At 41.3% G+C, this 205,123-nt stretch overlaps 2 protein-coding genes across 15 annotated transcripts; one reads left to right on the top strand and one right to left on the bottom strand.

The window, feature by feature from the left end:
- Positions 1-8,440: 8,440 nt before the first annotated feature.
- LOC149309194 (mediator of RNA polymerase II transcription subunit 1-like) lies at positions 8,441-40,614 on the bottom strand. Its single transcript, XM_089531928.1, has 17 exons — positions 40,418-40,614; positions 33,198-33,307; positions 32,461-32,539; positions 29,299-29,353; positions 27,567-27,699; positions 27,229-27,257; positions 24,362-24,433; positions 23,303-23,377; positions 22,755-22,828; positions 22,361-22,450; positions 21,405-21,516; positions 20,566-20,690; positions 19,383-19,501; positions 17,631-17,832; positions 15,772-15,867; positions 15,548-15,653; positions 8,441-13,723 (listed from the first exon to the last, which is right to left on the bottom strand). Exons 1-17 carry the CDS (start codon positions 40,443-40,445, stop codon positions 10,459-10,461), a joined length of 4,770 nt encoding a protein of 1,589 aa, XP_089388054.1. The 5' UTR covers positions 40,446-40,614; the 3' UTR covers positions 8,441-10,458.
- A 3,763-nt stretch (positions 40,615-44,377) lies between these two features.
- On the top strand, positions 44,378-195,409 carry CDK12 (cyclin dependent kinase 12). 14 transcript variants are annotated; one of them, XR_016281883.1, is made up of 19 exons: positions 44,379-46,490; positions 52,925-53,803; positions 57,809-57,985; positions 59,569-59,708; positions 60,591-60,761; positions 61,497-61,686; positions 62,833-62,889; positions 64,337-64,438; positions 65,151-65,228; positions 67,407-67,523; positions 73,178-73,309; positions 74,558-74,772; positions 79,021-79,482; positions 81,912-82,432; positions 93,277-93,378; positions 117,316-117,465; positions 141,869-141,963; positions 145,428-145,584; positions 195,153-195,409. XR_016281883.1 is itself a non-coding variant. In XM_089531919.1 (15 exons), the coding sequence occupies exons 1-15, from the start codon at positions 45,406-45,408 to the stop codon at positions 92,806-92,808; spliced, it is 4,557 nt and encodes a 1,518-aa protein (XP_089388045.1). In that variant the 5' UTR covers positions 44,378-45,405; the 3' UTR covers positions 92,809-92,833. The 14 variants fall into 14 exon arrangements, 9 of the variants coding, with proteins under 9 accessions (XP_089388045.1, XP_089388046.1, XP_089388044.1 ...); XR_016281882.1 differs by lacking the exon at positions 195,153-195,409 and having other exon boundaries at positions 145,428-145,635; XR_016281885.1 differs by lacking the exons at positions 81,912-82,432; positions 195,153-195,409 and having other exon boundaries at positions 44,380-46,490; positions 145,428-145,634.
- The last annotated feature ends 9,714 nt before the right edge of the window (positions 195,410-205,123 follow it).

The raw sequence follows: 205,123 nt of genomic DNA, 5'->3' as shown, positions 1-205,123 counted from the left end.
TTTTGTGTATTTAGGCCCTTCTTGCTAAGCGATGTTTTGTTGTGTGCCTTCAAGTCCTTTCCAACCTACAGTGACCCTCGGGGTTTTCTTGCCATTGCCTTTCCCTGAGGCTGAGAGCATGGGACTTGCCCAAAGTCTCCCAGTGGGTTTCATGGCTGAACAGGGAATTGAACTCTGGTGTAGAACCACTATGCCACACTGGCTCTGTTGCTGGCTATGAGGAAAGAAGGAATAAGAAACAGTGTGTATTTCCCCCCAATCACCACTATTCTGGTCTCCTATGTACATGGCAGTGAAAGCCATAAGATCTGCACAATTCATTGGTGTCTCTTTTTAGATGCATATCACATGTTTTTGCTTCTCCCAGAAGAGGTGGCTTGTGCTCTTCAGGGATCATAAGACTGCACCCTTAATTCCCAACCAACAAATTATTAAACAAATGGATTTTAACATTTCAGTGACTACATAGAACTAAAAGATATAGCCGTGTTAGTCTGTAGAATCAGTATGTAGAGAGACTAACTGAAAGAAAGAATTGGAAACATGAGCTTTTGCAGACTTCAGTCTACTCCCTCAGATTCATTTTAGGAAGTAGACTGAAGTCTACCAAAGCTCATGCTGCCAATTTCTTTCTTTCAGTTAGTGGCAAAGATGCTACAAGATCTCTCCAAGTACTTACAACTAATTTAGCAAAGATATGCCTTGACATCTGCCCTGGTCACTGTAGGTAAATCAAAGGCCCACCAGTCATGCCTTCAGGGCAATTCTGTGAACAGAAAGATGCGAGCTTTCAAGTTACTCAAGATTCTTCTAGATTTGGCAGCTTTGTTCAAGTCTCAATGTAATTTGCATACCTCTAGGCCATGATCTGCTTTACAGGCATGATACCAAAGCTTGCTATTATACTGTGTATATGTGCCTGCCAGTTTATGGCCAACCCCATGAATTTCAAAGGGTTTTCTTAAGCATGGAATAGTCAGAGGTGGTTTTGCCAGTTGCTGCAGCATCTGGTATGCTTCACTGGGCTCCCAAACAAGTGCTAACTAGACCTGACCCTGCTTAGTTTCCAAGATCAGACAGGATCTGATGCCTTTAGGGTTCTTAGGCCAGTTCTGCTATTGTACTACTGAGAGCTGTAGCCCTCCACCCCTGTGAATGCAGAGTTTGTGTATCACAACAGGGTTGCAGTAGAGACTACCAAAATAATGCACACAATGTTTGAAACATACATAGTATTTTTACAGTGTCCTTTCTTTCATTAACTATTTTTTTCTGTTAACTCTGTATCTACTAATTAATATTAATAATGGAAGTAATGCCTTGTACATTCTGCTCCGCTCTGGGCCCCACAACAAGTGGACTCACACGTAGGATCTATATATCTCCCTGCTCAGTTACACCATTTTACAACACCTTTCCCCTTTGTCTCACAGAAGACAACTCCCAGAATTCCATAGCCTTGAGCCAGGGCAGTTAAAGCGGTGCCAAACCGGGTTATTTCTCCAGTGTGGATGCAGCCTAAGAATGTACAAGGCATTACTTTCACTTCTGACAGTTGCAGCTACCATTCCCATCTGCGATTAAGAAGGCAGGACATCTAAAGGAAGCTTGACCCTCACGTATTAGTTTTATAAACCAAATCCATACTATGAAAATCAGTTTGCTTAACTCATTTTACCTTGAGATGAGACATAGGCCTGTTACAGACAGCCAAAATAAAGCTGCTTCGAGTCACAGTGGAGGCATGGTGTTTCAATGATGCATGCGTCCTAAGAGTCCAGAAGTCACACCAAAGCCACGCTCCAGTCCTTAGGGCTAGAGTGTGGCTTTGGTGCAACTTCTGGACTCTTAGGATGCATGCATCATTGAAACACCATATCTCCACTGTGACTCGAAGCAGCTTTATTTTGGCTGTCTGTAACAGGCCATAGACACATATCCCTCAACGAATGCAAACACCACCATTTATCCCATATCCTCAAGATTCCTTTCCTTTAAAAACACACATAATCATGTTCATCCAGGAAGAAATTTTATTTTGTTTTAATCGACAGTGTTTATTAGGATAAACCGAAATGCCACAAAATAATATGCAAGCATCTAGCTTCTCTAGTACTCTGCATCAGAGTAGATTGTCCCTAAAATTAAGGGACGCGGAAGGAAAGAAAGGTCTCCACTTTAGTTTAGATATTTATAATACTAATGCCTGCAATAAAGGCACTGCTGTGCTATAGATGAATGATCCTTTAGCAACAACTGAAAGAAAACTGGAAATATTGAGGTCCAAGGACCAAAACACACTGCAGAAATAATCCAGTTTGAGACTGCTTTAAGTGCCCGGACTCAGTGCTAGGGAATCCCAGGAACTGTAGTTTTGTGAGATGTTTAGCCTTCTCTGTCAAAGATCTCTAGTGCCACAATAAAATACAGTTCCTGGGATTTCTTAGCATGGGGCCAGGGCAGCTAAAGCAGTCTCAAACTGGATTGTTTCTGCAGTGTATTTTGGACCTGACTCCTACAATATGGACTCACATGTAGGATCTATGGCCTGTTACAGACTCCCCAAATAAAGCTGCTTCGGGTCTCTTTGGAGGTGTGCTATTTAAATGATGCCTGGGTCCTAAGAGTCTGGAGGTCGCGTCAAAGCCATACTCCATTCCTAAGCACTGGAGGGCAGCTGTGGTGCAGCTTCCGGATTCTTAGGGTACATGCATCATTTAAACAGCATACCTCCAAAGAGACCCAAAGCAGCTTTATTTTGGCAGTCTATTAACAGGCCTATATATAGTATCTCTCTGCTCAGTTACACCATTTTACAACACCTTCCCCCTTTGTCTCACAGAAGACACTTTGCCTTTAACAGCAATACCATTTTTTAAAAAATCTGGTTTTACAAATACTAGCAAATAATAGCCATTCACCAAAATCATATTTTTGGGGAGGGGAGAGGTGTTGCAAGGCAGGGGGACGAATGTGACATACTAATTGTGCTCCTTGGAAGATCAATTCTCACACTCCACACAAGTAGGGAAACACTGTTCTTGTAGCTGAACAATACAATATAGCAATAGACTATAGTTATGGGAACCAGAAGGGAATACTAGGTACAGTAGTTTATATTTCAGAGGATGGCAATTGTGAACAACCTCTGAATATACTTTCCTTAAGAAAATCCTACAAAATTCACGAAGTTGCCCTAAGCTGAGAGGTAACATGAGGGCACACATACAGCATTAATTTAACTCACAGTCCTAGATTTCCTATTTGCTTCTTATTCAAGGAATAGGTGAGATGTAGTTGCACCTTTTTCTCCTGTTAATAGATATCATCTGCTGTTGACTATTTCACTAAGCATTAAATTATGTCATTTTTTAAAAAATTCAATAAACCCATCCCGATAAAGACCTCCCCCAAAGTACAGCTTGTATATTGCAATCCCAAGAAACATTTACCTGGAACTTAGTGGAATTTATCTGAGAAGGAAGCTACATATAAGATTATATAGCAATTTTCACAAAGTGCTTAATGTCGATGATGGGGAATGAGCAAACACACAAAATAAAAAGCTGGAGTACAACTTAGGACACTGTGCAATTTTCTGTGCTGTGCTGTAAAAAATGTGTAGGCAGAATTCTTGACATAAACTATAGTTGAGGTTACTATCCACATTTCACAAAATGTGGTTGGAGTAGTTTGAATGTTGGACTATGACTCTGGAGCTGAGTATGTTTAGCTTGGAGAAGAGAAGGTTAAGAAGTGATATGATAGCCCTGTTTAGGTATTTGAGGGGATGTCATATTGAGGATGGAGCAAGCTTGTTTTCTGCAGCTCCAGAGAACAGGACCCGGAACAATGGATGCAAGCTACAGGAAAAGAGATTCCACCTCAACATTAGGAGGAACTTCCTGACAGTGAGGGCTGTTCAAGAGTGGAACACACTCCTTCCTCGGAGTGTAGTGGAGTCTCTTTCCTTGGAGGTCTTTAAACGGAGGTTGGATGACCATCTGTTGGGGATGCTTTGATTGAGAGTTTCTGCATGGCAAGGGGTTGGAATGGATGGCCCTTGTGGTCCCTTCCAACTCTATGATTCTGTGAGACCAGGGTTCAATTCCTGCTCAGCCCTGAAACCCACTGGGTGACTTTGGGCAAGTCATGGCAAGGACAAACTCCCTTCTGAACAAATCTGGTCAAGAAAACCCCATGATAGGGTTGGGTTGCCTTAGGGTAGCCATAAATTGGGGATGACATGAGGGCACACAAATAACCAGTGTTGCCAATTTCCAGGGAATTCACCGGAACCCAGGAAAATTAATTTCTCTCCAGGGATTTTGACTGAATCATAATAATATTGGGGAATTCTGGGGATTTTGGTAAAACACTCTGGAGATATATCTTCGAGGCTTGTTGGCAGCACTGCACACAACACACACTTAAAGTCAGGAGAGCCCTTTTCATACACAGATCATTTCACTCCAAGATTTTTTCCACCAGCTTTTTACCCTTGAGCCACTTCAGCAGCTGCAAGGTTTTCCATTTTAAGACTTGAAAAGAAAACTGAAGTTAACAGAAAGCCATCCATTTTCCTGCATCTTGGCCTCTGCACTAGTCCTCCCAGCTCCTTTTTTTTTTTTTTGGGGGGGGGGGGGGAAATAGCCCTAGTGCTCTCTAGGAAGGAAAACTTGGTATCCTCCCATTTCCGTTTAAACTTCTTCTCGGAAACGCTCTGGCCCAATCAGCTTGCAATTCTGGGAAAGGTTGGTTTGAATGGCGGGGGAATTAAGCGTGAAGGTGATTTAAAAAAGGAAAGTCCCTGATGGCAGGAACAGATCATTCAATGGGTTTTTCTTGGATTCTCCAGCTGCTCTTCTTCTTCTTCTTCTTCTTCTTCTTCTTCTTCTTCTCCTCCTCCTCCTCCATCATCATCATCATCATCATCATCATCATCATCATCATCTTATTGCTGTTCATGTTATTTATTAATATCTCCATCATACTTTATTATTGTTCTTGTTATTTATTAATATCAACACCATCATCATGTTATTGTTGTTCTTGTTATTTACTGATATCATCATTGTCACATTATTATTATTAATATATTCATCACATTGCTGTTCTTGTTATTTAACATCTCACCATCATTATTGTTTTCTTGTTATTTATTAATATCATTATATTGTTAATATAATCATATTACTTTTCTTGTTATTTATTAATATCATCAACATATATTTATTGTTGTTCTTGTTATTTATTAATATATTATTATTTATTATCATTAGTTCTTGCTATTTACTAATATATTGTTATTAATATCATAATCATGTTATTATTGTTCTTGTTATTTATTAATATATCATCATCATCATGTTATTATTGTTCTTCTTGTTATTAATATCCCTTCCCCCCCAAAAGAAATTGTGACTAAAAGCTTACAGTTTAAAAGCACAGTACAATAAAAAACCATACAAACATTATCTTTCAAATAGAATAAAACGATTACTATTATTTTCCCAAAGGCACATACAACTACATCTTACCTACTTCTTCCCTTGCTTTTTTTCCTCTACAGGAAACCTGTTTGTTGTAGCTTTGTAAGAGATTTTAAAGAGAGAGAAAACACTATGTTTTTTAACATTTAATGTATTTACTTTTACTCACCCCTGGGACTGGAAACGTTGAGGGCAAAATGAAGCCTGGCTCCTTGCTTTTTATGATAGGTGTTTTAAACTATAATTTTAAAGAATATAATGGGAGGCGTGATAGGGATAAAAAGCAGGTGGTGGGGTCAGAGTGGGGCACACATATTTTGGCTTGTTGTTGTGTGCCTTCAAGTTGTTTCTGACATATGGAGAACCCATTTTTTTTCTTGGCAAGATTTGTTCTCCACCTCTGAGGCTGAGTGTGTGTGACTTGCAAGTCACCCAGTGGGTTTTCATGGCCCAACAGGGAATCGAACCCTGGTCTCTGGACTCCTAGTCCAACACCGAGAGCACTACACACTGGTCCTGATGTTAATTTTTTATCTATACCACCATACATTGTTGTGTACCTTCAAATTATTTCTGACTCATGACCATCCTAAGGTGACCCTATCCTGGGGTTTTCTTGGCATGTTTCTGCAGAGGGGGTTTTCCACTGCTTTCCTCTGAGGCTGAGAGAGTGTGATATGCCCAAGCTCACCCAGTGAGTTTGTACGGCTGAACTGGGATATGAACCCTGGTCTCCAGTCATAGTCCCAAGGCTCAAACCACTACACTAGGCTGACTCACCATCACATAGTCAGAGCAATATTTTGGTACAATTTTAACTCTATATGTGCAGGTTAACACTGCTTCTTGTACTTCTTCAGGCTTGAAGTGACATGTTTGCATTTTTGCAAGGACCAATTAAAAAATCCTTTTGCAAATGGAGACTATTGACACTATGTGCAGCTGGTACAAAATTAGACTTATTGCTGATGTAGAACCTGAGGGAGATACAATAGAATTTTTATTTTAAAAAATAGGTTCAGCCTATGTATTTAAGACTTGCCACATCTCATGCACAGAGTTGCCATGAATTGAAATCGACTTAGGGTAGTTAACAACAAACATCATGACTTAGGATTTACCTAAATGCCAGATCTAGAACTGCTCTTATCGTTTCAGGCACTCCTATATGCCTATGGTTTTAGGCCACAGGGGAATATGAATTGGCTAAAATGTGAGGCTAGGTAAAAGGGTTTGTGGAATTCAAAAAGAACATCCCCCTCCAATCAAGCACTGAGAAAAGTCCAAGCATTGTAGAGCATCTGGAGGAAGGTTCCAGGTTATGCATTGTTCTAATGCAGCACTTGCAAAACTTGGATCTCACCTTGCTCCAAATGAGTAAATAACATGCCATACAACTTTTTCCCTTGCCATGGTCCTGAATCTGTAAGACCTGAGCAGGATGGTTGATGACAGGGCAACTTGGAGGTCTGTCATTCATAGGACTGCCATAAGCTGAAGTTGACTTGACGGCAGTGAGCACAGGGGTGTGTAGCAGCAAGTGGTTTTCCTGCCCCACCTTCCCGTCACCATCATTCACCAGACATCCTTGACTAGCTTAAAACAGTGAATAGAAATTTGTGCTAAATTTGTCTCCATCGTTCACTCAAATCTAAGAGAACAGGGTCCAACAGAATGTAAACACCAGTTAGGAACAAAAGAGCACTAAAAAAGTGAATCATATTGCAGTTGCAACTTTACACCCCATTCATGCAGTAAGCTTTAACAGGACCAAGAGGGTATATGGCAGAGATGGGCAACCTGAGGCCCTTTGTGTTGGGTCTGCAGCTCTGACAAACCTTAACCACCATAGTTAATTATGAAGAATGCTAAGAATTGCAGCTCAACATTGGGAGGGTACAAACTAGCTATTCCTGCCTGGTGTAAGCAATACTAAGATTATTACATATATAGAGGCTCTTCTGTTCTTTAGACTAATGCCCCTAGAAAGCAGGCTGCTCTTTTTATTATTAATCCTCATTTATTAGTTAATGCTACATGACTATTAACAAGTGTTTCAATTCTCCCTTCAGAGCAGCACTTTATTATAAAACTTCTTCCAGTTAAAAAATACAATTAATTGCAATAAGTGAGATGAAGCAGATGTTTCTACCAAACAAATTTATTTCCATGTAAAACCAACAAGTTATTTGAAATATTTTCAGATTATACTCCTCCAGTAAGATTACACACCCCACCTCCATGAATCACCAGCAGCATTTACACAACTGTTCACAAAGAAGGAGTACAGACAATACTATTTACATGAAACGGGAGTAAAAAAAGGAAGAAACCACCTTGTAATCTAAACTGTTCCGAGAGTAAAAGGTTTGGTTTTCCCCTACTACTGTCTGCCTTTACAATACTGAATGATATAAAATATTGTGAACAGTGAAATACATTTGTAGAAATAAATGTAAGATCTTTTAATACAGAATCCTGTAAGGTACTATCAAGTATTCAAATTTTGATGGGGGAAACTTGAATGCCTTTCTCCATTTCTAAAACATATAATATTCAAAATTATTCTGAATTTATTGGGATGATTTCAGGATTCACAGTTGTACTGAACACATTTGACTTTGATAAGTGCAGAGTTGGATCCTATAGGATGCAATGATACTACCCCATACCGATATACTTAGATACTCTGTACATATGGGAACAGAAGCCCTGTGCTCACCCTCTTATTCCACACAGCAGCTTAGCAAAATGTCTGGCCTGTTACAGACTGCCAAAATAAAGCTGCTTCGGGTCTCTTTGGAGGTATGCTATTTAAATGATGCATGGGTCCTAAGAGTCCGGAGGTCGCACCAAAGCCACACTCCATTTCTAAGCACTGGAGTGCAGCTTTGGTGCAGTTTCCAGATTCTTAGGATGCATGCATCATTTAAATAGCATACCTCCAAAGAGACCCGAAGCAGCTTTATTTTGGCAGTCTGTAACAGGCCTCTGTGACTGGAAACTGCACATTTGGTGCAATGCATAAGAAGTACATTTCTGTCTCACTTAAAAGAGCCTGCTATTAAACCAAGAGTTGCCCATTTGGAAGTGTAACAGAAATAATTCTGAATGATGTTTGACTTTGGGACCAAAACCACTTTCAAAGCTCTAACAGGGTCAAGGCTGAAGAACCAGTATCTCCTTGAGTAGTATTTGATAAAATAGACACTTGGGACTCATTATATTCCCTTGCTTCTCACAGCCTTCAACCCTGAAAACACAACAAGTACATGCGAATGACAGAAGATACCAACTACCATAAAAAGTGCTTCATTCTGCAAATACCATTATGTTCCTGGTGGGATAGAGTAAGCCTTTTCAAGGCTCTTGAACAATGAGCTTCCCATTTGATGAAATGCACATTATGTTTCTCAGAACCCAACTTTCCCAAGTGAAAATAATACTGTGACAATTAAATAGACAACTACCTACTGTGACCTAAGTAGATACAGAATTACTCTTGTGATCCGGCTTCATAGTAAGGGCTATCACAATTAAAGCACCTTTGTTTCGTAGGCCTTTGTGTCTCGAATAACCATAACCAATCCCTTACAGTGAGAAAATAATGTAATGTGCTCTGAGTTTTTTTTCTTCTCATTGCCCTGAAAACAATGGAAACAGGAATGCAAATCATGAAAATTGCAGAATTTAGGTGCCTTGCATACTCAACCTATTGTAGCAGATTTTCTCAATCTGGTTCATACTAGATGTATTAGGCTACAAAACCCATCACCGAAGGCTAGCATAGTGATAGTAGCAGTTCCAACACATCTAGGAGAACACAGATTGTGTGTGTGTGTGTGTCACTACAGAGAATTTATGTTGGGCAAATATAATCTAATACTTTGCGAGGAGCAAACATTTAAGGGTGCATTGTCAACTATCATGAGTGCTGTACATTGTCAATCCTGAGTTTGGTGCACTCTGGTGCACACATTGTGCTCTGTGTGATCAATAGCTGCTCTGTTCTCTAGAATCTGGGCATGAGGCAACAGTCTTCAGAGACAGTGCATTAGGGGCTATAGGATGTCTTTGCTCATGATTTAGGAAAGATAATAAATTCTAAAGGGGAGTCTTAGAAGCACATGAGATAACAATGCTGCTGTGGTTCTCCCATAATGGATCTACTGAGGCAACAGAGAACTACTCCCATTTATTTTTACAGTATTCTCTTCCGAGAGTTGTTTAAACCTATAACATTACACCAACTGAACTCTGACCAAAACTACTCTTTCCTCTTCTCTGCAAGTTGAAGAATACAGCAGTAATTACTACTGAATTATAATACAGAAGACATCATGAAAGAAGACATACAATGAAAGTGATCAAAACTTTCACAGGGATGAAGAAAAATGTTCCAAATCAAATGACTGTAAAGGTATAACACATTCAGATCAAAATACTTCACTGTTTGGATGACAGTCCCCAAATGGTGCTAGGTGTTGAACACAGTGTTTATTATAGTTATAATTTGTAAAGGAAGATGGTTGGCACCTTAGGGAAGTGGGATGGTGTCAGGCACTAAATCAATTCCAAAAATTATTTTCAGTGGGAAAAGGATAAAAGCCAATGAAAGCTAAATCTTAAATGTTAAAAATATTTTTTTTAATGAATCAAAATGGAAATGGTTTAAAACATTCAAAGAAGAATCTGATTCTCTTAAAATGGGTAAAAGGTTTAAGCACCTGCTTGAGTTTTAATCTATTAGCCGGAAGCATGTAAGTGTACCTATTTCAGCTTCTAAGAGCTTAGAAAAATAAATTTCTGCATTAAGGAAGCTTTCCCAATTTTCAAATTTGGAATTTTTCCAAATTTAACTCACCCGAGTGCTATGCACTCATATATATGTATATTTATATATTTAAAACCCCCAAACTCCCAAATTAAACACCCTCTCTGTCCCCCACCCCCCACCAAATTATTTTTAATTTCTTAGCAGGGCAACATCCATTAGATCATCATCTTCCTCCCCAATCGAAAAATCAGGGCTGGGCCTGGATGGCCTTTCAGATGTAAGAATGGCATTGCTTGTCATAGACAGAGACTGCTCTGAAGAGATGGGAGATTTAGACCAGCTTTCTGGCTTAATGCTGTGAGTTTTCTTTTTGTCCCTTTCTTTGTCACGATCCCTGTCCCGGTCTTTGTCTTTTACTTTTTTCTTGTCCTTTTTGTGCTTCTTATGCTTTTCTGAACTGTATTCTGGAAGAGGCCTAATTCCATCATCAGAGTTGGGGCTGTTCTGATAGGACTTCTCTGCTATAGAAGATCCCGACTCACTTTCACTGTCAATGTTTTGGGGAGTATAGGCAGGAGACTTACTGTGGCTGGGAGAACAGCGCTCGTGCTTTGGAGTAGACCCACTTATCAGTGGTGATCCATAGCTTTTGGAAGAGGTCATCTGAGGTCTTAAGCTATCTCCACCTCCTTCCCCAGGTTTTTGCAAGGTGACTTTGGCTTTAATGCTAGGAGAACCACCATCGTGTTTGCTGATTATTATCTTGGCCACTCCAGTGCTTCCAACATTCTTTGAATCGGATGTCTTCTTGGAAGAATCAGATGACCCTCCTGAAACAGAAACTTTAGATTTCTCCTTGTCACTTCTTTCTCGTTTCCCCTGCAATTCACTTCCTGTCAGGTTGTGTTTTGAAGACATGGAGTGACTCGAGGAACTGGAACCCTGGACCATCTGTCCATCCATGGAATCATCCCCACCAGGGCCACCAGTGACAACACCATGTTTCAGTTTGTCAATGACAGCAGTTAAAGACGGCTTTTTGTTTCTGCTTGGGGACTTGCCTTTGGAACTCCCATGCTGATTCTGAGAGGACACGGAAGAACCCCCAGATGAAAAGGAAGATGAAGATCCTGCTGAAGAATTTGAAGAAGGGGGTGCCTTCTGGGACATGGAACTGGAGGATCCCATCCCTGAAGAGGACTTCATGCTTGAGCTTGATCCTGTCCCAGACATGTGCGAGCCTCCAGAACCGGAACTAATTGGGGACTTTGCTTTAGACGAGGGGGGAGTACCTGGAACTGGTTTCATCGGAGAGGCCAGCTTGTCAGAACCGCCCGAGGGTCTAGAATGAGAAGGAGAAATGTTTGGTTTACTCATGGAAGGGTTCATAAGCGATGAAGGCTTCCCTTGAGGTTTGATCTTGGTACCTCCAGAGCCGCTGCTCAGGCCATGTTTTGTGATGGGGGAGGACCCGGGCTTGCCCACTGATTGGGTGGAGCTTTTGGACTGACCTGATCCAGAGCCGCCTTGGCCCGAGTAGAGGCTGCTGCTCATCTTGGACCCGGAAGACCCATCCGACTTGCTGCTCTTTATTTTGCCGGAGGTCGATGAGGAAGATGAAGACGAGGAGGAGGATGAGGAGGAAGAGGACGAGGAGGAGGAGGAATGACTGTGATGACTTTTGCTGCTCAAAGAAGAGACTGAGCCGCTGCTTGTGTACTGCCCATGGGAGGGTTTGCCAACAGTCACTGTTCCCTTGGGAATCTGGATAGTGATTTTGGGGATGGGAGGAGTGGCTACCCCAGGGGGTGTTTGAGACCTGCCTGAACTTCCAGGAGATTTTGAACCACCTGTGCTTGTTGGTGGGGTGAAAGGCCTGGTGGATGAACTATGAGAGGGAGATTTGCCTTCTGGCTCCACCTTCCTTCGCTTCTGGACCTTTTCTTTACTTTTCCCATCACTGGATGGGGTGCGGCTGCGTTTTCCACCCTTGCCATCTAGCCCAGGGCCTGTTAAAGAACTCCCAGATCCATTACCCTCTTTGACTCGTTTCTGTGATTTTTCCTTTCCCAAATCTCCTGTGCTCAATAAGGGGCTCTGACTTCCACTATGATGCTCCATGACATCAGAGGCTCCCAGAGCCTTGCTGGCAGCTGTGATTATACTAAAGTCGACTGTGTCCGTCTGGCTACTTGCCTTGAACTTACTCTCCCCTCCATCTCCCCCCAGCACTTGAACGCCCAGAGTACTTATCGTTTGTGGTGCAAAACCTTTGAAGTCATCAGCATCTCCGCTCTGGCTGCTATCATCAAAATACTCTTCTCCAAAACCGCTCTGGCTCTGGCTGTTCAGGAGGTCAGGGTTGAAATCAACACCATCAGGAAAAAACTGATTTGAAGAGTCGCTGTTTGGGCTCACAGTAGCATCAGCAATCAAGTCAGCTGGATCGGTGTATGGGTTGTCACTGTTGTTTGACTGAAAAACATCAGGATCAAATAGGGCACTTTGAGAATGCCCTGAACTGGATGAGTCTCTTACTGGTGTTCCAATAGGAGGACAGTCTTCACTGGTGCTTGGTAGCTTAGACGCTTCCTCTGCTATATCAGAAAGAATATCTGTAACATCAGGACCAATGCTATCTGAACTGGAGAGTCGGACCATCCTCTGAATGCTGGGCTGGGCATGAGGCATGGACTGTGGATAGGTTGTTGGTGGAGTGCTGCACTGACTGGGTGCTGGAGTGATATGGGGAGTATCTAAAGTGTCAGTGGTCATATTGACATCAAAGATGGGGTTCTGTGAATCAACATCCATGGAAAACAGCTCTCTCTGGAAGTCATCTTCAGTTTGATGTTTGGGTTTCTCCACTAGGACACGTGATTTTTTCTTCTTTTGCTTGTTGGTCCCTGGTCCCATTTCCATCCTAGGAGAGCCAGAAGAGGAGTTCTGTCTTTCAAGCGGACTGCTTCCATACAGAGTTGAGAAATCTTGAGCTGGATTGTCCTTCAGCAAGTTCATAAGCATGGGGTGGTTCTTGGTGTTGCTTGCTGGAGATGACACAGGGGGAGGTGTGTGGTGTGGAGGAGTGGGACTGGAGCCAATGTTGGAGCCCACATTGCCAGTGATTTGTAGCAAGCTTGTAAGAATAGGGTTCTGAGATACTTTGCTGAAGTCCTCCCCATGGCCCACTGAATCATGTCGTTCTTTTATGCCCATGCTCATGGTGAATAAGGTGGAAATGGGCCCCCCAGGAAATGTGCTGGTTGGGGTGGTGGTGCCACTCATTGGGTTGTTGCCTGTGGTCATGCCATAACCTGGGCTGCTGGCAGGGGGCAGGTTCTTCTTAACCATGTCTTCAACTGTCTCAGCAATGAGGGACAAGGCTGGTGTATCCGCTTGGATTGTTTCTGCCTTTCTGCGAATGGCTCTCATGGTCACAGGAATTGACATACATCTGTAAGACACAACATGTAGGAAAATTGGTTTTATGTCATCCTTGCCTGTAGTAATTTCTCAATAGATATTCAAAGATGCCCCCATCATGAACAAATGTACACAGCTCTCTTTTCCAAACATAAGAATGAAGGATAATATATACTTATTGTACATTCAGTCAAAGTGAGTACACTTTTCAAGGTGTGACACTGGTTTCCTGGGAAAAAAGGCAGGACACTCTACTTTATCACCTCCCTCCTACTTCTTCCTTCTTTGGAATGTGCTCCTGCTGCCCTTCTTTTCATTCAAGGAACAGAACAAATTTAAAGCCTATTAAGAGTCTGATAACATTAAAAATGTACAACTGAACATGGCCTAAGGAATATTATAAAATATTACAGAAAATTTTATCCAATGTACATTGGGAGAAAATAAAGTACAGAATATATGCATGGCAGTAATCTTTGCCTTTCATAGGTATATTCTTCACCAATGAAACACAAATTCAAAGTTCAGACTAAATTATATCATTTCAAAGTCACATGGATTTGAACAATTTATTCTTTGTAATCTCATTTCTCTAATTTATAGATCACACACTTTTAACAGGCATAATTTCAGTCTAAGTAAAAATGTGTATAATGCATATATACACCCCAACGACAGGGGGAAAACACACATTTTTTCACAGTGTGCACAGGTACTGGGCAGTCATAGGCAACTGCAAGCAGCAAAATATAAAATGCATGCATTGTCCACAGAACAGTGCACTTACACTACACACATTTTGTCCTACACAGAAATGATATCTGTTGAAGGGAAACAATTATATTTCCCATCCATGGTCAAACAGCAGGCTCAGACTCCAGAAAACTGATTTAAAGGAGGAAAGTGAGTCTGCCTCCATTGGTGTGAAAGTGCAAACTTGAAAACAATTATTTTCCATATAGTTTGACTTACAAGAAATCTTTTAGAACAAGGCACACTCTCAAAGGTAGTAGAGCAAGAAGTGACAGACAATCAGTATATGAATACACAAAATGCAGCAACCTGATCCATTTCTAGGAATACAGTTGGCCCTCGGTATCCATGGGGATCCGTTCTGACCCCCCCCTGCAGATACCAAAATCCGCAGATGCTTAAGTGACATTGTCCCCAATGCCATCATCTGTCCTCCCTCCCTCCCTCCCACCTGGCTGGCTAAGCCAGCTCCGCCCTGGCCACCTGAAGCTCTCCTTGCTGCTCACACCTGCGGCTGGTGGCAGGAGGCCTCTGCTTCCTCCTCCCCCTTTAATACTAATGGTGGTGCGGCGCATGCATGAGCTACCATTAAAGAAAACATGAGCTTGACATCTACAGATGGTCAAATCCGCAGATGGCAAGTCTGCCGATTAGGAGGGCAGACTGTACCATAAACCTAACTAAGAATTATTGGTTACTGACTGATTATTGAAAAACAGTAAAGATTATCTGAGCTGATCCTGGCTGGAAGACGAGGTGTCAAATGATAGAATATAATCTTTGAAGTAGTTAGTTAAAACCAGTTTAGCATTCCATTACTATAAGAGCACAAGATACAGCTCTTCTTTAGTGAGGCACAGGTTATATTACGGAGAGGCTGTTCTGTTATTATAACCTACAGGCACCATGAAAAACACAATGCAAGAAACAGTACACCTTACATGAACAAATATTGTAGAACAAATCATCATTAGAGAAATTACCTCTGATCTTTTCCCTTCATCAAACTTTCATTTAAGAACACTTCTGAATAATTGGGTTTATATTTAACCCACAGTTTCTGAAGATCAGCTTTTGTTCTAGCTTAAGAAGCATGACGTACCTTTGAACAACTTTAGCAATGAAGTCATCTGTGCAGATGAGTGCATCTGAGAGCCCTTTGTATAATTTGCAATTCACATGGGTAGAATCTTGTACATCCATTACCACTGAAAGATAGAGGATTCATAGAAGAGTGTTAAATTGAGAATGGATGTCTCCATCCAACCCTTAGTTTTACATCCATCTTTTTTTCTGACAACCCTTGTTCAAGCCTAGGCAACTCACCACAAACCAAAGAGTCATTTACAGGGTGCTGAAATGATACACTGAAACAAGAGTCAGAGAGAGGGCAGACTTCAAATTGGAGAATGCCAGGAGAATCTGAAAATACATAAGAATAAGCTAATTTAGCAAATACCTATTACATGGACATGTATGGGCTTAAAAACCAGATTTTTTAAAAAATTATTATTACTGTACTACTACACATCTAAGCACTATGACTGGATCTTAGTGAATTAAATGAGACTTTTGAATAAATATGTATATAATTAAGTTTTATAGAAATGTTTTTCCCTGAAAAATTTACAAATAAATGATGATAAAAAACTGTTCAAAATTAAAGCTGTTCCGACTCGGTTTTGCACTATTCTTTCTGAATTATCCTGTATACCATGTGTACACATAACACCTTTCTTCTTCCTATGGATCTGCCTAGTCCTCTCTATGGAACATGCCTGAAATTCAGTCAACTCATTTATTTAGTTGTCTCAATATACACAAGCTTACAAAACATTATCCCATTTTGGGAGAAAGGCAGGATATAAATCCCTTAAATAGATAAATAATTTTTAAAAATCTTTGATGCTCTGGGGGCACTAGATAATGAAATCTGAGAACCCTAATTTGAATCTTCCTGTTTGCTTATTTATCATTTATTTTTAATGTCTTCACCTTTTGTTCTCCTTGCCTCGCCCACCCCCCACTACATCTCAACTGCTCTTAGATACAATTCAAACAATATTCTCATGGTGATTAGAACAAAGTGCCCAGTCAGGTCTTAGTCTGCTCTTTGCACCAAATCTATGGTATTGTTTGTACAGAGACATGTCACTTTTTATTCCTGAAGTCAAACCTGCACAGATATATTAAGGAGCTAAATCTGAAGAAGTACCACATCTTGGTTATTCCTCCACTTGAACTGGAATTAACAACCATCTAGCACCCAGATAACTTTTTTTCACACTGAGCCACACATTAATAAATCTGTGGCACAATGAATGACATGAATGTGAGCTGTGCAAACTCAAAGCTCAAACTCAGTAAATTTAACAGACAAGAAAGTCATTCAACTATACCCACCCCAGAGATGCTTTGAGGATAACATGAGAGAACCCTGCACATGCTACCCTTTGCACTAAGGAAAAATGGGACAGCGGCATGACAAAGATGCATGTGGTTTAATTTGGGTTTTATTTGCTTTTAATAAAATAAAATGAGGGGAACAAAATAGGGCATGTGCCCGTGGCATATGCCCAGAGGTGCCCACAGGGGTGCACCACCATTTAAGCCAATGGGGCTTTAATATCAGTGATTTTCCGTTTTTGCGGGGGGTGATGGTGGTGTTCAAAATGGAGGGGCGACTGTACACATTTCATCAGACACATATAGAATTGAATATATTCTTAGACACAAACAAGGATGGGGAATATATGCCCCCCCCCACCTAGGATAGTCAGCACAGCAAATGGCAAGGTATAATGGGTGTTCAACAGCATCTGCAGGGCTACATATTCCTCAGCCCTTTCATTCAAGGCTACAGTAGCACCAAGAATCTACTTCAACAACTCATGACTGTCAGAAAGGGAGATGCAACAAATAAACGTTGGCTTAATTATATCACAGTTTCTATTTCTCACCTTTTGCTTATCTGGTAAACAACTGGTAACAACTGTCTGCATCACAGGTGAGAATCGTACAGTCCTCCAGATGCTGCTGAATTGCAACTCCCAGCATTGACTATACTGATTAGGGCTGGTGGTAGTACAACTAGAAGGCTGCATGCTTCTTGCCTCAGTCTAAACAACACTCATCATTGAGGTCCACAGAAAGAATCCAAAAAATGCCTTGTAGACTGAACTCACCTTCTTTTAAGACTGTTCGCTTGACACAGCTGCCTATCAGTGTGTTGTAGGCTACCTGATGCCTGATCATATTGAGGATGAGAGGAACTCGACTAGGATGGTGGAAAGCAATTTTGCTCAGGAGAGTTCCTTGAAGGCTCCGGCCATCTGGTAAAGGGGCATCTTTGTTGAGGAAGTAGCAGTGTTGCTGTCCTGGCAGAGCCTGATAGGGGAAAAAACAATCTCACTATTAGTAAAATATGGATGAATGCTACACAAACATATACAGACAAGAAATGCAAATTAAATCACTACTTTTGAAGGAATAAAAAGCTATTTTTCCTACTTTTAAAATTCTCCTTTATTAATTATATGGGTTTTGGGGAACAGGTGTGTTGTTGCTGTGTGCCTTCAAGTCTTTTCCGACTGATGGTAACTCTATCATGGGGTTTTCTTGGCAAGTTTCTTCAGCGGGAGTTTGCCATTGCCATCTTCTGAGTATGACTTGTCCAAGGTTACTCAGTGGGTTTGCACGACCAAGCCAAGTATTTTCCTCATTTTATTAGGTCTAGGTCCTATTACATCAAACCCACCCTTGAGGAGGGGAAATGGGCTTATCAACATTATTTTTTAATAGGAAAACTAGAACTAGGTGCCTATCAGCCTGGAAGGAAAAGGCAACAATGAAAAAGTTTTCTATGTGTTTGAGGGACATTTCAGATAATAGGCGTAACACATGGAATTAGCTGAAGGCAAAAACACTTGTTTAAGAGTTTGCAGGAGAACCAAAGCCAACCAAAAAAGAAAGCATTGATTTGCATAGAATAGTTAATGTTATATATTATAAATAAATAAATATTAAAGATGTCCCTGTAGCTTGCAGGACCAACACAACACTGAAGTCAAACAGGAAAAAAATACTAGAATAAATCTTATTACTGCCTGAAAAATCAGGTTCCAGTGTCACATTAAACTCCAGAAAGAGAGGAGCTCACTGATGCCCAAGCAGAAATATGCCTAATCCAAGATTTCTCCAATGTTTTCAAGCAAGCAGCTTTTATAACTGCCATAGGGTGAAGAAAAAAATTACGACATAACTCATCCAGATGACAGAAAAATTGTTACTTTTGTAAATAACAAAACAATTCTATAGAGCTGAGATGATGAGATTTAAGTAGGTATAGTATGGCTATAAGATTTCAGATAAAGTCTGTGGTTCAGGGCAACTCAATCATGGAATGAACATGAAATATAAAAAAAAGGCAAGATTATGAAGAGAGAAGGAATCATTTATAGTTTCCTTGAAGAAAACTTGGGATCACTGGGGCACATACTACAAGGTTAGATACTCCATCCCCCACAACACACTTCTTTTACTATCTAACAATGAGGTATTCAGGTTAGACACATTATAGCACAATAGCAGAAAGTTTCATAAGATGGAAAAGAAAAAAAAGCAACATTTGAGAGCCCCAAACCACTCCTGTTCAAGGAAAGCTGAAGCCCTGAGCAGCAGCAGCCCTGCTGTGCCCCCACCCCAGCCTGTGAAGGTTTTTTTCAGTTCTTTGTTATCTCCTGAAGTTCCTGAAGCTATGTTCTCAGTTTGTACTGATGTGGAGTTTAGATTATTTTGATCACAGAAAATGGATTTTTCTACAGCTAAATCCTAACCTTTCTGGAAGAGGACAGGATTTAGCTAAGGGATTAATCATAACTAGAAAAACAAGACATAAAAGAGATTCCTCTGTTCTCATTTTCCACTTGAAAACTTACTGCATAGAAGCGCATATTGTGATTCAATGGTCCAGCATTGTCTTCCTTCGAGAGCTCAAACTGAGTAATCAGCTCATATAAGGGGACATATGTGGGAGGGGTGTCAAACAATGGTATGCCTGAGGATTGTGAGAGGGAGGAAAGATAAAGACAAATCATGAGCATCACTTCTGACCCATGTCCTCATGTAAAAATAGAAAACAGTTACCACACATTAAATGTTAAAGTATTAGTTACAATAGTTTTTAGTGTAAACTGACAATTTCACCATATGGGAGAAGTTTATTACTGTGTGGAATTATTGTAAGTATTCAGACATTACTTATCTTTAACACATATGCACATTCCTTCCTTTTCAGCAAAGAGGACGCCAAGGACTATGGAATTACTGATTTATTACTGCTAACACAAATCTGTATAATCTCACGGAGAACATAGGTTTAAGCTCCTAGTTTCCCCACAGATTTACACCAGAAGGTGCAAGGTTCAGGCTCACTGACTCAAATACTTCCTTATGTACCTCTTATTCCACTGAACATATATTTTAACAAGATATCCCTGCCAGGACCTTTCTAAGAATGAATGGGAAATATTAAAGGTGAAATGGCTGTGAGTAAGCCTAGCTGCATACTGAGAAAGCCCACATATTTCTCCCTCACCAATCAGACTTTCTCACATTTACCTGCTCTATATCACCTAAGTCTTGAGAGATTTAGAGCAGAGGTGGGAATCATCGAAACCTCCAGCTGTTGTTGGGACTCAACAGCAGCCCTATCCAGTATAGTTGACAGTGAGGAAGGATGGGAATGGTAGTCTCAAAACATCTGGAAGGCTGCATGATTACACTAAATTCAAATGCTTGGCTTTTATTAAATACAAGAAGAAAGAATTGCAACTTGACAAAACACTAGCAAAATTAGCTTTTAGCTGGCCACAAAAAGTATAGGAGGAAAACAGAGAGGGGCACACACCTTCCTTCATTATGGAAATTACAAATAAATAAGAAATACAGTCTTAGTTATGTAAAAACCGAAAAACACTGTTTAGTTCAACAATATATATATATATATATATATATATATATATAAAAAAAATGCATTGACTGCTGCCCTCCTGGCATCAAGGTGTGGCACTAAATACATTACTGCTAATAGAAAAACTCTTACTCGAAATCATGACCTACCTGTGCAGTTCTGAAGCTTCTGAATGAAACCTCGAGATACTGGAATAGGCCTTGGAAATTTCAAGAAGAAGCATGCTGGCAAATCAACACTATTAGCACTAGTGATTGAGGAGAAGGAGGGTGTCCTAAAAGAGAAAGGATTAATAGTATTGTATTTATAATCCCACCAAAGCATTTAGAATTCTAGATAATCACGGAAGTTCTTTCTTAAGTGATGTTGTGAAATTCTGTGATCTTTTAACTTCAGGAAGGCTGATATGACCAACGTATTTATGCTGTCCTGTTATTGTGAACTAAGAATGCTCTTTTGGCTAGAAAAGTGTGATACTAATTTTTATAATAAATTAATGAAGTCTGTGATTTGTGATGCATCTACAGAAATCTGTTCCTGTAAATTCTAATTATACTGATTAAACATATTGATTGTAAATTCTAATTAAACCAAAATACAGCATAGATAACATGATTTCTTCAAAAATTGTGAATACAATCCAACATAATAGTAGGGATAAGTCTTATTTAAACCAAGATTGCAAGCACATCCTTGCATTTGAGCCACACTGATTTAGTGGTCCTTAGATATTTTTCTCTTTTGCAGAGTTGTTCTGAATTAAGGAATTCAGCTTCTGTTGGTTCAGTCTACTCTCACCTACATATCAAAATATTACTTAACGGGGAAAATGGCAGGTAGGAAGCTGAGGAAACCTACTATGAAGAAGAGAATGATTCTGTGATTTGTTCACCTCTGATAACCTTAAAAAATTGTTTTAATTCATCACATTAACACAATATCAATAACACAAGCTCTTATAAACGTATAAATGGTGCTTTTTTCTTACCCTTTGTTGTCCACAGGATGAGACCCCATAATCAGAGGAGCAATTGGAAGCTTGTTCATTGTCAACGTTCCTTCAATTGTAACACATACATTCATGCCCAAGTATCGAGGAACTAAAAAAAAAGTCAAAACTGTTAAAACACCTCAAGATTAAAACACACACTATACTGCAAAGAGTTAAAAACTGGATACTGCACAACTGGTTCAGTCTGCAATCCTGAAAAGGGATATATGAAGTTTGTGCTTCAATGAAGGACATGAGCTATGTCTCCCACTTACATGAGCTATGTCTCCCACTTATTAGAGTAGAGAAAACTAAGCCAAATAGAGCCACCTTCATTGTTTCTCAGCTTGCAAAACAAATACTTTGTTACAAATATTTTGCAAATACTTCAAAGCCTTAAATTAAAAGAGAATGTTCAACACCCTTCAACTGCATTTCCCTAGTTTGAAACAGCTGCAAGTTGTGATAGTTAGCACTTAAGAGGGAGAAAATGAATGGACTGACAAGCAAGATGATGTGATCATAAGGGGAACAAGTCGGTTTAAAATGGTGCTTAGCCATTACTGTTTACCCCAAGCAAATTGTCAAATTCATGGCTTGGGATTAATGTGCAAGGTGAATATAGGCAGATCCACTGAAAATTTTGCCTCAACATAAGCAGTTAGAGTGGATGTTTAGGACACTACTGGCCCAAAATGCAGTAGTTTCAATATTAATTAGAAAGCCAGAGGGAAGCAACTACAAGTTTCTTACTCCTAGCTCTGCTGTTGTTGTTTTTTTTAAAAAGAGTATACTGTTATGTGCAAATATAGTGTTCACTTGCTCATTAATATTACAGACATGTTACTGAGCCCAGGGATCACAGCAAAACTTTGTAGCAATACACAGCATGTTCAGAGTGCACTTTTAGAAACACAAGCTATGGCTAGAAATATCTGATAAAGAGTGCATACCACTGCCTTCATTCAGAATTACAGGTGCTCCAGTACCATCTTCAATCAAATCATATGGTGAAACATAATACTTCAGATTCATCAGGTGTCCTGGAACAGGAAATTGAAAATGTAATAAAACAAAGCCAGGCAACTGTTAAGAACTTTTTTCCCCAGAACACCAAGTGAAATCAAGGTGTAGCTTCTCTTTGCTTATGGCAAACTACATTCTAAACTACACTGCTAATCTAAATAAGGGACTAGTATGGGAATGAGGATTGGACAGATTATTTCCCATGCATCAATCATTTCACAAGTTATTTCTCAAAAAACATTAGCACTACTGCTAAGTGGAAACAGAGAATCTACCTTTATTTCCGCCATCCATCTTCTTTAGAATAAAATGGTCTCTTACCTCCACTCCTTGGGGTAAGATAGCCCACACTGCCATGCAGAATCTTGTCCAAAGGGCTTGCGTTGGTGGCTTGCCTACAAGCGGACATAATCAGAAACATATTGGGACAGAACTGATATTGTCAATCTTTTAAGATCTTGTTTCACTGGACAAGTTACATGCTAAACTGAAAACTATGATGCCCAATCCTAAACATATTTACTCAGAAGTCAGTCCTATTATACTATATGGAATTTACTTCCAGATATGTATAGGACTGCAGCCAAAACTCTACAAAGGGGTAAGCACTTTTTCTTCATGGAAATGCCATGGGGAGCAGTGATATTTTGCTGCAGCAGAAACAAAGAAGAGTCCCATGACATATTAAAGGCATGCATTTCTGTGGACTATGGTGCTTGAAGAAAGTATGTATGTAATGAAATGGGTTGCAACGCATGCAAGGATGTCTAGTGAATCTATGTTTCAGAGGAATTTTGCTCCTTCCAAACCTAATCTTTCATTTTCTTGATTATATTACAGCTGACCTCAATGTGGCAAAATGCTCTTACCAGTACATTCCTGCCATCTTTGTAAGATCAAGTTCCAAGGATTGAAGAGCCAAATACATTTTAGTTTTCAGTTTGCTGAAGGGGAAAAAAAAGATTTGTTTAAAATGGATAAAGAACATTTAAAACAGTGTCTTGGGAGTAAATTCTACTGAACTCAATGGCAGTTATGTACAGGATTGCACTGTTAATGAACACAAATACTATACGACTGTCAGTAGACTTCCAAGATCTAAGGAAGAGACCTCTTCCAGCTTATCAAGTTTGCTGACATGCCAAAGATTCAACTGAAAGCTCAAATTGCCTACACCTTTTTCCTACTAAAAGATCCCATATTAAGAAGATAAAATAAATTAGCATAACGCTGGATCTGCTTCTTTTATCACTGTCACGCTCTCCAAATGTGATCTCCATTTATACTTGGAGGAAAACATGGAAGGAAGAGCAGCATATAGGGAGCCATCTTTCATCACTCCAAAATATTTCTGACTGGAAGTCAGTGCTTTATTAAATGCATTTCCAGTGAAGCTCTGCTTATATTTCATACAGAGGGAAGAAGCACTTTCCAGTGAAATGCTCTAGCAAAAGCCAACATGGTCTCTGGGGATACTACACCATGCTGCGACCTCAACATCTCCACACTAGGTGAACCAGAGACTATAACATTAAGACTCCAATCAGCACTTTTTATAGTTCACTGCAATCATCTTTCCCTATTACAAATTGCTCTACCACTAACTGCAAAACTTCAGTTTAAAAATCACCTAAAAAACAGAAGATAGGATCCAGCCATGTTTGCAGAATTCTGTTCATCTCCCATTTTTAAAAAACTGGTATTAGCCCTCATATGTACTTTATACTTTTAGTACTGGCTGTTGGCTTCCACTCCCTGAGATGACCAGGAAGCATAGTGGCAATGTTGGAGAAAAAAATGAGTGAAGTAGACAGTAAGTATAGGAGCAGGTGTGCATTCAGATGAATAGTGCACACAAGATATTATAAATATTTGGCCAAGTTGCAGGAAGTTTCCATATCACAGAAATTATGAAATTAAATGCTTACTTGTCACCTGGCAGTTTATACAGATTCACAAGACCTTTAAGATGCTTAGAAAATTCATCAAAATTTCTTTCTCTGTAAGGAAAGAAAAGTAAGTTAAGTTCCAGAGAATCCAAAGGAACCACACATGATTAAAATATTCTAACTGGATGCACTTGTGGCTTCTGGTATCATCAGCCATGGCATCCTTCTGAGGCTTCTGCCAGGAATAGGATGTGGAGATATTTTTCAAAATTGTGGGTCCAGTTTTTTATGGTGTAACTCTATTATTATGGGTGTGCACATTTATGTTTAATCAAGACAAGACAGAGATGCCTCTTGCCTAGTTGAAGGGCAATTCAATGAACAGGGAATCACCATGCTGCATAGGATTATGTCCTCCCTGAAGAATCAGGCTAACAGTTGGAGCATATGCCTAGATTCAGCCCTCAATCTAGATGTTCAGTGCTCCATTTGCACAGATGACAGTACAGTACTGCACTAACTGTAACTGTTCTTAGAGATGTCTACTCTAGCTGTGGTAACACATACTTATTTATTATATGATATAGCAACATCCTATCTTGACTATGGTAACACACTCTGAATGGGAATGCCTTTGAAAAATACAGTGTGCCCGCATCATGCTGAAAACTGTGCAATGAAAGTTTTAACGGTGTGCATGCTTGTGGTGTGCACACTGCGCATCATGCTCAAGCCCCATTATTTCCAATGGGGCTCAAGTATACGTGCTATCTGCCTTACGCAGAGGGGTACTGAACGGATCCCCGTGTAAGGCAAGGGCTCTACTCAGTGGGCATGCAATTTGCATGTTACAAATGACCAATCATCTACTTCTTAGCACAATTCAAAACACTGGTTATGATTGATAAGACTTGGGAGAAGGTATCTGAAATACTATTCTACCATGTGAGTTTGTCTAGGTTTTAAGATTTCAGATCACTTTCTTCTAATGCTGCCCCTAGTGAACACCTCTTCAACAGGAACATATGAGAGCATCTTCTTCCAAACTCTGAACTCCCTGCCAATGAAAGTCAGTTTAATTCATTCTCTGTTGTCCTTTTGCTATAGGCAGACACATTTTTATTCTGGCAGGCCTTTGGAATATAAACTGGTTTTGGGCTGAAGCAAATCTAACCAGTTGCATTTTAGTTAGGCCTTTTGCTATTGTGTTTTTAATAATTTGCTTGTACACTGTGTTTTCATTGAGATTATTTTAATGTACATTATATTATTATTTGGTGTCCTCAGTGCCTTTTTGACAGAAAGGGGTGTATATAAACTATTGGCATACCACCATGTGAGTTTGGTTTCCAAATCATGCAAATGCATGAAGCCAGTTTACAATCCTAATCTGGAGGGTGAATACAATACAAATGGTAGTATGATAGTTTAGTTGTAACTGTGGTTTGTGCTGCTGTAGAACAACTCACTCACTTTGAGTTGGAACGTACAGATTGAAGAGAAAAGGCAGGAGTACAAGGCTTGTTCATATAACACCAAATCATGATTTGCCACTATCTGTGAACCTGGTTAATGAGAGTAGGATGTGTGACTAAGTGTACTATTCATTCATGTGAGAGAAGATTTCAGCTGATTGTATAGTACTCCAGAACAATGAGCCAACAAACGACTGACAACACTTGTTACCTATCAGAAGTGTACAGAGAAGAAATGAGAATTAACAAATTTAAAGCATTACTTTTGGAATAGTAGAGTATCTAAGGAAAACAAAACTGCTGAGAATCAAAGGACAAAGAAGTGGAATAAATCTGTTTGATAGTCTTCTGTTTAAAATGTCTTATTTTAAAAACATTGTGTATGCCCAGATCATAAATACTTAAGAGAACACCTTCTTCCATACTAACTGTCCTGCACACTAAGGTCCTTGGAGAAGACTCTACTTCAGTTGAAAAAATCTAGACTAACCTCAGTTACCCAGAGGGCCTTCTCCACTGCTGCGCTGAACCTTTGGAATGACCTGCCAAAGGAGATCCACCACATTTCTATTCTTACAGCCTTTAAGAAGGCTCTTAAGACAGATCTCTTCCGGCAGGCCTTCCCTACCTAGTTGCTCTCCCCATTTACTGTGACTTACGTCGCTTTGTCCACTAATTCTTCTCTTAAATTTAATAAGAAGAATTAAATTAAAATTAATTAAAATTAATTTCTTCCCTCAAGAAGAAGAGCCCTCCCTCCATGCCAGTTGTCATCATCCGGCCTGGGAGGGAATGAAAAGGCAGGCCAAACTCCTTTAGAGCTAGCTAGCCTCAAGAAGAAGACCCCTCCTTCTATGCCAAATGTCATCATCAGGCCTGGAAGGGAGTGAAAAAGACAGGCCCAACTCCATCAGGCCTAACTGTCAATTACTGTGACTTATGTTGCTCTGTTTTTTCTTATTTTATTTTATTCTCTATGTATTTTTATTGATGTAACCCACCCAGATTCCTTGTGATTGGGTGGGCAATAAATATTATTATTATTATTATTATTATTATTAGCAACCAACTCTATTTGTTTTCGACTTAAAATCTAAGCCCCACTGGAGCCCCTCTGCAGTCTTTAGTTCTTTGTAATTCCAATGCTGAAAGGCATAGTGATACAAAGTAGATATGGACTTTAATATTCCAGACAGCATTTAAGGTAACCAAAAAAATCCAAAATAAATTAAAAAGCCAGTATGTAAACATACAAGAGCTATATTTACACATTCCTGCTTACTGGAATGAATCAGAAGAACCAGTCATTTTTCCTCCTTTGTAGGAGAAATTTTTACCAAAAGCTAAAAAATTACCAATAGCCATACAACACCATTGGAACCTAATATGGGAAAGAGGGATTGTCAGCAATGAAATGTTTATAGTACTCGCCTTAAATGCTGCACCAGTTCTGGACAACTCTGCCAAGAAAAAAAGGATATGTATCTTAAAATTGGCACATCCTTAAGATGCACATAACAACAGTGGACGACATCTTCATTTAGACAGAACTACTCCTCTGAAGCCAAGTATCTCCCCATAGAGCCTGATGGGATGTCTTGGCTGTATAGCAGATGGACAAAGGACTAACTCCCTCCCAAGGTTGGAAAAAAAATCTCCCAGTGTCTGGATCTACTTGAACAAACAATGAGGAAACACAAGTCCAGAGAAAATACAATCAAAAGTAGAGATCTAATTGGGCAAGGTAGTATATCTTGTGTTCTACTTACCACAGGATTTTCCCCATGATGTGCTACCTTGACATCACATAGTTGTCCAGTAAGATCCAAATGAACTTCCACATAGAACATATCTGATGTTATATAACATTCTGTGCCATTTGCACTAAGATGAGATCCAAGGCTTAAACAGAGGGAAGAAAAAGACACTCAAATTTGGAAAATATTATCAAATACCAGTGATATTTAAGTTAATTATCAGGTGCTCCTAAATACACTGAAGGCATCAGATCCTATCTGATCTAGGAAGCTAAGTAGCATCAGCCCTGTTTAGTACTTGGATGAGAGACAGCCAGGAATACCAGATGCTGCTGGCTGTATTTCCAAGAAAGGCAATGGCAAACGAACTCTGATTACTCCCTTCCTAAGAAAACACTATGAAATTCATCGGCTTGCCATATGTTGAGTGAAGAATTAAAGACACATGTGCACACCCCCAGAGACCAAATACTGACAACAATGGGATGAATTCATATTGATATTAGTTCCCATTATAATCAGCAATAAAGAAGTCATGTTGTTCTGTTGTTTTCAATGGGAAATAGTGGCAATGCAGCTTCAAACAATTGTGCTTTACATTAGCCTTACTGCTTTCTCCTCTTGTAATTAAAAACAATATTCAGCAGATTATTCTGTCAACTCTTTCCACTCTTCATCCCAGTCCTTTCTTGATAAATAAAATAGAAATAAAATAGAATTTCTGATTCCCATGTGAATTCAAACAATTTATTAGTACAAGCTGCTATAAAAGCTTTGCCTTTTACTAACTCTACACAAGCATAAAAAATTACAAAAATGTACAAAAATGTGGCTGGTTGTAGGGGATATTATCTCAAATGTACTAGTAAAATAGATCTATGCTATCTTAGAAAATATCTGTTATGGAACTAGGAAGCCTATCTTCATTCTCGAATCTGAAATAGCAATGACTGGTTAAGAACTATTGCACATCATCATCATCTTCTTATATCCTGTCTTTCTGCCAAAATAGGGACTCAAGGCAGCGAACAGCAGATTTAAAACAATACAATTTAAAAACAGTACAATATTAAAATGTAAAAATATAAAATGTTAAATACAATTAAACCATTTTAAAGGTTAAAACAGTTACAAGTTATAATCGAATATTACAATACAAACCTTAATTTTTTTTAAGTAGCACAACATTCCTAGACCTTATCGATTTGCAAAGCCCTGACCACACAAGAATGCCTTCACCTGCTGCTGGAAGGATAGCAGGGATGGAGCCATCCTTGCCTCCCTAGGAAGGGAGTTCCAACCCTTGGGAGCAACCACTGAGGACTTCTCTCTTGTTCCTGAGAGCATGGTGGGACAGAGAGAAGGGCCTCTCTGGATGATCTCAATAAGAGTTAAGGAAATTAATTCAATATCTTTCACAGTGATGTTTCAAAATAAATTTCCCCTTTCACATCACTAATTTGATTTGCCATTTAAGACTTAAAAGGACCACTGCAAGCAAGATCAATTCATACAATCCAGATCACTGTATATCACCTACAATGGAAGCAAGACTGCTTCCAAGGCTGGTATCTTGAGATTCTTCTGTGTAATATGTATTTTTATTTATCTGATTTGAACTGGAACTTGAATACTTACAGGCAGATTGGTATGTCTCTTGCAGCAAATGAAACTACCAGCGAGACTAGCATGATTCTGGCAAATTAAATGGGAAATACCTCTAATGGAACAGGCAAAGACTCACCCATTTTGTCGAGCAATGGATTCCAAGCGATCTGTCATGGCAGGCAGAGATGTCACTAAGAGGAAGACAGTTAATTTAAATCTTTGTACAGATACAAGTTAATTTAAATGTAATTTTTATACCCAAATTAGTATGTAGACTGGCTTTTGGCCTTAGCTATTAGCACCAGTGTTTTCTACTCAACAACACTGATGTTCCCATTCTCTTTCTAAGAGTTATTCAGAAGTCTTGGGACAAAGTGGGCTAAATGTAGATTCTATAAACTAATTCATAATTGTGTACTGTTTCAAACTGAATTCTGTTTTCATTTTACTGTTTCAAACTGCTGAGGGCCAACTATGTTTTTGTACATTGATCTGTTCTAATCATGCAGAAAAGGGCTAAGAAGTAGTGATATAATTTAACACCGAAAAGACTATGAAGGAAAACTTAAATCCTAGTTCCTCAGTTTTAATTGGGAGTCTTAATGAGACCACATCTCCTTATATGAATCTACCCAAGGTTTAAGATCTTTGGGAAGAGGTTCCTCTTGATTCCATGACTGTTACAATTGTGTCTTGGGAGGACACAGGAGAGCCTTCTCAGTGGCTGCTTCCAATTATGAAATGTCCTCTACTGAGAGGCTCTACTGTCTTCCTCTGCTGCTCTCTAGCAAACCAATTTGATAAGCTTTCAACTTTTAACTCGTTGTGTACAACAGTTCTTATCAGAATGTGCTTGTCTTCCATCTTTTAATTTTTACATATATCTTTAAGGCTTTTAATGTTTAAATAATTTTTAACAATATGGTCTATTAAATGGTTTTTAAACTTTTGTATTATGTATTGTTTTAGCTGCAATGTGTGTTTAACTTACGTGAAAAGTGAGATATAAATTAAACAAATGAATGTATGCTTGATTAGGAGAAAAACAGGAAATCTGTATTTTTCACTCAAAAGTGCCTATTTATAAAAATTGTATCATATACTCCACACTCCTGTTTTAAATAGGGGCATCCAACATCCCAGGATTCCACAATACATAGTATGGCATGATCTTAATTTGTAGAAGAGACACTAAACCAGTTTTCCTTGTTCAAGAAACAGGAAATATTCAATTAAAGCAAAAGAGAAGGGAACATGCACCACCCATCTACAGCCCCGGAAACCAGTTAGTGACATTTGAAGCAAGTCACTGTGTCCTCTCCAAAGACCACTAATAGCCTCATTAGTTAGTGCACCATGAGCCATGACGAACATGGATCAAGAGGGTATATTAATGAAAAAAATATTATTTTCATATCCTTGGATATCAAGAACTGCAATTCAACAGAATGACTAAAAGAAAACTCTGGACATATTTCTTCTAGACTCTGCTACTAAAACACCATCTACAGTGGAGCAGGTATTTGCGATTTTAATCTGAAAACTTGTATCTGTTAACTGAGGGTGCTAGCAATCCACTAGGCTGAGACCAATGTTGCTAACAATCCTTCCACCAACTGGAAAAGCAGCTCTCCTACATGGGGCAATCTGAGCAAATACAACCGTAGAAATGAACAGAAAACACTTTCCTACTGTCACATATTAGGCTTCTGAAAACACTCTAACCTGCACTGCAGTACATTTGTCAAATTTTCTTTCACTTGCAACTTAATGATATTATTACTTGCCTCACTGCCTGAAACTCTCTGGAAAACAATGTCCTTGACATGTGGGAAAAGGCTCTTATGAGCGATGATGTCAATTGCCCACATAACCCCATTACAACAAAAATCCAAAAGGGATTTCACAGCCTAGCAAAGTCAGTCAAACAATCTCAGGCAAGCATGGAAACTTTCTGTATCCATTAACCATTTAAAAACTTTAATGGGCCTGCCCTAAGAAAGTTTAACGATTTCATTTGCTCTCCTTGCCATGGAACAGGAGTGTCTCCACATTCTGGCAACTGACACAAGCTACAGGTGTTCACTCAGCACTATAGTCATGGAGGGAAAGAGACCATCTCTGCCCATTCTCAGTCTCAAGCATTGGAGGAAACCTGTCTCTTGTATTAGTTCTGTACAGGATGGATACAAAACAATTCTCTTTCTCTCGGTTTTGAGCTGGAAGGTGATGACACAAGCATGCAGGCGTATCTCTGTATCTGCTAAGTGGCTGGTGCTCTTTACTACCCTGTAGGCCCAGAAAGCAAGCAGAAGTGTATTTTTGTAAGAAGGAACTTCATTGTCAGAAGCTTCATTAACTGAGATAAGCCACTGCTTGTTCTGAGGGGGAGAAGAATAGAGGATATGCTCCTTTTTACCCCCCGATCTCAGGTTGCATTTCCAAGATTCAGCACAAGATTGGAGATGAGACCCCATCTCTTGATAAATCACAAATTCTGGGCTGCTCACTAAGCCCACCCAAGATTTGTCAACCCCTGACAACCACTTGTAGTTACAAAAGACTGAAACTCTAGCTCTTGCCTGACCACAGAAAACAAGGGCAGTAGTTGCTGAATGGTTGTGGATGCATTAAGAGTGCCTGAGCCAATCATGCCTGATGTCAAAAAGTGTCAGAATTACTATCTCCCAGTTCAGGGTGATGGGAAAGTGAAAGGCTAGAGCAGGGAAATACACAGCAGGCAACCCTCTGAGGAAAAATACTAGACAGAAACCTATCACTTACTGGAGCACACAATTTTGCCCAAGGCAAAGCTTTGAAATTACTAAGCTTGACATACCATGTTTTAAGCAGATAGCTAATGCAGAAGTGCAAGAATCTGATCATTAGTAGGCAAGGTGTGAGTGGTTATGTTTGTGAGATTACATGTGACATGAAGCAGTGGTCAGTAGTTTTTCATTAAACTTCTCAAGTTGGGCCAGGCCAAAGTAGCACACATACTAGCTACATAGCTAGTATGGACTGAGATTAAAGTTTTACACTTATGTGGACTGAGATTAATGCTACAATCATGAACAAAGTTGAAAGGAAAGAAGTCCTACTGAATACAGTGGTACATGCGTCTGAATAAATATGCTTAGACTGCAGGGTAAACCTGTTCAAATAAAGACCATTTAGGGTATTGGGTGCACCAACTCATATGTCAAACTTTCTGATTATCCTAATGCCAATCAATTTAGCGAGTTGTTTCTGTGTTATATACAACATCCAGCTCTTATTCTGTGAAGGTGCAACCCACCTTTCAAGGCCTTCTGTAATGTTTCCAAGCAGCTGACAAGATTCTGGTGACCTCCAGAGTTCATTACAACTCGCTTTTCCTGTATTCAGAAATTGCAGAGGAGAAAAAGTAGAGAAAAGGCTTCAGGAGACATTCAGTAATATTGTATTAAAGAGAAGAAACAGATAAGAAGTAGGCACATTCAACTACATTCCAACATATTTTGACATTTTTTGCACCTGGAAAGCAGCTTTAGTAGCTTCTATAAATTGAAAACCCCAGCATGGTATTCTTATATCTCACACTGCTGGACTGGGCACATAGGTTGTGCTAAACCAATGGATCAAAAATAGCTTAGAACCGCTCCAAAGATGATAGCAAGAGAACTGTTACTTGTTTCTAATTCATTTCTCATTTATTCATTACAAACTTCCAACAGCTGCTTTCTATGTTCTTACAAACTAGGAAATGTCTTAACAAAACAATTAGTGTTGACAGTCTAGATTTCTTATCTTAATTGTCTATTACTGCCAATCTTCCTCTGCAGAGCTTAATTGCAGAGAAGCATTATATGCATTCTCAGTTCCCATGCTGAACTAATCCTCAGTAGTACTATGTGAAATGGGACTGCACTTTAAAATGCAACATAGAAGCTTCTGTACGTTTTGTGAAAATGCACACAAATTGCTGAGAAGAGTGCTCTTGAAAAATAGGAAGACTTAACAATGTCCATTATAATGTCCATGCTGAAACCTCACCATAACTTGCCGGACAAGCTTCATGGTTTCTGTCCAAGGTCTGGTGTTGGGATTAAACTTGACATGGAGCCTTTCCAGAAGTGAACTCATCTTGTTCAGCTTCTCTGATTCTGAGACAGTAATTGCAAGTCAGTCAAGTGTACAATAAACATTTTGAATCAAAATTCAAAGAAATAACTTTATTCATGTTCTCTGCATGAACCTACCCCCCCCCCCACACACACACAAGATACCACTACATCGCATTAAGTATGCCTTACATAATGGGAATATGATCCAAACATTAGTTTTCTTTGCAACAGCCTCAACATTATGTGGTTCACCAGAAGATGGCATGATTTCCTCATTCTTTTCCATATGAATGCAGTGGGACTGAAACTTTTTGTGGTAAAAGTAACATGTCTGCATCACAATGCTCCAAAGGATAGTATCATCATCAATGGATTTGGAAGTGACCACAAAGGTCATCTAGTCCAACCTCAGCACCATCTTCACCTGAGATGAAATTTCCTGAACAGCTTAAGAGCCAAATGCAGCAGCAGCTTAAGAGCCAAAATGAGGGAGAGATCAAGTTCAAAGAAGCCTATCACTGTTTAGAATGACTGCATCTTTTGTTTATACTCATAATAACCCAGTTTTGCCATTTCTCAATGCTATGGAATTCTGGGAGTTGTAGTTTTATGAGATATTTAGCTTTCTCTGTCACACAGCTGTGGTACCACAACAAATTACAAAGCATTCCATGGCACTGAGCTGTCCAAATGTCAACCTGGATTATTTCTGCAGTGTGTTTTGGATCTAGGATGGGTTTTTTTTAATTGAGTCCCTGCAAGAAAGGGACGATCATGAATTCTCTGCCTCCATGTCCCCCAAGAAACACGCAAGGTGGTCAAGATGAAGGTGGCTCCAGTTTCTTCGCCATTGCCTTCCCCTATTAACATTTTTTATAAAAGTTTGGCAACCTTTATTTATCCACAGGTGAAACGTAGGGGGCACCCAGTAGTCTCCAGGGGACACGCTAAAACAAATGACAGCACTTGCCCATAGGGAAATCATACTTGCCTATAGAGAATCACTGGATAATACTTGCCCATAGGGAAACACAGGAAAATATTTACCCACAGCAGGGAAACATTGGAGATGTTTCCTAGGTTTCCCTATGGGCAAGAATTCCCCAAGTGTTCTCTATAGGCAAGTATCCCCCTATGGGCAAGTATTCTCCAATGTTTCCCTATGGGCAAGTATTCTCAATGTTTCAATATGGGCAAGAATTCCTCCAATGTTTCTCTATGGGCAACAATCCTCCAATGTATCCCTATGGGCAAGTATTCCCCGATGTTTCCTTATGGGCAACAATCCTCCAATGTATCCCTATGGGCAAGTATTCCCCGATGTTTCCTTATGGGTAAGTATTCCCCAATGTTTCTCTATGGGCAACAATCCTCCAATGTTTCTCTATGGGCACACATCCTCCAATGTTTCTCTATGGGCAACAATCCTCCAATGTTTCTCTATGGGCAACAATCCTCCAATGTTTCTCTATGGGCACACATCCTCCAATGTTTCTCTATGGGCAACAATCCTCCAATGTTTCTCTATGGGCACACATCCTCCAATGTTTCTCTATGGGCAACAATCCTCCAATGTTTCTCTATGGGCAACAATCCTCCAATGTTTCTCTATGGGCACACATCCTCCAATGTTTCTCTATGGGCAACAATCCTCCAATGTTTCTCTATGAGCAACAATCCTCCAATGTTTCTCTATGGGCAACAATCCTTCAATGTTTCTCTATGGGCAACAATCCTCCAATGTTTCTCTATGGGCACACATCCTCCAATGTTTCTCTATGGGCACACATCCTCCAATGTTTCTCTATGGGCAACAATCCTCCAATGTTTCTCTATGGGCAACAATCCTCCAATGTTCCTCTATGGGCAACAATCCTCCAATGTTTCTCTATGGGCACATATCCTCCAATGTTTCTCTATGGGCAACAATCCTCCAATGTTTCTCTATGGGCAACAATCCTCCAATGTTTCTCTATGGGCACACATCCTCCAATGTTTCTCTATAGGCAACAATCCTCCAATGTTTCTCTATGGGCAACAATCCTCCAATGTTTCTCTATGGGCACACATCCTCCAATGTTTCTCTATGGGCAACAATCCTCCAATGTTTCTCTATGGGCACACATCCTCCAATGTTTCTCTATAGGCAACAATCCTCCAATGTTTCTCTATGGGCACACATCCTCCAATGTTTCTCTATGGGCACATATCCTCCAATGTTTCTCTATGGGCAACAATCCTCCAATGTTTCTCTATGGGCAACAATCCTCCAATGTTTCTCTATGGGCAACAATCCTCCAATGTTTCTCTATGGGCACACATCCTCCAATGTTTCTCTATGGGCACACATCCTCCAATGTTTCTCTATAGGCAACAATCCTCCAATGTTTCTCTATGGGCAACAATCCTCCAATGTTTCTCTATGGGCACACATCCTCCAATGTTTCTCTATGGGCAACAATCCTCCAATGTTTCTCTATGGGCACACATCCTCCAATGTTTCTCTATAGGCAACAATCCTCCAATGTTTCTCTATGGGCACATATCCTCCAATGTTTCTCTATGGGCACACATCCTCCAATGTTTCTCTATGGGCAACAATCCTCCAATGTTTCTCTATGGGCACACATCCTCCAATGTTTCTCTATGGGCAACAATCCTCCAATGTTTCTCTATGGGCAACAATCCTCCAATGTTTCTCTATGGGCACACATCCTCCAATGTTTCTCTATGGGCAACAATCCTCCAATGTTTTTCTATGGGCAACAATCCTCCAATGTTTTTCTATGGGCAACAATCCTCCAATGTTTCTCTATGGGCACATATCCTCCAATGTTTCTCTATGGGCACATATCCTCAAATGTTTCTCTATGGGCAACAATCCTCCAATGTTCCTCTATGGGCACACATCCTCCAATGTTTCTCTATGGGCAACAATCCTCCAATGTTTCTCTATGGGCACACATCCTCCAATGTTTCTCTATGGGCAACAATCCTCCAATGTTTCTCTATGGGCACACATCCTCCAATGTTTCTCTATGGGCACATATCCTCCAATGTTTCCCTATGGGCAACAATCCTCCAATGTTCCTCTATGGGCAACAATCCTCCAATGTTTCTCTATGGGCACATATCCTCCAATGTTTCTCTATGGGCACATATCCTCCAATGTTTCTCTATGGGCAACAATCCTCCAATGTTCCTCTATGGGCAACAATCCTCCAATGTTTCTCTATGGGCACACATCCTCCAATGTTTCTCTATGGGCAACAATCCTCCAATGTTTCTCTATGGGCACACATCCTCCAATGTTTCTTTATGGGCACATATCCTCCAATGTTTCTCTATGGGCACATATCCTCCAATGTTTCTCTATGGGCACATATCCTCCAATGTTTCTCTATGGGCAACAATCCTCCAATGTTTCTCTATGGGCAACAATCCTCCAATGTTTCTCTATGGGCAACAATCCTCCAATGTTTCTCTATGGGCACACATCCTCCAATGTTTCTCTATGGGCAACAATCCTCCAATGTTTCTCTATGGGCAACAATCCTCCAATGTTTCTCTATGGGCACACATCCTCCAATGTTTCTCTATGGGCAACAATCCTCCAATGTTTCTCTATGGGCAACAATCCTCCAATGTTTCTCTATGGGCACACATCCTCCAATGTTCCTCTATGGGCAACAATCCTCCAATGTTTCTCTATGGGCACACATCCTCCAATGTTTCTCTATGGGCACATATCCTCCAATGTTTCTCTATGGGCAACAATCCTCCAATGTTCCTCTATGGGCACACATCCTCCAATGTTTCTCTATGGGCAACAATCCTCCAATGTTTCTCTATGGGCACACATCCTCCAATGTTTCTCTATGGGCACATATCCTCCAATGTTTCTCTATGGGCAACAATCCTTCAATGTTTCTCTATGGGCACACATCCTCCAATGTTTCTCTATGGGCAACAATCCTCCAATGTTTCTCTATGGGCAACAATCCTCCAATGTTTCTCTATGGGCACACATCCTCCAATGTTTCTCTATGGGCAACAATCCTCCAATGTTTCTCTATGGGCACATATCCTCCAATGTTTCTCTATGGGCACATATCCTCCAATGTTTCTCTATGGGCACACATCCTCCAATGTTTCTCTATGGGCAACAATCCTCCAATGTTTCTCTATGGGCACACATCCTCCAATGTTTCTCTATGGGCACACATCCCCCAATGTTTCTCTATGGGCAACAATCCTCCAATGTTTCTCTATGGGCAACAATCCTCCAATGTTTCTCTATGGGCACACATCCTCCAATGTTTCTCTATGGGCAACAATCCTCCAATGTTTCTCTATGGGCAACAATCCTCCAATGTTTCTCTATGGGCAACAATCCTCCAATGTTTCTCTATGGGCACACATCCTCCAATGTTTCTCTATGGGCACACATCCTCCAATGTTTCTCTATGGGCAACAATCCTCCAATGTTTCTCTATGGGCACACATCCTCCAATGTTTCTCTATGGGCACACATCCTCCAATGTTTCTCTATGGGCACATATCCTCCAATGTTTCTCTATGGGCACATATCCCCCAATGTTTCTCTATGGGCAACAATCCTCCAATGTTTCTCTATGGGCAACAATCCTCCAATGTTTCTCTATGGGCAACAATCCTCCAATGTTTCTCTATGGGCAACAATCCTCCAATGTTTCTCTATGGGCACACATCCTCCAATGTTTCTCTATGGGCACATATCCTCCAATGTTTCTCTATGGGCACATATCCTCCAATGTTTCTCTATGGGCAACAATCCTCCAATGTTTCTCTATGGGCAACAATCCTCCAATGTTTCTCTATGGGCACATATCCTCCAATGTTTCTCTATGGGCACATATCCTCCAATGTTTCTCTATGGGCACACATCCTCCAATGTTTCTCTATGGGCAACAATCCTCCAATGTTTCTCTATGGGCACACATCCTCCAATGTTTCTCTATGGGCACATATCCTCCAATGTTTCTCTATGGGCAACAATCCTCCAATGTTTCTCTATGGGCACATATCCTCCAATGTTTCTCTATGGGCACACATCCTCCAATGTTTCTCTATGGGCACATATCCTCCAATGTTTCTCTATGGGCACATATCCTCCAATGTTTCTCTATGGGCACATATCCTCCAATGTTTCTCTATGGGCAACAATCCTCCAATGTTTCTCTATGGGCAACAATCCTCCAATGTTTCTCTATGGGCACACATCCTCCAATGTTTCTCTATGGGCAACAATCCTCCAATGTTTCTCTATGGGCACACATCCTCCAATGTTTCTCTATGGGCACATATCCTCCAATGTTTCTCTATGGGCAACAATCCTCCAATGTTTCTCTATGGGCAACAATCCTCCAATGTTTCTCTATGGGCACACATCCTCCAATGTTTCTCTATGGGCACATATCCTCCAATGTTTCTCTATGGGCACACATCCTCCAATGTTTCTCTATGGGCACATATCCTCCAATGTTTCTCTATGGGCACACATCCTCCAATGTTTCTCTATGGGCACATATCCTCCAATGTTTCTCTATGGGCACACATCCTCCAATGTTTCTCTATGGGCACATATCCTCCAATGTTTCTCTATGGGCAACAATCCTCCAATGTTTCTCTATGGGCACATATCCTCCAATGTTTCTCTATGGGCACATATCCTCCAATGTTTCTCTATGGGTACACATCCTCCAATGTTTCTCTATGGGCACACATCCTCCAATGTTTCTCTATGGGCACATATCCTCCAATGTTTCTCTATGGGCACACATCCTCCAATGTTTCTCTATGGGCACATATCCTCCAATGTTTCTCTATGGGCAACAATCCTCCAATGTTTCTCTATGGGCACACATCCTCCAATGTTTCTCTATGGGCACATATCCTCCAATGTTTCTCTATGGGCACACATCCTCCAATGTTTCTCTATGGGCACATATCCGCCAATGTTTCTCTATGGGCACACATCCTCCAATGTTTCTCTATGGGCACATATCCTCCAATGTTTCTCTATGGGCAACAATCCTCCAATGTTTCTCTATGGGCACACATCCTCCAATGTTTCTCTATGGGCAACAATCCTCCAATGTTTCTCTATGGGCACACATCCTCCAATGTTTCTCTATGGGCAACAATCCTCCAATGTTTCTCTATGGGCACACATCCTCCAATGTTTCTCTATGGGCACATATCCGCCAATGTTTCTCTATGGGCACACATCCTCCAATGTTTCTCTATGGGCACACATCCTCCAATGTTTCTCTATGGGCACATATCCTCCAATGTTTCTCTATGGGCACATATCCTCCAATGTTTCTCTATGGGCACATATCCTCCAATGTTTCTCTATGGGCACACATCCTCCAATGTTTCTCTATGGGCACACATCCTCCAATGTTTCTCTATGGGCACACATCCTCCAATGTTTCTCTATGGGCACATATCCTCCAATGTTTCTCTATGGGCACACATCCTCCAATGTTTCTCTATGGGCACACATCCTCCAATGTTTCTCTATGGGCACATATCCTCCAATGTTTCTCTATGGGCACATATCCTCCAATGTTTCTCTATGGGCACATATCCTCCAATGTTTCTCTATGGGCACATATCCTCCAATGTTTCTCTATGGGCACACATCCTCCAATGTTTCTCTATGGGCACACATCCTCCAATGTTTCTCTATGGGCACACATCCTCCAATGTTTCTCTATGGGCACATATCCTCCAATGTTTCTCTATGGGCACACATCCTCCAATGTTTCTCTATGGGCACACATCCTCCAATGTTTCTCTATGGGCACATATCCTCCAATGTTTCTCTATGGGCACACATCCTCCAATGTTTCTCTATGGGCACACATCCTCCAATGTTTCTCTATGGGCACACATCCTCCAATGTTTCTCTATGGGCACACATCCTCCAATGTTTCTCTATGGGCACACATCCTCCAATGTTTCTCTATGGGCACACATCCTCCAATGTATCCATATGGGCAAGGATTCCTCAATGTTTCTCTATGGGCAAATATCTTCCAATGTATCCCTATGGGCAATACTTCTCCCACGTTCCCCTATGGGCAAGGATCCCCCACTTACCCTCCGCGGCCCCCTGGGCTGCTTTCATCCTTCAGGAGCCTGGCAGGGAGGGAGAGGCCCCACCCGCCCCGCTCCACTCTGCCTCATGTGGCGGGGAAAGAAGGCAACCGCCTCCGCCAGGCCCTTCTCCCGTTCTGAGGTGGAAACAAGGCCTCCTTACTCTCCCGCAACCACCATTCCACCGCCAATCTCGCGAGACGTCCCTCCAAGCTCTCGCGAGATTCGAGAGGACAGGGAGGAGCGAAAGGGCGGGCAAGGAACGCGCGAACGAATGGGAAAGCAGCCAACTGCAGAGGAGTAGGCACCTCTCGCGAGAGTTGAATTCCTCTTCCTTCCAGCGTGCTCTTTAAGGGATTTTGGACTTCATCTCCCAGAAGCGTCAGCCTTATTGGGCAGTAGGCTGGGGTTCTGGGAGCTGAAGTCCAAAATCCCTTAAAGAGCAGTTTGGTGACCACTTGAGGTCTTTATCCCACTGTGAGAGCGTTTCTTTCCATTCGCTTTGAGCGGTTTTAACTGCTCTGTCTGCCCTCCTGTTGCATTCTGGGATTTGTAGTTTAGGCAGAGGCATTTAGCCTATTCAGGCAGATAGATTTTAGGCCTCACTCAAGAAAACCCCATTATTGGTTTTACTTATTTATTTCATTTGTATGCCGCCTTTCTCCCAGAAAGGGACCCAAGGCGGTTGACAGATAAAAACTACATTTAAAAATATATATATTAGTTCATTTTTATTTATAAAAGTCACCATAATAAACATAGCATCGCCTTGACATTGTAATCAAATCCAGTTGGATCCATTTTATATTTGTTACATTTATCCCCCTTCCCCTTATAATAGTAAAATAAAAATTTAAATCATTAAAATCATCTCACTAAAGCAGTTTGTAACATCTTGCCTGAAGAAGAAGAAAAACAAGAAGCCCATGGAGCTTCGAAAGCTTGCAACAAATATATTGTTCATTTCGGTTGGCCAATAAAGGTATTGCTGCTGCTGGGTTTTTGTTTTAATGGCCAATACAGCTACCCCCGAATGTTAACTAAAACAATATGAGAGTCAGTATGGTTTGAGTGTTGGACTGCGACTCTGAAAACCAGCATTTGAATTCCTGCTCGGTCATGGAAACCGACAGGTGCAAATCCTGGCTCAGCCATGGAAACCCAATGGGAGACTTTAGGTTAGTCACACTCTCTCAGCCTCAGGGGAAGGCAATGGCAAACCTCCTCTGAACAAGGTTTGCCAAGAAAACCCTGTGATAGGGGGTTGCCATGAGTCACAAACTACTGGAAATCACCCAACAACAACAAATTGTTTAATATATACACACACACACACACACACACACACACACAATAACCAAAGGATGCAGAAACAGCCGTGAATAAGTCTGACTGTGTCACTGAAGGGGAAAAGTCCAAAGGTTTTTTTTTTTTGGGGGGGGGGGGGGAAGAATCAGGGAACATGAGCTTCTTTCGTAGACTTGAGTCTACTTCCTCAGAAGTGTGTGGCGGAGTCTTTTTGTTTTTCTTTCTCTCTTTCAGCCAAAACACACTGCAGAAATAGTTCAGATTGAGACCGCTTTAACAGTCATGGCTCAATGGTATGGAATGTGAGAACTGTAGTTGCTTGTGGCACCAGAGCTCTCTCTGAGAGAGAAGAGAAAATGTCTCACAAACCTACAGTTCCCAGAATTGTCAAGCATTGAACCAGGGCAGTTAAAGCGGCCTCAGACTGGATTATTTCTACAGTGTGTTTCAGACCTTTGTGATTTTTTCTCTCTCTTTGTGATGTGCATTGAGATTTTATTGAGATTTGTTTTCAATTTATAAAATGTTAGTAAAGACAATTTTAACAGGGGGCATGCAAGGAAGCAAATTGAAGCAAACTGAATACGTACATGGAAATTCTGTCTTGAGAATTCATAGAATCATAGAATTCTGGACAGGCGGCTTCATGGCACCGACACACAACAATTTCCCTCTTCATAAGTTTTCTTCATAAAGTATATGCAAAGGCATCTTGTACGTTACGTATCACGTGTGAGACTCACTGAAAGAAAGGCTGCATCTGCTCTGCAGAAATTATCCAGTTTGACACAGATTTAACTGCCCTGGCTCAGCGTCATGGGGTTTGTAGTTTGTTGTGGCACCAGAGCTCTCTGACAAAGAAGGCTGAATGTCTCACACAACTACAAATCCCAGAATTCCATAGCATTGAGCCATAGCAGTTAAAGCTGTGTCAAACTGGGTTATTTCTGCAGTGCAGATGCAGCCATAGAAGCTGGTAGCAGGAGCTTTTGTAGACTTGGCGTCAGATGCATGGGTTGGAGTGCAGTGTCCAGGGACAGCCCTACACACAACTGGCTTCTATAGGTCTGTCTCTGTACTCCCCACTCCAATCCATTCATCTGAGGAAGTAGGCTCAAGTCTAGGAAATCTCATGCTACCAGCTTCTTTCCTCCAGTTAGTCTCAAAAGGCACTGCTACAAGATCCTTTTGCACACTGATTTTCCAGACTAATATGGCCATGCCTTTGAATTCTGTCGTCGTCATGAAAAGAGAATAGAATGGGTTTTTCAGGCTACGTGGCCATGTTCTAGAAGAGTTTATTCCTGACACTTCGCCAACATCTGTGACTGGCATCTTTAGAGAATGCTGGCATGGAAGAGAGTTGGGTATATATACTGTTGGTTGAGAGGAAGTGATTTACATGTTATTCTGTCTATGGTCCTGTTGGCCTCAGGGCTGTCTATTTAATTAATGACCCACTGTCTGCTGGGAAACCCCCTCACCCTGGGTGGTTTTCATTTGCATTCCCTGAGTCTTACAGTTATAGGTCCAAAACACACTGAGAAATAATCCACTTTGAGATCGCCTTAACTGCCCTGGCTCAATGCTAGGGAATTCTGGGAACTGTAGTTTGGGAGATATTTTGCCTTCTCTGCCAGAGGTAGCTCTGGGGCCACAATAAACTCCAGTTCCTAGGATTCCCTAATAACAATGAGCCAGGGCAGTTAAAGCAGACTGGATTATTTCTGCAGTGTGTTTTGGACCTCAATATTTCTGGTTATTTCCGTAGTGTCTTTTGGACCATAGACCAGCACAGATAAAAAGGGGGATACAGAATAAAAGAAGGTAAAAGGACAGTTTAAAAACAGTAAAGTACGCAATGTGAAGTTGAAGGCCGTAATCCATAGTTGTTATTTTTTTGTGGGGTTTTTGGGCTATATGGCTGTGTTCTGGAAGTGTCAGGAATAAACTCTTCCTCCAGAGGATGGCCATATAACCCACAAAAAACCCCATACCAAAAAAAAAAAACCCTACACTCATCCCAATATATTTGCAGCTTTGATATTTGTGGATCTGATTAATCAGAGATTTACTATGTCCTCTCTAGGGATATCTAGGTCCTCCAGCACAACTCTGTGGTCAGCTTTAACCAAAAGTTGCACTGAAAGACCTAGATTCCTAGAGAGGACACTCCACTAGGCATTTATAGCTCCTCCAGCGCAACTCTATGGTCAATGTCTGACAGATGTTGACCACAGAGTTGCCCTGGAGGACCTAGAGATTCCTAGAGAGGTGCTCTCTTCCATATTCAAGGGGGTCTTGTGCCCCTAACCCTAGTAACTATGGAGGGGGACGTGTATAGTAAAGTATCCTTTCATATTCCAGTGTATAAAGCATACAGCAAGGCAAATAATGAAGAAAGAGAACGTTTCTTATTGGTCATAAGCTTTTATTAAAGACGTCCCGCGAGAGTTCCGTAGTCCCGCGAGAGTCCGGAGTCTTATGAGGTGTAAAAAAAATATCCCGTTAGAGAAATGGAAGACAAACCGCCCCCCTCCCCCTCCAAGAGAGCAGCGTCGCGCGAGACTCCCTCTCTTCTGCGCCTGCGCGCGAGGAGGGGAAAGCCGCGAGCGCATGTCCGTGTGTGCGTGTGTTCTCGCGATATTTGATGAAACAGGAGCAGGTATAGAGGGAGTTGGGGGAGGAAAAGGAAACACTCCCCCTCTCTCCTCCTGCGCGCGGTACCAGAGAGAGGACCCTTCGGCCGGCAACACGACGACGACTTTTTCTCGTCGCATATTCTCGCGAGAGTTGGTGCCTCACCTTCCTCTCCCCCCAAAACCAGCTTGGAAAGCGGCGGCGTGAAGTAAGATGGGGGTCCCGGCGCTGAGGCCCCGCTAGAGGAAGAGGGGCCAAGGGGCCTCCTCCCTCAGAGGAGAACTCGAGGCCCAGGCTTCTCCTCCCTGAGGAACTTCGAAGGAGGGCTGAGGAAGCTGGCTCAGCCCAGCCTCTGCCTCTCTCCCTGTTTGGGGGTCCATTTCAGACCCTTTGCTTTGAATAGGAGCCTCTGGAAAAGCCAGGCCCCTCAACCTCAGATACTTTAAGCCCTAGACTTAAAAGACCCACAGTTTGGGAGAGCCTTCCTTCAAAGAAGTGAAAGTGAGCAAGGGGCCACTTTCTATAACCCCCTTCCTTCCTTTTTTGGTGGTTTGGAGGACTATCACCTTCTTCCCCATTTAAAAATACAATGAGGTCTAGCAATTGAGACCCTTAAATTGACCCAAACCACCTCCCCCCACACTTCTTGGGGCATTAAAGCATTTGGGAACTAAAGGTTTCCTTTGCATCTCCAGCCAAGGAAAGGGGTGGGTGCTTACTGTAATTGCCCACCCCTTCCGTCCCTGCAATTGATATTTGGGTACATTGTAGTGAATAAGTTGTTTATCCTCCTTTAAAAAAGGAAAAGGGTCCCATTTAAAGTTTGAGGTCTGTGTCTTAGTTTGGAGGGCATTGGTATACAAGCGCCCTATTATTTTGTAAGGCAGCTGCATGCAGGAGAGAGAAAAGCGGCTTGGATGTAGGGGGAAATCAAGTGAAGGGAGAACAACCCTTCCTGTCCTGGAAGGAAGGGGTGCCTTGAGGATCAGGGTTTGTGGGGTTTTGGAGGATCCCCCCCTCTTTTCAAGCACAGTGGAGGAGGAATGCCAAACCCAGAGAGACATGGGGGCAAGAAGGATTTGGGAGGAGGAGGAGGGGGTCCCTTGTATCAAGAGGCAGCAGCAGCAGCTTCCAGCAGCGGGAGCTCAAACAGCAAAGAGAGGCACAGGCTGGCCAAGCACAAGAGACACAAGTCCAGGCATTCCAAAGACGTACTCTTGGGGTCCCAAGAAGTGGGAGCGCCGCTGGGGAGCATGATCAAGCCGTTGGTGGAGTACGACGACATCAGCTCCGACTCGGACACCTTTTCCGACGAGACGGTCCTCAAGCCGGAACGCAGGGAGAACGAGGAAAAGAAAGGGACGTCGGAGAGGAGCGACCGGCTACACAGGCACCGTCACCATCAGCACAAACGCTTGCGGGAGTTAATGAAGAGCAAGCTGGCGGAGAAGGAGAAAAGGCCGGACAGGAACCAAGAGTCCTCAAGCAAGCCGAGCTCCACAAAAGAAAGGGCGTCAGGGGCCTCCAAAAGACTTCACGAGGAGAACGACGACCATCCCTCTAAGTCGTTCAAGAGCAGCAGCAGCAGCAGCAAGGAGTCCCGGTCGGCCAAATTGCATAAAGAAAAGTCCAGGAAAGAGCGGGAGGCAAAGTCTGGCCACAAGGACCGCAGCAAAAGTCACCGTAAAAGGGATGCCCCCAAAAGCTACAAATCACTGGACAGTCCAAAGCGGAAGTCCAGGAGCCCCCACCGGAAATGGTCAGACAGTCCCAAACAAGATGACAGCCCCTCGGGAGCATCTTACACGCAGGACTACGATATCAGCCCTCCACGCTCGCATACGTCTAGTAACTATGATTCCTACAAGAAAAGCCCTGGTGGGTCCTCGCGAAGACCGTCAGTCAGCCCGCCACACAAAGAACCTGCTGCGTACCAGTCCAACATGCGCTCTCCCAGCCCTTATGGCAGGAGGCAACGGTCAGTCAGCCCATACGGTAGGAGGCGTTCATCCAGCTATGAGAGAGGAAGTGGATCGTACAGTGGAAGGTCCCCCAGCCCATTCAACCGAAGGCGATCCAGCAGTCCTTTTGTGTCCAAACGGTCATTGAGCCGGAGTCCTGTATCCAGGTGTGTGGCTTTTTCGAATCGATCGGAAATGTTTGACCTCTTTGTTAAGATGTGAGTGAAGGTGCTGATATCCTAAAGTCATAGGGCTTGACAGACAGGCTAAAATGAATCTGCTTCGGGTCACTTTGGAGGTATGCTGTTTAATGCTGCATGTGTGCTAAAAGGCTAGAAGCTAAACCAAAGCCTGCTCCAGTCCTAAGGACTAGCGCACATCTTCTGGCCTCTTAAGATGTGTGTTTCATTTAAACAGCATACCTCCATAGTGACTCGAATTAGCTGTATTTTGGCCTGTCTGTTCAGGCCCATAGTTATCATTCAGACCAGAATTATTATTATTATTATTATTATTATTATTATTTATTGTTCACTCATTTTGCGTACACATTCTTCTTTGCTTGTTTTTCCAGACCTCTCTAGCTTTGGCAATTATTTTTCCCACTTCATTGATCTAAGAATCTGTGGTTGAAAAGTAGCTAAGTCCAGTCAACCAGTGAAACACTGGCCTGATTAAGAGATCATGCTAAATTATTGTAGTTTGGCATGACAAATGCCAACTACAATTAGTCTCAGGCTAATGGGGGGTGGGCATGGTTGAAAGGGAGAGTTTGGAAACTTTTATTGCTTAACTTGTCTGAACCTATGGCTTAAATAAGTAATATTAACCACAAGTTTGTTGAGTTCAGGTAGCACACTAAACAATGGTTCATGGAAATAGGAAGATGACACTTAAAAATTCCTTGGTAGTGGTGCTGTATGTTAATGGAGGGGGGGGGCATGCCAGCCTGATAGTTCTTTTATTAAAACTAAATTAGGTTTGTTAAATATGTCAGTTTTAGAGGAAGCGGGAACTAATTTGTCCTTGTAATAGTGGGTCCTTCTCCCATTATCTGGGCAACACAACTGAGCAATGTGTCTTCTCTCCAGGTAAACAAAAGGTTAATGATGACATACATGGTGTAAGTTGCATTTATTGGGGTCTGTGTCATGAAGAAATCACAGGCCATGAGAAACAGCTGCCCAGTGGAATGGCCAATTCCAGATGCTCTAAGAAAAAGTTATAAAAAGCCTCAGGTGACCATGAGGAAAGAGAGAAGAACAAAGAGGAACAAAATGGCTAGGTGCCTATCTATTGGGAGGTTGGGGAAGGCCAAACTGAGCATGTAGCCTCTTATCTCCTGCTCCACCAAACATCCAGAGGTCCAGAACTTCATCTGTAGTCATGAGCAGTTAGGGAAAGTTTAGTTTAGCTGTGTCAGGGTATATTTTTATTTTATGATTTTGTCTGAAGATATCTAGACTTCCCTGTAACTTCTGCTAAATATGTCTGAAGAGGGAGTGCCCTTCGTGTGAGAGATAATATTTTGCAATGTAGAATACTGTTTAGAATAAAACTTCCTTTAAAGACAGCTCTTTCACAAATCTCATTTCCCCCAAATGTGGGAGGAGAGAAATCTCTGCAGATTCAGAGGTGGGAAGTGTAGTATTCTCCAGATGATTTCCACTTGATTTACTAGGAAATAGGATTAACATTAATGGGTGGTGGCAGCTTATCTAGATGCCCTTATGGGATCTCAGCCTAAAAGCTGGAAGGAAACAATGAGGCTATGATAGATGTGATTCTAGCCACTATCAAAAAATTCATTAAATGCACTAAATCTTAGGGTTCAGTGGCACTTGTGATCTCGAATTCTGTCAGACTTCTTCCTGTTACTTGGTTTTAGGGGATCCCATTGAGTTCAGTAGGTCTTAGTTCCATGTGATTCTGCCTTGAATTGTGATTGTTTATCAGAACAGAATAGGTTTCACTTGACAAAAGTGAATTTCTTTATACATTTTATGGAACTGCGGTGTTTATTGTAAGGTAATTGCATGTTGAATATACATATACACATACACCTGAGCAAAAGGAATAAGTATCTCAAAATTCTATTAGGCTACATTTCGCGATATTTATGAATACCAAAATGGAAACCATTGACCTGAAAGTGCTTTAAACAATCAGTTGTTGATATATACATTTGAAAGACACCTTGCTCAATTCTTTATTACATCCTTGCCATTCCTTTATTTAAACTAGCTGACAATTTTTGTTTTTGTCTTGTTCGTTTTACTCAGGATGAGTATGTTCTTTATCAATGATTTTGAAGCTACTCTTCATAGTAGCAGTCACCTCAGATCGTTGTGTAGGCTAAACTGGCTGCTGACAAGGCTGGTATCCATGTTGTTTCCTACAGTTACACATTAGATGTGCAAACTTGCCTTTTGAGGCTAAGCTCCCTTGTGTGTTCTTCAGTGCCTAGCATCCTGTAAATATTAAACAAACATTGCTTGAATAGTTACAGGCATCATATTTGCCCAGCTATGAACACTATGGATGGCGTAGGGCAAGTTACTTCTCCCCTTTTCCACAATTTATCTCTCCATGGTGATGATAGAAAGATGAATCAAATAATTAGTAAAGGGTGAGTATCCCTTATTCCTTAACTGAAATGCTTGGGACTAGACGTTTGTTGGATTTTGGAATATTTGCATATATATAATGAGATATCTTGGACATGGGACCCAAATTTAAACACCAAATTAATTTGTTTTGTATATATCTCATACACAAAGCCTGAAGCTAATTTTATTCAATATTTTAAATAATGTGCATGAAACAAAGCTTGTGTACATTGAACCATCAGAAAGCAAATGTCTCACTATCTCAGGGTGTATCTACACCTTAGAAATAATGCCGTTTGTCCCCACTTTAACTGCCGTGGCTCCATCCAACAGAATCCTGAGATTTGTAGTTTTGTGAGGAACCAACACACTTTGGCAAAGAACTCAGTGTATAGATTTTTGCATAAGGGATACTCAACCTGTATAAAGGATTTTGAAGAGAAAACAGGTGCCAATTATAACTTGGCAAACTCACCAGTAAATATGACAGGGAAGAGATGGTATCAATTCTGAATTTGTTCAGTTACAGTTAGACTAAGAGGCAGTACAGACCATCACTTTGTGCCGGCCTGACCACGTACTAGGACTGAACTAGAGCAAGAGCCCTAGTTCCACTTCCCTGCCACCATCATGACTCACACCTGTCTACACGGTGCACACCATGGTGACGTTCGTGATGCACAGTATCCAAACAGCGCTGGCCAGAAGAGGCTTCATCATGGCACGCAAGTGTGCTTATGACGGCCCTTCCAGGAAGCTGCTCAAAAGGAGCAGGTCGGTGCCACAGCGTGGCCTGAGGCAGGAAGAGGTGGCTTCCAGCTGCCCATTTGCACTGCCCCTAAACTTCCTATATCTTAGACCAGACCAACTTGATTAAACTCATCTACTTTTAAATAATAAGGACAGGTTGCACTTTCCTTTTCCTCTTGCTGAAGAGCAAGTACTGCTGGAAATGTCTCTCTATGCAATAAATTTTTCCATATATTATTGTTGGCCTAATAAAAGTATTATTGCTTGGGCTAATAAAATGTTTACCACAACTCACATTGTAATTTGTTTTACGGTTAAAACAGTTATCCCATGTTTTGCATTGTGTGATTAATTTTTTAAAATTATTACTTTGAGCAGACTTCAGACATCTTCATTACTTTGGGAGAGCTTTTACAGTGATCCCATGGTATACAGTGGGTAAATAAAATGGTGTTCCTTATATCCCATAAAATGGCAAAATCAAACTTTACTTTTTGGAAATATATATATAGAGAATATTTTCAAGCCATGGATGCTTGAGTCTGTGGATAGAGAATCTGTGGATACAGACAGTCAGCTCTATATAGATACCTTCTTGGCTAAGCCATTATGGTACATGAAGTAGAGTAGATTTCTCCATATTTCTGCAAGCAATTCTACATTTGTACATGTGAGTCGCCTTGGGTGTCTTCTGAGAGAAAGACGGCATATAAATGAATAGGCAAGCATAACTACCCTAAAGGCATCAGATCCCATCTGATCTTGGAAGCTAAGCAGCGACAGCTCTGGTTAGTGCTTGGACTGCCAGCAAATACCAAATAAATATAAATACCAGGTGCTATAGACTATATTTCAGAGGAGGGAACTGGCAAACTCACCTCTGAGTATTCCTTGCCTAGCAAAACCCTATGAAATTCATGGGATCGCCATAAATCAACAGACAACTTGAAGACTCAAGCACACCAGAGGAAGTACCTCTTATTAAGTTTTTCATGCTTTCTTGTGCACGTTATTCTCTTTCCAAGACACTCTACTTGTCTAATTTTTGAATTCTTTCCCACCTACATAGGTATGTTGTATTCCTTCTGCTTAAGAAAATATTTGTTCTGTCTTCCTTTTCCCTACAGAAGTATGTTTTTTTGTGAAAAGCTCCTGCCCTTCTTTTGCAAATGCTTGTTGGTTTTAACAGAAACACACACACACAAGCATGGCTAAGTAAATATTTGAAAATTGGATCCAGCATGAGTTAGGCAAACGTCTATTGGTAAGCTTGAAAAAAAGATAAATTTTGAGATTCAGGGGTTGTCAGGCTACCCATTTCTTAGCAATTATGATAAGTACGTTGTAGATCAGGAATGTTCAGATACTCTATCCTGAGAGACCACTTTTCATATTGAACCATGAGCTGTGGACCATGTGCACTTTGCAGAGAATTCTGGAAAATGTTTTAGGGCATGGGAAATTGCCTGTGGGTTGCATATGTCCCTCTGAAGCCATTTTAGGATCCCAGCATCCTTAAAATTTGATTCCTGTTTCACTTCCTGTTTAAAAAGGATTTCTCCTATTTTAGAGCATCTTCTTGAGGCACAGTGCCGCCCTAGACCTCTGACCACTTGATGGAATGCAGCAGAATGTACACAACAATCACTCATGTAGAATGTCACTGTGGAGTACAGTATTGAATACATATTCTGTAGAACATAATTTTGAAAGCGACTAGTATAATCTTGCATAGTTAGTAAATACGATTCCTATTCAGTAAATACAGGCATTTCTGATGTTGTCACAGGAACCTTCTGAAAGTTATTTGTAAGGTGCGGAGACATTCTACTTGCAGTTTTCCAGATGTGTCTTTGATCAAAATAAAAGCAAGGCGTTGGAGTCATGTTGAAATTACAGAAGTATTGCAAACTGCTTACAATTGGAATGAGAAACTATGTTCTTCCAGATGTTTTTGGCATGTAGCTCCCATCATCTCTTATCCTGCATACCAAGTGGTGCAGGATTATAGAAATAGCAGTCCAAAAATATTTGGAGGGTCACAGTTGCCCATTTTTGGCCTAAAAGAAATAAAAGAACTACCAATAATCTTTCAGTGTATCACATCTTCCTGCTTTACCGAATGTGATACTTTCTCGCTTCAACAACTGGCTAGTGGTTACTACATAGGCGACTTATATTTTTCAATGTAAGAAGAAAAATTCATTGAGTTTAGATGCGTAAAAAACAATTGGTGTCCTCAGAAGGGACAAGTCATCAGGATAGCGAATAGGGCTCTTACTAGCCGTTCCCATCAAGCAGGGCAGTAAGAGCCTGAAGATGCCCTAGAAACTATATTCTCCTCTTTTTTTTTTTTTTTTTTTTAATTCTTGAGGCAGGCCTGTGTTGATGCTTTTGGAATAACAGTTGTAAGCACTGGGTCTGGTATCCCCAAAAACCCACCACCTAGCATTTCCCATATAGAAGGCCTTGTGAAAAGTTAGAACTGTCCAAAGCAGCTGATGTGAACTTTGTAGTTATTAACTGCCAGCCTAATCTGGACACAGAGTGAAACTAGAGTAACTGGCCGGAATGTGAGTTCAGTCTCACTTACTAAATGATATGAAATGTTCCTGAAGCACTCACTTGGTGGCTCCCAGTGGTTTTTAGACAGCCTTGTGCAAGTCTCAGCAGTCATGCTGTTTTTTTAAATAGTGATTATTGAAGGTGTACCCAAATTATTAAATTACCTGTAAGAGTAGGAGTGTGCAATGCTTTTGCTGTTTGCCAGGACTTGGGTGAGCATTCAATTACACTTCTGTAGCTGAAATATCTGAAAACTCTGACTGCAACTTGTTAATTTGTATGGAATAACATTGTTTAGTTGGTTTTGTTGCTAGACAATCATGGTTGAGGTTTTATAGTTCCTATTTAGGAATGTTTTTGCAGTGGGATGGGGAAGTGTAGACCCCAAACCTCCTGAAGCTGCCTCCCCCCCAGTTCCCTGAATTCCAGTATTATTTTTTAAAACTTTCAATGCCTGTATATCTCCCCCCCACCCTCATGGTTGAAATCAGCAGAAAATGGCGCCTGAATGCACCAGTGCAGCATGTACAGTGTGAGCTCACAGTTAAAAGTTGGTTTCCATGCTCTGCTCAGTGAAGCAGGCTTTGATACTGCTGAGGGTTAGAAACTTGTCTTTTACCTGAAGCATGACAGTCAAGATCTTTGAGAATTCTTATTTTCTTACTCTGTTTCCACAGGAAGCCAGTGAAGTCTCGAAGCAGAAGTCCTGCTTATTCTAGGCATTCGTCATCTCATAACAAAAAGCAGAGATCTGGGTCCCGCAGTCGCCATTCCAGTATCTCACCTGCTCGGCTGCCTTTGAACTCCAGCCTTGGAGCTGAGTTGAGTAGGAAAAAAAAGGAAAGGGCAGCAGCGGCAGCAGCAGCTGCAGCAAAAGTTGACGGGAAGGAGACAAAGGACTCACCAAGCATGCTGTTTAGGAAAGAAAACAGTTTGGCAGAAGTTAAAGAGCCGGTGGTGGAGGCAAAGAAGGCAAAAAACATTAAGCCTGAGAAGTGCCCTTTTGATGCTGAGAAGACAAATGTCCTACAGCACAATGCAGAGACAAAAACAATGCCTGAGCCCATAAAAACAAAGGTTGTAGAGAACTCTGAGAAGAAACTGCCTGCTGCAGTTAAAGACTCAAAATCAATGGGAACAAAAGATACGAAACTTGTAGCAAAGGAGGAGATTGTGACTCTAAAGGAAACAGAAACAGCTGAGCAAGAGACCCCACCTCCTTTGCTTTCTGTTAAGCCACTACCTCCTCTGCCAGCATCATCACCCCCACCTCAGGCTCCTCCTCCATTGCCCCCTTTACCTCCATCGCCAGTTGTTTCCCCTCCATTGCCTGTCCAGTCATCCACCATTCACACCCCTTCTTCTGTTCCATCCTCTCTGCCTTCATCAGCCCACTCCAGGACATCTCTGACTACTCAGGCTAACTCTCAATCTGCTGTGCAATCCTCCTTAAAGGCACATGTATCTGTGACAAGTGCTGCCCTGCATCTGAAGACATCAACGTTGCCTCCACTTCCTTTCCCACCTATTCTGCCTGGGGAAGATGACTTGGATAGGTAAGTGCATGACAAAAATATCTCTTCCACACAGTATTATCATTTTCATTATTATCATTATATTTACATAAATAAATAAATTCTGCCTTTCTCTCAAAATTGGAACTCAATGTGGATTACAGTTTCAAAGCACAATAGAGCTAAAAACATTAAAAGTGAACATTAAAATGGTGTTGGAACTATTGACAATATAAAAATGAATTAAAAGTACATTTAAAAAGATAAAATACCATTAAAAGGTAAAAAGCAATCAAAACAATTCCATCTAAGACATTATAGCACCATCAGTCCATTCTTTAAAAACTTGCCTTATTAAAAGCCTGTTGGAATAAAAATAGTCTCTGTCTGGTGATAGGGCAGTAGGTAGGGGAATCTTCTGGCCTCCCTAGAAAGGAAGCTCAAGAGTCTAGGGGCAGCCACTGAGAACTCGCTCTCTTGCATCTCCACCAACTGTGCTTCTGTGACTGAGTTAGAACTGAGAGAAAGGCCTCGTCTAATGATCTCAAATAGCCTGGATCTGAGCCTTGGAGGGATTTATAGGTCATAACTAGTATTTTGAATTTTGCCCAGAAACAAAATGGCAGTCAGTGGAGCTGTTGTAACAGGGGAGTAGTATGAATTGTAATATTGTGGACCAGAATTATTCAGAACCTAAGAATATGTTTATTTTGGTGTGCAAGTGAAAAATTTGGTACTTCACATGCTGGGTTGGCAACTAGTTTGGTTTAAACCAAATGACTAAAAAAAAAGCCTCTGAGTTAATTGATTATTCATATAAATATATAGGGAGAGAGAGTCTGGCTATTTGCTATTTTTCAACACTCTTAAAAGAACAATTATAATTTAAGCCAGTGGCCAGAACATCTGAACTGCTTTTTGCTATTTAATTTTCTGATTTAGTCCTATGCCCATATATATATATATATATATATATATAGAGAGAGAGAGAGAGAGAGAGAGAGAGACTCTACCAACTTGAGAATTCCCAAAGTTTTATTGAAAGATGTAAATTATATCAGAGCCTAATAACTTTGGATTGTTAATGTTAGAAAGTATTAAAACATAGTTGGACAAGCATTCTAATACATAGTTTTATTATAGTAAGCAGGTTGTATTTTTTTTCATTAACGGGTTTTAGGGTTTTTTCCAAATGTTGCTGGCTTGTAATCGCCATTGTGTAAACTGCAGAAAGGAAAACAAAAACATGCTAAAATAAATCAGGATATCTATTTTGACCATAGGCATGTAGAAGGTAGGGGTGAACTGTGTGAATAAACTTGAATAAACTGACATCCTAATGGGGTGGAGGAGCCTTTGGTCCTTTGTAGGAGATGAAGGGTGCAGCAACAAACCTCAAAGAGGTCTTAGCATGAAATTTTGGGCAGCTGTTGCTAGTCAAAGTAGCACCAGATACAAGTGAAGAGGATGAGTAATTTGAATCATATAAGCCAGCACTGGATTTCTTGGCCTTGTAGTTGCTCCTTTTGCTTCCCACCAACAAGTACAACTGAATGTGTGTATTGCTTTAACTTGCTTTTTGCCTCATTTCTAGGACAGCTGACATTTCTATAATTGGAAAGCGATTCAGATATACTGGCCCTTGTGCTGCTGGGCTGAATGTTCTCTTTAAAGGACAGTTTATAGCATTTGATTGTCACATTTGGGATCTGGAATTCAAATTTTGGTTCCCTGGCAAGCACCTATCACTACAGTATGCCTTAGTATTGCACTTGAAGCAGGTTAGGTGGGAAATTGGTGTTATCAAATGAGAAATCAAAAACATGCAGTCATTCTGTCGTGCAGGGAGAAGACAGGGAAAGTTTGTGAGTTAGTCCAGTAGTTCAAGCTGCTTATAGTCTTTACATCATTTCCATTCTCAATATATTAATCTTTGTGTTTTCTTCTTCCTTTTTCTTCCCTGTCTAATTTGAGTCTTTGTTAAAATGCTTCTAACGTTCTAGGGAAATTATGTCTTCACATAAATATAGTTGGGCCTAGCATATTTTTTCCTCTGAAGTACATGCACACTGTTGTCATGGTCAGGCATGAAGTATGACTATTAGACCTTTTTTATTTTCCTGTTTGCTCCAAGAAAGCTTATACATGGTGGGGTTGCTGAAACAGATTATGTAATGATATAACATGACTACATATTGTTGCAGTAGTGCTTAGTGTAATTCTGAGTAGGGAAAACTAGGTGAATGCTTTGTCCTGAAAGTGCAGACTTAATTAATATATATATTGGCAGAACTATGGGGCACAGTCTGAGAAAAAACAACCAGATAAAAGGGTGGTAAAAGGATTGGCGTCAAGACATAAAGCATAGCTTAGCACATGTCTAACTGTCATCTCACCTTTAGAATTGTAGAGATAAAACATTGCAAATTAAGTTGCTTACAACTTTGGCCTAAAAAGATGGGCCTTCTACTCACCAGATCAGTTTACAGAATCTAGATTACATTACTCATCAAGTAGAGATCTAGTATACTATGAAAAGAGTGTCTGTAGATAGGTCTAGACAGCTCAGGGGAGCAAGTCAAGTTGCATACTACAGGGAAAGACAAATAAATCTTGTAGCCTCAGCCAGATTGTCTTTTCTGGGAAGGAACTCTTGCTTACCCCAGATATGGTGATTAGTTACACCTGAAGCATTAGCAAGTATACTATTCACCTCTACTTTTTTACTTTTCTGTATATATGCTTCACGCAGGGCTAATTCACAAGTACAGTCCACTCTTCCTTTACGTGGGGGATCCATTCCGGACCCCTCCCCCCGTGTAAAGGGAATTCTGCCTATGCTCAAGCCCCATTTAAATGAATGGGGCTCATACACACAGCGGCACGCGCACACCACAGGCGCGCATGCCATTACCCTTTATGGGGTGTGCCACCCCTTTTCCCAGCGCGGCTTTCAGCGTATGCTTAAAGCCGCGTAAGGCGCACCCACGTATGACGTGGGCGCACTGTATGTGTTCATTTGTTGATGACTGGCAGCTGAATGCATGAACCAACTCCCTGGGAAAACATTGTATTTGAGATGACACGGAAGGACATAATTCTTCTTTGTAGTCTTATATGTGATGCCATTTTTGCTTGTTGTTTTTATGATGGTTCTGCACAGACAAGCCAGCCTATACTTGTCTCTTGGTTTCACTGGTTGGGGAAAAGGCACATCTGTAAGATCAAGGTAACTACAGTATATAAAATTAAAAAAGAAATGTGAACTTACTGAGAAAATTCTGAATTGAAAACTATCATTTACACAACTGTAAATAGTAGTTAGAAAGTCACTCCACTATTTACAAATAGATAGGAGCTTCTTCTGTTAAAAAATTGCCTCCTTTTAGAGTAAACAGAACTCTAGTTTTTGCTATCCAGTGGGAGCAGGAGACATACCCTGGGCAGAAATGACATTCCATTAGAAGGTCTTAGTACACTAGAGCTGTTAAGATGGAAGGTGATGAACTGTTCTCTACAGGTGACTAGCACTGGACTTAACAGGTAATTTAAGGCAAGCTTCCCCATTTTCAGAGTGGGTATTTTGTTTTGGTGTTCAGATCTCCAAGCCACAGTGAGCAGGAATGCTTGGGGTTGTACTCCAAAACATTTGAAGGATACTAAGCTAGGGAAGACAGACCTGTGGAATAGGTTACTGAAACTACAATCCAGACCTCCTGTGGCTTCTGAGTTTTCACTTACACCTGTCTACTCATTTGAGGCCTTTCCCTCTCACAGCTGTGAGAGCTAGCTGCTGCTTTTTGTGATTGCTGTTATTTTAAAAGCTCACAATATTGAGATATCCAGATCTGTGGCAGTTACCATAACTGATTCACTTCTTTTTGTGGTACATACTCCTGGATGAGCTGAGTGGTAGTGGTTCTTCCTTGTCCAAAGTGAAATTATAGCAATCTTCCTAGCTAATAATTGTCATCAGTCTGTGTGAAAGCTTTGAAATGTGAAGATTGGCCAATCTGTAAATATTTCCTGTTTTGTCTGGTCTTTTAGTCCAAAAGAGGTTATTCCTCCCAAACCATTGAAGAAAGAGAAAGAACAGAGACCACGCCATTTGCTCACAGACCTTCCACTCCCTCCAGAGCTTCCTGGTGGAGACCCTTCACCTCCAGAGTCTCCAGAACCAAAGGCAGCCACACCACCTCAGCAACCATCAAGAAAGAGACCAAAGTAAGTGTTGTGCACCTATTTCCTTGCAGCAATTTCAGGATTTATTGTGTATATTTGGCAAGGTTTTGAGCTGTCAGAGACATGATGTTCCATGATATTGATGCTGATAAGGAGGAGGAGGGTTGTTGTTGTTGTTGCAACCCAAGGAGTGGTCTGAAAACACTGTTACAACACTAAGGCTGAACTTAGGCTTTGTCCTCTTGAATGGGTCCATTGTTAAATGGTAGTATTCATGCTTAGAACGTTTGAAATCCCAGATTCAGTCCCTGATCTCATAGTTAAAGCAAGGGTGGGGAAATGTAGCCTGTAGATTGCATAGTGTCTAGGGTTCACATTTGTAGTCTTTGAGACCCCTCTATTTAGTTTTTTCTAGTGATTTTTCACCCCAGGCCCCATCCAAAATGTCCACAAACCATGGCAATTTTTTTAGAGTGATACCTGTGGTAGTTTCTCTGGGGATGGTACTTGCTGAGGCTGTGAAGAGCTTTTTTCTGTTGAAATATTGTTGGACCAGTGGTAGAACTTTGTATAAGTCAGCTTAATATGTTTTCCCATATATTTTATTTTTCCCCAATTCTTGTTTGCCTAGATGTACTTTGCCAGCACACCATGTATCACCGGTTTGAAACGCCATAGAGAAAAAGAGGGCCAACATTTAAAAAAAAGTAAAATTTTTATTACTCAGTCTAAAGACCATTGCAAACAAAGCTTACAATTAGAATTGCAAAATCGACATTTAAACATTATTATTAAAATTAAATTTAAACAAGTACATGTCTGGGCAAAGAGTACATATCTTGCATTTTAAAACAAAATAATCATTGATATTATAACAAAAAGCCTTTTATAAACATATTAACTCAGGATTCCATGTTGATTTACAGAATTTGTATATATGTGATGACTGTTAAACATGGTCGTCTCTATCATGAAATTTAATATATTTATTACATGTACCAAAATGATAGAGACAACCATGCTTAACAGTCATCACATATATACAAATTCAGATTTTACTAAGCATTGGAAACTTACCACTGAGATTTTTCTTCCTGGATAAAAAGAGTATGGTCAATCATTCTTGTGAAAAAACTAAAAACTAGGTGCATCAAAAAATGGAGACAAAATTGCTTCATTTTGATTTCTCTTTATTGTGTATAGAGGATTTGAAACTGAATCATTTGAAACTCCAGAACAGCACTTGAATTTTTGGATTAATCCTTTTTAGCTAATTTACAGCAAGAGAATAGACATATAAACAAAAAACATAAGACCTACTGATAGTAAGTACAGTAGTTACAGAGATCTTGTGATTGAATTGAATCCTGTTAGATTCTTGTTTTTTTCCCTTCTATAGCTGTGTTTTGCTTGATTTCCCTCCCTGCTATTAAGTAAATGTAACTTTGTTAAAAGTAGAATAATTAATAAAAGAATTATCAGATACTGATGATCTATATTTCTTAAAGCTGACATGTGGACAAGAAGCTCTGTTAAGGCTTATTAATCAGTCAAGTTTTGTTCAAACTATTCTTTGGAATTTTTACAGCTCTCGTTTTTCTCTTCCTTATCTCTGTCTTTTCCAGAATCTGTTGTCCTCGTTATGGTGAGAGGAGGCAAACAGAAAGTGACTGGGGAAAGCGCTGTGTGGACAAATTTGATATCATTGGTATTATTGGGGAAGGGACATATGGGCAAGTGTACAAAGCAAAGGACAAAGACACAGGTGGGTGTCAATATGCACTGTTTTAGGTTTCTTCACCTTTAAGTATTCATGTGACACTATACAGCAAGTAGGCTAACAAAAATTTCTGATTATAGTAGGCATATGCTTTCAGGTCTTGTTAACCCTCTCTGCAAAATGCAAACAGTGTTCAAGGTGCAATACAATCCTTAACATCATATATCTTTTGAGAAGAAAAACTATAATGTTTGTATATCACAACTGATCCCTTAAGAATATAGAAGAAGCCTCCTGGATCAGCTGAAAGATCCATCTAGTTCATTGTTCTGTTCATAATAGTTCCCTGTAGACGCTGCTAGATAATTCACAAGAAGGTCATGAAGGAAACAGGCGCTCCTTATTGTTTGTCTGATTTCAGCACTTGAAAATTCCACACACTTTTTTGGACATGATTCTACCAATGCTCTGGAAAAATTCAAAAATTAGAGTTATGATCCTGCAGATTGGCAATTTATAGTACAAAAGAGCAATGTCAGGCTACAGTGACAAAATTACTCTCAGATTTTGGGAAGTGGATTGGGCTAAGAACTGTGCAGTACCTGCTCATATGCTTATGCATAATCATTGTTGTTCTAATCAAATCTGCCATTGTACTGGGGTGGGTGGGATTACGAAGTGGCGAGTCCCTGTTATAATGTATTTTACATGTTTATATGCTGTGTATGTACTCTTGCTGCTATTTAATTTGTTGCTGTTGTTTTGCTTTTATACTGCCTATGGTTTGTTAACTGAAATAAAGGCATTCATTCATTCATTTGAGGTAATTTGAACAAAAATACATGTTTAACTGTGGTAGGGTTTTCAGGGCTCTACTTTTTATATACAGTTGTCTACATTCATACTGGTTTTACTCTCTGTTTACAGGTGAATTGGTGGCTTTGAAAAAAGTGCGTCTGGACAATGAAAAGGAAGGCTTCCCCATCACAGCAATCCGTGAAATCAAGATCCTCCGACAGTTAATACACCGAAGTGTTGTCAACATGAAGGAAATTGTCACAGACAAACAAGATGCATTGGATTTCAAGAAGGACAAAGGTAGCCAACCCCCCCCCCCCCCTCCAAATTATTTGCTCAAATGTAAAATACAAGATTTGAAACCTGCACTTCAGGTCAGGTTGAGAACCTAATAGTTCTAAATTTTTGGTGCTTATAAAAAATTTCAGGTTTTTTCCCCATAACTATATTCTAGTTTTGCTAGGAATGCTAGAATAGTGAAGATTTAGTACAAACGTGAGTTCTTGAAATTTCTTCTACATTCTGAGGATTTTTCTGAGTACATTGTTTTTTGTGTTTGTTTGTTTGTTTGTTTGTTTTTGAGGGGGGAATCCAGTCCATCACTTAGCTTACTATCATAATTAGCATAAGAAAGAGGGAAATGTTGTTCTCATCAGAAAGGAAGTTTAGGTTTATGGACACACTCCAGAATCCAAATATTGTCCAGTTTTTTGGGGGAACAGGAATGCTGTAGTGCTTGGCCATATAGGTTTGTTGATTTTCCTTGATTTCAGAGTGAGTGATAAGCTGTCTGTCAGTTTTTTCCCCCAATACATGAGATGTTTTGGTAGTTAATTGAAAAGATGAAAAAGGGCAGGAGATTACACGTCCTACTTTTTTCTCTGTCAAAGGAATAGAATTGTGATACTCTCAAATTTTCTTACTTAAGCATGATCCATCTTGGAAATGCCTCAAAAGAGCATATGAATCTCAGTGTTGTTATGGTACTGTTGAATTTCTGTCTCTTAAGAATAAGGTCTTCTCATCTTCTTCCAGGTGCCTTTTACCTTGTATTTGAATATATGGACCATGACCTCATGGGACTGCTTGAATCTGGTCTGGTGCATTTCTCAGAGGACCACATTAAGTCTTTCATGAAGCAGTTGATGGAGGGGCTGGACTACTGTCACAAAAAAAACTTTCTCCATCGAGACATTAAGTGCTCCAATATATTATTGAACAACAGGTAACTGCTTGACTTTCTCTTACACTGGGCCTGTTTGAGCTAGGGTTTTATTTGGGAGATGGGGCATACTGTTCTGTACATTAAAGCCCCCAACCTAAATTCTTTCTCTGTCCTTCATCATTTCCTAAGGGCTAAGAGAGTGAATGGGAACCAAATATAGCAGGTTTCCAAGCAAAGGCCAACCCATTCTCCTTCTCTTCTGTAATTTGATATAATTGGTGCTGCCACATGGTAACCAAGAATTCTGTTTTTGAAAATTTAGAGGCTGTGACAGGGGATGTAGAAATTGCTTTTCCACGCATTCTTTCACTTACTTTACTCCTCTCCCCAATCATCAAGGGTATTTCTGTTGTAACTAGAGGAGCAGGAAGAAAGTAGGCAAAGGAAAGTAAGGGGCTGTGCAAACAGCCCTGAAGGGTCAGCTCCTAGTCACCTCTTTTTCAGCCAGATCAGGGCCAAAGCAACCACACGCCACAGCCCTGATCTGGCCTTTCCAGAGTGCGATAAGAAGCCACAAAAAGGAGCTCCTTTTTGTGCCCTGGAAAGGATGCGGTAGCTGTGGCGGCACAGCTATACAGAGTTCCTTCAGCACTACATCATGCAGACACAGAGCCAGAGGAGCACTGCGCGCCATGTTGTGGAACACGTGGCGTCACAGTGCCCTGGGGTGGAGCCAGGGCGTGCGTCGTGTGGACTCTATGCCCCAACTCCACCCCCAGGCTGGCCCAAAGTGCTGGTCTGCACAAGGCTTAAGAAAGGAACCAGTGCTGGGACAGGCAGGAAAAACAATGGTTGCACTCATACTGCTGTTTCAGAACTTTAAGATATGGATGGACTCTCCAGTTAAAAATTGGAGACAGGGATTGTGCAGCAAGAAGTTGACTTTATAGAGATTGATATTTCAGAAAGTCAGATGCTTATTTGAACTCACTGTTTTCTGTTCTGGGAAGAGACTGCTCCATGTTCTAACTTCTGCCTTTAAATATATCCTACCTGTGTTTAAAGGTTTGCTTGCTTTTAAACCTTGGGAACTTGTCTTGTGAAAATGTGAGTGCCTATAACATGTTCATTTTAGTAGTTCTTTGTGTGCCTATATGTAGTTCACTGTGAACCTTAGTAAAAGTCCACCACTGTTTCGTTTTACAGTGGGCAGATCAAGCTGGCAGATTTTGGACTAGCCCGGCTCTACAGTTCAGAAGAAAGGTAAGATGTTTGAGAGGGGGTAAGTGTAGCTGTAGAGGCTTCAAGTGTAGTCCAGTAAAATGGTATTCTATAGAGATCTCACTAAATTCAGGTTCAAAAAGACACAAATGTTCTCTTACATGTTTCCTGTTTATGTCAATGGACCTCATGTAGGAAACGATCCCACTGGCTTCATGTTCTTGTGTGTGTGTGGATCTTAGACTTGGACCTGTATTTACAATCCCATTTCAGTTTGGGCTTTTTATGAATCCTCCAGCAAATTATTCTCAGCCTTAGGTTCTTCTCTGAGAATTATGAGTGCTTTTATTTAAAATAAAGAAGTAGCTCACAATTCTTACTGTTATCGAAGCTTGGAAGCTTTCTGCCTGATCCCCTGGTGTAGAACAGAGGCTGCTGGTGGTGATGAGGGAAAGGGACTCTGCACTTGATCAAAAGCATTTATTTCTACTTCAAACATGCTTAAACTGAGTCTTTGACAGTACAAAAATGTTTTCTGGAGGTGTGCCCAGGTTACTGTAGTTCTGGTTCATATGCTGATCTTCTTTCTGGTATTTGAGGATAATTGAGATCAGGACTGTAAGTAGCTTGGCACACTTAAAAATACTGTATGAATTATCAAAAATAAGTGATGGAATCTTCAGTGGAAAGCTAGGTTATATGTGAACTTGATATCCAAAGGCCATGTTCTTCACTTTCAGTAAATTGTACTTAGGGCTGGTCCTGATAGCTTTATCAGCAGGATGAACACTGGTGTTACTGTTACTTCAAATGGTTAGACAGGTGCTGGTCTTTTTTCTAAGTCAAGGCATTGGGAGAAAAAGCCTGGAAAGATTTTGGAGCCCCAAAAAACTGCTAATATTGGATATGTTCACAATATTTCCTATTTCTGAATGTTGCTGTAGCACCACACATTCAAATGCTTTAAAAAAACCTCTTCTAAATGTCAGACCTAGTAATGCTCCTACAATGACAAGGTCCAAATGATCCATTAAATTATCATTATCCTTCCCACGCTCGAAGAAAGGTATGGGCCACGTTGTCACTATAGGAAAATCACCCCTCTATCAAGGATGGGGAATGCTTCTTCTTGTATGTTTTCATTCATTCATTGAATTTATAAACCATTTCTTATTAAAGATTTTACCACAATATACAATAGTTTAAAATAAACCTTCCAGATTTTTTGAGCTTCAGCTCCACCTTGCCCACCCAATATAGTCAGGGGTAAGGAACTATAAGAATTGTAGTCCAAAACACTGGGACGGCCAAAGGTTCTCTAGGTCATGGTATGTGTGAAGGAGACTTACCTGAGTCCAAGATGGCAGCTTCATGTGTATCTCAACATCTAATTGACTGCACCATTCTGACTCCTGTACATATGCTCTGATTTGCTACAGTAATCTCTGAACTGTAAGTTCCAGTCTAACATCATTTTTCTTTTTCTTAGCCGTCCATACACCAATAAAGTAATTACATTGTGGTATCGACCACCTGAGTTACTGCTAGGAGAGGAGCGTTATACGCCAGCCATTGATGTCTGGAGCTGTGGGTGAGCCAGTGACTTCTTTTCTTTCTGCCTTCTGACACAAGATTGTGGCTAATAGGATCCTGACTGAATAATTAAAAACAGTCAAGATGTATTATGATTACTGAAGTGGCTATTGCATTTGATGTGTAATAGATAATCATAGCATAGTCCAGAATCCACAGTTTGCATTGTGACAAAGGCCAGAAGTGTGTGTCAGTTTCTATTTATATAAAGTGCTTGTAGACTTTAATTTTTATTACTTGACGTATTCTGTTGCTCCTTTTAAAATTGTGATATCAGGCCTTTGTTGCAGAATGATTTTGCTGATTTACTTCTCTTCCTTGGTGCATTGAGAATGAGGGAGTTAAATTCAGTGCTGTGATTTTCATCTTCCCTCCTAGATAGGTGTGGAAAATTGAGAGAACTCAACTAGTAGAAACAGTTCACTTCTGTTCATTAGGAATTTGTTTATAGTGGTTCTGTTCCCTAGGAATCATGAATGTCTGACAGATGTAATATTCTACAAACTAGCTAGAGAATACTGCTCCTTGGAGTGGATGGCATTATGGACTGTTTTGCATGCAGCTTTGGATGGACATCTCCTTGTGCCATGTTTCCTGGAGTTTTCATGAACCTCTGAGGCAGCCAAGACTCCCTGCCCTCCTCCCCCATTTGTTCATATATCTATTTCTTCTGTCTATTTAAATGCTATATTTTCCTGTTTTCCTCCCAGCTGTATCCTTGGGGAACTATTTACAAAGAAGCCTATTTTTCAAGCGAATCTTGAGTTGTCACAGCTTGAATTAATCAGGTAAAACATGTGCTGTAGAAGGGAGTGTGTGGGAAGTAGTTTGTGTTTTTTGCCTTGGCAGTGCTACCAGTTGTTTTTTTCTAGAACTGCCAGAGGTATGCCTAGGTTTCCAAGTATCATTTTGTCTATAGATAAAATCTTTTTATAAGCAAATACTGGATTGGTAATTGATCATGTGATAAACATGTATACACAAAGGTGCAATTCTGTTGTCAGTAAGAGAAAAATATCTGCCATAAATATAATGTTGTTGTGCTAGTGTGTCTTCAAGCAATTTCTGACTTACTGTGACCTTAAAGTAAACCTATCACAGGATTTTCTTGGCAAAATTTCTTCAGAGGAGTTTTGCCCTTGCCTTCCTTTGAGGCTGAGAGAATGTGACTTGCCTAAGCTCACTCAATAGGTTTCCATAGCCAAGGAGAAATTTGAACCCTGTTGTCCAGAATCCTAGTCCAACATCCAAACCAGTATGCCTTGCCAGCTCTTACTATTTCTTCTTTGCTTTTATAGTGAAGTAAGGCCAAAATAAAAGTCCCTAACACTGCCACCTACTGATGGCTAAAGAACAAAACAAAAAGGTTCAATTTTCTTAAGTTGTAAGAAGTCCAGAGTGCCAATAGTGATTTGAGTATTGCACTAGAACACTAAAGAGCAGGATCCAATTCCCAGCTCGGCCATGAAACCCACTGGATGATTTTGGGCAAGACGTATATCCTCAGTCTCAGGGGAAGGAAAAGCATACCTACTTCGAACAAACCTTGCCGAGAAAACTCCATGATAGGTTCACCTCAGCGTTGCTTTGAGTCGAAAATGACTTGAAAACACACAACAACAGAAATATGAAGCCCACTAAATTAAAAAACTTGCAAAAAGTCCCAAATGGCAGACAGTATTAGATTTTCACCACATTTGGACCCCCTGACCCATCCAGGGGTTAAGCCATGTTACAACGTTTTTACAAAGTGTATTTTTTTATTGCCCAAAAATGCCCTCTGGGGTTGGCAGCATTTTCACCATGTTTCAGGCCCACATTGGATCAAAACAGGAAGTATGCAGAAAGTGACTTCTGCTCATGTCCTGTTGTTAAAAATGGCCCAGGGAGCCCCCAGAATGTAGTGAAAATGCACTCTTGTTCCCTACTGGGCATTTGGGGAGAAAATAAGTTTTTTTTGTATTTGTTTTCTGGGACTGGGTGTGGCAAGAATAAGGTCCTCCAAGGTCTCCTCGATGGCTAATGCAACCCCCTGACCTTCTACAGTTGCCCATTCTTGATATAGATTATATTACATATGCCCCCCTCAATATAGTCATTCTAAGGTCAAGGCCTTCACATCCAGAGCACTGAAGTGCGAAGAGTCTAGCTCGCTAATATGCACATCTGTTGAAGGAGCAATCCCCAACCAGCCATAGGAAATAGAAACAAGTTTCCTAAAAAAACATTATTAATAATATTGTCCAACAATTTCATAACTTGGAGTACATGGGGAGTGTGTGTGCACACATGGGTGTGCCTTCAAGTCACCTGTTGACTTATGACATCCCCATGAATTTGAGAGGGTTTTCTTAGGCAAGGAATACTCAGTGGTGGATGTGCCAGTACCTTCTGAAGTACAGTACCTGGTATTTGTTGGCAGCAATACAGTGTTGAAATGGCTCAGTCACCAAGTTCCCAATAACCATCATATAAAATACATAACAAGCCCTCCTGAAAACACACAGTTTATCATGTAACATAAAATCCAGAAAACTGTGCTGTAAATTATATGGCCATTCTTCAAACTTACCCTAAAAAGAAGGAAGAGAAATAAAAATATTTTGTTCCATGACCACATTTCAATTTATTTTAATAAATATCTGTCCATCCTTACTTAGGAGGCCCTGTTTCAACTATTCATATTGCTGAATATCAAGGAGAGGGATGTGCATGCATGCAAAAATGACAGTTGTCATGCCATTTGGCCCTCACCAAAGTTGGAAGTGACCAAACAGCAGCTGGTATCTTCAGGCTCGGGGTGGCTGGATCATTGAAGCTTAGGAAATGTGTTTTTTTCACTTCTTTCAGTTCGTATTTTTACATTTGTAAAACAGAGATCCAGTAAATTCTGGGAGATACATTCACAGTGGTATAGTTTAAATAAATGATTGTATTTATACTTCTTCTCTTTCCTGGTCTTGCAGTCGTCTTTGTGGGAGTCCCTGTCCAGCAGTGTGGCCAGATGTCATCAAATTACCCTACTTCAACACCATGAAACCGAAGAAGCAATACCGAAGGCGCCTACGAGAGGAATTTGCTTTGTAAGTTTGTTTTGAACTTTTTGTTGAGGAAATACAGTCGACCCTCTGTTGGTGTGGGGGATCTGTTCTGCCCCCCCCAGCAAAAATTGAGTTTCGCATATATTCAAGCCCCATTATTTCCCCCTCCGTTCATTACTCGCACATAAGCAAGGGACGCGGTTCCCAAAACCGTGAGAATGGAGGGAAGACTAATATGGTATTACTATAAACTCCCACATTGGTTACAACGCCACAAAGCACAGGATAGGGCCACAATTTGTTGCCCCTATCAGCGATTCCTGGTCCAGATGGGATAGTGCTTTTTCATTGGTGACTCCAAGTCTATGAAATTCCCTTCCCAGAACAGTTTGGCTGTCTGCTTTTTCATCTTTTTCAGGAAACAGGTTAAGATAGTGTAAGGATAAAACAGGATAAGCCCTTTTTTGAGAGGGCTGGGTGATGTTGCTGTTTGGATCTATCTGTTTCTGTTTGTTTCAGGATAGCAAATCTGTTTTGGTCTAGGGGCTACATCACTTTGTGGTTAGCCTGCAAGTGACACTATGTCGTTGTTGGTGGGGTAGGATAAAAGCTAAACTGGTTTGGAAAAATAAACGTCGGTTGAAAGCAAACTGCACCATGGGTTAGCTATTGGTTGCAGTATTAGGGAGGTTAACCCCTCCCTCGCTCAGTGTTTTCTCCATATTGCTGCTGCCAAACAGCCACTTATTTTGAAATAATTGGTTCCAATGGAAAACCTTTTAGTCCAGTTGTTACTGTGAAGAGTAGGGGGCAAGATAGGGAAAAATAGGCTAGTATGGAAGCTCAGTGTTCTGGAGGTTCTCTACTTCCTGGTTTGTTTATTTAGGTTCCCCTGGGTACTCTTTTATCTTGGGCGGGGAGATTGGCTGTCTTTAATTTTTTATAGTTCCAGTTTGTCTGACATTAGTAGTAATGTTTACTGTTTTTGTAGAGGCAGATGGGATGGTGCCTATTCTGGACTCCACACATATTTTCTGACCTTGCTAGTCAAGCTAAAAATGGAGTCTGCCAGATCTGCTCCTTCAAGGACCTTCCTTGGTGAGAAATGGCCAGTGAAACCTCCAGTAGTATCTCCTGTGGAAAAGGCACTGGGGAGCATGCCACTGTGGGCTTGGAGGCTTGCTACATCAGTAGTAAAGTTGCCTTTGATTTGCTCTCAGAGTACAGATAGCCCTCTATATCCATGGATTTTTTATCTATGGTTTCAAACATCCATGGTTTGAAAATATTCAAATACATAAATTCCAAAAGGCAAACCTTGATATTGCTATTTTATATAAGGGACACCATTTTACTATGCCATTGTATTTAATGGGCTTTAAGCATCCACAGATTTTGGTATCCACCAGTGAGGGAGGGAGAGCTGGAACCAAAGCCCAGTAGATACCAAGGGCCTGCTGTATATGGCACTTTACAGGATGCTAGAGGGGAGATCTTTTTCCTAAGAAGGTTGGAACATAAAACTTAATAACCAGAGGTGGTTTGGTGGCTTACGTGGCTAGAGAGACAGGAAGTTATTCTGGTGCTTTAAGTTCAATTCCTGCATGACTCTTCTTTAAGGAAGCATGATTTTTTAAAGAATGTAAAATTGAATACATTAGAGAAACAATGGAGGAAAGTGTGGCAGGTGGAGACAGGAGAAGCTTGGAAGATGTATGCAGTTGTTTAGGTTGTGCATGCTAAGGCGAATTAGCAGGCACAGGGATAGCCTCTATAACCTCACAACCTTACCCTGATGATTTCTCTAGCCTGACTTTTTAACCAAGCCTTTTCTGAAGTATCTATTCCTTCTAATACATAGAGCTTGGTGGTTCTATATCTGTCCATTTGCCAGTAAGACACCAATCAGAGACTAGGTAGTGGTTTCTAAATACTTAGGGAACATGACTATCCAGTAATATGTTTGATTTGAGTTTTTTTTTAAAAAAAAAGATTGGTTATAAATCCAAAATGGCCCAACAAAAACCTGTGAGTTTTTTTGAGTAGAAATTTGTCTTTTGATGGGTAGGAAAGGATAATTTTTTGGGGGGGAGGGATTTGCCAGATTGATTCTAGAACAATTTATAGTAAGAACTAAGTATCTACCATATATACTCAATTATAAGGTGATCTCATGTATATGTTGAGGGCAGGTATGGGGACCAAAATTATGGATTTTGATATGACCCATGGATAAGTCTAGGGTAAAACATAGGGACATGTAACAAAATATCTAAAAGATAAAGCAAAGAAAAATAATGGCAAGGAACCTATAAAATTCTAGCAGGCACTACTGTTTGTGCTCATACTAAAGGCTGGTTGAATAAGATAATAGTAGGGGGTCAGTGATTCCAGGACAGATTACGTTATTAGCTTTAACCAGCTAATGGTTCATTCTCATATGTATAAAGTTAAAGTACAGTACTTACATTGACCCGTGGATAAGTCGACTCAGGTTTTTGTGGTCAGTTATTTGACTAAACTTTCTAGACTTAAACATGAGTATATACAGTAATTAACAATTTGTTAATGTCTAATTAACAATTTGTAAGCTGCTCTGAGAGCCTTTTCGCTGAAGAGTGGGGTATAAATACTCTAAATAAATCAAAATAAATAAATCTTGGAGGTAGGGAATTTGGGTTAGGATGAAGAATGGTGTGAGTGCACCTCCATCTCAATCCAGGGATGTTTCAAGAGGAAGAAAAGAATAAATAGCTTTTTTTCCCTCCTTGTTCCCATATTTTTGAAAATTCCTCTGTTCTCCTGTACATAGTAACAAAGCAGAATTTGGAAACGTTTCTTCATTGGTATTGTAGTGTCAAAGTAACATTTCTAGGTTTGTAACAAAATTATTTGTAGTCACTGCTACAGTGCCTACAGACAGATGCAACTTTAGTGCTAACAAATATGCCAACAAATATGGAACACAAAGCGGTGGCCAACAGGCTGGAAACGCTCAATATATATACCAGTCCACTGCAGCAACTATAGGACAATAGCACTAAACTCACATGCATGCAAAATAATGCTCAAAATTCTGCAGCATAGACTCCAACAATACATGGGGCGGGAAATTACAGAGGTGCAAGCAGGATTCAGAAAAGGAAGGGGTAATGGGGACCACATTGCAAACATATGATGGCTAATGGAGAACACCAAAGAATTTAAAAAAAATAATCAGCCTGTGTTTCATAGACTACAGCAAAGCATTTGATCGTATAGATGAAAAACTATAGAATGCACTCAAAGACACGGGGGTGCCACTACATCTGATAGTCCTGATGAAGAATCTGTACCAAGGACAAGAGGCCACTGTCAGAACAGAATTCGGAAAGATAGAATGGTTCCCAGTAGGCAAAGGGGTCAGGGAAGGCTGCATCCTATCACCCTACTTGTTTAATTTATATGCTGAAAACCTCATAAGGAAAGCAGAATTAGAAACAGAAAAAGGAGGAATTATAAGACAGGTCTGATGCTGAACATAAAACAAAAAAACGACCACAGAAGAAATACACAAATTCAATCTAGACAACAAGGAAATTGAAATAGTTAAAAAATTCCCATATTTGGGATCAAACATTGACCGGAATGGAGACTGCAGTCAAAATTAAGACTAGGAATGGGAAGGGTATATATGAAAGAACTGGAAAGATACTCAAGAGCAAAGACATACAACTGAGCACTGAAGTCAGAATCGTTTAGGCCATTGTATTCCCAATTAGCATGTATGGATGTGAGAGCTGGACAGTGAAGAAAGCAGACAGAAAGAAAGCTCAGTTGAAATGTGGTGCTGGAGATGATTCACTGAGATGGGGGTTGGCATTGCTTTCCTCTGAGGCTGAGAGACTGTGACTTGCTCAAGGTCACTCTGGATTCTCATATCAAAGCAGGAATTTGAACCCTGGTCTCCTAGCATCCTAGTCCAACATTCAAACCATTGGCAGTGACGCTACTCGGGGGGATGCAGCTTGCACCGAGTGACACCCCAGAAGAGGGATGACACTTAGTTGGGCTCCCCCAGCTTGCTGTGGTGGTGCAGGCCTCCTCATGAGGAGACCATCACCACTATGGCAAAAGAGAGGGCTGGGTTGCCCTCTTCTGGCTTTGTTGTGGCGGTGGGGGCCTCCTCATGAGGATACCGTCGCTACCATAATAAAAGACAGGACCAAGTTCCCCTTTCCTGGCTTTTCCACCACAACACAGGTCTCCTCGCAAGGAGATATCCATCACTGCGGCAAAGGAGAGGGCCAAGCACCCCTCTCCCAGCTTTGTGACGGTAGTGGAGGCCTCCTCATGAGGAGACCTCTGCTGCCACAGCAAAGGAGAATATTGAGTGTGTCCTTTCCGTTACTGACCTCCCCCAGCAGTCCCCCACACACACCAAGTGACACTAGGGGTGGGTATGCTATTGACCACTGACTCTTTTTGTGCCCGTGTTAAAATACTAAGGCTAATTTGCATTAAATTCAGATGTCTCTTTAGAGAAGAAACTATCTGGATTAGAAGAAGTATGAGTTGTACAAAATTACCTTAAACCTAATTCCCTTTACCAACTTGCTAAGACCCATGCCTGTGTTACCATGTCACATCAATATGCATTCAATATTCATGCCAGGCACTGAAAATTAATAGAGACCAGGTCATTCAAGTACTCAATAAGTTGAAAGTTGTCCAGATACCATGTTTCATTTTCTTTCCAAGTACTCTGAGATAGCAGGGTGGGCTTGGCTTTAGGAGCACAGAAATCAGCAGACTTAACTCTGTTATGGAGCTGCTTTGTAGAATAGAACATCTTATATTAGTGTTGACAAGACTGGCTCATCCCCTCAGCTCTTAAACTGGGTACAATTCAGATTTCATATAAGGGGATTAAGATGCATCTAACTATTGTACCCAAAGCAGAAGAAATATCTCCTCTGACTAGCAGCAGATCTCTAGGCAGAGACTCTCTTTAATTATTTTTTTAACTGTATACATTGGAGGCAATGTCCTGTTATTCTATATGCAAAGTGTGTGCTCTGTCTCTACACTATGTCTCATCCTTCATAAGATAATAGGAGCAGGTTGAGGAGTTAGCTCCTTTTTCTGGAGATAATTTCTTTGGTTAAATAACTTTGTGGGAGGCAAGGAACTTGAGACAGAATGTATGTTCTGGTACTATGGGGGGCAGTAATCATGGTGATAGCAAGAACTGGAGTGTTGTTTCAGAACAATCAGATACATGCAGGTAATTGTGAGGCTAGTGCTTCCTCCTTAATATTTTATTGTTGCTGTTATTTGGGAGAGGGGGCTGTTGGAAAGCTTTAAATAAATTTCCTAAGAGCTTAATTGTGAGGCAGATTAGGTTTCACTTGGAAGTAAGTGCCACTGAGTTTGTAAGGACAGGTAGTATTGCAGCATAGTTTTCCAAATTTAGAATGGTCACTCTGAATTTCATTTCAGCTATGAGAACAGATTGGGTGGTATTCAGCAAATTATTGTCTCAGTCCCATCCCTAATAACAAGAGTCACAATATTTGTCTATTCTACAGAGCTTGGCATGAGGGAGTCATTATAATACAATACATGCAAAATGCTTTAGACATTTAGCAAAAAGTGCAGCATAAAATATTGTTAATATTAAGAGAATTATTTTAATTTCTTCATTTCTCCCCCAGCATTCCTGCTGCTGCACTTGACCTGCTAGACCACATGTTGACACTGGACCCCAGTAAAAGATGCACAGCAGAGCAAGCCTTGCAGAGTGACTTCCTGAAAGATGTGGATGTCAGCAAGATGGATCCTCCAGAGTAAGCATCTAGTGTTCCTTGGGGAAGAGACTGACATGAGGCAGCTCTTTGGGGGTGGGGGTGACATTTGGATTCACAGCAACAGACGAGCTACCTTGGTATCCCACACAGAATGGATTCTGCAGTTCAGACTATGGCATGCTACAAGCAGGGGAAAAAGATGCACAAACAAGTACCTGCATTAGCATGTAGTCACACAAGACTTAAATATGTTAGCAAAGCCATACTTTACCAGGAAAGATGAAGCAATCTCTGATTTTTAAATCAATTTGATGGGGGGAGAAAGTGAATGAAAGGTGTGTAGAACTGCCTCTGTTATGTGGTTTAGCTTCAGTGTGGGGTGCTTCTTTGTATATGCAGAAACATAGCCTGCCAATTTCTTTCTTCATAATACAGTTACGATCTGATAAGAAACTCTTGTTTCCTGCCTCTTCTAACCCAACCACTGTTTAAAGGTGATGGTGGAGAGACTTTAGCTGCCGCACAAATTTGTAGTTTAAAACTTCATTCTGTGACAAAAATTATCTACAGGAGTGTATACATTTTTACTTAGGTTCATAGCTAGCTGTTATCCACCCCACACTCTCAGGTCCTCTGGGAAGAACCTACTACAGCCAAAGAAGACCAGGTTGACTGCTGTTTCCCAGAGGATCTTTTCATCAGCTGCTCCAAAACTGTGGAATAACATGCCGGGGGAGATCCGTCAGATCACCACCCTTGATGCTTTAAAGCTGGCTGTCAAGACGGATCTCTTTGGCAAGCCTTCCCTGACTGACTGAACTCCCAAAATAAAAGATTACCCCATCTGCCCATAGCTCTTTTTATTATCTGCCTATCTTTTAACTGTTTTAATTCATTTTAACTGAATTTGTAATTTGACTGTTTTTAATTTTGTAATTAATGTGTTCTATTTTATGTTGGTGGTTGGTTGGGGATTGTGCAATTTTATGATTTATTGAATTATGTATTTGTGTTATTATATCCCGCCTCCATCCACAAGGAGAGGTGGGCTAATAAGTATTATTATTATTATTATTATTATTATTATTATTATTTGTGTTAACTGTTGATCTGCCCCAGCCTACTGAGTCTGAGACATGCACATAGGCCTCAGGCAATTGATCTTGTCAAACTGGATTGGAAGGGGCAATCTCCTTTAACTTACCAGGTATCAAAATGTGTGCCTTGAATCACTGCCATCACGTTTATTGCTTGCTTCTTAATAATGTGATTCTGTGGTCTTTCTAGCCTTCCTCACTGGCAAGACTGCCATGAATTATGGAGCAAGAAACGGCGGCGGCAGAGGCAGAGTGGGATTGCTGTGGAGGAACCTCCCTTGGCCAAAGTTTCCAGGAAGGAGTCAGCCTCTGTAACGAGTACAGATCCTGTCAAGAATCACAGCAGTCCAGCGCAGCCACAGCCAGCCCAGATCAAAACACAACCTGATGCTGGAGACTCATTCGGTCAGTATATAGCCTGGGACAACCACAGAAGTTAGTTAACTGTTAGAGTTTTTCATCATCATTATTATTATTACCATCAGTTCCTCTTTGTCAGCAAATTGATTGCTTGTTCCTCTTGCTACTTTGAGCAAGGTTTACTGAAAGGGATAAATACCCTGAAGCCAGGTCTTGTCAGGAGAGATTTTTGGCAAAGATAGTACAACTGCTGCCTCACAGTTTGAAAAGCCATTAACTGGTGTAGGAGTCGGCCTGTGGGGAGCTTCAGCAGAAAGTAAAAATTCAGTGAAATACGTGAGGCTGTTTCAGCCACATAATTACGGGGGGGCCTCATTGTCCGTGGGCTTGCCATCCGTGGATTTAAGTATCTGTGGACGGTGAGGCCCTAATGATGCCATGTGCCCACAGCCCCACTAGCCATTAGGGACAATGGGACTTGAAGTCTTGGGTTTTTTAAATCTGCAGGGGAGTCCGGAACAAATTTCCTGCAGCTACCAGGGTCCAACTGTATAGACCGTTTGAATCATTCAGTGATCTGAGTGATTAAAATATATACAGAATATGTTTGTGTTATTACCAAAACCTTAATTGTCTCAAAAAGGTAATTACAGTGTCGAACTAGATTGCTGAGTTGTAAATGACCAATTTCAAGAAGGAAAATCCATTTTCCTATTTTCTTTTTCTATTCACTATTGTAGTTTCACATTGGAATAAAGCAGCATCCATAAAAATTAAAAATAAAAATAAACAACTTGCCCTTAACAATCAGTCTTGTCATTTTAGCATTGAACTCTGCCAAGCGATTAGCTTTACAGTGATGAATCTATTAAATAAAGCTTTCAAACTTGATTGCCTTGCTTCCTTTCCCAGGCCAGGTTTAATAGCGAGATTGTGGATAATTTGTCTCCTCCCCTGGATCCTATAGAGTGCACATTGACAGAATGCATCTGCCATTCTGTCTGAAGTGGATGGTGTATGTACATTATATCTTCATATACCCCCACAGCAAAGGCACTTGTGGGTTGTGCATGAAGGTATGCTTGATTCCTGTACTGTGGCAGGGATTTAAGTTAACCCTTTTTCTTCTGCCGCTGTTGCTGCTGCTTCCTCCTCCTCCTTCCTGTGTGCTCTCAAGTCATTTCTGACATGGCTACTATAAGGCAAAAAGCTATCAAAGAGTTTTCTTGGGGGAATTTGTTCAGAGGGAAGGTTGCCTTCCTCTGCAACTGAGAGAGTTTGACTTGCCCAAGGTCACCCAGTAGGTTTCCATGCCCGAGTAGGGATTTCACTTTTGGTCTCACTGTGTTCTAGTTCTACTTCAACACTCAAACCACTACACCATGCTGGTTCTCGAAGGTGAGCCTACATGGGAAACATTTTGCATGAATACTTTCCCATTTTAAAGACGGTTCTGTTCTTTCCCCCCTTTTTTGCCGCTCATTGGAAACCAGTACAGGATTTAAATCCCACAAAAGCTGCTTTCAGGAAGTAAGGCATGCATGGAGCATGGACCTCTGAGCACAAGGTGCCCATGCAAAGGTGCCCAGTTGCATGGAGATATGCTGCTTCCATCCAGGCTCAGTACTTGGACATTGGGAATGGATGGGATGAGAGAAGCAGTGAGGCCCCACTTCCATTTCATCCTGTGGAGCTGTGTTCTCCCAGTTTTGACAGAAGAAGTTGACTGAAGAGTTCAGTAAATGGAAGGATGCTTCTATGAACATGTCCCAGAGACTGTATGTCACAGCAAGAAAGAGATGCATAAAGCAACTGCAAATTTGAGTTTATTTTCTACATTGGTATATTACCTTCAGCAAGAAATTTCTCAGGGGCAGTTTTTGGGAAAGAAAAATTAACATAAAAACAAGCAAAATAGGAATTACAAATAGCATATAAAACATAACAAAACATTTTAGATGTCTAGTGAGGAAGTTCTAAAAATGAAATGCCAACACAGAAGATTTTTTCATTTTCCACTCACCTCACTTTTGATGCCAAGGGTACCACAAAAGAGCCTCCATTGGTGATTTCAAGAATTAGGCAGATTGGTATGGAAGTAGGTATACCCTCTGGTATCTAGGTTGCAAGCTATGTGGGGTTAAAAGTGAGCATCAGTATTTTGGTTTGGTGTTAAAAACTGACCAGGATTATGTCAAGTTTTTAATACACTGTACTGATGCCCCACAGCTCTTTCATAGAAACATGATGCATAAGCTTTCTGAGCTAACTAAAGTCTTCAGCTGTAGTCTCATATACAAGTCCTAGACTCACCAGACTTAACAGAGCACTGAAAAATGACCAGGTTATCTCTGATCCCCAGCAACAGACATAATATAGACATATCTGAGCCAAAGTTAACATAAATGTTATGAAGTCAATCAACAGTGTTCCCAGCAATACCATCTGAAACCAGCTTTCTGAGTGGCAGTGGAATCGCCCAAATGCTGTTTAGTTTGGACTTTTGTTATATTATAAACGAGAGAACTTGTCAAATTCCCAAAATGATGCATCCCACTCTTAACCTGGAGAGTGTTTAAAAATGCTACTCTTGTAGTTAGTGGTACTTAAAGTTTCTGAATAGATCCAGGAGAATCATTCCAGTCATACCACAGACCCTCTCTGTTTTGGCATATGTTAGCCATCAGAGTAGCCAAGGTAAGGTTCCAGAAGCAGTGGGCAGAAAAGAGTTCTGGGGCTTGAGAGTACAAATCCAGTGAGGGCTAGATATAATGGAGAGTAGTAGGCAGATAAAGTAGGAGTGAACAGAAGAGAGTTTACAGTATTTATTTTATTGAAATATTTCCACACTGTCATCTGTCGTGAGATATCAGTGTGACATACAATGAAAACAATTTAAAACAATTCCAGATAACAAACAATAAAATAATTTAAATAGGATAAAAACATATTAAATGGATATTTATTTAAAAGATCACCAAGTTAAAACAGCAGAAAAGGTTAAAGCACCTACAGCCATGTACATGTGTGCTTTAAAGAATTAGGATTGCACCCCAAAGGCTTTAATAAAAAGCAGTGTTTAAACTTGACTTCTAAAAGAAACCAAAGTTGGCACTAGTTGTGCTTCTAAGGGGGTGGTATTCCATAAACAGAGTACAACTGCAGAGAAGAACCTCTCCCATGTCCTCACATGATTTATTACCCACCCACCCAGCAACACAGAGGGCCCATCCAATGGATCTCAGTTGTCAGGCAGAACTGAGATCCATATATGGGGGGAAGAGAGAGATGTTTCTTCAAGTATTGAGGTCCCATGTCATTTAGGGTTTTGTATGTCATCGCCAGCACCTTGATTCAGATTGGAAGTGAATTGACATTCACTGCAGCTTCTTTAAGACAGGTGTTATATGTAGCCTATATGATGCTCCTGTCAACAATCTTACTGATCCATTTTGTGATAGCTATAGCTTCCAAGTTGTCTTTAAGAGCAGCTCCAGGTAGAGTGGTATTCTACCAAGTAGTACTCTGCATCAATACAGGAGATGAAGGCTGAAACCTTTTCCCCTTTCCTGTCCTACACTCCATCCCATCTTGTAAACTGAAGTCCACAGATAGAGCATACAATACATTTTGGTATTATCAAGTGAATGGCTGGATTTATGTCACAGTTCTCCAACATTTGTTTTGAAATTGTTACTTGGATCAAGAGTATGTCTTCTGTCTTGGTCTATGTATATCAGAAGCCGGCAGGTTTGGTTGTCCTATAGTTGAATTTTGGCCCTTGCTCTGCACCAGGCCCTGAAAAGGTGGAAGAGGTGCAAAAATGTTCCCCAAATTCAAATAAGTAAATTCTTTACATTACTTAGCCTGATAGGCTCCATAAAAACTGATGGTGACTAGACAATTCTAGTATTGATATTTGGAGTTGGGGCTTCTGGGGAGGTAAACTGTTTTATGCAAAACCAAACCTCTTCTAGGGGGAGATCACATGGGGGAGTTGGGGAGGCACAAAAATCATCTTAGGGTTACATGCTCCCTATGGGCTGCCTTGACCCCCCCCCCTTCTTTTTTTTTTTTAAGCTGGCTGTGCACACATTACTTAGCCTGACAGGCTCCTTGGTAGTTTCATTTTTGTTAATATCAAAAGTTTTATGTTTCGGTTTTTCCTGCCATGATGGAAGAGAAAACATGTCTTGTGGGTAGGTGTGATAACACAGGGATCACTTTCTACTATTCTGTTTCTAAAGCTCTGGTCTTCCCCCCTTTCCCTGGTGCTCTTCCTTGTATTTCCAGCAGGCCTTGGTGACATCACTCAGCAGCTAAATCAGAGCGAGCTGGCTGTCTTGTTGAACTTGTTGCAGAGCCAAACAGATCTCAGCATCCCACAGATGGCCCAGTTGCTCAACATCCACTCAAACCCTGAGATGCAGCAACAGTTGGAGGCCCTCAATCAGTCCATCACTGCACTCAATGAAGCCACCACCACACAACCACCACAGGAGCCCCAAAAAGTTGCTGAAGAAGAAGCAGCTGCTGAGGAGCCCCCGCCGCCGCCACCCCAGCTGTCGGAGGAGCAAGCCACTCCAGAAGCAGCTAGCACTCAGGGAGACATGCAGAGTGTCCTGGCAGTTTTGCTCAGCCAGCTCCTTAAGACCCAGGATCCTTCAGCAAACGAGAAGGAGAACAACAGCGAGAAGAGCAGTGAGCTGCAGGGGCTACAGAAAACCCCTACTTTGCCTCAGGACGAACCAGCAGGTAAATAATTGTGACCTCCTTCCCCCCTTGCTCCTAGGACTTAAGGGGGGAAAGATGTGGGGTTTCTAAGTGGTAAATAAAAAACACTTCGATTTTTCTTTAACCAAGCCTGGTAGTCGTCTCTGAGTGCGTGTGGAATCTGGCAACAGCTTTGGGTTCCTGAGAGTCCTCATTGTAAATCCTTCAGCAGGTTCACACTCTCACCTTCAGCTTCTTCATGTATTAAAAAAGAATAGTGACAATCTACTTCTGAGGGTGGTTTCAGTATATCAGAAATGGGGAAGCTGTTTACAAGTTTAAATGGCTGTCTAAATTGGGAGCACCGGCATCATTAATACCCATCTCACAGCTAGTTCAAACATTCAGCTAAAGTCCACTGTACATTTCCCTTTGGATTGTGCCACCCAGAAAGTGATCTGGAGATTAGGCTCCGAAATGTTCTTCCATATCACAATTTCTATGCCTGTAGAAACTTACCATGGTATTGAGAAGGCCAGGCTACAGGTCCTTCTCTTGGCTGTGGTGACTTTCCACCCATAGAGGAAATGTTACATTCTGAAATGTTGCAGTCATAAGAAGACTATTCTGTGTATGTTTTCTGAATGTTAGAATAAGCTGTTGCTCCTGCATCATTTCCACACTGCATGAATTGTTAAAGTATGACCTTAACTTCAGTCTTGAAATGCCACAGAACTGTACTTTGAACCTTCAGCTATGAGAATTTGTTTGGAAAAAAACTTGCATTTCTTGAGTTGTCGGAGATTTTCTGATATCAGCAAAACTCCATGCTCAGAGAGGTATGAAAACATCCTACACTGAAATAAATCGTTGTGTGGAATCAAATGGATTCCACATAAACATCCACAGCCAGAAAATGCAAAGTGGAATAAAAGTAAAATAAAGCAAAACATATACTTATTTTATTATGAGGGTATTTTTGATCCTTCTTCCAAAATTCCATTGTCTACTCAGTAAAAGAAATTTCCCCAATTAGAGACAGTCTAGAACCAACCAGAATATGTTACTTCCTCTTTGCTACATCATGATTTGTCCAAAAACAGAATAAAGTTTTTTTTCTCTCTTTGCCTCACTTTAACTGGGATAAAAATATGCTAATGGCAAAAGTCAGTGATTTCTTGGAACTTTTTTCTTGTTGAATTATTATTATTATTATTATTATTATTATTATTATTATTAATCAGACTATGATTTATTTGTGGCCAGTAGAATTTTTTACTGCTGTACAGATGACAATGTTTTGGAACATCGCATTTTAGATCTAGTTCTATGTGTGAATTCTGCAACAAAATGAGTCTGGATGACCAGAATAGTCCATCCAAGAGCATGAGAGTTTAATTTGCAAATATAATGCAAGCTTTTTAAAAAGCTGGACAGAAAAAAAAGGAGCCAGGCTTCAAGATTAGAGAATAGAGAGTCACAGGGAATCTACATAATGCAAACTCTGTCTCAGCCCTACATAGCCTTTAATCCCTCTTCTTGCCTTTTCCTGTGGAAAAAACTCCCACAGTCCAAAGTGAAGCAGAGGAGCAAGGTTTGGAGCCCAATGTAAAATAATGGTATAGGGGAAGGACACACTTTGATCACTTGATTGTTACTTTGACTATTTGGAATATCAGCAGTTCCTGTGGAATGAACTCAAGAATCCCCAAATCAGCATAAATGGAAGTAAGCAACAGATTGCTTGGTCACTGTTAATATCCAAAACTATGTACATTCCCCCACAAAGCTTAACTAGGGGTATGAGTGCCTTGTGAGTTTTGATTATGGGAAGGGCTTTGTGTGTGTTATGAGTGAATTTTCTATCTACATCACGGGAATTCCCCCGTCTTCTCTCCCCCTCCTTCCCAAGGAACAAGCTTTCTTCCTAGACTTTATTGTAAAGACAAACTTGAAGGTGTGTTGGCAATAACTGCTGAAATCTCTGAAGGCACAAAAAGGGCTTGGCAGTATTTGAAAGGATAGGATTTCCATACCCTGCCTTGTTCTTTGCAGTTCCCTCTGGCTAGCAGAAATGGAATAAACTTCAGAAAACAAATAGAATTAATTTTTCCATCTTGTATTCGGGTCATAGAATGTGAATAATCTTATTGCAGAAATTTAGTTTGTTTTTCTGTTTGTTTTTTTAAAAGCTCAAGCATACACACAGCCCTACTTATAATTCTGTACCTAGTAAAAATTAACTGACTGCTGGTGGCTTCCAAAGATGTAACAAAACGGTCTTGTTATCTGATTAGCTTTTTGATGAGAGATAAGATAGGAACTCCGTTTATAATATGAAGTATGTGCTCTTCTCTTGAGCTGTGAATACAGTATATATCTGTGTCTCCATATTTCGATGTCTGAAATGTGTTGATGTCTGTTCATATGTACTTTTGAGATGGTGTTTAAAAGAAGTAACCATTCCACAGCCTGTCCTCACATTCTCCCACCAGAGAAGAGACCCCCTGAGCCTCCTGGACCACCACCGCTGCCGCCGCCGCCCAGTCTGGCTGAGGAAAACATCTCCAACGCATCTCAGGAGTTGAACCCAGCCGTGACAGCTGTCCTCCTCCAGCTTTTATCCCAGCAAGAGGCAGGGCCCCCGAGTCACCCAAAGCATGAACCCCAAATTGGGAGGCCTTCCTTGGATTACACCAGGTCACAAACCTCCTCCAGGACTTATGCCACCGATGGCCCTGAGGGCTGCAGCTTTGATGTTGATGAACGGAATTCCAGCCAGCCCTTAACAGAGACATCGCCCCAGACCTTGGGGAAAAGTAGGACCTTTCTGGGCTCCGCAAGTCATCTCGGGGAGTCAAGCAGCTACCAGGGTGCAGGATCAGTTCAGTTCCCAGGGGACCAGGACCTACGTTTCACCCGAGTCCCTTTGGGGATACATTCTGCTCTTGGGCAGTCCTTCATGAAAACCGAGGGAAGCAACAACACACTGGTACACTCAGAGGCCAAAATTCACGACTACAGTGAGGTGGGAGTGGCAAATGCTAGTTCTAGTGACACAGGAACAAGCCACACGTGGGGGAACCCGGTCCAATCCACAGCTTATGGAAAAGCCTTTCGTGGGCAGAGTAGAGTGCCTCCGAGAGGAGGAAGAGGAAGAGGGATCCCTTACTAAAATGACTGGAAAGGGGGGAATTGATGCTTTTTTGGTGGTGTTTTATCCTCCTATTCCCCTCTTGACTTTAGAGCAGCCAGTTTATCGGGGCAAACCATTGCCCATTTCCGCCCATCACAGAAAATGGTTTATTGTTGGTATTTTTCCCCTTTCTGCTCGTCAGACTGCTGCTGTCTCCCTTCCCCCCAGTGGCTTTAGAATGAAGACCCTTAGCCTTTCTCTTGACACCTTTCCTTGCCCAAAGATCTGCTGATTTGGGTTTCATATGGCAAGTTTTCCTACTCAGAGATTGGAGGGAGGGGGAGAAGGGAAAAGGAAGAATACTTTAAAAATATAATAAATTGGAAATATGGATTGAATGTGTTTGCAAGCCTTGAGCCATTATTTCTGAGATGAGCTCAGTGAAGAGCTAGATAAAGTAAATCAGTGCCCTGGTCTGTATGAGCAGCAGAATGAGAGACTCGAATGAGGTATACTGCTTCAGATTGTGTGAACCACAGGAAAAGTTCACCTTCCTCTAGATGGAAAACAGTATGGTAGGGAGATTCTAGCCCCACCCTTTGCACTGCTAGCTTCCTGCTTGCAAGCAAGGTTGTGTAGTTATGAAAGGTGGAAGTATTCAAAAGTGACAATTTCACTAACTGGTCTGCAGTAGCACAAACGATTCTGTCACTACTTTCTGCAGAATGTGATCTGGGTCCAACCTCAGTATTACAAAGGTGGTGTGTGTGTCTGTTGTTTTCCCTTGCCTCCTTGAATTTCAAGATTTGTCAGACAGTGCCTACATATCTTTTTGTATTGAATAAGGAGAACTTGGTTCGTGTTATGTGAGAGATGGGAATCTTTATTTCCACCCTCTTCCTTAGCCACATTGACAAGACTCTACATTCTTCTTCCATGGGCAAGCTGTTTACTGTTTTACTGTGAAAGGGCCTGTCCTGACATACTCATTTTCCAACCCTTAACTGAATTGAGTTTCCATTATATCCATGAGTTGGTTGGCTTTTGGATGAGTTTAGGTTTTTTTACTTTTATTTTCTCTCTTAATGGCGAGTGTCCTTTTGTTGAAGTTCTAAAAGCCAAAGTAAATGGCAAATAATAATAATAAAATAAAAACCAAAAACTTTGTAATCCTTAAATTCTTGGGGGTGGAGGGTATTCAAGAGTGAAGCTGGTCAAATCTGAACAATTTAGATGTAACATTTTCAAGCTTTCAGTGACTTAAAGGCCTATTGTGTGATTTTACTGTTTCAGTGTTAAGAAACTCTCTTCAGCTTTCTTCACTGACCCTGCAATGGAGACATTTATATTTATTTTCACAAAATGCTTTTGCAGCTCCAGCCACACTGGTTAATTTTGCAATTTTTTGGGGGGAGGGTAAAATGTTGGTCTTTCCTTGAGAGAAAGAGAGTGCAAGCCTTTTAGAGGCTGTATTTTGTAGATGCTGAAATGTGAAGATTTGATAAGATGACTATAATTTTTCAATAGAACACCCATTCTCGTTTTAAACTGACAGTGTTCAGAGAAGCATGTCAGAATGTGTGAGATTAGAGGGAGTTACAATTTTTTAATATGTTGCTTTCATATGTATACACAAGAAGATGTCTCTAGTGGTGGGAAAGGTAGTGCATTGATACTGAAGACAGGAGGAAGCATATGCCTTAAACTGACTTTCCCTAATCCAATCCCCTATAAATGTGCTGGACTGAAACTACATTGCAGAGTTGCCTGAGGCATCATGAGCATTGCAGTCCAACATAGAGCTGGAGGGCATCTGTTTCAGAAAGCTGCATTAAAATATAAGGATAGGAGATTGGTATCATACAAAGCATTTGAAACAGCATTTAGAAGAAGCTGTATGTAGGTGGGGGCATGGCCCTTTGTATTTTTTTTAATGTGTCTTATCAGTTCTACAAAGTGTAGTAAGTTCACAAAATTCCAAGAGTATACTTAAAGTGGATTTTTAAAACTTAGTTGGCATTTCATACCTACTGTAACATGCAAAAAAAGTACTGTATATGCGGAGAGGTAAATAAAAAGGAGAGATTTTCCCTAGGCATTTATTTAAACATTACTTCTCTTTTTCTCTGTTCCCTTGCCAATTCACTATGTATTTTTTTCTATTTTGATTCTTGCCATTTTTAAACTGAAATGGAATTTCTCTTTGCCCTATCTCTGATCTCTCCATTTCCCTTTTCCCAAAGAAATAGAATTACTATTAATCAGCCACATGACTGTACATTCTCTCTGTGCTCACCTGGTGGAATGTGACCACCTAATTTAAGCAAGGTCTTACAGATTCTGACTAAAACTATGTTTTCTACTATAGTTATTTTTCCACTGCCACCAATCTCTGTAAGATTTTTTTTCTTTCAAGAGAGGGGTTTCCTCTCTATTCTAGCACAAAGTTCTGTTTCTGTCATTTCTAGTTCAAAGTTTCAAACTTTCCTTGCCTATATCCGTTCTTTTGTAGACAACACAGGCCTATTACAGACTGCCAAAATAAAGCTGCTTCAGGTCTCTTTGGAGGTATGCTATTTAAATGATGCATGGGTCCTAAGAGTCCGGAGGTCGCACCAAAGCCACACTCCATTCCTAAGCACTGGAGTGCAGCTTTGGTGCAGCTTCCGGATTCTTAGGATGCATGCATCATTTAAACAGCATACCCCCAAAGAGACCCGAAGCAGCTTTATTTTGGCAGTCTGTAACAGGCCACACTGTCAAATGTATTGACTACAGAATTCTGCCAGATTAAAGCATTTCAGCAAAGAAGGCAGTGCCTTAAGTGTCAGAAGTATTAAGGATACAAAGGGAGTGCTGTTGATAAACCTTCCACCTGATCTTAATCCCAAAGTTTCATACTGCTGCCTTGCCAATTTTTATGTGCGTTGGCTCTGATTTTTTTAAAAAAAAACTATTGACATAAGTTGGTGCTCCATTAAATTGTCACATCAGACATCACATTTCACCTCTGCTTGTGGGAACACAGCCCACCTGACCAACATTTGTGGGGTCATAAACTTGGATCACTGCACATTTTCTTGAGGGTTCTATACATATTCCTAAGCAACCATTGCATCCAGTGTCAGATTTTTGATAGTGAAGAGGAGGCTAGAAAGGGGATGAAGGACAGTAAAAGAAATGTAAAACTCAAGTTCCTAAAAGATCCATGAGATCCTTCCTTTAATCATTTAAAGTGTGATTGTTCAAAACTTGGTGATACAGAAATGAGCATATAGATTCTCTTAGGCCACAGAAAGAAAAATTTAGAATACTATAATCTGAATAGCACAAATCCTTGTTTTAGAGCTTCAGAAAGCCATGATTTATACATGCACCTTATCAAGTACCAAATGAAGCCCATGTGAAAGACATGTAGACTTTAATAGTTCTAGCTGATAATTTTCTATAGAAACAAGGCACAACCCTAAAAGAGGGGGGGGGGGGGTAGAACCTGATGGGCCATGGATAGATTTTGTGCTGAGAATCTGTTGACATTCCTGCAGGTTTTACTTGTGAAATGCCACCGGATCTGCGGGGATTCTTTGTTTTGAAAATTCCCCACAAAACAAAGAGTCTGAAAAAATGGGAGCGATACAGTTGAAGTCTTTCAGGCACTGTTTGTAAGTGATGAGAGGAGAATTTCTGTTCTCCTATTCTAGTAATTTTCAAGCTATATTTCTGGGAAGCTTCTTCAAGTTTCTCTAGCCTTCCATCATGAGATCTGTGATACCAGTTTAACTTTCCTGAAAACTTGTCCACCACTGTTGATTTTGCCTGTGCAACATGCGCATTTGGGAGAATATTAAGGGCAACACACCACAGATTTGATTAGTGCCTCATAAGCATGTAACCTGGAATATTCCCTAGACCAATGGTGGGCAGAAAGCAGAATGGGGTCCACTGGTTCAGGTGACTTCCGGTAGACTTGTCACAGATTCCTGACTTTCTCATTAAGAATAACAAAATGATTTTTATTCTAGACTAGACTGCTATAAACAACAATAGTGAATTACAGTGTGAAAGGGCTGTGACCTGGGTTCAGCTCAGAATGTAGCAAAGCCAACTTTTGATTATAGCTCCCAGAATTCTCCAGCTAGCATGGCTACGGGAATTTTGGGAACCACAATCCAAAAAACCTCCTATTCTGGTAGCTAAAAGCAAATTCTTGGGCTCAGGCTATGTTGAGGATATTGGGGTTCTGTTAAAAAAAAAGTCCACTGACTTTTTCAGGGTTTCAAGGAGGCATCCAAAAAGAATTCATTGAAGATACACAATCTGAAAAATGCTGACATGACCATAGTTTGAAAATAATTACCTGTATTTGACTAATTAAATACTTGTTAGTTTCTTCTTTACTAATGAAGCTTAACAAATTAATTTAGTGGTTAACAGCACTCTATGAGAGCTTGAAGAGTTGTTGTTTTCCTCCAACCATTTTGGACCTCTGGTGACCCTCAGGCAACCCTATCGCTGGGTTTTCTTGGCAAGTTTCTTCAGAGAAGGTTTGCCAATTGCCATTGTGATCCTCTGAGGCTGGGAGTATGAATAGCTTGAATATAAGTGGCTAAATTTAACTAGTGTGATAATTTAATCCCTCCTTTCCCCACTGAGGTCAGGAGTGCCTTGAGAGGCACTCACTGCTCCTGTGTTATAAAGAATAAGAGTTTTTGCCTTATTCTTCGCTGTGGATGATCTCAAAATGAGGAGAAATGTTGGAGAGCACTGAGATTGTGGGAAACTGGAAGTGGCAGGGATTGAGTTTGGCACAACTGGCCTCTGCATGCAAAGCACATCCTGTAGCAGTTTTCTTTGCAATCCTTGATTCTAAGTGAGTGAAAAGGTAGATGATGCAGATAGTCAAAACTACTAAAAAAAAAGCATCTGCATATGCTTAGAGGCATTCAGAATATATCAGATTAAAAAGTCTCCACCCCTGAATCATTAACTGATCTTGCTTAACCACGCGTTGCTAACTTTGGCGTTTAAGTAGATCACTGTCTTCTAGCTGTTTACATTTTGCAATGTAGACAAAGAATCCACAGTGTTTGAAGAGTTACTAAACAACATAACATGTTGGTGGCGGAAAGAAAAGAGAAAAAGATCAGTGATCAAATTTAACTGGTCAGGTTATTAGAACCCATGTTTTGGGACAGCCTTTCCAACCTGGCTTTACAATACAAATCTCATGAACCTACCATCAATTAGACTTTAGATCTGCAGTCCTAACACTACTGGAAAGTGTGATCTTGAGGAAGTGAATTTTAAAACTCTAAAAAGAACACTTTGGAGGCAATAACAGAATTAGCTGGTGGGAACAGCAATGACAGATCCCATGATTTCTGAAAAAGCTAATCAGTTAACAGTAATACAAAGCACAAAATATAAATACCATCCACCCCAGCATTAGCAAATCAATACTCCCATTTCTCACTGTTATTATTAAATAATTTTAAACCTAGTTCTGCCAGTGACTCCCCTGTGAACGTTTAAAAACACAAAATTTTCACTTTTATTGTTTGTTACTTAGCTCAGCTAGTAAATTCAGAGAGGGAGTGCAGATTGTGGCAGGGAAGAAAAATTCAAGATGCTCAGTATCTCTGATCCAGCAGAAATAAACTAATGGTAGTCAGAAATGGCCCCAGATGGATAAATCAGCTGTATGTGGAGTGTATGAGCCTGGTGTGTGTATGTTGCCTTCCATCTGATTAACTTCAGGCAGGCGTGTGTATGTGAGCATTGGTGTGAGTGCATATTGACATACTTTTTTGAAAGTTAAAAATTGGCATAAAATGAATTATGTGTGCCTTGTACAATTTGAACAAACTTTAATGTTATTTGTTCTGCCATTTAACAGATGTATAACTCTAGTTTAGCTAGTTCCTGGGGAAGAAAAGTAGATTTGTAGGTCTTTGGTTCTCATTCTCAGCTACTGTACAGTTTGTTCAACAGGTCTGGTCCAGCTTCTAAAATGTTTCCAGGAATCAACATCTTTCAGTTCAGAATGACTGGATCTGGAATGTGCCTTCTGTCTGTCGGAAGGGCTCTATTAATGGAAAGCACCTCCTCCTGATTTTTATTTCCCCTCATTTCCCCTTCACCTGTAGCTCATCTACTGGTCTTTTTGGCCCTCTGGGTAACAAGAGTTTTATAGGGCCTGCTGTGGGAACGAGACAGCAAAGAAACCAGCCCAGTGGAATCTTCCTAAATCTGGATCCAAGCCAATATTCTAAAAAACTATGAAAGAAGGAAAAATAATTTATAGCAACACACTTTGTCTGTGCAATGATCTGTCTCACGTTCAGAAAACAGCTATGTTTTCCCACATGTTTCTGTTTATTTTCCAAAATATGGTTCCCTTATTAGGAGAAAGGCAGGAAATAAATACCTGCCAAGTATACACTGGATCTGTTCTCAGAATCCTACAGTACAACTGTATACTTGCCTACTCAGAAGTAATCATTGAGTTTAATATGACTGCAGCCTTAGTCAACCATTCCTTTAGGGTAGGTGGTTTGTTTGTTTTGATTAATATTTTACCCCTAGTTAATAAAATGCAAAGTACTATAGGTCATATTTTTTATTCCAAACTATGCTATCTAAATGCCCAAGTAAAATCTTCAGTGGACTAAATGGTAGACCATAATTAATCATCAAGCTAATTGTATTCATAATCTTTCCTTTAGCAGCCTTAGGGGCTAGAGTTGTCGTGTGCCTTCCAGTTGTTTTCCAATTTAAGAACCAGAACACACAGGAATTTCTTGGCAGAATTTGTTCAGAGAGGATTTGCCTTTGCAAAGAGAGAGTATATGAGTTGCCCGAGGTCACCCAGTGGGTTTCCATGGCCAAGCGGGGATTAAAACCCTGGTCTCCAGAGTTACAATCCAATGCTCAAACCACTGCACCACACTGGCTCAAGGGATGCTCTTTTTCTAAAGTAAAAGTTGAGCATCTTGGGAATTATATATCCACAACTACATTCTCTGGAGTTTCTCTGCTCATGGTTTATCTCACTCATGTTACTATGATGCCACAACAGTGTGCTGCAGCTCTCTGCTGTTTGTCTACTGGGACCATTGTTTCAATCTGCATGAATTCCATCAGCAGAATTATAATCCCCATTTCTTGCTTTCAGATTTGTGTGTCCTTTCCAAGGCTTCCTTGATTCATAACTCATGGGTTTATACCAGGGCTTATATACTATACATAGGTGAATAGCCTTCTTCATATCTAAACGAAACGTAAAACTTTTTGCTTTTCATCCCAGGCTTCCATAATTTACATATTCCCATTTTCAGTTTGCTTTTAAGGATCTAAACAGTTTTGTAATTTTTATAACTTGCACAATTATATGTATCCAGTGAAATTTTGATCTGGAACTGGTTTTCTTGGGGCAGAATTGTGGTGGAGGCCATGTACTGTATTGCTGTCCTTACCTCTGTTGCTCCTTCTGTTGTTCCAAGTCAGCATAAGCATGTGTATTTAACATGTCTTGGAGCCACTGTAGTGAATGTCATCTAGAATGCACATTACTAAAAAGTGGTATTTTAACAACAGAGGGCTCCTAATTGTTCTCAACATCATTCACACACATTATAGTATCTTCTACTACCATTTGAAGAAGCTGCTTGTCTGCCTGTCCCCAGAAAATTGCTCTCAAATGGTCCAGTTTCTTGTCTCTCCTGCATGGCTGGTTGTGCATGTCATTTTCTTGCAGTTGTCCCCCCCTCCCCCCTTAATATATAGGCAATTATGGAAGTAGGAGTTCCATTTAGGCACTGAACAGATTACTATTCTGCATAGTGCTATAGTGACATCTAAGTTCATAAGACATTTGTTGTTGTGTGCCTTCAAGTCGTTTCCAGCCTATGATGACCCTAAGGCACAGGGTTTTCACAAGTAAGTTTCTTCAGAGGGTTTGCCATTGCCATCCTCTGACATTGAAAGTGTGACTTGTCCAGGGTCACCGAGTGGGTTTACATGGTTGAGCCAGGATTTTAACTTGGTCTCCACAGTCACAGTCTAATATTCAAACCACTCCACCAAGCTGACTCCTCCATACATTACCATTTATTAGAGTACCAACTAAAGTGCAACATTGAAAGTCACATGTTTCCATCCAAAGGAGTTTTCCATTCTATTTAACATGCATAACAATACATCCTTGTATGTCTCATGATCCATTTCTTGTTTGATTAGTTTTAATAATAATTATATACATTTATACAATTTATATATTCCTAACTTTGTAGCTAGGCCAAAATTACTCAACCTGATAGCTTCAAGATATGTTGAATTACACCTCCCATTTATAGACAGCATGGCCCTACTGCTTGTGGATGATGGGATTTATAGACAAATCCAGAGGGTAACAATAGAGCTTGAAAAATATGCTTTTTATCAGCAACTTCCAGAAGGCCTGTTACTAATCACGATGTCTGTCTGTTCTGAGAAAGCAACTTTTAAAAAAAAATTCTGGGTACCAGGTTGGATAAGACAAAGCACAACCTCTTTGATCTCTCATTTGTATTTGTATTTGATGTTGCTTTCAGATTTGTGTGTGGAAAGAGAATAAATCTCACCCTACATTCCTTACTGTTGGTTATGTTGGCCATGGCTGCTGGAAATTGTAGTTAAACATCTAGAAGGTCACACAATTTCTGCCCCTGCCCTACAGTCACTTGCACTATGCTTTACAGACTTGTCAACAGGAATGGTTTGTGAAAATGAAAACTATTCCTTGGTTTCTAGGATCTATTGGAAATATGAGACCCAGCCTGATGTAGTGGTTTAAGTGTTGGACTAGGATACTGGGAGACCAGGGTTTGAGTCCCTACTCTGCAGTGGAAACCTACTCAGTGCCCTCAGGCAAATCACAACCCCCCTCTGAACAAATTCTGCCAAGAAAACCACAGCCTTAAGGTCGCCATAAGTTGGAAACGACTTGGAGGCACACAACAACATTGGAAGTATGAAAGGTATGCAACTGATGTGAAGAAGTTACAGTTCTGCAGGCTAGACCTAAAACTCATTTGTCACACTTGTCATTGCTATGTGTTTGATCCCATAATAAATGTCCCCACCCCACTGCAATACATCCTAATATTATGCCACTTCGGTGTACCTTTTCCAGTCACTGGGCAGGTTCACACACGAATGTGTATTTTCTTAATGATTTACACTTGGTGAATAGATGAATGCAAGAAATGACCTCCATGGACAATCTGAATGGTCTCCCTATGAACATTTAACCTGTAATGGCTCATTTGTACAGGCAAGTCACTTGCACTTGCGTGTGTGAGTGAACCAGACATGGTGTCGTCCTCTTTTTCTTCTTTTGGGTTCTACAGGGCTTGCAGAGATTTTGTTCAGTCTTCTTTCATTCTCTCTCAATAGACTTTCAGTGGCACAGATCTGACAAATATGCTTGTGGTGACTTTTTGCAAGTCTGAACCTTTTTGCAAAGGTTCTGGAGCAGTTATAGTTGATTCATGGAAACATGTTGCAAATTGTCATGATTAACGAAATTGATAATGCAGGGACAGGGTTTCCAGATCTCAAGATTTAACTTGAAGCTCTAGGATCTCAGCCACCTCAGAATAGCATGCTCTTTGGTTGAAGCGTTAGAAGGTTCAGATTCTGGTTTACTTATAAAGCTCATTATTTGCTGATTTGCTTATGAAGCCTTGAGCCAGTCACCCTCTTAGCCCAACAAGTCTTGCAGTTGTGTTGTGAGTATACTCACATGGAGTACAGGACTATGCATGCTGCCTTGAGCTCTTTGGAAGACAGGTGGGATATAAATTTAACAAAATAAATTAAAATGGCTACTTTGATACAACAGCTCCATAAAGCCCTCAGTATTTATCTTGCTCTTTACTTCAGGGCTCCGAACAGTTGCATGTTTTCAACAATCCTTCTATACTGCAACTAATGTCAGCCATTGCTGCCTTACACAGGGCTGCCACAAGACAGATGAGAGGAACACGGAGCTTTCAAACTCAAAGAGAGAAAAAGTTAGTAGTATCTGGCAGAAAATCCTCTGGTGTCTTGGGGAGGATGGAGCTTACTTGATGGAACCAATGCCAAAAGCTTTTGGAGACAAACAGGAAAATGTAATCTCATCCTTGGTTTTATCCCCTTATTCTGACATATTCCTCTTTTTCCTTTGCTGGTTGGAAGTTCTAATCTAAAAAATGAACTTTCCAAAGATCTCTTGTTGCCCCTGGGAGATTCAGAGTAGGTGGCTCAGATCCTGAAAGTTCTGGTTAGACTTGAGATTGGACAACTATGTCCTTGTATTAATAGTTTAAGATTTCTAACCCTGCATAGGAAAGTGATCTGATAAAAGTCTTTAAATGATTTTAGTGTGAATGTTGGGCTGACATTTGAACTCTGTAGACTTGGTAGAACTGGCTCCTAGTTCATGCCTTTAACAACTAGGTTACATGTAGCTTTTACATTTAACTTTCATAGCTGCCTCTACCTCCACAAAACCAGAGCATGGAAAAGTTACTTTTTGGATGACAAGTCTCATAACCCCCCCCCCCCCAGCCATTGTCTATGCTGGCTGGCAATTGTGGGTGTGGTTTTCCAAAGAAAAGCTTTTCCAGGCTCTGGGCTGAACTAATTTGACCAACTCCTGGTTTTTCTACTTGCAGACCAAGACCTTAGACGTTGGCTAAAAGTTGCCTGATCTCAACATGCTTGCCAATGGGTGTGATGCTAGTTCGTGATCTTCAGTGGGAGAAGGACCAAGCTTTGTAAGTATGTGACATGACATGCTGTGTTGCTACTGCTGTGAAGGAAGACCTACTAGTTTTGGGTTAACCATGTTGATTGCTGCCTTAATTCAAGAAAATAAAATCCATTTTTTATGTACATTGCCCACTCTTTCTGATTTATGGCCACCATAGCTGCTTCTGATGTCCCAGTGAAAGCAGTGGTCCACAGGCCAGCACCAGTTCATGAGCCATTAGCTGCTTGTCTGCATAGTTTACAGAAAAAAAGAAAGCAGTCATAGTTAGTGACACAGATACTGGTCTCTGGCATATTAGAGACAAAAGATTGCCAGTCCCCATGCCAGAGAGCATGGAGAAGCACTACTTTAGGTAAGTCCTGACCCAAAAGAATATACACTCTCCTTTCTCAATTACACAGTCCAGATAACAGTTTCCATCTGAAGAGAGCAGAATTATTGGCAGAAGTGGAGACAGTGATTGTCATACAGCTTCGGGGATGTGAAAATCCATCATTATCAATTATGTTACATTTTTCTATCCCACTTGAATTCTTGGCCCACTCTTGGTTTATATTGGTTGTGGGCCTTTGTTTTTAATTCTTGCAACAGAAACCATCTCGTTTGCTTCTCCTGCACAACATGTATCAGTGTCAGCTGATAGATTCCTTGTCTGTGGAGCAGTGAATCTGCTCTGGGTTCTACTCCAAACTTACTATCAAAGGTGCTAAATTAGTATCCAAGGTGCAAAGCCAAAATAGGTTCAATATCATGGATAATGTCTTTAAAATTTGGAATAATACCTAAAGCAGTTTCACTGACATGGAAGCCATCAGCTGCCACTGTTGTGCATTTAACATATACAATGCCTTAAAGAACCATTCACCCCCTTTGACTTTCTATGTTTTGTTTTCTTACAATGTACACAAAATACCCATCACATTGAGGGTGGAAATTATTTTTACTGTGACACAGAGAATGTTGTTGTTGTAGGCCTTCAAGTCACTTCTGACTTATGGGGACCCTATCATGGGGTATCACAGGGTTTTCTGGGGATGAGAGTGTGTGACTCGCCCAAGGCCATTCCATGGGTTTCCATGCCTTAGCGGGAGTTTGAACCCTGATCTCCAGAGTCATAGTCAAATGCTCAAACCGCTATACTACACTGACACAGACATTAAGGAAACAAAAATAAACTGGCAATTGTTGGTTGCATGAGTATGCACACAGACACACATCAATACCTGGTGGAAATACCACTACCAACAATTACAGCTGCATGTCTTCTTGGGTAAGTGCCTGTTAGCTTTGTGCATCTGGTCCTGCATTTTTTGCCCATTTATGGTGGAATTACTTCAGCTCTGTCAGGTTATAAAGGGAGCATTGGTGAGCTGCTATTTTTAAGTCTTGCTGGAAAATCTCAATCCCACTGCAGTCTGTACTTTTGACTGTGCCATTGTAAGACATTCAAGTTCATGTTTTCCAACCCCTCCAGTGTAACTTTGACAGCGAGTTTCAGGCCACTGTTCTGCTGAAGACTGAACTTCTGTGCCAGTTCCAGGTCCTTTGCAGTCTGAAGCAGAGTTTCTCTAGAATTGCCCTGGCTTTGGCTCAATCGATCTTGCCCTCAATTCTGACCAGTTTCCCAACACTACTGAGGAAACACATTCCCACAACATGATGCTTCCACCACCATGTTTCACCACAGGGATGTTCTCAGGGCAATGAATGTTGTTGCCTTTGTAACACACAAAGCATTTTGCATCCAGCCAAAAATATTTAGTTTTAGTCTCATCAGTCCAAACAATCTTTTCCCCATAGTTTGTTGTGTCTCCCACATTCACATGTACAAATTCCAAATGGGATTTGAAAATGGATTTGTTTCAGTGATGGCTTTCTTCTCACCACTCTTCCATAAACCCCAGTTTTGTGGAACTTCCATAAGATAGTTGTATCATGGACAATTTCTCCTATCTCAGGTGCAGCTCTCTTGAGTTCCTTCACAGTTAGTGCTGGCTTCTTGTTTGCTTCACTGACTAATGCCCCCCCCCCCCTTACCTAGTCACTGAGGTTTGATGGATGGCCTTCTTTTGATAGAGTTTCAGTTGAACCCTGTCTTTTCATTTTGTAATAAGGGATATAATTGTGCTCTGGGGATGTTCATAATTTGGGAATTTTAAAACAGAACCCTAGGGTTGCCAGTGAAGCATAGTGGCTTGAGTGTTGTACTACAACTCTTCAGACCAGGGTTCAGTTCCCTGCTTGGCCATGAAACTCACTGGATGATCTTAGGCAAGTCTTATGTTCTCAGTCTCAGGTGATAGCAATGGCAAACCTTCCCTGAACAAATCTTGCCAAGAAAACCCCATAATAGTTTCACCTTAGGGTTGCCATAAGTCAGAAACAAGTTGAAGGCACACAAAACAACAACAACAACAACAACAACAACAAGAGTTGTTAGAGTAAAAACTGGAGATGATCCATGTACCTTTAATAGTTATGTAGAAGAGGGGATCTCAGCTGGTGTTGCTTGTCATGCAACAAACTATCAAGCAGCACATGCTGAAATTCCTTCTTCTACACCAGAGTGTCTAAATATGAAATTTATTTATGTTTTGTATACACTCTTATACACATAGTCTGAAACTAATTTTATACATATTTTAATTTATTTTGTATGTGAAACCAAGTTTGTGTACATTGAACCATCATAAAGTAAGGGAATCACAATCTCAGCTACCAGTGTGAATAATGTTCGATTTTGGAATATTTTTGATTCAGAATTCTGGATCAGGGATAATCAACCTATATAATATTAAGCAAACTGGAAGGTAGTAGGAAAATAGGGAGATCATATTACAGGAAGCTATAACCCCGAGTTTTCCAGAACTGAGCAGGGCTGTTGGTGACCAGGGCTCTTGGAGGTGTCTCATTAAGTTGAAGCCAATTTGATGGCAAATAACAGTGACAACAAAGTGACAGTTTGTTTTTGTTTAAATAACTTTTGTGTCACAAAACAAATATTTGCATATTCACAATGCTGAGTATCTTTGGTACATCACATGGTAAAAATGCCAATTAAATCAATTTTGGTTCAGGGTTATAAAACAACAAAGTATAGCAGAGTCAAAGGGTGCACACGTAGATATTCCTACAACAAATTGTATATCTTTATTTTCAGGGGTTTTTTGGTGGTCTAAGGCACATTTGTGAGCATTTTTTTCAAGTGAATGAATTTTTAGCCATTCCCAGTTTAAAACAATCTGTTTGTTTTGTAAGCATTTTATTTCTCCAAATGAGGATGCCACCACTTACATAGAGTAGCACAGAAACTTTGACATGAGATATGTTTCTTTGTATAGCTAAGATAGCATAGTGACATAGGGTGTATCCTCCACACTACCCAGTTATAGTACTTTGATCCCACTTTAACTTTCCTGACTCTGTTTTATGTAATCCCAGCAGTTGCAGATTGATAGGGGATAACAGAAGTCCAGACAGGGTTCAGGAAATGAAGAGGCCTCCTAAAGAGGTTCAAGAATGGTACCTCCTCTTGGTCAATCAACCATCACCAATTCAACACTACTTCCATCTTGTCTGGGTTGTGCTTCAGTTGAGCTTCTGGCCTCTGGTCAAGCACTAATCTAGCACTTCTACTGCCTCATATGAATCTGATGTAAAAGAGGTAGCTATGATCAACACATTGGTGATACTTCAGTGACAAAACTCCCAGTGAGATGTTGAGAAACACTTGTGATGGCAAATCAATTGTTCCTGAGCACAATCTCCCAAAATTCAAGTAGAACACAAAAAGTATACACCTAATTCCCAATCCAGAAAGCCTATCCAATAATACTATTGTATCAATAGCTGAATGGTCCAGGAAAATAAGCATGCCTGTTTCAAAGTGACTATGTTGGAAAGTTTTTTCTTGTTAGTTATTAAATTAAAATAATTAATAATAATAATAATAATAATAAGAAGAAGAAGAAGAAGAAGATTTATTAATATTTTCTACTTTTTCTTATGGATCGAGGTGGGATTACAGCTTAAAAATTATAAAACACAATAAAAAGTTACATTAACCTCTAAACCCTCCCACCATTAAAATTAATAAAAATTCAGCAATTAAAATAATTACATCAGTAACTTGATCTACAATAATCAAAATGGAGTAAAAACATCCGGACAGACAGGTAAAGATTTCTGTAATAGCCCCACTAGTTCCATGCACAGTTCACAGTAACTCCTCAGTTTCAAACAAAGTTAACACTTACCCTTCAACACTCTCCAAAATCTTGGCTCCCCAAAACACTATTAAAACCTCGTCCATTCCCCTCTTTCTAACAGGACTCAGAAGTGTCACTAGGAGGGTGCAGGTGATGTGGACTGTACTAGCTAAGGTGGGTGACACCACTGCTTCCGAAATATCTGCCTTTTGGTAGAAACAGGCTGTGGCATTCGCCTGTGTTCATTTAAAATGCTGAAGAGATGGTGTGAGTGGGGCAAGGCTCAGTGGGAGGAAAAAAGAGAGGCCCCAGGATTTTTTTAAAAATAAAACTTTCTTTAAAAGCATCACATCTTACCAAGTTTTAACTTTAATCGCCTGAATTTTATAACCTGAGAGCAGCCCTAGATGGTTCTGTCTTGTGACTTTCTCACTAAACTTGTCTGTGATGATGGTGGAACTGAGAGAAATCCTTAAAAGCTTTATATACAGCATTGAATAAATATTGGGTTGCGAGCCAGCATAGTATAGTGGCTTGAGTATTGGACTACGAGTCTGGAGACCAGGGTTTGATTCTCTGCTTGGCTATGAAACCCATTGGGTGACCTTGGGCAAATCACATGCTCTCAGCCTCAGGGGAAAGCAATGGCAAACCTCCTCTGAACACAACTTGCCATGAATACCCCATGATAGGGTCACCATAAGTTGGAAACAGCTTGAAGGCACAGAACAACAACAACAAGTGATATGGAGGTAGTACAGGAGCAGTGATGCCCCACTTCCAGCAATTACATTCCCCAAAGTATTACACATTTCTCATGGCAGACTCCATTTCCAGAGAGACTTTTGTAACATGAATTGTATCAACACAGGCCACCTACAATCAAATTAACAAACTTCTGAAATTTCTTGCTCTTGCAGTTAGAAGAAGAAACATGACAGTTAAAAAAAACATGAGGGTGGAAGAAACAAATAAAATCTCTGCAATTTAGCTTGTTCTGGCATAGTCGTTGTGGCATAGAGTTCTGGACTATGAGTCTGGAGATGAAGGTTTGATTCCCAGCTCGACCATAGAAACCCACTGGGTAACCTTGGCCAAGTCATACTCTCTCAGCCTCAGGGGAAGACAATGGCAAACCACCTCTAAACAAATCTTGTCAAGAAAACCCCATGATAGGTTTTCCTTAGGATGACCATAAATCAGAAATGACTTGAAGGCACACAACAACAATAAATATTTGATAGTATTTTTTTTTTGAAAAAGTGTCTTTCCCCAAAGAAATTTAAATAGGAAACTATATAAAATATAGTATACTAGAATATAAAATATTCTATAAAATATAGAAATATAGACTATAAATAAATAGTATTTATACAGCATGGGAAGTGATGTTCTCTCAAAACACTTTCTTCAGTACCCACAAATGATTTCTTTTCTTGTTTAGCATAGTCTTAATGCCACCAGATGGCATCCTAACCAAAGTTGAGAAGTGAGGCTGTTAATATTTTTTTTCACCCCATGGCTGTCTCCTGGCTTTAAAGTGTGTGTGTGTGAGTGAGAGAGATTGAGAGAAGCTGCAGTTCTCAAATCCTCTAAAAGCAGTCTGATAAAGTAAGGCTGTATCTGTGCAAGTGTACCATAGTGGTTTGAGTGTTGGGTTAAGACTCTGGGAGGCCAGGGTTCAAATATCAGCCAGGGAATCCCACACTGGATGACCCTGAAACAATCTCATTATCAGAGGAAGCAATGACAAATCCCATCTGAACAAATCTTGCTGAGAAAACCTCATGATGGGTTCGCTTTAGAGTCATCATATTTCAGGAACAACTTGAAGGCATATAACAATAACAAATGTCTATATCAGCCTTTCTTAGCCTTTTTATAATGGTGGAACCCATGAAACCATTTTCAGGTCTCAGGGAACCCTTGCATAAAAATAACTATTGCAGAACCCCTAGCTATCTCTTGCGGATCTCTGGGGTTCCAGGGAACCCTGATTGAGAAACCCTGATCTATTCTGTTCTGTGAACAGAAAACTGCTGTGAGTCTAGTTTTAGGAGTCACTGCAGGTTCCTCTGCTCACTTGGGGAATGTAAATGCTCAATAAAACCTGCTCACTCTTGATTCTGAACCTCCAAACAGAACTAGTGGTTCTATGTATCTTTTTCAGGAGAAGCCTTAACAACTAGCATCAATTTAGATTTGTTTTGGGTCCCAATTTTGGGAGAAAAGTGGGATAAAAAATAAATCAACCAACAAATCTAAATTCAAACTCATTCAAAAAATAAATCATGAATCAAACTCTGCTAGTGACAATGTCTTTTTATCAGTTCAGTATCAGCAAGGAGGTTGCACTCACAGGCAGCATTGCTATGGGCAACCCAATGCAACTCATTCAACCTCTTCATGTGATTTATAGGTTTAAGTGATACATAACTTGGTAACTGGGCATTTACTAGTTAATTGAGCAGAACTATAGCTAAAGTATAAGAATAAGAAGATAGTGATGGTGGCTTTGAGTAGTTGCAGTTTCTCAAGCAAGCAATGCAGTGTCAGGTTGTGCTAGCTAAAGAGATTAGATAAGAATGTTTCTGTCCTAGAATGCATGGGAAACTATTCCTTTGTTAGAATGGGGTGGTCTTTTCTTCCTTTGCCTGTGAAAGTGTCACCACTTTTAAGAACAAGGCAGAGAAGGATATTGAAAGATTAGGAAAAAACAGGTGACCCATCTGGTCCTGACAGGGTGCATTTTGCCTGTCAGGAACCCAATCTGTTGGGGTGGAATCTAGTTCACTATGTGGACCTGGTAAACTACAGTTTAGATGAGTCATAGAATCATAGAATTGGAAGAGACCTCAAGGGCCATCAATCCAACACCCTGCCATGCAGGCAGACACACTCAAAGCACTCTCATCAGATGAAGGACAGCTTTCAGATGTGAGGTAACTTTGCTTTGCCTTTAGGTTTTAATGCTGCATCCATTTTAACATCTTTATGTAATCAATAAACCATCATTTTAGTGTACCTGTGACTTTCTTTCATTTTGGCAGAAGTGAACCTTGAGCCTTAGTTGTTCTGGGAACTGAATACAGTGCACCCGCGTTCCTATTCTCTAGAGCAGCAGAAAACAAGCTTGCTCCATCCTCAATATGACACCTCTTCAAATATTTAAATATGGCTATCACATTACCTCTTAACCTGCTTTTCTCCAGGCTAAACATACCCAGTTCCCAAACTCTCTCCTCATAAGGCATGGATTCCAGATCCTTCACCATTTTGATTGCCCTCCTCTGGGCACACTCCAGCTTGTCAACATCGTTTTTGAATTGTGGTGCCCAGAACTGGACACAGAAGGTTAGGCTATGAGTCAGTGAGTGGTTGAAGTTACCATATATGGCTGAGTGGGGACTAAAAATGGATTTTCCAAGTCTCAGTCCAGTCCAGTAGTATTACCACTACAATACATGTTTAAACTGGGAAACTGGTTTTGATGGCAATACTAACACTACATGGGTAGGTGAGGGAGCAGAGTGTTACTAAGATGAGTTATGCATGTAGTTTGGTTTGTAGCCAAACATATTTATTAAATGGTCTGCCAACCTTTTCAAATATTCTGTGGAGGTGGATCTGGTATAATCTGGTATTGGTACTGAACTTGATGAACAGGTGCTCTGTCTCAGTAGAAGACAGCATTCTGTACTGCTTATGAGTGGCTTTCAACAAGCTATTACCTTTTGGACTCAGTTTTCCATCTGTAGTTCCCCAGGACCAGAATAACTGAATGATTGCCTTTTCTTGTGTAAATCTGCCCATCCACTTGGACTGCGAGATTATAGTGAAGGACAGAACCTATAGTCTCCAGATGTGATGGACTCCAACTTCTGTGAGTTGCAGTCAGCATGGTAAATAGCCACGGGTTATGGAAGTTATAGTGCAACAATATTTGGAGTTTCCATAGGCCACTCACCCCTCTCTTAGACTAACATTGTCAGTGGCTCAACTCAGGCCACCTGCATCTTCTGAGACTAATGGCTGGTGACTGACTATTTTAAAACAAAAACTTAAATCCCACGTAAGTTTCAGCTACAACACACCCATATAATCAATGGGATTTATGTAAGTGTTGATTTATCATTTAGCAATAAAGAGCCTTCTCTGCTGTGGCACTCCAGTTACAGACTACGCTTCCCTTAGTGGCCTGACTGATGGCAATGCTGATGTCATTCCAGTGACAAGTCAAAACATGGCTCTTTGTAAAACCCTTTGGGCCTAATTGCTTTTATCCTGTTTGCATATGTGTTATGGCTTATATTATTTAATTTGCTTTAATGTGTTTAAAATTGTCTTCAGTGTTAAATTGTTCTCATTGTTTTGAACTGCTCAACTGTATTTATTGTACACTGCTCTCAGACCTCTGGATATAGAGGGGGAGATAGAGTGATTCATTCATTCATTCATTCAATGGGCTTAGACTAGCTGAGTAAGAAATACCCACTACATCACACTGCTTTTTTTTGTCTTCTTGTTCCTTATGCAGTTGTTAATATTTGTTGTTAAAATGGTTATTTATTGGGGGTGATTTTTTGTTGTTGTTGTTTTAAATCAGACTAAATTTTTTAAAACTTCAGAGGGTTTTGAAGTACTTCTGTGAGGTTGTGTAGCCTACGTTTAGGGATTCCAAAGGCCGCATGCAGCCCATGTACCCCACTCTATCCATCCCACACTGTGTTAGAGGATGATTGTAAGAATTATCAAGCCAACATGAGAAGCTATTTATTTATTCATTATCTAAGTATTTCTAACTTGCTTTATATCAAGCATATCTCCCACCTGCCCCAATTTGGCAGGGACAGTCTTGATTACTGCTCTGCCATTCCACTTTTTCAGGTGCTTCTAAAATGTCCTGGTTTTTAGTTCCTCCACCTCATTTCCCCCCTTCATCCTCAGCTTAGTTCAGTTGGAGCAAACTGAGTTCAAGGTACAAATGTACTTTGTATTCCATTAACAGGAGGGAGAGGAAGGAGCAGAATACTCTTTCTTATAGACTCAGACAAGTGCAACCTACTCCAGCCCTCCATCTCATTGTTTGTGTGTTCTTCCTCTTTAATAATAAGTTTTGCCATTTTGATTACACTCTAATGTTGCTTGGCTACATGGATCCCAGTTTTCATGTGCTGCATTTACTTTTGTGCAGTGAAACATAGGCCTTCAGAGTTGCCCAGGTGGGTTTGCTCTCCATGAAAGCAGCAATCTTTCTTTTTAGACACAAGGGGGCAGCACATGCCAGGCAACCTTCCCAGCATTTCAATAGGGAAGACAGTTCTGGCATCTCTCTTTTGGGTCATCATGGCTTGTTAACCCCATCTGAGTTCTGTTTTGGTTTCATTTCATTTTACCACTTGCTGAAGGAAGATCTTCATGGCCAAAGGAGTCAATTATACTGAGGCAGTTACTGAGGGCTACCTCAGCAAAAGACACAGTTCCTTCCTGAATGGATGGAATATCTTCTGGGTTTCTCCAACTAATTTGTGTAGCCTACCCAGGAGGAAGAAAAATCCTTTCCTTATTTCCTCATTTCAGATGAATGAATAAAGGTAGGGGGACTAACCATCACACAGTCTGTTCTCCAAGGCCAGTCCATGATATTTTTACTACTTGATGCAAATGACAGGATGGCATCTCACTCCCATGTATGGAAACGGGCAGCTGGCAGACTTGCTTTGGCAACAGGACATAATACCAGAGGGCATCAGGCTAGCTAAGGGGCTGCACAGCAGGCTATGCAGCACACACAGCTCTGTTCACATGCCCTGTCCCCTGCTGTCTCAGTTTGCATCATCATCATCATCATCATCATCATCATCATCATCATCATCTGGGACTCAAGGTGGCCTGCACATTAAAAAGATGACAATTTTAAAAATTTTAAATTTAAAAATCAAACTAAGAACCATATTAAAAGACACACACTCTAAAATATAGAATACAGTTTAAAACAATACAGCAATTTCAGCATTTTTCCAATTCTAAAAGCCTGTCTCAATTAAAAAAATGTTTTGGCCTGCCGATGGAAGGAAAGCAAGGAGTGAGCCAAAGTCTGGGGGCAGCCACTGAGAAGGCCTCCTCTTGTGTTCCCACCAGGCATCCCTGTGAAGGTGGCGGGACTGAGAGAAGGGCCACTCCTTTGGAATTCAGGGTCTGGGCAGGCTTATATTGGGAGATATGGTCTGTTGGATAGCCAGGTTCTAAGCTGTATAGGGCTTTATAAGTAGGCTGACCATATTTCCTTGAGACAAGAATGGGACTTTAGGATGCAGAAACAGGTTGGAGTTATGTAATATTCTGTATTCATGAAAAAGTAAGATGATAAAAGTATTGAGCTAACAAATTATTCTTCAGTGACAGAACTCATACAAAAATGTAGGTTGAAGTGGAAGGGGACGGTATTTCACCATGATTGTACCATGAATATTTCTCAGAGAAAGTAATCTTACGCAACAAATTTCAATCTTTTAACACTTTATCATAAAACTTTTCACACCCCACAATACAATTTTGTGGGGGGTGGGGGTGGATTTTGTTTGACAATCATAATTACAAACAAGGATTATCCAAACATTTTTTACAACATCAGGGCATTTTTCTTGAAAATTGGGACAAAACTGACATTTATATTAAAATGACAGAATAGTCTGGAAATAGGAAGAAAACCCGGTACTGTCCGATTTAAAATGCTACGTATGGTCGGCCTAGTTATAGGCCATAGCAAGCACTTTTAATTGTGAAACAAACTGGCAGCCAGTGGAGCTGTTTCAATAGAGCCATTGTATGATCCCTTTATTTAGTCCCAGTTAACACTCTAGCTGCAGCTCTTAGTACCAACTGAAGTTTTCATACATTCAAAGTCAGCCCCATGTAGAACACAGTACAGTAGTAATCCAAATGGGAGATAACCAAAGCTCACAAAAGATGAGACTAGGATTTCATAGTACTGTTAAGTCATGCTTTGGAGGAAGAAAGAGAGAGGTTTCCATCTACATTAGAGGTGGTCCCAATAGTCTTAGAAAACAGCTCAGGGGTCCCAACATTTTTTTATGCCTCACATCCCTAGGAAATGTTTAATTAATGTTCATACACCCCACAAAACGAATATCATATTTGAAAATGAAGAAGTCAGTTTCTAATTTTTAAACCTCAAATGAGTTTGTTTATTGCTGAAAGCTATTATAAGCCATCACAGTTCAATATAATCAAGGTAAAATACAAACAAATAAAATACAGTAACAGTAATAAATTTAAAATAGAATACAAGTAACAAGTGAGTGATAAAAAAAATATACAGATGCAAAAATGTGAAACCATCTTTAATATCAAGTAAATTAGAAGCCCCTGGATTGGGTACCATGTATCTTCAAACCTCAGACTGAACAACCTACACTACTGTGGGTGAACAAACTGAACTTTTAAAAAAAAAAAGCTTTTAACTCAGTGCATAAAATGCCAATCTAAACTGAACAATTAGATTCTAATTTATTCAGAAAAAAACACTGTAAAGTACTGTAAATTATAAAATTGTCTCCTTTTGATTCAATAAATAATGTGACTACTATCTATGCAACACAACCACTTACAACCACTTCTCAAGGCACACTGGGAGCTGTCTGAGTGATGGCCGGTCATTCAAGGACACAAGCCACTCTTTGTCACACCCCTTGAAATTCCATCTCGCACCCCCTGGGTGCGCAGGCACCCCAACTTGGAAACCCCTGACATAGCCAACGATGAGAGATACTAGGAGTTGCAGTACAACATCATCATGAGGAACAGTGATGGAAAATGGATAGAATCAGGTCTGAATGTATGAGACCTGACAGAGACAGGGTCCGGCCAACTCATTTTGCTGCCTGAAGCAGAACAAAAAATTACACCCCCCCCCCCACACAACCCTTCAAATCAAGGTGCATTATATTCAAAGCCATATTTTAGCACATGAGGCAGATAATCCCCAAAGTGCCACTTCCCATCCCTGACAGTAAAAATACAATAATACTGTACTTTAATAGCTAACAATTTCTTGCTTTCTCATTGCACCAAAAATCTGCTGCCTAAGGCAGCTGCCTCACTTCACCTAATGTTGTATGTGTATATACAAAACTGGTAGTCTCTTCTGTGTAGTCACTGGACCATCAGGAAATACTACATTGCCTCCAATTCATGTTTCATCTTTGGACAACATTCACACGACTTTCTGCCTCTTAGAAACTTAGACTGCACCTTTCCATAAAATGGAAACCTAGGTGTTCCACTTTCCAGAGAGGTGGTAAGGTGAGAAGGAGGAGTGGGCTTACCAATTTTTTGTATCCCCAGAAATGGGGTTCTGACTGTTTTGTGTGCATTTGCATGCATTTGTGAAATAGATGCACCATTCATCCAGAAAGCTCAAAATGGGTAGCTAGCAATATAAAGAGCAATTTTAAAAAACCCTCACATTTCAAAGTTTTATGACTAAAATAAATCAGCATTATTTTACTATGTCTCTCTCTATACATTGCTTGATCTTTGCAGCCACAACATTGTGAGTTCGATCCCAGGGCTCCAAGGGTGACTCAGTCTTCCATCCTTTCGTAAATTGGTAAAATGAGTACCCAGCTTGTTGGAGGCAATTGGCTTACAGATTGTAAATCGCTTAGTGAGTGCTGAGTTCACTATTAAGCAGTATATAAATGTAAATGCTATTGCTATTTGATGCCTTACTCTCCAACATTTCAAAGATGCAAACCAGGACAGTGAGATTAAGCAACAGTAGAGTGTTGCCATAAGCCATTAATGAAGAGGAATGCACAAGCTAACGGAGGCTGCAGCAATTCGTTTTTACCTGAGTCTACAGGGAAAGGCAAGATTCTGTTGATTTAATTGAGTCTTAACTACTTTTGCACTTTGAACTCAGTTTGCAACAACTGAAGAAAGCTGAGAACAAAGAGGAAAAGGGGGAAGAGGAGGGAGAAACCATGACATTTTGGAAGCAGCTGAAAATATGGGATGACAGAGAATTAATTGGCCGTCTCCCTGCCAAACTGGGTAAACTGGATGACATGCGTTATTTACTTTGCATCCCCAAAAGATCTCCCACTGTAGCTAAATTAGTGGTCTTGTGCTGCTTCAACTGGATTCATCTCACATCTGTTGTCAAAATATTTAGCTGTATAATGTTAGTCTTTGAACGCTATGCAAGCTAATGTGCAGAGAAGTTTGCTTTTGTAGACCTGATGGAAGTTTTACTTCAAGAAGGACTACACTTATCCAGCCTTGTGCTATAGGGACAACAGGAAGGCTGGCCTAAGTCAAAAGACAACTCAGAGTTTCACCTTGCTTTGTTATTAAGTCTGGGGAATCTTGGTAGGTTATCCTTTAAAATTATTACTAAGAAATCTAATGCTGTGGCTAGAATTTTCCTGTCTTGGGCTCAGCACTATCCATACCCATACCTACATGCCTATATACCTCTCTGCCCCTTACTTTGTGTAGGGTTCACAAGAGAGGCAATACATTGCTAAGTACTGTGCAGTCATCATGCAACTCCCATCTGCTCTACACAACATAATTCAAAAACATCTGGAGGCCCATAGCTGCCTACCTCTGCTGTACTAAATGGTACAAGAGTACCATAATCTAAAAGTCCTAGCAACACTATCAATCAAGAGTATGCAGACTAGCCATATTGGCTGGGAATGGTGGGAAATGTAGTAAAAAAAAATGGGAGGGCACCAAGCTGCTTGTCTCTTCCATAGAGTCATTCCCCATTAATCCATCAGAAGTTTATATAGTCTGTGACTGAGGTGAAGGATCCATAGTGAAGAATTCTCTGCATGCTTACAACATTAAACATTTGTTCCAGATTCCAGAGGTGAGGAGGAAATTAAAGCTGTTGAAAGGAATACAAAAATCATACAAGCTTCTAATAAAGATAAATTCAGTAGATGCCTCCAAACAGAGTGGTTTAAATCTAAATTCAGTTGTACTTTGAACAGGCCCATTGGAATTGATGGGATTGTCAGGATTAATTTAAATTCACTGATATCTAGCCACCTTCATAAGACACATATTTGTAAGGATTAATTTATGTCCAGTGATATCTCGCCACCTTCACCATGAAGAAAAACCTCATGTATTTGGGCCTTCTTGAGGGAGATGTTTACCTGGGCAAACCTATACATGTTGATCCAGGAATAAATCTCACCAAGCTCAATGGAACTTCCTTCTAGGTAAACAGCAGAGTGGGAAACGTGGCTCTCCAGATGTTCCTGGACTGCAGCTCCCATCAGTCCTAGCCAATGGTGAGGCAAGCTGGGAATTGCAGACCAACAACAACTGGAGGTTATTCTGGTATATAAGTTTACAGCCTAAGGCGACATAATCAGAAGAGGGGATAGAAATTTTATACAGCAAGCAATGCTGAGCAGAACATGATTTTATTCACCTTCTCATATCCAAATTACTGTCTGTAAGTTCCAGATGAAAACAAGAAAGTACTTCTTCACTCAATGCATAATAAACGTTTTGCTCTCAAAAGATGGTGGCATTTGTCCTACTATTCAAAAGGCATTCCTCTATATGACAGTGTCCTTTGTTAGAAGGGTTGTCCTGTCCAAGTTTAGTTTCAGGATCAAGAAATCTAAGTGGGGATATGATGCTGCCAGTCAAATTAGTACCGGTATATGTTGGTGTGTATGTGTATTTATTAGCATGCACAAATTTTCTGCATACTAGCCTCTTGTTTTGTACTTATTTGGGGAATGTATTTACTATGTGTTGAGTGAAGAAGGCATGCATTTTTGCTCTTTTGACAATGTGGGAATAGCTACCCTGGATGACAGCAACTAGTTTTGTTTTGTTGTTCAAGGAATAAGGCAGAGTCCTATAGAAAAGGGATCAATTAGTCTTGCTGATCCTTCAAGCAAAAGCAGACCGCTGTCCTTTACCAGACAACTGGAGGCAAACAAGGGATGGCAGTCTCTACCAGACCCTGTTGGTGGACTTCCCAGCAGTGTTTAACTTGGCCATTGTTACTGGAAAGTGAACAGTGAACTAGGTCAATGCTGAATGATCCAGCAAGGGTCAAATATAATGGTGAGTTACTGCCTTGGAGGCCTTGGTAGCCACAAATGACAGTTGGGATTGAACCAAGTAGAGAAATACAATGGCGGCAACCCACAACTTTAATGCCTCCACCCCATACTTATTCATAATTCTTATTTGAGGCATCTCCCCACCCATGTATTTCATACCTCCAACATTTCAGAGATGAAAACCAAGACCTGTGTGGCCAATCACCATCAGAGTGTGGTCAAGATGGCAAAAATTATGAATGAGGAAGAACACACAAGTAGTTGCTTTTGCCTTAGCCTACTGGGAGGGGCAAGACTCTGTCCCCTCCTCTCATGCCCCCCCCAAGTTAATTGAATGCAAACTATTTTTGCATTTTTAAACTTAGTTTGTATCAATTGAAGTAATTTGAGGATGAGGGGAAACAGTGGAAAGAAGGAGAGTAAAACTGGGACATTTTTAAGAGCAGCTGAAAGATTAATCAGGACATTCTCTGCCAAACTGGGAAAGGCTGAAGAATATGATATTTCTGGTCTCATGCCAATATTCATATGGTGGCTGGTTGAAAGGAGAGGGGGTTTGAATAGAAGCATAATTTCCAAGTCAAGGGAAGTAATAGTCCAACTATGTTCTGTGCTGGTTAGGCCTCATCTGGAGTACTGCATTCAGCCTTCCTTGGGGCTGTCACAGGGAGGAGGGGGGCAGGGTTGTTCTCTAGTGCCCCAGGGGGTAGGACCAAGTCTAATGGTTTGAGATGTAGGAGAGTACCCTGAACATTAGAAGGAATCTAGCAACAGTAAGAGCAGTTGGGCAATGGAACCAGTTGCCTAGAGAGGTGATGTGATCGCCTTCTCTGGGCATCTTCAAAAAGAGGCTGGACAACTGCCTGCTGGAGATGTTTTGGCTGGAGATCCTGCACTAAGCAGGAAGTTAGACCCATGATAGCCCATGCCACCCATTCCAAATCTATGATAACATGATTCTATTCTATGACTTGATTTCCCCCATTCCTGGCAGTAAACGTACAATAACTACCAATGAAATAACTAATAATTCAGTGCCCTGTCATGACACTAAATCTGCTGCCCAAGGGAGTGTCATTCCTTTGCCTAGGTGGAACCCATTGACTATGCCGATAAGATCTGAAGATCAACAGAGATTTCACCTCAAATTTAGGAGGAACTTCCTGACAGTAATGGCTGTTCGACAGTGGAACACACTTCCTCAGAGAATGGTGGAGTCTCCTTCTTTGGAGGTCTTTAAACAGACGCTGGATGGCTATTTGTCCGGGATGCTTTGATTGGGAGTTCCTGCTTGGCAGGGGTTTGGACTGGATGGCCCTTGTGGTCTCTTCCAACTCTGTAATTCTATGATCTGTCGAGGCACACAACTCCCATCCCTGGTCTAGCACTATGGCACAAAACTGGTCATGGGAAACAGCAGTCTATGTAAGTCCAAGTAAACTCTAACACTCTTGGTTTTTACAGGGAGAAGCCCATCTCCCTTGCTTCAGGTCTAGCTCAAAGCCCTTAACTTTCCCTGCCTCTTCCCTGCTTCCACCATTCCACCTTCCTTGCCAAGATGGCTTGATTAAAAAGCTGCTGCTTCTGGAATAGCTGCACAGCTGGTGATCCTGTCAGCACCCCTGAGCAGAAAGTCGCTGAAGATTAAAATCTCCCATTAGTGGGAATGTGAACTTGGCAAGAAATGTAGTAGATTCCCAAGCTGTGAACACCTTTGTGGGGCTTCCATGTCCATACTAGACTGGGAATGAACCTGCTTTTTAGGCCTGCCACCGGAAGACTTTCCTTTTGCATTTCATTTTCCTTCCTGCTCTGGTAACACTTTTGGTGTGTTTCTCTCCTCTAGTTATTTACCAAAATCATCAAAAAGTCTTAATTTTCAAACTGGAACTCTATTTTGAATGCCAAGCATCCCATCATTTCAGACTGTTCATGCATTTGATTAAAACTTGGCCATTCACAAATGTTGCTTTTGTAAGAGTTACCAGGTCCCACTTTTAAACTAAAACACAGAGTTAATGACACTGTCCTATGGTAAATTTACAGCGCTTCATAAATAAAGGTTAATAATAATAATAATAATAATAATAATGAACACATTCCTTTTCAATATCTTATTTCTATATTAACACACAGTAATCCACAGTGACCTGTAACAGCCATAGAAACTATCCAGAATATAAACAGACACATACAGAATTAATTGGTTCATATTATCAGAATAAAACATGTCAAATCAAGGTGCATTATATTCAAAGCCATATTTTAGCCCATGAGGCAGATAATCCCAAAAGTGCCACTTCCCATCCCTGACAGTAAAAATACAACAATACTGTACCTTAATAGCTAACAATTTCTTGCTTTCTCATTGCACCAAAGATCTGCTGCCTGAGGCAGCTGCCTCACTTCACCTAATGTTGTGTGTGTATATATAATGAAAACTGTTAGTCTCTTTTACTAAGCAGGTCTGTTTCTGTGTAGTCACTGGACCATCAGAAAATACTACATTGCCTCCAATTCATGTTTCGTCTTTGGACTACATTCACAGGACTTTCTGGGGTGTATAACTGCCTCTACCAGTGCTTAGTCTTGAGAAAGTCTACACATAATTGTGGAGCAAAATGCAGCCATATTTTAAACATGTCAGCTTTGGAGCACAGAGACAGCTATGATACCACCCACCTGCTTTTACCCCCTCCCCCCCCAAATATAGGAAAACATAGTCTTCATATCACAGGTCAGAATATGAGCTCATAGATGCCATAATTATTTGACAGTCTTCTGGCTACTGTGGGTGTTACTGGATCATTGTAGATTGCTAGATGTTGATCATAGAATCAATCATAGAGTTGGAAGAGACCACAAGGGCCATCCAGTCCAACGTCCTGCTATGCAGGAACACATAATCAGAGCACCCCCGACAGATCGCCATCCAGCCTCTGTTTAAAAACCTCCAAAGAAGGAGTCCATCACCCTCCAAGGGAGTGTGTTCCACTATCAATCAGCTCTTAATGTCAGGAAGTTCTTCCTCATGTTGAGGTGGAATATCTTTTCCTGTAGTTTGAATCCATTACTCTGGGTCCTATTCTCTGGAACAGCAGAAAACAAGCTTGCTCCATCCTCAATATGATATCCCTTCAAATATTTAAACAGGGCTATCATACCACCTCTTGTTGAACCATATCATCTGATGTTGAAATATGCTGAAATGGAATATTATCTAGTGTATCTATTTTATCCTTTATGCATTATTACAGAAAGCCTGTCTTTGGATTTGGGCCACTGATAGAGATACAAATGAAGACTATCAAGGGTCTGCTAGGACTGTGTGTATATTTTGCAGCTATACCCTAAAAAAGTCAAATTTATATTGGTTGAATAACTCAGCATCCAGAAATGTCATTTGTACTCCCACCCCACTGTGGCTATTAGTGAGGAGAAACAGTTTGTACAATTAGCATCTGGGTGAGTGTTAAGTTCACTTCCCTTAGGACAAAACCTGGGGCATCTTCAGATCTTTTATCCCAACTTTTAATCAAAGTGTGTGTGTGTGGAGGGGGGGGGGAAGGGGGTGGAAATGCAGAGTGCCATGCATGGGTTTCCTATATCAGGTTGATTTTGGTCCTTGGGATCTGTGAGACCAAAGACAATGCTGGTGCCTTTTTTGATTAGGCAGTGAGGCAGCTGCAGCAGACAGTAGATTCTGGGATGTGAGAGCGGTATTGCCTGCAGAGGAATAGCATGATGATGGAGAACAGAGCTGCACTTGTCATGCAAACTGATCCTTTGCCCCCTGAGCTAACCTGGTACCACCAGGTGCAGGAAAGAATGCTATCCTGTCATTAGCGTGGAAGTAAGATTGGACTTTCAATGTAGTTTGATTCTCTGCATGAAATCGGGTGAATGGGAAATCTTGTTCTTTGCTCTAGGCAGCATAATGTCTTGAGTCAGCCTTGTGGCAGGAATTGAGATAAAACATCCCATAGTAACAGAAAAAAGGAAGTCTATTACACAGAGATACAGAGAACATCCTCCAGGTTAAGCCAAGGAGAAACTGAAGTTCACATTTGGGTTTGAAGTGTGGAGCCAAACCTTCACTTGCAGGGTTTTCCAATAGCCTGATTTAAATGGATCTGTTGTTGACTTAGCAAACTGTTTCACTGCAAGAGAATCTTTTCCCCTTCTCCCCTCCCTTCCTTTAAAGCTTGGTGCTTGGGCAAAGGCGAGCATAAAAATGGGCCAGGCCGCAGCTGACGAAATATAATAATGCCAACCACCGGCTATGGAAATCAGCCTGCCACGTCTCTCGTGCATACACACACACAAACACACAGCACCACCCGAACAGACTGGCATGGCCCATGTTGGCACAGGTTCAGAGAACCCTCCTGTAGCCTTTCTCTCTCTCTTTCTGTGTCTCGTTCAAATCAAAGCGCAGATGAGCCAATGGTAGTAGGATAGGGAGGGAGCTTGTGCGGCACGTCCTCACCTGCCATTTAATTGGATGTATTTTTAATTAATAGCACCTCAGGGACCCACGCGAGACACTGCCGGTCTTTGAATAGGGACTGGGGAGGAATTGGGGAACGTGCAAGGATTGGACCGCAGGGTGCGCTTAGCGGGCAAACACTGCCATCAATCAAGGACCACTTTGGGCTGTTTGGATGGAGCACAGCATAAAGGGAAATGGGTAACGGGCAGGCGGGCGGGCGTGTAACATAAGTGTACAACAGGCAAAGAATCAAAGGGAATAATTTGCCCTCCTTCCTTCTAAGGACAAGCCCTGGCCAACTGGGAGAGACTTCTGGGGGCACCTGCAGACAGAAGTCTCAAGGTATGCATGAGCTGCTTCATTTTTTTTTTATTGGGGTTTTCCCTACCATTAGGCAGAGACTGAAGCAGCCACCTTAGGCAGCAGTTTCATGAAAGCACAGCAATTTTTTTTTATTGAATTTGTTATTGTTATATTCTTTCTATCAGGGACAAGGAAAGGGGCTTAATGGGATTTTCTGCTTCATGTGCAAAAATCATGTAGTTGGATTTAATTGCTGGGCACTTTGACTCAGAGGAGAGGGCAGGCCAACGTTTGCTGTTCTGCCTTAGACTAATCCTGCTCTTTACATTTGGTTCCTAATGGATGAAATTTCTCAATAGTGAGGTTTTAGCACCTTTCCTTTGAGACTTCTTGGAACTTATCTCTCCCCCTCCGAACTGTGTGTGGTGGGGCAGGGTATGGTTCCTCATCTGTGGGGAGAGGCACCTTATATACACTCTAAGGTGAGATAGATATTATATATATATATATATATATATATATATCAGGGCTACCTTTTCAGAAATCAAGTGAGATGGCGATGTGCAAGGTGTGATTCTCAACAAGGCTAAAAGAGGGTTAGGGAACATTTGACAGCAACTAAATCTTATGAAATGCATTTTACTCTCCTAAGGGAGAGGGCATGCAAAAGCTGGGGGACCAGTAAGCCATGTCACAGGGAAGGGGAGATCTGGGGGAGCCCAAAGTATTAGCTTTAGCTCCAGAGCCTGGGTTCGGCCCTATTGGCCCAAAGCTTTGATTCTGGGATCAAGCCATATCGTCTGCGACTTGGCTCTAAGGATGTCATTTAATAGTAGCCCTTAATTTCTTTTTACAATCTAAACATGATAGTTATCTGTGATCTAGTCAGTCAGTTTTGGGGTTCTCTATGAATTTTCTGTCTTATACTCACCCTAAGAACTGTGCAGGTTGACTAGTTAGAACAGCTTGATTCTGTTCTGTTCTGGACTGTCCAGTTTGAATTGGATCTGGGTTCAGATTCATTGTTTCCCTTTTAAAGTGTAAATGGCCAGGAACTTCAATGAAACCAATCCCATTTATGGTTGGATTCAAAGACCTTGCCGTGGTAGCCTGGATCAGTATGCAAAGGAATAATTGAGACTAATAGTATGGTACTCTGTGCAACTGTGATTGATGTGTAACATATCATGCTTAATGAGATCATCAAGGGCTTTGCAATATCCCTAAAACATCACCAGGGCACCTCCCTTGGTCTCAGAATTTGGGTCTGAAATCTCAAAGCATGGGATAATTCTGACCTGGCAACACTACTATTCTTATGTGATCCACAAGCAAGGTCTTCCGTTACATAATCTCAGGCTCAAAAGGCATCCTCGTTTGGCTTAAGTGATGTTGGTTTTTGATCACTAAAAAGGAAGGTATATCTTGCCTGAGAGAGCCAGTGTGGCATAATGGTTTGACTAATGAAATGCAACTCTGGAGACGAGGGTTTTATTCTGAACTCAGCCATGAAACCCACTGGGTGACCTTGGGCAAGTCACATGCTCTCAGTCTCAGGGCAAGGCAATGGCAAACCTCCTCTGAACAAATCTTGGCAAGAAAACCCCATGATAGGTTTGCCTTAGTGTGGCCATAAGTCGGAAACAACTTGAAAGCACAACAACAAGAACAACAACAAATGCCTTGCCTAAGACAACCCTATGAGATCCATGGGGTAGCCATAAGTCAACAGGCAACTTGAAAGGCATATACACAAAGACACATGCACACACATGTCCTCCCCATTCAGTCCAGATTGATAACCTGGTGGGCACTAGTTTTTTTAAAGCCTACCACCCCACCCACCACCTATATTAGAGACCCAACACAGATCAGTTTCCAGTGCAGCTTTCAAAAGCTCTCACTACAGGTTCTAGCTATGTTTTTAAAATATTGTCTAGTTTGATCCAGTTTCATTTTCTTCTCCAGGAATATTTGTGACTATTTGTGAAGACAAGCAAGCAGAAGCAACCTGCTTATGGCAAAGGCTATATACGTCATACACAGCACAGTGGTTGCCTTTATATTCTGTCTCCAGTGACTTAAGAAGCATTTGCCTTAAGATGAAGCCTGGCTCTCTTTGGCTTAATGGTGTGTGCCGATTTCTCTTGCTGCACCCTGCTGCCGAAATGAGACCGATTGAATAGTCTGCACTTATATGGGCAAATGCAAATCAGTTTGAAACCAGTTTAGCTGTTCTCCTAGTTCCTCACAGACACTCCTTGGTATGGTGATTTTTGCTGAGAACAGTATTACTAACTTCATGTGTTCAAAATTTCCTCATTTGGAATATTGATTAAACAGACCTGAAGTGGTTTGCGACATACCCTCAAAAAGCAGAAACAAAACCCTAGCCAGTATTTTCCCACAGGCATTTTCAAGGCTATGTTTCCCTAGGGGAATGAGGAACAGGAGGCGGACATTACAGAATATTGTATTGCAGCTTTATGCCAAGTTCACCCCCCCCCATGCTTCTGTGCTGAAAAGATATGCTTTTTTGCACTATGCAATTATAGTGTTTTTGCACTATGCAATTATAGTCTTATGAATCTGCTTTAACTGGCATGGCAGCATCCTATGGAATCCTAGTTTTTGCAGGCTAGAGAGAATTTCTTCAGATTTTGCAGCTGGGGAATTCTAGTGCTTCACCAGACTACAAACCCCTGGATTCTGTAGGATGCAGTCATGGCAGTTAAAGTAGAATCATAGTACTATAATTCTGTAGTATGAAAGAACTCCTGTGATCTTGGAATATAGAGAGGAATAGAAAGAGCCACTGTGATGCATTGGTTTGGGTGTTGAACTAGGACCATTGAGACCTGCATTCAAATCCCCGCTCAGCCATGGAAGCTCATTGGCTGACACTGGATGAGTCATAATCTCTCAACTTCAGAGGAAGACAGTGGTAAAAAACCCCTCTGAACAAATCTTCTCCCATTATAGGTTTGCTGTAGCGTTGCCATAAGTTGGACAACTTGAAGGCATACAACAACAGCAACAGAAGTTACTGAATGATGTATTCAGTGATTGGGGTTTTGTTTGTGCAGAAGTGGGATAGCCTGGATGCAGAAACCTAACAAACCAAAAATTAATATACTGTAACAATCTGTACTGAATTTTATGCATACTTTTTGAAAGTCAGTTTACCGCTGTTACAATAAATGTGGGGTGACTATCTTTCTTGTCTAAGGACCTATCACATAGGGACAGTTGGAAGTATAAACGGGGATTATCATGCATTCGCAATTAAGATTTTCACACAACATAGCGATAAGATTAAATGGCCATTATCCTGCGAATGTCCTGTGAAAATTGTGCAATTGCAATAAAAGTTTTTACACTATGTTGTGTTGAAAAGTAATTCAAGTGCTATTAACCTGTGAATAGCCAGGCAATACACAGCAGCAAATCATTGACGGAATTTTCCCATGAATGATTTGTTGCTGTTTATTGCTTGGTTATTCCCTGGTAATTCCCAGGATAATAATCGATGTGTGTAAAAATTTTAATTGTGATTTAATAGTAATTGTGCGACTTTCATGAGATAAACGTATAAGATGCTTCTTCCCTCAAGCATTTGATTTAAATTTGAGCTGCTGTCTGACAGGTGGAAATTCAGCAGGAATCGCTTTCTTTACCTCTAGATTTCTGTAGTTCCTGAAGCTGGCAAATGGCACAGGATGCCGGTGGAAGTCGAGAATACCATACTAAATTTGTTTAAACTATTGCACAATCTGAAATGAAAATAACAGCTTGCAATTTTTCCTGCATAGGTTACCCACTCTTCAAACACAAGTTCTTTTTCCCGTGGAAGCCACAGCTAGAGTTCAGAATGGATCTTTGTGTGGAAGGGACAGACTGGAGTTATGGGGAGGGAACATCCACTGGTTTCTGCCTCATCTGAGGAAAAGCTCAGCACAAAAGTTGAGTATTTGCCTGTATTTTGTATAGCTAAAATAAAACAGCTGGGTATGTGTGTGTGATGGTGTGTGGGTGAAAGGGAAAAAAACTTCACCAGGTCACTGTACAGTTGACATTTGTGGCTTTGACTTCCGCAGATTTGATTATTTGCGTTTTTGAGTAATATGTTCTCTCTAGGAATCTCTAAGCTCTCCAGTGCAATTCTGCTGGAAGCTGACCATAGAGTTGTGCTGGAAAACCTAGAAGTTCCTAGAGAAAACACTTCTCTAGCCATTTGTAGGTCCTCCAGCATGATTCTATGATCAACTTTTGGCAGATGTTGACCACAGAGTTGCCCTGGAAGACCAGGAGATTCCTAGAGAAGTGTTCTCTAAGGTAAAAAGAATAGTGGTTTTTTTTATTTACAGATTTTCCACGGTGGTCCTTCACCCCTAACCCCAGCAAATATGGAGGGACCACTGTATGTGTGTATTTATTTTCATTAGAAAATGTTTCTGTTTGGGATGGATAGTGAGTGCCGGAAGCCCCAAAGATCAACGGGCTTTATGTCTCCTTACCTTTGTGGAACAACATAAAGCGCTGATTAACCAACCCACTTTCATGCACACACACTCATTCTTTAATTCTTAATTTCTTCAGCCAGACTTTGCTTCCACTGCCTCCTAAAGAAAGGCGGAAAAGCTAGACTGGTCTCGAAGAGAAACCTCTGGAAATGAATGCACAGCTGGTGCTGTTCTCCTCCTGCTCAGCTGTACCAGCCCCCCTTTGCCTTCTGGCGAGTCCCCAGTTGGCAGTGCTGGGGGAAGGGGGTGAGGATGGGGGGGAGAAAGGAAGAGAAGGGAGGGAGAGTGGGTTCCTGCTGGTAAAGAAGATGGTCTCTGCGGTGATGCGTGAGGGCAGCTGCCCTGCAGAAGGAGAGAGGGGAAGGAGCTGGGGAAGGGTGGGAGGAAGAGTCAGGTGCTTGTGGTTTTTAATGTAGGCCACTCATTAATATTTAGTGTCATTGGAGGATGGCAGGGAAAGTGTGAATGTGTGGAAGGGAGGTTCCTCTTGCTTGTGGCAGTCAGCCTTTTCTGCGTTGGAATGTGTTTGCCTGGGCAAGGATTTAGGTGTGCCAGATGCTATAGTCGGTGCTGGTCAGGCTTGATCTGGAATACTGCGTTCAGTTTGGTGGTACCTCATTTTCAGAAGGTTATAGACAAGTTGGAGCAAGTTCAGAGAAGGGCAACAAGGAGGATATGAAGTATCGATAACAAAATAAAGGTTGAAGGAGCTGGACATGTTCAGCTTGGTGAAGAGAAGACCGAGGGGTGACATGACTGCACTTTTTAAATATCTCAAGGGCTGTCACAGGGAGAAACAGGGCAGGTCTGTTTTCTGCTGTGCCAGATCTAATGGTTTGAAGTTCCAGGAGAGTAGATTTCCATTGAACATTAGAAAGAATTTCTTGACAGAAAGAACAGTTCAGCAATGGAAACTAATTGCCTAGAGAGGTGGTGGGGTCATCCTTCTCTGGATGTATTCCAAAAGAGGATGGACTCAGCTACCTGCTAGAGATGCTTTAGCTGGAGATCCTGCCTTGAGCAGAGGTTGAACTTGATGGCTCATAGGTTCCTTCCAAATCTATGCTGAGCCAGAAGAAGACCTCTCTGGAGTATTCTTTGGCCTAGAGACTTTCACACAGAGGGAGGAAGGTCACCACAACTACTACTCCTGAATGTTATTGTACCTCAATTAGGGTTGTAAGAGTAAAAGCTGGAGAAGGTCTCAGTGCCTTTAATGGTTGTGCAGAAGTGGGGATTTCAACAAGTGTTGCTTCTCATACAACTAGGTAACTTACTGAAATTCTCTCTTCTGTACCAGGGTCGTGGAGTCAGAGTCAGTAGAAATGTACCAACTCCAACTCTAACTTCAAAACAAAAACGAATAATATTATAAGAATATATGGTAAATATATCATTATAGTTTAACTTTTACAAATAATTAAATGCCTAGTTTGTTACATATTTGCTTTCCTGGGAATTTAGGAAATTCAGAAATTTTTAAAGACAAATTATTTTATATTATATCACAGCAGCCTGTTGATTCATGTGGAGGTAATGCCTTGTGTGAGAGCCAGTATGGTGTAGTAATTTCAGCGTTGGACTATATTCTGGAGACCAGGGTTCGAATCCTGGTTCAGGCCTGTAAACACCCCCTCGGTGACCTTGGGCAAGTCACACTCCCTCAGCCTCAGAAGATGGCAATGGCAAACCCCCTCTAAGGAAACATGCCAAGAAACACCTGTGATAGGTTCATCTTAGGGTGGCCATAGATCGGAAACAACTTGAAGGCACACAATAACAACAAACAAATGCCTTGTGCTACCATTTTACTACAGAAAAATGTGTTATTTCTTAATAATATGCATTTGCCATTTGTGAAGGAGTCTGAGGGGGACAGTAGAAAAATAGAGGAGTCAGAGCTGGAATCGAAAGTTTAGAGTACCAACACCACAGCTCTGTTCTGCACAAGCATTAAAGATACAGGGACCCTCTCTAGTTTTCAATCTGGCAAGCCTAACCCCAGTATTGGGTAGTTATTTGTTGCCAGATAACAACATAGTTCCAGGGAGAAATATACCATCATGCACAGAAATGTTGCCAACTGCTGGGGTTGGCTGAGAGGAAGGGCAATCACTTCCTAAACTTTTAATCTCAAACTAATCCACAGGCGAAGCTGCTTTTAAACTTTTAACAGACTTAGTAGTTTTTGTTGTGAGCCAACCTGGATCCAATACCGAGAGTAAAGCAGGATATAAATGTAAATATGAAGACATCAGAACAAAGATGAGTAAAAGTGCTGGAAGGTTTCTGTGCATATGTTGCTGCCTGAGGAAGAGGAGCAAATGCCCACATTCCATACCAGTCAAGGTGCAGCATACAAAGGCCAGTCAAGTCATTTAGGTACCTGAACAGGAGAACCCTACAAGCACTACCCTTTAGCAGCAGCACATTTATAATAATAATCAAATAAATAATGTTCTGGTCTTTCCTGACACCCCAGTCATCAAAGTCTACATATGCACTGTAGAAATAATCCAGTTTGACACCATTTTAACTGCCATGGCTCAATGCTATGCAATTCTGGGATTTGCAGTTTGTTGTGGCATCAGTGCAAAGCTCTGTCAAACCAGATTATTTCTGCAGTGCGGATGCAGCCTAAGATACCTTCTCACTCCAACTAATAGTAGGACCAGTGCACACACATCTTAATTTATAAGCTGCCTCATACCACCCAACATTTCACAGATGAAAATCAAGATTGTCAGCAAGCAACATCAGAGTGTGGTCAAAATGGCAGAAAAAACACCAAGATTAGAGAGGCTGCAGCAATTTGCTTTTACCTTACCTTACTGGGAAGTACAAGATTCTTTCCTCTCTCTCCTGCTGATGAGTGTAGTTGCACTTTGAAATAAGCTGTGGACAAACAGGGAAAGTGGGAGGGAGAGAGTGAAACTGGGACATTTTAAAAGCAGATAAAAATAGGACGACAGAGGATTAATTGGGATTGTCCTTGACAAATCTGGACAGTTAAGTATATTGCCTTGAGCTTAAGAGGTGACCTGATAGTCATGTTTAGATATTTGAAAGGATGTCATATCGAAGAATGAGCAAGCTTGCTTTCTGCTGCGCCAGAGATTAGGACACAGCAATGGATTCAAAACTACAGGAAAAGTGATTCCACTTAAACATTAGGAAGAACTTCCTGATATTAAGAGCTCTTGGACAGTGTATTACACTGCCTCCGAGTGTGGTGGAGTCTCCCTCTTTGGAGGTTTTTAACAGAGGCTGGATGGCCATCTGTTGGGTGTGCTTTTATTGTGTCTTCTTGCATGGCAGAGTTGGACTGGATGGCTCTTGTGGTCTCTTCCAACTTGATGATTCTATAAGTCCCAGAATTTGGGGGAAAGGCAAGCTATTAAACTAACACTGCCTGGAATATGCCACATTATCCAGCAATACTTCACTCATTCCAAGATTCTTAGATAGAATCTGAATCACTGATTTTTGAAAGCTCCAACTGGTAACACCCAATAGGCTATGAAACAATGACGACAATGATGATAATAACTTATAAGTATCCATGATGTGAGAAGATTTTTAAAAATCAAATTCTTGTTCATTCTGAATAATATTTTTTGTTGTTGTTGGGTGCTCTTAAGTCATTTCTGACTTATGATGATGTTAAGATAAGACCATATCATGAGGTTTTCTTGGCAAGGTTTGTTCACAGGAGGTTTGCCATTGCCTTCCTCTGAGACTTACAGAGTATGACTTTTCTAGGGTCACTCAGTGGGCTTCATGTCCAAGCTGGGAATCGAACCTTGGTCTCCAGAGTCGTAGTCCAATGCTCAAACCACTACAGCACACTGGCTTCCTCTGATAAATAACAGTGCATGATAAATAAAGACAATACAGAAACAATAAGCTCCCGACATTTATATTTATAGTGTTGTTAATTCCTTCTGTGTTAAAGGGTAATCTCTATTAAATTAGTGTGTTTGCTCAGGACTCAACCCTTGAACCAATTTTCAGTGTCAAGGTTCATTCTTGGCATATGTAAAGTAAACATAAAAGATAAGTGCTTCTGAGCATGAACAGAGCTTATTATCTTTACTACTAAAATCTTGTACCTTGGGTCAGAAAATCTAGGTATACTGCTAGGTGGGGGGAAGAGGCTCACTGCCATAAAACTGAATGTGTGCATTTGGCATATACAGGAGCATTTCTTCACATGATATGGTCAGTCCCCACAATCTTTTATACTCTTTTTAGGATGATGGAAAGGCTATGAAGATCAGAAATATATGTAGATCACCTGTTACATTGCAGGCATGGTGTGTTTGGGGGACATTTTCTAGTTGTGATGCAAGTAGCCATAGTCTGTCTTCACAATTGTGAATAGAAGTGGAGTTTTTTGACTGGAATGCAGAGCTTCCTGTTATTCCTCTTTTAACAAGTCAAGCACACTTTCAAAAGCGGCTGCACAAAACATGAATATGGCTTCTCAGTCAGAGGGTTTAGAATCAACATGTTTGTGACTGAGGGAAGCTAAAAGTTCAGAGACTTGAGAGATGAGTAAAAAGGAAGTAGAGGTGGGCGGGTTTGGGTGCATCTACTCTGTAGAAATAACACACTTTGACACCACATTAACTGCCATGACTCTATCTTACAGAATCCTGGGATTTGTAGTTTTGTGAGGTATCAGCACACTTTGCCAGAAAAAGCTAAAGATGTTGTTAAACTACAAATCTGAGGATTCCATAGGATGGAACTACAGCCTTTAAAGTGTTGTCAAAAAGCATTATTTCTTCACTGTAGATGCATCCCTAGATAACAGGACAAGTAAGTTATGATGTATATGGTAAAATCATTAACTTGGCTCATTTGCCTAGATATTTTTTTGCAGTGATTCTGCTCATGGATTATCGCGAATGAATTGTGCCCTTGCATGCACAATCTGATGGTAGTGAAGTACAGGTGCTCTCATTTCTCTAGAGAGTGGGCATCATCTCTCTTTCATCCCTTCTCACGCTAGTCCTTGAGTAACTACTTGGGGAAGCAGTGCTGAGCCACAGGAGACTGCCACAATTATTACCTTAATCTAGCAAGTTGCTACTTCCCACCCACCCTCAGAATTTTTTTCTTCTTGTGCCTCAAAAGATCTGCAGGGTCATATAAAGACACGGGGGGGGGGACCCTTAAAAACCCACTAATTTGTTTTTAAAACAAATATTTGTAGGAACAATTTGGGCTGCAGTAGTGTGTCTACTTCATGATGTGGGGGCCAGAAGATGCAAGGATTGGCACATGTATTCTGGTAAGGCCACCCACTCCTTCATACCAGGCTGATGCTGTGGAAAGGTGCTGATCCTGCCAGGTAAAGACTGTCCTGGACCCTGAAATTTCAGGGCCAAAACCTGAGAGGGATTTGTGAAGTCATGCCCTGGTGATGTTACAAGGTTGATGGTAGAAGGAATTGCCCGTAGTGATGCCATTTGGCATGATATATGAAGCATTAATGACAGTTGATCAAAGTATGCCATTCAGATCAAAGCCACCATGTTATGTATGACAGAAGATGAAAATGCATGTACACACACCTTTTAAGACAGTTCTGTCATCACGAGATTCCTTTCCCTTTCCTGTGGACTGGAAAAAAGAGGTCAGGCCCTGAGATCTGGCAACCTGAGTCCTGAAGAGGAATTTGGAGGAAAGGCAAACAGCAGGAGGTTATTCTAAGCATAATGAATCAAATTTAGAGGGATAAGAGAAGAGTCAAAAAGGCAAAGAAATGGAATATGCCGAGGCGATAGAGTCCATAGAGATATATAAATATATAGACATAGCAGAAAGCCTGGGATAAACCCAGACTATCTGGGTCAAACAGTGACAGCTGGCAAGGAGGGTGCCACAGGGAAGGACAGCTGCCATCCATCCGTGACCTGCAGTGTGTTTTGTGTGTGTACGTTGGGGGGGGAGCAAAGGAAATCTTTCATAAGTAAGACATTGGCAGACGGTGGCAATTCCCACCAAATATTTATTTGTTTCTCTTCTCTCCTTCTATTATAATCTGGACCATTTCTCCCAAGCATAGCCCTTCCTTTTTAAAAATTGTTCAGTTAGGATTAATGCAAGTAACTGTATGTATAGATGAAGTGATATGTCACTTGCCCCAATATGGAATATGTCATCTTCACAAAGTCAGACATCTTTTTCAGGAGGAAAAGGCTCTTCTAAAAGGTGCCAATATTTCCTAAAAACAAATATTATTATTTTCTTCAGAAGCTGTTTTTTTAAAGTGCAGTTTAGTTGGATACTAAACATATGAGCCATGGTGGATTAGACCAAGGCTTATGGCTAGCATTCTGCTTCCATGGTGGGCAATCGTATGTTCATGGGAAACCCATACACTGGGCCTGGGTGAAATAGTCTTCTCCTGTTTGTGTTCCCCAACATGGTGCCTCTGTTACTGAAGTACTATGGTACCATCAGGGCAAGTAACCATCGACAGCCTAATTGTTCATGAAGTTGACTAACTTCTTAAAGCCAACCAAGTTGATGGCCATCACTACCTAGTTCCACAAAACTATGCACCATGTGAAGATATACTTTTTTTATTTACCTGTCCTGAATCTCCCACCATTCAAATTCTTGAGGTAGTCCTAATGAATTGTATTATAGTATTATGTGAGAGAGAGCTAGCATAGTGTAGTGGTTTGAGCATAGGACTAGGACTCTGACTCTGGAGATCAGAGTTCAGGTTCCTACTCAGCCGTGGACACCCACTGGGTGACCATGGGCAACTCACACTCTCAGCCCCAGAAAATCCCATTATAGGGTTGCCATAAGTTGGAAACGACTTGAAGGCACACAACAACAATTATGAGAGAGGGAGAACAGCTCAGTTTTCTCCACACTGTATGTTATTTTATACACTTTTATTATATCCACCATTGCTAACCCCTGCCCCTTAAGAGACCCAAACATTATAGCCTTTCCTCATAGATGAACTGCTCCAGCTTCCACAACATTTGGATTGCTCTCTCTCTCTCTCTCTTTTGGCAGTTTATGAATTAATTACAGTCCACATGATGAAGCAACCAAGAGTGCAACCCTTTACATTTCTACTCAAAAAGAACGTCCTTGTGAATTAGATGAGTTTGCTCATATTTGATTTGATTTGCTTTAAGATTAAAACTTATTGAAGGGGTTGTAGCCCTAATTACAAGCCCTCCTAAACAGAGTATGCTCGTTTTAAGAATGTTTTGACCTGTCTGTTCTTACAGAGATTCTAAACAGCTTATGGGAAACAACATGAAATAATTCAAATTAAATATTTCTGCTGTAAATAGAATGCCTAGAGATTCTTCACTGTGTTCTGATAATCTCCAGTCTCTTGGGGCTTTATGCTATTGCTGTTTATTTCAGTGACTGTGCTGCATTTTCACAGTTCAAGATGACCAAAACTGACACAACTTGTTTTGTAGACTCAGTGCAAAAAAAAACTTATACAGGAAGGAAGACAGATCCTGATTTAAATACATCTCCAGCCATTATGCTTTAAATTCTGGATGGCATAAATATTTTTTAAAATAACTGCACCATCAAGCTGAGATAGTCTCCATAGACAAGTGGCTCCAGACTCTGAGAAAGCCCTATTCCCGCAGCCCATCAATGTAACCTTCTTCATGGGAATGGACTTAAAACATACATAGACCGCTCCTGTGACATAGCACCCCATCCCCGAGCTTTGGGGACATCACTGGTTCCATGTCTGAGAGGGCTTTTGCTAAAGTCCTCTTCTGTTAATAGGTCCTGACATGATTACCTGGCTGTATTGATAGCACTCCAAGCAGCACTGGTAAACCCTCCAACTTTTCACAGATTAAAAATGGGACTTGTGTCACCAAGCAAGGTCAAGATGGCAACAGTTATTAATGAGGAAACACAGACAAGTTAAGAGAGGCTGCAGCAGTTTGCATTTGCCTGAACCTCCTGGGAAGGGCAAGGCTCTGCCTCCACCTCTCCTCTACCCCTGCTGAGTTAATGTGAGTGCAAACTACTTCTGCAGTTGAAGCTTATGGAGGATAAAGGAGGGAAATGGGAGGTTGAGAGAGAAACTGGGACATTTTTTAAAGCAGCTGATAAAACAAAATGAGAGAGAATTAATCAGGACTCTCCCTGCCAAATCAGGATAGTTGAAGGGCATGCACTTGTAGGCTGGGTGGGTTTAGCCACTTTTAAATTTTTCTATAATGTCATAGAGGGATTCTATGAAAACCCAACATCAGTGGGTCATAGTGGATGCCCATGAATGTCAGGTGCTGCTGCTGGTCTTATATGTAGACAATTTACTGCAATGACTTTGTGTGATGTGTGGACTATAAACTAGTTCAGAAATTCCTGGTGATTGACTCCTCTTCCTTTTGTTCCCCCCAAGCAAAGGGAATGAGAGTCTGCTTGGATTTGTTGGTCAGTTCAGCTTGGCCTTGCAATACATATCTCTCTATGTATGTGTATATATAGATAGATATGTGTATGTTAGTGCCTGCCAATTTATTAGCGTTATTCCAACATTGTGATGCAGCAGGAGTAAGGGAAGCAGATGCTCCTTGGTTGTAGTCTTTATTGTTACCTAGAGACAAGCTACTGGCATTTTCCCAGAACCAGCCCCCCTCCGCATCACTGCTGCCATTCCCCTAACTCACTTCCCTCTGTATTCTACAAAAAGGAATTTATGGTGTGCCCACGATATGTGTTTTCCCTCTCAGAGGGCAGATCAACCAAGGTGTGATTCATGCCAGGACTCCCTGATGCTCAACCTCAGAATCTAGTTTTAACACCAAGACTCCAAGGGGAGGGGTTTCTTCTGAACATGCACTATGTGCCTTTCTCTTTCCTTCTTAAAGCAGTGCTTTCCAATCTGTTTGATGTGTGGATCTGGCAATTACTGTTTCTTTCCAGTATGGTGGGGGCTGACACCCTATTTTCGTGCATTGGATACAATTGCTTCTTTATTTCCTGGAGACATGCTAGGGATTGGCAGCCAATAGCTTATAGACCATCCCTAGATCAACACATTGAGCAGAACTATTTTAGACAACATAGAATATGTTGAAAGTTCAGGCATTTCCAGCCCTGGACAAGCCACTCTTTTCCAGATGCAATATGCAAGAAAAGCTACCGCACAAGGTACAAGCACGTTACCACGCTCTCCAACTGCCCTTATTTGGCAGAGACAGTCCCAAATTTATCCTGTCATCTCACTTTTTCAGTTACTTTTTAAATGTCCTACTTTTCTTTCCTCCTGTCACTTTCCTCCTTTGTCCTCAGCTTACTTCAATTGTTGCAAACTGAGCTCAGAGCACAAAAGTAGTTTGTACTCCATTAACTCAGGGTTGGGGAAGTGGAAGAATCTGTTATTCCCAGAATGCTTAGACAAAAACAAACTGCTGCAACTTCTTCTTGCTAGTCTGTTTTTCGTCATTAAATACTTCTGGCATCTTGACCGTATTCTGATGTTGTTTGGCCATCTGTGTCCTAATTTTCATCTGTGAAAGGTTGGAGGGTATGCACTACCTTCAGGAAGGTCTGGGTTCAGTTCTTGGCATCTTGATTTAATGGATCCAAAGTAGCAGGGATGAAAGACCACGGCTTGTGATCACTGGTGTCACTAAGGTTTATGTCAACTGGTGTGGTAACTCATGGTGTCAACCCTGCATTGATCTCCCATCCTTAGGCATGTTTTTTGGGCTAATGCTAACTCATAAAATCATAATTCCTGCATATTACTGAATATCATGATAATAACTGTGACATAAACAACTAGCAAAATTAAGATTATACCTTTAAATTACAGTTGGCCCTTGGTATCTGTGGGAAATTCATTACACACACACACACACACACACACCCCACTGATACAAAAATATGTGGATGCTCAAGCATGCACATGGCCACACCACCATTAGGGGCAACAAGACTTCAAGCGAAGTCCCATTGTCCCTAATGGCAGTGTGGCTGGATGAACACGCCACTACTGAGGACGACAGGGGCTGTTTGTAACAGCGGCATGGCCACATGTGCATGCCACCATTGGGAATAAGATGGGCTTGCCATCCATGGATACTCAAACCTGTGGAAGTTTTAAAGGGTTTTAATTATTTTTGTAATTTGATGGCTATAACCTGTATTTGGTTGTCATGAATAAACTGTATACACTGCCAAATCCATGGATACCAAAGGCCAACTGTACAATATGATACACACAATCTCAGTATATTTACATATACATACAGTGCGCCCGCACTAAATGGGGGCTCGCCATACACGGACTCAAAGTCATGTGGACGGCAAGCCTCGGCATTTTTAATGGCATGTGGAAGTGCGCTGCCATAGGAAAAAATAGGACTTGAGGTCCTGCATTTTTCCCCCTTATGCAGGTGGGGTCCGGAATGGATCCCCCATGTATACGAAGGGCTCACTGTACTTTCATGTGGTTAAAATGAAAATTTTGTAAAAGGTGATGTTTTTAAAAATGTAAAAAGAATAAAATATTTTTATTTTTTAAAAAAATCTTTTTAAACATTTAATTTAATTAAAAAAAAAACAACCTCTGGATCCTGTACTGTCTCCTTCCAGTGAGCCTTAACCCACTCACACCATCTGTTCATCATTTCAACGAGACACGGGTGAATACCACAGCCCATTTCTGGCAAAATGCAGATGTTTGGGGAGCAGTGGTGTCACCCCACTTAGGGTGTCACCTGGTACAGTCCACACCTTGGCACCCTGTTAGTGATGCTACTGCCTGAGATACTGAAAGGCTGTGGTCATGTCATGTGGATACTGCTGGACTAAATGGTTCAAGGGTCTGTCTGGCTCAGAGCTTTGAAATGTTGCTTTTTTTGAACCACAGTTCCCAGAATTTCTCGGCCAGTACGACCGTACACCAGAGTAAACACTGGCTCTTCGGCTTAGTAGAAGAGATGAGCACATGTCTAATGTACAGTCAGTTACAACTAGACATTCATGTCAAGGGGAAACTTTTACCTTTACCTTTTATGACCATGCTAACAGAAGGGTTCTGGGAATTGTAGTCCCCAAAATAACTTTTCACAGCTCTGACTCTAGCTTAGTATAGTGGAACCTTGGTATCCACGTGGGATCCATTCCAGACTCCCCCCCCCCCCATGGATACAGAAATCCACGGATGCTGAAGTCCTGCTGTCCCCAATGGCAGCATGTGCACGTGGCTGCACCACCATTAGGGACAATGGGACTTCAGGTGACGTGCACACGTCACTGGGGATAATGGGGGCTGTCCCCAATGGCAGCAGAGCCATGTGCACATGCTGTCATTGGGGACAATGTGGGCTTTCCATCTGCGGATATTCAAATACGCAGATGGCAAGTCCGCAGATACCAAGGTCCCACTACAAGGCAGCCTCATCTCTTTTTTGTGTTAACTACTGCCAACTCTCATGATTCTAGAATTTAAGGAATGACTTATCCTAGCATTTATGTACAGCATTGTAATAAGTGAAATATTTGTTAAGCATTGTAATCATTAATAATATAATAATAATAGGTTTTATTTATATACCGCCCAATCACTGGGAATCCGAGCGGTTTACAATAGAGGGGATAACAGACAGTTCCCTGCCCACAGGCTTACAATCTAAAAGACACGACACAAAAGGAGAAGGGAATGGTGAGGGAGGGAGGGAATCAGGTCCAGCATTCTTCTCTCCCTCTGAGGCCTGGACCAAGGCAGATGGACCGGAGGGAGGGCTCTGCTTCTTCAGGCTAGCCCTGATGGAACTGGGCCAGCCTACTCTCTCCCTCAGAGGCCGAAAGATGACAGTTAGGGAGGGAGGAGCCTCTTTCTTCAGGCTAGCCCCTGATGGTACTGGGCCAGCCTACTCTCTCCCTCAGAGGCCGAACGATGACAGGGAGGGAGGAGCCTCTTTCTTCAGGCTAGCCCCTGATGGTACTGGGCCAGCCTTCTCTCTCCCTCAGAGGCTGAAAGATGACAGTTAGGGAGGGAGGAGCCTCTTTCTTCAGGCTAGCCCCTGATGGTACTGGGCCAGCCTTCTCTCTCCCTCAGAGGCCAAACGATGAGTTAGGGAGGGAGGTGCCTCTTTCTTCAGGCTAGCCCCTGATAGTACTGGGCCAGCCTTCTCTCTCCCTCAGAGGCCGAACGATGAGTTAGGGAGGGAGGAGCCTCTTTCTTCAGGCTAGCCCCTGATGGTACTGGGCCAGCCTTCTCTCTCCCTCAGAGGCCGAATGATGACAGTTAGGGAGGGAGGAGCCTCTTTCTTCAGGCTAGCCCCTGATGGTACTAGGCCAGCCTTCTCTCTCCCTCAGAGGGCGAAAGATGACAGTTAGGGAGGGAGGAGCCTCTTTCTTCAGGCTAGCCCCTGATGATACTGGGCCAGCCTTCTCTCTCCCTCAGAGGCCGAACGATGAGTTAGGGAGGGAGGAGCCTCTTTCTTCAGGCTAGCCCCTGATGGTACTGGGCCAGCCTTCTCTCTCCCTCAGAGGCCGAACGATGACAGTTAGGGAGGGAGGAGCCTCTTTCTTCAGGCTAGCCCCTGATGGTACTGGGCCAGCCTACTCTCTCCCTCAGAGGCCGAAAGATGACAGTTAGGGAGGGAGGAGCCTCTTTCTTCAGGCTAGCCCCTGATGGTACTGGGCCAGCCTACTCTCTCCCTCAGAAGCCGAAAGATGACAGTTAGGGAGGGAGGAGCCTCTTTCTTCAGGCTAGCCCCTGATGGTACTGGGCCAGCCTTCTCTCTCCCTCAGAGGCCGAACGATGACAGTTAGGGAGGGAGGAGCCTCTTTCTTCAGGCTAGCCCCTGATGGTACTGGGCCAGCCTACTCTCTCCCTCAGAGGCCGAAAGATGACAGTTAGGGAGGGAGGAGCCTCTTTCTTCAGGCTAGCCCCTGATGGTACTGGGCCAGCCTACTCTCTCCCTCAGAGGCCGAACGATGACAGTTAGGGAGGGAGGAGCCTCTTTCTTCAGGCTAGCCCCTGATGGTACGGGGCCAGCCTTCTCTCTCCCTCAGAGGCCGAACGATGACAGTTAGGGAGGGAGGAGCCTCTTTCTTCAGGCTAGCCCCTGATGGTACTGGGCCAGCCTACTCTCTCCCTCAGAGGCCGAAAGATTAAGCACTGTAATCATTGGAACATCCTTTTGCAAAGGCAAGCTCTGTCACCCAAAAGAGAAATTTTGCTACCAGTGAGGGGGGAACCCCACATATTATTTCACAAAACATAGTTCTTAAATGCCCCATCGTTTGCACTTGAAAACATTGAATGTTGTTGGCCTCCCAATTTCCATCAGCCTCATCTTGCATGGCCAGTATCATAGATGATGGGAGCTGAGTTACACTTTCCCTAATTTGCACTACATAAATCCACACCCCTTTCCTAAAAGCAGTTTATAAGTATTAATCTTGATGCTTCCAGGGTACTGAAAAAAATGCTTTGGTCATAGCATGCCTTTTACCTCCCCATTCCTAATTATAAAAATACCGATGCTGTTGTTGTTACTGCTACTACTGTTACTATTACTAGGACAACAAAGTTCTTCAAACAGAATGTGTGTGGATAGACTCAATCAGAAACACAGGTCTAATCTGCCACTTTAACTGCCATGGTTCAATGCTGTGGAATTCTGGGATTTATAGTTTTGTGAGACCTTTGGCCTTCTATGTCAGAGAGCTCAGGTGCCACAACAAACTACAACTCTCAGCATTTGATAGGATGGAGCCATGACAGCTAACATAGTATCAAACTGCAGTGATTCTGCAGTGTAGCAGCAGCCTGGGCAGCCAGATGGAAGAAGTAAAATTCGAGAGGTATTTCCCACTCCTATCAATGTCATGTTGTTTTCTAATTGGCAGGGTCCTTGTGAAAACTGAAATATTGTCCAAGAATCCTCTGGGGCTATGGTTGGGCAATGGAGTCATCATGGTCACTACACCAGAGGCAGCATATAAAATGGATAGGTTTCTGTCTTTTGTGCAGAGCCAGCTTTCCTCTGCAAACTACAGTTATCCATACAGCCCTTATGTGATTTCTCAGGGGATCATGGGCTGCACTCACACAGTTTGTTCAAGAACACTATGTCCTGGAAGTCCTGGTAAAAATCCTCAAACTTTGGATGATGATGTACTCAAAGCTGGTTGGACTTTGAAGGATCTGAACTGACATTACTTGTGAAGTAACAATGTCTCTGTCCTTGCTTAAGAAGCCATGTTAGTACTTTTCCAATAATTATCTACCAATTGAATCAACCAGGTTATTACCGACACAGCAGAACTGTATTGGAGGAACCTCTGTCTCTGACTCTCTCTTTTTTTAAAGAAAGGGGCTATAAACATGGGCTTGAGTTTCCAGCACCCACAGAAAGGTGAGTGAATAATAACACGATAGGCCTCATTCCCACTATGGTTTAAACTGGATCGTGATTGGGTTTGATTCTGTTTTTCTCACCTTAGTAATAATAATAATAATAATTATATGTTTTATTTATATACCGCTATTCCAAAGATCATAGCGGTGAACAGCAAGTAAGGTAATTAGCAAGTAAGCTAATTTTCTAAAACAGACCCAGTGTTCTTTTATTTATTTTAGATGGAACTGATTTCCTTATATTTAAGTCTAGTAGCCCTTCCATCTGCAAATAACATGCATGTATGCATACTTACCTCAAAATCCCATAAATCCGATGCTCTCCAGATGTAAGGTTGTCAGATTGAAAACTTGAGAAAGCTCTGTACCTTTAATGGCTGTTTAGCAGAGGAAATTTCAGCAGGTGTTGCTTGTTACCTGGTTGTGTGACAAACAAGCACCTACTGAAATTCCTTCTACTATGCAGCCCTTTCCAGCTTTCAGTCTAGCAACCCTTAGACCACAACTCCTGTCTCCTTAGTCATGAAGCATGGTTGGGGTGGTGGACATGTAGGCCTGTTACAGACTGCCAAAATAAAGCTGCTTCGGGTCTCTTTGGAGGTATGCTGTTTAAATGATGCATGCATCTTAAGAGTCCAGAAGCTGCACCAAAGCTGCACTCCAGTGCTTAGGAATGGAGTGTGGCTTTGGCGCGACCTCCGGACTCTTAGGACCCATGCATCATTTAAACAGTATACCTCCAAAGAGACTTGAAGCAGCTTTATTTTGGCAGTCTGTAACAGGCCGTAATCAGTCCTATTGGAAAGGTGATGGGTTGGGTAAATTTAAATAGTGCAGAGTTGGGGATAGGCTGGTTTGCTTAATCCATATAGTGTGCCTCATTTAGACAAAAGAGTTGTCCTACCTTGGAAGTTTTTTGCCTGGGTCAAGCCACCTTGTAATGGCTTTTTTAAAAAAGGGAAAGTAATAGTGATGATAGTGATGATGATGATGATGATGATGACGATGACGATCCAAAAACAAAAATCCCTAACTGAAACTGCTTAAAACAGAGTCCACAAATCCTGGTTATACCTGTGTATGAGCTGGCTATGAGGTTGCTGGGGGAGTAACTAGTCATTCCCTCCTACATAAACATTCTTGCACACAGAATGCTGTCTGTGTACCACATGCATTTGGTAGTTCCAAAAACAGACTATGAAGTAATTCTCGCCTTTCTCTGATGCTGTCCTTGTTTACTGATATGTGCTCAGGGATCATATCACTACTTTAAAATAACACTTCTCCTGATTTGCTCTTGGGAAGCAAACCAGACTCTCAGCACGAAAGCCCAGTGTCCCACAGAGTTACAGGGAGAGAGACAGAGCTCACCAAGACATCAGCTGAGAAACACAAGTTCAGTCTAAGGAGCATATGGCTCGGCTTTAAAAATCGACTTATCGCTCCTGAATTGAATTCGAATTTGGGCTGCATTCAGATCCTATCGCATGGATTTTTGCTGCCGATGCCACTGGGTGGGTGTAGCCTGTGTAACTTCTGGATAGAATCTGAGTTCAGCCGGCCGATTTTCAAATCCATGTGATAGGATCCGGCTGCAGCCTGAATTAGATTTCAATTTGGGAATAGTAAGCCAATTTTTACAGCTGTGCAATAAGCCCCTAAGTTGTCCATGGTTCAGTACACAGTCTAGGCAGGTGGTCCAAAGGACAGTCCAGTAGTCAAGAGTCTGAGCAGAGTTCAAAGCAAACAGGCAAATGGTCACGGAACACGGCACCCATTTTAGCAATAGCAATAGCAGCTTCATTTATATACTGCTTCATACTGCACTAAGCAGTCTCTAAGCAGTTAACAACTGTAAGCTAATTGCCCCCAACAAGCTGGGTATTCATTTTAGTGACCTTGGAAGGATGCAAGGCTGAATCATCCCTGAGCCCTTGGCTGGGACTGAACTCACAATATTGTGGTTTGTGAGTGAATGACTGCAATATTGGCATTTAACCAATGTGCCACCAGTTTTGCTTTTATTAAGAAAGGTTGGTTGTCAGCAACACCCATCTGGGGGAAGTGCTAGGATATTTATAGCCTGCCCAGTTCTTGCAGCTGATCCCTAATTGAGGTGTACAGTGGGCCCTTGATATCCTCTGGGGTTGGGTTCCAGGGCCCTCCATGGAAACCAAAATATGTAGATGCTTGAGTCCTTATGAAAACAATGGGATAGTAAAATGGTGTCCCTTATATAAAATGGCAAAATCAAAGTTTGCTTTTGGGGATGTATATATAATTACAATATTTTCAAGCCATGGATGCACTGGGATGACAAATCACTCTCCAAGATTTTTGTCTATCAAGCAGCACTCCCCAAGATTTTTGACTATCAAGCAGAGGGTTGATTTCTTTATTCTTATAGGACCTGCTGCCCTCTAGATTAATGGTTCTCCACCTGTGGTCTTTCAGATGTTTGGCAGTTCAAATTCCCAGAATTCATAGGGATTTCCCATATTGGTTGGGATGCTTGGGAGTTGAAGTCCAAACATTTAGAGGATGTAGTTTGAGAACCACTATTGTGAACCACTGCTATTCAAAGTGGCAGTCCAGGGACTGGTGCCAGTCATCCATCCGTTGGCTGCCAGTCCCTGGTAGGTTTCTAGAAAGAAAGACAAATATTGTGCTGGTCCCTGGCATGTTGGGGAAGAAACCTGCCAATTCCCTACATCATATGACTTGAAGAGTACTGCTCCAGATAATGTTCCATAGTCCAGACTTATATTTTGTAGCACAGTCTAAACTCCTTATGGTTTGTTAGATTTATATCTTGCTTGTCCTCCAAAGAGCTCAAGGTAGCGTGCATTATTTATTTCCTTTCTACTTTATCTTCACAACAATCCTGTGAGGTATGTCAGGCTGAGAGGCAGAGTGTTGCTCAAGGTGAGTTTTGTGGCTCAGTGGGAACTAGAACCTGGATCTTCCAAGTCTCAATCCAGCATTTAAATAATTACCTTACATTTGCGCTGAAATAAAGTCTCTTTGTAGCTATGGGCTGGAGCATTGTATAAAACTCAGAAATAGATATGAACATTAGGTCAGTCTCTGTCTTCTTACTTTCAAAAAAGGAAATCCTTTCCTAAATAGGCTATCTATCTATCTATCTATCTATCTATCTATCTATCTATCTATCCATCTATCTATTTCTTTGTTTACTAAATATTTAAATATTTATTTAGCATCATTACCAGTACAAGTTGAGTCTCCTTTATCCAGAATTCTGATATCTGAAATATTCCACACCAAAACTTTTTTCATTAATGGCTGAGTGACACTTTTGTTTTCTGTACACAAATTTTGTTTTATGCACAAAAGATTTGAACTGGGACCCAAATCTAAACACAAAATTCCTTTAAGTTTCATATATACCTTACACACATTGCCTAATTTTATACAATATTTTTAAAAATGTTGTGCATAAAACAAACATATCGATTCTACAGATTAACATGGCTATATCTCTTAATTCTAACTGTAATTTAGTTATTCTATTTTATATCCTACCTATTTATATCCTGCCTTATATCATTTGTGTCCTGCCTTTCCCCCCAAACTGGGAGAATGAGATTAACGAAGGAGGTGCAAATAAAAACACAAAAAGTCATAAAGTTAAACACCATCAAAGAAGTTTAATTATTCAAATACCACTGAATTAAAAAGCAATTAAAAACATGTCCTTTTTTTAAAAATTACAACATTCACATGTCAAAAGCTTCTTCCTCAGGAACCAAAAGCTCTTCTAGGAGGGGATGTTTTTTTCTTGCTGATGAAAATACAACAGGGAAAGGGCCAATCTAGTTTCTATTGGAAGGGAGTTCCATAACGTGGGAACAGCTACCAAGAAGGCCATGCCCTCACCAAACATGCCTCTTAAATTATTCAATAAAAAATTTAAATTAAAACAAACAAACATGCATCTGTGGAGTCCAAAGACCAGGCAAAGGTATTTCTTTTCCAAAGATTTCAAAGTCTACGTAGGCCCATGTTGGTGAATAAGGTCCTTTTCTGAACCCAATGTGTGTGGGGTTTTCTCTGTAGATTTCTCAATTTAAAGATATTTTAAAGGCTAATATCAGCATTCTACAACTGAGCCAGTGTGGCATAGTGATTTGAGTGCTGGACTATGACTCTGGAGACCAGGGTTCGATTCCCAGCTTGGCCACGGAAACCCACTGGGTGACCTTGGGCACATCACATGCTCTCAGCCTCAGGGGAAGGCAATGGCAAACCTCCTCTGAACAAATCTTTCCAAGAAAATTCCATGATAGATTCGCTTTAAGATTGCTGTAAATCAGAAACGACTTGAAATTATATGACAACAATAACACAATGCCCATAATGGTTTAATCTGTGGTAATTGCTAGGTGGAGACTATGTATCCACACCCTCCAAATGTCACAGAGGAAACCTGGAACATGTGTGGCCAGCCAACATCAAAATGTGGTTATGGTGGCAAAAGTTACCAGGGAGGAAGAACACGCAAGCTGGAAAGGCTGCAGCAATTTGCTTTGTTCTGAGCCTACTGGGAAGGGCAGGATTTCACTTTCTTTTCTTATCTTCTCCACTGAGTTAATTGAGTGCAAACCACTTTCACCCTTTGGATTCAGTTTGCAGCAACTGAAGTAAGCTGGGGACAAAAGTGGTATGAGGAGAAACCGGGACAGTTTAAAGACATCAGAAAAAGTGGGACAACCGAGGATTAATCAGGACTATTGTATGAGTATGTATTGTTGTTGTTAGCTGCTGTCAAGTCGATTCTGACTCATGGCATCCCTGTGGATGAGATATCTCCAAGTATCCCTATCCTTCACTGCTCTGCTCAGGTCCTGCAAGCCCAAGTCCATAACCCCCCAAGCTGAACTTTTTCGACTGTAGACCCCCATCCTATAGTCTCACAGGCCACACCTTCTACTCTTCCAAGGCTCCACCTACGGATCATCGGCTACAGCCACCACCAATAGTTGCCTTACCATTCCTGTCCCTATTGGCCAAGGCATTTTTGGCTATCATAACTGAAAGTGTTGCGAGGCGCTTGTATGTACAATTGCTTTATCAGCGCACCAGCATTATCAGTTACTTCTTCCTTTTTGTCTTCTTTTCTTCTATTTCCCCCCGCTTATCTTCCTCCCTTCTTCTCCCCCACCCCTTCTTTCTCTCTGTCTCTCTCTCTCAGCAAGTTTTTATGTGATTACAAGCACTGCATGGTAATTAGTGCTAAACTCATTTGCACAACTACAGTTAATTGGCTACAACAATTAATTAATGTGTTGGAAATTTGGCACCAGAATAAAAAAAAGTTTTTTTTTCATCAAACAAAAGACAGAAGTTAAAGAAGAGAGACGGACAGACGGAATGGTAAATTGAGTGTGCTTGGATCACCCACGCTGCCCCCCTTTAACAAAAAAGCAAGAATATCACATTGTTGTTTCCAAACTAAAGAGACCCTTCAAACTTTGGCTTTGTGTTTGTCCCCTTAAATTCTTCCCTTTCCCATTTATCTCGTACGTATACCTTATCCTTGATCTTCGCCTTTTCTAATTCCTTCATTTATTTTTGTATTTCCTTTTTCTATCTATTTTTTTCTTTTAAAAAAACAACTTAAGCAAACTCATTTCACTGATAAAATATAGCATGACTAATGACTGGAGCATGTAGAAATCATTGGGAGAATGTCCTTGGAAGACGAATGCATTTTCAGCAGAATAATTAACTTAATTAACAAATTCACATGCATATTCATCAGGCTATTAATGTCTTCTCAGCTCAGCTTGATGAACATTGCGGTAATAACAATCTCATTTGCATACTGCATTCTACTGCTATCCAAAAAAAATAAAAAAAAATTAAGCAACATACACAAACACACAGAAAGGAACACGCTTGGCCTTCTTCTCCTCCTCTCACCCTTCTAGTCATGGCAACATAGGTTGCATGTTCAGAATGAAGTTGGTCCATTTCAACATGGACTAGCAGGCCAAGGACATGCATAAGTACTCAACTGCATCTCATGTGTGTGAGAGAGCCCTGTGTATGTGTGTGTGTGTGAACTTTCCCCATGCCTGTCTCTCTCTATCTTTCCTATCTCTCCCCAGGGAAGCCTTGGCACGGGTTCCAACTTTTTCTTCACTCTTCCCCCTGCTGCCAAGCGGCGTCAACACAAAATTGCCATTTTCCCCAGCTCTCTACGGAGCAATCTTGAAAAGCAGTAAGGTGTGACGCCAAAGGACTGCCAACTCGGCAGCAGTGCCTGCGGAAAAACCGCAGAATGGAGGCAGAGAAATAGGATGGTGGTGGGTGCTGGGTTTTTTTCCTCCTCCTCCTCCTTTTTCTTCCTACTGGCACATAGAGTGCTCAGGAGGAGGGGGGTTGAAAAAGAGAGAAGGGGGGAAATAACGTAGCAGCTGTCGGCCTAATTCCACTAACACTCTGCTTGTGGTCATATTAGAAAAACAGATTATACTCCTTTGTGGCACTCATTTATTCCTGACATACGTTAACATTCTATATCTTAATTCCGCCCGCCTTTAGTCCGACCAGTGGACTTTGGGGCCTTTTTTCTCTCCCTCCTACAAGGTGAGCTGAACAAGCCAGGGAAACAATACAGAATAGAGATTTGTTTTCTGTTTTTCCCCTTCCTCTATCAGAATACTAGCACTCAGGGGTCATGAAAACTGATCTGGATTCAGAACAAAGGCAAGGCCTGTATCACACACCAATGGAACTCAATTTCACAAGATGTAATGATGCCCCCTTCCCCACCCAAGGCTGAGGTGGTTTCTTGTAAAGGCTGGGTGCAAAGAAATCATGGTGGATATATCCAACAATAGCTATTAGCAGAGTGCAGAAAAGTTACCTTTTTTTTGTTTGGACTCCATAACTTCTTGAATATGCCAGCCAGTCCAGCCAGGAGCCATGTTGACCTGGGGATTCTAGGAGTCCAAAAAAAGTAGCTTTTCCAAGCTTTGTTATTAGCTCGGAAATATTAGTTGCTATATTAGCAAGTTACCTCCCATGTTTAGTTGCTATATGTTCAGAATTCCAGTTTCTGGAGGAAAACAGCATGAAAAGACTGTGGCTTTCACACTTGTGGGCTTCCCCACAGCATCTGTGGCCACTTCTGGAATCAAGATGCTGGACTCTCATTAATACAAGACAGCATTCTCCACCTTCTGCAATCTCAAAATGTTGACTATATGTCCCCTTGCCTGTGAGGGTAGAGTCACAGTCACCTGTCTCAATGCAGGGTCCTAGGATATGCTCTGGAGGCACAGGATATAGCTACCTTGCTGAAGTAGGCCTACCACTGCTGAGTGGTTGGATGGGAGTCCACACAAAAATCCTAAATATGCCATTGTGTACGTTGTCATGAAGGAAACATTTCACATATGACAACTGGAACAATCACACGACATCAGAATGTGGTCAAGATGGCAATAACTATTAATGAAGAACATATCAGGTAGGAGAGGCTGCAGCAATTTGCTTTTGCCTAAGCCTACTGGGAAGGACAAGATTTCTCCCCTTCTCTCTTCTCTGCTGAGGTAATGGAGTACAAACTACTTTTGTACTTTGAACCTAGTTTGAAGTGACTGAAGTAAGCTGAGGACAAAGGAGGAAAGTGGGAAGAGGAGAAAAAAAAACAGTTTAAAACAACTGAAATAATGGGGCAATAGAGGGTTAATTGGAACTGTCCCTGCCAAAAGAGGGCATTTGGAGGGTATGCTTTAGTGAGAAATGCAATGGATAAATGCAAAACTCGAGTTAGATCTAGGCCAAAAGTTGAATAAATAACGCTACCTCAAGGCAAAAAGCTGAAAAGAAGGGAGGTGAGCAAGGCAGGTATTTTAGTGACCATCCTCAGAGGCATCATAGGAAAGTGCACAGAGCCTTTACCAAGTTTATTGTTTAAACTGGCACAGTGCTAGGGTTTGGCAGCGCCTGTGTTCAGAAATTCTGCCACCTTGAGCTGAGTGCCTCTGAACATTTGCAGAATGCCATTTGTTTATGCCAGGCATTACAAAGGCATTCTCCCCCACACTTTCCCCAGTACAAAGTGCCTCTTAAATGTGTTCAAAGGACTTCTTTTCTGGCTAGAATATTTAAAAATGATCAGTTTAAAGCGTTTAACTCTGTTCTCTCTGCCTCTGAAAGGCAAACTTGTTTTTTTAAGCCTATATATACATATAAAATAGAAGAAATAACAATGAGCAGTAGAAACAAATTCTCACTCCACTCCCTTTCAATCCTTCTGTTTTGGCAAGCGGCCCAGGCAATTGAGAGGATGACCAAGCCAGGAAAATTCAGGCAGATTGGCTACACTGATAGAGTGCATACCCATACTTAACACAGATCAAATGTCCTCTTTGTGCAGTTTGTTGTGGGGTAAAACAATTCTGATTCTATGATTGGTATGTATTTTTTTTAAAAAAGAAAAGATGTTTAATAACCATCATAGGTTGTAAATCAGCTGAAGAAACAAAGCTGTTGAACAGGAAAGGAACTGGTCCTTCCCCAGCTCTTGCCCGTCTGACCACTCCATGGCTGTGCCGGGTTCTAAACCGGCCACCTCAGCCTTGATCTTTCACCCTCCAGGTTCCCCTGCTGCAGTCTCTTCCTGCCTGCTTTATCCATCCCCTGGGGCATGCCTTCATCTTTTCTCTCCCTCTCGCTTCCTAAAGCATCTGATGATGGTTCCTTTTGGCTCTGAACCAAGAGTCACTCCAAATTGAACCAGATGTTCCCTCTACCTCCTTTATAGCAACTCCCGCTTCCCCTTCAGTGCACACTGCCTCATCTTCTCTCTCCTCCACCCTCCTGCATTTCTCATTCTGTGGTTGTAAAGAAGGGAGGGAGGAGGGAACATTCACAACCCCACACACAAACACACATGGAAAGAGGTGTCTCAGGCCTTGTTGGGGTTTTCGTCATTGCTGTTGCATCTGGGTTGTGCATACAGTTTTTAGGCAAGATGTTCAGCATTGTACTTGCTCCTGTACATTTTCTGTGCCTTTTTGGACAAGTTATTGTATACTATTATCAGTGTCCATCACACTTTACAGCAGGGGTGGAGAAATGGTGGCCTGTGGACTGCAAGTTGCCCCCGAACCCCACTTCTGTACCCACTGAAATCCCTTGGGAATCTCCCAAAGTCTCAGAACCCTCTAAACGGGGTAAAAATGGCAACTGGAAATAAGACTGAAAACTAGAGGGCTCCTGTCTTGGTTTCAGCAGGTGTTGCTTTTTGCCTGGTTGCATGGCAAGCAACACCTATTATAATCCCCTATCCTATACAACTATTAAAGTTATAAGAGCTGTCTACAGGGTCTCTGTCCAACAGGGGAAGGAGGTAAAAACCGGTCCCTGCTCTTCACACAGTGGCTCACCCTTGCTTTACAGAGTACAAGAGGAGATGTCCAGTTTCTGAGGAGCATGCAATCTGAAGTCTGGCAGAGAGGAAACAACGGAAGAGGAGGAAGCAAGTGGAAGCAATGGTAAACATAGAACATGTATAAAAAGGTCTCTGTGTTAATCTTTTCTAGAATGGCACCCTGGATTTGGAGTTTGGGGAGGAGTATTTAGAATTCGTTCCCACCGTGGCACATGCTCCTCTGAGGCAAGAGGCAATGATAGCAGCAGTGCTGCTGGTAGAGTCTCCCATGTCTGACAGGTTTTCCCCAAGGAGCCAGACTAAATGTGCCAAACATCTACTAGGCAGTAGCAGTAGTAGGGGATGACACTGGTGTAGGATCTCTCAGAGACAACATTGGTGGCATCACAGCTAATGTTTGTTAGTACTGCGCAGCAGAAAGCAATGGTAAACCACTCCTGAAACCAACCTTGAAACTGTTACAGTGAGACAACATTTTGAATGCTCTGCCAGAGAATTCTGGCACCTCACCAGATTGCAAACCTCAGAATTACGTAACATGGAGCCATGGATCTAGTGATGAAGTGATATCAAATGGTTGTAAGTGCATAGTATGAAAGAGACCCAGGAATGACCTGAACAGACTAGAAAACTGGGCCATAGCTAACAAAATGAAATTCAACACGGAGAAATGTAAGGTACTACACTTAGGGTGGAAAAACGAAAAGCACAGATATAGGATGGAGGACACCTGGCTGAATGAAACTACGTGTGAAAGGGATCTAGGAGTCCAAGTAGACCATAAGTTGAACATGAGTCAACAATGCAATGCGGCAGCTAAAAAGGCCAATGCAATTTTAGGCTGCATCAATAGAAGTATAGTGTCTAGATCAAGGGAAGTCATAGTGCCACTATATTCTGCTCTGGTCAGGCCCCACCTGGAATATTGTGTCCAGTTCTGGGCACTACAATTAAAAAAGGACATTGAGAAACTGGAGTGTGTCCAAAGGAGAGTAACTAAAATGGTGAAGGGTCTGGAAACCATGCCCTATGACAGTGATGGCGAACCTATGGCATGTGTGCCAGAGGTGGCACTCAGAGCCCTCTTTGTGGGCACACATGCTATCGCCCTAGCACAGGGTTTGCCAGAGTTTCTTACTAGAAAGCCAGAGGGACGTGGCACTTTGCAATAAATAAGTGGGGTCCGGGTTCCAGTTTGGGCACTCGGTTTGTAAAAGGTTCTCCATCACTGCCCTATGAGGAACGACTTAGGGAGCTGGGGATGTTTAGCCTGGAGAAGAGAAGGTTAAGAGGTGATATGATAGCCCTGTTTAAATATTTGAAGGGATGTCATATTGAGGAGGGAGCAAGCTTGTTTTCTGCTGCTCCAGAGACTAGGACCCAGAGCAATGGATGCAAACTGCAGGAAAAGAGATTCCACCTCAACATTAGGAGGAACTTCCTGACAGTAAGGGCTGTTCGACAGTGGAACAAACTCCCCCGGAGTGTAGTGGAGTCTCCTTCCTTGGAGGTCTTCAAGCAGAGGCTGGATGGCCATCTGTCGGGGATGCTTTGATTGTGATTTCCTGCATGGCAGGGGTTGGGCTGGATGGCCCTTGCGGTCTCTTCCAACTCTACGATTCTATGATTCTATGAATGAAGTGTGCCATTCATGTTGCTGGCCTACAGCTCCCCTCAGTGCTAGTCAACCAATGGTGAGGGTGGAAGGAAGTTCCCATCCAACAACTTCAGGAGAGCCACACATTTTCCATCTCTGGCTCCAACTCTGAGGGAGTAGGCAGCAAGCATACTGCTAGTTTAGTGATGTACAGAATACACATTTTGTTGTCCTCAGAGAGAAAGGGAAACTTGGCACAACAAGAGACTCTGCCAAGTAAACAGTGGATTGTCATGAGATGTTTTTCATATTTTAGTACCTTTTTCCCCACACAAAAAATGTTTGTCCCAAAATCCCACCATCCCTTTGGTTTCTTGTGCAAGAAAATGTGGGGTTTTGTACGCATACGTTTTTCACACACACAAAAAAGTTCTGCAGCTCACCTCCTCCAGTGATCACAATTAGCCAGATGCTATTGGACTGCTAGTCCCATCAGGTCCAACCATTGCAAATAATGGTGATGGATAACAGGAGTTGTGATCCAAGAACATCTGGTTTGGCACACATTTCCCCTTCCCGAAGAAAGGGGTTCACACAGGCCAATTCATTCCACCACTCCCATTCTTTTCTATTTTTCTTTTTTTGAACAAAATTCAACATTACCCAGCTCCTGGAGTCTAGCAGCAGTCCACTCATCCACTACTGAACTGTTGGCCATCCCAACCTAAATCCTTTGGGAATTAGGGAAAAAATATTTTTCACTTCTACATAGGTTCTTAGTTGCCCCATTTTGGCTTCTGTCCTTTTGGCACACAACCATCAGAGGAAATGATGATACAGTCTCTTGGCAGGGCTTGTGAACAAGACTTCAGCAGGGTTTCTCTACTTCAGAGGGACAGGGATAGTCGAAGCTGGATGGTGCTTAAAGGCACAGTTAGCTCACTGTGACTGAATTCAACAGAGCAATGTTCTGCGGACACATCTCTGATCCAGGAGACAGCTGTCAATCATCACCCATCTTAGAATTATGATGAACAGTGATGTTATTTCTACAAAAGCATTTATAGTCCCCCTCTCTCCAATTCAGACAATTGGACAATTTAAAATAGTGTTGTGATCTTGTTTTTTAACTTTCATCAGCAATAATTTAAAAGAATATGAACGGATAAATTAAAAAAAAAACCTTGGTGGGTGTTATTAAGTATAACCCTGTCTTCACTTTAAAAACAAAGCAATGACAGAATCACTACACTATTTTACATTTCTAGTGAGACCTTCCCTGCTCCAGGAAAACAAAATGGTTACACAGAAATCATCAGGGTTGATGACACTCCACAATAGAAAGCAGAAACATTTAGATGGAGTCCAACTGGCTGTAGCATTAACACACTTCTAACACAATTATTAAACTGTTTCCTGAGTGTGACAAATCACACATACCTTGCAACCATAGTACTTGTACATGCTCCCTGTGTAACCTATGCACACTCATCACATTTCACAGATACATTATCAGGTCAGAAGAAATGGCTTACATTGAACCTCATTGTTAGGAAAAATTTTTTGCCATAGCATCAGCCACAGAGATAATTCAGCCACAGTCCCTTTTTCATGGTATTAGGTATAGAAGGCCCTACACATTTTTGAGGTTTCCTCCTTTCACATATAAGGCAATCTGTCTATGTGTCTAAACTGGACCTTGGACAAATAATTTTTTGGATGACTCTCCATCCATTGGGGATTGTGTAACTTGCAGTCCAAATAGTAACTTTCCCAAGCTGTGGTCTAGAGTAAACCTACCTTCTAGAGCCAGGTCTACTTCAAAGTGACATATTTTGAGGCATTGCTCATAGACTGACAACTTTTAAGTGACATCTATCTATCCCAATAGTTTATTATGGGCATAGACCAGCTTAATTAAGTGACATCACCAATTGATTAATTTGATTTATATTTCATATTTCCTCCAGTGAGCTCAAGGCAGTGTACATGGTTCTCCCCTTCACCATGTTTGTCTGAGATGATGATGATGATGATGATGATGATGATGATGATGATGATGATGATGATGGCGGCCGTGATGGTGGAGGTGGTGAAGATGAAGATATAGTGTCACTTATGTTGAAGGTACTGTACAAAAATAAAACAATAAAACAGACTGCCCTACCAAATGTGCACCATCTAATTAAAACATAACGACTTTAAAGTTCCAAAGTTATAAAAGTGTGTGGGTTGGAATTTTCTTTGGCTAATTTGGGAGGATGTCTTGAAACATCATATGACAATTCATGCTTGAGGGCTACCTCTTGGAAGACAGAGTTGCAGAAGTCTGACATAGGTGTATGGGTTTTTAAAAACTGGTGCTCTTGGTGTGATTAACTGCTGCCTATGGAGCTGAAATTGATGGGGAGGAGGCTTCTTTTAAGCTTTTTTTAAATATAGGTTTTACACACAGGTTTTACATAGGTTTGTTGATTTTAATTACTGCAAGTAATACCTTTTTAAGTTGCCTTGTACTTTGTTAAGGAAAAGATGGCTGGTAAATAGGGGCTGCACCCTCACCACTGAAATAATCCAGTTTTACACCACTTTAACTGCCACGGATCCATGCTCTGGAATTCTGGGGATGGTAGTTTGTTGTAGCACCACAGCTTTGCTTTGATCAAACTACCATTCCCAGAATTCCACAGCATGGAGCTGTTGCAATTAAGGCGGTGCCAAAACAAATTTGTCTGCAGTGGAGATCCAGCCATCATCAGGGGAAACTTGGATGAATAAATGATGAAAGAACCCTTGGGCTCTGATCTTAAACTGCACTTCTATTACCTCTCTAGTCTAAAACCTGCTGCCACTGATTCTCAGGCATTCTAGCTCCCATCCTACCCACAACTTCCGTACTCTCTTACTGGATCAAACATTATTGAGATGGTTCATAAATGTCTATAGCCCACGCAGAGTAAGCAGGCAAACCGCCATGCTGGCCAATATACCTGTCACAAAACCCAAGCAGAAAGGCCTCTTCCCTCCCAAATCCATTACATGCAGATGTGATGTTGTACACTGCCATCTTCCTAATGGGTCTTATGGGGCCAGCATACTAAGGCAATGGGGAGAAAAAAAAAAGTATTAGGGGCACGCCTTACATAATTATGTGGAAAAGCCCTAACAGACCTTCATGCCCAGCGTTGAGACTGGAAACTCAATTCTGGGCAACTTTTCCAAATGCATCTCCCATCGGACTGCCAGCGTGCTGCTTCCTCTGATTGTCCTGTGCCGAGACCTGTTGCTTAGCAACAATCGGTACATTTGTCCTTAATAAATTGCTGGCACTGCAATGGCCAAGACTGCAGGGAGGGGGTGGGAGGGAGGAGGATTGCATTGGGGTGTCTTATTTTATTTTTTGAAAGGGAACACCATGTGGTCTGCAAAAAACAACTACCGCCACCATCCAAAAAAGAAAGCAAAAAATTTAAAAAAGAAATAAAATAAAAATGCAATCTGTTCGTGCAGACTGGCCGAGGCTGAGTCAGCCTACAGACTAGACTGGATCACTTTTAGGCAGCTACATGGGAGCAACTGGTTGCATGATTAATGAAGAATCTTCGTGTTAGTCCCCCCCCCCCATGGCCTTCCATATCTGTGGGGTGGAGGGAGAACAAGGTGAAGGTGTGAGGGTGGTCTGGAGTCAGTTTTCTCCTATGTGGATTAGCCTGATTGTGAACCATTCGGAGAGCTTGGCCCCATTACTTTAAAAAAAAATCACATGCTGGGTGGGTATTTTGGGGGGTTGTAGTCCAACACAGTACTTTTTCAAGCTGTAGTGTGGCATAGGAGATTATCGCACAACATTTTCCTGTGGGCTGGGAATGGGATGTAACCTGAATGGAACGAATGTTATCGCACAGCCCCATTCTCATTCAGTACTCATCCTGCACCTGAAGACATTTTTTTCTTTCCTCAGTTCTTTCTTTAAACCATGTATTTGATAATGAACAAATCTTCTAAGTAAAGCTCCCTATATATGGTTTTAAAAAAAATTAACACCCCCCCCCCCCCCCGCTAGACCATGTGTTTGTGGGATGTGCATGTGGGACTAGTTGTTGTTCAGGTCCTGCCTTGCCAATTCATTTCTCTGCTGCAGAGATCCACTACTGTGCATCATGCTTCCCAACAAAGAAGATGTTCCTCATTACCTTTGGTCCTATTTTTTTATTACAAGTATTTTAAAAGGCACTCTATCTCCTTTGATCTGGACAGAATATTTCTGTGATCCTTTTGTTGCAAAATATTTGACAAAGCATAATGTTTGATCAACCTTGTTTCAAATATCCCATGACTGCATCATATTGTGTATGTTTTTGTTTCTTCTCCACTTTCTCTAGTATGAGCAAAGCAGATGATCAAGAGTTACTTTTTTAAACTAGTCATCATACAATCTCCCAGTCCATGGCCAGTTTAGTCTGGAAAAATAACTTTTCCAAGCTGCAGGCCAAATACAGAAGGGCTGGCTTATTACATTTTGCAATATGTCATGTAATATTCTATTTAAAGATGTGGATCCATAACAGTGTTAAACTACCAGGGGTAGCTGTGTTAAACTGCTTAACTGTGTGCACAAAACTTCATTTGTGATCACTGTCTTTAAGGGAGAAATAACAAGCCTGCTAACAATATGTTTGCAAGTTCTTCCTTGCTTTGAAAAGTGAGATGGTGGGCAAATTAATGTTTCATCTTAAAATGCAGAATTGTGTCTTTCATGGGTACATTTTCATTCCAGTGTCTCAGATTTCGATGCCATCAGTATGCAGCTGATAGCCTGTGCTGCCTCTCTTGACCTTTGTTGATTGTATCTGGCTGTCTCCCCTTTTGGTCTTGTTTTTTATGTTGTTGTTTTTATCAGCCACACAGTCTGATAATTATAATGATTTTTCCATTTAATTTGCTATTTTATTTGCATGACATGGGCCTATTGAATTAGAAAGGTGAGATTATAATTATAAATTACGTATTTAAATCTTCTTAAATACATAAATAAATTTAAATATTCTTAAATACACAAATAATCAACACTATTGTTGCAGTTGCATACAGACTGAAACATGCAAATGAAATGCCAAATGGGTTAGTAAAACCAAAGCCGTCTTCACTTTTCTCAGCCAACCGACTAGCAATTCAGCAAGGACTATGTGTGAGTCACCCTGAGAACTTTTTGTTACAGAGTGGCAGCTAAATGCCGTGAATGAATGAACAACCCAACAAACCTTGTTAGTCTCAGAAGCTTGCATAGCTTAGCTGCCAAATTTATACACAATACTGTAAAAAAAAAGGATGTAATAGAAATGAATTTGGGGAAGAAAGGGAATTTGCAAACCAGTTTTCCTTTCAGAATTTCACAATGTGTATTTTCCTAATTAGAACTTGTCTATCTATCCATCTACCCCAGTGTTAAAATGGTCCTAATTGTCTCCAATGAGAGAAGGACCACCAAAACAATGGAATATACATAAGTATTGAATTATCAAGTCCCTGTTTATCCCAGGGTTTAGTCTAATTTGGACTAACAATTAGATTTGGGGCATGATCTAATAATGGACATGGTAGGATGTTGTTGTTGCGCCTTCAAGTCCTTTCAGACTTATGGGTTTTCTGGGGCTGAGAGTGTGTGACTCTTCCAAGGCCACCCAGTGGGTTTTCATGGCTGAGCAGAGTTGTAATCCAGAGCTCAAACTACTACACCGACTCTCATGTTAGGTGTTTAGAAAAAGCAAGATGGATAATGATTGAATTTCATAAGTTGAGCTTCAACAGCAAAATCTGATTATTTTTTTAAATCGTGCAATTTGTGAAGTATTGCTCAGTTAGAGGGGGAAAATACACATAACCCAGGAGTCTAGCAGTAATTTGGACATGGACTCAGAGGTTGCAATAGGAATCAGTGATGTCTACAGAAGTGATACGAGGTCCAAGCAATACTTTAGAAACCCTGAGTCTGAGACCCATGAACCTAGATCATCATTGTTGGCTCCTGCATTCGGAAGAGACACTGAGAAGAAAGTGGGACAGTTGGAAGGTATGGTAAGATGATGTAATGTAAACATCTGCAATGTACATATTCACTGCCCTCCCAAAGAAACCCCAGAATGATGACCATCAGTTTCTGCATCAGGTTTAAAATATTTTATACAGTCAATGTTAAGATTAGCTGTCAGAAAGATATACAATCAGATGAGGAAAGAGAGTGGTTTAGGGTGATCATAGCTCTTTGCTTCAGGACCTAAAACTCTTGACACTTAACTTTTGCTACAGGAGGCAAGTGGGGAAGAGTGCTTCTAAACATGTCCAGAGTACTTCTATGCATGTTTAGAGAACTTCTATTTCACCACACATTAGTTGTACACACACACACAACCTTCACAAGACACAGCAAACTGTGATTGAGAAAGCAATAGAATATGGCTTCTCAGAAGCCTTGAATCCTCACGGTTCTGTTATTAGAAATTAACCACTAATGTCACAGCCATGTCTTGCACAATGAACTGGTTCACATGGGTACCCATCCATCCACAATGAAGATTATTATGACGTGTGATTGCATTATATCTCTTTGATGGAAGCCGTTTCCTGAGAGTATTTGTGATAACAGGTGGTATATAAATATTTTAAATCAGGAGCAACATATAATCTATGGGTCACATATAAGGGACCCTTGAACCCCTGTTTTTGGGTGCTCACACATACAGCCCTGCCTCCAGCACCATGTCACTGAAGTTGTGGCCACCAGAGCAAGCAACCCAGCTTCAAACAAGGGCTCTCAACCATTTCTAAAGCTTCTGAAGAACATGACATAGCCTCATATGGCTTTATTGTGCAGTCTAGCACCACAGAGTCAAATCTTGGCAACACTTGCTGTGGCTGCATGTCTGGCAATGATAGAGAAGGTTGCATTCCCTCTCCCAAAGGATTGTAGGGCAATCAGGTATCCCCCAATTGTCCCAGTTTGGTAGGGCTCTCTTCTGATTAATTCTCTATCATCCTGTTTGTTTGGGGTTTTTTTTGCCAGCTTTTAAAATGTCTCTTTGTTTCTTATCCTCTCATTTCCCCTTTGTCCTCAGCTTATTTCAGTTGCTGCAAACTGAGCTCTAAGTAGTTTGTACTCAGTGTACTCAACTTGGGAAGGGAAGAGGAGGAGAAGACTCTTACCCTTTCCAGTAGACTCAGGCAAAAGCAAACTACTGCAGCCTCTTTTAGATTGAGCGTTCTTCCTCATTAATAACTTTTCCAATCTTGATTACATTCTGATGTTGTTTGGCCTTACATTTCCCATTTTTATCTGTGATATGTTGGAAGGTATGCAGTCATTCGCTACTCCCCATCTCAACAAGTTGCCTTCTCCTGTTTTTAATAAATAAAAACAAAATGACTTGTCTGCTTGTAAGAGCATGAAGTTAGAGATCTAACTGAACAGACAGTACCGTTGTGTTCTGCTCTGGGCTAAAATAGCACCGTGGTATTGTTCCATGTGTTGTACAGAGACTGACTCAAATCCAAAGGAAGAAGGGGTGAGAATCAGTTTTTAATAGTGAAAATAGGGGGTGTATAGATAGGCTGATCCAAAACATTCCTTTTCTTGCCTGCAATGAGCCTTCCTGTAAAATGCTTCCCCTGTGCACAACACATGATTTCCCCACATCAACCAAGCTCCAATAGAAGTATGCTGAGTGGGGGAGCACCCAGAAAGAACGACCCTTAATTATAGAACTTATTGTTATATGTCTTCATATAACCTCTGACTTATGACAATTCTATCCCAGGCAAGATTTGTTCAGAGGTGGGTTGCCTTTGCCTTCCTCTGAGGCTAAGAGAATGCAACTTGCTGGGTTTCCACAGTTGAGCAGGATTTGAATCCTGATCTCCAGGAGTCCTAGTCCAACACTCAAACTACTGCTTCATGCTGGATGAGTTGTATAGTATTTGTCAAATACAGTCAGCCTTTGGTATCCATGGATTCTGCACCCACAGACTCAACCATCCATGGCTTGAAAATATTTTAAACATTCAAAAAATATATAAATTCCAATATGAATTCCAGAAAAGCAATATAAATTCCAAAAAGCAAACCTTGATTTTGCCATTTCATATAAGGGATACCATTTTACTATGCCACTGTATATAATGGGACTTGAGAATCTACAGATTTTGGTATCTGTAGGGGGTGTGTATGTGTCCTGGAACCAAACCCAAATGGATACAAAGGGCCAACTGTGTATGTATGGTAGTGGGGAGAAAAGAAAGACCTCCTGACATTGTCCCACTCATTTATAGTGTAAAGATAATTCAAATCTCTCTTCTTGTCATTTAGATTGCTTATGGCATGGTTATGATTAAGGATAAAAAAGAAGCACTCCATTCATGTTCAGAAACACACACTCTCAATTACTTCAGTGGTAGAACATTTGAACTTTGGCACAGAAGGCCAGCTTGGCAGCTGAGGAAGGCTAGTTTAAACCAAGCCCTGGAGAATCTTCCAAACCACCAGTACCTCCACCCATGTAGCCATCTCTCTCTGAAAATGGAAACAGAAGTTCTCAACCCTTGGCTGCCCAATGTGGTGAATTCTTACCACGTTTCTTGCCTGCTGGAGCAAAGAAGAGGTGTTGGATCTGGTGCGAGGCGAGGGTGGGGGGAGCAGAGAAAAAGATGCAGATATTATTGTTAGCATTTGACTGGGTCCCTTCTGTGCTTTGCCGTTCATTTAAAATTCCGATTTAAAAACCAAAAGAGGCTCTTTAAAATTTCCGCATTAGCATGCCGTTTGTATGTTAGGCCAAGATGCTCGGGGATGCTTTTTGGCAGAAGTCGCTCTCTGACAGCTTTTGCCAGCAATAAAACAACACATGAATAAAAGAAAGTCAGAAGCCGTTTTTAACAATTTCTTCTCCTCTCCAATACATAGTAACAAGGCAGTGGTGGGTTGGAGGCTTGAGGACAGAGAGCAGGCCTGGCTGGAACACAGGCCATTGTCTATAGTGGCGCATGTGGGTCTTGTGCTGCTGTGGAATGTGGGATTTAAAAATATATTTTTCTGCAAGGGGGTAGTTGATATCAAAGAGAGAATGCTCTTCTCCTCTGCCCTCCCCCCCCATCAGTCTTTCTGCCTGCCTCCCTCCTTTCCTCTCCCCCTTGGGGGAATCTCTTCCTTCTTCATAAGGACAGATGTCTCTTTTGATGAGGACAGGAGGATTTGGCTGGCTTCCTGGACCAGCCCAACTTCATTAATGGGGTTTTGCGCAGCTCGAGAACAGGTGGGGTCGGAGAGCGAGCATTCTCCGAAGGATGTCGCGCCACATAAAATACGATGGTGCTGGCGGCTGGGTGGGAAGAGGCTGACAGACGGCAGGGTAGAAATGAAGGCATGTGTTGAGAAAGGTGTTTCTCTGTTTATTGTAAAAGGTGTTTCTCTTTTTCTGGTAGACCCACACGGCCATTTTATGCAATCCTTTTGGGCAACCAGTGCACATTGGTAGACAGGCACCTTCCATCATGTGAAATATCCTGAGCACTCCAAGAGTCAGCATTTGGTACCTGGAAAAGGCTATGTGTGTTGTCTTTACTGGAAAAACACAACCTCACAAATTATGAGCCACAGTAATCTAAACTCTGCGACAAGGAAAACAAAGCCAAATTCTGAAGCAAGTGAGCTATGGATGCTTGTGTAATGAATCTTGTAATATTTATCTGGGCCTAAATACCCTAAAGGCACCAGATCCCATCTGGTCTTGGAAACTAAGCAGAATCAGCCCCGGTTAATATTTGGATGGGAGACTGCCAATGAATACCAAGTGCTATAGGCTATATTTCAGGGATAGGAACTGGCAAAAACTACCTCAGAGTATTCCTTGCCTAAGAAAACCCTATGAAATTCATAGGGTTGTTACAAGCCTACAGGTGACTTGTGGGTGGAGGCTTATGTTCCACCAGTGTCAAAGAGGATCCAGACTTTAACAGTTTTCTCTGATTAATCCTGCATCTGATAGGCATGGGGAGACCAAAACCAAAACCTTATGCTTTGCCCATGAAAAAGTGTTATTTAATGAATCCTTTGTATTTGGGGTTTTCACTACTTGTTGACTATATCATTCTAAGCACATCTTCCCAATTTGAAGAAAGACAGGGAAGGAGGCAAAGCATAATTATGCACCTAAAAACACTTTCTTTTTCTTTTTAGGTTTTCAGACATCCCATGGGATCATGTATACTGTATAAAATGTCCCATGTATGTATAAGATGTTAATGCTATAATGGCTTGTGAGATGGAATGTGGATTTCTCAATGTCCTTAGCATTTGCTAACTGTCTTTTGCTATGAGATGAAGGGCACATCTCACTTCCCTATTGTTTGCACCATTCTGTCGGGCTTTAGTTTCACAATCTCCTTGAAATATGCAAGCTTCCTTGTCCTTGACTTGTCCTTTTCCCAATTTTTGTTTCTTTACCACTCACAAGGCTCCTCTTTCCACTTTCTCCATCTCCTCATTGTCATCATCCAAATCTCTTTCGCAGACCAACCTCTTTAGAGAAAAAATTGTACATGAAAGCCAACTGTTTCCATGTTTACTTGGAAGTAGACCCCACTGAAGTGACTGAGATGTACTTCCATATATCCATGGGCAGGATTATAGCTCATAGCTCAAATCTCATGCAATCTCTAATCTCCCTCTCAAAAAAGTCTTATTGGCTTCCTAGTAAACATGCATAAAATGGAGTCTTAGTGCATAGATATGCTTCACAGACCTCAATATCGCTTCAAAATAATCCAATAAGTAGCCTTTTCTCTGGGGATCTTGGAGGTCTCTCATTCATAGGGTTGCCATAAGTCAAGTCAACTTAACAGCAATGACCAACAACAAAGCATTTTCTCACATTTTACTGATTGAAGCAGAGAAGAACAGACAGGCTACCTTCTTCCTCCAGAACTGAGACTGAACCCAGATAATAAACTTAATAGTTACACAGCACTCTAATAACCACGCATAATACATTATCTCTTTAATCCTTGCAACAATGCTACAATTTTATCTCCACCTTGTACTGATAGTCTGAGAAAACAGTAGCTTATGTGAATGCCCCTAAAATATGTTGAGTTTATAATTCATCACCACCTTTGGTTTCAGCTGGGACTTTTTCCAGGATTTAGTAGGAGCTTTCACAAGACAGTAGGCAGAAGGTGCTTTTTTTTAAAGTACTGGATTGCTCTGGAGGGTGATGGAATCCAGTGCCAGCATGTTAGAATTTGACACAAAATGGAGAGCACAGTACATAGAAACCCTTGATCAAATGAACTTCTGAAGTATGCTTTGGAGTGTCATTTAGCTGGCCCAGTAGGTGGTAGGTACATTTATCATTTGGTGGACACAGTTTCTCTCCTGTGATCGTCTCACAAATCACCCTCTGATGCCACTCTCACCTAGGTGGATCCAACTATCTATTCTTCTTCTAGTTTCAAATACATATCTATAAAGCCCAGGTACAACAATGCTAACTGAACTTCAGTGTTGCCAAGGTGCAGTTGCCATAGCATAAATAAAGTTATTCATATTCCACCAGCCTCCTCCTCCTCCTCATGGCCCAGCATTTCTGAACCGTCTGGAAATGCTGGCACCGATTCCACTCCTCAGCACTCCCACGGTGAGCCTGCACGCATGGCAGGCCGCAGCTTCATTATGATGATTGATTCCTTCGGCAGCTCACACACAGTGGGGCCCCAGCTACCAACAGGAATGGGGGCAGAGAGAAGAAGGTGATGGAACAGCAGTTTCCACTGAAGGCTTCTTCTTGGCTCCTCTTTGGGGACATGCTCTCCATAACAGAGGGGCTTAAACTGGGTTAGTGACATAGGCAGCATTTCCATCGCAAACATGGAAGCTAAAGAACACAGGGAGAAAGTCCAAAACTGGACTTTGCATTTTTGTCTCTCTTAGTCCTAAGGTGAGTCTGAGAACTTTTGTGACCATCAAGATTCAAAGGGCAAAAAGACTACTTCCTGCTAGGATGGAATGGAACAGCAGCATGTTTTTCAACGTTCCCACTGCCTGGGAAACAACTTTGACCTCAACTAGTCTACTGAGGGATCTCTAATGGTCTGCCACAAAAGCACCGTTCACTGGAAATGATCCTGAGTTCAGAGTTTGTATCTGACATTGGCTAGACCCACTGGGACTCATCACTGCCTCATATCTTACACTAAAAAGAGATTTTGAAAAGGTGTGGGTTTGCATAGTATTTGCATATACTAATTTATCTTCATAAATGCATTTGTGGAAATACTGAGGTTACATATAGAAACAACAGAAAGCCTACCATATATATTGCGAATTCATCCCTGACCTCAGAAAGGCTGTTGTGTTCAAACAATGGAAAAAGGAAGCCCCAAATAATCTAACTGTCAACCTTAGTGGGCAGACTCTATCTAGAGAAGATTCTCTGCTGGGAAACTGAAAAAATGCAGCTTGCCATATTATGGGGGGAAACTTAGAAAGATATTTTTGGGATATGACTCTTAGTGTCTCTCATCCATCATAGCCATTTGCCATGCTGACTGAGGAAATCTGGGTGTTGTAGTCCAAAAATAACTTTTCTGAGCTTTCATCCATTCTGGATATCCATCCATCCATCCATCCATCCATCCATCCATCCATCCATCCATCCATCCTTCTATCCATCTCTCTCCACATACTTGACTCACATATATGAACTCCTGCACCCATCAGTTGAGCAGTGGTGGGCCTACAGAGGAGGAATTGAAAACAAAGCAGATTGTTGTGGAGAAAATAAAAACCAAAAGCACACAACAGGGAGATATTGGTGAATGAAACTATATGTGTTCTGAGAGGAGAAAGGGATGACTAGATAGCTATTCTCTTCTCTGTTAAATGGGTGGATTGAAGAGAAGGAAGAACAAACAGACAGGATGACAGACTGACATGATGGATGGATGAGTATATTAGACAAGACAGGGCACTAATGGAGCTCCTGGGTCTGCCAGCTCAGGACTTTATCCATGGACAGAAAGTACAAGAAACAAACAAAAACAGCATCTGATTTGGCGCAACTCTGCCTCCTGAACTAGGCCATGGACTAACAGTTTAATATACACACACTGGGACAGAATTATTTGCCCTGAAGCTTGTGAGGACTGGATAGACAGCTCATCTCAGCTCCATCCCATATCCCTTGCCTATAGACAAAACAAATTTAAAGACCTGATTGGTTTACTAGATATAAAACAGAGCTGTTATTGCCATCAGGCAGCTGATGCTGGGACAGGTGAGAGTAGATGAAGGACCTGAGCTGTGGCCCCCCTAAACTTAGCTGCTGCCTTCGGGAGTCTTGGAAGATCTTGGCCCATTGGCAATGCTGACATATGATTTAACTCTCAATCTGTCTGGCTTCTGTACATAGGACAGAAGGTGGGCAGCACCATCTTTGCCTTTTCCTTAGGCGGCAAAAGTATTGTGAGCTGGACCTGATAGAAATGACATATCGAAACCATTGGAGGGAGGGAATGGAGCAAAAAAGGTGCAATGAACCAGTCTCATGGTTTGCAAATTGTGTATACAGGAATCCTCGATGAATTCTCAGTCAGAAGGTCAAAAGCAAGCAAACTTCCTTGACAATAGTGGGAATGGCTGAGGCAAAGGAGCCTGCTCTTGGTTTTATTAACTTTAAAGGAACCATCCAAGGTGCTGAACTTATTTGGAAGATAGTGTTCTCCGCCTTGGATAGTTCTTTTAAATTTCCAGCCCAAACACACCCTGATCGACATGGCAGCCACCAACTGTCCCTGCTGGAAAGAAGCCACAGCGAACAGCTTCACTGCCAAGTTTCCCTTGTGTCATTTCAAAGGACTGTTGAGGACATTGTAGCTTAGGATGCAATCTTGGTTCATGTGGAGTAGGCATAGGAAATTACAATGGGTTTTGCTTGTGCTCTGGCCAAACTAAGAGGATACTCAATGGACACTGGAATCTTCTGCAATACACAGCCAAGGGATTGATCTACTACAAATGGATGCAGGATAAATAAGAGAAAATGTGGACTGATATCATGTCAGATGCATGTGAGAACCATGGTTGATCTGGCAGGTAAAGAACTTCCCAGCAATAGGTTTTACAGTGACCTGTTTTTGTTTTATTTTGTTTCTTCTTAATACAAGCATTAATTCCAGTTATAATATTAGAAATTTTTGGTTTGGATCCTATTTGGATAATAGGAGGAAAATCAGGAGATGCTGGGTTTTAGGGTTTTCTTTTTTGAATGGGTGGAGGCAACAGAGAATGAAAAACGCTGCAGGAGGCAACACTTTAACTTTGGCTAATGAAATTCTCCAGTATTTGCACGAGAGAGAGAGAGAGAGAGAATTGCATTTGCATGTCTGCCCATCATAAAACTGAAGACCAGAAAAAGTGGTAGGTTTTTAAAAACTAAAAAATAAATGCGAAGATCTCTTTTGTGGGGAAAGATACTTTCAAAGTTAATGGAACAGGTACCATACACATTGTTTGTCCAAATATTATACAAGATGCTGATTTCCACATACAAAGCCTGGAACAAGGTGGGACCCGGGCACCTCAAGCATCACCTGGTGCCACAAGGACTTGCCCACTCATTAAGGTCAGTCTCAGAAGCCCTGCTTTGTGTTCCAACCACCCTGCCATCTTACATTAGCCGTGATGAGAGATAGATCCATCACAGCCATGGCCTCTCATTTTCCTAATGACAAGCTTGCCTGATGACATATTTTTCCTCTTCTGTATCAAACAAAAGCTTGTGGGGTTTTGCCCATACCTTTTACATGTTTGGTATTGTTTTAAGGACTGCTGCAGTTACTTAGTGTCATTTTACAGTCTCTATTCCAGTAATCCAGTGTGGCGTAGTGGTTTGAGTGTTGGATTGTGACTCTGTAGACCAGGATTTGATTCCCAGCTTGGCCATGAAACCCACTGGGTGATCTTAGGCAAGTCACATGTTCTCAGCCTCAGGGAAGGCAATGGCAAACGTCCTCTGAACAAATCTTTGTCAAGGAAACCCCATGATAGGGTTGCCTTAGGGTTGCCATTAAATTGGAAACTACTTGAAGGCAAAAAACAACAATAACGTTGTTGATATGAGACTAATGTTTGGATAGAGGTGGGTTTATAAAGCAGATCAGTTACTATTGGGAACTGCCTTAATGACGCTAGGAAGGTGGCTACTATTTCCTTTATAAGGAAAATTACAGGTCCTCACTTCTTTTCTTCGCAGGCAGTCCAGGGGAGGGAGAGAAATGAATAAATAAATAAATAAAGCAATACAAAAATAGAGCTCTCTGAAAGAGAATACTAAGGACCTCCCCAAACTACAGGTCCTAGTATTCCATAGGACAGAGCCATGACAAGTTGAAGTGATGTGATACATTTCAGGTGGGTGATACATTTGGTTCAGATATGCTAAAGGAGATTTAGAGCAGTCTTCCTCAACCTTTTTACTCTTGAGATCATTTTCAGGTCTCAGGGAACCCTTGCATGAAAACTGTTATAACTACAACTTAAGCTTGCTTGCATCCCATCACAACCCCTTGCATAATTTCTAATGACTTCTTTCCTTGGGTCGAGAGTTGAGTTTAGATGATTAGGTTTACATCATCTTGGGTTGCGCAGTGGTTAAATGCCTGTACTGCAGCCACTTGCTCAAAACCACAAGGTTGCGAGTTCAAGACCAGCAAAGGGCTCAAGCTTGACTCAGGCTTGCATCCTTCCAAGGCCGCTAAAATGAGTACCCAAACCGTTAAGGAATGGGGGGGGGGGGGGAGAGAAACATTAAATACTGCAGGAAAAAGATAGAAGAAAATGAAAACTAACAAAATCTGATACTAACAGGTACCAAAAAAAGTAGCAATAATATTATTTTAACCAGAAGTAGAACATACTTTCAGGAAGCCATCACATGAAAAAATATATTAATAGGAAGTACAACTATCTGCTGAATCTTTAAGGCTTTTAACTGGGGTGGGAACATGTGGTCTGCCTGATGTAGTTGGACTACAACTCCCACCAGCCCCAACCAATATAACCAACATTGAGAAGTGCTGGGAGTCCAACATCTGTAGGGCCACAAGATTAACACCCCTGCTTTAAGGTGAGTTTCTATGTATGCTCAGCCTGAATACTGGTGTGTAAATGCAAATATTGTAAAATGCTAGTAATCTTCTACTGACTTTCAAAGGAAACCATACCTCATTAAGTATGTTGTGCTTAAAACAGAAGTGTGGCTAACCTGATCTTGTTGGACTGCAACTCCCTTCATACCTCATCATTGGCTATGCTGGCTAAGACTGCTGGGAGCTATAGGCCAATAACATCTGGACCATGCTCCTGCATTGCTTCAATGTAGCATAAATATCCACTAGCAGAGTTACATTATACTTCCACTGCACAATCCCTGTACTGCATAGCAAAGTAGTGCAATGAATGCACATGGCTGTCATTCTGTTGCACAGTAGCAATGTGCACTGGTGGCGCAGTGGTTAATGCCTGTACTGCAGCCATTCACTCAAAATCAAAAGGTTGCGAGTTCAAGACCAGCAAAAGGGCCCAAGCTCGACTCAGGCTTGCATCCTTCCGAGGTCGCTAAAATGAGTACCCAGACTGTTGGGGGCAAATTAGCTTACCTGCTAATTTGCTTACTTGCTGTTCACCGCTATGATCTTTGGAATAGTGGTATATAAATAAAACATTATTATTATTATTTGCACACTACTCAGTTAATCTGATCTACATCCACAATGGTTGCACATGCAGAATTCCACTTCTGCCACTGTCAAGTAGATATGGCCATTTCTCATTGTCCACAGAATTCAGTCTGCATTTATAGTACACTTACATTTGCCCATGTCACTAATAGGATGCTGGCCCTGGAATTGTACAAAGTGTCCTAGCTGTCAACACTAGAACTTCTTACCAATCAGAGAAGTGAAGCAAGGAACATGACCATAGTTTCTGTCTCATGCCATACAGCCTGAAAAACACCTTGGTTGGTGTTGGTAGCCACAATTGCTTGTCCCCACCCCTTCTTCCCAAAGAGTGGGGATGCCTCACATTTCAGGAGGGGGCTGATCAGCGATCGTGGCTACCAACACCTTCCTGAAGCTGGCAGTTATGTGCACATCCACACAGCAGCCTGTTTTGGGAGACAATTGACAGCTACAATAACTCGTTCCCACCCTTTCTCTCAGAAGGTGGCATTTGGCAATGCAGAGCACATGATCGTAGATTGCCAAAGTGCTATTGTGGGGAAAAGTGTACTAAGAAATGATGTCAAACTGTTCTGCTTCCATTCTTAAACTATTGCGACTGTGGCGGGACAGCAGGCTGGTGTGATAAAGTTCTCTGACATTTCCAAGTGCATCCCCCAAAGGTGGCCCAACGTCCACCTCCCACTGTTATTTGCATCTGTTCCTCTTGTATTGCCTTCTTAGCTCCACTAGGGAATGCTTTTTCCCCTTGGGATGAAGCAGGTTCCTACTGCTGGGTGCTTCCGCCACTGATTAAAAGTCTATCTGTCAGTGACAGTTAGTGGACTAAGTGGTTTGTATACTTGCACATTATGTCTAAGCTTGAAATATGAATTATTAATGTATTTGTGTATATTTGTCTATATTGTATGATATGAGTGAAGGAACTGTTTATGCCCTAGGTGGGTGCATAGACATAGATGTGTATGTTTCCTGTTCTAAAATCAAAACTGAAATATTGTGGGGAAACCCACAACAAAAAAGGAATATAGAGAGGTGCTTCTCCCCTGCCCTGCCCTGCCCTAGCTCTGTTGCCGGCCTTGCTTTATTGAACCCTTTCCTGTATTGTTATGTATTATTTATATGTACTATGCTATTATTTCTTAGATTGTACGCCATGGGCAGCTTTACTTTTATCTATTTTATTGTTTGTATGTACAGCGCTGTGTAAATCTACAGCGCTATATAAATAAAGCATAATAATAATAATAATAATAATAATAATAATAATAATAGCAGCTCCATGAGCTGCCCAAGTAGTAAGTTTGCCTGGCTATTTTCCTACTTATTTCCCTGGCACTTAACAATGGCAATTAAGGAATTGCTATTAATGAATTATTTCACCAGTGTTGTTGTTTTTTTATTTTTAGCAATTGGGTTTTATTGCACCTGTTTTCACTGTAAAGTGGCTTGAGGTCTTTTAAAAAAGTGGTAAAATTTATTTAATAAAGGATAAAAAATAAAAATGAAAACCTGCCTACTTCTTGCCCATCCCTGTTGTAGGTATAAGCCAGGTGTGTGCCTGATGAAATATTATTAGATGCCCTTTGAAAGGTATTGGGGCGCTTCTGCATGCTTGCTGGATCAACAGAGCAGTACCTTCCACCTGCCATACTTCCAGCTTGGTTAACCACTTCTAGTAATGGCTAGTAACATCAGGTTTGTTAGGTTGGAAAAATCCCATTTTAGGTGTGGTTTCGGAAACAGCTGCCTTTTGCCATCACTTTGGAGGCCTCATTTCTTTCTTACAATATATATTTTTTTCTGCCACCGCGCACTTTTAAAAAGAAAATGAACATGCACACCCGATTGTGTATATGTGTATGTGTTTGTGCGAGCTAGCCCTCCTACTTCTTTGTCCCTGCTGTTTTCCCTTTTCCTTTTTCTCCTTGACAATGTTTTAAAAATAAAAATGAAGCAAACACCACAGGTCAATTCCATCCCTCTTTGACACAGACGTTTGAAAAATCTTCAGCATTATGTCAACAACGGAGCGTGCAGCTGAGTCCCAGTTCGGGCTCACAGAGCCATAGCTCGCCAGAGTGAGGGTTTCTCGCCCTGCCAAACTGAGTAATTAAAGCCTCTATCACCAGTCTATAAAGATGTGTTCTCGCAAACTGGAGAGAGGAGGAAAGGCAAAATGTGAGGCCAGTGGCGCACTAGGGTTGGCGTCACCCGGTGTGGTAACTCATGGAGCCACCCCCTCAATGACCTCCTCCCATACCAAACCATACAGAGTCTTTAGTAATGCTTTTTTAATTTTTTTGGTAGTAATATTACTCATAAACCGTAATTCCGGTATGTCACTGAATGTACTTGCAATGCAGCTAGCACAATTAAAATTATATCTTTAAATTACAATATCAAACTCACAACCCAAATGTATTTACATGTATATCGTTTCATGTGGTTAAAGTGAAAATTTGGTAAGGTGATATTTTTAAGGAAAAGCTTAAAATAATATATATATCTTTGGGGAAAAAATGTGAATTTTTAAAAAAAGTTCTTTTCGCTTCCCACTGAATCTATACAGTATAATTTGTATACTGTATATTTTGTATATTTCTGTATTTGATTGAAGTGTATTGTAACCCGCCTTGATCTGTAGGGAGAGGTGGGATATACATTATTATTATTATTATTATTATTATTATTATTATATTGCCCCATTCACACCATCTCTTCAGCATTTTGAAGGAATACAGGCAAATGCCACTGCCCATTTCTTCCAAAAGGCAGATGTTTGGAGAGCAGTGGTGTCATACATACCCCTTGGAGTGTCACCTAATGTGACCCTCACCCCCTGCACCCTCTTAGTGACACCCCTGGATGACTAACTAATATTTCCACTTACAACTCCCATCATCTCTAACTACTGGCAATTCTATTTGGGGATGATGGGAAATGCAGACAATAAGATCTGAAAGAACCCAGATTGTGGAAAAGGTACTGTAGGGTTAAGGCAAAAGGGGGGGGGGGGGGGACATGTGACTTTCCAGATGTTACTGGACTGTAACTATTGCCAACCCTAGTTTATGTAGGCTGTGGTTAAGGACTATGAGAGCTGCAGTGCTAAAAAGTCTTGCAACAGAAAAAGACCTGTGGTGATTTATCGTTGAATTGAACAGCATAAAATGGTATGCCTAACAGTAGACAGAATTCCTCCTTTTCCTGGTGTTCCTACCTGTTGTTGGCTGCAGCATAGAAGAAAGTTTTACGTTTCAGAATCAAGCAGTAAGCCATGGTTTGGTAATACTGTATGTGTCCCAACAAATGTTGTCAGACTGCAACTCCCATCACTCCTGGCCAGCATATTCTTTGCCAAGCAATACCAGGACATGCAACCCAACAACATTTGAAGAGTCATATATTCCCCACCATTGTGGTACAGTTTGTAAGTGAGATTTTTCATATTTTAGTGCTCCCCTGTGAAAAATAAGAATAAGAATAAGATAAGAAAACAGCATGTCAGGGAGAAGGCAGGACAAGGCCTCATTCTTGGTGTGATAAGTTTGTGTTTTGTACAGATTTTATACATAAATAAGTATTCTGGTTTCCAGAGGGAAATTGAGAGTGATCCTCCCCCTTTAATGCTTATATCAAAGAGGGAATTTCAGCAGGTGCTGCTTGTTACCTGGCTGTATGACAAGTAACACCTGCTGAAAGTCCCTCTTCTGTGCAACCATTAAAAAGACAGGAGCCCTCTCCAGTTTTCACTCTGGCAATCCTAGTAAGTATTCAGGCATAGAATTCTTCCAAGCATAGCCTGACCAAAAATGCCATACAGGAGTAAGCTTTGCCCTTCATTTTCTGAAGAATACATAACCCAGATCTCTGTTTAATGCTCTGGTAGCCAAGATGGTTGGTGATTTGAGCAATGGACTGTGACTTTGAAAAACAGCATTTGATTCCGAGCTTGGCCATGGAAACCCACTCAGTGACCTTGAGCAAGTCACACACTCTCAGCCCCAGAAAACCCCATGATAGGGTCACCTCAGAGTCGCCATGAGTTGGAAATGACTTGAAGACATACGTCAACAATGACAAATGAAAATCTCCCCTCCCCCAATGTTATTGGACTGCAACCGCCATAAACCCGTGTCTTCACTACCAATGCTCATGGATGGTGGGGGTTGTACAACAATTTCAGGTCAACACATCCCCTGGTTTATTGGAGGTTCATTCTCCTGGAACAGAGAAATATGTTCTCTGAAAAGTGGCTTTTAAGCATTTTCACTAAATGTAGACACACGATGCCTCATTGGTATTGAGCTGCTGTTAATACATTCGGAAATGAAACTGCAAGTCTCTCTTTTTATCTCTGCATGTGTGTGTTATAAAATCTCACTCACTGGTATATTTCACAAATGCCATGAAAAAAGGTGGAGAAAATTGTTTCCGTAATGGTGCTGTTGTGTGGACCAACAATATTTTAATGAGATATTTCTGTAAAAATTGTATATATTTCATTAAAATACCATATGTCCACACAACAGCACCATTACAGATGTATCTCTTTAGTTGCTGCTGTGTGCCTTCAAGTTGTTTTGGACTTATGTCAACCCTAAGGTGAACCTATCATGTGGCTTTCTTGGCACGTTTCTTCAGAGGAGGTTTGCCATTGCCATCCTCTGAGGCTGAGAAAGCGTGACTTGCCACCCAGTGGGTTTCCATGGCTGAGCCTGGATTCAGATCCTGGTCCCCTGAGTCATAGGAATTTAATTCTCAAGCCACTATGCCATGCTGGTTTATATATGTCTGTAGTGTGTGTGTGTGTGTGTGTGTGTGTGTGTGTGTATCTATCCACATATATGGATCTCTCTCTATATATATATCCACATCCATATCATATATAATCTCAAAATATCCACACGCACACATGTAATATATATATATATATATATATATATATGCATGCACTGAACAGTTATAGCTCCCTGGTCTCTTTCCAAAAGAAGACCAATTCCCGAGGGTCCCTTTAAAAAAAATCTTAGAATCCCCCTAGTGGCCAATGAGTCCAAGTGCAGACATGGTTTTACCCCACTGAATTCATAAAGCAAGATTATAGGTACCTTCCTTCCCTACACTAGAGTTATCATCATCTGCATTCTACATCTAATGAAGATTTTCATGGTATGGTAATAACAGCAAAAATAACTACTCTCCACTTTAGCTTGTGTGTGCCGGACTGTTCTCAGAGAAACCGGAGCCAGTCCAGAAGAAAGCTGGTAACTTTATTCCAAACTGGACTTGCCAGCTTTTAAACTTGCATCACAGGCTCTTCAACAGTCCAGATCTCACAGGGCCAGTCCCAATTAATTATATGTCACCCCACTTTTTCAGCTGCTATTAAAATGTCTCAGTTTCTCTCTCCTCCTCCTGCTTTCTGTCTTCTTCCTCAGTTGGTGCAAACTGAGTTCAAAATGCAAACATAGTGGCCCTTATCACATGAGCAAAATTTGAAGTTATCTCAGGGTCAATTTGAAGGCAATGCAGGGGCAATCATGGGGTTTCAATCAGGAGCCATCTTAAACACAATCAGGGGTCATTCCAGGGTCATTCCAGGGTTAGGTAAATCCTCTTTTTCCCTGAATTTACCTAACCATGGAATGACCCTGGAATGACCCCCGATTGTGTTTTGGATGGCTCCTGATTGCGTTTGGCATCGTGTGAAACCCCATGATTGCCCCTGCATTGCCTTCCCATTGACCCTGAGATAACTTCAAATTTTGCTCATGTGATAAGGGCCAGTGTGCATTCAGTGAATTCAGCATCTGGGAGAAGAAAGGAATGTGCAGAATCAGGCTCTTCCCCTAGGCTCTGGGAAAAGCAAATTGCTACAGTCTCCCCTGGCTTGTCTCTTCTTCCTTACATTTTGTTGCCTTGACCACACTCTGATGTTATTTGGCCACACATGTCCTAGTCTGCCCCTGCAAAATATAGGAGGAGGCTGTGATATCAGAGCATGAATTTTCCTAGCAGTCAGGAACTACCTTATCTTTTTTACTCTCTGTACCTTATGCACTTTGTAAATGAATAATGACAAGACGAATAACAACAGTAACACCTCTTGTAACACCAACACCTTTAAAAGCAGCTTGATCTGTAGATATCAGTTTATCACTGTCACTATCAAGAGTAACTTCAGGGTGGGAAATGGCTCTTGTCGTCATTCAGCAATCATCTTCCAGAATGATTTTTATTCCAGTCCTAAATAAAAAGTTCTGAGGTGGTTGTTGTTGTTGTTGTTGTTGTTGTTGTTGTGTGCTTTCAAGTCCTCTCCAACTTATGGCATCTCTAAGATGACCCTATCATGGGGTTTTCTTTCTTCACAGGGGGTTTGTCATTGCCATCCTCTGAGGCTGAGAGAGTGTCATTTGTCCAAGGTCACCCAATTGGTTTACATGGCCAGGCCGGGATTTGAACCCTTCTTTCCAGACTCATATCCAACACATAAACCACTACACCACACTGCCTCCTTTCTGAGGGTGTTTGCATTTTAAAATAAAACTTCTTGCTCTTTTGTTGATTAAATACTTAATGTCACCATCAGCATGTTAGTATTTAAGGTGCAGTGGGGGCTCTGTGGTTATTATTACATACTAATTGCTGTACTTTTAAAACTTGTTATCCAGTAACATTACTTCAAATCAGTGTGTCTCTTAAGGGTATAGTAAGGAGTGGGTGAGAAATGCTATAGCGGAGTGATGGTGGACAAAAGATAGTTTGAGACCTACTGGTATTATTATTATTATATTATTTTATTTTCTTATATCCCACTTTTCTCCCAATATAGGGACTCAAGGCAGCTATAAAACTTTGGTTGATCTGCAGTAGATTGACAAGAATTTCTGGCTTCCAACTATTTAACAATAGCCGTAACAGAATGACTTTCCACAGTCACTTTATATGACACTCCTGAAAAGATGAAGGCTTGGGAATAACTAGGACTGTAAACTCTGTTCAGTTCTGGTATCCAGAGAATATATTTTTGGGCTCAGAATTCTTTTATTTCAAATGTATGGTTTTTATAGGTTCATAGATTTCAGCATTCTGGAACATATATACAAAGAACATCTTGGAAGTTTGAAGTCTGCCCTTCCCATCCAATCTCCTTCAGTTTACAAATTTCTAGCATTGCAGAGAGGGAGATTTTGAAAATTATCCATACGTAGAACGTCTACATTTGTTGTGTTCACATTGTCTTGGTAACTTTGCATCCCTTGGTATTTTGATGCCTAAACTGTATTCCTCAATGCTTAACTGAAATTTTAAGTAATTGCAGTTAAGCATTGGGGACTTAAATAAAAGTTCATGGAGGATAGAATTTGTATTTGAGGGGGGAATGCTCTCATTGTTTCCTATGTAGATGGACCTCTGCCACATTGTAGCCTGTTACTTAACCTGCAGTCGGATTAGGGTTTTGCAATCCTAAAAATGCATATCTACTCAGAATTAAGAGTGTGTTTAGTGGACCTCACTCCCGTATGTAAGTATATACAGCAGGAGTGGGCATGTTTTCTGGGGAGAGCTAGTTTTTATGTTTCTGAGAACTTGTTGGAGCCATATATATTGCCAAAAGAAAAAGGGAAAAGAAAGAAAAGGAAGGAAGGAAGGAAGGAAGGAGCAGCATTAGCAATGGGAGGAAGATGAAGAAGGCTGGAGAAACACATACTTTTAATGTCATGCTGCAGCATTGTGTCAACAAGGCAATAAAGCAGTAAACAAGGCAATAAAACTTCAGCTGGGAAAGAGCATTTTCTACTCTAGTCAACCCTACTGTAGTTGTGTGCCTGCATAAAACAGGCAAGAGAAACAGTAGTTGCCTCCAGAAACCCCTACTAAACATGCACAAATAGAAAAACAGAGAGAAAAGGGGAGAGCAGTTGTGCCTCCCATAACATCTCAGCATATTTAAAAAGCTTCAATCTATAAGTTTGGCTACCAAAATGTAAACCATAAGTGGAGGCTGTTGGGAAAAAAGTCATTCCTGGATGCACTTTGGAAGACGACTTCAAGTCATTTCTAGAATATTTAAAATGTTTTTGTCTACTTATTCAAGACCTACCTAACCCGGTTACTTTATTTCAAATGTACGTACTGTTGGTTTGGAATTTAAAGGTTTGTAAAATATGTTGCACTGCTCTTTTTTCTTGTTGTATAGAACTTATCTCTATTCTTTCCGTGTTATTTTTGTTTCTGGTACCACATTTTCTGTTAAAGAAGTAATGCCCAGGAACACATTTACTTCATTTACAGAGGTATAGCTACTTTAATTATTCATCTTTGCATACAAGAATGAAATAGACTTTCATTGCTACACCCCTCCTACCCTGCAGCTTCTGAGGTTTTTTGCGTAGCATTTCCATCCTGCCTGCCTCCCATCCTCAAAACAATTGAAATTGTCAAGATGGTCACACCATTGCCAGGTACCTTTTTCGCTACCTGTACTTGCACTTGTGAACTGTATTCAGTTCTGAGAGTGGCCTTCTCTAAAGGTCTGGCAAGTGAAAAGGTGTTGCCTTTGAGTACCAAAAAGATCTATCTGTGGGATCCACTGGTTTCTGAATGCTTATGGCTTTTGATGTAAACAAAAAGCAGGTGTTTGTTTATAAATAAACAGGAGTGGGACTTTATTTTTAACACCCGAGTTGTGAAAGCAAGCAGGTGCAGTTGAAGATGATGTGAGAGACCCCACCCACCCACTGTCAGCAGATATCTGGTGAAATTCAGTTTGCGGCCTGGAGTGCTTGCAGCTGAGCAATGAAGGAATGAGCCCATGCAGAAAACCCGTTGCGTGACCTGGGAACCACAATTGTCTTAGAGGCTCTGGTGTCATTGGGGTTTATCACACGGGAGGCATAAAAGGCATACTTCCAGCATAATAGCGCAGTCGCGCTGAAGATTTTTAGACACATTGCTCTCATCCAGGATTTATCCCATGAAGATCCAGGAATGCTCCAGCAAGAAACCATTCACAAGGAACTCCAGGGAATGACTTGTTGCTGGAACATTCCTGGATCTTTACGACATAAGTCCTGGATGAGCGTACCAGCATCTGAAAATCTTCAGTGTGATCATGTGATTATGCCAGGAGTATGCCTTTTACTCCCGGTTCCCCCCATCTGATAATCTATTCTGTAGACATAAATACATTTAGGCTGTGCATATGATATTGTAATTTAAAAGTATGGTTTTAATTGTGCTAGTTGTTTACAACAGTTATGTTGTAAATTACCATGACATTCAGTAATATATGAGAATTATGATTTATGAGTAGCATTAGTACTAAAGAAATGACTAAGGATTCTGTTTGGTGTAGTATGGTGGGAGGTCAATGGGGAGTGACACCATGAGTTACACACTGGCTAACACCAACCCTAGTGACACCACTAAATGGAGATACAGTGATGGTCAGAACTTTATCTGCTGAATTTTTTATGGGCCTGACTATATATATGCCTTCATTACATCCACTTTGGCCTGATGTAACAAGCCAGCATGGTGTAGTGGTTTGAGCATTGGACTATGATTCTGGAGACCAGGGTTTGGATCCCTGCTTGGCCATGGAAACCCACTGGGTTGATGTTGGGCAAGACACACTTTCTCATCCTCAAAGGAAGGCAATGATAAATGACTTCTGAACAAATTCTGCCCCCAAAAGCCCATGATAGTGCCAGTTTAGGATTGCCATAAGTCAGAAACAACTTGAAGGCACATAGGAGCAACAACAATGTGTTTATGGTGGGCTGCCTTTGAAGACCACTAAGAAACTTCAGCTGGTCCGAAGACTTGCAGTGGAACTGACCATATTGAGTACATAACATCTGGTTTGCACCAGTTCTACTGGCTGCTGGCCTGTTTCTGGGCTCAAGCAAAGTGCTGGTTATGACCTATTAAAGCCCAGCATGGCTCAGGTCCAGGTTATCTAATTGTATCTCCCTATCTCTGTGGTAAGATGTTCTGGTGAGAATGTTCTTGTTGTTCCATCATCTGACAGGTACATCTGATGAGAAACCAGGAGAGGGTCTTCTTGATGGCTGTTCCCAGGCTCTGTAACTCCCTAGAGATGTTAGACTGGTACTGTCCTTGCCATCCTTTCATAGGCAGATGAAGACCTTTTTGTTTCAGCAAGCCTTTGAGGGCTGATTGCTGAGGAGGAAAAGGCTTCTCATGTACAGGTTGAGTATTCTTTATCTGAAATAACCTTAGCCCTAAACCCTAACTCTTAATTCTAACCCTAACCCTAAACCCTAAACCCTAATCCTAAACCTGATGAGTTGGTGAGGAGTCCTACATTTGTATCACATGTCCTACATTTTCTGGTTGCCCCATCCTATCAGCTGAAGACCTATTTCTTAGTGAAATTGATTGTCTTCAACAGTGCTGGTGTTTCTGTTTTTAGAGGTCTTTCTACCCTAACCCTAACCCTAAACTTAACCCTAACCCTAAATCCTAAACCCTAACCCTAACTCTAAACACTAACCTTAGGGTTGTATTAATTGCTTAATTATATTTTTAACTTTTGTATGGAAGTGTGGTGTAATGGTTTGCATGCAAAGAAATTCCAGTGGGCCACCTTAGTATTAACATAAGTTGGTTTTCTTGACAAGATCTATTCAGAGGGAGGTTGGTTTTGCCTCCATCAGATCCTAAGAGACAGTGACTTGCTGATAGTCATCCAGTGGGTTTCCATGGCTGAGTGGGGATCTGAACCCTGGTCTCCAGAATCATAGTCAATGATCAACCACTAAACCACACCGACTCTCACATTTTGTTGAACTCTACTCATAATCTTACAGATTCTGTCCTGCCTCCAAGAATGACTTGCCAGTATATTTCAACCTTTTCCTCAACTCCCCTTTGCTCCTGGTCTTGCCTAAAGCTCCAGTCATTTTGAAACAGGTTGAGAAATCTAGCAGTGGATTGGGTAGGTGGGGGTGCTTTATTTGCAGCACAGCTCTGCAGGAGGGCTGCTGCTGTAGCTGTAGGGAAAATGTTGAGCAGCTATGTGATCATAGCTCGATCACAGTAGGTGGGTGCATCAGGGCAACACAGCCCCAGGGTGCCACAAGGCTAAGGTCCCCAAACCTCCTTGTAAGTGAGCAAGTGAGATTGTACACATCCAGCCTTTCACCTATGAACTTTAGACTGAAGCTTTACATGAAGTAGGGAAGTTGGCACCTCCAGATGTTGTTGGGCTAAAACTCCCCTAACCCCAGACCATTGACCATTTGTTGTCATTGTTAACTGCCATCAAGCCAACTTCAGTTTATGATGATTCTATGAATGACAGTCCTCCAAGTCCCCCTGTCTTCAAATGCCCTGCTCAGGTCATGCAGATTCCTGCAGCCTCCTTGATCGAGTCTTTCCATCTGAAATATGGTCTTTCTCTCTTCCTACTGCCTTCTACCTTACCAAGCATTATTGTCTTTTCTAGGGAGTCATGTCTTCTCATGATATGTACATTAGTCATTATTATTATTATTATTAACCTTTATTTATATAGCGCTGTAAATTTACACAGCGCTGTACATACAATCTTTTAGTTAGACGGTTCCCTCATGGCTTCAAGGGAGAACTCAATCTTGATTTGCTCTAAAACCAATTTATTTGCCTTTTCCACGGTATCCACAGAAGTCTTCTCCAGCACCACTGATAGGGATTCCCTTCCTATTTGCTTTCTTCATTGTCCAGCTTTCGCATCCATACATAGAAATGGGAAATACAATGGCACAAAAGAACCCTAACTTTAGTATTCAGTTAAATACCTTTACATATCAGGATCTTGTCTCGTTTTTCATAAGTTGCCCTTGCAGGTTGTACTCTCCTGATTTCTTGACTGCAGTTTCCATTCTGATTAATCACTGAGCCAAGATATGGAAAATCTTGAAGTATTTCACTGTCTTCATTGTCTACTTTAAAGTTAGGTAGGTCATCTGCGGTCATTATTAGGCTACAAGGCTGAACCTTATGGGAGTTGTAATCCAAAATATTGGGGGAGCACTAGGTTGCTTACAGCAGGATGCAGGAGTGACTTTGCAGATGTTGTTGAAATGTAGCCCTATCAACCCTCAGAAGCATAGCCAATGATGTGAGTTGCAGTCCAACAAAATTAGAAGGACCTTATGCATCCCATCCCTGGTCTATAGAATAAGATGAGAACCCTGTTCCCAAAAGCCTCAGTGAGTGAGCTGGATTCCTGCACCAGTTTCAGAGTTAAGGATGGGAAGGAAGAATGTTACATGCAACCCCTATTGCAATATTGCATGCTAAATTGTAACATGGCTGCATTGGGCTGCTATTCCTTGTGCTTAACCTACTGGGTGACCTTGGGCAAGTCACATACTTCTCAGCCTCAGGGAAAGGTAAGGGCCTTCTGAACAAATCTTGCCAAGAAAACCCCATGATCAGTTCACTTTAGGGTTTCCATAAGTCAGAAATTACTTCAAAGACACAACAACAACAACAACAACAACTATAATAAACAATGTTTCCCCCCTCAAAAGTCCATTAACATCACATTTTCCCCACCCATCCTTTGCCTACTTATGAGTCCACCACCCCCACCACCCCCAGCATACTACTTTGGGATGGTACTTTTGGGGAACTAGAGGGACAGATTGGACTTAGGGGCCACCAATCCTCAGTACATGGCAAGTATGAATGTCTCTCTGGAAGGCAGAAGCCTTAGTGATGAAACGGAAAGGCCCAGTCTCTCTCTTTCCACACTGCCTGCCCACCCCACCCACCCACCGCATCTTGAGAGTCTTCCTGGCATATGGTTCTTCTAGCTGCCCCTTTTCAGTCATTTAGATTTCTTCTCAGAGTTGCTGTTGCATTAACATTTGCCTTTAGGCACCTAAGAGTTCAGATCAGCGGGCAACATAAGGCCTGCCTTTTATTTATTTATTTTCCCACCTCAAATTCTCAATCTCTCTCTCTCTCTCTCTCTCTCACACACACACACACACACACACACTTCAAGAGGCATCTTGCAAAAATGTGAGGGGAAAGGGTTGACAAGGGAAGATCAGATCTATGTGTGTGTCTGAGAGCGAGGAAGAAGATATTGTACTTGATATTATTAGGTAAACACTGCTGAGTAGCATCTGAAGTTGGAAACCATGTGCAAGACTAATATCTGTGGACTGAAATGCAGTCTCCTTTCCACCATGACTCACAATTCTGGTGTACAGTTCAAAAGGGGGGCGTGCCAGATGAGTGGGTTGTACATACTGATTGTAGCAGCTTGGGTCCCTTTGGACTGAGACAGAACATGCCTCTTCTCAGCACTCCTGCGCAAGCCACTCACGGATGCTGCTTTCATATTATATCACACACACCACTTGGTTGAAGAACCAGAATTTTCAGGGTCAAGGTGTGTGTTGCATGGAGGGCTCGTGCTATACAGACAAAAATACTGGAGGTTTAATAGCATTTTCAGAACCTTGGTTGATTTACAAACATAAAAGCTCCACATAAAGAGGCAGGCAAGCATAGAATGCTAGCCTTTAAAGTGCTATCCGTTTTCCCAAAAGCTAACATAATTCCTTGGGAGTAATGGTTCCTTCTGGCCAACCGGCTGCAAACCCATCCACCCCTTTAGATGTCTGTTTTTGCAATCTGCATCCCAGCTGTGCAGATGGATTCTCCCAGTACCCACTCTAAGCAGGTAAGATATGGGCACTAACTAGTAGCCACCAGCAACCAATGCTAATTAAACAGGCACTTCCACTAAGGATGCATCTGCACTGCAGAAATAATCTGGTTGAAACCACTTTAACTGCCATGTAATTCAGGGGAATGTTCTTTGTTGGGACAGCAGAGCTCTCTGACAGAGAAGGCTAAATATCTCACAAAACTACAGATCCCAGGATTCCATCGCATCAAGCCATGTCAGTTAAAATGTGTCAACCTGGATTATTTCCGCAGTGCAGATACAACAGTGAACTGTGCAAAAATCTGGTGGAGGGATCAGGTTTTGCATAGCCAAAACAGCAACTCTGCTCTTTGCCACAGTTTCGTTTGTTTATTGTTTGTGAAGTGAAACAAATTTCTGAGTAAGTTTTCAAATAAATAATTAAATAAATAAGGTTCCTTGAGAAAGAAGAAAACACAAGAGTCCAAAGAACCATTCTTCCTTAATCTATTTATTAGGCAAAATGCAACCTTTCTGCAGGGCTTACCACATTGCTTCTGTTGTAAGAAAACACCTAGCACTGTTGTGATTGTCACATGGACTGTAGTTGTGAATGTATTGTTGGCTTGAGGGCAATGGGAATTGCAGTCCAGGGCATCTTGGAATGTGTTATTTTCTGCATACATGTTGCACAGATAGGATGTATCCTTGCCTGACTCTTTGCCAATTGGGAATCATTCTGTTTCTTCATATTATGTTCTAACATAATCTGAGTACAGATTTCTTATCAGATCTATCAAATGTAGTGGCACTTTCATGTCTTTAAGAGCTTTCTATAGCTTTTTGTGTTCTATGCATTTATAGTCCATAGTACATGCTGATTTTTTTCTTCTTGTTGCGCTCCATTAACCATCATATATTTGCAGTGTGGTCCCTAGTGCCTCTTCTTTTCCTAAACCCTGCTTGTACCTCTGGGAATTTTCTTTCCATATCTAATTGGAGTCTCTGCTGCAGAATTTTGTGCACAATTTTGCTTGTGTGGGAAATTAATAATATGCTCTTATAGTTTCTGCAGTATTTTGTGTCTCCTTTTTTGTGGATTGGGATGTATATTGATAGTTTCCAGTCTGTTGGTCACCATTTTGTTTTTCATATTTGCTGGCATATTTCAGTCTGCACTAAAGTTAATGCTGTCTGTGTTGATTGTAGCAATTCAATTGGAGTATTATCTGTTTCTGGTGATTTATTCTTCCCAATCACTTTCTAGATTTTGGGGTTCATCTTCATATGGTTCTTTATTCTATGTATCATTCATTCCCCCCTCATCTCTTTTATATAGCTCTGTAGTGTATTGCTTCCACCATCTTTTTATTTCTTCTTGATCTGATAGGCAGGGTGAAATGGCAGATTTGGGAGCTGTCAGTACTGGACCCAGTTCTTTGGTTTCTTCTGGTTTTTTAAAATTGCCCCGGAGGATGTAATTTCAGTGTTCTGCCTTGGATGTGAAACTATCTACTGGCTGGATGGTTTTTATTACCTTTTATTACCTTATTATTATAGTTAAAATGTACCTAACAAAATATGACTATATATATATATATATATATATATATATATATATATATCCCTGTTCCTCCACCCCAGCACTTGTCTGCATTTGTTTTGTGAATGGCTTTAAAACCATTGTTTTGCACCCATTCCTACTCTGCTAGCCTTTAATCAGATCCTTTATCCAAAGGGACTCAGCAAATTGCAGCATTACCGTCTGCCAGGGGAGAGAGGAATGAGGGAATTTTGCCCACCATAAAAATTCTGTTCCCCTAATAAAATTCCCCTTCAGTCCCCAAATTTCTAGCATTGCAGAGCGTGAAGCCCTGAAAAGAGCTCTCATCTAGAACTTTCATATTTGCCATCTTCATATTCCCTTGGTCACTTTTGCCTGTTCCTTTTCCTAAAGTGTATTTTTAAATGCTCAACTGAAGTTTTCAGAGCCTGCAATACTAGATATTTGGCATGGAAGAAAAATTTCATTGGGGAAAGTTTTTGTGGGGCAAAGAACTCACCTTCCTACACCTTTCGCTACACCTCTGTTGTCATGACAGATGTAAAATTCATTCATAGCAAAATCTAAAGCTATCCCATGTCACCCTCCAGCTTTCCTAAAGAGTCCCATTTTAGCACACGCCTGCAATAATTTAGACAATTTTAGAATAATTTCAACTGATCTGATGTTTCTCCAGATGTGTCTATAACCCACCACATGCAAAGAGATGCCACATTGGGGAAGGCTGATTTAGGAAACAGAAGCTAACCTTGTCCCTCAGCTGATAGTATGCCTACCTCTAGTGTTTTTTTGCAGGCCAGGACAACAAAACAGATTTAAAACAACAACAACAGTGAAACCTAATTAGATAGTTATGACCTAATGACTTTTTGGAAACATGTATTTCCTTCTTGCTCTGCACATCGCTGCTCATATGAATAAAAATTTCCTTTGGATCCATATGAAGCTTGCATTGAAAGTTCAGGAGAGGATAATCCCCTGAAAAGAGGACAGGAGATGGTCTGAAGTGTGCATCCCACTTCTTGGACCCGAAACTTAAGAAAAATATACAGAACAAAAGGGGAACAGAAGGCAAATATAGCTAACGTATATGTGCCTCATTCCAGAGCTGGGGATTTTATGGATCTGGGTCTCAGGAATTAAAAAAAGGAAAAGCAAACCTACAGATCCCTGTGCAATAAGATCAGTGGAATGACCCACTCCTTGATTGTCTTTATTGTGTGTCTTCAAGTCTTTTTCTGACCTATGGTGACCTAAGGCAACCCTATCACAGGGTGTTCTTGGCAAGATTTGTTCAGAGGGGAGGTTTGCCTTTGGCTTCCTCTGAGGCTGAGAGTGTGTGACTCACCCAAGGTCACCCAGTGGGTTTTCAGGGCTGAGCAGAGATTCAGACCCTGGTCTCCAGAGTTATAGTTCAATATTCAATCCACCACACCAGGCTGGCTCATTCAATTGCCTTTCCTTGCATCCAGGGACGTAGCCAGGATTTTGGGAAGGGGGGGTCCAGACTAAGTGCCACCACTATAATGGGGCTTGGGTGTGGCGGCGCGGCAGCACACACCATTCATTTTATCTAAAGGAAGGGGGAGATCCGGACCCCAAGAACCCCCCTACGTCCTTGTTGCATCTCTTCTTAGATACAAGGTCAGGTAAAGGTCAGAGAGGGAGCCTCAATGAGACGGCAAAGAGAAGTTAAAATGTGCATTAAAAAGGCTAGAATGTGGGGAGGGGGGAGAGAACTGATGATAACGCAACCTCGCAATCTGTCAGCAAATGAGGAATGAAAATAATGCTGCGGAACGAACACACACACACACACACACAGAGCACATGGCACATACCTTTAAAAATAAAAAAAAAAGAAAGAAAGAAAGAAAGCCTCTTTGATGGGTGCAAAATACTAGCAGTTGTTAAATCGAGACACACAGGCTTGCAGGCGCGTGTGCATACAAACGTCCGCCGCACACACACACACAAAGCGAACACTCAGCATGGGGGGAGAGTTGGTCCCGATCCAAAGAGTTAATGTTGCGCACCATGATCGATTAGATGTCAGATGTGATTTCGAACCAATACAAGATGAATAGCATAATTTTCCTGCGCCCATTCTCCGACAGAATTAAGAATCCATTAGCTAACACAATTTTTTTGGCAACTTTAATAAAAAAAAGCGCCAATAGACATTTGCGGCAAATGCTCCCTGAGGTACCTTTGAAAAATGTGAATAACCTTTTATTTTCTCTTCCCACCCCCCAACCCCCCTTTTCCCCAACTTCTGCTCTCTTTCCGCCTTCCTAATCCTTTGCTAGTAGCTGTTTTCTCAAAGAAATTTCCGATTGGCTTTCTCTCCTATCCACCCGATGGCATTGATCTGAACATTTGGGAAGGGGGGAGAGAACCTGACCTCTATGAACCATCAAAATAACTGTTTTGTTGTCATCCTGATATTCCTTCAAGGGGGCCTGGGATGGAAGGGTGACATCGATCTGTTTGTATTTTCAGGCCAAAGAAGCCGAGAGATGAAATCTCAAATGATAGTGCAAGGCAGCAGATTGAGACCTTCCAGGCCTTTTGTGGAAATTTACACAGTGTCCCAGTCTACTCAGCAATTTGTTGTTGTGCGCCATCAAGTTGTTTCTAACTTATGGCAACCCTAAGGTGAACCTATTATTGGGTGTTCTTGACAAAATTTGTTCAGAGGGAGGTTGCCTTTGCCTTCCACAGGGGCTATATGACTTGCCCAGTGTCACACAGTAAGTTTCCAAGGCCAGATTGGGATTTGAACCCTAGTTTCCTGAGCTATAGTCCAATATTGGGATCACTAAACCATGCTGGCTCTCTCTCTCAGCACTTTATGCTTGAGGAAGGCAGACTAAGTGGAAGGCAGCCAGCTTTGTGAAACTGGCATCATCAGGATGTTTTCTTTTCTTAATACTTGTTTCATTTCTGCCCCACCTTGCTGTTGTTGTTACAAGTTCAAAGGAAGGCATTTGGGGGTGTCTAGAATACCCTAAAGGCACCAGATTCTATCAGATCTTGGAAGCTAAGCAGGTTCAGCCCTGGTTAGTACTTGGATGGGAGACTGCCAGTGAATGCCAGGTGTGTGTATGTGCCTTCAACTCACTTGCTGATTTACGGCAACCCCATAAATTTCATAGGGCTTTCTTAGGCAAGGAATACTCAAGAGGTGGTTTTGTCAGTTCCTTCCCCTGAAATATAACCTACAGCATCTGGTATGCATTGGTGATCTCCCATCCAAGTACCAACCAGGGCTGACCCTGCTTAACTTCCAAGATCAGATGGGATCTGGAATACCTACATCATTACTTATGAATGAATCTCCCAGTATGGGGATGCCTGTGTCTTGGGGTCTTGTGGGAGGAGGATCTCTCTGTGTTCTACTACCTTTACAGGTACGTCTGGTAGAAAGATGGGAGAGGAGAAGGCCTTTTTGGTGGTTGCTTGTAGGCTCCAGAACTCCCTTCCTAGCAAAGTAAGACTGGCACCCTCCTTGCCTTCCTTGCTATCCTTTCATAGGCAAGTGAAGACCTTTTTGTCTTGACAAACTCATGAGAACTGACTGCTTAGGCCCTTATCACACAAGCAAAATTTGAAGTTATCCCAGGGTCAATGTGAAGGCAATGCAGGGGCAATCATGGGGTTTCAATCAGGAGCCATCATAAACCCAATTGGGGGTCATTCCAGGGTTAGGTAAATCCTCTTTCCCCCCAAATTTACCTAACCCTGGAACGACCCTGGAATGATCCTCGATTGTGTTTAGGATGGCTCCTGATTGCATTTGGTGTTGTGTGATAAACAAACTTGAAACTTTACCTAACTCTAGAATGACCCTGGAATGATTCCCGATTGTGTTTAAGATGGCTCCTGATTGCGTTTGGCATCGTGTGATAAACAAACTTGAAACCCCATGATTGCCCTTGCATTGCCTTCACATTGCTTTCACATTGACCCTGGAATAACTTCAAATTTTGTTCGTGTGATAAAGGCCTTAAGGGAAAAGGACCTCCTTAAATGTGATGTCTTGTCTATATTTGTTGCATTTCTTTTTAATGGCTATGCTTTTAACTGCTTTTAATTTTATTGATAGTTTAATTATATTTTTAACATTTATATTATGTAAAAAATAGCGGCTTTTATTTTAACTTTTGTAAGTAGGCCTGGGTCCTGGACTGGAATATCTACCGGCCCAATATAACAACTTCACTCTGTCTATTGATAAAGTCAGCCATACAACTCAAAATTCTTCTGCTGCTTCCTTCAGCGCTACATGTACAACAACTTTTGCACCTCTCAGGATTTGCTACAAGAATAAACATACCTCACATCAGGAATATGGTTATTTGCAAGGCTTGCAGGTCATTTTGGTGATATTAAGTGTGTGTAAAATGATTTGCAATTTCAAATGCAAATAGCTAAATATGTACATAATTGGAAAATGTGCACAAATATTGCTTTGTCAATGAGGAGAATGCATGTGTGCGAAAATGCATAAATACACATGCACATTAGGAAAAACTGTATTTAAAATACACATAGATTTAGCTGTGAGGGGGTTTCGTTAAAAAAAATGCAGGTGAGATGTGAAGAAATGCTGTGAAATTGAACTGGGGCATTTTTCATATCTTTAGGCCTGAAACATGTAGTAAATTAATCATAAATAACACATTTTCAAAAAAGATAAGCTATGTTAGTCTGTTTCAGTACAGAAAGGAAGGGGGAAAGTAATCATGTGGGACCTATTCAGTTTATTTCAGCATACATTTCCATGGACTACACCTCACTTCTTCAGATTCCTGTGAAGAAGTGTGCTACAGCTAAAGAAAGCTTCGAAAGCCTCAAAAGTGTTACAAGATGCCCTTTCCTCTTTCCATAAAGAATATAGGGTCAGGAAGCATGCTCAGAGTGCATTTCCTGCCTAGCTAACCCACTGGAATGAAGAAGGTCTCCCTTTCAAAATAGAATAACTTCCAGATGGGCACATGCCCTGGCAATGAACAGAATTTTTGGGGTGCCCTCTGGTGCATTTGGGGAATGAGAAATTTGTTTAGGGAATCCCTAAATCAGATCTAGTCAATGCACTCTGTCATGTGTGTAACAGAGTATATTAGCCAATGAAGGAGATGGAGTAAGGCTGAAAGAAAGCTCAAAAATCAAGGATTACACAATTTGAAATTAAAGAATTATGAAGACACACACACAACCCAGTTATACTTGATTTGGAACTGCAGGCTGTAGGTAGAGAACGGACATGTATTAGCAAACAAAACACTCAAACAAATTCTTCTAATCTATTTTCTTTATTTTCTTTATTTTCTCTTTTGGTTTATGGTAAGCTGCCAATATCACATAAGACAGGCAGCTGTGTGGCAGCTAATGGTGTGTGCAGAGGACTCTATGTTCATTGTTTTTAGCTTGCCACTGCCAGCAGGATTCCTGGATCTCTTCAGTGGGAACTGCAGTGGGAGGTTCAAATTTAAACTTTGTAGGTATCTGAGGGTGTTCTGGTGTACCACGTGACTACCTTTGTACTGGCAACACACACACACACACACAGGTTGCCGTACCAGAGCTGGCTTCAAATGTGATCTTTTAAAGATGCTGTGCTCATGAGGAAGTTGGGTCAGATGTCAAGGATCTGAAACAGACAAGGCTCCAGTTCTTTGCTCCCTGTGCTGCCAAGGCTGCAGAAAAGATTCAAGGCAGGGCAATACCACAGCACAGTCCACAATCCTCCTAGTCTTCAAAACCATTTGATCCTTGAAAGCTAATCTCACACCACTGCCTATTCTATTTGTATCTGCCAAAGTCATAAGAACCTCAGAAAAACGTTTTCTCTTGGTCACACTGACATGTTTGGTGAGAGGACTAGAGAGGGCCTTCTCAATGGATGCTCCCAGGCGGCAGAATTTTCCTCTGACAGAGGCTAGGCTGGCTTCCTTTCTGTTCTCCATTCACCAACAGATAAAAACCTTTTCGTTTAAATAGGCAACAAAGACTTTTACCATATATGGAGTCAAAATGCTAGATGTCCAAGCTAAGGTCAGGAAAGGAAGAGACACTAGGGATCATATTGCAAACATAGGTTGGATAATGGGGGCTTTGCAAGAATCCCCCCCCCCCATAAAAAAAATCAGCCTTTGCTTTATAGATTATTGCAAAGCCCTTGCTTGGATAGTTCATGAAAAACTATGGATCGCTCTTAAAGAAATGGTGTACACTAACATTTATTTATATGCATAACCTATACTGAGAACAAGAGGATACTGTTAGGACAGAATACAGAAAAATGGAATGGTTTCCAATTGGCAAGGCTCCATTTTATCATCTTATTTGTTTAAATTGTATGCTGAACATATCATACGTAAAGCAGGATTAGACTGGGAGGAAGGAGGCGTGAAAATTGGAGGAAGGAACATCAAGATATACGGATGACAGTGTACTACTAGCAGAAAATAGCAAAAAACTTGGAACAGTTACTGAAGATAGTCGAGGAAGATAGTGCAAAGGCAAGTTTGCAGCACATTTAGAACACAAAAATAATGACTATAGATGATTTACATAACTTTTAAAGCAGATGATGAAGACATTGAAGTAGTTCAAGATTTTCTATACCTTGGCTCAATCATTAATCAGAATGGAGACTGCAGTCAAGAAATCAGAAGAAGACTAGGACTTGGAAGGCAGCTATGAAGGAACTAAACAAGATTCTGAAGTTTGAACACCAAAGCTAGGATTGCCCATGCCATTGTATTTTCAGTTTCTATGCTTGGTTGTGAAATATGGATGCTGCAGTTGTGGCTTTCTGACATAGAAGGTTAAATGCCTCACAAAACTGCAGTTCCCAGAATTCCCTAGCATCGAGCCATGGTAGTCTGGATTATTACTGCAGTGTGTTTTGGACCTCAGAAAGGCAATGGAAACAGGATATCCTACACCACAGCAATGCATAAAATTATGCATGGTGTAGAAAGTAAGTCTTATGATTCTAGAAGCCGATCAGCAATACATTCAGGCCTGGCAAAACAGGGTTCTTCTCATTAAAGATAACCTGTAGAAGGCACTTACACAAAGTGGAGTCTGTTTGGGTGGCTTTTAAGAAGAATTGCACAGGCTCACAAAAGATCTAGCAAGGCGCTTCTCATTTTCTTTTGAGGTGAGATTGATTTTGCTTTTCTCGTGTTCCTGTAGTACCTGATTCTTAAGTCCTTAGGTTCCTGTTTTTGCAAGGATAGCATTCACCTTCCTTGTAAATCTCATAAGCTACTCAAAAGAGACAGTTGATTCCTGCTTTCCCTAGGCTTTCTGTGACATCCATCCCCCAGAGTGGTGTGTTTGGGAGTGCAACTCCAGGTTCCTGTAACCAAAAAAAGGAATAAAATATGAGAATTAGGATTATCACCACAGCTGTTTGGAGTGGAAAATGTGATTAATTTGGCACAAATCCATTTGCTCTTTTTTATTTTGGCCAGGATGATAACGTGCTCTGGCTTAATCTGACCAGATCTGACTTTAAATAGCCTTAATTGTTGTAACAATCAAGAGGAAAGCCAGGTTAATATCATTATTCCAAAGTTGGAGTAAGCCATAAACATGCTCCTATATGTCTCTCCTTCACTCTCTCAATTACTTGATGATGGGGGTGGGGATGGAGGGGACTGGTCAAATGATTTATAGGGAAATAAGAGTTTAATTAGGAACAAGCAATCAGATTGATTCACTTCCCACTTTTCTCCTAGGATGAACTCTACTGTCCTAAGTCTTGGTTCGGTGACTGTGACCTAGTTCTCAATGCAACGGTCAACCTTCATCTGAGCCATACCACTCCAGACTGTAGGCAGAGGCTCACACGTCAGTGCTCTTTGACAAGTGGTGTCACAGGAGAACAGAGTGAATAATCCTTCCATATAGGAAAGCCAGCATGGTGTAGTGGTTTGAACATAGCACTATGGCTCTGGAGACCAGAGTTTGAATCTCCACTTAGCTATGGAAACTCCACTGGGTGACCTTGGAAAGTCACACTCTCTCAGCCTCAGAGGACAGCAAAGGCAACCCCCTCTGAACAAATTTTGTCAATTAAACACCATTATAGGTTTTCAGTTGTTGTTGTTGTTTTGTGTGCCTTCACATTGTTTGCAATTTATGACGACCCCAAGGTGAATCTATCATGGGGTTTTCTAGGCAGGATTTGTCCAAAGAGGTTTGCTATTGTCATCCACTAAGGAGAGAGAGTGTGACTTGTCCAAGGTCACCCAATGGGTTTCATGGCCAAGCTGGGAATTGAACCCTAGGTTTACCTTAGGTTGCCATAAGTCAAAAATGACTTGGAAGACACACAACAACAAAGAAAATCAGAAGGATTCCAACCTCACCGTATCCCTGTTTTAATTGTCTTCTGTGTGAAAGCATTTTACTTGTGAGAACATTCAATCACATGAGACATCACACACACACACAGCTTTCATTCTGAAGAGCCATAGCCCAGACATAGATTTTGCCACCTCAGTGAGACTTAGGTACCTGTGTAAACAGTTACACAGGAGGCTATAGGATCAGAAGACCCAAGTATTAACTTTTCCGGGCCATACACCATTCCACTAGGGTTCTCAGGTCAGAAGATTTCCAGGTTTCAAGATTTCAGGGCCAAACCTAAGAGCTAGGGATATCCACTCTTAAGATATTTAATCATAATATATTAAGCATCAACCATAGTTTCTCAGAGCATGTGATTCAAATAATAAACTCCAAAGCAGGTGAATGGGAATATATTTCCCTGATTAGAAGTTTCACTTGCCATACTTTCTTTCCAGAAAAAACCCACAACAGCACCAAAACACTTTTTATTTTCTGCTTTTAACAACTTTCAAACATTGCTTTTAAGAACACATGGGATTTGTAGCCTAGCTAAAGAATGTTTTTGCAACTTATGGTTTGAACACTCTGCAACACATGCTCCCAAGAGCCTGCAGCAAAAGCAGACCAAGAACAAAGGAATATGTGTGATTTTCAAGCCTGTGTTCTCACCCTGAGATTCTTCCTCCTTACCCTAAGAACTGAAGAAGACCCATGTTTTGTTGGTTTTAAACTAGGAGATTTGGTGAATCTCTTTAGCAGAGTTAAATTGCACTAAGGCAGAAGTCTGAGCTATAAACAGCCCACTCCCCCAACCACATATGTCTAGTAACGAAGAATCAAGGTATAAAAATACAATTTACTTGCAAGTTGCTTGTGAAGATCAATACACAGGTTTCATTTGTTGAGGTAAGTAGAAAAAGAAGGCAACCTACATGTTAGGAGAAAAGTAAGAGCTTCTCAATCGAGCTCATCCACATGCTTCATAGTCTAGAGCCAAAGAGGGAAGTGTATATGCAAAAAGGATCCCTAAGAAAGAACATAAGGACCTCATTTGCACTACCTCTTAAACCAGATCACAATTTGGTTTGAACTGGTTCAGATGACCCTGGTTTCCACTTAAATCAAATCGCTGAAACAATTTGGCAAGGAGGGGCATGCACCAGACCCATTTAACCCACGTCTTTTTGATGCTGATTTTTTTCCACGTCTTTTTTGATAAATCGATTCTGCGCAAGTGTGAACCAGATGTGGATCGGAATCAATTTAAATTTGCCCTTCGACCAGGTGGAGCAGGAACATTTTCAATCGATTCATGCATGAATGAGAACCAACAAGTGGAATATTTTAGAGGGAAAAAATGTGATCAAGGCAACTGTAGTGGGAACCATGCTCCGCCATCAAATTGATCCATCGATTTGGATAGCGCACCGATTTATTCGATTTATCTGTAAGTGGGAATGGGGCCAAGGTCTACTTGGAGTAAGCCATAAACATGCTCTTAAACTCCTTGAGAGTGGCATGCAGTCTAAACACTGTAGAGGTCAGCATGCAGTGCTTCCCTGAGATCTGGGAATCCTATATTCACCACATCTGAAACCCTATAGCTAGTCCTGTCAGAAGAGAGACAGGTTGTTGTTGTGTGCCTTCAAGTCATTTCTGACTTTTGGCAACCCTAAGGTGACCCTGTCCTGGGTTTTCTTGGCAAGATTTCTTCAGAGGAGGTTTGCCATTGCCTTACCCTGAGGGTGAGAGAGTGTGACTAGCCCAAGGTCACCCAGTGGCTGAGCTGGGAATCGAACCTTAATCTCCAGAGCTGAAGTCCAACACTCAAGGCACTATGCCATGCTGGCTCTACGGGCAAGTTAGAGAGGCACAATACAAGTACCGGTCTTTTTTCTGCCATGAGTGAGTAGAGAGACAGTCATTTTGCTGCTTGCTGTGAAGACAAGATGGTGTTTCTCTCCATTCCATGTATGAAAGACTAACAATTGAAACTTGCTTCAGCCTAACAGATACCAAGAGTCTATAAGATGGAACCATGACAGTTAAAGCAATATCAAGTTGCATTAATTCTGGGTTTGTTAAATTCAGGAGCACTCTCCCAAGTTAACTTCCAAGTCTCAGTCAAAACTCAATTTTTACTATTTTCTTCTTATTTCTTCTCCTCCTCCTGTATGTCTGGGTAGGTCTCCCCTTGTAACAAGAGTAAATGTTTGAGATTGTAGAAAGTGCAACTATGAAAATATTGACAGAATGAAGAGTTTTAACAAGTGCCTCTCTGTGGCAAAGTAGGTGAGTTGTTTCCACAGCAGAGATTTGAAAATAAATAAAGATTGCTTCTGCTTCTACCCCCAAGAATATAACTCCTCTGAACGTCGAGGCAGGCTATCTTTATTGTACTCCTCCACTTTTCTCTTTGGTGATAGCCAATATTAGCCAAGTTTATTCAAGTTCAGATTTTCCCAGGGAGAAATATAAAGTTATCTGTTAGTTATCAGTTAGTAGGTATCTGTTGTTTGTTATGGCACCAGAGCTCTCTGACAGATAAATAAATAGTTCACAAAACTACAAATCCCTGAATTCCATATCCTTGAATTATGGCAATTAAAGTGGTGTCAAGCAGGATTAATTCTGCAGTGTAGATGCAGCCCTTGTGTCTAACAGCCATTCTGAGAAGTGGATATTGTATGCCTGTGTGTCTTTGGAAGACTCTGTTCAAATTCCTGCCCACTTGGGCCTGCCAGATCTCCCACATCACACATGGTTTGGCCTTAGCTGGGGACCAACATTCCTTTGACTTCCAGTTAACTGCCAAACTGAAGAATTAGATGGTGCACATTAATATATCCAGGCTGTATTTTGAAGCACAGTGAGCAGGGTCATCTTCAAAATAGGTTTTTTTTAAAGGAATAAATATGTTTGTCATGTACAGGTTCAGACCCCATTGCTAACACTCCTGGTGAAGAATTTGGGATCCAATGGTTATTGCTGTTGTGAAATTATGTCAAACCTTAGTCGGAAGCAAGCATGGCTGTTGAGCCTGGGTTTCCACTGAATCTCAGACACAGGGAAAGGGGCAGGATAGGGCCAGCGCTACCATTAGGCAGAACAATTTTATCCACTCAGCCAGAAGATGCTGGTGTGTGAGCATCTATGAGCATTTTCCCTGGGTGTTTCTCCTGAAACTCCCAGCCATTCCCATCTCTTGAACGGCAGGGCTACACATCCCAAATACCCTGTCCAAGGGACCTTAAGTGACTCTATTGCATCTCCTACAGTGGAGCAAAGGTATCATTTTAAATTTGGCAGATTAATACAATGTGTGAATGCTTTTGCTACATATGTATATGTGTATGTAAGGCATTTTGGGGTGGCAATTGGAGGGAAAACAAAGAAAGAGGATGCAGAGATGGCATTCTGAGGTGAGGTATTATTATTATTATTATTATTGTGACAGATTATGCGCATGCTTTGGGCTGGAAGGGAAGGGAAGAGGATGGCATGCGGGGGAGGCAAGGGCTTCGGAAGTGGCACTGGGCTTGAAGGGAAGGGAAGGGAAGGGAAGGGAAGAGGTTCCAAAGAGGAGGAAATGCTGGGCTGGAAGCGAAGGGGAAGCTAGAGTCTGGCATTCAGAGGGTAGGCTGTGGAAACCCATGACTTTGGGGGAGTCACACTCTCTCAGCCTCAGGGGAAAGGTAATGGCAAATCTCCTCAGAACCAATCTTGCCATGAAACCCCCAGGATGGGGTCGTTTTAGGGTTGCCATAATCTGTAATGACCCAAATACACACAACACACACACACACCTGGAGGTTTTTAAATTTGACAAGTTGACAGAATATGCGCACACTGCCGCCAATTTTTTTTTAAAAAGGAGGGGGAAAGCACCCATTTGGTTGCCCAATGGTTATAGGATATGTCACCTTTGACGAAAGCGGAAGTGAATTTGATTGACAACAAAGGAGGCTCCATTTTAAAGCAGTACTGCAAATGTGAACCTCAAAGGGGCAAATTGCATCGATCAAGGTAAAGGGTAGTACGAACTTCTTTCTTGGCAGATTCGCTATGGGGGCAACTGGATCTGCCCAGTTCAATCCAGAGCAAATAGGCTAGTGAGAATGGGGCAGTATCTGTCTTGCTATTTCTGGTATATCTTTTGGGGCCAGATTATGTGTGACGTTAAATGCATAAATGGAGCCCTGGTGGCACAGTGGTTAAATGCCTGTACTGCAGCCATTCACTCGAAACCAGAAGGTTGCCAGTTCAAGACCAGCAAAAGGGCCCAAGCTCGACTCAGGCTTGCATCCTTCCAAGGTCACTAAAATGAGTACCCAGACTGTTGGGGGCAAATTAGCTTACTTGCTAATTAGCTTACTTGCTGTTCACCACTATGATCTTTGGAATAGTGGTATATAAATAAAACATATTATTATTATATCCCCCCGCCCCCCGACATGTCTCCATTACCACTTTTAAAACAGTAGTGACAATAAGGGTATGGGATTATACCTTACAAATCAAGTTGTAAAGTTACTTTTTAGTAATTTATTTTTCAAGTGCTGTACAAAAGAAGCATCTTGACAGGATTATTATTATTATTATTATTATTATTATTATTACATTCTCTGTCATTCTCTTATAAATTGGGGAAGGGAGGGAGGGGGGAAGGGAGGGTAAAGCAACAAGGAACAAGTTGCTTTGGTCACTTTGACTGCAGCCACACCTAAAGGCAGCCCTTGCTCAAAAGCCTTCAGGGTCTGGTGCAGCAGCAGCCATGCCAACACTGAAGTACTGTCACCCTCAGCAGCAGTTGCTACTGAGGAGGTGGTGCTGTTGCCTCCAGAGGGCCTATTTAGGGTCTGATGCAGTTGCTGCGCATGCTGGAATGCAGCCTTTCTCACTTGCCTAGTAGTTGTGCCAGTCCTTCCACTCATACCGCCCCATCAGGTGACACCCCACCCTCTGGGGTTCACCCATTGCGGTCCACACACCCCTTGTGATGCCACTGATCAGAGTCATGGGCTTCCATGAAATGCCACCAACTAGGAAGAAAAAGACAAACAAAGTAAATGGGATAAAGAGAGCTACACTTTACAAACTATTTACATTGATTTGCAACAAAAGCTTTAAAATATGGGGTAAGAGAAGTCTGTGGTCCCTGCAGACCTACTCTTTTACTCATATGGTGGGCAAGCCAAACCAAGCCACCTATGGCTTGAGGTTGGATCAAATCATCCTAGCTTGTACCTGGCCAGCCCTCAGCACTGAGGAATGCATTGAGCCCCATGGCTCAAAAGGAAGAATCTCCCTTAGGCCAGCCCTACCATCTGTTTTACTGCCCACTCCAGAGCCCCGCGGCCCAAAGAGGAGGTTAGAAAGTTACCTTCACCGAAAGGTGCTTTTAGGTGCTTAGTATTATTTTGTGGCCAAAGCCTCCCCTCCCTCTCTATGCTGTTGTGCCAATTGGCCAAGCATTTAAAAATAGTACCATTCCAGATTTCCAAGGGCAGGCAAAACACATACATGCCCATCAGAAGGATGCCCCAGCCCTAAAGTGACCAGCTAAATTTGGTCTCTCCATTAGGGAGGGAGGTGGGGCTAAGCAATGATGAAAATTCTGCTGCTGGAGATAGAGTCACCTTATATGCTGGCTTCCTGCCACAATTCCCCAGCACTGGAATCCTCTGACATTCTAACCCAAGTCTATGAAAACTCATGCTGCCAACATCTTTCTTTTAGTTAGTCTTAAATGTGCTATAAGATCTCTTTACATACTGATTATAACCCCTTGCTTCACTCTCTGGGTGTATCCTTACTGCACAGTTCTAGCTGCTTTACATCACTTTAACTGCCATAGCTCCATCCTACAGTATTTTGGGATCTGTAGTTTGGTGTGAGACTTAGGCCTGGCTCACTCCCCTAAACTATAGCATTACACCTTTCTTACAGAAAATTCAAAGCATCTCATGAAACAACATATCCCAGAATTCTAGAGGATGGAGCCATGGCAGTTAAAGTGGTATCAAAGCACTGTAACTGTGTAATGTGCTTATATGCCCTGCCTTATGGGGGAATGAAATGGCAGCCTTCCAGTGCAGCTACCCTTTGGCCTCTGATATTTGTGGCACCATCTGGGATGAAAAAAGGTTAAATCTGACTGCTTTTCTTTTTCTTTTCTGAAGTACATCAGATTCCACAAACTTTGTCTTTACCTCCACCGCCACCTGCATTCTACCCCTTTGCTCTGTTTTGGTAGAAGGTTTTTTTTTACTGATTAATTAAAACCTGATTTGAGGTTTAAGCCAATCTTCTATTATTAGGGATTAGAAGAGATGAGACCTTCACAGAGTCAGAGTGGGGACCAGCATCTGGTGCACTAAGGCAGATTGAATGCCTTTTTGAACATCTGGCACACAGCTGGCCAGTGCTTTATATGATGCGTGATAACTTACTGAACAGGGACATGGCTCAGAGTTGATATGCCTGACCTTTCGGGGCTGGGCTGGAAGAGCTGGGTTCAGTTGTGATTCTAGTGGTTGACCTTTACTTCTTGTGTTTAGTTTGTGTTCATCACAACGAAGCTGTTTTCTGTATCCTTTGCTCTGGTTGTAGATCCAGTAAAACTGTGATTATAAGGCCCTCAAATAAATGCAGTTTACAGATATTCAGAAGGTGGGTTTCCACATTCATATCTGTCAATCACTTGATGACAGTTCTGATGAGTAACAACTGAAGACGCCTTGCTGATTTTAATAGAAAATATTACATTTGATTGGCTTTGGTTAGATTCTACAGTGAAGGGAGAAACTTCTCCTCTTGAATAAATTAGACTTATGCAGAGGAGCACTACACAAAATCGAAGCTCACTGTGGCTCATTCTGGATTATCTTAACTAGACTATCCTAGCCTGCTGCCCTCCAGGTGTGATGGAATGCAACTCTCATCCTCCTAAATCACACCTTGTCTGATACAGGCCCATAACTGGCCCAAAGTTATCCCAGGCAGCTTCAGACCTAAGTTGGCATTTGGACCCAGGTTACTCCTCTACAAATTCAACCCTCTTCCCACCCAGTGGTTGATGTTGGACATCACACTCTCAGCCTCAGAAGATGGCAGTGGCAAAGCCCCTCCAAAGAAACTTGCCAAGAAAACCCTGTGATAGGTTCAAGGTTACTCTGTTTTCTTTTTTCACCGATAGGCTTCTAAATTGCCTCCTCCCCCCCATCCCAAGTTGTTGTTTCTCTCTAAGGATCAGTTTAACTGTATAATATTTTAATTGTTACAATTTACCATAGCATAATTGTGTAGATTGAAAATCAGTGTGGTATAGTGTTTTGAGTGGTGGAATATGACTCTGGAGACCAGGGTTTGAATCCTTGCTTGGCCATGGAAACCCACTGGGTGATCTTGGGTAAGTCATGCTCTCTCAGCCTCAGGAGAAGGCAAAGGCAACCTCCTTTAAACAAATCTTGTCTTAAGTTGGAAATGACTTGAAAGTACACAACAAAAATGGCAATTTGGAGAGTGGGTTATTCAATTGTACAATTGTATGACCCACTCCTCAACTGTCATTGTTGTATAATTGTATATTAGACCTTTCCGCAGTTTTAGCTGTATCTGTTTTAATCATGTTCTGCTTTGAGTCACAGTTCTGGAGGAAAAGTAGATTGTAAATTAAATAAATAAATAAGCCTTTGGCAAAATTTTAAATATCCAGAGAATATCTGAGGAAAAGGTCTGCACTCCCTAAGTGTTAATAGACTGAACCTATGCTTTCTCTCACATCTCTCCTATTTTACCTCTATGATGTCTAGAACCTGTAAATCGGTGATGGGAAACATGCAGGGCTCCAGACATTGTTGGGCTACAAGCTCCAGAAACCCTAACCAGAATAGGCAATGGTGAGGAATGCTGGGAGGTGCAGTCCAACAACAGCCAGAGGCCTGCATGATTCCCACCCGTGCTTTAAACAAAGGGAGAAAGAGGCCAACACATCGGACAGCTTCTGCAGTTTGTTGGTCCATCTCATGCAGATTTGAAGACCTTTTTGAATTCATTCAGAAGATTATGTGCCAAAATGAGCCCAATGAGAAAGGGGGAATAAACAGAGTGCAAGGGGGAGTGCTGGATTTTGTAACAAACTGGCTCTGCCTATGATCAAGGGTGCATACAGTGCACATCCAGCACACACACACACGGTTTTATTTTTCTGTGCTCTCAGTGCTTGACGAGATTGTTGCCATATTAATGGGATTAAAGCTGATATAACAGATGTTAACTTTGCAGTGGAGGCTCCAGAGATACTCAGAGAGCTTAGAACAGGAAAGGGGTTTAGTCACCTCCTGGGCTTCGAGATACACACACAAAAGCAGGAAATAAGCTACTGGTAACAATCTGTGCCCCTTTGTCAGCAGGGAACAGAGGGGAAGGAACAGGGAATGATCTTGTGTGGGGCCAGGAAAATCAACAAGGATCAGAGGAGTCCTGCTCTCCAGAGGGCCAGCTATGCGGGAAGGGGTGAATTTCACAGATTTGGTCAATAGATTCAATCAAAACTGACACCTGTTGCCTGTCTCTGTACAAACACATGTAGCCATCGGTTGAGCTGCTGGGATGCCTCAGAATGTTCATCGACATTCCAATTAATCAGAGAAAGAAAGCATACTGACAGGATACTAACAGCCACAAGCTCTGTAAAGAAAATGGTTGACTGGCTGAGCCTTTTTGCAGGCAACCTCCAGAGGGACCAGTGGAGTGATAAACCTTCGTACTGAAAAGAGAAGAAAGATTAAAGCTTTCAGGACAGGGGAGGTTGGTGGATAGGTCACTCAGTTGCAACAGAGGTAGGAAATGCAGGGACAAGCAACATAGGTAAGGCTATGTGTAGGGTGGGCAGAGGATGAAGAAAATGCACCACAGCTAGTTTGAAGTTTAGAGAACAAATAGCCAATGGAGTGTTGTTTCTTGACATAACTTTAGAGTGTGATGTTGAATTTGGAAAAGTTGTTTTTCAGAACAAAACACCCAGAATCTCCAGATAGCTTGGTGAATGGGAATTCTGGGAGTTGTAGTCCAAAAAAACTTACCCCAGGTTCTGGTATGATGGAAGCTTGGAAATGTCTTGGAAACATACCAAACCACTGGATCTATGCAATGCTTTGTTTGGTGCACACCCCTGTTCTAAAGGATCTTTGTCATTGAAGGCCACTTAGACTCAAGGTCAGAGACCTAAACATTTCTTTTGCCCTTGATGACTGAGAACCAAGCCAGAATTATCTACATATTAATATACCAGCTTCTGATTCTTGGTCACACTAAAATGTGACAGACTGTTGGAATCTGGCATTTATTTTATATAACATACAGTAGATATGTGGGTGACAACACTGTCCAGATGTTGCTGAACTGCAACATCTACCAGCTCTTACCAGCATAGTATCAAGGATGGGGGTAGCTGTAATCCAATGACATCTGGAATACAAATTGATCACACCTGATGTCGACAGATAACAAAGTCCTCCGAATAAACCAAAAGACATTCCTCAGTCCTGAATGGGAACGGCTTGGGGCCAGGTGACGAAATGGGGCCATTCTGAGGACACTTCGAGGTGCGGTAAAATGTGTTTTTTCTCAGACTCATGCGGGGGGTGGAATGGGTCCGATAAGGTCCCAAGTGTCTCTGTGTGTGGAATTAGCAACAAAGGTCTCTTAGAGTAATGGTTCTTAGTCTTTTGGTCTTCCAGATATCTGAGACTTCAACTCCCAGCCAGCATAGCCAATGGTTAAACATTCTGGTAGCAGAAGTCCTAAATATCTAGAAAACCAAATGTTGAGAACATAACGATTCTTAGGAGGTATCTGAGATATGAGGCCTCCAAGAGATCATCTCTGATTCAGGAAACAATGCCAAAGTATTTTCTATGCATGTATTGGATTGGCAATGTGGATGTGGGGAGGAAGCATGGATGACTTAAGCACTGCTTGATCTTTCATGGCAGGGACCTTTAGTGTTCTTCTCACTACTCCCTCCACCCTTGGTGATTTCCCAAATGTTGTTGGCCCCCATTGGACTCATGCACAGCCAAACCCCTTCCCACTCAAGGCTCAGAGTTCTGGCAAGCAGCTGCCTGGATTTTGCTCATTGAATGAACTATTGGGAATGGAAGGAAGGAGAGCGAGAACAGCAAAGAAAGGCAGGCTATAGGATGCATCCAGTCCTACTCCCAACTTGCACAGACTGCCTTCTGTTCCCACAATTGCTCTTTTAATCTCTGAATGAATTAAGCTTTTATTTTCTTTTTTAAAATAACTGGTTTTAGGTGCTCCAGTTGCATTTACAATTCCCAGGCCCTAAACATGTTAGTTAGTTAATATCACAATTGTTTTTTTTTTAAGCAGCAACACTCAGCTTTGCCATTATTCAAAGCCACTAGCCTATGGTATGAAACACACCTCAGTAGGGTGGCCTTTCACACCCAATAACTATAAAGACAACAAAACCCATTGAAATTACACTGCGTGCATCTCCACTGTAGAAATAATGTAGTTCGTCACCACTTTAACTGCTATGGCTCCATCCTACAGAACCCTAGGATTTGTAGTTTTGTGAGGCACCAGCACTCTTCAGCAGAAAAGGCTAGAGACCTTGTAAAACTACATATCCTAGGATTCCATAGGATTGAGCTACAGCACTTAGAGCGGTGTCAAAACTGCATTCTTTCTACAGTGTAAATGCACCCTCAAAAAGCAGTGATTTGTGGCTCTTTATGTTATAGTCCCTGTGTAACTTGGTTGTGCCTTAATTATCGCAAAAATACAAATTAGGGCAGGTGCTTCACTATTTGTAATGAATTGTTTCAAAACCTTGCTTTTCACTGGAACCTCAGCAGAGAATGCATGCAAATCTATTCTTGGCTGTTTCAGTGCATGATATGGGAAACAAAAACCTCGGAGCCAAAATTTGGGGCATTGGAGTTCACAGGGTTCTCTCCCACTCAGAACTGGTGGTGGCTTTATATCAAAGCGGGAGTGGAAAAATTGAAAGCACGTTGATAGAGGAGGGGAATGAAAGAATGAATTATTAAATGTATTCTTTTTAGAATATTTAAGACAAGGTATTGATATATTGAGTGCCCCAGAATTCTTTCGCCTTGATGCCATTTCGGGAGAAAGGTAAGATATAAGTGCAATAAATAAAATAAAATCCTGGATCTCAGAGGATGTATTATTTTGTGTAACTAGTAGAGTTTAAATCTTATTTCTTCTATTTTTTGACTCTTTGTATCCCAGTGCCCACTTGGCCAGAGAGGGAAGTGACTTACGCCTGCATGGATATCCCTCCCTAGCATCTTAACTGAGAACAACAACAACATCTTGACAAAAATGTAGGCCTGTGACTCTAACATCATCATATTCTTCTTTTTCTTGTACGATTTTTAACTACTCTGCCTGCTGAAGAATCTGGTGGAACTTTGAAAGGGTGCATAAAGTATTTTGTGCATTTTGGTTGGCACGATAAAGCTATCACTTTTTATGTAATAGGAAGACATTTATGTAAGACAATATATGTGATTATTGCAGTTTCTGGTTTTGGTTTTCTTTTTACATTTTTAAAAGAGAACGAGAGCTTTATGTCCGCATGAAACTATGAGCGCTGAAAGAGGCCAAAAAATTAAAAAATGCTAGTGTTCTGTTTTTATCACTTTTCCGTTTGCTCTTAATAACTGTAGCAACAAACTAATAATTATAATTATTAATTATAATTATAACGAATAATTAATTAAACAAGAAATTCAGTTTTTGGCCTATATCTTGTTATTAATTACTCACTAGAACAGAACTGTTTAATAAGTGATATTTATTTACATTCAACAGCTGACTGAATAGATCTATTCTAGTCAGGATTATCCAACAGGTTGCAATCATTGTCTAAACAAAAGTGCTTTTCATAGACTAAGTATGATAGTGTTATGCCAAACAACATTATACATAATACATAATACATTTTCTGTTCCTAAAGTAAGAAAGTGATGTTGATCTATATGGATATATCTATATATCTATATATAATCTATAATGGGTGCTAGTATTGCATTTCCCCCCTTTGTTTTCTTGTTGAAAAATTCCAATTTCTTTCTGAGGAAAAAACAAGGCAAAAACATTTTTCCGCCCATGGCTTCAGAGTTTCCTGAAATCTTACATCGCTAGATCAGAGCCAAAGGCCCATCTTGACTAGCATTCTATTCAAACAGTAGCCAACCAGATGGTCACAGGGAACTTGGCAGCAGGGCATGAGTGCAGCTCCACCCACCCAAGCATCTGGTGTTTAGAGGCATACCGCCTCTAACACTGGAATGAGTATATATCCGCCATGACTAGCAATCACTGAATTTGCCATCCTCCATGAATTTGTACATTCTCATTTTAAAGCTGCCCCAAGCTGGTGACCATTGTTACATCTTCTGGTTCCCTGGACCACATGTGATGGCACATCTGAAAAGCTAAGGATTCCCTCTGAGCTTACAGGTTTCTTCTTGTTGTTTCTCCAAGATCCCACGTGACTCAATTCCTCTTGGAACTCACCATTTGAATTTATTATTAGAGGGTGTGATACATCTCTAATTTTCAAGTTCCACATTTAGGTTGACTGATTCAGTGGTATTCTTTGCCACCCCCTGACATTTCAGTAGCAGCTTCTCCTTCTGTCATGATCACTGACACCTCCTTTTTCCCATCACTGTTGTTATGTCACATTTTCCTGCCACTCTACACCAAACTTGCACAATTTGTGTTCCATTGAGCTATATTCAGCTCACCAACCCACTATTGTAGGCGGCCACAGGATTGACAACTGCCTTGTTTCTGCCATCTTGGAGAGCAGAACCAAGAAGCATAGTAAGACATAAAGTAAGGACTCTTGGCTTCCATGTCAGTAGAATGACAAATCTGTTCCAGGTTTAAACCTGAACTGTAAAAGAATTGTCCAGGGTGAGAAATGGGCAGCTTCCAGCATTTTGAATAGATCACATTATTTTGGGGTAGGTTCCAACATTTTGTATAAATCACATTAAAGCTCAGAGAAGACTCACCATTGCACTGACATGGAACCCATCTGCTTCAACTGAGGGCCCTTCCATACAACACGATTATGACACTGTAATTCCACTATATGTGCCATGGTTTCATTCTATGGAATTTATGGAATTTCAATGAAATTGCCAGATGTGTTGGCTGCAGGAACATCTCCATCCCCTTCCTCTCCACTAGACAATGCTCTACAAAAGTGCCTTATGTTTCTAAGGGTGTGTTGAACTACAGAGCTCCTAACTACTACTCTGTTCACTGCAAGTGCCCCATTCCAGACTTGCCGTGTATCTTTTGGTAGTTTTTCTGCCCAGATGTGGCCCAAGTATATTTAGACTTGAGTTGGACCATCTCATTGGATCCAGAGGCCAACCTTCCAGGGCTGCATGGACTGGTAAAATGTATTGTAGTCAAAAAAGCCAAACAAAATCAGAAATGCCTTGAAATCCACTTTAGAAAAAAAAAGGTGGGCCAGGATCCTGCATCCTCACATGTAACTATGATAACTACATCTATCTGCAGCTCACTTCTGGTTGCAGGACATATCAATGAAAACATGAACCTGGAGAGACTTCTTGGAATCCTGTTTCAGCTGCTTTTCTCAAGGTGCTCCATGACCAGGAGAGCCATGTTGTCGTTTTGGGTCTTCAAGTCATTTCCAGTTTATGGCAGCCCTCAGGTAAATCAACCCTAAGGTGAGTCTATCATGGGCTTCTCTTGGAATATAACTTTCTTGAGAATTGTTAGAAACTCTGGAAAGTGGGAGACATTGTTATAATCTCACTAGCAGAGCGAACACAGCGGAATATGGGTGTGCAAGAAAAACAGGTCCACTCCCAACCTCACATGTCCCCAATCAAAACACAAAGGCATTTATTAAAGTGAAAAATAAACAAGTTTACTTACAAAATCATGTGTATGAAGAGATACACAGGTCTAGCTTCATGTTGCAAAGAAGATGAGGTAGAAAAAGGTAGGCTACATGCATCTTCAGGAAAGTTAAAGCGCAGGGTAAGAGCTAATGGTGATTCTCCTTCAGGGACAAAAGGCGAGGTGTGCTCTTTTTGGGTAATCAGGAAATGAGGAGGGGCTGTTAGTAAGCAATAAAACTACCATAGACATGCATTACTAGAAGGTCTCAGCATGCAAAGTTGCTATATATCCCAACAGCTTCTTTGCAAGATTTGTTCAGGGGAGGTTTGCCATTGCCTTCCTCTGAGGGTGAGAGCATATGACTTGCCTGAGGTCACTCAAGGTTATCCAGTGGGTTTCCATGGCTCAATGGGAAGTCTCAGTATTCTAGTTCAACATCCAAACCACTATATCATGCTGGCTCTACAGGAGAGTGTTGTGTGCATAATTTCCCAGCTCCTCAATTTGCACTGCCTGGGAAACCCTTCATCTAAGAAAAGGAAGGTTTTGGAGGTCACCTTTGATCAATAAAGACCATAAATGTGGAAAAAATCCAGTAGTTATGATGCAATTGTAAGTCCAGTTTATGATTTCTTAACCACAGAACATGATGCCAACTGGTTGCGGACCCCCATCTCCAGGAATTTACAGGGCCTGCTCCATTTTTAAAAGGATGCAGGTGTCAGGTGTGGACCATCTTCCAGATGTATGTACTGTATTGGAAAGAGGCAGGGCAGCCAGATACAGAGTTCCGTTAAGTTACTTTATGCGGTTACTACCCCCAGCATCATCCAGACAGCATGGCTCTGGGAATCATGATCCTAAAAGGTAACTTTTTGAAATCTCCCGCCCATATTATGCAGTTTAAAGATGGGGCAGGTGAAAAAACCACATCCGCCTAACGTCAGCAGGTAAGAATCAGGATACACTTACCAGACACCATTAGTTAACCATGCTCTAAGGTGCCGCAGACCTTTTGGTTCTCTCAAGTAGGTGATAGGGTATAAAAAACTATTGTGTGCTTCCATGTCATTTTTGACTTATGGTGACTCTAAAGCAAGCCTCTCATAGGGTTTTCTTGCCAAGTGTCTTCAGAGGGGGGTTGGATTTACCATCCTCTAAGGCTGAGAGAGTGTGACTTGCCCAAGGTCATCCAGTGAGTTTTTATGCTCAGGTAGGAAATCAAACTCTGATCTCTAGCACCATAGTCCAATGCTCAAACAACTATGTCAGGTGTGTAGTTGCCTGGGAGTATCAAAATGCAAAGATGTTGTTCTCCCTCTAACTCGGCCACACAAGCACCCCCTTCCTCTGCCCTCTACACCTCCAAGTTTCAGCTGATTCCATTAATGGTGAAAAATTCCCTGCCACCCTCATCTTGCTGCAGCCAGTGCAAGCGAAAGGAAGATGCTTCAAACAGCGAACCTGTCTCATCAATGTCAGTGTTCAATCAAAGCAGATGGGTTGCAGCTGTGAGTGCCAGCATGACGACCAGCCTGCTTATAGTCACTTGGGAGGAAGAGAGAGAGAGGAAGAGAGATTGAGAGAGAGGATATATGAGTGTGGGACTGGGAGGAGAAAGGCTGCAGGAATGTAATGCAATTGAAAAGTGTAGGGGGTGGTGGTGGAATGACTCTGCCAGCCCCAGGACTGGATCAAACCACTGTGCAAACCCATCCAAAATCCAAAAATACACATTGGTGATACCTTTATTAGGCCATCCAGAAAGCACATACACAGAGAGAATTACATGAACCTATGAGACTCACCTGCATTTTCTTCAGGCAAAGATCTTTTTAAAAAAAAATCATGTGGAGAAAGAAAAATGAGATTTTTGAAGTCACAAAAGCTTCCAGGTCTGCCCCGATCTTGCAGTGAAAGGAGTGTTTGCAAGCAAGCCTAAACTTGAGTCCCCACCTCAGTCTCCATGCACCCCCAAAGGAGACTGAGGAATAATAAAGACAAAGGCTGTAAAAGAAAGCCGGAAAATTTCAGTTTTCCACCATATTCATAAAGGCTCTTCCCCTGAGGTCTGTTCTGATCCTGTCCATTGAAGCAAAACATTTCCTATTTTGGCAGAGTTCAGTGATCTTGCCCTGTTGCCAAGAAACATATTCAGGGATAGCCATTTTGCCATATAGCAAAGTACAGTAACATCCAAAATCCACAAAACAGTGATATCTTTATTTGACTGACCAAAATGTACAAAACACATGATGCAGCCTTTCAAAGCTCCACTGGCGTCTTCATCAGGAAAAGTTGTTAAAAATCATATGGGGAGTAATAAAAAAAATATGGTGACGTTAATCATAGTCCTGCATTTTGTCAAGATGTTCTGTGCTGAGATGGTATGGAAGGATGCTCCTTCTGGCCTTGTGGCACTGGGAACAAAGCATTCCAGAGGCCAAGAGATAATGCTGTTAGCAATACAAAAAGGTGCTTCCTCTGAGATTCAAGATGTCTCCATTCCTTGGGTCTAGATTTAGGTGTGGCAGGCAAGAATGGCAATAGAAGTTTAGATTGTTTTACCTCGATCTTGAAAATCAAGTTCCCACATAGGATGATAAACTATCCCGTCTTTTCAGCGTAGGTTGCCCCTGCCTATGCCTGAGTTAGGGGTCTTCATATCTGAAAATGTCTGACAATTGCAGGAGTAGCAATGCTGACCATTAATACACATTGGTGTTGACTTAATTAGGCTCACCTGAAAGTGCAAAAAACATTATATTAGCTTTTTGAAGCTTCTAGGCCCAGCATCATGAAATCAAAGTTATAGGCTAGTGACATAGGAGGGTAACAAGTAGTATTTTCAAATGGACTTTGCCACAGGAAATGTACAGAGCTACAACATTCCCATGTACCTATCCTACAATATCCCCCCTTTCTCCCCAAAATAATATCATACTGGAGTTTATCACACGGGAGGAATTGCTCTTAATTTTCAATGAAAAGAAAGTGGGGCCAGAATGCATTCATGTGAATTTGCTAGTTCAGAGAATTTACGTGAATTCAAATTGCATTTGAACTAATTTCCCATTGCCTGAAAATAGCTTGCCATTGCCCCAAATTGCATGTGATCACCTCTCATGCAATAATGTGAAACCCCATGATTGCATTTGGACTGACTTCCCATTGCCCGAAATTGTGTGTGGTAGTCTATCACGCAATAACGTTAAACCCCATGATTGTGTTTGGATTGCCATTGGATTATACTTCCAGTTTCCCTTATCTGATAACATCCACTGTCCAACATTTCAGTGTCCCACATTAGGAAACATGTGGCCAGACAACATCAGAGTGTCCCATCTGTGCTGGGACAGAGAATTTCCAGAAGTCAGGGAAGCCCATTGCCACTAATAATCCTCCAAGGGCCACACCAACACACTACCTGCATCTCACCCCACACAATTGCTAATGCATCAGATATCAAATGAATGCTGACACTTTAAAACAAGACACTCAGTGAGTATGCACCTTGTTTTAAACCAGAACAGCTCATTCAAAAAGATATTATGGCTGCATTTACCTCCATCCATTTCAGCAGCACAGCAACAAATTTATAGCTGGAAAAGCTTTTCTTGTGTGTGTCACTGTTTACATACCAAATTTGGCAACAGCAGCAAGAACCTGAGGGGGCAGAGTAAAAATGCCCAAGAGGCCATATGTGGCCCATCCCTGATCTAGCTGAATGGTGCTTTACAAAGAACATACATGACAGGCCCCTGCCCCAAGAGGCTTGCAATATAAAATAAATGCAAGGGAACAACAAAGGCAGGTGGACACAAAGGCATGGGGAGGCAGAGGCAGAGTCTGTGATTATTTCAATTATGCAGACTTTGGCTTAGTTCCAGTAAGGTAAACAGATAATGTGTAGCAGCAGGTTTCAGTGAAGGCAAGTAGCTTGAAGGACCAAAGAAATGGGGGGAGAAGGTAATAATGGACAGTGGCTAGCTGCTGTCTTTTGTGATTTTTAAATCTTAGATGTGCATCTGAAAATGTAAGGAAAGGGGCCAGAACAGTGGATGTGACATTGCTGGTCTCGTTGAAGCAATGTGCTGTTCTCCCCTGTGGCCTTTATGAGGGATTGTGGAAGCTGTAGTCAAAAAAGCAATCTTCAGTCTTCAGTCACCCAGCATCATAAGGCCATGTGGAATCTTCCAAGAGCAGCAGCTGGAACAGAACCACAAATAGGAGTGCTATTAAGGCAGACTTTCCTGATCCACTGCCATCTAGATTGGCTGTACTATAATTCCCATCCATCCATCAGTATCTCCAATGTCCATGTTCACTGTAGACAGTGGGAGCTTTGGCCTAACAAATCTGGAGGATGCCAAGCAGGGGAAGGGTGACCAAAGGAAGGAGCATTTCCCGTCATCCTACTTCCAGAATTTCCATAAATTGTGGCTGCTTTTATGAAAGAATTTTTTTTCTTCATGCGGTATTAATTTTCACTGCTTGCCACTTTACAGAACTGTCAGTTGGACATGAATATTTTAAGTGAGCAATGGACAAATGAGTAAATATTGTTCATCCAGGGGACCATGGCTGAGCTAAGGGTCGAACCCAGGTCACTACTGCTCAGATCCATCTGTCTGTCTGGAAGTCTTTTTCACACTACACAAACGTTAGCACAATGATTCTGCTTTAACTGCCATAGTTCCATCCTATGGAATCCTGCAATTTGTAGTTTGGGGAGGTACTAGAAGTCTCTGGGTGTGAATTTTAAATGCCCTTTCCTAAACTGCAGATCCCAGGATTCCATAGGATTTTGCCATGGCAGTTAAAATAGAATCAGAGTGCTATAATTAGGGTTCAGAAATAATCCAGTGCTAGGCTCAGTGCTAGAGAATCCTGGGAATTGTAGTTTATTGTGGCACCAGAGTTCTCCGACAGAGAAGGCAAAATGTCTCCCAAAACTACAGTTCCCAGAATTCCCTAGCATTGAGCCAGGGCAGTTAAAGTGATGACAAACTGGATTATTTCTGCAATGTGTTTTGGACCTATGTAGTGTGAAAGGGCCCTGTATAAAAAAGTGTATTTCAAAACAAGTTATCAAGTGGGGACCCTCTTCTTTATAAAGAGCTCTTCAGGATGAGTAGGTTTAGGACAGTTGATGGATTGAACAATAACTCACATCATCCATGGCCAGCAGTAGGAATGATGAGGACTGAGGCCAAACTATCTGAAAAGCACCAGGTTGCGGAAGACTCCCCTGAACATTTCTCAGGGGGGATGAAAATATTCCTGACCTACTCTGTACCTAACCACCCGCCACCCCAGACTTTAACCCAGGTTCCCAGAGAAGAGGGTTGACCCGCTTTGAGCCATAGAATCTGAAAGGGTTGGAAGGGGTGACTTTGATGATCATTCATCTAAAATATTTCTAGGCAACTTTTAAGAGCCAAACAACTGTTATTTTACAATTGTCTGCATCAGAAAAACTGACCTTACAGTTACTAACAGAAAAATATCTGTGGATTTCACAAAGTATTCACAGACTTAAGGAAAGGCTGCAAGGGTGAGATGACATTTCAAGGCCCTAAATCAGTAGTGCGAATCATGGGATCTTGTTGGACTGCAGGTATCAGCAAGTCTATGCAGCACGTCCAATGGTGATGTATGTTGGGAGCTGCAGTCCAACATCTGGAAAGCTATATGATTCCCACTCCTATCCTAAATCCAATTGTTAGTACAACTAGAGTAGAGCCATTAAATCAATGGAGGTATTGACTTGTCACATTTCTGTTGATTCAATGAGTCTACTTTAATTGGCCCAAGACATTTCAAAGACCTGTATTGAAGGAGCTAAACCAAAGTGAACCAGAAGTTAGTTTCACAAGTATGGGGCAACTGTTGAGAAGATGTCTCTCAGGCTCTCCAACTTAACCAATTTTACTGTTGGATACAAGCAGGATCTCTGCAGTGGATTCAAGCATGTAGGAGCATGTGGATAAAAGCAAACCTTCAAATAATTCCTCCCAAGCCATTAAGGGTGTTAAATGCTAATATCAACACTTCACATTAGGCCCAGAAATATACTGGTGGCCAGTACAAGTGTTACACACACACACACACACACACACACACACACAAATATATTGAGTCATATGTTCAAACTTTCTGGTTCCCATTAGCAACTAGGTAGCCACATTTGGCATCATTTAGTTTCTGGATTGTTTTTAAAGGCAGCCTGCTATGAAGCACATCATTGTAGTCCAGCTATGGCTACCATACCATCTCCCCTTCCCAAAGTTATCACATCTGAATCCATGAGACAGAGTCAATACCATGCCTTTTCCCTGTTTTCCCTGCTGCTCAGATGTAAGATGCAACAATATGCTTCAGTAATCACATTATGACCCAGGAACTAAAAATGATGCAGCCAGAGAATGTTATATAATGACTCTGTGTTGTGGTTTTTGTGTGTGATTTCTTCTACTTTTAAAATCCAGCCTTTTAATATTTTTGTCCTTTCTTAAAATAAAGGATGTGGGGATGGAGAGAAGGGAAGGGTAGGTAAAGCAGGGATAGATGAGATAGTATGGAGGCAGAAGACAGGTGAAGAAAATTGCCTGCAGGTCCAGACTCTTCTCTATTGAAGAAATGTAAGGAAAAGATAGCTCCAATCAAGTTCTGGTTTGGAGTGTTTCTCTATCGCCACAGATATGGATAAATCTGTACAGCAATACTACTCAAAGTTGTGGTCCATGAATGTGAGTCCCTGAGCCATTGGCCACTGGTCCTTGCCAGTTTTCCAAAAAAGAGAGAAACAGTTTCAGTCAGTGGACACAAATATAGTACTTGTTCCTGGAGCATGGGAAAAATACATTTCTAGTCGCCCTTATCAGATAGTCTGAGATGTACCATTAAGATGGTTATGTGGAGAGCTATGTTTTCTGGCTGCAGTGGCTGAAATATAAAGCAGGTGTCACTCCCGACCCTGATATGCAGCCCTGACTGAACTCAGTGGGAGCCATGGAGAACTATAAGCTCATTACATCTGTACAGCCCAGGGCTGGGAATCATGCCGCCTTCCAGATGTTCTTGGATTGCACATCCCAGCAATCCTAGCCAGCACAGTCATCGACTGTTTTACATGGAGTTTTAAAACAGTTTGGAAACGGTGGGTTTAGTTTTGTTGTTGCTTCTATTCTTTGACACTGTATAGTAATGATCTTGAATTTGTTTGAGAGCTGTTCAAAGAACATCTTTATGGGGCAGCTAAATAAACAGAGAGATATAATTAAAAGCCACCGCTGGGGAGA

Source organism: Sceloporus occidentalis, unplaced genomic scaffold, assembly GCF_023333645.1.
Source record: "Sceloporus occidentalis isolate IW3139 unplaced genomic scaffold, rSceOcc1.0.p SCAF_7, whole genome shotgun sequence".
Classification (NCBI taxonomy): domain Eukaryota; kingdom Metazoa; phylum Chordata; class Lepidosauria; order Squamata; family Phrynosomatidae; genus Sceloporus; species Sceloporus occidentalis.
The sequence above is the reverse complement of the archived record's forward strand: the minus strand, read 5'-3'. Positions and strand labels throughout refer to the sequence as shown.

Bases quoted from the DNA above. Each gene is read 5' to 3' on its own strand.
- LOC149309194 (XM_089531928.1), bottom strand. From the start codon at position 40,445: ATGAAAGCAGCCCAGGGGGCCGCGGAGG. The intron at 23,378-24,361 runs GTAAGCATTTAA...TTTCCCCTTCAG, and splicing joins TATAAACTGCCAGGTGACAA to CAAACTGAAAACTAAAATGT. The intron at 20,691-21,404 runs GTAAGAAAAAAG...TTTCTCTTTTAG, and splicing joins CATCCTGTGGACAACAAAGG to GACACCCTCCTTCTCCTCAA.
- CDK12 (XM_089531918.1), top strand. From the start codon at position 45,406: ATGCCAAACCCAGAGAGACATGGGGGCAAGAAGGATTTGGGAGGAGGA. The intron at 53,804-57,808 runs GTAAGTGCATGA...CTGGTCTTTTAG, and splicing joins GGGGAAGATGACTTGGATAG to TCCAAAAGAGGTTATTCCTC. The intron at 61,687-62,832 runs GTAACTGCTTGA...TTCGTTTTACAG, and splicing joins AATATATTATTGAACAACAG to TGGGCAGATCAAGCTGGCAG.